Source organism: Calonectris borealis, unplaced genomic scaffold (assembly GCF_964195595.1).
Source record: "Calonectris borealis unplaced genomic scaffold, bCalBor7.hap1.2 HAP1_SCAFFOLD_33, whole genome shotgun sequence".
NCBI classification, from domain to species: domain Eukaryota; kingdom Metazoa; phylum Chordata; class Aves; order Procellariiformes; family Procellariidae; genus Calonectris; species Calonectris borealis.
Genome location: NW_027441449.1, coordinates 1111938 through 1396750, shown reverse-complemented (window position 1 = coordinate 1396750; position 284813 = coordinate 1111938). Strand labels below are relative to the sequence as shown.

At 51.4% G+C, this 284813-nt stretch overlaps 1 protein-coding gene across 1 annotated transcript; it reads right to left on the bottom strand.

The window, feature by feature from the left end:
• Nucleotides 1-117974: 117974 nt before the first annotated feature.
• LOC142076126 (uncharacterized) lies at nucleotides 117975-250335 on the bottom strand. The gene is made up of 4 exons (XM_075138509.1): nucleotides 250200-250335; nucleotides 124452-124928; nucleotides 118195-118574; nucleotides 117975-118094 (listed from the first exon to the last, which is right to left on the bottom strand). Exons 1-4 carry the CDS (start codon nucleotides 250333-250335, stop codon nucleotides 117975-117977), a joined length of 1113 nt encoding a protein of 370 aa, XP_074994610.1.
• Nucleotides 250336-284813: the final 34478 nt, after the last annotated feature.

The window sequence follows — 284813 nt, the reverse complement described above, 5'->3', positions numbered from 1 at the left end:
CTCCTTGGCTCTCTTTTTGTCATTAATGTCTTTGTAAAAACATTTTTTGTTGTCTCTTACGACAGTGGCCAGGTTGCGTTCTAGCTGGGCTTTTGCCTTTCTGATTTCCTCTCTGCACGACCTAAGGAGATCCCTGTACTCTTCTTGAGTTGCCTGCCCCTTCTTCCACAAGTGATAAACTCTCCTTTTTTGCCGGAGTCCCAGCAAGAGCTCCCCGTTCAGCCAGGCCGGTCGTCTTCCCCGCCCGTTCTTCTTAGGGCACATGGGGACAGCCTGCTCCTGCGCCTTTAAGACTTCCTTCTTGAAGAATGTCCAGCCTTCCTGGACCCCTTTGCCCTTCAGGACTGTCTCTCAAGGGACTCTCTCAACCAGTGTCCTGAGCAGGCCAAAGTCCGCCCTCCGGAAGTCCATGGTAGCGGTTTTGCTGGCCCCCCTCCTTACTTCACCAAGTATCGAGAATTCTGTCATTTCATGGTCGCTGAGCCCAAGACGGCCTCCGACCACCACATCTCCCACAGTCCTTTAGGCTGCTGTGCCAGCACGACGCGAGGAGCCTGTCGGAGGCCACCGAGGGAGGTCCGTGGGGCCTGGAGGTGGGGGTGGGTTCAGGCTGAGGTGCACTCTTGCTCTCTTCGCTAGTATGAAGGACAAAGCTTCTCACCGCTTTTGTGGTCTCTTGCTTACCCGTTCCGAGCAAGAGCTCTCCCGTTTTGTTGGAAGAATCAGGGGCAGGTCCTGAACGGGAGCCTTCCAGGAAGGCAGGTTTCCAGGAAGAAGCTCTTGCCCTTCTCAGACATCTGCCAGAAGATCACTCGGAGGCACGAGAAGGACAAGGTGACATCAGGGAACCGCCAGCAGAGCTTCACCAAGGACGAGTTGTGCCGGGACCAACATGAGCCTTGCTTTGAGGAGGTGACTGTCCTAGCGGGACAAGGGGAGAGCGGTGACTGCCATTTAGCCTGACTTGAGCAAGGCCCGTGACACAGCCTCCCACGGTATGCAGAGGGGTGAGGCGTGGACAGGAGAAGGGGACTACACGGTGGGAGGGCCACTGCCTTGTGCTGAGCAGGACAAATCCCACCCGCGGGGCAGCTGCTCGTGGTGGTGTGCCTCAGGTGAGTGGTGGGGCTGCTGCTGGTGATGGTCTGAAGTAAGGGCCTGCACGGTAGCGGGACAGGCCACCTTGCGCAAGGTTGTGGGTGTCCCTTGCCATCTGGGGAAGGCAGCAGCTCGATGGAAGCCAGGCCCGCTCCTCCCCTCTCCCTCGGGGCTCGGGGCAGAAGAGGTGGCACCTCTTCACGAGGGGCAGTGGTGGGGGATGGGGAAGAAGGGCCCACACAGCCCTTGACAATCAACAAAAGAACTGTTTCTTGGTGGGAGATGTTGCAGGTGTGCCTGCGGGAAGCCCACAGAGTTTGTTTTCAGTGAACCAGGACTTTCCCCTTGTGAACCCGTGTTGGCTATGACCAGTGACTGCATTGTCTCTCAAGTGTTCTTCGATATGACCTCCCAGAATGACCTCCGTAATTCTACCTGGCCCTGAAGTGAGGCTGTTCATTAGGAAAGAAGAAATTCCTAGGGTTCAGTGCCTTTCTTGTGACAATTTTGCTCCATTTAAAAACCTATTCTCAGATTATTGATGTTATAGGCTAAAAAAACCAGAATAGGTAAGGCACCAGCAAAGCACGAAGGCGGGCATGGGAACGGAAAGTCTCTAAAAAGAGCCTCCTACTCAAAGAGAGAGAGCAGGAGGGGTCACAGGAGTGCAGATGCAGTCAGCAAAGGGCCAAAGAAGAGAGGACGAAAGCATTTTTATTCTTTTGTTATTGTTTATTGTCCATTCTTGAAGGTGCGGAGGCTGGGCCGCCGGTAGGGAGCCGGCCAGGCGCTGCTGCAACGGTGTTGGCGTCGTCTCGTGCAAAGGAGCCTGGATGGCTGGGGTACTGGCAGGTCATCCCTGTGGCAGGTGGACTCAGCGCCATCGATACCATTGTTCTTGAGGTGGATCCACCTCCATGGGCTCCGTGCCGTCGTCTGGTGGCTTAACGGCCATGGGCCCAGTGCCATGCTCCGGTGGATCGACCTCCATGGGCTCTGTGCCGTCGTCTGGTGCATTAACGGCCATTGGCCCCGTGCCATGCCCTGGTGGATCGACCTCCATGGGCTCCGTGCCGTCATCTGGTGGCTTAACGGCCATTGGCCCCATGCCATACTCGGGTGGATCGATGTCCATTGGCTCCACGTCATCCTTTGGTGGGCTGTCACGCCTGCGCCTCACGCCCAGGTGCCTCAGCAGATAGAGACGCCAGGGCCCCATGCTGTTCCCCTGTGTTCCCACAGGTGCGCGCTGGACGACGTGGGTAGCGTGAGCACGGGCAATGGCTCTCATGGCGCGAGGAGGGATGTTCCACCTCCTCCTCCACTGCTTCCCCCTCTTCAGGCTCCTGGGAGGTGCTTTCCTCCTTGGCGCTTGCGGGAAGCGTCTCTGTGCTGTCCCACGCCGAGGTGGGCAGCCACCCGCCTCGCTGCTCCAGCTGCTCCCCGGCAGGCAGGCACGCTTGGGCTCCAGGGCATGCCCTGGTGGGCCTACAGCCATGCGCTGCATGCCGTCGATGAGCGGAGCGATGTTGATAGCGCTCCTGGCGGCAGGAGGGGTGGTGTTCCTCCTCCTCCACTGCTTCCCCCTCTTCAGGCTCCTGGGAGGTGCTTTCCTCCTTGGCGCTTGCGGGAAGCGTCTCTGTGCTGTCCCACGCCGAGGTGGGCAGCCACCCGCCTCGCTGCTCTGGCTGCTCCCCGGCAGGCAGGCACGCTTGGGCTCCAGGGCATGCCCTGGTGGGCCTACAGCCATGCGCTGCATGCCGTCGATGAGCGGAGCGATGTTGATCGCGCTCCTGGCGGCAGGAGGGGTGGTGTTGCTCCTCCTCCACTGCTTCCCCCTCTTCAGGCTCCTGGGAGGTTCCTTCCTCTGTGGCGCTTGCGGGAAGTGTCTCTGTGCTGTCGCACGCCGAGGTGGGCAGCCACCCGCCTCGCTGCTCCGGCTGCTCCCCGGCAGGCAGGCACGCTTGGGCTCCAGGGTATGCCCTGGTGGGCCTACAGCCATGCGCTGCATGCCGTCGATGAGCGGAGCGATGTTGATCGCGCTCCTGGCGGCACGAGGGGTGATGTTCCTCCTCCTCCGCTGCCTCCGCTTCCTCCTCCTGGGAGGTGCCTTCCTCCTCCGCGCTTGCGGGAAGCGGCTCTGTGGCATCCCACGCCAAGGTGGGCAGCCATGCGCCTCGCTGCTCCGGCTCCTCTTCCTTCCAAGCATGCTTGGCATCCGAGGGCCTCGAAGCTCGGCGCACTGTGGGCCAGCTGCAGGGACCCCTGTTTTTATAGGTCCCCAGCAAGAGGCAGTGAGGTGGCTGGTGACAGCAGGAGGCCATTGTGATGGTGGCTGTGACTGTGGCCGATGCGTGTGGCCAAATATGGTGGGTTTGGACGTGGGGGCCTGTGGCCTGAAAGATGCCCAAATATGGGAGAAGGAGGAGGGTCGCGGGGGCTGAGGGCCCCTACCCTGGGGCTCACTCCTGCCTGCCATGTTGCTTGCCCGAGAGAAAGGCTGCCCCTTGGGCACAGGGACCGCCCTCCAGCTCCCCTCATGAGCCCTGGGCTCCAGCCCCTCCTCATCCCGTGCCTGGGGTCCCCTCGACGGGACGGTGGCAACAACGTTCCAGGAGGGTCCGGGGTCCTCAGCGACCTCCCACCGACCCGGCGCCCTGCAAGTGGCACAGGCCCCCGCGCTCGACAGTGGCTGCGAGGGGGCAAAGCATGCAGACATCCCGCCGGCGGGATGGGAAAGGGAGGCCGAGCCGGCCTGCGCAAGGTCTCCCGGCACTCCATAAAAGAATTGCTGATAGCCAAGTGCTGCGTGGGCTCTTCTTGCCCGTCCCCTGGCCCTGCCCCTGGAGCGTGGAGAGGTGCCACCTCTTCTGCACGGAGCCCCGAAGGAGAGGGGAGGGAGAGGGGAGGAGAGGGCCTGGCCTCCTTTGGGCTGCTGAGCCAGCAGGACGCGAGGAGCCTCTCGGAGGCCACTGAGGGAGGTCGTAGAACCATAGAAGCATTAAAGTTGGAAAAGACCTCTAAGACCATCGAGTCCAACCATCAACTCAACAGCATCATGCCCACTAAGCCATGTCCCTAGCGCCTCATCTACACGTCTTTTAAATACCTCCAGGGATGGTGACTCAACCCCTTCCCTGGGCAGCCTGTTCCAAGGCTTGACCACTCTTTCAGTAAAGCAATTTTTCCTAATGTCCAATCTAAACCTCCCTTGGCGCAACTTGAGGCCGTTTCCTCTTGTCCTGTCGCTAGTTACTTGGGAGAAGAGACCAACACCCACCTCACTACAACCTTCTTTCAGGGAGTGGTAGAGCGCGATGAGGTCTCCCCTCAGCCTCCTCTTCTCCAGGCTAAACAACCCCAGTTCCCTCAGCCGCTCCCCATCAGACTTGTTCTCCAGACCCTTCCCCAGCTTCGTTGCCCTTCTCTGGACAAGCTCAAGCACCTCTTGTAGTGTCCTTCTTGTAGTGAGGGGCCAAAAACTGAACACAGTATTCGAGGTGCGGCCTCACCAGTGCCGAGTACGGGGGCACGATCGCCTCCCTCCTCCTGCTGGCCACACTCTTTCTGATACAGGCCAGGATGCCCTTGGCCTTCTCGGCCACCTGGGCACACTGCCGGCTCATGGTCAGCCGGCTGTCAACCAGCACCCCCACGTCCTTTTCCTCTGGGCAGCTTTCCAGCCGCTCTTCCCCAAGCCTGTAGCATTGCGTGGGGTTGTTGTGGCCGAAGTGCAGGACGCGGCACTTGGCCTTGTTGAACCTCATACAACTGGCCTCAGCCCATCGATCCAGCCTGTCCAGGTCCCTCTGCAGAGCCTTCCTACCCTCGAGCAGATCAACACACCCGCCCAACTTGGTGTCGTCTGCAAACGGACTGAGGGAGCGCTCAATCCCCATCATCCAGATCCTTGATAAAGACATTGAACAAGGCTGGCCCCAAAACTGAGCCCTGGGAAACACCGCTCGTGACCGGCCGCCAACTGGATTTAACTCCGTTCACCACAACTCTCTGGGCTCGGCCAGCCAGCCAGTTTTGCACCCAGCGAAGAGCGTACCTGTCTAAGCCGTGAGCCGCCAGCTGCTCTAGGAGAATGCTGTGGGAGACAGTGTCAAAGGCTTTCCTGAAGTCCAGGTAGACCACATCTACAGCCTTTCCCTCGTCCACTAGGCGGGTCACCTGGGCATAGAAGGAGATCAGGTTGGTCAAGCGGGACCTGCCTTCCATGAACCCGTGCTGGCTGGGCCTGATCCCCTGGTTGTCCCGGACATGGCTTGTGAGCGCCCTCAAGACAAACCGCTCCGTGATCTTCCCCAGCACCGAGGTCAGGCTGACAGGCCTGTAGTTCCCCGGATCCTCCTTCCGGTCCTTCTTGTAGATGGGCATCACATTGGCTAGCCTCCAGTCGTCTGGGACCTCCCCTGTTAAGCAGGACTGCTGGTAAATGACGGAGAGTGGCTTGGCAAGGTCCTCCGCCAGCTCCCTCAGTACCCTCGGGTGGATCCCATGCGGCCCCATAGACTTGGGAGCGTCCAGGTGGCGTAGCAGGTCGCTAACTGCTTCCTCTTGGATTATGGGGGATTTATCCTGCTCGCCGTCCCTGTCTTCCTCTTCAGGGGGCTGAATACCCTGAGGATAACTGCTCTGACTATTAAAGACTGAGGCGAAGGCGGCATTCACTACCTCAGCCTTCTCCTCGTCCTCGGTGGCAATGTTCCCCCCCGCATCCAGGAAAGGATGGAGATTCTCCTTGGCTCTCTTTTTGTCATTAATGTCTTTGTAAAAACATTTTTTGTTGTCTCTTACGACAGTGGCCAGGTTGCGTTCTAGCTGGGCTTTTGCCTTTCTGATTTCCTCTCTGCACGACCTAAGGAGATCCCTGTACTCTTCTTGAGTTGCCTGCCCCTTCTTCCACAAGTGATAAACTCTCCTTTTTTGCCGGAGTCCCAGCAAGAGCTCCCTGTTCAGCCAGGCCGGTCGTCTTCCCCGCCCGTTCTTCTTAGGGCACATGGGGACAGCCTGCTCCTGCGCCTTTAAGACTTCCTTCTTGAAGAATGTCCAGCCTTCCTGGACCCCTTTGCCCTTCAGGACTGTCTCCCAAGGGACTCTCTCAACCAGTGTCCTGAGCAGGCCAAAGTCCGCCCTCCGGAAGTCCATGGTAGCGGTTTTGCTGGCCCCCCTCCTTACTTCACCAAGTATCGAGAATTCTGTCATTTCATGGTCGCTGAGCCCAAGACGGCCTCCGACCACCACATCTCCCACAGTCCTTTAGGCTGCTGTGCCAGCACGACGCGAGGAGCCTGTCGGAGGCCACCGAGGGAGGTCCGTGGGGCCTGGAGGTGGGGGTGGGTTCAGGCTGAGGTGCACTCTTGCTCTCTTCGCTAGTATGAAGGACAAAGCTTCTCACCGCTTTTGTGGTCTCTTGCTTACCCGTTCCGAGCAAGAGCTCTCCCGTTTTGTTGGAAGAATCAGGGGCAGGTCCTGAACGGGAGCCTTCCAGGAAGGCAGGTTTCCAGGAAGAAGCTCTTGCCCTTCTCAGACATCTGCCAGAAGATCACTCGGAGGCACGAGAAGGACAAGGTGACATCAGGGAACCGCCAGCAGAGCTTCACCAAGGACGAGTTGTGCCGGGACCAACATGAGCCTTGCTTTGAGGAGGTGACTGTCCTAGCGGGACAAGGGGAGAGCGGTGACTGCCATTTAGCCTGACTTGAGCAAGGCCCGTGACACAGCCTCCCACGGTATGCAGAGGGGTGAGGCGTGGACAGGAGAAGGGGACTACACGGTGGGAGGGCCACTGCCTTGTGCTGAGCAGGACAAATCCCACCCGCGGGGCAGCTGCTCGTGGTGGTGTGCCTCAGGTGAGTGGTGGGGCTGCTGCTGGTGATGGTCTGAAGTAAGGGCCTGCACGGTAGCGGGACAGGCCACCTTGCGCAAGGTTGTGGGTGTCCCTTGCCATCTGGGGAAGGCAGCAGCTCGATGGAAGCCAGGCCCGCTCCTCCCCTCTCCCTCGGGGCTCGGGGCAGAAGAGGTGGCACCTCTTCACGAGGGGCAGTGGTGGGGGATGGGGAAGAAGGGCCCACACAGCCCTTGACAATCAACAAAAGAACTGTTTCTTGGTGGGAGATGTTGCAGGTGTGCCTGCGGGAAGCCCACAGAGTTTGTTTTCAGTGAACCAGGACTTTCCCCTTGTGAACCCGTGTTGGCTATGACCAGTGACTGCATTGTCTCTCAAGTGTTCTTCGATATGACCTCCCAGAATGACCTCCGTAATTCTACCTGGCCCTGAAGTGAGGCTGTTCATTAGGAAAGAAGAAATTCCTAGGGTTCAGTGCCTTTCTTGTGACAATTTTGCTCCATTTAAAAACCTATTCTCAGATTATTGATGTTATAGGCTAAAAAAACCAGAATAGGTAAGGCACCAGCAAAGCACGAAGGCGGGCATGGGAACGGAAAGTCTCTAAAAAGAGCCTCCTACTCAAAGAGAGAGAGCAGGAGGGGTCACAGGAGTGCAGATGCAGTCAGCAAAGGGCCAAAGAAGAGAGGACGAAAGCATTTTTATTCTTTTGTTATTGTTTATTGTCCATTCTTGAAGGTGCGGAGGCTGGGCCGCCGGTAGGGAGCCGGCCAGGCGCTGCTGCAACGGTGTTGGCGTCGTCTCGTGCAAAGGAGCCTGGATGGCTGGGGTACTGGCAGGTCATCCCTGTGGCAGGTGGACTCAGCGCCATCGATACCATTGTTCTTGAGGTGGATCCACCTCCATGGGCTCCGTGCCGTCGTCTGGTGGCTTAACGGCCATGGGCCCAGTGCCATGCTCCGGTGGATCGACCTCCATGGGCTCTGTGCCGTCGTCTGGTGCATTAACGGCCATTGGCCCCGTGCCATGCCCTGGTGGATCGACCTCCATGGGCTCCGTGCCGTCATCTGGTGGCTTAACGGCCATTGGCCCCATGCCATACTCGGGTGGATCGATGTCCATTGGCTCCACGTCATCCTTTGGTGGGCTGTCACGCCTGCGCCTCACGCCCAGGTGCCTCAGCAGATAGAGACGCCAGGGCCCCATGCTGTTCCCCTGTGTTCCCACAGGTGCGCGCTGGACGACGTGGGTAGCGTGAGCACGGGCAATGGCTCTCATGGCGCGAGGAGGGATGTTCCACCTCCTCCTCCACTGCTTCCCCCTCTTCAGGCTCCTGGGAGGTGCTTTCCTCCTTGGCGCTTGCGGGAAGCGTCTCTGTGCTGTCCCACGCCGAGGTGGGCAGCCACCCGCCTCGCTGCTCCAGCTGCTCCCCGGCAGGCAGGCACGCTTGGGCTCCAGGGCATGCCCTGGTGGGCCTACAGCCATGCGCTGCATGCCGTCGATGAGCGGAGCGATGTTGATAGCGCTCCTGGCGGCAGGAGGGGTGGTGTTCCTCCTCCTCCACTGCTTCCCCCTCTTCAGGCTCCTGGGAGGTGCTTTCCTCCTTGGCGCTTGCGGGAAGCATCTCTGTGCTGTCCCACGCCGAGGTGGGCAGCCACCCGCCTCGCTGCTCCGGCTGCTCCCCGGCAGGCAGGCACGCTTGGGCTCCAGGGCATGCCCTGGTGGGCCTACAGCCATGCGCTGCATGCCGTCGATGAGCGGAGCGATGTTGATCGCGCTCCTGGCGGCAGGAGGGGTGGTGTTGCTCCTCCTCCACTGCTTCCCCCTCTTCAGGCTCCTGGGAGGTTCCTTCCTCTGTGGCGCTTGCGGGAAGTGTCTCTGTGCTGTCGCACGCCGAGGTGGGCAGCCACCCGCCTCGCTGCTCCGGCTGCTCCCCGGCAGGCAGGCACGCTTGGGCTCCAGGGCATGCCCTGGTGGGCCTACAGCCATGCGCTGCATGCTGTCGATGAGCGGAGCGATGTTGATCGCGCTCCTGGCGGCACGAGGGGTGATGTTCCTCCTCCTCCGCTGCCTCCGCTTCCTCCTCCTGGGAGGTGCCTTCCTCCTCCGCGCTTGCGGGAAGCGGCTCTGTGGCATCCCACGCCAAGGTGGGCAGCCATGCGCCTCGCTGCTCCGGCTCCTCTTCCTTCCAAGCATGCTTGGCATCCGAGGGCCTCGAAGCTCGGCGCACTGTGGGCCAGCTGCAGGGACCCCTGTTTTTATAGGTCCCCAGCAAGAGGCAGTGAGGTGGCTGGTGACAGCAGGAGGCCATTGTGATGGTGGCTGTGACTGTGGCCGATGCGTGTGGCCAAATATGGTGGGTTTGGACGTGGGGGCCTGTGGCCTGAAAGATGCCCAAATATGGGAGCAGGAGGAGGGTCGCGGGGGCTGAGGGCCCCTACCCTGGGGCTCACTCCTGCCTGCCATGTTGCTTGCCCGAGAGAAAGGCTGCCCCTTGGGCACAGGGACCGCCCTCCAGCTCCCCTCATGAGCCCTGGGCTCCAGCCCCTCCTCATCCCGTGCCTGGGGTCCCCTCGACGGGACGGTGGCAACAACGTTCCAGGAGGGTCCGGGGTCCTCAGCGACCTCCCACCGACCCGGCGCCCTGCAAGTGGCACAGGCCCCCGCGCTCGACAGTGGCTGCGAGGGGGCAAAGCATGCAGACATCCCGCCGGCGGGATGGGAAAGGGAGGCTGAGCCGGCCTGCGCAAGGTCTCCCGGCACTCCATAAAAGAATTGCTGATAGCCAAGTGCTGCGTGGGCTCTTCTTGCCCGTCCCCTGGCCCTGCCCCTGGAGCGTGGAGAGGTGCCACCTCTTCTGCACGGAGCCCCGAAGGAGAGGGGAGGGAGAGGGGAGGAGAGGGCCTGGCCTCCTTTGGGCTGCTGAGCCAGCAGGACGCGAGGAGCCTCTCGGAGGCCACTGAGGGAGGTCGTAGAACCATAGAAGCATTAAAGTTGGAAAAGACCTCTAAGACCATCGAGTCCAACCATCAACTCAACAGCATCATGCCCACTAAGCCATGTCCCTAGCGCCTCATCTACACGTCTTTTAAATACCTCCAGGGATGGTGACTCAACCCCTTCCCTGGGCAGCCTGTTCCAAGGCTTGACCACTCTTTCAGTAAAGCAATTTTTCCTAATGTCCAATCTAAACCTCCCTTGGCGCAACTTGAGGCCGTTTCCTCTTGTCCTGTCGCTAGTTACTTGGGAGAAGAGACCAACACCCACCTCACTACAACCTTCTTTCAGGGAGTGGTAGAGCGCGATGAGGTCTCCCCTCAGCCTCCTCTTCTCCAGGCTAAACAACCCCAGTTCCCTCAGCCGCTCCCCATCAGACTTGTTCTCCAGACCCTTCCCCAGCTTCGTTGCCCTTCTCTGGACAAGCTCAAGCACCTCTTGTAGTGTCCTTCTTGTAGTGAGGGGCCAAAAACTGAACACAGTATTCGAGGTGCGGCCTCACCAGTGCCGAGTACGGGGGCACGATCGCCTCCCTCCTCCTGCTGGCCACACTCTTTCTGATACAGGCCAGGATGCCCTTGGCCTTCTCGGCCACCTGGGCACACTGCCGGCTCATGGTCAGCCGGCTGTCAACCAGCACCCCCACGTCCTTTTCCTCTGGGCAGCTTTCCAGCCGCTCTTCCCCAAGCCTGTAGCATTGCGTGGGGTTGTTGTGGCCGAAGTGCAGGACGCGGCACTTGGCCTTGTTGAACCTCATACAACTGGCCTCAGCCCATCGATCCAGCCTGTCCAGGTCCCTCTGCAGAGCCTTCCTACCCTCGAGCAGATCAACACACCCGCCCAACTTGGTGTCGTCTGCAAACGGACTGAGGGAGCGCTCAATCCCCATCATCCAGATCCTTGATAAAGACATTGAACAAGGCTGGCCCCAAAACTGAGCCCTGGGAAACACCGCTCGTGACCGGCCGCCAACTGGATTTAACTCCGTTCACCACAACTCTCTGGGCTCGGCCAGCCAGCCAGTTTTGCACCCAGCGAAGAGCGTACCTGTCTAAGCCGTGAGCCGCCAGCTGCTCTAGGAGAATGCTGTGGGAGACAGTGTCAAAGGCTTTCCTGAAGTCCAGGTAGACCACATCTACAGCCTTTCCCTCGTCCACTAGGCGGGTCACCTGGGCATAGAAGGAGATCAGGTTGGTCAAGCGGGACCTGCCTTCCATGAACCCGTGCTGGCTGGGCCTGATCCCCTGGTTGTCCCGGACATGGCTTGTGAGCGCCCTCAAGACAAACCGCTCCGTGATCTTCCCCAGCACCGAGGTCAGGCTGACAGGCCTGTAGTTCCCCGGATCCTCCTTCCGGTCCTTCTTGTAGATGGGCATCACATTGGCTAGCCTCCAGTCGTCTGGGACCTCCCCTGTTAAGCAGGACTGCTGGTAAATGACGGAGAGTGGCTTGGCAAGGTCCTCCGCCAGCTCCCTCAGTACCCTCGGGTGGATCCCATGCGGCCCCATAGACTTGGGAGCGTCCAGGTGGCGTAGCAGGTCGCTAACTGCTTCCTCTTGGATTATGGGGGATTTATCCTGCTCGCCGTCCCTGTCTTCCTCTTCAGGGGGCTGAATACCCTGAGGATAACTGCTCTGACTATTAAAGACTGAGGCGAAGGCGGCATTCACTACCTCAGCCTTCTCCTCGTCCTCGGTGGCAATGTTCCCCCCCGCATCCAGGAAAGGATGGAGATTCTCCTTGGCTCTCTTTTTGTCATTAATGTCTTTGTAAAAACATTTTTTGTTGTCTCTTACGACAGTGGCCAGGTTGCGTTCTAGCTGGGCTTTTGCCTTTCTGATTTCCTCTCTGCACGACCTAAGGAGATCCCTGTACTCTTCTTGAGTTGCCTGCCCCTTCTTCCACAAGTGATAAACTCTCCTTTTTTGCCGGAGTCCCAGCAAGAGCTCCCCGTTCAGCCAGGCCAGTCGTCTTCCCCGCCTGTTCTTCTTAGGGCACATGGGGACAGCCTGCTCCTGCGCCTTTAAGACTTCCTTCTTGAAGAATGTCCAGCCTTCCTGGACCCCTTTGCCCTTCAGGACTGTCTCCCAAGGGACTCTCTCAACCAGTGTCCTGAGCAGGCCAAAGTCCGCCCTCCGGAAGTCCATGGTAGCGGTTTTGCTGGCCCCCCTCCTTACTTCACCAAGTATCGAGAATTCTGTCATTTCATGGTCGCTGAGCCCAAGACGGCCTCCGACCACCACATCTCCCACAGTCCTTTAGGCTGCTGTGCCAGCACGACGCGAGGAGCCTGTCGGAGGCCACCGAGGGAGGTCCGTGGGGCCTGGAGGTGGGGGTGGGTTCAGGCTGAGGTGCACTCTTGCTCTCTTCGCTAGTATGAAGGACAAAGCTTCTCACCGCTTTTGTGGTCTCTTGCTTACCCGTTCCGAGCAAGAGCTCTCCCGTTTTGTTGGAAGAATCAGGGGCAGGTCCTGAACGGGAGCCTTCCAGGAAGGCAGGTTTCCAGGAAGAAGCTCTTGCCCTTCTCAGACATCTGCCAGAAGATCACTCGGAGGCACGAGAAGGACAAGGTGACATCAGGGAACCGCCAGCAGAGCTTCACCAAGGACGAGTTGTGCCGGGACCAACATGAGCCTTGCTTTGAGGAGGTGACTGTCCTAGCGGGACAAGGGGAGAGCGGTGACTGCCATTTAGCCTGACTTGAGCAAGGCCCGTGACACAGCCTCCCACGGTATGCAGAGGGGTGAGGCGTGGACAGGAGAAGGGGACTACACGGTGGGAGGGCCACTGCCTTGTGCTGAGCAGGACAAATCCCACCCGCGGGGCAGCTGCTCGTGGTGGTGTGCCTCAGGTGAGTGGTGGGGCTGCTGCTGGTGATGGTCTGAAGTAAGGGCCTGCACGGTAGCGGGACAGGCCACCTTGCGCAAGGTTGTGGGTGTCCCTTGCCATCTGGGGAAGGCAGCAGCTCGATGGAAGCCAGGCCCGCTCCTCCCCTCTCCCTCGGGGCTCGGGGCAGAAGAGGTGGCACCTCTTCACGAGGGGCAGTGGTGGGGGATGGGGAAGAAGGGCCCACACAGCCCTTGACAATCAACAAAAGAACTGTTTCTTGGTGGGAGATGTTGCAGGTGTGCCTGCGGGAAGCCCACAGAGTTTGTTTTCAGTGAACCAGGACTTTCCCCTTGTGAACCCGTGTTGGCTATGACCAGTGACTGCATTGTCTCTCAAGTGTTCTTCGATATGACCTCCCAGAATGACCTCCGTAATTCTACCTGGCCCTGAAGTGAGGCTGTTCATTAGGAAAGAAGAAATTCCTAGGGTTCAGTGCCTTTCTTGTGACAATTTTGCTCCATTTAAAAACCTATTCTCAGATTATTGATGTTATAGGCTAAAAAAACCAGAATAGGTAAGGCACCAGCAAAGCACGAAGGCGGGCATGGGAACGGAAAGTCTCTAAAAAGAGCCTCCTACTCAAAGAGAGAGAGCAGGAGGGGTCACAGGAGTGCAGATGCAGTCAGCAAAGGGCCAAAGAAGAGAGGACGAAAGCATTTTTATTCTTTTGTTATTGTTTATTGTCCATTCTTGAAGGTGCGGAGGCTGGGCCGCCGGTAGGGAGCCGGCCAGGCGCTGCTGCAACGGTGTTGGCGTCGTCTCGTGCAAAGGAGCCTGGATGGCTGGGGTACTGGCAGGTCATCCCTGTGGCAGGTGGACTCAGCGCCATCGATACCATTGTTCTTGAGGTGGATCCACCTCCATGGGCTCCGTGCCGTCGTCTGGTGGCTTAACGGCCATGGGCCCAGTGCCATGCTCCGGTGGATCGACCTCCATGGGCTCTGTGCCGTCGTCTGGTGCATTAACGGCCATTGGCCCCGTGCCATGCCCTGGTGGATCGACCTCCATGGGCTCCGTGCCGTCATCTGGTGGCTTAACGGCCATTGGCCCCATGCCATACTCGGGTGGATCGATGTCCATTGGCTCCACGTCATCCTTTGGTGGGCTGTCACGCCTGCGCCTCACGCCCAGGTGCCTCAGCAGATAGAGACGCCAGGGCCCCATGCTGTTCCCCTGTGTTCCCACAGGTGCGCGCTGGACGACGTGGGTAGCGTGAGCACGGGCAATGGCTCTCATGGCGCGAGGAGGGATGTTCCACCTCCTCCTCCACTGCTTCCCCCTCTTCAGGCTCCTGGGAGGTGCTTTCCTCCTTGGCGCTTGCGGGAAGCGTCTCTGTGCTGTCCCACGCCGAGGTGGGCAGCCACCCGCCTCGCTGCTCCAGCTGCTCCCCGGCAGGCAGGCACGCTTGGGCTCCAGGGCATGCCCTGGTGGGCCTACAGCCATGCGCTGCATGCCGTCGATGAGCGGAGCGATGTTGATAGCGCTCCTGGCGGCAGGAGGGGTGGTGTTCCTCCTCCTCCACTGCTTCCCCCTCTTCAGGCTCCTGGGAGGTGCTTTCCTCCTTGGCGCTTGCGGGAAGCGTCTCTGTGCTGTCCCACGCCGAGGTGGGCAGCCACCCGCCTCGCTGCTCTGGCTGCTCCCCGGCAGGCAGGCACGCTTGGGCTCCAGGGCATGCCCTGGTGGGCCTACAGCCATGCGCTGCATGCCGTCGATGAGCGGAGCGATGTTGATCGCGCTCCTGGCGGCAGGAGGGGTGGTGTTGCTCCTCCTCCACTGCTTCCCCCTCTTCAGGCTCCTGGGAGGTTCCTTCCTCTGTGGCGCTTGCGGGAAGTGTCTCTGTGCTGTCGCACGCCGAGGTGGGCAGCCACCCGCCTCGCTGCTCCGGCTGCTCCCCGGCAGGCAGGCACGCTTGGGCTCCAGGGCATGCCCTGGTGGGCCTACAGCCATGCGCTGCATGGCATCGATGAGCGGAGCGATGTTGATCGCGCTCCTGGCGGCACGAGGGGTGATGTTCCTCCTCCTCCGCTGCCTCCGCTTCCTCCTCCTGGGAGGTGCCTTCCTCCTCCGCGCTTGCGGGAAGCGGCTCTGTGGCATCCCACGCCAAGGTGGGCAGCCATGCGCCTCGCTGCTCCGGCTCCTCTTCCTTCCAAGCATGCTTGGCATCCGAGGGCCTCGAAGCTCGGCGCACTGTGGGCCAGCTGCAGGGACCCCTGTTTTTATAGGTCCCCAGCAAGAGGCAGTGAGGTGGCTGGTGACAGCAGGAGGCCATTGTGATGGTGGCTGTGACTGTGGCCGATGCGTGTGGCCAAATATGGTGGGTTTGGACGTGGGGGCCTGTGGCCTGAAAGATGCCCAAATATGGGAGCAGGAGGAGGGTCGCGGGGGCTGAGGGCCCCTACCCTGGGGCTCACTCCTGCCTGCCATGTTGCTTGCCCGAGAGAAAGGCTGCCCCTTGGGCACAGGGACCGCCCTCCAGCTCCCCTCATGAGCCCTGGGCTCCAGCCCCTCCTCATCCCGTGCCTGGGGTCCCCTCGACGGGACGGTGGCAACAACGTTCCAGGAGGGTCCGGGGTCCTCAGCGACCTCCCACCGACCCGGCGCCCTGCAAGTGGCACAGGCCCCCGCGCTCGACAGTGGCTGCGAGGGGGCAAAGCATGCAGACATCCCGCCGGCGGGATGGGAAAGGGAGGCCGAGCCGGCCTGCGCAAGGTCTCCCGGCACTCCATAAAAGAATTGCTGATAGCCAAGTGCTGCGTGGGCTCTTCTTGCCCGTCCCCTGGCCCTGCCCCTGGAGCGTGGAGAGGTGCCACCTCTTCTGCACGGAGCCCCGAAGGAGAGGGGAGGGAGAGGGGAGGAGAGGGCCTGGCCTCCTTTGGGCTGCTGAGCCAGCAGGACGCGAGGAGCCTCTCGGAGGCCACTGAGGGAGGTCGTAGAACCATAGAAGCATTAAAGTTGGAAAAGACCTCTAAGACCATCGAGTCCAACCATCAACTCAACAGCATCATGCCCACTAAGCCATGTCCCTAGCGCCTCATCTACACGTCTTTTAAATACCTCCAGGGATGGTGACTCAACCCCTTCCCTGGGCAGCCTGTTCCAAGGCTTGACCACTCTTTCAGTAAAGCAATTTTTCCTAATGTCCAATCTAAACCTCCCTTGGCGCAACTTGAGGCCGTTTCCTCTTGTCCTGTCGCTAGTTACTTGGGAGAAGAGACCAACACCCACCTCACTACAACCTTCTTTCAGGGAGTGGTAGAGCGCGATGAGGTCTCCCCTCAGCCTCCTCTTCTCCAGGCTAAACAACCCCAGTTCCCTCAGCCGCTCCCCATCAGACTTGTTCTCCAGACCCTTCCCCAGCTTCGTTGCCCTTCTCTGGACAAGCTCAAGCACCTCTTGTAGTGTCCTTCTTGTAGTGAGGGGCCAAAAACTGAACACAGTATTCGAGGTGCGGCCTCAGCAGTGCCGAGTACGGGGGCACGATCGCCTCCCTCCTCCTGCTGGCCACACTCTTTCTGATACAGGCCAGGATGCCCTTGGCCTTCTCGGCCACCTGGGCACACTGCCGGCTCATGGTCAGCCGGCTGTCAACCAGCACCCCCACGTCCTTTTCCTCTGGGCAGCTTTCCAGCCGCTCTTCCCCAAGCCTGTAGCATTGCGTGGGGTTGTTGTGGCCGAAGTGCAGGACGCGGCACTTGGCCTTGTTGAACCTCATACAACTGGCCTCAGCCCATCGATCCAGCCTGTCCAGGTCCCTCTGCAGAGCCTTCCTACCCTCGAGCAGATCAACACACCCGCCCAACTTGGTGTCATCTGCAAACGGACTGAGGGAGCGCTCAATCCCCATCATCCAGATCCTTGATAAAGACATTGAACAAGGCTGGCCCCAAAACTGAGCCCTGGGAAACACCGCTCGTGACCGGCCGCCAACTGGATTTAACTCCGTTCACCACAACTCTCTGGGCTCGGCCAGCCAGCCAGTTTTGCACCCAGCGAAGAGCGTACCTGTCTAAGCCGTGAGCCGCCAGCTGCTCTAGGAGAATGCTGTGGGAGACAGTGTCAAAGGCTTTCCTGAAGTCCAGGTAGACCACATCTACAGCCTTTCCCTCGTCCACTAGGCGGGTCACCTGGGCATAGAAGGAGATCAGGTTGGTCAAGCGGGACCTGCCTTCCATGAACCCGTGCTGGCTGGGCCTGATCCCCTGGTTGTCCCGGACATGGCTTGTGAGCGCCCTCAAGACAAACCGCTCCGTGATCTTCCCCAGCACCGAGGTCAGGCTGACAGGCCTGTAGTTCCCCGGATCCTCCTTCCGGTCCTTCTTGTAGATGGGCATCACATTGGCTAGCCTCCAGTCGTCTGGGACCTCCCCTGTTAAGCAGGACTGCTGGTAAATGACGGAGAGTGGCTTGGCAAGGTCCTCCGCCAGCTCCCTCAGTACCCTCGGGTGGATCCCATGCGGCCCCATAGACTTGGGAGCGTCCAGGTGGCGTAGCAGGTCGCTAACTGCTTCCTCTTGGATTATGGGGGATTTATCCTGCTCGCCGTCCCTGTCTTCCTCTTCAGGGGGCTGAATACCCTGAGGATAACTGCTCTGACTATTAAAGACTGAGGCGAAGGCGGCATTCACTACCTCAGCCTTCTCCTCGTCCTCGGTGGCAATGTTCCCCCCCGCATCCAGGAAAGGATGGAGATTCTCCTTGGCTCTCTTTTTGTCATTAATGTCTTTGTAAAAACATTTTTTGTTGTCTCTTACGACAGTGGCCAGGTTGCGTTCTAGCTGGGCTTTTGCCTTTCTGATTTCCTCTCTGCACGACCTAAGGAGATCCCTGTACTCTTCTTGAGTTGCCTGCCCCTTCTTCCACAAGTGATAAACTCTCCTTTTTTGCCGGAGTCCCAGCAAGAGCTCCCCGTTCAGCCAGGCCGGTCGTCTTCCCCGCCCGTTCTTCTTAGGGCACATGGGGACAGCCTGCTCCTGCGCCTTTAAGACTTCCTTCTTGAAGAATGTCCAGCCTTCCTGGACCCCTTTGCCCTTCAGGACTGTCTCCCAAGGGACTCTCTCAACCAGTGTCCTGAGCAGGCCAAAGTCCGCCCTCCGGAAGTCCATGGTAGCGGTTTTGCTGGCCCCCCTCCTTACTTCACCAAGTATCGAGAATTCTGTCATTTCATGGTCGCTGAGCCCAAGACGGCCTCCGACCACCACATCTCCCACAGTCCTTTAGGCTGCTGTGCCAGCACGACGCGAGGAGCCTGTCGGAGGCCACCGAGGGAGGTCCGTGGGGCCTGGAGGTGGGGTGGGTTCAGGCTGAGGTGCACTCTTGCTCTCTTCGCTAGTATGAAGGACAAAGCTTCTCACCGCTTTTGTGGTCTCTTGCTTACCCGTTCCGAGCAAGAGCTCTCCCGTTTTGTTGGAAGAATCAGGGGCAGGTCCTGAACGGGAGCCTTCCAGGAAGGCAGGTTTCCAGGAAGAAGCTCTTGCCCTTCTCAGACATCTGCCAGAAGATCACTCGGAGGCACGAGAAGGACAAGGTGACATCAGGGAACCGCCAGCAGAGCTTCACCAAGGACGAGTTGTGCCGGGACCAACATGAGCCTTGCTTTGAGGAGGTGACTGTCCTAGCGGGACAAGGGGAGAGCGGTGACTGCCATTTAGCCTGACTTGAGCAAGGCCCGTGACACAGCCTCCCACGGTATGCAGAGGGGTGAGGCGTGGACAGGAGAAGGGGACTACACGGTGGGAGGGCCACTGCCTTGTGCTGAGCAGGACAAATCCCACCCGCGGGGCAGCTGCTCGTGGTGGTGTGCCTCAGGTGAGTGGTGGGGCTGCTGCTGGTGATGGTCTGAAGTAAGGGCCTGCACGGTAGCGGGACAGGCCACCTTGCGCAAGGTTGTGGGTGTCCCTTGCCATCTGGGGAAGGCAGCAGCTCGATGGAAGCCAGGCCCGCTCCTCCCCTCTCCCTCGGGGCTCGGGGCAGAAGAGGTGGCACCTCTTCACGAGGGGCAGTGGTGGGGGATGGGGAAGAAGGGCCCACACAGCCCTTGACAATCAACAAAAGAACTGTTTCTTGGTGGGAGATGTTGCAGGTGTGCCTGCGGGAAGCCCACAGAGTTTGTTTTCAGTGAACCAGGACTTTCCCCTTGTGAACCCGTGTTGGCTATGACCAGTGACTGCATTGTCTCTCAAGTGTTCTTCGATATGACCTCCCAGAATGACCTCCGTAATTCTACCTGGCCCTGAAGTGAGGCTGTTCATTAGGAAAGAAGAAATTCCTAGGGTTCAGTGCCTTTCTTGTGACAATTTTGCTCCATTTAAAAACCTATTCTCAGATTATTGATGTTATAGGCTAAAAAAACCAGAATAGGTAAGGCACCAGCAAAGCACGAAGGCGGGCATGGGAACGGAAAGTCTCTAAAAAGAGCCTCCTACTCAAAGAGAGAGAGCAGGAGGGGTCACAGGAGTGCAGATGCAGTCAGCAAAGGGCCAAAGAAGAGAGGACGAAAGCATTTTTATTCTTTTGTTATTGTTTATTGTCCATTCTTGAAGGTGCGGAGGCTGGGCCGCCGGTAGGGAGCCGGCCAGGCGCTGCTGCAACGGTGTTGGCGTCGTCTCGTGCAAAGGAGCCTGGATGGCTGGGGTACTGGCAGGTCATCCCTGTGGCAGGTGGACTCAGCGCCATCGATACCATTGTTCTTGAGGTGGATCCACCTCCATGGGCTCCGTGCCGTCGTCTGGTGGCTTAACGGCCATGGGCCCAGTGCCATGCTCCGGTGGATCGACCTCCATGGGCTCTGTGCCGTCGTCTGGTGCATTAACGGCCATTGGCCCCGTGCCATGCCCTGGTGGATCGACCTCCATGGGCTCCGTGCCGTCATCTGGTGGCTTAACGGCCATTGGCCCCATGCCATACTCGGGTGGATCGATGTCCATTGGCTCCACGTCATCCTTTGGTGGGCTGTCACGCCTGCGCCTCACGCCCAGGTGCCTCAGCAGATAGAGACGCCAGGGCCCCATGCTGTTCCCCTGTGTTCCCACAGGTGCGCGCTGGACGACGTGGGTAGCGTGAGCACGGGCAATGGCTCTCATGGCGCGAGGAGGGATGTTCCACCTCCTCCTCCACTGCTTCCCCCTCTTCAGGCTCCTGGGAGGTGCTTTCCTCCTTGGCGCTTGCGGGAAGCGTCTCTGTGCTGTCCCACGCCGAGGTGGGCAGCCACCCGCCTCGCTGCTCCGGCTGCTCCCCGGCAGGCAGGCACGCTTGGGCTCCAGGGCATGCCCTGGTGGGCCTACAGCCATGTGCTGCATGCCGTCGATGAGCGGAGCGATGTTGATAGCGCTCCTGGCGGCAGGAGGGGTGGTGTTCCTCCTCCTCCACTGCTTCCCCCTCTTCAGGCTCCTGGGAGGTGCTTTCCTCCTTGGCGCTTGCGGGAAGCGTCTCTGTGCTGTCCCACGCCGAGGTGGGCAGCCACCCGCCTCGCTGCTCTGGCTGCTCCCCGGCAGGCAGGCACGCTTGGGCTCCAGGGCATGCCCTGGTGGGCCTACAGCCATGCGCTGCATGGCGTCGATGAGCGGAGCGATGTTGATCGCGCTCCTGGCGGCACGAGGGGTGGTGTTGCTCCTCCTCCACTGCTTCCCCCTCTTCAGGCTCCTGGGAGGTTCCTTCCTCTGTGGCGCTTGCGGGAAGTGTCTCTGTGCTGTCGCACGCCGAGGTGGGCAGCCACCCGCCTCGCTGCTCCGGCTGCTCCCCGGCAGGCAGGCACGTTTCGGCTCCAGGGTATGTCCTGGTGGGCCTACAGCCATGCGCTGCATGCCGTCGATGAGCGGAGCGATGTTGATCGCGCTCCTGGCGGCACGAGGGGTGATGTTCCTCCTCCTCCGCTGCCTCCGCTTCCTCCTCCTGGGAGGTGCCTTCCTCCTCCGCGCTTGCGGGAAGCGGCTCTGTGGCATCCCACGCCAAGGTGGGCAGCCATGCGCCTCGCTGCTCCGGCTCCTCTTCCTTCCAAGCATGCTTGGCATCCGAGGGCCTCGAAGCTCGGCGCACTGTGGGCCAGCTGCAGGGACCCCTGTTTTTATAGGTCCCCAGCAAGAGGCAGTGAGGTGGCTGGTGACAGCAGGAGGCCATTGTGATGGTGGCTGTGACTGTGGCCGATGCGTGTGGCCAAATATGGTGGGTTTGGACGTGGGGGCCTGTGGCCTGAAAGATGCCCAAATATGGGAGCAGGAGGAGGGTCGCGGGGGCTGAGGGCCCCTACCCTGGGGCTCACTCCTGCCTGCCATGTTGCTTGCCCGAGAGAAAGGCTGCCCCTTGGGCACAGGGACCGCCCTCCAGCTCCCCTCATGAGCCCTGGGCTCCAGCCCCTCCTCATCCCGTGCCTGGGGTCCCCTCGACGGGACGGTGGCAACAACGTTCCAGGAGGGTCCGGGGTCCTCAGTGACCTCCCACCGACCCGGCGCCCTGCAAGTGGCACAGGCCCCCGCGCTCGACAGTGGCTGCGAGGGGGCAAAGCATGCAGACATCCCGCCGGCGGGATGGGAAAGGGAGGCCGAGCCGGCCTGCGCAAGGTCTCCCGGCACTCCATAAAAGAATTGCTGATAGCCAAGTGCTGTGTGGGCTCTTCTTGCCCGTCCCCTGGCCCTGCCCCTGGAGCGTGGAGAGGTGCCACCTCTTCTGCACGGAGCCCCGAAGGAGAGGGGAGGGAGAGGGGAGGAGAGGGCCTGGCCTCCTTTGGGCTGCTGAGCCAGCAGGACGCGAGGAGCCTCTCGGAGGCCACTGAGGGAGGTCGTAGAACCATAGAAGCATTAAAGTTGGAAAAGACCTCTAAGACCATCGAGTCCAACCATCAACTCAACAGCATCATGCCCACTAAGCCATGTCCCTAGCGCCTCATCTACACGTCTTTTAAATACCTCCAGGGATGGTGACTCAACCCCTTCCCTGGGCAGCCTGTTCCAAGGCTTGACCACTCTTTCAGTAAAGCAATTTTTCCTAATGTCCAATCTAAACCTCCCTTGGCGCAACTTGAGGCCGTTTCCTCTTGTCCTGTCGCTAGTTACTTGGGAGAAGAGACCAACACCCACCTCACTACAACCTTCTTTCAGGGAGTGGTAGAGCGCGATGAGGTCTCCCCTCAGCCTCCTCTTCTCCAGGCTAAACAACCCCAGTTCCCTCAGCCGCTCCCCATCAGACTTGTTCTCCAGACCCTTCCCCAGCTTCGTTGCCCTTCTCTGGACAAGCTCAAGCACCTCTTGTAGTGTCCTTCTTGTAGTGAGGGGCCAAAAACTGAACACAGTATTCGAGGTGCGGCCTCAGCAGTGCCGAGTACGGGGGCATGATCGCCTCCCTCCTCCTGCTGGCCACACTCTTTCTGATACAGGCCAGGATGCCCTTGGCCTTCTCGGCCACCTGGGCACACTGCCGGCTCATGGTCAGCCGGCTGTCAACCAGCACCCCCACGTCCTTTTCCTCTGGGCAGCTTTCCAGCCGCTCTTCCCCAAGCCTGTAGCATTGCGTGGGGTTGTTGTGGCCGAAGTGCAGGACGCGGCACTTGGCCTTGTTGAACCTCATACAACTGGCCTCAGCCCATCGATCCAGCCTGTCCAGGTCCCTCTGCAGAGCCTTCCTACCCTCGAGCAGATCAACACACCCGCCCAACTTGGTGTCGTCTGCAAACGGACTGAGGGAGCGCTCAATCCCCATCATCCAGATCCTTGATAAAGACATTGAACAAGGCTGGCCCCAAAACTGAGCCCTGGGAAACACCGCTCGTGACCGGCCGCCAACTGGATTTAACTCCGTTCACCACAACTCTCTGGGCTCGGCCAGCCAGCCAGTTTTGCACCCAGCGAAGAGCGTACCTGTCTAAGCCGTGAGCCGCCAGCTGCTCTAGGAGAATGCTGTGGGAGACAGTGTCAAAGGCTTTCCTGAAGTCCAGGTAGACCACATCTACAGCCTTTCCCTCGTCCACTAGGCGGGTCACCTGGGCATAGAAGGAGATCAGGTTGGTCAAGCGGGACCTGCCTTCCATGAACCCGTGCTGGCTGGGCCTGATCCCCTGGTTGTCCCGGACATGGCTTGTGAGCGCCCTCAAGACAAACCGCTCCGTGATCTTCCCCAGCACCGAGGTCAGGCTGACAGGCCTGTAGTTCCCTGGATCCTCCTTCCGGTCCTTCTTGTAGATGGGCATCACATTGGCTAGCCTCCAGTCGTCTGGGACCTCCCCTGTTAAGCAGGACTGCTGGTAAATGACGGAGAGTGGCTTGGCAAGGTCCTCCGCCAGCTCCCTCAGTACCCTCGGGTGGATCCCATGCGGCCCCATAGACTTGGGAGCGTCCAGGTGGCGTAGCAGGTCGCTAACTGCTTCCTCTTGGATTATGGGGGATTTATCCTGCTCGCCGTCCCTGTCTTCCTCTTCAGGGGGCTGAATACCCTGAGGATAACTGCTCTGACTATTAAAGACTGAGGCGAAGGCGGCATTCACTACCTCAGCCTTCTCCTCGTCCTCGGTGGCAATGTTCCCCCCCGCATCCAGGAAAGGATGGAGATTCTCCTTGGCTCTCTTTTTGTCATTAATGTCTTTGTAAAAACATTTTTTGTTGTCTCTTACGACAGTGGCCAGGTTGCGTTCTAGCTGGGCTTTTGCCTTTCTGATTTCCTCTCTGCACGACCTAAGGAGATCCCTGTACTCTTCTTGAGTTGCCTGCCCCTTCTTCCACAAGTGATAAACTCTCCTTTTTTGCCGGAGTCCCAGCAAGAGCTCCCCGTTCAGCCAGGCCGGTCGTCTTCCCCGCCCGTTCTTCTTAGGGCACATGGGGACAGCCTGCTCCTGCGCCTTTAAGACTTCCTTCTTGAAGAATGTCCAGCCTTCCTGGACCCCTTTGCCCTTCAGGACTGTCTCCCAAGGGACTCTCTCAACCAGTGTCCTGAGCAGGCCAAAGTCCGCCCTCCGGAAGTCCATGGTAGCGGTTTTGCTGGCCCCCCTCCTTACTTCACCAAGTATCGAGAATTCTGTCATTTCATGGTCGCTGAGCCCAAGACGGCCTCCGACCACCACATCTCCCACAGTCCTTTAGGCTGCTGTGCCAGCACGACGCGAGGAGCCTGTCGGAGGCCACCGAGGGAGGTCCGTGGGGCCTGGAGGTGGGGTGGGTTCAGGCTGAGGTGCACTCTTGCTCTCTTCGCTAGTATGAAGGACAAAGCTTCTCACCGCTTTTGTGGTCTCTTGCTTACCCGTTCCGAGCAAGAGCTCTCCCGTTTTGTTGGAAGAATCAGGGGCAGGTCCTGAACGGGAGCCTTCCAGGAAGGCAGGTTTCCAGGAAGAAGCTCTTGCCCTTCTCAGACATCTGCCAGAAGATCACTCGGAGGCACGAGAAGGACAAGGTGACATCAGGGAACCGCCAGCAGAGCTTCACCAAGGACGAGTTGTGCCGGGACCAACATGAGCCTTGCTTTGAGGAGGTGACTGTCCTAGCGGGACAAGGGGAGAGCGGTGACTGCCATTTAGCCTGACTTGAGCAAGGCCCGTGACACAGCCTCCCACGGTATGCAGAGGGGTGAGGCGTGGACAGGAGAAGGGGACTACACGGTGGGAGGGCCACTGCCTTGTGCTGAGCAGGACAAATCCCACCCGCGGGGCAGCTGCTCGTGGTGGTGTGCCTCAGGTGAGTGGTGGGGCTGCTGCTGGTGATGGTCTGAAGTAAGGGCCTGCACGGTAGCGGGACAGGCCACCTTGCGCAAGGTTGTGGGTGTCCCTTGCCATCTGGGGAAGGCAGCAGCTCGATGGAAGCCAGGCCCGCTCCTCCCCTCTCCCTCGGGGCTCGGGGCAGAAGAGGTGGCACCTCTTCACGAGGGGCAGTGGTGGGGGATGGGGAAGAAGGGCCCACACAGCCCTTGACAATCAACAAAAGAACTGTTTCTTGGTGGGAGATGTTGCAGGTGTGCCTGCGGGAAGCCCACAGAGTTTGTTTTCAGTGAACCAGGACTTTCCCCTTGTGAACCCGTGTTGGCTATGACCAGTGACTGCATTGTCTCTCAAGTGTTCTTCGATATGACCTCCCAGAATGACCTCCGTAATTCTACCTGGCCCTGAAGTGAGGCTGTTCATTAGGAAAGAAGAAATTCCTAGGGTTCAGTGCCTTTCTTGTGACAATTTTGCTCCATTTAAAAACCTATTCTCAGATTATTGATGTTATAGGCTAAAAAAACCAGAATAGGTAAGGCACCAGCAAAGCACGAAGGCGGGCATGGGAACGGAAAGTCTCTAAAAAGAGCCTCCTACTCAAAGAGAGAGAGCAGGAGGGGTCACAGGAGTGCAGATGCAGTCAGCAAAGGGCCAAAGAAGAGAGGACGAAAGCATTTTTATTCTTTTGTTATTGTTTATTGTCCATTCTTGAAGGTGCGGAGGCTGGGCCGCCGGTAGGGAGCCGGCCAGGCGCTGCTGCAACGGTGTTGGCGTCGTCTCGTGCAAAGGAGCCTGGATGGCTGGGGTACTGGCAGGTCATCCCTGTGGCAGGTGGACTCAGCGCCATCGATACCATTGTTCTTGAGGTGGATCCACCTCCATGGGCTCCGTGCCGTCGTCTGGTGGCTTAACGGCCATGGGCCCAGTGCCATGCTCCGGTGGATCGACCTCCATGGGCTCTGTGCCGTCGTCTGGTGCATTAACGGCCATTGGCCCCGTGCCATGCCCTGGTGGATCGACCTCCATGGGCTCCGTGCCGTCATCTGGTGGCTTAACGGCCATTGGCCCCATGCCATACTCGGGTGGATCGATGTCCATTGGCTCCACGTCATCCTTTGGTGGGCTGTCACGCCTGCGCCTCACGCCCAGGTGCCTCAGCAGATAGAGACGCCAGGGCCCCATGCTGTTCCCCTGTGTTCCCACAGGTGCGCGCTGGACGACGTGGGTAGCGTGAGCACGGGCAATGGCTCTCATGGCGCGAGGAGGGATGTTCCACCTCCTCCTCCACTGCTTCCCCCTCTTCAGGCTCCTGGGAGGTGCTTTCCTCCTTGGCGCTTGCGGGAAGCGTCTCTGTGCTGTCCCACGCCGAGGTGGGCAGCCACCCGCCTCGCTGCTCCGGCTGCTCCCCGGCAGGCAGGCACGCTTGGGCTCCAGGGCATGCCCTGGTGGGCCTACAGCCATGTGCTGCATGCCGTCGATGAGCGGAGCGATGTTGATAGCGCTCCTGGCGGCAGGAGGGGTGGTGTTCCTCCTCCTCCACTGCTTCCCCCTCTTCAGGCTCCTGGGAGGTGCTTTCCTCCTTGGCGCTTGCGGGAAGCGTCTCTGTGCTGTCCCACGCCGAGGTGGGCAGCCACCCGCCTCGCTGCTCTGGCTGCTCCCCGGCAGGCAGGCACGCTTGGGCTCCAGGGCATGCCCTGGTGGGCCTACAGCCATGCGCTGCATGCCGTCGATGAGCGGAGCGATGTTGATCGCGCTCCTGGCGGCACGAGGGGTGGTGTTGCTCCTCCTCCACTGCTTCCCCCTCTTCAGGCTCCTGGGAGGTTCCTTCCTCTGTGGCGCTTGCGGGAAGCGTCTCTGTGCTGTCGCACGCCGAGGTGGGCAGCCACCCGCCTCGCTGCTCCGGCTGCTCCCCGGCAGGCAGGCACGTTTCGGCTCCAGGGTATGTCCTGGTGGGCCTACAGCCATGCGCTGCATGCCGTCGATGAGCGGAGCGATGTTGATCGCGCTCCTGGCGGCAGGAGGGGTGGTGTTCCTCCTCCTCCGCTGCCTCCGCTTCCTCCTCCTGGGAGGTGCCTTCCTCCTCCGCGCTTGCGGGAAGCGGCTCTGTGGCATCCCACGCCAAGGTGGGCAGCCATGCGCCTCGCTGCTCCGGCTCCTCTTCCTTCCAAGCATGCTTGGCATCCGAGGGCCTCGAAGCTCGGCGCACTGTGGGCCAGCTGCAGGGACCCCTGTTTTTATAGGTCCCCAGCAAGAGGCAGTGAGGTGGCTGGTGACAGCAGGAGGCCATTGTGATGGTGGCTGTGACTGTGGCCGATGCGTGTGGCCAAATATGGTGGGTTTGGACGTGGGGGCCTGTGGCCTGAAAGATGCCCAAATATGGGAGAAGGAGGAGGGTCGCGGGGGCTGAGGGCCCCTACCCTGGGGCTCACTCCTGCCTGCCATGTTGCTTGCCCGAGAGAAAGGCTGCCCCTTGGGCACAGGGACCGCCCTCCAGCTCCCCTCATGAGCCCTGGGCTCCAGCCCCTCCTCATCCCGTGCCTGGGGTCCCCTCGACGGGACGGTGGCAACAACGTTCCAGGAGGGTCCGGGGTCCTCAGTGACCTCCCACCGACCCGGCGCCCTGCAAGTGGCACAGGCCCCCGCGCTCGACAGTGGCTGCGAGGGGGCAAAGCATGCAGACATCCCGCCGGCGGGATGGGAAAGGGAGGCCGAGCCGGCCTGCGCAAGGTCTCCCGGCACTCCATAAAAGAATTGCTGATAGCCAAGTGCTGTGTGGGCTCTTCTTGCCCGTCCCCTGGCCCTGCCCCTGGAGCGTGGAGAGGTGCCACCTCTTCTGCACGGAGCCCCGAAGGAGAGGGGAGGGAGAGGGGAGGAGAGGGCCTGGCCTCCTTTGGGCTGCTGAGCCAGCAGGACGCGAGGAGCCTCTCGGAGGCCACTGAGGGAGGTCGTAGAACCATAGAAGCATTAAAGTTGGAAAAGACCTCTAAGACCATCGAGTCCAACCATCAACTCAACAGCATCATGCCCACTAAGCCATGTCCCTAGCGCCTCATCTACACGTCTTTTAAATACCTCCAGGGATGGTGACTCAACCCCTTCCCTGGGCAGCCTGTTCCAAGGCTTGACCACTCTTTCAGTAAAGCAATTTTTCCTAATGTCCAATCTAAACCTCCCTTGGCGCAACTTGAGGCCGTTTCCTCTTGTCCTGTCGCTAGTTACTTGGGAGAAGAGACCAACACCCACCTCACTACAACCTTCTTTCAGGGAGTGGTAGAGCGCGATGAGGTCTCCCCTCAGCCTCCTCTTCTCCAGGCTAAACAACCCCAGTTCCCTCAGCCGCTCCCCATCAGACTTGTTCTCCAGACCCTTCCCCAGCTTCGTTGCCCTTCTCTGGACAAGCTCAAGCACCTCTTGTAGTGTCCTTCTTGTAGTGAGGGGCCAAAAACTGAACACAGTATTCGAGGTGCGGCCTCAGCAGTGCCGAGTACGGGGGCACGATCGCCTCCCTCCTCCTGCTGGCCACACTCTTTCTGATACAGGCCAGGATGCCCTTGGCCTTCTCGGCCACCTGGGCACACTGCCGGCTCATGGTCAGCCGGCTGTCAACCAGCACCCCCACGTCCTTTTCCTCTGGGCAGCTTTCCAGCCGCTCTTCCCCAAGCCTGTAGCATTGCGTGGGGTTGTTGTGGCCGAAGTGCAGGACGCGGCACTTGGCCTTGTTGAACCTCATACAACTGGCCTCAGCCCATCGATCCAGCCTGTCCAGGTCCCTCTGCAGAGCCTTCCTACCCTCGAGCAGATCAACACACCCGCCCAACTTGGTGTCGTCTGCAAACGGACTGAGGGAGCGCTCAATCCCCATCATCCAGATCCTTGATAAAGACATTGAACAAGGCTGGCCCCAAAACTGAGCCCTGGGAAACACCGCTCGTGACCGGCCGCCAACTGGATTTAACTCCGTTCACCACAACTCTCTGGGCTCGGCCAGCCAGCCAGTTTTGCACCCAGCGAAGAGCGTACCTGTCTAAGCCGTGAGCCGCCAGCTGCTCTAGGAGAATGCTGTGGGAGACAGTGTCAAAGGCTTTCCTGAAGTCCAGGTAGACCACATCTACAGCCTTTCCCTCGTCCACTAGGCGGGTCACCTGGTCATAGAAGGAGATCAGGTTGGTCAAGCGGGACCTGCCTTCCATGAACCCGTGCTGGCTGGGCCTGATCCCCTGGTTGTCCCGGACATGGCTTGTGAGCGCCCTCAAGACAAACCGCTCCGTGATCTTCCCCAGCACCGAGGTCAGGCTGACAGGCCTGTAGTTCCCCGGATCCTCCTTCCGGTCCTTCTTGTAGATGGGCATCACATTGGCTAGCCTCCAGTCGTCTGGGACCTCCCCTGTTAAGCAGGACTGCTGGTAAATGACGGAGAGTGGCTTGGCAAGGTCCTCCGCCAGCTCCCTCAGTACCCTCGGGTGGATCCCATGCGGCCCCATAGACTTGGGAGCGTCCAGGTGGCGTAGCAGGTCGCTAACTGCTTCCTCTTGGATTATGGGGGATTTATCCTGCTCACCGTCCCTGTCTTCCTCTTCAGGGGGCTGAATACCCTGAGGATAACTGCTCTGACTATTAAAGACTGAGGCGAAGGCGGCATTCACTACCTCAGCCTTCTCCTCGTCCTCGGTGGCAATGTTCCCCCCCGCATCCAGGAAAGGATGGAGATTCTCCTTGGCTCTCTTTTTGTCATTAATGTCTTTGTAAAAACATTTTTTGTTGTCTCTTACGACAGTGGCCAGGTTGCGTTCTAGCTGGGCTTTTGCCTTTCTGATTTCCTCTCTGCACGACCTAAGGAGATCCCTGTACTCTTCTTGAGTTGCCTGCCCCTTCTTCCACAAGTGATAAACTCTCCTTTTTTGCCGGAGTCCCAGCAAGAGCTCCCCGTTCAGCCAGGCCGGTCGTCTTCCCCGCCCGTTCTTCTTAGGGCACATGGGGACAGCCTGCTCCTGCGCCTTTAAGACTTCCTTCTTGAAGAATGTCCAGCCTTCCTGGACCCCTTTGCCCTTCAGGACTGTCTCCCAAGGGACTCTCTCAACCAGTGTCCTGAGCAGGCCAAAGTCCGCCCTCCGGAAGTCCATGGTAGCGGTTTTGCTGGCCCCCCTCCTTACTTCACCAAGTATCGAGAATTCTGTCATTTCATGGTCGCTGAGCCCAAGACGGCCTCCGACCACCACATCTCCCACAGTCCTTTAGGCTGCTGTGCCAGCACGACGCGAGGAGCCTGTCGGAGGCCACCGAGGGAGGTCCGTGGGGCCTGGAGGTGGGGTGGGTTCAGGCTGAGGTGCACTCTTGCTCTCTTCGCTAGTATGAAGGACAAAGCTTCTCACCGCTTTTGTGGTCTCTTGCTTACCCGTTCCGAGCAAGAGCTCTCCCGTTTTGTTGGAAGAATCAGGGGCAGGTCCTGAACGGGAGCCTTCCAGGAAGGCAGGTTTCCAGGAAGAAGCTCTTGCCCTTCTCAGACATCTGCCAGAAGATCACTCGGAGGCACGAGAAGGACAAGGTGACATCAGGGAACCGCCAGCAGAGCTTCACCAAGGACGAGTTGTGCCGGGACCAACATGAGCCTTGCTTTGAGGAGGTGACTGTCCTAGCGGGACAAGGGGAGAGCGGTGACTGCCATTTAGCCTGACTTGAGCAAGGCCCGTGACACAGCCTCCCACGGTATGCAGAGGGGTGAGGCGTGGACAGGAGAAGGGGACTACACGGTGGGAGGGCCACTGCCTTGTGCTGAGCAGGACAAATCCCACCCGCGGGGCAGCTGCTCGTGGTGGTGTGCCTCAGGTGAGTGGTGGGGCTGCTGCTGGTGATGGTCTGAAGTAAGGGCCTGCACGGTAGCGGGACAGGCCACCTTGCGCAAGGTTGTGGGTGTCCCTTGCCATCTGGGGAAGGCAGCAGCTCGATGGAAGCCAGGCCCGCTCCTCCCCTCTCCCTCGGGGCTCGGGGCAGAAGAGGTGGCACCTCTTCACGAGGGGCAGTGGTGGGGGATGGGGAAGAAGGGCCCACACAGCCCTTGACAATCAACAAAAGAACTGTTTCTTGGTGGGAGATGTTGCAGGTGTGCCTGCGGGAAGCCCACAGAGTTTGTTTTCAGTGAACCAGGACTTTCCCCTTGTGAACCCGTGTTGGCTATGACCAGTGACTGCATTGTCTCTCAAGTGTTCTTCGATATGACCTCCCAGAATGACCTCCGTAATTCTACCTGGCCCTGAAGTGAGGCTGTTCATTAGGAAAGAAGAAATTCCTAGGGTTCAGTGCCTTTCTTGTGACAATTTTGCTCCATTTAAAAACCTATTCTCAGATTATTGATGTTATAGGCTAAAAAAACCAGAATAGGTAAGGCACCAGCAAAGCACGAAGGCGGGCATGGGAACGGAAAGTCTCTAAAAAGAGCCTCCTACTCAAAGAGAGAGAGCAGGAGGGGTCACAGGAGTGCAGATGCAGTCAGCAAAGGGCCAAAGAAGAGAGGACGAAAGCATTTTTATTCTTTTGTTATTGTTTATTGTCCATTCTTGAAGGTGCGGAGGCTGGGCCGCCGGTAGGGAGCCGGCCAGGCGCTGCTGCAACGGTGTTGGCGTCGTCTCGTGCAAAGGAGCCTGGATGGCTGGGGTACTGGCAGGTCATCCCTGTGGCAGGTGGACTCAGCGCCATCGATACCATTGTTCTTGAGGTGGATCCACCTCCATGGGCTCCGTGCCGTCGTCTGGTGGCTTAACGGCCATGGGCCCAGTGCCATGCTCCGGTGGATCGACCTCCATGGGCTCTGTGCCGTCGTCTGGTGCATTAACGGCCATTGGCCCCGTGCCATGCCCTGGTGGATCGACCTCCATGGGCTCCGTGCCGTCATCTGGTGGCTTAACGGCCATTGGCCCCATGCCATACTCGGGTGGATCGATGTCCATTGGCTCCACGTCATCCTTTGGTGGGCTGTCACGCCTGCGCCTCACGCCCAGGTGCCTCAGCAGATAGAGACGCCAGGGCCCCATGCTGTTCCCCTGTGTTCCCACAGGTGCGCGCTGGACGACGTGGGTAGCGTGAGCACGGGCAATGGCTCTCATGGCGCGAGGAGGGATGTTCCACCTCCTCCTCCACTGCTTCCCCCTCTTCAGGCTCCTGGGAGGTGCTTTCCTCCTTGGCGCTTGCGGGAAGCGTCTCTGTGCTGTCCCACGCCGAGGTGGGCAGCCACCCGCCTCGCTGCTCCAGCTGCTCCCCGGCAGGCAGGCACGCTTGGGCTCCAGGGCATGCCCTGGTGGGCCTACAGCCATGCGCTGCATGCCGTCGATGAGCGGAGCGATGTTGATAGCGCTCCTGGCGGCAGGAGGGGTGGTGTTCCTCCTCCTCCACTGCTTCCCCCTCTTCAGGCTCCTGGGAGGTGCTTTCCTCCTTGGCGCTTGCGGGAAGCGTCTCTGTGCTGTCCCACGCCGAGGTGGGCAGCCACCCGCCTCGCTGCTCCGGCTGCTCCCCGGCAGGCAGGCACGCTTGGGCTCCAGGGCATGCCCTGGTGGGCCTACAGCCATGCGCTGCATGCCGTCGATGAGCGGAGTGATGTTGATAGCGCTCCTGGCGGCAGGAGGGGTGGTGTTCCTCCTCCTCCACTGCTTCCCCCTCTTCAGGCTCCTGGGAGGTGCTTTCCTCCTTGGCGCTTGCGGGAAGCGTCTCTGTGCTGTCCCACGCCGAGGTGGGCAGCCACCCGCCTCGCTGCTCCAGCTGCTCCCCGGCAGGCAGGCACGCTTCGGCTCCAGGGTATGCCCTGGTGGGCCTACAGCCATGCGCTGCATGCCGTCGATGAGCGGAGCGATGTTGATCGCGCTCCTGGCGGCACGAGGGGTGATGTTCCTCCTCCTCCGCTGCCTCCGCTTCCTCCTCCTGGGAGGTGCCTTCCTCCTCCGCGCTTGCGGGAAGCGGCTCTGTGGCATCCCACGCCAAGGTGGGCAGCCATGCGCCTCGCTGCTCCGGCTCCTCTTCCTTCCAAGCATGCTTGGCATCCGAGGGCCTCGAAGCTCGGCGCACTGTGGGCCAGCTGCAGGGACCCCTGTTTTTATAGGTCCCCAGCAAGAGGCAGTGAGGTGGCTGGTGACAGCAGGAGGCCATTGTGATGGTGGCTGTGACTGTGGCCGATGCGTGTGGCCAAATATGGTGGGTTTGGACGTGGGGGCCTGTGGCCTGAAAGATGCCCAAATATGGGAGAAGGAGGAGGGTCGCGGGGGCTGAGGGCCCCTACCCTGGGGCTCACTCCTGCCTGCCATGTTGCTTGCCCGAGAGAAAGGCTGCCCCTTGGGCACAGGGACCGCCCTCCAGCTCCCCTCATGAGCCCTGGGCTCCAGCCCCTCCTCATCCCGTGCCTGGGGTCCCCTCGACGGGACGGTGGCAACAACGTTCCAGGAGGGTCCGGGGTCCTCAGCGACCTCCCACCGACCCGGCGCCCTGCAAGTGGCACAGGCCCCCGCGCTCGACAGTGGCTGCGAGGGGGCAAAGCATGCAGACATCCCGCCGGCGGGATGGGAAAGGGAGGCCGAGCCGGCCTGCGCAAGGTCTCCCGGCACTCCATAAAAGAATTGCTGATAGCCAAGTGCTGTGTGGGCTCTTCTTGCCCGTCCCCTGGCCCTGCCCCTGGAGCGTGGAGAGGTGCCACCTCTTCTGCACGGAGCCCCGAAGGAGAGGGGAGGGAGAGGGGAGGAGAGGGCCTGGCCTCCTTTGGGCTGCTGAGCCAGCAGGACGCGAGGAGCCTCTCGGAGGCCACTGAGGGAGGTCGTAGAACCATAGAAGCATTAAAGTTGGAAAAGACCTCTAAGACCATCGAGTCCAACCATCAACTCAACAGCATCATGCCCACTAAGCCATGTCCCTAGCGCCTCATCTACACGTCTTTTAAATACCTCCAGGGATGGTGACTCAACCCCTTCCCTGGGCAGCCTGTTCCAAGGCTTGACCACTCTTTCAGTAAAGCAATTTTTCCTAATGTCCAATCTAAACCTCCCTTGGCGCAACTTGAGGCCGTTTCCTCTTGTCCTGTCGCTAGTTACTTGGGAGAAGAGACCAACACCCACCTCACTACAACCTTCTTTCAGGGAGTGGTAGAGCGCGATGAGGTCTCCCCTCAGCCTCCTCTTCTCCAGGCTAAACAACCCCAGTTCCCTCAGCCGCTCCCCATCAGACTTGTTCTCCAGACCCTTCCCCAGCTTCGTTGCCCTTCTCTGGACAAGCTCAAGCACCTCTTGTAGTGTCCTTCTTGTAGTGAGGGGCCAAAAACTGAACACAGTATTCGAGGTGCGGCCTCAGCAGTGCCGAGTACGGGGGCACGATCGCCTCCCTCCTCCTGCTGGCCACACTCTTTCTGATACAGGCCAGGATGCCCTTGGCCTTCTCGGCCACCTGGGCACACTGCCGGCTCATGGTCAGCCGGCTGTCAACCAGCACCCCCACGTCCTTTTCCTCTGGGCAGCTTTCCAGCCGCTCTTCCCCAAGCCTGTAGCATTGCGTGGGGTTGTTGTGGCCGAAGTGCAGGACGCGGCACTTGGCCTTGTTGAACCTCATACAACTGGCCTCAGCCCATCGATCCAGCCTGTCCAGGTCCCTCTGCAGAGCCTTCCTACCCTCGAGCAGATCAACACACCCGCCCAACTTGGTGTCGTCTGCAAACGGACTGAGGGAGCGCTCAATCCCCATCATCCAGATCCTTGATAAAGACATTGAACAAGGCTGGCCCCAAAACTGAGCCCTGGGAAACACCGCTCGTGACCGGCCGCCAACTGGATTTAACTCCGTTCACCACAACTCTCTGGGCTCGGCCAGCCAGCCAGTTTTGCACCCAGCGAAGAGCGTACCTGTCTAAGCCGTGAGCCGCCAGCTGCTCTAGGAGAATGCTGTGGGAGACAGTGTCAAAGGCTTTCCTGAAGTCCAGGTAGACCACATCTACAGCCTTTCCCTCGTCCACTAGGCGGGTCACCTGGTCATAGAAGGAGATCAGGTTGGTCAAGCGGGACCTGCCTTCCATGAACCCGTGCTGGCTGGGCCTGATCCCCTGGTTGTCCCGGACATGGCTTGTGAGCGCCCTCAAGACAAACCGCTCCGTGATCTTCCCCAGCACCGAGGTCAGGCTGACAGGCCTGTAGTTCCCCGGATCCTCCTTCCGGTCCTTCTTGTAGATGGGCATCACATTGGCTAGCCTCCAGTCGTCTGGGACCTCCCCTGTTAAGCAGGACTGCTGGTAAATGACGGAGAGTGGCTTGGCAAGGTCCTCCGCCAGCTCCCTCAGTACCCTCGGGTGGATCCCATGCGGCCCCATAGACTTGGGAGCGTCCAGGTGGCGTAGCAGGTCGCTAACTGCTTCCTCTTGGATTATGGGGGATTTATCCTGCTCACCGTCCCTGTCTTCCTCTTCAGGGGGCTGAATACCCTGAGGATAACTGCTCTGACTATTAAAGACTGAGGCGAAGGCGGCATTCACTATCTCAGCCTTCTCCTCGTCCTCGGTGGCAATGTTCCCCCCCGCATCCAGGAAAGGATGGAGATTCTCCTTGGCTCTCTTTTTGTCATTAATGTCTTTGTAAAAACATTTTTTGTTGTCTCTTACGACAGTGGCCAGGTTGCGTTCTAGCTGGGCTTTTGCCTTTCTGATTTCCTCTCTGCACGACCTAAGGAGATCCCTGTACTCTTCTTGAGTTGCCTGCCCCTTCTTCCACAAGTGATAAACTCTCCTTTTTTGCCGGAGTCCCAGCAAGAGCTCCCCGTTCAGCCAGGCCGGTCGTCTTCCCCGCCCGTTCTTCTTAGGGCACATGGGGACAGCCTGCTCCTGCGCCTTTAAGACTTCCTTCTTGAAGAATGTCCAGCCTTCCTGGACCCCTTTGCCCTTCAGGACTGTCTCCCAAGGGACTCTCTCAACCAGTGTCCTGAGCAGGCCAAAGTCCGCCCTCCGGAAGTCCATGGTAGCGGTTTTGCTGGCCCCCCTCCTTACTTCACCAAGTATCGAGAATTCTGTCATTTCATGGTCGCTGAGCCCAAGACGGCCTCCGACCACCACATCTCCCACAGTCCTTTAGGCTGCTGTGCCAGCACGACGCGAGGAGCCTGTCGGAGGCCACCGAGGGAGGTCCGTGGGGCCTGGAGGTGGGGTGGGTTCAGGCTGAGGTGCACTCTTGCTCTCTTCGCTAGTATGAAGGACAAAGCTTCTCACCGCTTTTGTGGTCTCTTGCTTACCCGTTCCGAGCAAGAGCTCTCCCGTTTTGTTGGAAGAATCAGGGGCAGGTCCTGAACGGGAGCCTTCCAGGAAGGCAGGTTTCCAGGAAGAAGCTCTTGCCCTTCTCAGACATCTGCCAGAAGATCACTCGGAGGCACGAGAAGGACAAGGTGACATCAGGGAACCGCCAGCAGAGCTTCACCAAGGACGAGTTGTGCCGGGACCAACATGAGCCTTGCTTTGAGGAGGTGACTGTCCTAGCGGGACAAGGGGAGAGCGGTGACTGCCATTTAGCCTGACTTGAGCAAGGCCCGTGACACAGCCTCCCACGGTATGCAGAGGGGTGAGGCGTGGACAGGAGAAGGGGACTACACGGTGGGAGGGCCACTGCCTTGTGCTGAGCAGGACAAATCCCACCCGCGGGGCAGCTGCTCGTGGTGGTGTGCCTCAGGTGAGTGGTGGGGCTGCTGCTGGTGATGGTCTGAAGTAAGGGCCTGCACGGTAGCGGGACAGGCCACCTTGCGCAAGGTTGTGGGTGTCCCTTGCCATCTGGGGAAGGCAGCAGCTCGATGGAAGCCAGGCCCGCTCCTCCCCTCTCCCTCGGGGCTCGGGGCAGAAGAGGTGGCACCTCTTCACGAGGGGCAGTGGTGGGGGATGGGGAAGAAGGGCCCACACAGCCCTTGACAATCAACAAAAGAACTGTTTCTTGGTGGGAGATGTTGCAGGTGTGCCTGCGGGAAGCCCACAGAGTTTGTTTTCAGTGAACCAGGACTTTCCCCTTGTGAACCCGTGTTGGCTATGACCAGTGACTGCATTGTCTCTCAAGTGTTCTTCGATATGACCTCCCAGAATGACCTCCGTAATTCTACCTGGCCCTGAAGTGAGGCTGTTCATTAGGAAAGAAGAAATTCCTAGGGTTCAGTGCCTTTCTTGTGACAATTTTGCTCCATTTAAAAACCTATTCTCAGATTATTGATGTTATAGGCTAAAAAAACCAGAATAGGTAAGGCACCAGCAAAGCACGAAGGCGGGCATGGGAACGGAAAGTCTCTAAAAAGAGCCTCCTACTCAAAGAGAGAGAGCAGGAGGGGTCACAGGAGTGCAGATGCAGTCAGCAAAGGGCCAAAGAAGAGAGGACGAAAGCATTTTTATTCTTTTGTTATTGTTTATTGTCCATTCTTGAAGGTGCGGAGGCTGGGCCGCCGGTAGGGAGCCGGCCAGGCGCTGCTGCAACGGTGTTGGCGTCGTCTCGTGCAAAGGAGCCTGGATGGCTGGGGTACTGGCAGGTCATCCCTGTGGCAGGTGGACTCAGCGCCATCGATACCATTGTTCTTGAGGTGGATCCACCTCCATGGGCTCCGTGCCGTCGTCTGGTGGCTTAACGGCCATGGGCCCAGTGCCATGCTCCGGTGGATCGACCTCCATGGGCTCTGTGCCGTCGTCTGGTGCATTAACGGCCATTGGCCCCGTGCCATGCCCTGGTGGATCGACCTCCATGGGCTCCGTGCCGTCATCTGGTGGCTTAACGGCCATTGGCCCCATGCCATACTCGGGTGGATCGATGTCCATTGGCTCCACGTCATCCTTTGGTGGGCTGTCACGCCTGCGCCTCACGCCCAGGTGCCTCAGCAGATAGAGACGCCAGGGCCCCATGCTGTTCCCCTGTGTTCCCACAGGTGCGCGCTGGACGACGTGGGTAGCGTGAGCACGGGCAATGGCTCTCATGGCGCGAGGAGGGATGTTCCACCTCCTCCTCCACTGCTTCCCCCTCTTCAGGCTCCTGGGAGGTGCTTTCCTCCTTGGCGCTTGCGGGAAGCGTCTCTGTGCTGTCCCACGCCGAGGTGGGCAGCCACCCGCCTCGCTGCTCTGGCTGCTCCCCGGCAGGCAGGCACGCTTGGGCTCCAGGGCATGCCCTGGTGGGCCTACAGCCATGCGCTGCATGCCGTCGATGAGCGGAGCGATGTTGATAGCGCTCCTGGCGGCAGGAGGGGTGGTGTTCCTCCTCCTCCACTGCTTCCCCCTCTTCAGGCTCCTGGGAGGTGCTTTCCTCCTTGGCGCTTGCGGGAAGCGTCTCTGTGCTGTCCCACGCCGAGGTGGGCAGCCACCCGCCTCGCTGCTCCGGCTGCTCCCCGGCAGGCAGGCACGCTTGGGCTCCAGGGCATGCCCTGGTGGGCCTACAGCCATGCGCTGCATGCCGTCGATGAGCGGAGTGATGTTGATAGCGCTCCTGGCGGCAGGAGGGGTGGTGTTCCTCCTCCTCCACTGCTTCCCCCTCTTCAGGCTCCTGGGAGGTGCTTTCCTCCTTGGCGCTTGCGGGAAGCGTCTCTGTGCTGTCCCACGCCGAGGTGGGCAGCCACCCGCCTCGCTGCTCCAGCTGCTCCCCGGCAGGCAGGCACGCTTCGGCTCCAGGGTATGCCCTGGTGGGCCTACAGCCATGCGCTGCATGCCGTCGATGAGCGGAGCGATGTTGATCGCGCTCCTGGCGGCACGAGGGGTGATGTTCCTCCTCCTCCGCTGCCTCCGCTTCCTCCTCCTGGGAGGTGCCTTCCTCCTCCGCGCTTGCGGGAAGCGGCTCTGTGGCATCCCACGCCAAGGTGGGCAGCCATGCGCCTCGCTGCTCCGGCTCCTCTTCCTTCCAAGCATGCTTGGCATCCGAGGGCCTCGAAGCTCGGCGCACTGTGGGCCAGCTGCAGGGACCCCTGTTTTTATAGGTCCCCAGCAAGAGGCAGTGAGGTGGCTGGTGACAGCAGGAGGCCATTGTGATGGTGGCTGTGACTGTGGCCGATGCGTGTGGCCAAATATGGTGGGTTTGGACGTGGGGGCCTGTGGCCTGAAAGATGCCCAAATATGGGAGAAGGAGGAGGGTCGCGGGGGCTGAGGGCCCCTACCCTGGGGCTCACTCCTGCCTGCCATGTTGCTTGCCCGAGAGAAAGGCTGCCCCTTGGGCACAGGGACCGCCCTCCAGCTCCCCTCATGAGCCCTGGGCTCCAGCCCCTCCTCATCCCGTGCCTGGGGTCCCCTCGACGGGACGGTGGCAACAACGTTCCAGGAGGGTCCGGGGTCCTCAGCGACCTCCCACCGACCCGGCGCCCTGCAAGTGGCACAGGCCCCCGCGCTCGACAGTGGCTGCGAGGGGGCAAAGCATGCAGACATCCCGCCGGCGGGATGGGAAAGGGAGGCCGAGCCGGCCTGCGCAAGGTCTCCCGGCACTCCATAAAAGAATTGCTGATAGCCAAGTGCTGCGTGGGCTCTTCTTGCCCGTCCCCTGGCCCTGCCCCTGGAGCGTGGAGAGGTGCCACCTCTTCTGCACGGAGCCCCGAAGGAGAGGGGAGGGAGAGGGGAGGAGAGGGCCTGGCCTCCTTTGGGCTGCTGAGCCAGCAGGACGCGAGGAGCCTCTCGGAGGCCACTGAGGGAGGTCGTAGAACCATAGAAGCATTAAAGTTGGAAAAGACCTCTAAGACCATCGAGTCCAACCATCAACTCAACAGCATCATGCCCACTAAGCCATGTCCCTAGCGCCTCATCTACACGTCTTTTAAATACCTCCAGGGATGGTGACTCAACCCCTTCCCTGGGCAGCCTGTTCCAAGGCTTGACCACTCTTTCAGTAAAGCAATTTTTCCTAATGTCCAGTCTAAACCTCCCTTGGCGCAACTTGAGGCCGTTTCCTCTTGTCCTGTCGCTAGTTACTTGGGAGAAGAGACCAACACCCACCTCACTACAACCTTCTTTCAGGGAGTGGTAGAGCGCGATGAGGTCTCCCCTCAGCCTCCTCTTCTCCAGGCTAAACAACCCCAGTTCCCTCAGCCGCTCCCCATCAGACTTGTTCTCCAGACCCTTCCCCAGCTTCGTTGCCCTTCTCGGGACACGCTCCAGCACCTCTTGTAGTGTCCTTCTTGTAGTGAGGGGCCAAAAACTGAACACAGTATTCGAGGTGCGGCCTCACCAGTGCCGAGTACGGGGGCACGATCGCCTCCCTCCTCCTGCTGGCCACACTCTTTCTGATACAGGCCAGGATGCCCTTGGCCTTCTCGGCCACCTGGGCACACTGCCGGCTCATGGTCAGCCGGCTGTCAACCAGCACCCCCACGTCCTTTTCCTCTGGGCAGCTTTCCAGCCGCTCTTCCCCAAGCCTGTAGCGTTGCGTGGGGTTGTTGTGGCCGAAGTGCAGGACGCGGCACTTGGCCTTGTTGAAGGCCGCGGGAAAGCTTTTGGCCGTGGGAAAGCTTTTGGCCATCCAGAGAAGGTATTTACCAATACCAATAAATATCGGTATTGGTTGCACCTTGGTAACTCTGAAAAATCTATTTGCTAATACTCTCCGGGAGTTATGCCTTTCCTTGCCTCTCCAGGAGAGGGTCGGATTTGTATTTTCGAATTGTTCCTAAGACAAATCTCACATTTAGCACACTCACTCACACTTAGCAATCAATAACATTTTAGTCCCTTTTTTGCATACCGTTTTACTGACTCGACCATTGCTTCTGCTCCCATATGTGTCTCAGCATGGGTTGTGACCATCAATTTCTTCATGATTTCGGGAGTTACTATACATTGTCCATGCGAAGTAATCCATCATCCTTGATCATTCTTTTTGCACTGTAATAGCTTAGCCAACTTATTTTCTTTTTCGTTATAATTTGGGGATTCTATTTGAATTTCTTTGGATGCACAGCAACTTCTTTGGTTTTTTTTTTGTGTGGTTTTTTTTTTGTACTGCTTCCAATAAATTTAAAATCTCTGTTCCATACTTCATAGGTGAGCCACTGGCAGACAAAAGTTCTCGCTCTTTCCGTATCGCTCCATGGGCATGAACAACTCCAAAAGCATATTTAGAATCTGTCTAAATATTAACTCTTTTACCTTTAGCCAGATATAAAGCTCTTGTCAAAGTTCTTATCTTTGCCTTCTGGGCGGATGTATTTGGAGGTAATGCTTTTACTTCTTGGTCTTCGGTTAAAGTTACCACGGCATAGCCAGCCCTCCTTTCTCCTTTCACAACAAAGCTGCTTCCATCCATAAATAATTCTTCATCCGGAGTCCGGAGAGGGACATCTCTCAGGTCTGGCCTGCTGGCATATACCTGTTTGGTAACTTGTAAACAATCATGATTAAGATCACTCTCTTTTTCACTTGGCATTGAAGAAGCAGGATTTAAAATGGCACTTACTTCAAAATGATGTCATCTTGTTCCACTAACGGAGCTTGATATTGTAGATTGAGGGGGTGCCATCTTGCAAATGGCCTTTTTTTTCTATCATTTCCCAATCTTGGTTGTCCTTGGGAAATCCCAAATCCCAAATAAATTACAGTTTGTTTTGCAATTTGTGCTTTCTTTTCTGACAGCCTGTACCCAGCCATTCCCAAAAAGTTTAGGAGGCTAACAGTCTTTTCTTTGCAGATCTCAATAGCATCTGTTCCAATAGGATGTCATCAACACACTGAAGGAGGGAGATTTGATCTTCCTTACCGGACCAGTATTCCAGTTCCTTGGTCAAGGCTGCTCCAAAGATGCTTGGGCTATTTTTAAGCCCTTGTGGCAGCACAGTCTAGCAGAGCTGAGTTCTCCTCCCAGTCGACAGATCTTCCCACTCAAAGACAAAAATCTTTTGACCGTTTTCTTCCGGAGCAGTCGAACTCCTGTTTTCAATTCAACTTTTACCGGTTCCACATTGTTTGCTCTTCCTGGTTTGTCTGTCGCCCAAACAGAAGGATAAACTGATTTCTTCAGATTCTTCTGTGTTTGTCTGTAATAAATAAACTTGGGCTTGCCAGGCATTAGCTTCAGGAAAATGAACTTTTCCTTTTGTTTGGATCCAAGAAAAATGGAGTTTTCCTTTTTCAAAGTTAATTTGTGCTCCCAATTTATTCAATAAATCCCGTCCTAAGAGAGGCATGGTGCATTCCAGTATATATAAAAATTCATGCATCAATGTTCTTCCTCCGATTTGACAGTTTAAAGTTTTCAAAAAAAAGACCTTACCTCTTCCTTTCCCGTGACCCCAACAACAGATACATTAAATTTACTCATTGGTCCTTTACATGTGTTTATAACAGAATATTTTCCACCAGTGCCCACTAAAAAATCAACTCTCGTATTTCCCAGCTTTCCCGGAACCAGGGGCTCGGCTGGGAGAATATCATTTTCTGCCCCAGTCCCTATCCTTCAGAATCCTCTCCCATCCTAAGGAGATCAGCTTCAGGTGGAATTTGCTGTGGCCGAATCACAGCAACTTTCTTCTTCTCTGGACACTCATTCTTCCAGTGTCCTTGCTTCTTACACACAGCGCATTTATTGATCCCTAATGGAGTAGACTGTTCATATATGTTTCCACATCCTTGACCTCTGCCCCTTAAGTGCCCTTTGCTTCTACCTCTCCAAAATCCTCTGCCCCTACCTCCAGCAGATCCTTGGGCATTCACAAAAGCAGCTGCAAGAATTGCAGCTTTCTGTTTCCCCTTTTTTTCTTTCATTTTCCATATTAGTTTTTTTTCCAATACGACCCTCTTTTCTTCAGGAGTTAACAAATTATTTAAAAGAATTGGAATATCTTGCCAATCAGGATTATGATTTTTAATAATTGTTTTTAAAGATCTATACACCTTTTCAGGATTTTCCCTATAGGATCCTGCCAATTCTTTCCAATTCATCAAATCAGAGGTAGTAAAAGGTATTTTCACAAACACTGGTCCCCCCCTTAGGCCCACAGCCTGATGAAGGGGTGCTAATAAAACAGACCCCTCTTGGGTCCTAGTTCTGCCAGCTATTGGGCTAAATGGATTGCTTCCCCTTGCTTCAGGTTCAGGGAGCCATAGGCTCCCTATGTTGAGGGTTGCCAATTGAGGCATGTTTCGGCACCCGCTGGCTACGTGTGTCGAAACCCGTTTCCTTTGCAAGTGTATAAATACCGGGATTTTCCCGAAGAACAGTGGCCGTGTACAGCGAGGTCACCGTTGCCTCCGTGGGGACACCCACGTAAAGCTGGCACCTACCGACTGCTGGGGCTGAGTTCGCGGCGCAAGACGATCCGAGAATGTAGGGATTGTTCGTCTTTCTTCTGGTCCTTGGGTTGGTAAGACAATCGCTTTGCAAAATACCCTTAGCGTAATGCATGATTGTAGTGAATGAAGGGCTTGCTTTTCCCCTTCCTTATAGTCTGTCTAGTCTATGTGTGCTCCCCTTCTAAAGGAATCCTCAAAACCCACTCTAAACCAACACCAAAGTCACGGGAGATGCAGAGTAAACTGTCCGGGCCTCCGCATCACAACATAGAGGGCTGAAGGTCAGAGAAGTCTCATCTCGGAAAGCCTGAGGTATGTTAAGGTCCATCAAAATAGATCCTGCAGAACTCTGAGGTCTCTACTGGCTGCCTTTGGGGTACTCCCGGGGGTTCTTGGGGTGGTCCCAGGGGTGGTCCCGTGGGTGTCTGGGTGCCCAGAGGATGGTCCTGAGGGTCTTGGGGTGCTTCTGGGGGTTCTTGTTGTGCTCCGGGGGGGTCTCTGGGTGCCCACGGGGTGCTCCTGGGGGTCTTGGGGTGCTTCTGGGGATTCTTGATGCTCTGGGAGTCTCTGTGTGCCCACGGGGTGCTCCTGGGGTTGTCAGGGTGCCCAGAGGATGCTTCTGGGCATCTTGAGGTGCTTCTGGGCCTTCTTGTGGTGCTCCTGGGGGTCCCTGTGTGCCCACAGTACGCTCCTGGGGTACAAAACGTGAGTTCCAGGCATGCAAGCAGAGCCCCAGGCACGGCAAGCAGGGCCCAAGGAGCAAAACGTGAGCTCCAGGAGCGAAAGTGGGGCCCCAGGCACAAAACGGTAACTCTAAGTGCGCAAGCAGGGCCCCAGGCACGCAATGCGAGCTGCAGGAGCACTAGTGGGGCCCCAGGAGTGCAACCGGTGCCCCACGTACAAAACGCTAGCTCCCGGCGTGCAAGAAGGACCCCCGGCGCGCAATGCCAGCTGCAGGAGCGCTAGTGGGGCCCCTGGCGTGCTAGCAGGACCTCAGGCACAAAACGCGAGCTCCAGGAGTGCAACCAGCGCCCCAGGCACAAAACACGAGTTCCAGGCACACAAGTGGGGCCCCAGGCGCAAAACCCAAGCCCAAGGCACCCAGAACCCGCATCGCAGAACCCACACCCCAGAACCCGCACCCCAGAACCCCAGGAGCGTACTGTGGGCACACAGGGACCCCCAGGAGCACCACAAGAAGGCCCAGAAGCACCTCAAGATGCCCAGAAGCATCCTCTGGGCACCCTGACAACCCCAGGAGCACCCCGTGGGCACACAGAGACTCCCAGAGCATCAAGAATCCCCAGAAGCACCCCAAGACCCCCAGGAGCACCCCGTGGGCACCCAGAGACCCCCCCGGAGCACAACAAGAACCCCCAGAAGCACCCCAAGACCCTCAGGACCATCCTCTGGGCACCCAGACACCCACGGGACCACCCCTGGGACCACCCCAAGAACCCCCGGGAGTACCCCAAAGGCAGCCAGTAGAGACCTCAGAGTTCTGCAGGATCTATTTTGATGGACCTTAACATACCTCAGGCTTTCCGAGATGAGACTTCTCTGACCTTCAGCCCTCTATGTTGTGATGCGGAGGCCCGGACAGTTTACTCTGCATCTCCCGTGACTTTGGTGTTGGTTTAGAGTGGGTTTTGAGGATTCCTTTAGAAGGGGAGCACACATAGACTAGACAGACTATAAGGAAGGGGAAAAGCAAGCCCTTCATTCACTACAATCATGCATTACGCTAAGGGTATTTTGCAAAGCGATTGTCTTACCAACCCAAGGACCAGAAGAAAGACGAACAATCCCTACATTCTCGGATCGTCTTGCGCCGCGAACTCAGCCCCAGCAGTCGGTAGGTGCCAGCTTTACGTGGGCGTCCCCACGGAGGCAACGGTGACCTCGCTGTACACGGCCACTGTTCTTCGGGAAAATCCCGGTATTTATACACTTGCAAAGGAAACGGGTTTCGACACACGTAGCCAGCGGGTGCCGAAACATGCCTCAATTGGCAACTCTCAACATAGGGAGCCTATGGCGCATGCGCTCGCTGATCAGGCGCGCTGCACGAGCCACAGCCACCCCGTCTATTGGTTCGTAGGCCTTGTTCACGCGACATATTACCATAGTCCAGCATTTACATATGGGTATGGTCATTCTCGTTTATTTCAAAATACTGCGCTACTTTTATAAGCCAGCCACACTAACACGCGCACCTACGAATCCTCTATTGGTTTACAGTCAGCAAGCACACAAATCTTAATATACACAGATTGGTCAAAAGCAGGTGTCCACGCGAACGCTTTCCCCGCCTGCATTCCGTTACCTAATCTACTGATAGTTACATTCCTCAGCCTGCTTCCCTATTCTGCTATCGCTTCAGAGACTCTAAAACTACAATTGCTCTTTAGCAACCTTTTGCCTTATACTGTTGTTAACAAATCCTCAGTGCTTGGAATGTTCATAGGATGTCCGTTATTTAAGAAAAATCCTTCCACAAATTCCCCTTTTTTGAACAATCCAAGCCTGATTTATTACTTTCGATACAGCCTTTTTTATACAATTAAAAGCAATACAAAAGCATACACACAATATTAAGATGATAATCAATATACGCAAGCCTTCTTTTATCAAAGCTATCAGCCATTGCGGCAACCCTCTAAAAATATTCATGAGCCATTCATCTAAAATGCCATGATTTTGTTGTATCATGCTTGCATGGTTTTTTAACCATTGTTATTGTTTATGTGTAGACTCACCATGATCGGATAGGTTCATGCAACACATAAACTTTTCTACCCGGAAACCAGGCACGCCCACCAAACAGGTTCTGAAAGGCTCTGTTGCCGTAGCAAGAGACAAACAAAGCACAGATTGACCTGTTTTGTTTGCCCAGGTAACCCACATATTTTCCCTAGGCTCTATGTGATGTATGGACATAGTCACGGGGACTACCATCACTATTACTAATGTTCCAATCACCAGGTTTCGTAGTTGTTTTGCTTTACTTTCCATGCGAACCGCTTTTGACATTTTTCTTTTGTTGCAACCCATTGGTTAAAGGGTACTTTCCAGATCTCTGGCACCAGGTTATGTCGCTTACACTCAACACCTAAAATAATAGGCAAGTAAGCTCTTTCAGCAGTTAATCTAGTCCACTGGTTACAGCTGATCTGATATGAAAGAGTGTTAGTTATCTCATGCCCAGTAATCAACAATATTTTAGTCAAATCAATTTCTTTTGATAACAGTGATCACACCATCGATTAGCGTGATTAAGCCGAACCCACCATTTTTTTCCACATTGATAACATTCACATAACACCCAGGGTTTACATCGGTGACAGTCTTCGCATCTGATTTTGCTTTTTTCTATTTCATAAGGAGAGTTCATAACAACGTACAGTCTCGGTCGTTACAATTCCTTTGATACGTCTTCCTCTTCTTGTGAGAGCGCAGGCTTCACCGCTCGGCTAGGCACCCATATTGGTCCCTTATCTGTGGAAACACACATGTATCCCCTCCCATTAAATATTACCGAAACTGGGCCCAGCCACATGCCAGTGATTGGGTCTCGATACATTACTTTTAGTTTTGGAAGCGTTGTATGAGAGTTAAACTTAAGGTTTTGGTGATGTATTATAATCAATGGCTCTTCTCTGTCTCCCATCAGACACAAATAATTTAGAGTAAATAGGACTTTATGCAGTCTCATTTGCGGGTCCTTTTCTTCCTCCTTTTGCTTTGTTAGATAGTCCTTCAATACCTGATGCGTGCGTTCTACAAGGCTCTGCCCCGTCGGTGAGTGTGGGATGCCAGTAATATGCTTGACCCCCCATCTCATCAGAAAGGTTCTCAACTTCTGACTGGTGTAAGCAGGGCTATTGTCTGTTTTCAGTTGTTCTGGCACACCCAACACCGCGAAGCAAGCAAGGAGGTGCTTACACACATGATGAGCCTTCTCACCCGATAAAGCCGTGGCCCATATTACTTTAGAGAAGGTATCTATGGTGACATGTACATATTTGAGCTGCCCAAATTCAGCGATATGAGTTACATCAGTCTGTCAGAGCTCTAAAGCCTTGAGACCTTTTGGATTAATGCCCAGTCCTATTCCAGGTCCATGATTTCCACACTTGGGACAGGCGAGCTTCATTTTCTGATAACCCATATTGCCTTCTTAAACCCTTTGAGTTTTGATGAAATATTTCATGACCCTGCCTAGCTTGTAAAAATTTATCTACAGGTGGTACATGACACGCTGGACTGACAAGATTGTCCGCTATCTGATTGCCTTGTCCTAAACCCAACTCCCATTGATGGCTACGGATATGAATAACACAACACGAAGCCGCCAGCTGGGAGATGGTTGGTCTTCATTGAATAAACAGTTTCCCTAGCTGAGGATTATTTGTTTCCCTAATCAGCGCGTCTTGAATTCTTGGTATAAGCCCAGCTACATATAGAGAATCAGTCACCACATTCAAAGGATGATCATGCCAATTCCCTAACGCCCATACCACCGCCATTAATTCTAAAGTCTGTAAGGTATCTCCAGCTTGCCCTTGCAAAATCTTTTTGCACCATTGATCTATTTCCAACCATATGCATGCAGCTTGTCTAGAACGTTTTCCCGCATCTGTGTATACCGTCAACCCCTCGAGTATCGGGCTATCAACCACTTTAGGTTTTTCTAGCCACTGATTTCATTTTAGAATCTGCCACAATTTCCCTTGAGGTTGCTGAGAGTGCACCTTTCCGCTAAATCCCAACAGAGATTCTTGAATGGCCAGCACGTGGCGTATCCACCATGCTAAATCTACAGCGTTAACGGGAATACTAATGTGTGCTGGTTCCTGTCCTGTCAGCTCTATAATTCGCGTTCTCCCTTTTCGGATTAATGCCCCTACGGCTTCAGGACGAGTTTGTATACTGCAACGTGGTTGTACCCGTAAGAAAACCCATTCCAAAATTTGAAAAAAGGAGGAATTTGGCAAGTTATCATTATTCTTGTTGTCAATGGCAGTCACGGAGTTCATTCCTTGTTGTCCCTTCGTCTCCCCCTTCTTGTTTTGCCATTGACATATAATGGCAAAAGGTGATTCTTCGGTGTTACAGATAAGCAAAGAAAGTGGCAATTCAAGGATTCTTCTTGCAGTCCAGGCTGTAGTAAGTTTGTTTATAATGTGCTGTAAAGCTACGTGATGTTTGTCTGTCATATGAATCTCAGCCACAGGCTGAGTTCCCCGCAGCAATTCAGTTAGTGGTTTAATGTCTGCATTGGTAATGCCAGTTGCCTTTAAAGGGCTGGACTATTCCTGGAGAGTGTTGCTGCCTAACAACAGCTGCTAATGGTTGTACTATTTCTTTGACAGCACTTTGCACCACGGCTGCCATCGACTCATTTTGTTTTTGAACCCCTGCTCTTTCCACCCGAGAAAGCATTTCTTCCACTCCTGCCCCTTTGGGCAGACTGGCTAGAATGGCCTTGGTAGTTTTATTGGCGTTATCAAAGGCCAAAATTCTAAACATTTGTTGTTTATTGTCCTCTCCCAAATCTGGGTGGTTCATTACTGCGTCCCAAAGCCTATCAATAAAGTTGCTATACTTCTCAGTTGCACCTTGCGTCACTGAGCTGAAAGAAGGGGCTGCCGATCCTGGTAAGCAAAGAAACGCATCTAAAGCAAGCTTAGAAGATAGCTGTAACATATTGACAGGAAAAGTCAGTTGGACATTTATATCCGCATAACGTCCCCCCCAATGAACATTTCAGCTGTGACCTCATATAATGGATCCCCTTGCTGTTGATGTTGGGCAGCAGCATTCACTGCCCTCTGAGACCATGACAATCCCCATAACAAAAACTGTGTAGGTGTCAACAGAAGCCTCATCAGACTTTGGCAATCATGGGGACACATCAAATCAGCAGAAAAAATCCAAATAACGATCTGTCGTGAGGCTTCCGATTTAACACCATACTGCGATATAGTATTTTTAGCTTGTCATAGAATCTTCCAATCATGCGGTTCCCATTTTCCTTGACCGTTTTCCTGTACCACCGGAAAAGCCATGGGGCCAATGTTGGATGCAACCCCCCACTGCCCGTCCAAAATAGCATCCCGAACAACTCCACTCCATCGGCCGGGACGGGTAGCTGCGGTAGGTCCGGAGAAACAGGGTGGCAAGTTGTCTCTCGAACCTGCGTTTGACCAAGGTTCTCCTTTTTGCTGAGTCTGTGTAGTTAATTCCTTTAGTTGTTGCACAACTTCTTTTAACAGCTGATTAATACTTTCTGTCGAATTTTTCTCTTTTCCACTAGATGGCGGTGTGGCTGCGCCAGAGGAATCACTGTAGAGAGGAGGGGCAGTGGGAGGAGGGCGGCACCTTTCCCCACCTTGAATTGGGGGGGTGGGTGGAGCTGGCCGCTCCTCCCCCTTCACGCTCGGCGGTTGAACTTCCGCTTTTGTCCCGCACTGCTGCTTTGCTTTAGCCCCGGCAACTTCCGGCTTTTCTAGCGAAGACGACATTACGACATTGGGCGTTTTAAGCTCAGAGTCCTGCTCAACTTTATCACGCAATTCGGCAACAGTCTTACAGGTGGACCCCGTCATACCCTTCACAGCAGACAGCCCAAAAAATCGCGCGATAGGTCCCGCCTTGGATTCCATGCTCTTAGACTGTTCCGGCATGGGGTCCGGAGCCAGCATCTGAGCAGCCGCACACGCCACCTCCCGTTCAGCTTTCATAGCTTTTAAAGTTTCTAGTACGTCTCCCCACAATTCTTTCACAGACTTAATCTCCTTCTCCAATTTTTCATCACCTTCAATAATCTTCTGCCACATTAGTTTCCCCAGCTCCCACCATTCAGGCACAGAAAACAACGTGTGAGTGTTTTTAAAATGTCCCAAACGTTGTCCTAACTTAATTAGCTTGATAAGCTGTTTCACCGTTGTCTCGATCCCTCTCTTAGAGAGTATACCTGCGAGCAACGTAGCAACTGCCTCACTTTCCATGATGGCAGCTCACCCTCTGGGAGGCAGTTGGCCACTCTGCACCGTTATCTATTCTATTTGTTTGAGCAATAGAATAGTACTTCTCCCAGTCGCTTGTTTCCCACTCCCCTTCTCTTGCTGCTCTTACCGCAGTCTCGAAGAATTGTAGCTTGTAACCATCGACTTCTGGGTTACAAGCCCAGCATGTTTCGGCATCCTCTGCTACCAGATGTTGGAGTGACCAGGGGTCGGAGTGGGAGGCAATCCCGGAGTAATGATGAGTCCCAATATGGGTATGGTCATTCTCGTTTATTTCAAAATACTGCGCTACTTTTATAAGCCAGCCACACTAACACGCGCACCTACGAATCCTCTATTGGTTTACAGTCAGCAAGCACACGAATCTTAATATACACAGATTGGTCAAAAGCAGGTGTCCACGCGAACGCTTTCCCCGCCTGCATTCCATTACCTAATCTACTGATAGTTACATTCCTCAGCCTGCTTCCCTATTCTGCTATCGCTTCAGAGACTCTAAAACTACAATTGCTCTTTAGCAACCCTTTGCCTTATACTGTTGTTAACAAATCCTCAGTGCTTGGAATGTTCATAGGGTGTCCGTTATTTAATAAAAATCCTTCCACACCTCCTATCTTCCATCTTCCCACAGACTCTGACCTCTGCTACAGCCCCACAAAATAAGCAAAGTCCTGACGCTTATAATCTACGAGGGGCTGGCCGCAAGCTGCATCCGTTCTAGGGACAACATGATACTCTGTGGGCGAACTAAGCTGCGCGGGAAGGTAGATCATTCAATGCAATAAAAATATCATTATTAAAAATTACGTGCCTTGGTTTCCTCTCAAACACCCAAAATGTTGTGGGGTTAGACTTCATTTCTAACAACACCACGCATGCTACCTAACTTCTAACACAACTCTGTTCCAGATAGGACTGAACGACAAAGCAGAATTAGATCCTGTAAGACTCCCTTCTCAAAGATATCTCTGGGTGCAAAGCAAATTATTTGATATAAATCACCGACGATTCAGAGACTGTCAGGAGCACCCCAGGACCCCCAGGAACACCCCATGGACACCTAGAGACCCCCAGGAGCACCCCACAGGCCCCCAGAGATCCCCAGGAGCACCCCAAAGGCACTCAGGAGACACAAGGACTCCTCAACACACTCTAGGAGCACCCCAGGGGAACCCCAAGGGTACCCAGAGACACCTAGAACACCCCAAGACCCCCAGGAACATCCCATGGGCACCCAGAAACCCCCAGGTGCCCCCTAAAATGCCCAGGAGCACCCCAAGACCCCCAGGAGCATCCTGTTAGCACCCAGAGTCTCCCAGGAGCCCTCCAAGACCCCCAGGAGCACCTAGGAACCCTAGCAGCACCCTGTGGACATCCAGAGTCCCCCAGGAGCACCCCAAGCCCCCTAGGAGCACACCAAGGGCACCCAGAAACGCCCAGGAGCACCCAGATAGCACCCAGGAGCCGCTCAGGAGACCCCAGGAGCATCCTAGGGGCAACCCAAGGCTACCCAGAGACACCTAGAACACCCCAAGACTCCCAGCAACACTCCATGGGCACCCAGACACCCCCAGGAGCACAACAAGAACTTCCAGCAGCACCCCAAGATCCCCAGGAGCATCCTGTGAGCACCTAGAGAAACCTAGGAGCACCCCAAGACACCCAGGCACACCCCGTGGGCACCTAGAGACTCCCAGGAGCACCAAGAACTCCCCGAAGCACCCCAAGACCTCAGGAGCATCCTGTGGGCACCCAGAACCCACAGGGAGCCCCCCAAGAGCAACCAAAGAGGAACGCAAGAACACAGGAGCATCCTGTGGGCACCCAGAGACAACCAGGAGCACCCCAAGAATCCCAGAGGATCCTATAGGCACGCAGAGACCCTCAGGAACACCCCAGGAGCACTCTAAGGATACTCACAGACACCTAGAACAAACCCAGACCAAAAGGAAAAACCCATGGGCACCAAGAGACCCCAGGACTAAACCAAATAACCGCAGAGCACACAGAGACAACAAGAAGTGCCCCAGGAGAAACGGGGCCCGCGGGAACGGAACCGGTGCCCGCTGGAATGGAACCAGGGCCCGAGGACCAACACCAAGGCCTGAGGACCAAGACCACGGCCCCAGGACAAACACCAGAGCCCCAGGACAAAAACCGGGGCCTGCGGGAGAAAACCAGAGCCCGCGGGAGAAAACCAGAGCCCCAGGAACAAAACCCACAGCCCCAGGAACAAAACCAGAGGCCGCGGGAGAAAAGCAGAGCCCGGGGAATAAAACCAGAGCCCGCAGGAACAAAAAAAGAGCCCGTGGAACCAAGCCAGAGACCCAGGAACAAAACCACAGCCCGGGGAGAAAACCAGAGCCCGGGGAAAAAACCGGAGCCCGTGGAACAAAAATAGAGTCTGCGGAAGAAAACCAGAGCCCGCGGGAGAAAACGAGACCCCGGGGAACAAAACCAGAGACCGCAGGAGAAAGCCAGAGCCCACAGACCAAAACCAGAGCCGCAGGAACAAAACCAGAGACCACGAGAGAAAACCAGAGACCACAGGAGAAAACCAGAGCCCGCAGGAACAAAACCGGGGACTGCGGAAAAAAAAAAAGGGGCCGCAGAACAAAACCAGAGCCCACGGAACAAAGCCAGAGCCCCAGGAACAAAACCAGAGCCAGGGGAACAAAACCAGAGCCCGTGGAATAAAAATAGAGTCCGTGGGTTAAAGCCAGAGCCCACGAGAGAAAACCAGAGCCCATGGGCCAGAACAAAACCAGGGCCCACGGAAAAAAAACAGAGCCCGCGGGAGAAAACCAGAGGCCGAGGGAGAAAACCAGAGTCCACAGGAACAAAACCAGGGGCCGCAGAAAAAAAGCACGACCCGCAGAACAAAACCAGAGCCCACGGAAGAAAACCAGAGCCCGAGGAACAAAACCAGAGGCCCAGGAGGAAAAAAACAGAACCTGCGGGAGAAAACCAGAGCCCGCAGGAAAAAAACAGAGCCCGCAGGAACAAAACCAGAGCCCGCGGAACAAAGCCAGAGCCCCACGAACAAAACCAGAGCCAGGGGAACAAAACCAGAGCCCGTGAAATAAAAATAGAGTCTGCGGGTTAAAGCCAGAGCTCACGACAGAAAACCAGAGCCCATGGGAGAAAACCAGACCCTGGGGAAAAAAACCAGGGCGCACGGAAAAAAAACAGAGCCCGTGGGAGAAAACTAGAGCCCCAGGAGCAAAACCAGAGCCCGCGGGAGAAAACCAGAGCCCACAGGAGAAAAGCAGAGCCCGAGGAACAAAACCAGAGAACGCGGGAGAAAGCCAGAGCCCGGGGACCAAAACCAGAGCTGCAGGAACAAAACCAGAGGCCGCGGGAGAAAACCAGAGACCACAGGAGAAAACCAGAGCCCGCAGGAACAAAACCAGAGCCTACAGAAAAAAAAAAGGGCCCGCAGAACAAAACCAGAGCCCACGGAAGAAAACCAGAACCCACGGAAGAAAACCATAGGCCAAGGAACAAAACCAGAGCTCCAGGAGCAAAACAAGAGCCCGAGGAACAAAACCAGAGCCCGCGGGAGAAAAGCAGACCCCGGGGAAAAAAAACAGAGCACGTAGAAAAAAACCAGAGCACGCGGGAGAAAACCAGAGCCCGCAGGAGAAAACCAGAGCCCCAGGAACAAAACCAGGGCACGTGGGAGGAAAGAAGAGCCCGGGGAAGAAAACTAGAGGCCCAGGAGCAAAACAAGAGCCTGCAGGAGAAAACCAGAGCCCGCGGGGAAAAATCAGAGCCCGCAGGAACAAAACCAGCGCCCGCGGAAAAAAGCCAGAGCCCGCGGGACAAAACCAGAGTCCGGGGAACAAAACCAGAGCCAGTGGAATAAAAATAGATTCCGCGGGTTAAAGTCAGAGCCCACGAGAGAAAACTAGAGCCCATGGGAGAAAACCAGACACCGGAGAACAAAACCAGGGCCCGCGGAAAAAAACCAGAGCCCGCGTGAGAAAACTAGAGCCCCAGGAGCAAAACCAGAGCCCGCGGAAGTAAACAAGAGCCCGCGGGAGAAAACGAGAGTCCGCAGGAAAAAAACCAGGGCCTGCGAAAAAAACAAGGGCCCGCAGAACAAAACCGGAGCCCACGGAAGAAAACTAGAGGCCGAGGAATAAAAAGAGAGACCCAGGAGCAAAACCAGGGCCCGCGGGAGCAAAGAAAAGCCCGGGGAAGAAAACCAGAGCCCGGGAACAAAAGCAGTGCCCCAGGAACAAAACCAGAGCCCGCGGGAGAAAACCAGAGCCCGCGGAAGAAAAGCAGAGCCCGGGGAACAAAACCAGAGGCCGTCCAACAAAACCAGAGATCACGGGAGAAAACGAGAGCGCAGGGAAAAAAAACAGAGCCCGAGAAGAAAAAACAGAGCACGCGGGAGAAAACCAGAGCCCGCAGGAACAAAGCCAGAGTTCGGGGAACAAAACCAGAGACCCAGGAGCAAAAACAGAACCCAGGGAAGAAATCCAGAGCCCACGGGAGAAACCAGAGCCCAGGGAACAAAGCCAGAGCCCCAGGAACAAAACCAGAGCCCCAGGAGCAAAACCAGAGCCAGCGGAAGAAAACGAGGACCTGCAGGAGAAGACCAGAGCCCGGAGAACAATACCAGGGCCCACGGAAAATAACCAGGGCCCGTAGAGCAAAACCAGAGCCCACGAAAGAAAACCAGAGCACGTGAAACAAAACCACTGGAGAAAACCAGAGCCCGCGGGAGAAAACCATACCCCATGGAATAAAACCAGAGCCCCAAGAACAAAACCCGAGCACGCGGAACAAAACCAGAGCCCGCAGGAGAAAACCAGAGCTCGCGGGAGAAAACCAGAGGCCGCGGAAAAAGCCAGGGCCCGCGGAAAAAAAACAGAGCCCATGGAAGAAAACTGGACCCTGACGGACAAAACCACAGTCCGTGGAAGAAAACCAGAGCACATGGGAGAAAACCAAAGGCTGGGGAACAAAGCCAGAGCCCCATGAGGAAAACCAGAGCCCGGGGAACAAAGCCAGAGCCCGGGGAAAAAAACGAGAGCCCCAGGAGCAAAACCAGAGCCCGCAGGAGAAAACCAGGGCCCCCGGGAGAAAACCAGAGCCCATGCAACAAAACCAGAGCTCACAGGAGAAAACGAGAGCCCGGGGAACAAAACTAGAGCCCCAGGAACAAAACCAGAGCGCGCGGAAACAAGCCAGAGCCCCAGGAACAAAACCAGAGCCCCAGGAGCAAAACCAGAGCCCACGGCAGAAAACCAGGATCCACAGGAGAAAACCAGAACTCAGGGAACAAAACCAGAGCCCCAAGAACAAAACCAGAGCACGTGGATCAAAACTAGAGCCCACTGGAGAAAACCACAGCCCGCGGGAGAAAACCAGATACCGGGGAAAAAAACCAGAGCCCGGGGAGCAAAACCAGAGCCCGTGCAACAAAACCAAACCTCACAGGAGAAAACGAGAACCCGGAAAAGAAAACAAGAGCCCCAGGAACAAAACCAGAGGCCATGGGAGAAAACCAGAGCCCGTGGAACAAAACCAGAGCCCGAGGAACAAAACGAGAGCCCGCGGGACAAAACCATAGCCCGGGGAACAAAGCCAGAGGTCGGGGATCAAAACCAGAGTCCGCAGGAGAAAACCAGAGCCCACAAGAGAAAACCAGAGCCCGGGGAACAAAAACAGGGCCCGCGGAAAAAAAACAGAGCCCACAGAAGAAAACCAGAGACCAAGGGACAAAACCAGAGGCCCTGGAAGAACACCAGAGCCCATGGGAGAGAACCAGAGCCCGGGGAACAAAACAAGAGCCCCAGGAACGAAACCCGAGACCGCAGGAAAAAACCAGAGTCCGGGGAACAAAACTAGAGCCCGGGGAAGAAAACCAGAGCCCTAGGGACAAAACAAGAGTCCCTGGAAGAAAACCAGGGCCCACGGGAGAAAACAGGACCCTGGGGAACAAAACCAGAGACCCAAGAACAAAACCAGAACATGTGGAACAAAACCAGAGCCCGCAGGAGAAGGCCAGAGCCCGGGGAACAAAGCCAGCGTTCGGGAAACAAAACCAGAGACCCAGGAGCAAAAACAGAGTCCGCGGGAGAAAATCATAGCCCGCGGTAAAAAACCAAAGCCCCCAGAAAAAAACCCGAGCCATGGAAGAAAACCAGAGCCTGAGGAACAAAACGAGACCCCCATGAGGAAAACCAGAGCCAATGGGAGAAAACCAGAGCCCGGGTAAAAAAGCCAGAGCCCCAGGAAGAAAACAAGAGCCCCAGGAGGAAAACCAGAGCCCGCAGCAGAAAACCAGAGCCCACGGGAGAAAACCAGACCCCATGGAATAAAACCAGAGCCCCAAGAACAAAACTCGAGCACGTGGAACAAAATCAGAGCCCGCAGGAGAAAACCAGGGCCTGCGGGAGAAAACCAGAGCCCAGGGAACAAATCCAGAGCCCGCAGGAACAAAACCAGAGCCCGCAGGAGAAAACCAGAGGCCGCGGAAAAAGCCAGGGCCCGCGGAAAAAAAACAGAGCCCACGGAAGAAAACTAGAGCCTGAGGGACAAAACCACAGTCCGTGGAAGAAAACCAGAGCCCATGGGAGAAAAAGAAAGGCTGGGGAACAAAGCCAGAGCTCCATGAGGAAAACCAGAGCCCGGGAAACAAAGCCAGAGCCCGGGGAACAAAGCCAGAGCCCCAGGAACAAAACCAGAGCCCGGGGAAGAAAACCAGAGCCCACGGGAGAAAACCAGAGCCAGAGGAACAAAGCCAGAGCCCCAGGAAGAAAGCCAGAGCCCCAGGAGCAAAACCAGAGCCCACGGCAGGAAATCAGGACCCGCAGGAGAAAACCAGAGCCCGGGGAAAAAAACCAGAGCCCCAAGAACAAAAGCAGAGCACGTGGAACAAAACCAGAGCCCGCTGGAGAAAACTACAGCCCGCGGGATAAAACCAGATACCGGGGAAAAAAAACAGAGCTCGGGAAGCAAAACCAGAGACTGCAGGAAAAAAAACAGAGCCTGCGGAACCAACCCTGAGCCCCAGGAACAAAACCAGAGCCTGGGGAACAAAACAAGAGCGCTAGGAACAAAACCCGAGACCGCGGGAGAAAACCAGAGTCCGGGGAACAAAACTAGAGCCCGGGGAAGAAAACCAGAGTCAGAGGGACAAAACAAGAGTCCCTGGAAGAAAACCAGAGCCCACGGGAGAAAACAGGACCCTGGGGAACAAAACCAGAGTCCCAAGAAAAAAAACAGAGCATGTGGAACAAAACCAGAGCCCGCAGGAGAAAACCAGAGCTCACGGGAGAAAATGAGAGCCCGGAGAAGAAAACAAGAGCCCCAGGAACAAAACCAGAGCCCGCGGGAGAAAGCCAGAGCCCGGGGAACAAAGCCAGAGTTCGGGGAACAAAACCAGAGACCCAGGAGCAAAAACAGAGTCCGCAGGAGAAAACCATAGCCCGCAGGAGAAAACCAGAGCCCGCAGGAACAACACCAGGGCCCGCGGTAAGAAAGAGAGCCCGCAGAAAAAAAAATGAGCCATGGAAGAAAACCGGAGCCTGAGGAACAAAACCAGAGCCCCAGAAAGAAAACAAGAGCCCCAGGAGGAAAACCAGAGCCCGCAGCAGAAAACCAGAGCCCGCGGCAGAAAAGTAGACCCTGTGGAATAAAACCAGAGCCGCAAGAAAAAAAACAGAGCACGTGGAACAAAATCAGAGCCCGCAGGAGAAAACAAGGGGCCGCGGGAGAAAACGAGAGCTCTGGGAACAAAACCAGAGCCCGCAGGAGAAAACCAGAGCCCGTAGGAGAAAACCAGAGCCCGCATGAGAAAAGCAGAGCCTGCAGGATAAAAACAGAGCCTGGGGAACAAAACCAGAGCACGTGGAACAAAACGAGAACCCACGGTAGAAAACCAGAGCTCGGGGGAGAAAACCAGAGTGCGCAGGAGAAACCCAGAGCCCGCAGAACAACACCTGGGACCGCCGTAAAAAACCAGAGGCCGCAGAACAAACCAGTGTCCACGGAAGAAAAACAGAGCCTGAGGAACAAAACCAGAGTCCCATGAGGAAAACCAGAGCCCACGAGAGAAAACCAGAACCCACGGGAGAAAACCAGAGCCCGAGGGACAAAACCAGAGCCAGAGGAGCAAAACCAGAGCCCGCGGGAGAAAACCAGAACCCACGGGAGAAAACCAGAGCCCGGGGAACAAAACCAGAGCCCCAATAACAAAACCAGAGCACGTGGAACAATACCAGTGCCCGCAGGAGAAAACCAGAGCTCACGGGAGAAAACGAGAGCCCGCGGAACACAAAAAGAGCCCGAGGAACAAAACCAGAGCCCACGGGAGAAAACCAGAGCCCAGGGAATAAAGCCAGCGTGTGGGGAACAAAACCAGAGACCCAGGAGGAAAAACAGAGTCCACGGGAGAAAACCATAGCCCGCAGGAGAAAACCAGAGCCCGCAGGAACAACACAAGGGACCTAGGAAAAAAACCAGAGTCCATGGAAAAAAACGAGAGCTCGAGGAAAAAGACAAACCTTAGAGGAAATAAAACAGAGCCTGAGGAAGAAAACGAGAGCCCGAGGAAGAAAACCAGAGCCCGAGGAACAAAACCAGAGACCGAGGAACAAAAGGAGAGCCGGAGGAAAAAAAACAGGACACGAGGAAAAAAAAGAGAGACCGAGGAACAAAAACAGATCCCGAGGAAGAAAACCAGAGCCCCAGGAGGAGAACCAGAGTCCGAGAAACAAAGGCAGAGCACGAGGAACAAAACCAGGGCACGAGGAAGAAAACCAAGGCCCGAGGGAAAAAAGCAGAGCCCAAGGAAAATAACCACGGCCTGAGAAAGAAAACCAGGGCCTGAGGGAAAAAAGCAGAGGCCGAGGAACAAAACCAGATCCCGAGGAAGAAAACCAGAGCCCGAGGAACAAAACCAGAGCCTGAGGAAGAAAACCAGGGCCAGACGAACAAACCAGATGGTGAGGAACAAAACTAGAGCCCGAGGAAGAAAACCAGAGTCCGAGGAAGAAAAACCAGACCCGAGTAAAAAAAAAAGAGCCTGAGGAAGAAAACCAGAGCTCGTAAAATGAAACTAGTGCCGGAGGAGCAAAACCAGAGTTCGAGGAACAAAACCAGTTCCCGAGGAACAAAACGAGAGCCCGAGGGAGAAAACCAGAGCCCGAGGAAAAAAAACAGGACCTGAGAAAAAAAACAGGGCCCAAGGGAAAAATGCAGAGGTCGAGGAAGAAAATCAGGGCCCGAGGAAGAAAACCAGGGCCCGAGGAAAAAAAGCAGATTCCGAGGAACAAAAACAGAATCTGAGGAAGAAAACCAGAGCCCGAGGAACAAAACCAGAGACCGAGGAAAAAAATCAGAGACCGAGGAACAAAACCAGGCTTCGAGGAACAAAACCAATCCCGAGGAAGAAAAGCAGAGACCGAGTAACAAAACCAGAGCCTGAGGAACAAAGCCAGAAGCCGACTAACAAAACCAGAGCCCGAGGAAAAAAAACAGAGCCCAAGGAAGATAACCAGAGCCGGAGGAAAAAAAACAGAGCCTGAGGAACAAACAGAGAGCTGGAGGAACAAAACCAGAGCCCAAGGAACTAAACCAGAGCCCAAGGAAAAAAAAAAAAGCTCGAGGAACAAGACTATATCCCGAGGAAAAAAACAAGGGCCCGAGGAACAAAAGCAGAACCCGAGGAACAACCAGCCCTCGAGGAATAAATCCAGAGCCTGAGCAACAAAACGAGAGCCCGAGGGAGAAAAACAGAGCCCGAGGAACAAAACCAGAGCACTTAAACAAAACCAGCCCTCAAGGAACAAAACCAGAGCATGAGGAAGAAAACCAGAGCCCGAGGAACAAAACCAGAGCCCAAGGAACAAACGGAGGGCTGTCGGAACTAAACCAGAGCCAGAGGAAGGAAACCAGGGCCAGAAGAACAAAAGCAGAGGCCGAGGAACAAAACCAGAATCCGAGGAAGAAAACCACAGCCAAAAGAACAAAAGCAGAGGCCGAAGAACAAAACAAGAACTCGAGGAAGAAAACTATAGGCCGAGCAAGACAAACCAGGACCTGAGGAAAAAAAGCAGATGCAGAGGAAAAAAAAAAAAACACGTAGAACTAAGCTAGTGCCGGAGGAACAAAACTAGAGCTCTTGAAAAAAAACGAGTTCCCGAGGAACAAACCACGAGCCCGAGAGAGAAAACCAGAGCCCGAGCAAAAAAACAGGATCCGAGGAAAAAAACCAGGTCTCGAGGAAAAAAAATAGGGCCCGAGTGAAAAAAGCAGAGGCCGAGGAACAAAACCAGATCCCGAGGAAGAAAACCAGAGCCAGAGGAAGAAAAAACCAGACCTGGGGAAAAAATAAAGAGTCTGAGGAAGAATACGAGAGACCACAGAATTAAACTAGTGCCGGAGGAGCAAAACCAGAGCTTGAGGAACAAAACCAGTTCCCGAGGAACAAAACGAGACCCCGAGGGAGAAAACAAGAGCCCGAGGAAAAAAACCAGGACCCGAGGAAAAAAAACAGGACCCGAGAAAAAAAACCAGGGCCCGAGGGAAAAAAGCAGAGGCCGAGGAACAAAACCAGATCCCGAGGAAGAAAACCAGAGCCCGAGGAAAAAAAACAGGGCCTGAGGAAGAAAACTAGGGCCCAAAGAACAAAACCAGCACTAGAGGAACAAAACCACATCCCGAGGAACAAAACCAGAGCCCGAGGAACAAAGCCAGAACCCGACTAACAAAACCAGAGCCCGAGGAAAAAAACCGGCCCTTGCGGAAGAGAACCAGAGACCCAGGAACAAAACCAGAGCCTGTGGAACAAAATCAGCCCTCGAGGAACAAAACCAGAGACCGAGGAAGATAGCCAGAGCACGAGGAACAAAACCAGATCCCGAGGAAAAAAAACAGAGCCCGTCGAACTAAGCTAGTTCCCGAGGAACAAAACCAGAGCTCGAGAAACAAAACGAGTTCTTGAGGAAAAAAACAAGAGCCCGAGGGAGAAAACCAGAGCCTGAGGAAAAAAAACAGGACCTGAGGAAAAAAACATGGACCCGAGGAAAAAAAACAGAGCTCGAGTAAGAAAACCAGAGCTCGAGGAACATAACCAGAGCTCGAGGAATAAAACCAGCCCTCAAGGAAGAAAACCAGGGCACGAGGAACAAAACCAGAGCCCCAGGAGGAAAACCAGTTCCCGAGGAACAAAACCAGAGCTCTAGAAAGAAAACTAGTTCCCGAGGAACAAAACAAGAGCCCGAGGGAGAAAACCAGAGCCCGAGGAAAAAAAACAGGACCTGAGGAAAAAAACATGGACCCGAGGAAAAAAAACAGAGCTCGAGTAAGAAAACCACAGCTCGAGGAACATAACCAGAGCTCGAGGAATAAAACCAGCCCTCAAGGAAGAAAACCAGGGCACGAGGAACAAAACCAGAGCCCCAGGAGGAAAACCAGTTCCCGAGGAACAAAACCAGAGCTCTAGAAAGAAAACTAGTTCCCGAGGAAAAAAACAAGAGCCCGAGGGAGAAAATCAGAGCCCGAGGAAAAAAACCAGGACCCGAGGAAAAAAAACAGGGCCCGAGGGAAAAAGCAGAGTCCGAGGAACAAAACCAGGGCCCGAGGCAGAAAACCAGAGTCCGAGGAAGAAAACCAGGGCCAGAGGAACAAAAGCCGAGGCCGAGGAACAAAACGAGAGCCCGAGGAAGAAAACTATAGCCCGAGCAAAAAAAAACAGGACCTGAGGAAAAAAAGGGGATGCCGAGGAAAAAAAAGAGAGCCCGTAGAACTAAACTAGTGCCGGAGGAACAAAACCAGAGCTCCAGAAACAAAATGAGTTCACAAGGAACAAAACAAGAGCCCGACGAACAAAACCAGAGCCTGACGAACAAAACCAGGACCCGAGGAACAAAACCAGGGCCCGAGGAAGAAAACCAGGGCCCGAGGGAAAAAAGCAGAGGCCGAGGAACAAAACCAGATCCCGAGGAAGAAAACCAGAGACCGAGGAAGAAAACCAGAGCCCAAGGGAAAAAATCAGAGCCCGAGGAAGAAAACCAGGCTTCGAGGAACAAAACCAGAGACCGAGGAAGAAAACCAGGGTCAGAGGAACAAAAGCAGATGCCGAGGAACAAAACTAGAGCCCGAGGAAGAAAACCAGACTCCGAGGAAGAAAAACCAGACCTGGGGAAAAAAAACAGAGCCCAAGGAACATAACAATGGCCTGAGGAAGAAAAGCAGGGCCCAAGGGAAAAAAGCTGAGGCCGAGGAACAAAACCATACCCGAGCAAGAAAACCAGAGACCGAGGAAGAAAACCAGAGCCCGAGGAAAGAAATCAGAGCCCAATGAATGAAACCAGGCTTCGAGGAACGAAACCAGAGCCCGAGGAAGAAAACCAGAGCCCGTGGAAGAAAACCAGGGCCAGGGGAACAAAAGCAGAGGCCAAGGAACAAAACCAGAGCCCGAGGAAGAAAACCAGAGTCCGAGGAAGAAAAAACAGACCCGAGGAAAAAAAGAAGAGCCTGAGGAAGAATACCAGTGCCCGTAGAATTAAACTAGTGCCGGAGGAGCAAAACCAGAGCTCGAGGAACAAAACCAGTTCCCGAGGAACAAAACAAGGGCCGAGGGAGGAAACCAGAGCCCGAGGAAAAAAACCAGGACCCGAGGAAAAATAACAGGACCCGAGAAAAAAAAACAGGGCCCGAGGGAAAAAAGCAGAGGCCGAGGAACAAAACCAGTGCCCGAGGAAGAAAACCAGGGCTCGAGGGAAAAAAGCAGAGGCAGAGGAACAAAACCATATCCTCAGGAAGAAAAGCAGAGCCCGAGGAACAAAACCAGGGCCCGAGGAAGAAAACCAGTGCCCGAGGAATAAAACCAGGGCCAGAGGAAGAAAACCAGGGCCCGAGGAATAAAACCAGCCCTAGAGGAATAAAACCAGATGCTGAGGAAGAAAACCAGAGCCCGAGAAACAAAACCAGAGCCTGAGGAACAAAAACAGAGCCCGAGGAACAAAACCAGAGTTGGAGGAACAAAAGCAGAGCCCGAGGCAACAAACCAGAGCCCGTGGAAGAAAACCAGAGCCCGAGGAACAAAGCCAGAGCCCGAGTAACAAAACCAGAGCCCGAGGAACAAAGCTAGAACCGTACTAACAAAACCAGAGACCGAGGAAGAAAACCAGCCCTTGCGAAACAGAACCAGAGCCCCAGGAACAAAACCAGAGCCCGTCGAACAAAACCAGCCCTCGAGGAACAAAACCAGAGACCGAGGAAGATAACCAGAGCACGAGGAACAAAACGAGATCCCGAAAAAAAAAAACAGAGCCCGTAGAACTAAGCTAGTGCCGGAGGAACAAAAGCAGAGCCTGAGAAATAAAACGAGTTCCTGAGGAAAAAAACAAGAGCCCGATGGAGAAAACCAGAGCCCGAGGAAAAAAACCAGGACCTGAGGAAAAAAACACGGACCCGAGGAAAAAAAACAGAGCTCAGTAAGAAAACCAGAGCTCGAGGAACATAACCAGAGCTCGAGGAATAAAACCAGCACTCGAGGAAGAAAACCAGGGCACGAGGAACAAAACCAGAGCCCCAGGAGGTAAACCAGAGCACGAGGAACAAAACCAGAGCCCGAGGAACAAAACGAGGACCCGAGGAACAAAACCAGAGCCGAAGGAAGAAAACCAGAGCCCCAGGAACAAAACCAGATACCGAGGAAAAAACCAGAGTCCGAGGAAAAAAAACAGAGCTCGAGGAACAAATCCAGCCCTACAGAAACAAAACCACACCCTGAGGAAGAGAACCAGACCCGAAGAACAAAAACAGAGCCCGAGGAACTAATGCAGAGATTGAGGAATAATACCAGACCCTGACGAACGAAATCAGAGCCTGAGGAACAAAACCAGGGCCCGAGGAACAAAACCAGGACCCGAGGAAAAAATCCAGAGCTCGAGGAAATAAAAGAGATTTCGAGGAAGAAAACCAGGGCCAGAGGAACAAAAGCAAAGGCTGAGGAACAAAACCAGAGCCCGAGTAAGAAAACCAGAGCCCGTGGAAGAAAACCACATCCTGGGGAAAAATGCCAGAGCACCAGGAGCAAAACCAGAGCCCGCAGGAGAAAACCAGAGCCCACAGGAGAAAACCAGATCCCGGGGAACAAAACCACAGTCCGTGGAAGAAAACCAGAGCCCACGGGACAAAACCAGAGCCCTAGGAAAAAAGCCAGAGCCCCAGGAACAAAACCAGGCCCGCGGGAGAAAAACAGAGCCTGGGGAAAAAAAACAGAGCCCGGGGAGCAAAACCAAAGCCCCAGGAACAAAACCAGAGCCCGTGGGAGAAAACCAGAGCCCGGGGAACAAAACCAAAGCCCGCAGGAGGAAAACCAGAGCCCGCGGGAGAAAACCAGAGTCCGTGGAACAAAGCCAGAGTTCGGGGAACAAAACCAGAGACCCAGGAGAAAAACAGAGCCTGCGGGTGAAAACCATAGCCCGCAGCAGAAAACCAGAGCCCTTGGAAGGAAACGAGAGCATGTGGAACAAAACGAGAGCCGCAGGAGCAAAACCAGAGCCCACAGGAGAAAACCAGGACCCCCAGGAGAAAACCAGAGCTCGAGGAACAAAACTAGGTCGCTCGAAAAAAAACCAGGGCCAGCAGAACAAAACCAGAGCCCATGGAAGAAAACCAGAGACCGAGGGACAAAACCAGAGTCCCTGGAAGAAAACCAGAGCCCACGGGAGAAAACCAGAGCCCACGGGAGAAAAGCAGAGCCTGCGGAAGTAAAACACAGCCCGGGGAATAAAACCAGAGCATGTGAAACAAAACCAGAACTCATGGGAGAAAACCAGAGCCCGTGGGAGAAAACCAGAGCCCACAGGAAAAAAACAGGACGTGCAGGAGAAAACCAGAGGCCGCAGAAAAAGCCAGGGCCCGCGGAAAAAAAACAGAGCTCACGGAAGAAAACTAGAGGCCGAGGGACAAAACCACAGTCCGTGGAAGAAAACCAGAGCCCATGGCAGAAAAACAAAGCCTGGGGAACAAAGAGACCCAGGAACAAAACGAGAGCCCCAAGAGCAAAACCACAGACCGTGGGAGAAAACCAGAGTCCACAGGAGAAAACGAGAGCCCCAGGAGCAAAACCAGAGCCTGTGGGAGAAAACCAGAGCCCAGGAAACAAAGCCAGAGCCCCAGAAAGAAAACCAGAGCCCCAGGAGCAAATCCAGAGCCAGCGGGAGAACACCAGGACCCGCAGGAGAAAACCAGAGCACGGGGAAGAAAACCAGGGCCCGGGGAGCAAAGCCAGAAACCCAGGAACAAAATAAGAGCCCGAGGGAGAAAATTAGAGCCCGGGCAACAATACCAGAGCCCGCAGGACAAAACCAGAGCCCTCAAGAGAAAACCAGAGGCTGGGGAGGAAAACCAGAGCACGACCAATAAAACCAGATCTCACGGGAGAAAACCAGAGCCCGGGGAAAAAAAACAAGAGCCCCAGGAGTAAAACCAGAGCCCGCGGGAGAAAACCAGAGACCCTGGAACAAAGCCAGAGTTCGGGGAACAAAACCAGAGCCCTAGAAGCAAAACCAGAGCCCGGGGAAAAAAACCAGGACCCGAGGAAAAAAAACAGAGCCCGACGAACAAAACTAGAGCCGTAGAACTAAACAAGTGCCGGAGGAAAAAAACCAGAGCTCGAGGAACAAAACGAGAGCCCGGGGAACAAAACGAGAGCCAGGGAAGAATGGAGACCGTGGGAGAAAGCCAGAGCCAGGGAGAGAAAACCAGAGCCCGTGGGAGAAAACCAGACCCCGGGGAACAAAACCAGAGCCCACAGGAGAAAACCAGAGCCCGGGGAACAACATCAGGGCCCGCGGAAAAAACCCAGGGCCCGCAGAACAAAACCAGAGCCCGCAGAAGAAAACCAGAGACCGAGGGACAAAACCAGAGTCCCTGGAAGAAAACCAGAGCCCACGGGAGAAAACCAGACCCCGCAGGAACAACACCAGGGCCCGCGTTAAAAAAATAGAGGCTGCAGAACAAAAGCAGAGCCCACGGAAGAAACCATAGCCTGGGGAACAAAACCAGAGCCCCAGGAGCAAAACCAGAGCCCGCAGGAGAAAACCAGGACCCGCAGGAGAAAACCAGAGCCCAGGGAAGAAAACCAGCGCCCGCAAAAGAAAACAGGACCCACAGAACAAAACCAGAGCCCAGGGAAGAAAACCAGAGCCCGAGGGACAAAACCAGATCCCCAGGAGGAAAACCAGAGCCCACGGCAGAAAAACAGAGCCCACGGGAGAAAAACGGAGCCCGTGGAATAAAACCAGAGCCCCAAGAAAAAACCAGAGCACGTGGAACAAAACCAGAGCCTGGAGGAGAAAACCAGGGCCCGCAGGAGAAAACCAGAGCCCCAGGAACAAAACCAGAGCCCGCAGGAGAAAACCAGAGCCTGAGTAAGAAAACCAGAGCCCATGTGAGAAAAGCAGAGCCTGCAGGAGAAAAACAGAGCCCAGGGAACAAAACCAGAGCACGTGGAACAAAACCAGAACCCACTGGAGAAAACCAGAGCCCGGGGGAGAAAACCAGAGCCCGCAGAAGAAAAGCAGAGCCCGCAGGAACAGCACCACGGACCGCGGTAATAAACCGGAGCCCGCAGAACAAAACCAGTGCCCATGGAAGAAAACCAGAGCCTGAGGAAAAAAAAAAGACTCCCAAGAGGAAAACCAGAGCCCACAGGAGAAAACGAGAGCCCAGGGAAGAAAGCCAGAGCCTCAGGAAGAAAACCAGAGCGCCAGGAGCAAAACCAGAGCCCATGAGAGAGAACCAGGACACGCAGGAGAAAACCAGAGTCCGGGGAAGTAAACCAGAGCCCGTGGAAAAAAAGCAACACCCGCAGAACAAAACCAGAGCCCACGGAAAAAACCAGAGCCCGAGGGACAAAACCAGAGCTCCAGGAGCAAAACCAGAGCCCACGGCAGAAAACCAGAGCCCGAGGAAGAAAACCAGAGCCTGGGGAAGAAAACCAGAGCCCAGGACCCGAGGAAAAAAAACAGAGCTCGAGGAACAAAACAATAGCCCAACAAAAAAAACCAGAGGCCGAGGAAAAAAAACAGGACCCGAAGAAAAAAACCAGAGCCCGAGGAAAAAAACCAGAGTTAGAGGAAAAAAATCAGAGTCCGAGGAATTAAACCAGAGCCCGAGGAAAAAAAACAGAGCCCGAGGAACAAAGCCCGCCCTTGGGAACAAAACCAAAGCCCGAGGAACAAAACTAGAGCCCTTGGAACAAATCCAGGGCCGAGGAACAAAACCAGAGCCCGAGGAAAAAAAACACACCTTGAGGAATAAAATCGGAGCCTGAGGAACAAAACCAGAGCACTTAAAACAAAACCAGCCCTCAAGGAAGAAAACCAGAGCCTGAGGAAGAAGACCAAAGCCTGAGGAACAAAACCAGAGCCCGAGGAACAAACGGAGGGCCGGAGGAACAAAACCAGAGGCCGAGGAAGAAAACCAGGGCCAGAGGAACAAAACCAGAGCCCGAGGAACTAAAACAGAGCCCGAGGGAAAAAAACAGCCCTCGAAGAACAAAACGAGGACCCGAGTAAAAGAAGCAGAGCCCGAGGAACAAAAACAGCACTCGAGGAACAAAACCAGAGCTCGAGGAAGAAAACCAGAACTCGAGGAACATAACTAGTGCTCGAGGAACAAAACCAGATCCTGAGTAACAAATCCAGAGACCGAGGAACAAAACCAGGGCCCGAGGAACAAAACCAAAGACCCAGGAGGAAAACAAGAGCCCAGGGAACAAAACCAGAGCCAGAGGAACTAAACCAGAGCCCGAGGAACAAAACCAGAGCCCGAGGACAAAACGGAGGGCCTGAGGAAGAAAACCAGAGACCGAGGAATTAATCAGTGCCCGAGGAAGAAAACCAGAGCCCGAGGAAGAAAACCAACGCTCGATGAAGAAAATGAGGGCCAGAGGAACAAAAGCAGAGGCCGAGGAAAAAAAAAACAGAGCCCGAGGAAGAAAACCAGAGCCCGAGGAAGAAAAACCAGGACCCGAGGAAAAAAAACAAAGCCCGAGGAACAAAACCAGTGCCCGTAGAACTAAATTAGTGCCGGAGGAAACAAAAGCAGAGCTCGAGGAACAAAACCAGAGCCCGAGGAACTAAAGCAGAGCCGAAGGAAGAAAACGAGGGCCTGGGGAAGAAAACCAGGGCCCAAGGAAAAAAACGAGACCTCGAGGAAAAAAATGAGAGCCCGAGGAACAAAATGAGGGCCCGAGGAGCAAAAAAAGGGCCCAAGGAACAAAATCAGAGCCCGAGAACAAAACCAGAGCCCAAGGAAGAAAACGAGAATCCGAGGAAAAAAACGAGAGTCCCGGGAAAAAAAAGGAGTGCAGGGAACAAAACCAGAGCCCGAGCAACAAAAACAGAGACCGAGGAGGAAAACGAGGGCCCGAGGAACAAAATCAGAGCCCGAGGAACAAAACCAGAGCCCAAGGAACTAATGAAGATATTGAGGAATAAAACCAGAGTCTAATGAACAAAATCATAGCCTGAGGAGTAAAATAGGGCCCAGGGAACAAAACGAGAACATGAGGAAAAAATCCAGAGCCCGAGGAACAAAATGAGAGGCGAGGAAGAAAATCAGGGCCAGAGGAACAAAAGCAGAAGCCGAGGAAGAAAACCAGTGCCCGAGGAAGAAAACCAGACGTTGAGGAACAAAATCGGAGCCCGAGGAAGAAAACCAGAGCCTGAGGAAGAAAACCAGGACCCGAGGAAAAAAAACAGAGCTCGAGGAACTAAACCAGAGCCCGAGGAACTAAACCAGAGCCCAAGGAAGAAAACGAGGGCCCGGGGAAAAAAAACAGATTCCGAGGAAGAAAACGAAGGCCTGAGGAAGAAAAGCCGGGCCCAAGGAAAAAAGCGAGCCCTCGAGGAAAAAAACGAGACCCTGAGGAACAAAATGAGGGCCCAAGGAGTGAAAAAAAGTCCCAAGGAACAAAATTAGAGCCCAAGGATCAAAACCAGACCCCGTGGACATAAACCAGAGCACTAGGAAAAAAACCAGAGCCCTAGGAAAAAAATGAGAGCATGAGGAATAAAACCAGAGCCCGAAGAACAAACCAGCTCTCGAGAAACAAAACCAGAGCCCGAGGAAGAAACGAGAACCCGAAGGAAGAAAACAGAGCCCGAGAAAAATAAACAGCCCTCGAGGAAAAAAAAGCAGGGTCTGAGGAAGAAAACCAGACGCCGTGGAACCAAACCAGAGCCCAAGGAAGAAAAGCAGAGCCCGAGCAAGAAAACCAGACCCTGAGGAACAAAATGAGAGCCCGAGGAAGAAAACGAGAGCCTGTGGAACTAAACCAGAATCCGAAGAACAAAACCATAGTTCGAGGAAAAAAACAGAGCCCGAGGAAAAAAAACAGAGCTTGAGGAACCAAACCAGAACCAGAGGAACAAAACCAGAAGCCGAGGAACAAAACCAGTCCCTGAGGAACAAAAGTAGAGCCCGAGGAACTAAACCAGAGCTCGAGGAACACAACCAGAGCCCGACGAACAATTCCAGTCCCCGAGTAAAAAAAGCAGAGCCCGAGGAAATAAACCAGAGTTCGAGGAACAAAAGCAGAACCTGAGGAACAATAGGAGGACGCGAGGAACAAAACCACAGCCCGAGGAACAAAAGGAGGGACAGAGGAACAAAACCAGAGGCTGTGGAACCACACCAGAGCCCGAGGAACAAAGGAAGAGCCCGAGGAAGAAAACCAGCCCTCGAGGCACAAAACGAGAGCCCGAGGAAGAAAACGACAGCCTGTGGAACTAAACCAGAGGCCGAGAAACGAAACCATAGTTCGAGGAAAAAAACAGAGCACGAGGAACAAAACCAGAGCCAGAGGAAGAAAACCAGGGCCCGAGGAAAAAAACCCGAGCCTCAGGAAGAAAACCAGAGCCCGAGGAACAAAACCAGAGCCGGAGGAAATAAGCCAGAGCCCAAGGAACAAAACCAGAGCCCAAGGAACAAAACCATAGCCTGAGGAACAAAACGAGAGCCTGAGGAACTAAACCAGAGCCCGGGGAACACAACCAGAGCCCGACGAACACAACCAGAGCCCGAGGAACAAAACCACGGCCTGAGGAACCAAGCCAGAGTCCGAGGAAGAAAACCAGAGCTCAAGGAACAAAACAAGATGCCAAGGAAAAAAAACAGGGCTCGAGGAACAAAACCAGAGCTCGAGGAACCAAACCAGAGCCCGTGGACATAAACCAGAGCCCGAGGAACAAAACCAGACCCCAAGGAAAAATACCAGAGCCCGAGTAACAAAACCAGAGCCAGACGAACAAAACCAGAGCCCGAGGAATTAAACCAGAGCCCAAGGAACAAAACAAGAGCCTGAAGAACAATACCAGCTGTCGAGAAACAAAACCAGAGCTCGAGGAAAAAACGAGAACCCGAAAGAAAAAAACAGAGCCAGAGAAAAAAAACCAGCCCTCGAAGAAAAGAAACAGGGTCCGAGGAAGAAAACGAGAGCCCGTGGAGCCAAACCAGAGCCCAAGGAAAAAAAACAGATCCCGAGGAAAAAAACAAAAGCCCGAGAAAGGAAACGAGAGCCCAAGGAAGAAAACCAGAGGCTGTGGAAATAAACAAGAACCCGACGAACAGAACCATAGTTCGAGGAAAAAAACAGAGCCCGAGGAACAAAACCAGAGCCTGAGGAACACAGCCAGAGCGCGAGGAACAAAACCAGAGCCAGACGAACAAAACCAGAGCCCGAGGAACAAAACCACAGCACAAGGAACAAAACCGGGGCCTGAGGTACACAACCAGAGCCCGAGGAACAAAACCACGGCCTGAGGAACCAAGAAAGAGTCCGAGGAATAATACCAGAGACCAAGGAACAAAACCAGAAGTAAAGGAAAAAAAACAGGGCCCGAGTAAGGAAACCAGACCTCGAGGAACAAAACCAGAGCCCGTGGACATAAAGCAGAGCCCGAGGAACAAAACCAGAGCCCAAGGTACAAAACAACAGCCCGAGAAACAAAACCAGAGCCTGAGCAACAAAAGCAGGAACGGAGGAACGAATCCAGACCCGAGGAACAAAACCAGAGCCCGAGGAACTGAACCAGAGCCCGAGGACAAAAACCAGAGCCCTAGGAACAAAACCAAAGCCCGAGGAACAAAACCAGAGCCCAAGGAACAAAACGAGAACCCGAAGAACAAAACCAGCTGTTGAGAAACAAAACCAGAGCCCGAGGAAAAAACCAGAACCCGAAGGAAAATATCAGAGCGCGAGAAACAAAACCACCCCTTGAGGAAAACAAGCAGGGTCCGAGGAAAAAAACCAGAGCCCGTGGAAGCAAACCAGAGCCCAAGGAAAAAAAACAGAGCCCGAGGAAGAAAACCAGAGCCCAAGGAAAAAAAACAGGGCCCGAGAAAAAAAACCAGAGCCTGAGGAACAAAACGAGACCCCGAGGAACAAAAGGAGGGCCAAGGAACAAAACCAGAGCCCGTGGACATAAACCAGAGCCCGAGAAAAAATACCAGAGCCCAAGGAACAAAACCAGAGCCCGAGGAACAAAACCAGAGCCTGAGGAACAAATACAGGAACGGAGAAACAAATCCAGAGCCCGAGGAACAAATCCAGAACCCGAGGAACTAAACCAGAGCCCCAGGAAATAAAACGGAGTCCTAGGAAAAAAAGCAGAGCCCGAGGAACAAAACCAGAGCCCGAAGAACAAATCCAGCTGTCGAGAAACAAAACCAGAGCCCGAGGAAGAAACGAGAACCCGAAGGGAAAAAACAGAGCCCGAGAAAAATAAACAGCCCTCGAGGAAAAAAACCAGGGTCTGAGGAAGAAAACCAGAGGCCGTGGAAACAAACCAGAGCCCAAGGAACAAAAGCAGAGCCCGAGCAAGAAAACCAGACCCCGAGGAACAAAACGAGAGCCCGAGGAAGAAAACGAGAGCCTGTGGAACTAAACCACAGCCCGACGAACAAAATCGTAGTTCGAGGAAATAAACAGAGCCCGAGGAACAAAACCAGAGCCTGAGGAACACAGCCAGAGCCCAACGAACAAAACCATAGTTCAAGGAAATAAACAGAGCCCGAGGTAAAAAAACAGAGCTTGACGAACCAAACCAGAGCCCGGGGAACACATCCAGAGCCCGACGAAAAATACCAGTTCCCGAGGAAAAAAAGCAGAGCCTGAGGAACTAAACCAGAGCCCGAGGAACAAAAGCAGGGCCGGAGGAACAAAACCAGGGCCCGAGAAACAAAACCAGATCCTTAGGAACAAAACCAGTCCCCGAGGAACAAAAGCAGAGCCTGAGGAACTAAAAAAAACCCTGAGGAACACAACCAGAGCCCGACGAACAATACCAGTCCCCGAGTAACAAAAGCAGAGCCCGAGGAACTAAACAAGAGTTCTAGGAAAAAATGAGAGCCCGAGGAACAAAAGGAGGACCCGAGGAACAAAACCAGAGCCCGAGGAACAAAAGGAGGGACGGAGGAACAAATCCAGAGCCTGTGGAACCACTCCAGAGCCCGAGGAACAAAGGCAGAGCCCGAGGAAGAAAACCAGGCCTCGAGGAACAAAACGAGAGCCCGAGGAAGAAAACGACAGCCTGTGGAAATAAAAAAGAGGCCGAGGAACAAAACCAGAGCCTGAGGAACAAAACGAGAGCCCGAGGAACAAAACGACGGCCCGAGGAATAAAATCAGGGCCCGAGGAATAAAATCAGGCCCCGAGGAACAAAACCAGAGCCGGAGGAAATAAACCAGAGCCCGAGGAACAAAACCACAGCACGAGGAAAAAAAACAGGGCCTGAGGAACCAAGCCAGAGTCCGAGGAAGAAAACCAGAGCCCAAGGAAAAAAACAAGATGCCAAGGAAAAAAAAACAGGGCCCAAGGAACAAAACCAGAGCCCGAGGAACAAAACCAGAGCCAGAGGACCAAAACCAGAGACCGAGGAATTAAACTAGAGCCCGAGGAACAAAACCAGAGGCCGAAGAACAATACCAGCTGTCGAGAAACAAAACCAGAGCTCGAGGAAAAAATCAGAACCCGAAAGAAAAAAATAGAGCCAGAGGAAAAAAACTAGCCCTCGAGGAAAAAAAACAGGGTCCGAGGAAGAAAACGAGAGCCCGTGGAACCAAACCAGAGCCCGAGGAAGGAAACCAGTTCCCAAGGAAAAAAACAAAAGCCCGAGAAAGGAAACGGCAGCCCAAGGAAGAAAACCAGAGGCTGTGGAACTAAACAAGAACCCGACGAACAAAACCATAGTTCGAGGAAAAAAACAGAGCCCGAGGCACAAAACCAAAGCCTGAGGAACACAGCCAGAGCCCGAGGAAGAAAACCAGGGCCCAAGGAACAAAACCAGAGACTGAGGAAGAAAACCAGAGACCGAGGAACACAACCAGAGCCCGACGAACAATACCAGACCCCGAGTAACAAATGCAGAGCCTGAGGAACTAAACCAGAGTTCGAGGAACAAAAGGAGAGACCGAGGAACAAAAGGAGGACCCGAGGAACAAAGCCAGAGCTCGAGGAACAAAACCAGAGCCCGAGGAAAAAAAGGAGGGAAGGAGGAACAAAACGAGAGCCTGTGGAACCACAACAGAGCCCGAGGAACAAAGGCAAAGCCCGAGGAAGAAAACCAGCCCTCGAGGAACAAAAAGAGAGCCCGAGGAAGAAAAAGACAGCCTGTGGAAATAAACAGAGGCCGAGGAACAAAACCATAGTTCTAGGAAAAAAACAGAACCCGAGGAAAATAACCAGAGCCTGAGGAAAAAAAACAGGGGCCGAGGGAAAAAACTAAGCCCGAGGAACCAAACCAGAGCCCGAGGAAGAAAACCATAGCCCAAGGAAAAAAATCAGAGACTGCGGAAGAAAACGAGAGCCTAAGGAAAAAAAGAAGGGCCCGAGGAAGAAAAACAGAGCTCGAGGAACAGAACCAGAGCCAGAGGAATAAAAGCAGAGCCAGAGGAATAAAACCAGAGCCCGAGGAACAAAACGAGAGCCCGAGGAAGAAAACCAGGGCCGGAGGAACAAAACCAGAACCTGAGGAACAAAACGAGAGCCCGAGAAAAATAAGGACGGCGCGAGGAACAAAATCAGAGCCCAAGGAACAAAACCAGGCCCCGAGGAACAAAACCAGAGCCGGAGCAACTAAACGAGAGCCCGAAGAAAAAATACAGAGTCCAAGGAACAAAACGAGAGCCCGAGGAGGAAAACGAGAGCCTGTGGAACTAAACCAGTGCCCGACGAACAAAACCATAGTTCGTGGAAAAAACAGAGCCCGAGGTACAAAACTACAGCATGAGGAAAAAAGCCATAGCCGGAGGAACAAAACCAGCCCACGGTGAACAAAACCAGAGCCAGAAGAAGAAAACGAGAGCACGAAGAACAAAACTAGAGAGCGAAGAACAACGCAAGAGCCCGAGGAACAAAACCAGCCCCTGAGGAAATAAACCAGAGCCCGAGGAACAAAACCACAGCACGAGGAACAAAACCAGGGCCTGAGGAACACAACCAGAGTCCGAGGAAGAAAACCAGAGCCCAAGGAACAAAACAAGACGCCAAGGAAAAAAACTAGGGCGCGAGGAACAAAACCAGACCTCGAGGAAACAAACCAGAATCCGTGGACATAAACCAGAGCCCGAGGAACAAAACCAGTGCCAAGGAATAAAACCAGATCCCGAGGAAGAAAACAAAAGCCCGAGAAAGAAAACGTGACCCCGAGGGAGAAAACCAGAGGCTGTGGAACTAAACAAGAACCCGACGAACAAAACCATAGTTCGAGGAAAAAAACAGAGCCTGAGGAATAAAACCAGAGCCTGAGGAACACAGCCAGAGCCCGAGGAACAAAACCAGAGACCGAGGAACAAAAGCAGAGCGCGAGGAACAAAACCAGAGCCCGAGGAAGAAAACCAGAGCCCAAGGAACAAAACCAGGGCCCGAGGAACGAAACCAGTGCCCGAGGAACGAAACCAGAGCCTGAGGAACAAGAAGAGAACCCGAGGAACAAAAAGATGGCCAAGGAATAAAACCAGTGCTCGAGGAACAAAACTACAGCCCGAGGAACAAAGGCAGACCCCGAGGAAGAAAACCAGAGCCTGAGTAACAAAATGAGAACCCGAGGAACAAAACCAGAGCATGAGCAACAAAACCAGAGCCCGAGGAACAAAACCAAAGCCCGACGATCAAAATCAGTGCCCAAGGAACAAAACGAAACCCCAAGGAAGAAAACCAAGGCCTGAGGAACAAAACCAGAGCACGAGGAACAAAACCAGAGCCTGTGAAAGAAAACCAGAGCCCGAAGAACAAAACCAGAGCTCAAAGAAGAAAACTAGAGCTCGAGGAACAAAACGAGAGCCCGAGGAACAGAACCAGAGCCCGAGGAACAGAACCAGAGCCCGAGGAACAAAACCAGAGCCCGAGGAAGAAAACCAGCCCTCGATGAACAAAACCAGAGCCCGAGGAAGAAAACGAGATCCCAAGGAAAAAAACCAGAGCCCGAGGAAAAAAACAAAAGCCCGAGGAACAATATCAGAGCCCTGGGAACAAAACGAAACCCCGAGGAACAAAACCAGAGCCCGTGAAAGAAAACCAGGACCCGAGGAACAAAACCAGAGCTCGAAGAAAAAAACCAGAGCCCGAGGAACACAACCAGGGCCCGAGAAACAAAACCAGATTCCAAGGAAGAAAACCAGAGCCCGAGGAAGAAAAAGAGAGCCCGAGGAACAAAAGCAGAGCCCTAGGAAAAAAACCAAAGCCCGAGGAACAAAATCAGAGCGCAAGGAACTAAAGGAAACCCCGAGGAAGAAAACCAGGGCCTGAGGAACAAAACTAGAGCTCGAGGAACAAAACCAGAGCCCGAGAAACACAACCAGAGCCCGAGGAACAAAACCAGAGCCCGAGGAAGAAAATTAGCCCTCGAGGAACAAAACCAGAGCCCGAGGAACAAAACCTGAGTACGAGGAAAAAAACCGGGGCCCGAGGAACCAAGCTAGAGTCCAAGGAACAAAACCACCACTCGAGGTAAAGAAACAGGGTCTGAGGAAGAAAACCAGAGGTCGAGGAACAAATCCAGAGCCCGAGGAAGAAAACAAGAGCCCGAGGAACAAAAATAGAGCACGAGTAAAAGAACAAGGACCCGAGGAACCAAGCCAGAACCCGAGAAAGAAAACCATAGCCCAAGGAACAAAACCAGCCCTCGAGGAACAAAACCAGAGCTCGAGGAAGAAAACGAGATCCCAAGAAACAAAACCAGAGCCCGTGGAAATAAAGCAGAGCCCAAGGAAGAAAACAGAGCCCGAGTAGCTAATGCAGAGCTTCAGGAAGGAAACCAGAGCCTGAGGAACAAAACCAGAGCCGGAGGAAGAAAACCAGAGCCCAAGGAAGAAAACCAGAGCCCGAGGAAGAAAACCAGAGCCCGAGGAAGAAAACTAGAGCTCTTGGAACAAAACCAGATGCCGAGGAAGAAAACGAGAGCCCGAGGTACAAAAACAGAGCCTGAGGAACAAAACCAAAGCCCGAGGAACAATATCAGAGCCCAAGGAACAAGAGGAAACCCCGAGGAAGGAAACCAGGGCCTGAGGAACAAAACCAGAGCTCGAGGAACAAAACCAGAGCCCGAGGAACACAACCAGAGCCCGAGGAACAGAACCAGAGCCCGAGGGACAAAAACAGAGCCCGAGGAACAAAACTAGGGCCCAAAGAAGAAAAGGAGAGCTCGAGGAAGAAATGCAGAGCCCGAGCAACAAAACCAGAGCCTGAGGAAGAAAAACCAGAGCCTGAGGAAGAAAACCAGAGCCCGAGGAAGAAAACCAGAGCTCAAGGAACAAAACCAGAACCCGAGGAACAAAACGATAGTCCGAGGAAGAAAACGAGAACCCGAGGAAGAAAACCAGTGCCCAAGGAATAAAACCAGAGCTCGAGGAACAAAAACCAGAGACCGAGGAAAAAAAGGCGGGCCTGAAGAACAAAACGAGGGCCATAGGAAGAAAACCAGAGCCCGCGGAATAAAACCAGGGCCCGAGGAAGCGAACCAGAAACTGAGGATCAAATCCAGAGCCCGAGGAACAAAACTAGCCCTCGAGGAACAAAACCAGTTCCCGAGGAACAAAACCAGAGCCCGAGGAAAAAAACGAGGGCGCGAGGAAGAAAACAAGAGCCTGAGGAACAAAAATAGAGCCCGAGGAAAAAAGAACAGGACCCGAGGAACCAAGCCAGAGCCCGAGGAACAAAACCTGACCCCAAGGAACAAAACCAGAACCCAAGGAAAAAAGCCAGATCCCGAGGAACAAAACAGAGCCTGATGAGTTAATGCAGAGCTTCAGGAAGGAAACCAGAGCCTGAGGAAGAAAACCAAAGCCCGAGGAACAAAATGAGAGCCCAAGGAACAAAACGAAACCCCGAGGAAGAAAACCAGGGCCTGAGGAACAAAACCAGAGGTCAAGGAACAAAACCAGAGCCCGTGAAAGAAAACCAGAGCCCGAGGAACAAAACCAGAGCTCAAAGAACAAAACTAGAGCTCGAGGAAAAATACAAGAGCCCGAGGAACACACCCAGAGCCCAAGGAACAGAACCAGAGCCCGAGGAACAAAACCAGAGCTCGAGGAAGAAAACGAGAGCCCGAGGAAGAAAACCATAGCCCAAGGACAAAAAGGAGGACCTGAAGAACAAAACGAGATCCATAGGAACAAAACCAGAGCCCGTGGAATAAAACCAGGGCCTGAGGAACCAAACCAGAAACCGAGGAAAAAAACCAGAGCCCTAGGAACAAAACCAGCCCTCGAGGAACAAAACCAGAGCCCGAGGAAAAAAAACAGGACCCAAGGAACAAAGCCAGAGCCCAAGAAAGAAAACCATAGCCCAAGGAATAAAACCAGCCCTCGAGGAACAAAACCAGAGCTCGAGGATCAAAACCAGACCCCAAGGAAGAAAACAAGAGCCCGAGGAACAAAAATAGAGCCCGAGGAAAAAAAACCAGGACACGAGGAACCAAGCCAGAACCCGAGAAAGAAAACCATAGCCCAAGGAACAAAACCAGCCCTCGATGAACAAAACCAGATCTTGAGGAAGAAAACGAGATCCAAAGGAACAAAACCAGAGCCCGTGGAAATAAAGCAGAGCCTGAGGAACAAAACAGAGCCCGAGGAGCTAATGCAAGGTTTCAGGAAGGAAACCAGCACCTGAGGAACAAAACCAGAGCCGGAGGAAGAAAACCAGAGAGCAAGGAAGAAAACCAAAGTCCAAGGAAGAAAACTAGAGCTCATGGAACAAAACCACATGCCGAGGAAGAAAACGAGAGCCCGAGGAACCAAACCAGAGCCCGAGGAACAAAACCAAAGCCCGACGATCAAAATCGGTGCCCAAGGAACAAAACGAAACCCCAAGGAAGAAAACCAAGGCCTGAGGAACAAAACCAGAGCCCGAGGATCAAAACCAGAGGCCGTGAAAGAAAACCAGAGCCCGAGGAACAAAACCAGAGCCTGAGGAAGAAAACCAGAGCCCGAGAAAGAAAACCAGAGGCCGAGGAACAAAACCAGAAGCCGAGGAACAAAACCAGAGCGTGAGGAACAAAACCAGCCCTCGAGGAACGAAATCAGAGCCCGACGAAGAAAACCAGAGGCTAAGGAACAAAACCAGAGCCCGAGGAACAAAACAGAGCCCGAGGAGCTAATGCAGAGCTTCAGGAAGAAAACCATACCCTGAGGAACAAAACCAGAGCCGGAGGAAGAAAACTAGAGCTCTTGTGTCCTGGTTTTGGCTGGGATGGAGTTGATTTTCTTCCTATTAACTGATATAGTGCTGTGTTTTGGATGTAGTGTGAGAATAATGTTGATGACACACTGATGTTTTGGTTGTTGCTAGGTAATGTTTACGCTAGTCAAGGACTTTTCATCTTCCCATGTCCTGCCAGATGTGCAGGGGGCTGGGAGGGAGCATGGCTGGGACGGCTGGCCCAGCTGGCCAATGGGCTATTCCATACCATATGACGTCATGCTCAGCATATAAGGCTGGGTGAAGAAGAAGGAGGGGGGGCGTTTGGTGTGATGGCGTTTGTCTTCCCAAGTAACCGTTACGCGTGATGGAGCCCTGCTTTCCTGGCGATGGTTGAACACCTGCCTGCCGATGGGAAGTGGTGAATGAATTCCTTGCTTTGCTTTGCTTGTGTGCGCGGCTTTTGCTTTCCCTATTAAACTGTCTTTATCTCAACCCACGAGTTTTTCTCACTTTTACCCTTCTGATTCTCTCCCCCATCCCACCCGGCAGGGGGGGTGAGCGAGCGGCTGCGTGGTATTTGGCTGCTGCCAGGTTAAACCACGACATCTTGGAACAAAACCAGATGCCGAGGAAGAAAACGAGAGCCCGAGGAACAAAAACAGAGCCTGAGGAACAAAACCAAAGCCCAAGGAACAAAATCAGAGTCCAAGGAACAAAACGAAACCCCGAGGAAGAAAACCAGGGCCTGAGGAACAAAACCAGAGCCTGAGGAAAAAAAACAGAGCTCAACGAACAAAACTAGAGCTCGAGGAACAAAACCAGAGCCCGAGGAACACAACCAGAGCCCGAGGAATAAAACCACAGCCCGAGGAACAAATCTAGGCCCTAAGAATAAAACGAGAGCTCGAGGAAGAAATCCAGAGCCCGAGTAACAAAACCAGAGCCTGAGGAAGAAAACTAGAGCTCAGTGAACAAAACCAGAACCCGAGGAAAAAAACGAGAGTCCGAGGAAGAAAACGAGAGCCCGAGGAACAAAACCAGTGCCCAAGGAATAAAACCAGAGCTGGAGGAACAAAACCAGATCCTGAGGAAGAAAACCAGAGCCCGAGGAACAAAACCAGAGCCGAAGGACAAAAATGTGGGCCTGAAGAACAAAACGAGGGCCATGGGAACAAAACCAGAGACTGTGGAATAAAACCAGGGCCCGAGGAACCGAACCAGAAACCGAGGAACAAAACCAGAGCCCGAGGAACAAAACCAGCCCTCAGGAACAAAACCAGAGCCCGAGGAACAAAACCAGAGCCCGAGGAAAAAAACCAGGGCCCGAGGAACCAAGCCAGAGCCCGAGAAAGAAAACCATAGCCCAAGGAACAAAACCAGCTCTCGAAGAAGAAAACCAGAGCTCGAGGAGCAAAACCAGAGCCCATGGAAATAAAGCAGAGCCCGAGGAACAAAACCAGACCCCAAGGAACAAAACCAGAAGCCGAGGAACAAAACCAGAGTGTGAGGAACAAAACCAGCCCTCGAGGAACGAAATCAGAGCCCGAGGAAGAAAACCAGAGGCCAAGGAACAAAACCAGAGCCCGAGGAACAAAACAGAGACCGAGGAGCTAATGCAGAGCTTCAGGAACAAAACCAGAGCCTGAGGAACAAAACCAGAGCCGGAGTGTGGCGAATAAGGACACGGACTCCGTCTGAGAGGGCATGAAGATGAAGATGAATAATCCCTTTAGTATACAGCACAAGCGCCTTTTTATACCTCACATTATGCCACGTATGCACTTCAAAGAATTCCCTAGTACATCCCCTAAGCAAAGGTCATCTCGACACTCTTCCTCTAATTTCCTTATCTTTGTCACGCCCTCAGAACCGTTAACTGCCACCTCTTATCTCCCTTTTTCCCATGACTTCTTTCACTTTCCATCTTCCCATGGCTTCTTGTTTACCAACGCTATGATACTGCTTGTACTCTCAGGCATTGATTCCTCTACATCTCCCCCTTTTTCTTTTACAACAAACACTAAGCTAACTGACTTTTCTATTATTCATCTCACACATTGCAATAAACATAGTACACACACAAGATTACATGCGAATGCAATCAAACGTATAATTCCCAGTTCAATCAAACTCATTACCCATTTTGCCAAGCCCCAATAATTCTATCTCTTGTGGCTCTACGCTCAGGGCGGATGGTACACCAAACATCCGTCCCAATTATCAGTCACATTGCGCTGCCACTACAAAGTGTTGCATGCGGCTCCGTGAGACCTAGGGTCCAATTGTTCCATGGGAGTCCCACTAAGCAGGTGGAAAAAAAGCATCTCCAGGTGACAAGAGCAATAGGCAAATGGTCTTCTAGCCTGTCTGATTCGCAAGGGTGATCCAGATGTTCTCTTTGGGCTGTGATGGGGCCCATAACGTGCTTACGCTTGCGACAACGGTGAAAAAGATGGCTTGACGGACCGCGCTGGTACCCATCTTCGTCCTCGATCTGTGGAGACACAAGCATACCCTCGACCCCAGGTTATCAATGAAAACGGGCCTTCCCACTCATGAGATTCCAGGTTTCTCACCTTTACCCACGCCTTGTCCCTTATGATTGCCTCATGACCTTCAACAGAATCAAAATGTCTGCAAATCGGGGGTCCACCTTCCTCAGCCCACCGACTGAGAAAATTAAGAACATAAACGGCTTTTGCCAATCTTTCCTGTGGGGTCAAATCCCCTACTCCCCCTTTTTGTTTTGTTAACATGTCTTTGAGCGAACGGTGCGCGCGCTCAACAATGACTTGCCCTGTGGGACTGTGTGGAATTCCTGTGATATGAGTGATTCCCCACGTTTGCAGGAACGTCTGTGTGGCTTGGGCAACGTACCCGGGGTGGTTATCTGTTTTTATTTTGCTCGGTACTCCGAGAATGGAAAAAGCAAGAAGAAAATGTTTTCGGACATCCTGGGATTTTTCCCCTGCATGGGCTGTGGCTGCAATTGCTCCCGAAAACGTATCCACTGAGACGTGGACACATTTGAGTCGACCAAAGTCGGGAAGATGTGTAACATCAGTCTGCCAAAGTTCGAGTGCCTGCAAGCCACGAGGGTTGACTCCTCCTGGGTGTGGAGGGCCCACACACTGGCACTCAGGGCATGCAGTGACAATTTGGCGTGCTTGCATAAGTGGTAAATGAAACATTCTAGCCAAGGCCTTAGCGTTCTGATGATAAAAGTTATGTGAACGCCTCGCTTGCTCAAATTTCCCCGGAACAACAACAGCCCCTGCAAGCGAATCAGCCAACCGGTTTCCCTCAACCAGGGGCCCCGGCAATGCAGTATGAGATCTGATATGTAATATAAAAAAAGAGTGGATCCGTCGATGAATGTGTTCTCTGAGGGTTTTAAACAGAGCAAAAAGCTGGGCATTATTTACATCTTTCAAATAAGCAAACTCTATGCGGGACACTACCCCTGCAACATATGCAGAATCAGTCACGATGTTGACGGGGCATTGCCATTTCTCAAACACTCGTACCACTGCCGCCAACTCCATGATTTGTGGTGAACCATCTTGTTTCCGGATATCAGATTGCCATTGATCGTGATCGTCCTTCCAGACAAGGACAGACTTACCCGTACGCCCGGACCCATCCGTGAAGACCGTTAGAGCATCCAAAGGGGTCACGCTACATTTCGGCAATTGCTGCAGTGGTAGCGGGGACTGCAGCCATTTATGACTGGGAGGGTGAATAGAAATCGCTCCTGTAAAACCTTCCATAGTCATTTGAAAAGGTACAGACATTTGCATCAACCAAGTTAACATAGGCATCACAACAGGGATGTAAATGGTGTGTGGCTCTTTTCCACACAGCGCTATCAACCGTTGCCTCCCTCTCATGACCAGGGATGCAAACATTTCTGCTCTAGTGGTGATGGTTTTTCCAAATTGATGGGGAAGAAACACCCATTCTATGACCAATGACTGTTCGCCGCTGGGTGTTGGCTTCCATTGAAACAACAAACCATATGGTTGGAAGTCAGTGTTCACTATTGCTAACTGAAAAGGAAGCTCTGGATCACAGCGCTGTGCTTGCCGAGCCGATATCATTGTAGCAATCCACTGCAATGCTTGCTGAGCCTCGGGGGTTAACGTTCGTCGAGACCCCAACGCAGGATCACCTTTTAGCAAATTAAACAGAGGTCTCAACAGCTCGTTGTTGATTCCATGGTGCCCAATAATTTCTGCAAATCAGTCAGGGTGTGGACCTGACTACTGATCTTGAGCCCTTGCGGTATCACAGTTTGCTCAGTAATGCGCCACCCTAGATATTGCCAGGGAGCAGTCTGCTGCACCTTTTCTGGGGCAACTATCAAGCCGTTACGCTGGAGGCTCGTTACGACAACCTCCATGGCCCCTGGTATCACGGCCTCAGAGGGGGTTGCTACAAGGATATCATCCATATAATGATAAATTACGACTTCAGGCAATTGGGCATGGGCTGGACTAAGGGCCCGAGCCACGAACCATTGACATATGGTGGGACTATTCTTCATGCCTTGCGGGAGTACCGTCCAATGGTACCGTTGACTCGGCTGGGCTACATTGGTCGCGGGTACAGTAAAAGCAAACCGCGGCGCGTCATCTGGGTGTAGCGGAATGGTAAAAAAACAGTCCTTAAGGTCTATTATAGTCATGTGCCAGTTCATAGGTATCATGGTTGGTGAAGGGAGGCCTGGCTGTAGAGCTCCCATGTCCTCTATAGCCTCATTTATACATCTCAGATCGTGAAGGAGCCTCCACTTTCCTGATTTCTTCTGGATGACAAAAACTGGTGAGTTCCATGGGCTCGTGGATGGCACAATGTGCCCAGTGCACAGCTGCTCAGCAACTAGGTCCTGCAAGTGATGCAGCTTGTCCGTGGGGAGGGGCCACTGATCCACCCATATAGGCTTTTCACAGGACCATTGCAACTTCAGGGTGTGCTGCCGATCAGTAGCCCCTAGGATAAATTTGTCCCCAGCATGATTCCCCATTGTGACAAACAGTCTCGTCCCCACAGCGTGAGAGGGGCCGGAAGAACGAACGGTCGGACATTGGCCCGCCGACCCTCCGGTCCCTCGATTTGAATTAATTGAACACTCTGCAGTGGTGCTGTTTGCCCTCCGATACCTGTAAGGACAATTGGGACCTGTTTCGTCAGCCATTGAGCTGGCCAGTGTGACTGCGCAATGACTGTCACGTCAGCTCCGGTATCAATAAGGCCGCTGATGCGCACAGACTGCTGAGGGCCACCGCCTGACAGGCAGCAAGTCAGCTGTGGTCGCCCTGCAGTGACAGCTGCGCCCACCAGAGTTGTGGTGTGCCAGTGGAACCAAAACCTCCACTCCCCCGTTCCTGAGGCTCCGCCGCAGGAGGGACAGCTCGAAAGTAGACGAACTGTGCTATTCGTGCTCCTGCCGGCACGTAACAGGGCGGAGTAGGCGTCCACAACATGATTTTAACTTCTCCCGTATAGTCTGCATCGATAACCCCAGGGAGAACGAATAAGCCCTGTAACGTGGCGGATGAACGTCCCAGTAAGAGTGCGCTGTAACCGCCGCCTAGCGGCCCCCACACTCCGGTGCCACACTCCGGTGGGCACCGCTTGAACAGCCGTAGAAGTCAGGTTCATTGGGTGGGAGGGGGCCAAGTCCACGCTGGCACTTCCCCATGTTCGGGCAGATAATTCGGAGGCACGGATGCCGGCGGGGGGCTGGGGGCAGTTTCCATCATCGCATGGGGGGTTGCTTGTATCATCGCGCGGCCCCTCCCCGCGCTCCTGCATCCGTTTCCCTGGATAGGCTGACCGTCTTTATCATACCGCGACCGGCATTGATTCGCAACGTGCCGGCCCTTCCTACATTTTGGACACGTTTCCAGTTGTGAGTCAGCCAGTTCCCGCCTCCGCCTGCCTGCCTGCGGGCACTGCCTCTTAAAGTGACCAGGACGGCCACAGCTGAAGCACGTCTGTTGGCTGCACTTAAAGTTTGCAAAAGCAGTAGCCATCGCCACAGCCTCGTGCTCCGTGGTCCCCACACGGTTGCATTCCTCTATCATTTCAACTACTGTAGGGTTTTTTAACGGACGGAGCACCTTCTGGCAATCCGCGTTAGCGTTCTCAATTGCCAATTTTTGTAATAATATTTTCCGCGCTTCCTCATTCTCTACTTGTTTGTCCAAAGCATCTTTTAATGTCTCGATAAATTTCATATACGGTTCCTGCGGTCCCTGCCTAATATTAGTAAAGGAGTGCTGGGGCTTCCCTACATCGGGGACCTTCATAAATGCTAGGTAGGCAAGATTCTTTGAATCATTTAGGGCTTCCATTGGGAGTTGTGCCTGGACATGGGCAGTGGCATATCGACCCTCTCCTACCAATGCGTCAACTCCCAAGAATCTCACTGGATCTGTCACGGGACGCTCCAAATATTCCAGTGCTTTTGCCTCACAGAGTTGCCGCCACTCCCCATTCCAGAGCATAAACTGAGTAGAGGAGAGCAACAATTGCGCCAGCGTTTTGCAATCGAGCGGACATAACATATAACTCCTCATGACCGACCCTAGCATATTCGCAGAGTAAGGGGCACTGAGGCCAAATTCAATCACTCCCCTTCTCAACTCCTTCACTACTTGGAAACTCAGAGCCTCCCACCAGGGCCTGTGATGAGCTTCATAAATCACCGGGAACGCCCGGACCTCACGGAGCTTAGCCGCGAGGTCAGAGTCCCCTTCTTTCTCTGCCTCCCTTTGAATCCCCTTCCACATATCATGCACATGCGGGGGATATAAATCCGGCTCTTTCTCTGGGTCGACTGGTCCCGGATCAAACGGATTGGGATCATCACTGCCGCTACCCTGCTCCCCTCAGGCAGCCACCGCTCCAGCCTCAGTGGCCGGGGGCGCAGAAGGCTCTTTGGCCACAGATGTACTCCCTCCTGAGTTTTCACCTGTCAGCTTGTCTTTAGCACTGACGTGCTTTTTTAGGGTCTCATTCAGAGTCCTCCAAGACGCTAGCAGTCCTGCAGCCACCGAGTCCGAACGAGTGGCAGCATCCCAAAGCTGGGTGCCTGCTTCATCCCAAACTTTTGGATCATAAAAGTTAGTAGAATCGACTCCCTTAACGGTGGTTGTCACCCACTTCAGGAGTCGTCTCAAGTCCCCATTATCCATGGTTACTTGATATTTTTTCAGGATCAATTCCATGGTCCTGCAAACAGTTTTTTCCTTCTTTGTCATGTTTAAACCCATGACTACCGCCCCCCGCTGCTCCTCTGTTCTGCAGAGACGATTCGACGGCACTATCCTGTTTCCTTTCAACAGCTCTTCTCCCGTTTCCTTTTAACGGCTTTTCCCCCCCCCCCCCCCCCTGTTTCTCTTCAACAGCTTTTGTTCCTGTTTCTTTTCAACAGCTTTTCTCCCGTTCCCTTTCGACGGCTTTTTTTTCCTGTTTCCTTTCAACAGCTTCTATCCCGTCTTCTTCCAACGGCTTTTTTCCTGTTTCTTTTCAACAGCTTTGGCAGTTCAGCGGGGCTCGCCACCGGATCGAAAATTGCCGACTTTATGGCCCTTCAGACAGAATGTCCTGGTCCCTGTTCGGGCGCCATTTGTGGTGAATAAGGACACGGACTCCGTCTGAGAGGGCATGAAGATGAAGATGAAAAATCCCTTTAGTATACAGCACAAGCGCCTTTTTATACCTCACATTATGCCACGTATGCACTTCAAAGAATTCCTTAGTACATCCCCTAAGCAAAGGTCATCTCGACACTCTTCCTCTAATTTCCTTATCTTTGTCACGCCCTCAGAACCGTTAACTGCCACCTCTTATCTCCCTTTTTCCCACGGCTTCTTTCACTTTCCATCTTCCCATGGCTTCATGTTTACCAACGCTATGATACTGCTTGTACTCTCAGGCATTGATTCCTCCACACCGGAGGAAGAAAACTAGAGCTCTTGGAACAAAACCAGATGCCGAGGAAGGAAAAGAGAGGAACAAAACCAGAGCGTGAGGAACAAAACCAGCCCTCGAGGGTAATCAGAGCACGAGGAAGAAAACAAGAGCCTGAGGAAGAAAAATAGAGCCCGTGGAAAAAAACCAGGACCCGAGGAACCAAGCCAGAGCCCAAGAAAGAAAACCATAGCCCAAGGAACAAAGTCAGCCCTCGAGGACAAAAAACCAGAGCTCAAGGAAGAAAACCAGACCCCAAGGAACAAAACCAAACGCCGAGGAAAAAAAACAGAGCCCAAGGAAAAAAACAAAACCCCGAGGAACAAAACCATGGCCTTATGAAAAAAAGAAGAGCCCGAGAAACAAAACCAGAGCCCGTGAAAGAAAACCAGAGCCCGAGGAACAAAAACAGAGCTCGAAGAACAAAACTAGAGCTCGAGGAACAAAACCAGAGCCCGAGGAACACAACCAGAGCCCGAGGAACACAACCAGAGCCCAGGATCAAAACCACCCCTCGAGGTAAAGAAACAGGGTCTGAGAAAGAAAACCAGAGCCCGAGGAACAAAACCAGAGCCTGAGGAACAAAACCAGAGCCCGAGGAAGAAAACCAACCCTCGATGAATAAAACCAGAGGCCGAGGAAGAAAACAAGAGCCCGAGGAACAAAACCAGAGCCCGAGGAAAAAAACCAGCACCCGAGGAACCAAGCCAGAGACCGAGAAAGAAAACCATAGCCCAAGGAAAAAAACCAGCCCTCGAGGAACAAAACCAGAGCCCGTGGAAATAAAGCAGACCCCAAGGAACAAAACCAGACTCAAAGGAACAAAACCAGAAGCCGAGGAAAAAAAACAGAGCGTGAGGAACAAAACCAGCCCTCGAGGAATGAAATCAGAGCCCGAAGAAGAAAACTAGAGGCCAAGGAATAAAACCAGAGGCCGAGGAACAAAACAGAGCCCGAGGAGCTAATGCAGAGCTTCAGGATAAAACCAGAGCCTGAGGAAAAAAACCAGAGCCGGAGGAAGAAAACCAGAGACCAAGGAAGAAAACCAGAGCTCAAGGAACAAAACCAGAACCCGAGGAACAAAACGAGAGTCCGAGGAAGAAAACGAGAGCCCGAGGAACAAAACCAGTGCCAAAGGAAGAAAACCAGAGCAAAGGAACAAAACCAGAGCCCAAGGACAAAAAGGAAGGCCTGAAGAACAAAACGAGGGCCATGAATAAAACCAGAGCCCGAGGAAACAAACCAGAAACTGAGGAACAAAACCAGAGCCCGAGGAACAAAACTAGGGCCGAAGAAGAAAACGAGAGCTCGAGGAAGAAATCCAGAGGCCGAGCTACAAAACCGTAGCCTGAGGAAAAAAAACAGAGCCCGAGGAAGAAAACGAGAGCTCAAGGAACAAAACCAGTGCTCAAGGAAGAAAACCAGAGCTCGAAACACAAACCAGATCCTGAGGAAGAAAACCACAGCCCGAGGAACAAAAAAAGAGCCCAAGGACAAAAAGGAGGGCCTGAAGAACAAAACGAGGGCCAAAGGAAGAAAACCAGAGCGTGTGGAATAAAACCAGGGCCCGAAGAAACAAACCAGAAACTGAGGAACAAAACCAGAGCCCGAGGAACAAAACTAGCCCTCGAGGAACAAAACCAGAGTCCGAGGAACAAAACCAGAGCCCGCAGAAGAAAACCAGGGCCTGAGGAACCAAGCCAGAGCCCGAGGAAAAAAACCATAGCCCAAGGAACAAAACCAGCCCTCGAGGAAAAAAACCAGAGCCTGAGGAACAAAACCACAGCCCGTGGAAATAAAGCAGAGACCGAGGAACAAAACCAGACCCCAAAGAACAAAACCAGAAGGCGAGGAACAAAACCAGAGTGTGAGGAAAAAAGACCAGCCCTCGAGGAACGAAATCAGAGCCCGAGGAAGAAAACCAGAGGCCAAGGAACAAAACCAGAGCCCGAGGAACAAAACAGAGCCCGATGAGTTAATGCAGAGCTTCAGGAGGGAAACCAGAGCTCGAGGAACAAAACCAACCCTCGAGGAACAACACCAGAGCTCGAAGAGCAAAACCGGAGCCTGTGGAAATGAAGCAGAGCCCGAGGAACAAAACCAGACCCCAAGGAACAAAACCAGAAGCCGAGGAACAAAACCAGAGCGTGAGGAACAAAACCAGCCCTCGAGGGTAATAAGAGCCTGAGGAATAAAACAAGAGCCCGAGGAACAAAAATAGAACCCGTGGAAAAAAACCAGGACCCGAGGAACCAAGCCAGCGCCCAAGAAAGGAAACCATAGCCCAAGGAACAAAGCCAGCCCTCGAGGACAAAAAGCAGAGCTCAAGGAACAAAACCAGAACCCGAGGAACAAAACTAGGGCCCGAAGAAGAAAACGAGAGCTCGAGGAAGAAATCCAGAGCCCGAGCAACAAAACCAGAGCCTGAGGAAGAAAACCAGAGCCCGAGGAAGGAAACCAGAGCTCAAGGAAACAAATCAGAACCCGAGGAACAAAACGAGCGTCTGAGGAAGAAAACGAGAGCGGGAGGAACAAAAGCAGTGCCCAAGCAAAAAAACCAGAGCTCGAGGAACAAAACCAGATCCTGAGGAAGAAAACCAGCCCTCAATGAACAAAACCAGAGCCCAAGGACAAAAAGGAGGGCCTGAAGAACAAAACGAGGGCCATAGGAAGAAAACCAGAGCGTGTGGAATAAAACCGGGGCCCGAGGAACCAAACCAGAAACCGAGCAACAAAACCAGACCCGAGGAAAAAAAACAGGACCCGAGGAAACAAGCCAGAGCCCGAGGAAAAAAAACAGAGCCCGAGGAACCAAGCCAGAGCCCAAGAAAGAAAACCATAGCCCAAGAAACAAAACCAGCACTCGAGGAACAAAACCAGAGTCCGTGCAAATAAAGCAGAGCCCGAGGAACAAAAGCAGACCCCAAGGAACAAAACCAGAAGCCGAACAACAAAACCAGAGCATGAGGAACAAATCTAACCCTCGAGGAATAAAACCAGAGCATGAGGAACAAATCAGAGACCATGAAAGAAACCCAGAGTCCGAGGAAAAAAATCAGAGGCTGAGGAACAAAACTAGAGTCCGAGGAAGAAAGCCAGCCCTCGATGAACAAAACCAGAGCCCGAGGAAGAAAACAAGAGCCCGAGGAAGAAAAATAGAGATGGAGAAAAAAAACCAGGACGCGAGGAACCAAGCCATAACCCGAGGAACAAAACAGAGCCCAAGGAGCTAACGCAGAGCTTCAGGAAGGAAACCAGAGCCTGAGGAACAAAACCAGAGCCAGAGGAAGAAAACCAGAGACCAAGGAAGAAAACCAGAGCCCAAGGAAGAAAAGCAGAGCCTGAGGAAGAAAATCAGAGCTCAAAGAACAAAACTAAAGCTCGAGGAACAAAACGAGAGCCCGAGGAACACAACCAGCCCTCCATGAACAAAACCAGAGCCTGAGGAAGAAAACAAGAGCCCGAGGAACAAAAATAGAGCCCGAGGAAAAAAACCAGGGCCCGAGGAACCAAGCCAGAGCCAGAGAAAGAAAACCATAGCCCAAGGAACAAAACCAGCCCTCGAGGAAAAAAACCAGAGCCCGTGGAAACAAATCAGAACCCGAGGAACAAAACGAGCGTCTGAGGAAGAAAACGAGAGCGGGAGGAACAAAAGCAGTGCCCAAGCAAAAAAACCAGAGCTCGAGGAACAAAACCAGATCCTGAGGAAGAAAACCAGCCCTCGATGAACAAAAACAGAGCCCAAGGAGAAAAAGGAGGGCCTGAAGAACAAAACGAGGGCCATAGGAAGAAAACCAGAGCGTGTGGAATAAAACCGGGGCCCGAGGAACCAAACCAGAAACCGAGCAACAAAACCAGACCCGAGGAAAAAAAACAGGACCCGAGGAAACAAGCCAGAGCCCGAGGAAAAAAAACAGAGCCCGAGGAACCAAGCCAGAGCCCAAGAAAGAAAACCATAGCCCAAGAAACAAAACCAGCACTTGAGGAACAAAACCAGAGTCCGTGCAAATAAAGCAGAGCCCGAGGAACAAAAGCAGACCCCAAGGAACAAAACCAGAAGCCGAACAACAAAACCAGAGCATGAGGAACAAATCTAACCCTCGAGGAATAAAACAAGAGCATGAGGAACAAAACCAGAGACCATGAAAGAAACCCAGAGTCCGAGGAAAAAAATCAGAGGCTGAGGAACAAAACTAGAGTCCGAGGAAGAAAGCCAGCCCTCGATGAACAAAACCAGAGCCCGAGGAAGAAAACAAGAGCCCGAGGAAGAAAAATAGAGATGGAGAAAAAAAACCAGGACGCGAGGAACCAAGCCATAACCCGAGGAACAAAACAGAGCCCGAGGAGCTAATGCAGAGCTTCAGAAAGGAAACCAGAGCCTGAGGAACAAAACCAGAGCCAGAGGAAGAAAACCAGAGACCAAGGAAGAAAACCAGAGCCCAAGGAAGAAAAGCAGAGCCTGAGGAAGAAAATCAGAGCTCAAAGAACAAAACTAAAGCTCGAGGAACAAAACGAGAGCCCGAGGAACACAACCAGCCCTCCATGAAGAAAATCAGAGCCTGAGGAAGAAAACAAGAGCCCGAGGAACAAAAATAGAGCCCGAGGAAAAAAACCAGGGCCCGAGGAACCAAGCCAGAGCCAGAGAAAGAAAACCATAGCCCAAGGAACAAAACCAGCCCTCGAGGTAAAAAACCAGAGCCACTGGAAATAAAGCAGAGCCCGAGGAACAAAACGAAACCCCGAGGAATAAAACCAGGGCCTGAGGAATAAAACCAGAGCCTGAGGAACAAAACCAGAGCCCGTGAAAGAAAACCAGAGCCCCAGGAACAAAACCAGAGCTCGAAGAACAAAACTAGAGCTCAAGGAACAAAACCAGAGCACAAGGAAAACAACCAGAGCTCGAGGAACAAAACCAGAGCCCGAGGAACACAACCACAGCCCGAGGAACAAAAACAGAGCCCGAGGAAGAAAACCAGAGCCCGAGCAATAAAAACAGAGCTCAAGGAAAAAAACCAGAACCCGAGGAAGAAAACGAGAGTCCGAGGAAGAAAACAAGAGCGCGAGGAACAAAACCAGAGCCCGTGGAAATAAAGCAGAGCCCGAGGAACAAAACCAGAGCTCGAGAAACAAAACCAGAGCCCAAGGAACACAACCAGAGCTCGAGGAACAAAAACAGAGCACGAGGAACAAATCTAGGGCCTGAAGAAAAAAACGAGAGCTCGAGGAAGAAATCCAGAGCCCGAGCAAAAAAACCAGAGCCTGAGGAAGAAAACCAGAGCTCGAGGAACAAAACCAGAGCTGAAGGAACAAAACCAGAAGCCGAGGAAGAAAACGAGAGTCCGAGGAAGAAAACGAGAGCGCGAGGAACAAAACCAATGCCCAAGGAACAAAACCAGAGCTCGAGGAACAAAACCAGATCCTGAGGAAGAAAACCAGAGCCCGAGGAACAAAACCAGAGCCCAAGGACAAAAAGGAGGACCTGAAACAAAACGAGGGCCATAGGAAGAAAACCAGAGCCCGTGGAATAAAACCAGGGCCCGAGGAACCAAACCAGAAAACGAGGAACAAAATCAGAGACCGAGAAACAAAACCAGAGCCGAGGCAAAAAGCCAGGGCCCGAGGAACCAAGCCAGAGCCCGAGGAACAAAACCAGCCCTCCATGAACAAAACCAGAGCGTGAGGAAGAAAACAAGAGCCCGAGGAAGAAAACAAGAGCCCGAGGAACAAAAATAGAGCCCGAGGAAAAAAACCAGGGCCTGAGGAACCAAGCCAGAGCCCGAGAAAGAAAACGATAGCCCAAGGAAAAAAACCAGCCCTCGAGGAACAAAACCAGAGCCCGTGGAAATAAAGCAGAGCCCAAGGAACAAAACGAAAACCCGAGGAATAAAACCAGGGCCTGAGGAATAAAACCAGAGCCTGAGGAACAAAACCAGAGCCCGTGAAAGAAAACCAGAGCCCCAGGAACAAAACCAGAGCTCGAAGAACAAAACTAGAGCTCAAGGAACAAAACCAGAGCCCAAGGAACACAACCACAGCTCGAGGAACAAAACCAGACCCCGAGGAACACAACCAGAGCCTGAGGAACAAAAACAGAGCCCGAGGAACAAATCCAGGGTTTGAAGAAGAAAACGAGAGCTCGAGGAAGAAATCCAGAGCCCGAGCAATAAAACCAGAGCCTGAGGAAGAAAACAAGAGCCCGAGGAACAAAAATAGAGCCCGAGGAAAAAAACCAGGACTCGAGGAACCAAGCCAGAGCCCGAGAAAGAAAACCATAGCCCAAGGAACAAAACCAGCCCTCGAGGAACAAAAACAGAGCCCGTGGAAATAAAGCAGAGCCCGAGGAACAAAACGAAACCCCGAGGAATAAAACCAGGGCCTGAGGAACAAAACCAGAGCCCGTGAAAGAAAACCAGAGCCCCAGGAACAAAACCAGAGTTCGAAGAACAAAACTAGAGCTCAAGGAACAAAACCAGAGCCCAAGGAACACAACCAGAGCTCTAAGAACAAAACCAGAGCCCGAGGAACACAACCACAACCTGAGGAAAAAAAACAGAGCCCGAGGAACAAATCTAGGGCGTGAAGAAGAAAACGAGAGCTCGAGGAAGAAATCCAGAACCCGAGGAATGAAACCAGAGCCTGAGGAAGAAAACCAGAGCCCGAGGAAGAAAACCAGAGCTCAAGGAAAAAAAACAGAACCCGAGGAACAAAACCAGAGCTCGAGAAACAAAACCAGAGCCCAAGGAACACAACCAGCGCCCGAGGAACAAAAACAGAGCCCGAGGAACAAATCTAGGGCCTGAAGATAAAAACGAGAGCTCGAGGAAGAAATCCAGAGCCCGAGCAACAAAACCAGATCCGGAGGAAGAAAACCAGAGACCGAGGAACAAAAACCAAGGCCAAGGACAAAAAGGAGGGCCTGAAGAACAACACGAGGGCTATAGGAAGAAAACCAGAGCCCGTGGAATAAAACCAGGGCCCGAGGAACCAAACCAGAAACCAAGGAACAAAAACAGAGCCCGAGGAACAAAACCAGAGCCCGAGAAACAAAAACCAGGACCAAAGGAACGAAGCCAGAGCCCAAAGAACAAAACCAGCCCTCCATGAACAAAACCAGAGCCTGAGGAAGAAAACAAGAGCCCAAGGAACAAAACTAGAGCCCGAGGAAAAAAACAAGGGCCCGAGGAACCAAGCCAGAGCCCGAGAAAGAAAACCATAGCCCAAGGAACAAAACCAGCCCTCGAGGAACAAAACCAGAGCTCGAGGAACAAAACCAGAGCCCGTGGAAATAAAGCAGAGCCCGAGGAACAAAACGAAACCCCGAGGAATAAAACCAGGGCCTGAGGAATAAAACCAGAGCCTGAGGAACAAAACCAGAGCCCGTGAAAGAAAACCAGAGCCCCAGGAACAAAACCAGAGCTCGAAGAACAAAACTAGAGCTCAAGGAACAAAACCAGAGCCCAAGGAACACAACCACAGCCCGAGGAACAAAACCAGACCCCGAGGAACACAACCAGAGCCTGAGGAACAAAAACAGAGCCCGAGGAACAAATCCAGGGTGTGAAGAAGAAAACGAGAGCTCGAGGAAGAAATCCAGAACCCGAGCAATAAAACCAGAGCCTGAGGAAGAAAACCAGATCCCGAGGAACAAAAATAGAGCCCGAGGAAAAAAACCAGGACTCGAGGAACCAAGCCAGAGCCCGAGAAAGAAAACCATAGCCCAAGGAACAAAACCAGCCCTCGAGGAACAAAAACAGAGCCCGTGGAAATAAAGCAGAGCCCGAGGAACAAAACGAAACCCCGAGGAATAAAACCAGGGACTGAGGAACAAAACCAGAGCCCGTGAAAGAAAACCAGAGCCCCAGGAACAAAACCAGAGCTTGAAGAATAAAACTAGAGCTCATGGAACAAAACCAGAGCCCAAGGAACACAACCAGAGCTCGAGGAACAAAACCAGAGCCCGAGGAACACAACGACACCCCAAGGAACACAACCACAGTCGGAGGAACAAAAACAGGGCGTGAAGAAGAAAACGAGCGCTCGAGGAAGAAATCCGGAGCCCGAGGAAGAAAACCAGGGCTCAAGGAAAAAAACCAGAGCCCGAGGAACAAAACGGGAGTCCGAGGAAGAAAACGAGAGCCCGAGGAACAAAACCAGTGCCCAAGGAACAAAACCAGAGCTCGAGGAACAAAAACAGAGCTCGTGGAAAAAAAGCAGAGCCCGAGGAACAAAAGGAAACCCCGAGGAATAAAACCAGGGCCTGAGGAATAAAACCAGAGCCTGAGGAACAAAACCAAGCCCGTGAAAGAAAACCAGAGACCCAGGAACAAAACCAGAGCTCGAAGAACAAAACTAGAGCTCAAGGAACAAAACCAGCCCTCGAGGAACAAAAACAGAGCCCGTGGAAATAAAGCAGAGCCCGAGGAACAAAACGAAACCCCGAGGAATAAAACCAGGGCGTGAGGAACAAACCAGATCCCGTGAAAGAAAACCAGAGCCCCTGGAACACAACCAGAGCTCGAGGAACAAAACCAGAGCCCGTGGAAATAAAGCAGAGCCCGAGGAACAAAACGAAACCCCGAGGAATAAAACCAGGGCCTGAGGAATAAAACCAGAACATGAGGAACAAAACCAGAGCCCGTGAAAGAAAACCAGAGCCCCAGGAACAAAACCAGAGCTCGAAGAACAAAACTAGAGCTCAAGGAACAAAACCAGAGCCCAAGGAACACAACCAGAGCTCGAGGAACAAAACCAGAGCCCGAGGAACACAACCACAGCCCGAGGAACAAAAACAGAACCCGAGGAACAAATCCAGGGTGTGAAGAAGAAAATGAGAGCTCGAGGAAGAAATCCAGAGCCCGAGCAATAAAACCAGAGCCTGAGGAAGAAAACCAGAGCCCGAGGAAGAAAACCAGAGCTCAAGGAACAAAACCAGAACCCGAGGAACAAAACGAGAGTCCGAGGAAGAAAACGAGAGCCCGAGGAACAAAACCAATGCCCAAGGAACAAAACCAGAGCTCGAGGAACAAAACCAGATCCGGAGGAAGAAAACCAGAGCCCGAGGAACAAAACCAGATCCCAGGGACAGAAAGGAGGACCTGAAGAACAACACGAGAACCATAGGAAGAAAACCAGACCCGTGGAATAAAACCAGGGCCCGAGGAACCAAACCAGAAACCGAGGAACAAAATCAGAGCCCAAGAAACAAAACCAGAGCCCAAGGCAAAACACCAGGGCCCGAGGAACCAAGCCAGAGCCCGAGGAACAAAACCAGCCCTCCATGAACAAAACCAGAGCCTGAGGAAGAAAACAAGAGCCCGAGGAACAAAAATAGAGCCCGAGGAAAAAACCAGGACCCAAGGAACCAAGCCAGAGCCCGAGAAAGAAAACCATAGCCCAAGGAACAAAACCAGCCCTCGAGGAACATAAACAGAGCTCGAGGAAAAAAACCAAAGCCCGAGGAAATAAAGCAGAGCCCGAGGAACAAAACGAAACCCCGAGGAATAAAACCAGGGCCTGAGGAATAAAACCAGAGCCTGAGGAACAAAACCAGAGACCGTGAAAGAAAACCAGAGCCCCAGGAACAAAACCAGAGCTCGAAGAACAAAACTAGAGCTCAAGGAACAAAACCAGAGCCCAAGGAACACAACCAGAGCTCGAGGAACAAAACCAGAGCCCGAGGAACACAACCACAGCCCGAGGAACAAAAACAGAACCCGAGGAACAAATCCAGGGCGTGAAGAAGAAAACGAGAGCTCGAGGAAGAAATCCAGAGCCCGAGGAATAAAACCAGAGCTCAAGGAAGAAAACCAGAGCCCGAGGAAGAAAACCAGAGGTCAAGGAACAAAAACCAGAACCCGAGGAACAAAACGAGAGTCCGAGGAAGAAAACGAGAGCCCGAGGAACAAAACCAGTGCCCAAGGAACAAAACCAGAGCTCGAGGAACAAAACCAGAGCCCGTGGAACATAACCAGAGCCCGAGGAACAAAAACAGAGCCCGAGTAACAAATCTAGGGCCTGAAGAAAAAAACGAGAGCTCGAGGAAGAAATCCAGAGCCCGAGCAACAAAGCCAGAGCCTGAGGAAGAAAACCAGAGCCCAAAGAAGAAAACCAGAGCTCAAGGAACAAAACCAGAACCCGAGGAACAAAACGAGAGTCCGAGGAAGAAAACGAGAGCCCGAGGAACAAAACCAGTGCCCAAGGAACAAAACCAGAGCTTGAGGAAAAAAACCAGATCCTGAGGAAGAAAACCAGAGCCCGAGGAACAAAACCAGAGCCCAAGGACAAAAAGGAGGACCTGAAGAACAATACAAGGGCCATAGGAAGAAAACCAGAGCCTGTGGAATAAAACCAGGGCCCGAGGAACCAAACCAGAAACCGAGGAACAAAACCAGAGCCCGAGGAACAAAACCAGAGCCCGAGGCAAAAAACCAGGGCCCGAGGAACCAAGCCAGAGCCCGAGGAACAAAACCAGCCCTCCATGAACAAAACCAGAGCCTGAGGAAGAAAACAAGAGCCCGAGGAACAGAAATAGAGCCCGAGGAAAAAACCAGGACCCGAGGAACCAAGCCAGAGCCCGAGAAAGAAAACCATAGCCCAAGGAACAAAACCAGAGCTCGAGGAACAAAACCAGAGCCCGTGGAAATAAAGCAGAGCCCGAGGAACAAAACGAAACCCCGAGGAATAAAACCAGGGCCTGAGGAACAAAACCAGAGCCTGAGGAACAAAAACCAGAGCCCGTGAAAGAAAACCAGAGCCCCAGGAACAAAACCAGAGATCGAAGAACAAAACTAGAGCTCAAGGAACAAAACCAGAGCCCAAGGAACACAACCAGAGCTCGAGGAACAAAACCAGAGCCCGAGGAACACAACCACAGCCCGAGGAACAAAAACAGAACCCGAGGATCAAATCCAGGGTGTGAAGAAGAAAATGAGAGCTCGAGGAAGAAATCCAGAGCCCGAGGAATAAAACCAGAGCTCAAGGAAGAAAACCAGAGCCCGAGGAAGAAAACCAGAGCTCAAGGAACAAAACCAGAACCCGAGGAACAAAACGAGAGTCCGAGGAAGAAAACGAGAGCCCGAGGAACAAAACCAGTGCCCAAGGAACACAGCCAGAGCTCGAGGAAGAAAACCAGAGCCCGTGGAATAAAACCAGGGCCCGAGGAACCAAACCAGAAACCGAGGAAGAAAACCAGAGCCCGAGGAACAAAACCAGAGCCCGAGGCAAAAAACCAGGGCGCGAGGAACCAAGCCAGAGCCCGAGATAGAAAACCATAGCCCAAGGAACAAAACCAGCCCTCGAGGAACAAAACCAGAGCTCGAGGAACAAAACCAGAGCCCGTGGAACACAACCAGAGCCCGAGGAACAAAAACAGAGCCCGAGTAACAAATCTAGGGCCTGAAGAAAAAAACGAGAGCTCGAGGAAGAAATCCAGAGCCCGAGCAACAAAGCCAGAGCCTGAGGAAGAAAACCAGAGCCCAAAGAAGAAAACCAGAGCTCAAGGAACAAAACCAGAACCCGAGGAACAAAACGAGAGTCCGAGGAAGAAAACGAGAGTCCAAGGAACAAAACCAGAGCTCGAGGAACAAAACCAGATCCTGAGGAAGAAAACCAGAGCCCGAGGAACAAAACCAGAGCCCAAGGACAAAAAGGAGGACCTGAAGAACAAAAAGAGGGCCATAGGAAGAAAACCAGAGCCTGTGGAATAAAACCAGGGCCCGTGGAACACAACCAGAGCCCGAGGAACAAAAACAGAGCCCAAGGAACAAAACCAGAGCCCGAGGCAAAAAACCAGGGCCCGAGGAACCAAGCCAGAGCCCGAGGAACAAAACCAGCCCTCCATGAACAAAACCAGAGCCTGAGGAAGAAAACAAGAGCCCGAGGAACAGAAATAGAGCCCGAGGAAAAAACCAGGACCCGAGGAACCAAGCCAGAGCCCGAGAAAGAAAACCATAGCCCAAGGAACAAAACCAGCCCTCGAGGAACAAAACCAGAGCTCGAGGAACAAAACCAGAGCCCGTGGAAATAAAGCAGAGCCCGAGGAACAAAACGAAACCCCGAGGAATAAAACCAGGGCCTGAGGAATAAAACCAGAGCCTGAGGATCAAAACCAGAGCCCGAGGAACACAACCACAGCCCGAGGAACAAAAACAGAGCCCGAGTAACAAATCTAGGGCCTGAAGAACAAAACGAGAGCTCGAGGAAGAAATCCAGAGCCCGAGCAACAAAGTCAGAGCCTGAGGAAGAAAACCAGAGCCCGAGGAACAAATCCAGGGCGTGAATAAGAAAACGAGAGCTCGAGGAAGAAATCCGGAGCCCGAGGAATAAAACCAGAGACTGAGGAAGAAAACCAGAGCTCAAGGAACAAAACCAGAACCCAAGGAACAAAACGAGAGTCCGAGGAATAAAACGAGAGCCCGAGGAACAAAACCAGTGCCCAAGGAACAAAACCAGAGCTCGAGGAACAAAACCAGATCCGGAGGAAGAAAACCAGAGCCCGAGGAACAACAAGAGATCCCAGGGACAGAAAGGAGGACCTGAAGAACAACACGAGGGCCATAGGAAGAAAACCAGACCCGTGGAAAAAAACCAGGGCCCGAGGAACCAAACCAGAAACCGAGGAACAAAATCAGAGCCCGAGAAACAAAACCAGAGCCCGAGGCAAAAAACCAGGGCCCGAGGAACCAAGCCAGAGCCGGAGGAACAAAACCAGCCCTCCATGAAAAAAACCAGAGCCTGAGGAAGAAAACAAGAGCCCGAGGAACAAAAATAGAGCCCGAGGAAAAAACCACGACCCGAGGAACCAAGCCACAGCCTGAGAAAGAAAATCAGAGCCCAAGGAACAAAACCAGTACTCGAGGAACAAAACCAGAGCCCGAGGAATACAACCACAGCCCGAGGAACAAAAACAGAGCCCGAGGAATACAACCACAGCCCGAGGAACAAAAACAGAACCCGAGGAAAAAATCCAGGGCGTGAAGAAGAAAACGAGAGCTCGAGGAAGAAATCCAGAGCCCGAGGAATAAAACCAGAGCCTGACGAAGAAAACCAGAGCCCGAGGAACAAAACCAGAGCTCAAGGAACAAAACCAGAACCCGAGGAACAAAACGAGAGTCCGAGGAAGAAAATGAGAGCCCGAGGAACAAAACCAGTGCCCAAGGAACAAAACCAGAGCTGGAGGAACAAAACCAGATCCGGAGGAAGAAAACCAGAGCCCGAGGAACAAAACCAGATCCCAGGGACAGAAAGGAGGACCTGAAGAACAACACGAGGGCCATAGGAAGAAAACCAGACCCGTGGAATAAAACCAGGACCCGAGGAACCAAGCCAGAGCCCGAGAAAGAAAACCAAACCCAAGGAACAAAACCAGCTCTCGAGGAACAAAAACAGAGCTCGAGGAACAAAACCAGAGCCCGTGGAAATAAAGCAGAGCCCGAGGAACAAAACGAAACCCCGAGGAATAAAACCAGGGCCTGAGGAATAAAACCAGAGCCTGAGGAACAAAACCAGAGCCCGTGAAAGAAAACCAGAGCCCCAGGAACAAAACCAGAGCTCGAAGAACAAAACTAGAGCTCAAGGAACAAAACCAGAGCCCAAGGAACACAACCAGAGCTCGAGGAACAAAACCAGAGCCCGAGGAACACAACCAGAGCCCGAGGAACAAAAACAGAACCCGAGGAACAAATCCAGGGCGTGAAGAAGAAAACGAGAGCTCGAGGAAGAAATCCAGAGCCCGAGCAATAAAACCAGAGCCTGAGGAAGAAAACCAGAGCCCGAGGAACAAAAATAGAGCCCGAGGAAAAAAACCATGACTCGAGGAACCAAGCCAGAGCCCGAGAAAGAAAACCATAGCCCAAGGAACAAAACCAGCCCTCGAGGAACAAAACCAGAGCCCGTGGAAATAAAGCAGAGCCCGAGGAACAAAACGAAACCCCGAGGAATAAAACCAGGGCCTGAGGAACAAAACCAGAGCCCGTGAAAGAAAACCAGAGCCCCAGGAAGAAAACCAGAGCTTGAAGAACAAAACTAGAGCTCATGGAACAAAACCAGAGCCCAAGGAACACAACCAGAGCTCGAGGAACAAAACCAGAGCCCGAGGAACACAACCACAGCCCGAGGAACACAACCACAGCCGGAGGAACAAAAACAGGGCGTGAAGAAGAAAACAAGAGCTCGAGGAAGAAATCTAGAGCCCGAGGAATAAAACCAGAGCCTGAGGAAGAAAACCAGAGCCCGAGGAAGAAAATCAGAGCTCAAGGAAAAAAAACAGAGCCCGAGGAACAAAACGAGAGTCCGAGGAAGAAAACGAGAACCCGAGGAACGAAACCAGTGCCCAAGGAACAAAACCAGAGCTCGAGGAACAAAACCAGAGCTCGTGGAAAAAAAGCAGAGCCCAAGGAACAAAAGGAAACCCCGAGAAATAAAACCAGGGCCTGAGGAATAAAACCAGAGCCTGAGGAACAAAACCAAGCCCGTGAAAGAAAACCAGAGCCCCAGGAACAAAACCAGAGCTCGAAGAAAAAAACTAGAGCTCAAGGAACAAAACCAGAGCCCAAGGAACACAACCAGAGCTCGAAGAACAAAACCAGAGCCCGTGGAACACATCCACAGCCTGAGGAAAAAAAACAGAGCCCGAGGAACAAATCCAGGGCGTGAAGAAGAAAACGAGAGCTCGAGGAAGAAATCGAGAGCCCGAGGAATAAAACCAGAGACTGAGGAAGAAAACCAGAGCCCGAGGAAGAAAACCAGAGCTCAAGGAAAAAAAACAGAACCCGAGGAACAAAACCAGAGCTCGAGAAACAAAACCAGAGCCCAAGGAACACAACCAGCGCCCGAGGAACAAAAACAGAGCCCGAGGAAGAAATCTAGGGCCTGAAAAAAAATATGAGAGCTCGAGGAAGAAATCCAGAGCCCGAGCAACAAAACCAGAGCCTGAGGAAGAAAACGAGAGCCCAAAGAAGAAAACCAGAGCTCAAGGAACAAAACCAGAACCCGATGAAGAAAACGAGAGTCCGAGGAAGAAAACGAGAGTCCGAGGAAGAAAACGAGAGCCCGAGGAACAAAACCAGTGCCCAAGGAACAAAACCAGAGCTCGAGGAACAAAACCATATCCTGAGGAAGAAAACCAGAGCCCGAGGAACAAAAACCAAGGCCAAGGACAAAAAGGAGGACCTGAAGAACAAAAAGAGGGCCATAGGAAGAAAATCAGAGCCCGTGGAATAAAACCAGGGCCCGAGGAACCAAACCAGGAACCGAGGAACAAAATCAGAGCCCGAGAAACAAAACCGGAGTCCGAGGCAAAAAACCAGGGCCCGAGGAACCAAGCCAGAGCCCGAGGAACAAAACCAGCCCTCCATGAACAAAACCAGATCCTGAGGAAGAAAACAATAGCCCGAGGAACAACAATAGAGCCCGAGGAAAAAACCACGACCCGAGGAACCAAGCCAGAGCCTGAGAAAGAAAACCATAGCCCAAGGAACAAAACCAGCCCTCGAGGAACAAAAACAGAGCTCGAGGAACAAAACCAGAGCCTGTAAAAATAAAGCAGAGCCCGAGGAACAAAACGAAACCCCGAGGAATAAAACCAGGGCCTGAGGAATAAAACCAGAGCCTGAGGAACAAAACCAGAGCTCGTGAAAGAAAACCAGAGCCCGTGGAAATAAAGCAGAGCCCGAGGAACAAAACCAGAGCCCGAGTAACAAAACCAGAGCCCGTGGAAATAAAGCAGAGCCCGAGGAACAAAACGAATCCCCGAGGAATAAAACCAGGGCCTGAGGAATAAAACCAGAGTTCGAGGAACAAAACCAGAGCCCGTGAAAGAAAACCAGAGCCCCAGGAACAAAACCAGAGCTAGAAGAACAAAACTAGAGCTCAAGGAACAAAACCAGAGCCCAAGGAACACAACCAGAGCTCGAGGAACAAAACCAGAGTCCAAGGAACACAACTAGTGCCTGAGGAACAAAAACAGAGCCCGAGGAACAAATCTAGGGCATGAAGAAAAAAACGAGAGCTCGAGGAAGAAATCCAGAGCCTGAGCAACAAAACCAGAGCCCGAGGAACAAAACCAGTGCCCAAGGAACAAAACCAGAGCTCGAGGAACAAAACCAGATCCTGAGGAAGAAAACGAGAGCCTGAGGAACAAAACCAGAGCCCAAGGACACAAAGGAGGACCTGAAGAACAACACGAGGGCCATAGGAAGAAAACCAGAGCCCGTGGAATAAAACCAGGGCCCGAGGAACCAAACCAGAAACCGAGGAACAAAACCAGAGCCCGAGGAACAAAACCAGAGCCCGAGGCAAAAAAACAGGGCCCGAGGAACCAAGCCAGAGCCCGAGGAACAAAACCAGCCCTCCATGAACAAAACCAGAGCCTGAGGAAGAAAACAAGAGCCCGAGGAACAGAAATAGAGCCCGAGGAAAAAACCAGGACCCGAGGAACCAAGCCAGAGCCCGAGAAAGAAAACCATAACCCAAGGAACAAAACCAGCCCTCGAGGAACAAAAACAGAGCTCGAGGAACAAAACCAGAGCCCGTGGAAATAAAGCAGAGCCCGAGGAACAAAACAAAACCCCGAGGAATAAAACCGGGGCCTGAGGAATAAAACCAGAGCATGAGGAACAAAACCAGAGCCCGTGAAAGAAAACTAGAGCCCCAGAAAGAAAACCAGAGCTAGAAGAACAAAACTAGAGCTCAAGGAACAAAACCATCCCTCGAGGAACAAAAACAGAGCTCGAGGAACAAAACCAGAGCCCGTGGAAATAAAGCAGAGCCCGAGGAACAAAACGAAACCCCGAGGAATAAAACCAGGGCCTGAGGAATAAAACCAGAGCATGAGGAACAAAACCAGAGCCCCAGGAACACAACCAGAGCTCGAGGAACAAAACCAGAGCCCGAGGAACACAACCACAGCCCGAGGAAAAAAGACAGAACCCGAGGAACAGATCCAGGGCGTGAAGAAGAAAACGAGAGCTCGAGGAAGAAATCCAGAGCCCGAGGAACAAAACCAGTGCCTGAGGAAGAAAACCAGAGCCCAAAGAAGAAAACCAGAGCTCAAGGAAGAAAACCAGAACCCGAGGAACAAAACGAGAGTCCGAGGAAGAAAACGAGAGCCGGAGGAACAAAAGCAGTGCCCAAAGAACAAAACCAGAGTTCGAGGAACAAAACCAGAGCCCGTGGAAATAAAGCAGAGCCCGAGGAACAAAACCAGAGCTCAAGGAACAAAACCAGAACCCGAGGAACAAAACGAGAGTCCGAGGAATAAAACGAGAGCCCGAGGAAAAAAAGCAGTGCCCAAGGAACTGAACCAGAGCTCGAGGAACAAAACCATATCCTGAGGAACAAAACCAGAGCCCGAGGAACAAAACCAGAGCCCAAGGACAAAAAGGAGGACCTGAAGAACAACACAAGGGCCATAGAAAGAAAACCAGAGCCCGTGGAATAAAACCAGGGCCTGAGGAACCAAACCAGAAACCGAGGAACAAAACCAGAGCCCGAGTAACAAAACCAGCCCTCCATGAACAAAACCAGAGCCTGAGGAAGAAAACAAGAGCCCGAGGAACAAAAATAGAGCCCGAGGAAAAAACCAGGACCCGAGGAACCAAGCCAGAGCCCGAGAAAGAAAACCATAACCCAAGGAACAAAACCAGTCCTCCAGGAACGAAAACAGAGCTCGAGGAACAAAACCAGAGCCCGTGGAAATAAAGCAGAGCCCGAGGAACAAAACGAAACCCCGAGGAATAAAACCAGGGCCTGAGGAATAAAACCAGAGGCTGAGGAACAAAACCAGAGCCCGTGAAAGAAAACCAGAGCCCCAGGAACAAAACCAGAGCTCGAAGAACAAAACTAGAGCTCAAGGAACAAAACCAGAGCCCAAGGAACACAACCAGAGCTCGAGGAAAAAAACCAGAGCGCGAGGAACACAACCACAGCCCGAGGAACAAAGACGGAACCTGAGGAACAAATCCAGGGCCTGAAGAAGAAAACGAGAGCTCGAGGAAGAAATCCAGAGCCCGAGGAACACAACCACAGCCCGAGGAACAAATCCAGGGCGTGAAGAAGAAAACGAGAGCTCGAGGAAGAAATCCAGAGCCCGAGGAATAAAACCAGAGCCTGAGGAAGAAAACCAGAGCCTGACGAAAAAAAACAGAGCTCAAGGAAAAAAAACCGAACTTGAGGAACAAAACGAGAGTCCAAGGAAGAAAACGAGAGCCCGAGGAACAAAACCAGTGCCCAAGGAAACAAAACCAGAGCTCGAGGAACAAAACCAGAGCCCGTGGAACACAACCAGAGCCCGAGGAACAAAAACAGAGCCCGAGGAACAAATCCAGGGCGTGAAGAAGAAAACGAGAGCTCGAGGAAGAAATCCAGAGCCCGAGCAACAAAACCAGAGCCTGAGGAAGAAAACCAGAGCCCAAAGAAGAAAACCAGAGCTCAAGGAAAAAAAAACAGAACCCGAGGAACAAAATGAGAGTCCGAGGAAGAAAACGAGAGCCCGAGGAACAAAACCAGTGCCCAAGGAACAAAACCAGAGCCCGAGGAACAAAACCAGAGCCCAAGGACAAAAAGGAGGACCTGAAGAACAACACGAGGGCCATAGGAAGAAAACCAGAGCCCGTGGAATAAAACCAGGGCCTGAGGAACCAAACCAGAAACCGAGGAAGAAAACCAGAGCCCGAGGAACAAAACCAGAGCCCGAGGCAAAAAAACAGGGCCCGAGGAACCAAGCCAGAGCCCGAGAAAGAAAACCATAGGCCAAGGAACAAAACCAGTACTCGAGGAACAAAAACAGAGCTCGAGGAACAAAACCAGAGCCCATGGAAATAAAGAAGAGCCCGAGGAACAAAACGAAACCACGAGGAATAAAACCAGGGCCTGAGGAATAAAACCAGAGGCTGAGGAACAAAACCAGAGCCCCAGGAACACAACCAGAGCTCGAGGAACAAAACCAGAGCCCGAGGAACACAACCACAGCCCGAGGAAAAAAGACAGAACCCGAGGAACAGATCCAGGGCGTGAAGAAGAAAACGAGAGCTCGAGGAAGAAATCCAGAGCCCGAGGAACAAAACCAGTGCCTGAGGAAGAAAACCAGAGCCCAAAGAAGAAAACCAGAGCTCAAGGAAGAAAACCAGAACCCGAGGAACAAAACGAGAGTCCGAGGAAGAAAACGAGAGCCGGAGGAACAAAAGCAGTGCCCAAAGAACAAAACCAGAGTTCGAGGAACAAAACCAGAGCCCGTGGAAATAAAGCAGAGCCCGAGGAACAAAACCAGAGCTCAAGGAACAAAACCAGAACCCGAGGAACAAAACGAGAGCCCGAGGAAAAAAAGCAGTGCCCAAGGAACAAAACCAGAGCTCGAGGAACAAAACCAGATCCTGAGGAAGAAAACCAGAGCCCGAGGAACAAAACCAGAGCCCAAGGACAAAAAGGAGGACCTGAAGAACAACACAAGGGCCATAGGAAGAAAACCAGAGCCCGTGGAATAAAACCAGGGCCTGAGGAACCAAACCAGAAACCGAGGAACAAAACCAGAGCCCGAGTAACAAAACCAGCCCTCCATGAACAAAACCAGAGCCTGAGGAAGAAAACAAGAGCCCGAGGAACAAAAATAGAGCCCGAGGAAAAAACCAGGACCCGAGGAACCAAGCCAGAGCCCGAGAAAGAAAACCATAACCCAAGGAACAAAACCAATCCTCCAGGAACGAAAACAGAGCTCGAGGAACAAAACCAGAGCCCGTGGAAATAAAGCAGAGCCCGAGGAACAAAACGAAACCCCGAGGAATAAAACCAGGGCCTGAGGAATAAAACCAGAACATGAGGAACAAAACCAGAGCCCGTGAAAGAAAACCAGAGCCCCAGGAACAAAACCAGAGCTCGAAGAACAAAACTAGAGCTCAAGGAACAAAACCAGAGCCCAAGGAACACAACCAGAGCTCGAGGAAAAAAAACAGAGCGCGAGGAACACAACCACAGCCCGAGGAACAAAGACAGAACCCGAGGAACAAATCCAGGGCGTGAAGAAGAAAACGAGAGCTCGAGGAAGAAATCCAGAGCCCGAGCAATAAAACCAGAGCCTGAGGAAGAAAACCAGAGCCCGAGCAAGAAAAGCAGAGCTCAAGGAAAAAAACCAGAACCCGAGGAACAAAACGAGAGTCCGAGGAAGAAAACGAGAGCCCGAGGAACAAAACCAGTGCCCAAGGAACAAAACCAGAGTTCAAGGAACAAAACCAGAGCCCGTGGAAATAAAGCAGAGCACGAGGAACAAAACCAGAGCTCAAGGAACAAAACCAGAACCCGAGGAACAAAACCAGAGCCCGTGGAAATAAAGCAGAGCCCGAGGAACAAAACGAGAGCCCGAGGAATAAAACCAGAGCCTGAGGAATAAAACCAGAGCCCGAGGAAGAAAACCAGAGCTCAAGGAAAAAAACCAGAACCCGAGGAACAAAACGAGAGCCCAAGGAAGAAAACGAGAGCCCGAGGAACAAAACCAGGGCCCAAGGAACAAAACCAGATCCTGAGGAAGAAAACCAGAACCCGAGGAACAAAACCAGAACCCAAGGACACAAAGGAGGACCTGAAGAACAAAAAGAGGGCCATAGGAAGAAAACCAGAGCCCGTGGAATAAAACCAGGGCCCGAGGAACCAAACCAGAAACCGAGGAACAAAACCAGAGCCCGAGGAACAAAACCAGCCCTCCATGAACAAAACCAGAGCCTGAGGAAGAAAACAAGAGCCCGAGGAACAAAAATAGAGCCCGAGGAAAAAACCAGGACCCGAGGAATCAAGCCAGAGCCCGAGAAAGAAAACCATAGCCCAAGGAACAAAACCAGCCCTCGAGGAACAAAAACAGAGCTCGAGGAACAAAACCAGAGCCCGTGGAAATAAAGCAGAGCCCGAGGAACAAAACGAAACCCCGAGGAATAAAACCAGGGCCTGAGGAATAAAACCAGAGCCTGAGGAACAAAACCAGAGCCCGTGAAAGAAAACCAGAGCCCCAGGAACAAAACCAGAGCTCGAAGAACAAAACTAGAGCTCAAGGAACAAAGCCAGAGCCCAAGGAACACAACGAGAGCTCGAGGAACAAAACCAGAGCCCGAGGAACACAACCACAGGCCGAGGAACAAAGACAGAACCCGAGGAACAAATCCAGGGTGCGAAGAAGAAAACCAGAGCTCAAGGAAGAAAACCAGAACCTGAGGAACAAAACGAGAGTCCGAGGAAGAAAACGAGAGCCCAAGGACAAAAAGGAGGACCTGAAGAACAACACGAGGGCCATAGGAAGAAAACCAGAGCCCGTGGAATAAAACCAGGGCCCGAGGAACCAAATCAGAAACCGAGGAACAAAACCAGAGCCCGAGGAACAAAACCAGAGCCCGAGGCAAAAAACCAGGGCCCGAGGAACCAAGCCAGAGCCAAGGAACCAAAGCAGCCCTCCATGAACAAAACCAGAGCCTGAGGAAGAAAACAAGAGCCCGAGGAACAAAAATAGAGCACGAGGAAAAAACCAGGACCCGAGGAACCAAGCCAGAGCCCGAGAAAGGAAACCATAGCCCAAGGAACAAAACCAGCCCTCGAGGAACAAAAACAGAGCTCGAGGAACAAAACCAGAGCACATAGAAATAAAGCAGAGCCCGAGGAACACAACCAGAGCTCGAGGAACAAAACCAGAGCCCGAGGAACACAACCACAGCCCGAGGAACAAAAACAGAACCCGAGGAACAAACCCAGGGCGTGAAGAAGAAAACGAGAGCTCGAGGAAGAAATCCAGAGACGGAGGAATAAAACCAGAGCCCGAGGAAGAAAACCAGAGCCCGAGGAACAAAACTAGAGCCCGTGGAAATAAAGCAGAGCACGAGGAACAAAACCAGAGTTCAAGGAACAAAACTAGAGCCCAAGGAATACAACCAGCGCCCAAGGAACAAAAACAGAGCCCGAGGAAATAATCTAGGGCGCGAAGAAGAAAACGAGAGCTCGAGGAAGAAATCCAGAGCCCGAGCAACAAAACCAGAGCCTGAGGAAGAAAACCAGAGCCCAAAGAAGAAAACCAGAGCTCAGGGAACAAAACGAGAACCCAAGGAAGAAAACGAGAGTCCGAGGAAGAAAACGAGAGCCCGAGGGAAAAAAACAGTGCCCAAGGAACAAAACCAGAGCTCGAGGAACAAAACCAGAGCCCGTGGAAATAAAGCAGAGCCCGAGGAAAAAAAACAGAGCTTGAGAAACAAAACCAGAGCCCAAGAACACAACCAGCGCCCGAGGAAAAAAAACAGAGCCTGAGGAAAAAATCTAGGGCCTGAAGAAAAAAACAAGAGCTCAAGGAAGAAATCCAGAGCCCGAGGAACACAACCACAGCCCGAGGAACAAAAACAGAACCCGAGGAAGAAATCCAGGGCGTGAAGAAGAAAACGAGAGCTCGAGGAAGAAATCCAGAGCCCGAGCAACAAAACCAGAGCCTGAGGAAGAATACCAGAGCTCAAGGAACAAAACCAGAACCCGAGGAACAAAACGAGAGTCCGAGGAAGAAAAGGAGAGCCCGAGGAACAAAACCAGTGCCCAAGGAACAAAACCAGAGCTCGAGGAACAAAACCAGATCCTGAGGAAGAAAACCAGAGCCCGAGGAACAAAACCAGAGCCCAAGGACAAAAAGGAGGACCTGAAGAACAACACGAGGGCCATAGGAAGAAAACCAGAGCCCGAGGAACAAAACTAGTGCTCAAGGAACAAAACCAGAGCTCGAGGAACAAAACCAGATCCTGAGGAAGAAAACCAGAGCCCGAGGAAAAAAACCAGAGCCCAAGGACAAAAAGGAGGACCTGAAGAACAACACGAGGGCCATAGGAAGAAAACCAGAGCCCGTGGAATAAAACCAGGGCCCGAGGAACCAAACCAGAAACCGAGGAACAAAACCAGAGCCCGAGGAACAAAACCAGAGCCCGAGGCAAAAAAACAGGGCCCGAGGAACCAAGCCAGAGCCCGAGGAGCAAAACCAGCCCTCCATGAACAAAACCAGAGCCTGAGGAAGAAAACAAGAGCCCGAGGAACAAAAATAGAGCCCGAGGAAAAAACCAGGACCCGAGGAACCAAGCCAGAGCCCGAGAAAGAAAACCATAGCCCAAGGAACAAAACCAGCCCTCGAGGAACAAAACCAGAGCTCGAGGAACAAAACCAGTTCCGGTGGAAATAAAGCAGAGCCCGAGGAACAAAACGAAACCCCGAGGAATAAAACCAGGGCCTGAGGAATAAAACCAGAGCCTGAGGAACAAAACCAGAGCCCGTGAAAGAAAACCAGAGCCCCAGGAACAAAACCAGAGCTCGAAGAACAAAACTAGAGCTCAAGGAACAAAACCAGAGCCCAAGGAACACAACCAGAGCTCGCGGAACAAAACCAGAGCCCAAGGAACACAACCACACCCGAGGAACAAAGACAGAACCCGAGGAACAAATCCAGGGCGTGAAGAAGAAAACAAGAGCTCGAGGAAGAAATCCAGAGCCCGAACAATAAAACCAGAGCCTGAGGAAGAAAACCAGATCCCGAGGAAGAAAACCAGAGCTCAAGGAACAAAACCAGAACCCGAGGAACAAAACGAGAGTCCGAGGAAGAAAACGAGAGCCCGAGGAACAAAACCAGTGCCCAAGGAACAAAAACCAGAGTTCGAGGAACAAAACCAGAGCCCGTGGAAATAAAGCAGAGCCCGAGGAACAAAACCAGAGCTCAAGGAACAAAACCAGAACCCGAGGAACAAAACGAGAGTCCGAGGAAGAAAACGAGAGCCCGAGGAAAAAAACCAGTGCCCAAGGAACAAAACCAGAGCTCGAGGAACAAAACCAGATCCTGAGGAAGAAAACCAGAGCCCGAGGAACAAAACCAGAGCCCAAGGACAAAAAGGAGGACCTGAAGAACAAAAAGAGGGCCATAGGAAGAAAACCAGAGCCCGTGGAATAAAACCAGGGCCCGAGGAACAAAACCAGCCCTCCATGAACAACACCAGAGCCTGAGGAAGAAAACAAGAGCCCGAGGAACAAAAATAGAGCCCGAGGAAAGAACCAGGACCCGAGGAACCAAGCCAGAGCCCGAGAAAGAAAACCATAGCCCAAGGAACAAAACCAGCCCTCGAGGAACAAAACCAGAGCTCGAGGAACAAAACCAGAGCCCGTGGAAATAAAACAGAGCCCGAGGAACAAAACGAAACCCCGAGGAATAAAACCAGGGCCTGAGGAATAAAACCAGAGCCCGAGCAACAAAACCAGAGCCTGAGGAAGAAAACCAGAGCCCGAGGAACAAAACCAGTGCCCAAGGACACAAAGGAGGACCTGAAGAACAACACGAGGGCCATAGGAAGAAAACCAGAGCCCTTGGAATAAAACCAGGGCCCGAGGAACCAATCCAGAAACCGAGGAAGAAAACCAGAGCCCGAGGAACAAAATCAGAGCCCGAGGAAAAAACCAGGGCCAGAGGAACCAAGGCATAGCCCGAGGAACAAAACCAGCCCTCCATGAACAAAACCAGAGCCTGAGGAAGAAAACAAGAGCCCGAGGAACAAAAATAGAGCCCGAGGAAAAAACCAGGACCCGAGGAACCAAGCCAGAGCCCGAGAAAGAAAACCATAGCCCAAGGAACAAAACCAGTACTCGAGGAACAAAACCAGAGCTCGAGGAACAAAACCAGAGCCCATGGAAATAAAGAAGAGCCCGAGGAACAAAACGAAACCCGAGGAATAAAACCAGGGCCTGAGCAATAAAACCAGAGCCTGAGGAACAAAGCCAGAGCCCGTGAAAGAAAACCAGAGCCCCAGGAACAAAACCAGAGCTCGAAGAACAAAACTAGAGCTCAAGGAACAAAACCAGAGCCCAAGGAATACAACCAGAGCTCGCGGAACAAAACCAGAGCCCAAGGAACACAACCACACCCGAGGAACAAAGACAGAACCCGAGGAACAAATCCAGGGCGTGAAGAAGAAAACAAGAGCTCGAGGAAGAAATCCAGAGCCCGAGCAATAAAACCAGAGCCTGAGGAAGAAAACCAGATCCCGAGGAAGAAAACCAGAGCTCAAGGAAAAAAACCAGAACCCGAGGAACAAAACGAGAGCCCAAGGATGAAAACGAGAGCCCGAGGAACAAAACCAGTGCCCAAGGAACAAAACCAGAGTTCGAGGAAGAAAACCAGAGCCCGTGGAAATAAAGCAGAGCCCGAGGAACAAAACCAGAGCTCAAGGAACAAAACCAGAACCCGAGGAACAAAACGAGAGTCCGAGGAAGAAAACGAGAACCCGAGGAAAAAAACCAGTGCCCAAGGAACAAAACCAGAGCTCGAGGAACAAAACCAGTGCCCAAGGAACAAAACCAGAGCTCGAGGAACAAAACCAGATCCTGAGGAACAAAACCAGAGCCCGAGGAACAAAACCAGAGCCCAAGGACAAAAAGGAGGACCTGAAGAACAAAAAGAGGGCCATAGGAAGAAAACCAGAGCCCGTGGAATAAAACCAGGGCCCGAGGAACAAAACCAGCCCTCCATGAACAACACCAGAGCCTGAGGAAGAAAACAAGAGCCCGAGGAACAAAAATAGAGCCCGAGGAAAAAACCAGGACCCGAGGAACCAAGCCAGAGCCCGAGAAAGAAAACCATAGCCCAAGGAACAAAACCAGCCCTCGAGGAACAAAACCAGAGCTCGAGGAACAAAACCAGAGCCCGTGGAAATAAAACAGAGCCCGAGGAACAAAACGAAACCCCGAGGAATAAAACCAGGGCCTGAGGAATAAAACCAGAGCCTGAGGAACAAAACCAGAGCTCGAAGAACAAAACTAGAGCTCAAGGAACAAAACCAGAGCCCAAGGAACACAACCAGAGCTCGCGGAACAAAACCAGAGCCCAAGGAACACAACCACACCCGAGGAACAAAGACAGAACCCGAGGAACAAATCCAGGGCGTGAAGAAGAAAACAAGAGCTCGAGGAAGAAATCCAGAGCCCGAGCAATAAAACCAGAGCCTGCGGAAGGAAACGAGAGCCCAAAGAAGAAAACCAGAGCTCAATGACCAAATGCAGAGCCCGTGGAACACAACCAGAGCCCAAGGAAAAAAAACAGAGCCCGAGGAACAAATCTAGGGCCTGAAGAAAAAAACGAGAGCTCGAGGAAGAAATCCAGAGCCCGAGCAACAAAACGAGAGCCTGAGGAAGAAAACGAGAGCCCGAGGAAGAAAACCAGAGCCCAAGGACAAAAAAGGAGGACCTGAAGAACAAAAAGAGGGCCATAGGAAGAAAACCAGAGCCCGTGGAATAAAACCAGGGCCCGAGGAACCAAACCAGAAACCGAGGAACAAAACCAGAGCCCGAGGAACAAAAACAGAGCCCGAGGCAAAAAACCAGGGCCCGAGGAACCAAGCCAGAGCCAAGGAACCAAACCAGCCCTCCATGAACAAAACCAGAGCCTGAGGAAGAAAACAAGAGCCCGAGGAACAAAAATAGAGCCCGAGGAAAAAACCAGGACCCGAGGAACCAAGCCAGAGCCCGAGAAAGAAAACCATAGCCCAAGGAACAAAACCAGCCATCGAGGAACAAAAACAGAGCTCGAGGAACAAAACCAGAGCCCATAGAAATAAAGCAGAGCCCGAGGAACACAACCAGAGCTCGAGGAACAAAACCAGAGCCCAAGGAACACAACCACAGCCCGAGGAACAAAACCAGAAACCGAGGAACAAACCCAGGGCGTGAAGAAGAAAACGAGAGATCGAGGAACAAATCCAGAGACGGAGGAATAAAACCAGAGCCCGAGGAAGAAAACCAGAGCCCGAGGAACAAAACCAGAGCCCGTGGAAATAAAGCAGAGCCCGAGGAACAAAAGGAAACCCCGAGGAATAAAACCAGGGCCTGAGGAATAAAACCAGAGCCTGAGGAACAAAAACAGAGACCGTGAAAGAAAACCAGAGCCCCAGGAACAAAACCAGAGCTCGAAGAACAAAACTAGAGCTCCAGGAACAAAACCAGAGCCCAAGGAACACAACCAGAGCTCGAGGAACAAAACCAGAGCCCGAGGAACACAACCACAGCCCGAGGAACAAAAACAGAAACCGAGGAACAAACCCAGGGCGTGAAGAAGAAAACGAGAGCCCGAGGAACAAAACCAGTGCCCAAGGAAAAAAACCAGAGCTCGAGGAACAAAACCAGATCCTGAGGAAGAAAACCAGAGCCCGAGGAACAAAACCAGAGCCCAAGGACAAAAAGGAGGACCTGAAGAACAACACGAGGGCCATAGGAAGAAAACCAGAGCCCGTGGAATAAAACCAGGGCCCGAGGAACCAATCCAGAAACCGAGGAAGAAAACCAGAGCCCGAGGAACAAAACCAGAGCCCGAGGCAAAAAACCAGGGCGCGAGGAACCAAGCCAGAGCCCGAGGAACAAAACCAGCCCTCCATGAACAAAACCAGAGCCTGAAGAAGAAAACAAGAGCCCGAGGAACAACAATAGAGCCCGAGGAAAAAACCAGGACCCGAGGAACCAAGCCAGAGCCCGAGAAAGAAAACCATAGCCCAAGGAACAAAACCAGAACTAGAGGAACAAAACTAGAGCCCGAGGAAAAAAAGCAGAGCCCGAGGAACAAAACCAGAGTTCAAGGAACAAAACCAGAACCCGAGGAACAAAACGAGAGTCCGAGGAAGAAAACGAGAGCCCGAGGAACAAAACCAGTGCCCAAGGAACAAAACCAGAGCTCGAGGAACAAAACCAGATCCTGAGGAAGAAAACCAGAGCCCGAGGAACAAAACCAGTGCCCAAGGAACAAAACCAGAGCTCGAGGAACAAAACCAGATCCTGAGGAAGAAAACCAGAGCCCGAGGAACAAAACCAGCCCTCGAGGAACAAAAACAGAGCTCGAGGAACAAAACCAGAGCCCGTGGAAATAAAGCAGAGCCCGAGGAACAAAAGGAAACCCCGAGGAATAAAACCAGGGCCTGAGGAATAAAACCAGAGGCTGAGGAACAAAACCAGAGCCCGTGAAAGAAAACCAGAGCCCCAGGAACAAAACCAGAGCTCGAAGAACAAAACTAGAGCTCAAGGAACAAAACCAGAGCCCAAGGAACACAACCAGAGCTCGAGGAAAAAAAACAGAGCGCGAGGAACACAACCACAGCCCAAGGAACAAAGACGGAACCTGAGGAACAAATCCAGGGCCTGAAGAAGAAAACGAGAGCTCGAGGAAGAAATCCAGAGCCCGAGGAACACAACCACAGCCCGAGGAACAAAAACAGAACCCGAGGAACAAACCCAGGGCGTGAAGAAGAAAACGAGAGCTCGAGGAAGAAATCCAGAGCCCGAGGAATAAAACCAGAGCCTGAGGAAGAAAACCAGAGCCCGAGGAAGAAAACCAGAGCTCAAGGAAAAAAAACAGAACCTGAGGAACAAAACGGGAGTCCAAGGAAGAAAACGAGAGCCCGAGGAACAAAACCAGTGCCCAAGGAAACAAAACCAGAGCTCGAGGAACAAAACCAGAGCCCGTGGAACACAACCAGAGCCCGAGGAACAAAAACAGAGCCCGAGGAACAAATCTAGGGCCTGAAGAAAAAAACGAGAGCTCGAGGAAGAAATCCAGAGCCCGAGCAACAAAACAAGAGCCTGAGGAAGAAAACCTGAGCCCAAAGAAGAAAACCAGAGCTCAAGGAACAAAACCAGAACCCGAGGAACAAAACGAGAGTCCGAGGAAGAAAACGAGAGCCCGAGGAACAAAACCAGTGCCCAAGGAACAAAACCAGAGCTCGAGGAACAAAACCAGATCCTGAGGAAGAAAACCAGAGCCCGAGGAACAAAACCAGAGCCCAAGGACAAAAAGGAGGACCTGAAGAACAACACGAGGGCCATAGGAAGAAAACCAGAGCCCGTGGAATAAAACCAGGGCCCGAGGAAGAAAACCAGAGCCCGAGGAACAAAACCAGAGCCCGAGGCAAAAAAACAGGGCCCGAGGAACCAAGCCAGAGCCCGAGAAAGAAAACCATAGCCCAAGGAACAAAACCAGCCCTCGAGGAACAAAAACAGAGCTCGAGGAACAAAACCAGAGCCCGTGGAAATAAAGCAGAGCCCGAGGAACAAAACGAAACCCCGAGGAATAAAACCAGGGCCTGAGGAATAAAACCAGAGGCTGAGGAACAAAACCAGAGCCCGTGAAAGAAAACCAGAGCCCCAGGAACAAAACCAGAGCTCGAAGAACAAAACTAGAGCTCAAGGAACAAAGCCAGAGCCCAAGGAACACAACGAGAGCTCGAGGAACAAAACCAGAGCCCGAGGAACACAACCACAGCCCGAGGAACAGAGACAGAACCCGAGGAACAAATCCAGGGCGCGAAGAAGAAAACGAGAGCTCGAGGAAGAAATCCAGAGCCCGAGCAACAAAACCAGAGCCTGAGGAAGAAAACCAGAGCCCGAGGAAGAAAACCAGAGCTCAAGGAAAAAAAAACAGAACCCGAGGAACAAAACGAGAGTCCGAGGAAGAAAACGAGAGCCCGAGGAACAAAACCAGTGCCAAGGAACAAAACCAGAACTCGAGGAACAAAACCAGAGCCAGTGGAAATAAAGCAGAGCCCAAGGTACAAAACCAGAGCTCAAGGAACAAAACCAGAACCCGAGGAACAAAACGAGAGTCCGAGGAAGAAAACGAGAGCCCGAGGAACAAAACCAGTGCCCAAGGAACAAAACCAGAGCTCGAGGAACAAAACCAGATCCTGAGGAAGAAAACCAGAGCCCGAGGAACAAAACCAGAGCCCAAGGACAAAAAGGAGGACCTGAAGAACAAAAAGAGGGCCATAGGAAGAAAACCAGAGCCCGTGGAATAAAACCAGGGCCCGAGGAACCAAACCAGAAACCGAGGAACAAAACCAGAGCCCGAGGACCAAAACCAGAGCCCGAAGCAAAAAACCAGGGCCCGAGGAACCAAGCCAGAGCCCGAGGAACAAAACCAGCCCTCCATGAACAAAACCAGAGCCTGAGGAAGAAAACAAGAGCCCGAGGAACAAAAATAGAGCCCGAGGAAAAAACCAGGACCCGAGGAACCAAGCCAGAGCCCGAGAAAGAAAACCAGAGCCCCAGGAACAAAACCAGAGCTCGAAGAACAAAACTAGAGCTCAAGGAACAAAACCAGAGCCCAAGGAACACAACGAGAGCTCGAGGAACAAAACCAGAGCCCGAGGAACACAACCACAGCCCGAGGAACAAAGACAGAACCCGAGGAACAAATCCAGGGCGCGAAGAAGAAAACGAGAGCTCGAGGAAGAAATCCAGAGCCCGAGCAACAAAACCAGAGCCTGAGGAAGAAAACCAGAGCTCAAGGAAAAAAAAACAGAACCCGAGGAACAAAACGAGAGTCCGAGGAAGAAAACGAGAGCCCGAGGAACAAAACCAGTGCCAAGGAACAAAACCAGAACTTGAGGAACAAAACCAGAGCCAGTGGAAATAAAGCAGAGCCCGAGGAACAAAACCAGAGCTCAAGGAACAAAACCAGAACCCGAGGAACAAAACGAGAGTCCGAGGAAGAAAACGAGAGCCCGAGGAACAAAACCAGAGCCCAAGGAACAAAACCAGAGCTCGAGGAACAAAACCAGATCCTGAGGAAGAAAACCAGAGCCCGAGGAACAAAACCAGAGCCCAAGGAACAAAACCAGAGCTCGAGGAACAAAACCAGAGCCCGTGGAACACAACCAGAGCCCGAGGAACAAAAACAGAGCCCGAGGAACAAATCTAGGGTCTGAAGAAAAAAACGAGAGCTCGAGGAAGAAATCCAGAGCCCGAGCAACAAAACCAGAGCCTGAGGAAGAAAACCAGAGCCCAAAGAAGAAAACCAGAGCTCAAGGAACAAAACCACAGGCCGAGGAACAAAGACAGAACCGGAGGAACAAATCCAGGGTGCGAAGAAGAAAACGAGAGCTCGAGGAAGAAATCCAGAGCCCGAGCAACAAAACCAGAGCCTGAGGAAGAAAACCAGAGCCCGAGGAAGAAAACCAGAGCTCAAGGAAAAAAAAACAGAACCCGAGGAACAAAACGAGAGTCCGAGGAAGAAAACGAGAGCCCGAGGAACAAAACCAGTGCCCAAGGAACAAAATCAGAGCTCGAGGAACAAAACCAGTTCCTGAGGAAGAAAACCAGAGCCCGAGGAACAAAACCAGAGCCCAAGGACAAAAAGGAGGACCTGAAGAACAACACGAGGGCCATAGGAAGTAAACCAGAGCCCGTGGAATAAAACCAGGGCCCGAGGAACCAAACCAGAAACCGAGGAAGAAAACCAGAGCCCGAGGAAGAAAACCAGAGCCCGAGGCAAAAAAACAGGGCCCGAGGAACCAAGCCAGAGCCCGAGAAAGAAAATCATAGCCCAAGGAACAAAACCAGCCCTCGAGGAACAAAAACAGAGCTCGAGGAACAAAACCAGAGCCCGTGGAAATAAAGCAGAGCCCGAGGAACAAAAGGAAACCCCGAGGAATAAAACCAGGGCCTGAGGAATAAAACCAGAGGCTGAGGAACAAAACCAGATCCCGTGAAAGAAAACCAGAGCCCCAGGAACAAAACCAGAGCTCGAAGAACAAAACTAGAGCTCAAGGAACAAAACCAGAGCCCAAGGAACACAACCAGAGCTCGAGGAAAAAAAACAGAGCGCGAGGAACACAACCACAGCCCAAGGAACAAAGACGGAACCTGAGGAACAAATCCAGGGCCTGAAGAAGAAAACGAGAGCTCGAGGAAGAAATCCAGAGCCCGAGGAACACAACCACAGCCCGAGGAACAAAAACAGAACCCGAGGAACAAACCCAGGGCGTGAAGAAGAAAACGAGAGCTCGAGGAAGAAATCCAGAGCCCGAGGAATAAAACCAGAGCCTGAGGAAGAAAACCAGAGCCCGAGGAAGAAAACCAGAGCTCAAGGAAAAAAAACAGAACCTGAGGAACAAAACGGGAGTCCAAGGAAGAAAAAGAGAGCCCGAGGAACAAAACCAGTGCCCAAGGAAACAAAACCAGAGCTCGAGGAACAAAACCAGAGCCCGTGGAACACAACCAGAGCCCGAGGAACAAAAACAGAGCCCGAGGAACAAATCTAGGGCCTGAAGAAAAAAACGAGAGCTCGAGGAAGAAATCCAGAGCCCGAGCAACAAAACCAGATCCTGAGGAAGAAAACCAGAGCCCAAAGAAGAAAACCAGAGCTCAAGGAACAAAACCAGAACCCGAGGAACAAAACGAGAGTCCGAGGAAGAAAACGAGAGCCCGAGGAACAAAACCAGTGCCCAAGGAACAAAACCAGAGCTCGAGGAACAAAACCAGATCCTGAGGAAGAAAACCAGAGCCCGAGGAACAAAACCAGAGCCCAAGGACAAAAAGGAGGACCTGAAGAACAACACGAGGGCCATAGGAAGAAAACCAGAGCCCGTGGAATAAAACCAGGGCCCGAGGAACCAAACCAGAAACCGAGGAACAAAACCAGAGCCCGAGGAACACAACCACCCCCCGAGGAACAAAAACAGAGCCCGAGGAACAAATCTAGGGCATGAAGAAAAAAAGGAGAGCTCGAGGAAGAAATCCAGAGCCCGAGCAATAAAACCAGAGCCTGAGGAAGAAAACCAGAGCCCGAGGAAGAAAACCAGAGCTCAAGGAAGAAAACCAGAGCCCGAGGAACAAAACCAGGGCTCGAGAAACAAAACCAGAGCCCGAGGAACATAGCCAGCGCCCAAGGAACAAAAACAGAGCCCGAGGAAAAAATCTAGGGCCTGAAGAAAAAAACAATAGCTCGAGGAAGAAATCCAGAGCCCGAGCAACAAAACCAGAGCCTGAGGAAGAAAACCAGAGCCCGTGAAATAAAACCAGAGCCCCAGGAACAAAACCAGAGCTCGAAGAACAAAACTAGAGCTCAACGAACAAAACCAGAGCCCAAGGAACACAAGCTGAGCTCGAGGAACAAAACCAGATCCCGAGGAACACAACCAGAGCCCGAGGAACAAAAACAGAGCCCGAGGAACAAATCTAGGGCATGAAGAAAAAAACGAGAGCTCGAGGAAGAAATCCAGAGCCCGAGCAACAAAACCAGATCCTGAGGAAGAAAACCAGAGCCCGAGGAAGAAAACCAGAGCTCAAGGAAAAAAACCAGAACCCGAGGAACAAAACGAGAGTCCGAGGAAGAAAACGAGAGCCCGAGGAACAAAACCAGTGCCCAAGGAACAAAACCAGAGCTCGAGGAACAAAACCAGATCCTGAGGAAGAAAACCAGAGCCCGAGGAACAAAACCAGAGCCCAAGGACAAAAAGGAGGACCTGAAGAACGACACGAGGGCCATAGGAACAAAACCAGAGCCCGTGCAATAAAACCAGGGCCCGAGGAACCAAACCAGAAACCGAGGAAGAAAACAAGAGCCCGAGGAACAAAACCAGAGCCCGAGGCAAAAAACTAGGGCCCGAGGAACAAAACCAGAGCCCGAGAAAGAAAACCATAGCCCAAGGAACAAAACCAGCCCTCGAGGAACAAAACCAGAGCACGAGGAGCAAAACCAGAGCCCGTGGAAATAAAGCAGAGCCCGAGGAACAAAACGAAACCCCGAGGAATAAAACCAGGGCCTGAGGAATAAAACCAGAGCCTGAGGAACAAAACCAGAGACCGTGAAAGAAAACCAGAGCCCCAGGAACAAAACCAGAGCTCGAAGAACAAAACTAGAGCTCAAGGAACAAAACCAGAGCCCAAGGAACACAACCAGAGCTCGAGGTTCAAAACCAGAGCGCGAGGAACACAACCACAGCCCGAGGAAAAAAGACGGAACCCGAGGAACAAATCCAGGGCGTGAAGAAGAAAACGAGAGCTCGAGGAGGAAATCCAGAGCCGGACGAATAAAACCAGAGCCTGAGGAAGAAAACCAGAGCCCGAGGAAGAAAACCAGAGCTCAAGGAAAAAAAACAGAACCCGAGGAACAAAACGAGAGTGCAAGGAAGAAAACGAGAGCCCGAGGAACAAAACCAGTGCCCAAGATACAAAACCAGAGCCCGAGGAACAAAACCAGAGCCCAAGGACAAAAAGGAGGACCTGAAGAACAACACGAGGGCCATAGGAACAAAACCAGAGCCCGTGGAATAAAACCAGGGCCCGAGGAACCAAACCAGAAACCGAGGAACAAAACCAGAGCCCGAGGAACAAAACCAGGGCCCGAGGAACCAAACCAGGGCCCGAGGAACAAAACCAGCCTTCCATGAACAAAACCAGAGCCTGAGGAAGAAAACAAGAGCCCGAGGAACAAAAATAGAGCCCGAGGAAAAAACCAGGACCTGAGGAACCAAGCCAGAGCCCGAGAAAGAAAACCATAGCCCAAGGAACAAAACCAGAGCTCGAGGAACAAAACCAGAGCCCGTGGAAATAAAGCAGAGCCCGAGGAACAAAACCAGAGCTCAAGGAACAAAACCAGAACCCGAGGAACAAAATGAGAGTCCGAGGAAGAAAACGAGAGCCCGAGGAACAAAACCAGTGCCCAAGGAACAAAACCAGAGCTCGAGGAACAAAACCAGATCCTGAGGAAGAAAACCAGAGCCCGAGGAACAAAACCAGAACCCAAGGACAAAAAGGAGGACCTGAAGAACAACACGAGGGCCATAGGAAGAAAACCAGAGCCCGTGGAATAAAACCAGGGCCCGAGGAACCAAACCAGAAACCGAGGAAAAAAACCAGAGCCCGAGGAACACAACCACCCCCCGAGGAACAAAAACAGAGCCCGAGGAACAAATCTAGGGCATGAAGAAAAAAACGAGAGCTCGAGGAAGAAATCCAGAGCCCGAGCAATAAAACCAGAGCCTGAGGAAGAAAACCAGAGCCCGAGGAAGAAAACCAGATATCAAGGAAGAAAACCAGAGCCCGAGGAACAAAACCAGGGCTCGAGAAACAAAACCAGAGCCCGAGGAACATAGCCAGCGCCCAAGGAACAAAAACAGAGCCCGAGGAAAAAATCTAGGGCCTGAAGAAAAGCAAGAGCTCGAGGAAGAAATCCAGAGCCCGAGCAACAAAACCAGAGCCTGAGGAAGAAAACCAGAGCCCGTGAAATAAAACCAGAGCCCCAGGAACAAAACCAGAGCTCGAAGAACAAAACTAGAGCTCAACGAACAAAACCAGAGCCCAAGGAACACAAGCAGAGCTCGAGGAACAAAACCAGATCCCGAGGAACACAACCAGAGCCCGAGGAACAAAAACAGAGCCCGAGGAACAAATCTAGGGCATGAAGAAAAAAACGAGAGCTCGAGGAAGAAATGCAGAGCCCGAGCAACAAAACCAGATCCTGAGGAAGAAAACCAGAGCCCGAGGAAGAAAACCAGAGCTCAAGGAAAAAAACCAGAACCCGAGGAACAAAACGAGAGTCCGAGGAAGAAAACGAGAGCCCGAGGAACAAAACCAGTGCCCAAGGAACAAAACCAGAGCTCGAGGAACAAAACCAGATCCTGAGGAAGAAAACCAGAGCCCGAGGAACAAAACCAGAGCCCAAGGACAAAAAGGAGGACCTGAAGAACAACACGAGGGCCATAGGAAGAAAACCAGAGCCCGTGCAATAAAACCAGGGCCCGAGAAACCAAACCAGAAACCGAGGAAGAAAACAAGAGCCCGAGGAACAAAACCAGAGCCCGAGGCAAAAAACCAGGGCCCGAGGAACCAAGCCAGAGCCCGAGAAAGAAAACCATAGCCCAAGGAACAAAACCAGCCCTCGAGGAACAAAACCAGAGCACGAGGAGCAAAACCAGAGCCCGTGGAAATAAAGCAGAGCCCGAGGAACAAAACGAAACCCCGAGGAATAAAACCAGGGCCTGAGGAATAAAACCAGAGCCTGAGGAACAAAACCAGAGACCGTGAAAGAAAACCAGAGCCCCAGGAACAAAACCAGAGCTCGAAGAACAAAACTAGAGCTCAAGGAACAAAACCAGAGCCCAAGGAACACAACCAGAGCTCGAGGTTCAAAACCAGAGCGCGAGGAACACAACCACAGCCCGAGGAAAAAAGACGGAACCCGAGGAACAAATCCAGGGCGTGAAGAAGAAAACGAGAGCTCGAGGAGGAAATCCAGAGCCGGACGAATAAAACCAGAGCCTGAGGAAGAAAACCAGAGCCCGAGGAAGAAAACCAGAGCTCAAGGAAAAAAAACAGAACCCGAGGAACAAAACGAGAGTGCAAGGAAGAAAACGAGAGCCCGAGGAACAAAACCAGTGCCCAAGATACAAAACCAGAGCCCGAGGAACAAAACCAGAGCCCAAGGACAAAAAGGAGGACCTGAAGAACAACACGAGGGCCATAGGAACAAAACCAGAGCCCGTGGAATAAAACCAGGGCCCGAGGAACCAAACCAGAAACCGAGGAACAAAACCAGAGCCCGAGGAACAAAACCAGAGCCCGAGGCAAAAAACCAGGGCCCGAGGAACCAAACCAGAAACCGAGGAACAAAACCAGCCCTCCATGAACAAAACCAGAGCCTGAGGAAGAAAACAAGAGCCCGAGGAACAAAAATAGAGCCCGAGGAAAAAACCAGGACCTGAGGAACCAAGCCAGAGCCCGAGAAAGAAAACCATAGCCCAAGGAACAAAACCAGCCCTCGAGGAACAAAACCAGAGCCCGTGGAAATAAAGCAGAGCCCGAGGAACAAAACCAGAGCTCAAGGAACAAAACCAGAACCAGAGGAACAAAACGAGAGTCCGAGGAAGAAAACGAGAGCCCGAGGAACAAAACCAGTGCCCAAGGAACAAAACCAGAGCTCGAGGAACAAAACCAGATCCTGAGGAAGAAAACCAGAGCCCGAGGAACAAAACCAGAGCCCAAGGACACAAAAAGGAGGACCTGAAGAACAACACGAGGGCCATAGGAAGAAAACCAGAGCCCGTGGAATAAAACCAGGGCCCGAGGAACCAAACCAGAAACCGAGGAACAAAACCAGAGACCGAGGAACAAAACCAGAGCCCGAGGCAAAAACCAGGGCCCGAGGAACCAAGCCAGAGCCCGAGGAACAAAACCAGAGCCCGAGGAACAAAACCAGAGCCTGAGGAAGAAAACAAGAGCCCGAGGAACAAAAATAGAGCCCGAGGAAAAAACCAGGACCCGAGGAACCAAGCCAGAGCCCGAGAAAGAAAACCATAGCCCAAGGAACAAAACCAGCCCTCGAGGAACAAAACCAGAGCTCGAGGAACAAAACCAGAGGCCGTGGAAATAAAGCAGAGCCCGAGGAACAAAAAGAAACCCCGAGGAATAAAACCAGGGCCTGAGGAATAAAACCAGAGCATGAGGAACAAAACCAGAGCCCGTGAAAGAAAACCAGAGCCCCAGGAACAAAACCAGAGCTCGAAGAACAAAACTAGAGCTCAAGGAACAAAACCAGAGCCCAAGGAACACAACCAGAGCTCGAGGAAGAAATCCGGAGCCCGAGGAACACAACCACAGCCCTAGGAACAAAGACAGAGCTCGAGGAACAAATCCAGGGCGTAAAGAAGAAAACGAGAGCTCGAGGAAGAAATCCAGAGCCCGAGCAATAAAACCAGAGCCTGAGGAAGAAAACCAGATCCCGAGGAAGAAAACCAGAGCTCAAGGAAGAAAACCAGAGCCCGAGGAACAAAACCAGGGCTCAAGAAACAAAACCAGAGCCCGAGGAACATAGCCAGCGCCCAAGGAACAAAAACAGAGCCCGAGGAAAAAATCTAGGGCCTGAAGAAAAAAACAAGAGCTCGAGGAAGAAATCCAGAGCCTGAGCAACAAAACCAGAGCCTGAGGAAGAAAACCAGAGCCCGTGAAATAAAACCAGAGCCCCAGGAACAAAACCAGAGCTCGAAGAACAAAACTAGAGCTCAAGGAACAAAACCAGAGCCCAAGGAACACAAGCAGAGCTCGAGGAACAAAACCAGAGCCCGAGGAACACAATCAGAGCCCGAGGAACAAAAACAGAGCCCGAGGAACAAATCTAGGGCATGAAGAAAAACACGAGAGCTCGAGGAAGAAATCCAGAGCCCGAGCAACAAAACCAGATCCTGAGGAAGAAAACCAGAGCCCGAGGAAGAAAACCAGAGCTCAAGGAAAAAAACCAGAACCCGAGGAACAAAACGAGAGTCCGAGGAAGAAAACGAGAGCCCGAGGAACAAAACCAGTGCCCAAGGAACAAAACCAGAGCTCGAGGAACAAAACCAGATCCTGAGGAAGAAAACCAGAGCCCGAGGAACAAAACCAGAGCCCAAGGACACAAAGGAGGACCTGAAGAACAACACGAGGGCCATAGGAACAAAACCAGAGCCCGTGGAATAAAACCAGGGCTCGAGGAACCAAACCAGAAACGGAGGAACAAAACCAGAGCCCCAGGAACAAAACCAGAGCCCGAGGCAAAAAACGAGGGCCCGAGGAACCAAGCCAGAGCCCGAGGAACAAAACCAGCCCTCCATGAACAAAACCAGAGCCTGAGGAAGAAAACAAGAGCCCGAGGAACAAAAATAGAGCCCAAGGAAAAAACCAGGACCGAGGAACCAAGCCAGAGCCCGAGAAAGAAAACCATAGCCCAAGGAACAAATCCAGCCCTCGAGGAACAAAACCAGAGCTCGAGGAACAAAACCAGAGCTCGTGGAAATAAAGCAGAGCCCGAGGAACAAAACGAAACCCCGAGGAATAAGACCAGGGCCTGAGGAATAAAACCAGAGCCTGAGGAACAAAACCAGCGCCCGTGAAAGAAAACCAGAGCCCCAGGAACAAAACCAGAGCTATAAGAACGAAACTAGAGCTCAAGGAACAAAACCAGAGCCCAAGGAACACAACCAGAGCTCGAGGAACAAAACCAGAGCCCGAGGAACACAACCACAGCCCGAGGAACAAAACCAGAGCCCGAGGAACACAACCACAGCCCGAGGAACAAAAACAGAACCCGAGGAACAAATCCAGGGCGTGAAGAAGAAAACCAGAGCCCGAGGAAGAAAACCAGAGCTCAAGGAAGAAAACCAGAACCCGAGGAACAAAACGATAGTCCGAGGAAGAAAACGAGAGCCCGAGGAAGAAAACCATTGCACAAGGAACAAAACCAGAGCTCGAGGAACAAAACCAGAGACCGTGGAAATAAAGCAGAGCCCGAGGAACAAAACCAGAGCTCGAGAAACAAAACCAGAGCCCAAGGAACATAGCCAGCGCCCAAGGAACAAAAACAGAGCCCGAGGAAAAAATCTAGGGCCTGAAGAAAAAAACGAGAGCTCGAGGAAGAAATCCAGAGCCCGAGCAACAAAACCAGAGCCTGAGGAAGAAAACCAGAGCCCGTGAAATAAAACCAGAGCCCCAGGAACAAAACCAGAGCTCGAAGAACAAAACTAGAGCTCAACGAACCAAACCAGAGCCCAAGGAACACAAGCAGAGCTCGAGGAACAAAACCAGAGCCCGAGGAACACAACCAGCGCCCAAGGAACAAAAACAGAGCCCGAGGAACAAATCTAGGGCCTGAAGAAGAAAACGAGAGCTCGAGGAAGAAATCCAGAGCCCGAGCAACAAAACCAGAGCCTGAGGAAGAAAACCAGAGCCCAAAGAAGAAAACAAGAGCTCAAGGAACAAAACCAGAATCCGAGGAAAAAAATGAGAGTCTGAGGAATAAAACGAGAGCCCGAGGAACAAAACGAAACCCCGAGGAATAAGACCAGGGCCTGAGCAATAAAACCAGAGCCTGAGGAACAAAACCAGTGCCCGTGAAAGAAAACCAGAGCCCCAGGAACAAAACCAGAGCTATAAGAACGAAACTAGAGCTCAAGGAACAAAACCAGAGCCCAAGGAACACAACTAGAGCTCGAGGAACAAAACCAGAGCCCGAGGAACACAACCACAGCCCGAGGAACAAAAACAGAACCCGAGGAACAAATCCAGGGCGTGAAGAAGAAAATGAGAGCTCGAGGAAGAAATCCAGAGCCCGAGCAACAAAACCAGAGCCTGAGGAAGAAAACCAGAGCCCAAAGAAGAAAACCAGAGCTCAAGGAACAAAACCAGAACCCGAGGAACAAAACGATAGTCCGAGGAAGAAAACGAGAGCCTGAGGAACAAACCCAGTGCCCAAGGAACAAAACCAGAGCTCGAGGAACAAAACCAGATCCTGAGGAAGAAAACCAGAGCCCGAGGAACAAAACCAGAGCCCAAGGACAAAAAGGAGGACCTGAAGAACAACACGAGGGCCATAGGAAGAAAACCAGAGCCCGTGGAATAAAACCAGGGCCCGAGGAACCAAACCAGAAACCGAGGAACAAAACCAGAGCCCGAGGAACAAAACCAGAGCCCGAGGCAAAAAACCAGGGCCCGAGGAACCAAGCCAGAGCCCGAGGAACAAAACCAGAGCCCGAGGAACAAAACCAGAGCCTGAGGAAGAAAACAAGAGCCTGAGGAACAAAAATAGAGCCCGAGGAAAAAACCAGGACCCGAGGAACCAAGCCAGAGCCCGAGAAAGAAAACCATAGCCCAAGGAACAAAACCAGCCCTCGAGGAACAAAACCAGAGCTCGAGGAACAAAACCAGAGCCCGTGGAAATAAAGCAGAGCCCGAGGAACAAAACGAAACCCCGAGGAATAAAACCAGGGCGTGAAGAAGAATAAAACCAGAGCCTGAGGAACAAAACCAGAGCCCGTGAAAGAAAACCAGAGCCCCAGGAACAAAACCAGAGCTCGAAGAATAAAACTAGAGCTCAAGGAACAAAACCAGAGCCCAAGGAACACAACCAGAGCTCGAGGAACAAAACCAGAGCCCGAGGAACACAACCACAGCCCGAGAAACAAAACCAGAGCCCGAGGAACACAACCACAGCCCGAGGAACAAAAACAGAACCCGAGGAACAAATCCAGGGCGTGAAGAAGAAAACCAGAGCCTGAGGAGGAAAACCAGAGCTCAAGGAAGAAAACCAGAACCCGAGGAACAAAACGATAGTCCGAGGAAGAAAACGAGAGCCCGAGGAAGAAAACCAGTGCCCAAGGAACAAAACCAGAGCTCGAGGAACAAAACCACAGCCCGAGGAACAAAAACAGAACCCGAGGAACAAATCCAGAGCTCGAGGAACAAAACCAGAGCCCGTGGAAATAAAGCAGAGCCCGAGGAACAAAATGAAACCCCAAGGAATAAAACCAGGGCCTGAGGAACAAAACCAGAGCCTGAGGAACAAAACCAGCGCCCGTAAAAGAAAACCAGAGCCCCAGGAACAAAACCAGAGCTCGAAGAACAAAACTAGAGCTCAAGGAACAAAACCAGAGCCCAAGGAACACAACCAGAGCTCGAGGAAGAAATCCGGAGCCCGAGGAACACAACCACAGGCCGAGGAACAAAAACAGAACCCGAGGAACAAATCCAGGGCGTGAAGAAGAAAACAAGAGCTCGAGGAAGAAATCCAGAGCCCGAGCAATAAAACCAGAGCCTGAGGAAGAAAACCAGAGCCCGAGGAAGAAAACCAGAGCTCAAGGAAGAAAACCAGAGCCCGAGGAACAAAACCAGGGCTCAAGAAACAAAACCAGAGCCCGAGGAACATAGCCAGCGCCCAAGGAACAAAAACAGAGCCCGAGGAAAAAATCTAGGGCCTGAAGAAAAAAACAAGAGCTCGAGGAAGAAATCCAGAGCCTGAGCAACAAAACCAGAGCCTGAGGAAGAAAACCAGAGCCCGTGAAATAAAACCAGAGCCCCAGGAACAAAACCAGAGCTCGAAGAACAAAACTAGAGCTCAAGGAACAAAACCAGAGCCCAAGGAACACAAGCAGAGCTCGAGGAACAAAACCAGAGCCCGAGGAACACAACCAGAGCCCGAGGAACAAAAACAGAGCCCGAGGAACAAATCTAGGGCATGAAGAAAAAAACGAGAGCTCGAGGAAGAAATCCAGAGCCCGAGCAACAAAACCAGATCCTGAGGAAGAAAACCAGAGCCCGAGGAAGAAAACCAGAGCTCAAGGAAAAAAACCAGAACCCGAGGAACAAAACGAGAGTCCGAGGAAGAAAACGAGAGCCCGAGGAACAAAACCAGTGCCCAAGGAACAAAACCAGAGCTCGAGGAACAAAACCAGATCCTGAGGAAGAAAACCAGAGCCCGAGGAACAAAACCAGAGCCCAAGGACACAAAGGAGGACCTGAAGAACAACACGAGGGCCATAGGAAGAAAACTAGAGCCCGTGGAATAAAACCAGGGCCCGAGGAACCAAACCAGAAACCGAGGAACAAAACCAGAGCCCGAGGAACAAAACCAGAGCCCGAGGCAAAAAACCAGGGCCCGAGGAACCAAGCCAGAGCCCGAGGAACAAAACCAGAGCCCGAGGAACAAAACCAGAGCCTGAGGAAGAAAACAAGAGCCCGAGGAACAAAAATAGAGCCCGAGGAAAAAACCAGGACCCGAGGAACCAAGCCAGAGCCCGAGAAAGAAAACCATAGCCCAAGGAACAAAACCAGCCCTCGAGGAACAAAACCAGAGCTCGAGGAACAAAACCAGAGCCCGTGGAAATAAAGCAGAGCCCGAGGAACAAAACGAAACCCCGAGGAATAAAACCAGGGCGTGAAGAAGAATAAAACCAGAGCCTGAGGAACAAAACCAGAGCCCGTGAAAGAAAACCAGAGCCCCAGGAACAAAACCAGAGCTCGAAGAATAAAACTAGAGCTCAAGGAACAAAACCAGAGCCCAAGGAACACAACCAGAGCTCAAGGAACAAAACCAGAGCCCGAGGAACACAACCACAGCCCGAGGAACAAAACCAGAGCCCGAGGAACACAACCACAGCCCGAGGAACAAAAACAGAACCCGAGGAACAAATCCAGGGCGTGAAGAAGAAAACCAGAGCCCGAGGAAGAAAACCAGAGCTCAAGGAAGAAAACCAGAACCCGAGGAACAAAACGATAGTCCGAGGAAGAAAACGAGAGCCCGAGGAAGAAAACCAGTGCCCAAGGAACAAAACCAGAGATCGAGGAACAAAACCACAGCCCGAGGAACAAAAACAGAACCCGAGGAACAAATCCAGGGCGTGAAGAAGAAAACGAGAGCTCGAGGAAGAAATCCAGAGCCCGAGCAACAAAACCAGAGCCTGAGGAAGAAAACCAGAGCCCAAAGAAGAAAACCAGAGCTCAAGGAACAAAACCAGAACCCGAGGAACAAAACGATAGTCCGAGGAAGAAAACGAGAGCCTGAGGAACAAACCCAGTGCCCAAGGAACAAAACCAGAGCTCGAGGAACAAAACCAGATCCTGAGGAAGAAAACCAGAGCCCGAGGAACAAAACCAGAGCCCAAGGACAAAAAGGAGGGCCTGAAGAACAACACGAGGGCCATAGGAAGAAAACCAGAGCCCGTGGAATAAAACCAGGGCCCGAGGAACCAAACCAGAAACCGAGGAACAAAACCAGAGCCCGAGGAACAAAACCAGAGCCCGAGGCAAAACACCAGGGCCCGAGGAACCAAGCCAGAGCCCGAGGAACAAAACCAGAGCCCGAGGAACAAAACCAGAGCCTGAGGAAGAAAACAAGAGCCCGAGGAACAAAAATAGAGCCCGAGGAAAAAACCAGGACCCGAGGAACCAAGCCAGAGCCCGAGAAAGAAAACCATAGCCCAAGGAACAAAACCAGCCCTCGAGGAACAAAACCAGAGCTCGAGGAACAAAACCAGAGCCCGTGGAAATAAAGCAGAGCCCGAGGAACAAAACGAGAGCCCGAGGAATAAAACCAGGGCGTGAAGAAGAATAAAACCAGAGCCTGAGGAACAAAATCAGAGCCCGTGAAAGAAAACCAGAGCCCCAGGAACAAAACCAGAGCTCGAAGAATAAAACTAGAGCTCAAGGAACAAAACCAGAGCCCAAGGAACACAACCAGAGCTCGAGGAACAAAACCAGAGCCGAGGAACACAACCACAGCCCGAGGAACAAAAACAGAACCCGAGGAACAAATCCAGGGCGTGAAGAAGAAAACAAGAGCTCGAGGAAGAAATCCACAGCCCGAGCAATAAAACCAGAGCCTGAGGAAGAAAAGCAGAGCCCGAGGAAGAAAACCAGAGCTCAAGGAAGAAAACCAGAACCCGAGGAACAAAACGATAGTCCGAGGAAGAAAACGAGAGCCCGAGGAAGAAAACCAGTGCCCAAGGATCAAAACCAGAGCTCGAGGAACAAAACCAGAGACCATGGAAATAAAGCAGAGCCCGAGGAACAAAACCAGAGCTCGAGAAACAAAACCAGAGCCCAAGGAACATAGCCAGTGCCCAAGGAACAAAAACAGAGCCCGAGGAAAAAATCTAGGGCCTGATGAAAAAAACGACAGCTCGAGGAAGAAATCCAGAGCCCGAGCAACAAAACCAGAGCCTGAGGAAGAAAACCAGAGCCCGTGAAATAAAACCAGAGCACCAGGAACAAAACCAGAGCTCGAAGAACAAAACTAGAGCTCAACGAACAAAACCAGAGCCCAAGGAACACAAGCAGAGCTCGAGGAACAAAACCAGAGCCCGAGGAACACAACCACAGCCCGAGGAACAAAAACAGAGCCCGAGGAACAAATCTAGGGCCTGAAGAAAAAAACGAGAGCTCGAGGAAGAAATCCAGAGCCCGAACGACAAAACCAGAGCCTGAGGAAGAAAACCAAAGCCCAAAGAAGAAAACTTGACCTCAAGGAACAAAACCAGAACCCGAGGAACAAAACGAGAGTCCGAGGAAGAAAAAGAGAGCCCGAGGAACAAAACCAGTGCCCAAGAAACAAAACCAGAGCTCAAGGAAAAAAAACAGAACCCGAGGAACAAAACGAGAGTCCGAGGAAGAAAACGAGAGCCCGAGGAACAAAACCAGTGCCCAAGGAACAAAACCAGAGCTCGAGGAACAAAACCAGATCCTGAGGAAGAAAACCAGAGCCCAAGGAACAAAACCAGCCCTCGAGAAACACAACCAGAGCCCGAAGAACAAATCTAGGGCCTGAAGAAGAAAACGAGAGCTGGAGGAAGAAATCCAGAGCTCGAGCAAGAAAACCAGAGCCTGAGGAAGAAAACCAGAGCCCGAGGAAAAAAAAACAGAGCCCGATGAACAAAAACCAAGGCCAAGGACAAAAAGGAGGGCCTGAAGAACAACACGAGGGCCATAGGAGGAAAACCAGAGCCCGTGGAATAAAACCAGGGCCCGCGGAACCAAACCAGAAACCGAGGAACAAAATCAGAGCCCGAGGAACAAAACCAGACCTCCATGAACAAAACCAGATCCTGAGGAAGAAAACTAGAGCCCGAGGAACAAAAATAGAGCCCGAGGAAAAAAAAAAGGGCCCGAGGAACCAAGCCAGAGCCCGAGAAAGAAAGCCATAGCCCAAGGAACAAAACCAGCCCTCGAGGAACAAAAACAGAGCCCGTGGAAATACAGCAGAGCCCGAGGAACAAAACGAAACCCCGAGGAATAAAACCAGGGCCTGAGGAATAAAACCAGAGCCTGAGGAACAAAACCAGAGCCCGTGAAAGAAAACTAGAGCACCAGGAACAAAACCAGAGCTCGAAGAACAAAACTACAGCTCAAGGAACAAAACCAGAGCCCAAGGAACAAAACCAGAGCTCGAGGAACAAAACCAGTGCCCAAGGAACACAACCAGAGCTCGAGGAATAAAACCAGAGCCCGAGGAACACAACCACAACTCGAGGAACAAAACCAGAGCCCGAGGAACAAATCCAGGGCGTGAAGAAGAAAACAATAGCTCGAGGAAGAAATCCAGAGCCCGAGCAATAAAACCAGAGCCCGAGGAAGAAAACCAGAGCCCAAAGAAGAAAACCAGAGCTCAAGGAACAAAACCAGAACCCGAGGAAGAAAACGAGAGTCCGAGGAAGAAAACGAGAGCCCGAGGAACAAAACCAGCGCCCAAGGAACAAAACCAGAGCTCGAGGAACAAAACCAGATCCTGAGGAAGAAAACCAGAGCCCGAGGAATAAAACCAGAGCCCAAGGACAAAAAGGAGGACCTGAAGAACAACACGAGGGCCATAGGAAGAAAACCTGAGCCCGTGGAATAAAACCAGTGCCCGAGGAACCAAACCAGAAACCGGGGAACAAAACCAGAGCCTGAGGAACAAAACCAGAGCCCGAGGCAAAAAACCAGGGCCCGAGGAACCAAGCCAGAGCCCGAGGAACAAAAATAGAGCCCGAGGAAAAAACCAGGACCCGAGGAACCAAGCCAGAGCCCGAGAAAGAAAACCATAGCCCAAGGAACAAAACCAGCCCTCGCGGAACAAAACCAGAGCTCGAGGAACAAAACTATAGCCCGTGGAAATAAAGCAGAGCCCGAGGAACAAAACGAAACCCCGAGGAATAAAAACAGGGCCTGAGGAATAAAACCAGAGGCTGAGGAACAAAACCAGAGCCCGTGAAAGAAAACCAGAGCCCCAGGAATAAAACCAGGGCTCGAAGAACAAAACTAGAGCTCAAGGAACAAAACCAGAGCCCAAGGAACACAACCAGAGCTCGAGGAACAAAACCAGAGCCCGAGGAACACAATCACAGCCCGAGGATCAAAAAGAGAGCCCGAGGAACAAATCCAGGGCGTGAAGAAGAAAACGAGAGCTCGAGGAAGAAATCCAGAGACTGAGCAACAAAACCAGAGCCTGAGGAAGAAAACCAGAGCCCAAAGAAGAAAACCAGAGCTCAAGGAACAAAACCAGAACCCGAGGAACAAAACGAGAGTCCGAGGAAGAAAACGAGAGCCCGAGGAACAAAACCAGTGCCCAAGGAACAAAACCAGAGCTCGAGGAACAAAACCAGATCCTGAGGAAGAAAACCAGAGCCCGAGGAACAAAACCAGAGCCCAAGGACAAAAAGGAGGACCTGAAGAACAAAAAGAGGGCCATAGGAAGAAAACCAAAGCCCGTGGAATAAAACCAGGGCCCGAGGAACCAAACCAGAAACCGAGGAACAAAACCAGAGCCCGAGGAACAAAACCAGAGCCCGAGGAACAAAACCAGAGCCCAAGGCAAAAAACCAGGGCCCGAGGAACCAAGCCAGAGTCCGAGGAGCAAAACCAGACCTCCATGAACAAAACCAGAGCCTGAGGAAGAAAACCAGAGCCCGAGGAACAAAAATAGAGCCCGAGGAAAAAACCAGGACCCGAGGAACCAAGCCAGAGCCCGAGAAAGAAAACCATAGCCCAAGGAACAAAACCAGCCCTCGAGGAACAAAAACAGAGCTCGAGGAACAAAACCAGAGCCCGTGGAAATAAAGCAGAGCCCGAGGAACAAAACGAAACCCAGAGGAATAAAACCAGGGCCTGAGGAATAAAACCAGAACATGAGGAAGAAAACCAGAACCCGTGAAAGAAAACCAGAGCCCCAGGAACAAAACCAGAGCTCGAAGAACAAAACTAGAGCTCAAGGAACAAAACCAGAGCCCAAGGAACACAACCAGAGCTCGAGGAACAAAACCAGAGCCCGAGGAACAAAACCACAGCCCGAGGAACAAAAAGAGAGCCCGAGGAACAAATCCAGGGCGTGAAGAAGAAAACGAGAGCTCGAGGAAGAAATCCAGAGCCCGAGCAATAAAACCAGAGCCTGAGGAAGGAAACCAGAGCCCGAGGAAAAAAAACAGAGCTCAAGGAACAAAACCAGAACCCGAGGAACAAAACGAGAGTCCGAGGAAGAAAACGAGAGCCCGAGGAACAAAACCAGTGCCCAAGGAACAAAACCAGAGCTCGAGGAACAAAACCAGAGCCCGTGGAACACAACCAGAGCCCGAGGAACAAAAACAGAGCCCGAGGAACAAATCTAGAGACTGAAGAAAAAAACGAGAGCTCGAGGAAGAAATCCAGAGACTGAGCAACAAAACCAGAGCCTGAGGAAGAAAACCAGAGCCCAAAGAATAAAGCCAGAGCTCAAGGAACAAAACCAGAACCCGAGGAACAAAACAAGAGTCCGAGGAATAAAACGAGAGCCCGAGGAACAAAACCAGCCCTCGAGGAACAAAACCAGAGCTCGAGGAACAAAACCAGAGCCCGTGGAAATAAAGCAGAGCCCGAGGAACAAAACGAAACCCCGAGGAATAAAACCAGGGCCTGAGGAATAAAACCAGAACATGAGGAACAAAACCAGAGCCCGTGAAAGAAAACCAGAGCCCCAGGAACAAAACCAGAGCTCGGAGAACAAAACTAGAGCTCAAGGAACAAAACCACAGCCCAAGGAACACAACCAGAGCTCGAGGAACAAAACCAAAGCCCGAGGAACACAACTACAGCCCGAGGAACAAAAACAGAACTCGAGGAACAAATCCAGGGCGTGAAGAAGAAAACGAGAGCTCGAGGAAGAAATCCAGAGCCCGAACGACAAAACCAGAGCCTGAGGAAGAAAACCAAAGCCCAAAGAAGAAAACTTGACCTCAAGGAACAAAACCAGAACCCGAGGAACAAAACGAGAGTCCGAGGAAGAAAAAGAGAGCCCGAGGAACAAAACCAGTGCCCAAGAAACAAAACCAGAGCTCAAGGAAAAAAAACAGAACCCGAGGAACAAAACGAGAGTCCGAGGAAGAAAACGAGAGCCCGAGGAACAAAACCAGTGCCCAAGGAACAAAACCAGAGCTCGAGGAACAAAACCAGATCCTGAGGAAGAAAACCAGAGCCCAAGGAACAAAACCAGCCCTCGAGAAACACAACCAGAGCCCGAAGAACAAATCTAGGGCCTGAAGAAGAAAACGAGAGCTGGAGGAAGAAATCCAGAGCTCGAGCAAGAAAACCAGAGCCTGAGGAAGAAAACCAGAGCCCGAGGAAAAAAAAACAGAGCCCGATGAACAAAAACCAAGGCCAAGGACAAAAAGGAGGGCCTGAAGAACAACACGAGGGCCATAGGAGGAAAACCAGAGCCCGTGGAATAAAACCAGGGCCCGCGGAACCAAACCAGAAACCGAGGAACAAAATCAGAGCCCGAGGAACAAAACCAGACCTCCATGAACAAAACCAGATCCTGAGGAAGAAAACTAGAGCCCGAGGAACAAAAATAGAGCCCGAGGAAAAAAAAAAGGGCCCGAGGAACCAAGCCAGAGCCCGAGAAAGAAAGCCATAGCCCAAGGAACAAAACCAGCCCTCGAGGAACAAAAACAGAGCCCGTGGAAATACAGCAGAGCCCGAGGAACAAAACGAAACCCCGAGGAATAAAACCAGGGCCTGAGGAATAAAACCAGAGCCTGAGGAACAAAACCAGAGCCCGTGAAAGAAAACTAGAGCACCAGGAACAAAACCAGAGCTCGAAGAACAAAACTACAGCTCAAGGAACAAAACCAGAGCCCAAGGAACAAAACCAGAGCTCGAGGAACAAAACCAGTGCCCAAGGAACACAACCAGAGCTCGAGGAATAAAACCAGAGCCCGAGGAACACAACCACAACTCGAGGAACAAAACCAGAGCCCGAGGAACAAATCCAGGGCGTGAAGAAGAAAACAATAGCTCGAGGAAGAAATCCAGAGCCCGAGCAATAAAACCAGAGCCCGAGGAAGAAAACCAGAGCCCAAAGAAGAAAACCAGAGCTCAAGGAACAAAACCAGAACCCGAGGAAGAAAACGAGAGTCCGAGGAAGAAAACGAGAGCCCGAGGAACAAAACCAGCGCCCAAGGAACAAAACCAGAGCTCGAGGAACAAAACCAGATCCTGAGGAAGAAAACCAGAGCCCGAGGAATAAAACCAGAGCCCAAGGACAAAAAGGAGGACCTGAAGAACAACACGAGGGCCATAGGAAGAAAACCTGAGCCCGTGGAATAAAACCAGTGCCCGAGGAACCAAACCAGAAACCGGGGAACAAAACCAGAGCCTGAGGAACAAAACCAGAGCCCGAGGCAAAAAACCAGGGCCCGAGGAACCAAGCCAGAGCCCGAGGAACAAAAATAGAGCCCGAGGAAAAAACCAGGACCCGAGGAACCAAGCCAGAGCCCGAGAAAGAAAACCATAGCCCAAGGAACAAAACCAGCCCTCGCGGAACAAAACCAGAGCTCGAGGAACAAAACTACAGCCCGTGGAAATAAAGCAGAGCCCGAGGAACAAAACGAAACCCCGAGGAATAAAAACAGGGCCTGAGGAATAAAACCAGAGGCTGAGGAACAAAACCAGAGCCCGTGAAAGAAAACCAGAGCCCCAGGAATAAAACCAGGGCTCGAAGAACAAAACTAGAGCTCAAGGAACAAAACCAGAGCCCAAGGAACACAACCAGAGCTCGAGGAACAAAACCAGAGCCCGAGGAACACAATCACAGCCCGAGGATCAAAAAGAGAGCCCGAGGAACAAATCCAGGGCGTGAAGAAGAAAACGAGAGCTCGAGGAAGAAATCCAGAGACTGAGCAACAAAACCAGAGCCTGAGGAAGAAAACCAGAGCCCAAAGAAGAAAACCAGAGCTCAAGGAACAAAACCAGAACCCGAGGAACAAAACGAGAGTCCGAGGAAGAAAACGAGAGCCCGAGGAACAAAACCAGTGCCCAAGGAACAAAACCAGAGCTCGAGGAACAAAACCAGATCCTGAGGAAGAAAACCAGAGCCCGAGGAACAAAACCAGAGCCCAAGGACAAAAAGGAGGACCTGAAGAACAACACGAGGGCCATAGGAAGAAAACCAAAGCCCGTGGAATAAAACCAGGGCCCGAGGAACCAAACCAGAAACCGAGGAACAAAACCAGAGCCCGAGGAACAAAACCAGAGCCCGAGGAACAAAACCAGAGCCCAAGGCAAAAAACCAGGGCCCGAGGAACCAAGCCAGAGTCCGAGGAGCAAAACCAGACCTCCATGAACAAAACCAGAGCCTGAGGAAGAAAACCAGAGCCCGAGGAACAAAAATAGAGCCCGAGGAAAAAACCAGGACCCGAGGAACCAAGCCAGAGCCCGAGAAAGAAAACCATAGCCCAAGGAACAAAACCAGCCCTCGAGGAACAAAAACAGAGCTCGAGGAACAAAACCAGAGCCCGTGGAAATAAAGCAGAGCCCGAGGAACAAAACGAAACCCAGAGGAATAAAACCAGGGCCTGAGGAATAAAACCAGAACATGAGGAAGAAAACCAGAACCCGTGAAAGAAAACCAGAGCCCCAGGAACAAAACCAGAGCTCGAAGAACAAAACTAGAGCTCAAGGAACAAAACCAGAGCCCAAGGAACACAACCAGAGCTCGAGGAACAAAACCAGAGCCCGAGGAACAAAACCACAGCCCGAGGAACAAAAAGAGAGCCCGAGGAACAAATCCAGGGCGTGAAGAAGAAAACGAGAGCTCGAGGAAGAAATCCAGAGCCCGAGCAATAAAACCAGAGCCTGAGGAAGGAAACCAGAGCCCGAGGAAAAAAAACAGAGCTCAAGGAACAAAACCAGAACCCGAGGAACAAAACGAGAGTCCGAGGAAGAAAACGAGAGCCCGAGGAACAAAACCAGTGCCCAAGGAACAAAACCAGAGCTCGAGGAACAAAACCAGAGCCCGTGGAACACAACCAGAGCCCGAGGAACAAAAACAGAGCCCGAGGAACAAATCTAGAGACTGAAGAAAAAAACGAGAGCTCGAGGAAGAAATCCAGAGACTGAGCAACAAAACCAGAGCCTGAGGAAGAAAACCAGAGCCCAAAGAATAAAACCAGAGCTCAAGGAACAAAACCAGAACCCGAGGAACAAAACAAGAGTCCGAGGAATAAAACGAGAGCCCGAGGAACAAAACCAGCCCTCGAGGAACAAAACCAGAGCTCGAGGAACAAAACCAGAGCCCGTGGAAATAAAGCAGAGCCCGAGGAACAAAACGAAACCCCGAGGAATAAAACCAGGGCCTGAGGAATAAAACCAGAACATGAGGAACAAAACCAGAGCCCGTGAAAGAAAACCAGAGCCCCAGGAACAAAACCAGAGCTCGGAGAACAAAACTAGAGCTCAAGGAACAAAACCACAGCCCAAGGAACACAACCAGAGCTCGAGGAACAAAACCAAAGCCCGAGGAACACAACTACAGCCCGAGGAACAAAAACAGAACTCGAGGAACAAATCCAGGGCGTGAAGAAGAAAACGAGAGCTCGAGGAAGAAATCCAGAGCCCGAGCAATAAAACCAGAGCCTGAGGAAGAAAACCAGAGCCCGAGGAAGAAAACCAGAGCTCAAGGAAGAAAACCAGCCCTCAAGGAACAAAACCAGAGCTCGAGGAACAAAACCAGAGCCCGTGGAAATAAAGCAGAGCCCGAGGAACAAAACGAGAGCCCGAGGAATAAAACCAGGGCCTGAGGAATAAAACCAGAACATGAGGAACAAAACCAGAGCCCGTGAAAGAAAACCAGAGCCCCAGGAACAAAACCAGAGCTCGGAGAACAAAACTAGAGCTCAAGGAACAAAACCAGAGCCCAAGGAACACAATCAGAGCTAGAGGAACAAAACCAGAGCCCGAGGAACACAAACACAGCCCGAGGAACAAAAACAGAACCCGAGGAACAAATCCAGGGCGTGAAGAAGAAAACAAGAGCTCGAGGAAGAAATTCAGAGGCCGAGCAACAAAACCAGAGCCTGAGGAAGAAAACCAGAGCCCGAGGAAGAAAACCAGAGCCCAAGGAAGAAAACCAGAACCCGAGGAACAAAACAAGAGTCCGAGGAAGAAAACGAGAGCCCAAGGAACAAAACCAGTGCCCAAGGAACAAAACCAGAGCTCGAGGAACAAAACCAGAGCCCGTGGAAATAAAGCAGAGCCCGAGGAACAAAACTAGAGCTCGAGAAACAAAACCAGAGCCCAAGGAACAAAACCAGCGCCCGAGGAACAAAAACAGAGCCCGAGGAACAAATCTAGGGCCTGAAGAAAAAAACGAGAGCTCAAGGAAGAAATCCAGAACCCGAGCAACAAAACCAGAGCCTGAGGAAGAAAACCAGAACCCAAAGAAGAAAACCAGAGCTCAGGGAACAAAAGCAGAACCCAAGGAAGAAAACGAGAGTCCGAGGAAGAAAACGAGAGCCCGAGGAACAAAACCAGTGCCCAAGGAACAAAACCAGAACTCGAGGAACAAAACCAGAGCCTGTGGAACACAACCAGAGCCCGAGGAACAAAAACAGACCGAGGAACAAATCTAGGGCCTTAAGAAAAAAGCGAGAGCTCGAGGAAGAAATCCAGAGCCCGAGCAACAAAACCAGAGCCTGAGGAAGAAAACCAGCGCCCAAAGAAGAAAACCAGAGCTCAAGGAACAAAACCAGAACCCAAGGAACAAAACGAGAGTCCGAGGAAGACAACGAGAGCCCGAGGAACAAACCAGTGCCCAAGGAACAAAACCAGAGCTTGAGGAACAAAACCAGATCCTGAGGAAGAAAACCAGAGCCCGAGGAACAAAACCAGAGCCCAAGGACAAAAAGGAGGACCTGAAGAACAACACGAGGGCCATAGGAAGAAAACCAGAGCCCGTGGAATAAAACCAGGGCCCAAGGAACCAAACCAGAAACCGAGGAACAAAACCAGAGCCCGAGGAACAAAACCAGAGCCCGAGGCAAAAAACCAGGGCCCGAGGAACCAAGCCAGAGCCCGAGGAAAAAAACCAGACCTCCATGAACAAAACCAGATCCTGAGGAAGAAAACAAGAGCCCGAGGAACAAAAATAGAGCCTGAGGAAAAAACCAGGACCTGAGGAACCAAGCCAGAGCCCGAGAAAGAAAACCATACCCCAAGGAACAAAACCAGCCCTCGAGGAACAAAAACAGAGCTCGAGGAACAAAACCAGAGCCCGTGAAAGAAAACCAGAGCAGCAGGAAAAAAACCAGAGCTCGAAGAACAAAACTAGAGCTCAAGGAACAAAACCACAGCCCAAGGAACACAACCAGAGCTCGAGGAACAAAACCAAAGCCCGAGGAACACAACTACAGCCCGAGGAACAAAAACAGAACTCGAGGAACAAATCCAGGGCGTGAAGAAGAAAACGAGAGCTCGAGGAAGAAATCCAGAGCCCGAGCAATAAAACCAGAGCCTGAGGAATAAAACCAGAGCCCGAGGAAGAAAACCAGAGCTCAAGGAAGAAAACCAGTACCCGAGGAACAAAACGAGAGTCCGAGGTAGAAAACGAGAGCCCGAGGAACAAAACCAGTGCCCAAGGAACAAAACCAGAGCTCGAGGAACAAAACCAGAGCCCAAGGAACACAACCAGGGCCCGAGGATCAAATCTAGGGCCTGAAGAAAAAAACGAGAGCTCGCGGAAGAAATCCAGAGCCCGAGCAACAAAACCAGAGCCTGAGGAAGAAAACCAGAGCCCGAGGAAGAAAACCAGAGCTCAAGGAAGAAAACCAGCCCTCAAGGAACAAAACCAGAGCTCGAGGAACAAAACCAGAGCCCGTGGAAATAAAGCAGAGCCCGAGGAACAAAACGAGAGCCCGAGGAATAAAACCAGGGCCTGAGGAATAAAACCAGAACATGAGGAACAAAACCAGAGCCCGTGAAAGAAAACCAGAGCCCCAGGAACAAAACCAGAGCTCGGAGAACAAAACTAGAGCTCAAGGAACAAAACCAGAGCCCAAGGAACACAATCAGAGCTCGAGGAACAAAACCAGAGCCCGAGGAACACAAACACAGCCCGAGGAACAAAAACAGAACCCGAGGAACAAATCCAGGGCGTGAAGAAGAAAACAAGAGCTCGAGGAAGAAATTCCGAGGCCGAGCAACAAAACCAGAGCCTGAGGAAGAAAACCAGAGCCCGAGGAAGAAAACCAGAGCCCAAGGAAGAAAACCAGAACCCGAGGAACAAAACGAGAGTCCGAGGAAGAAAACGAGAGCCCAAGGAACAAAACCAGTGCCCAAGGAACAAAACCAGAGCTCGAGGAACAAAACCAGAGCCCGTGGAAATAAAGCAGAGCCCGAGGAACAAAACTAGAGCTCGAGAAACAAAACCAGAGCCCAAGGAACACAACCAGCGCCCGAGGAACAAAAACAGAGCCCGAGGAACAAATCTAGGGCCTGAAGAAAAAAACGAGAGCTCAAGGAAGAAATCCAGAACCCGAGCAACAAAACCAGAGCCTGAGGAAGAAAACCAGAACCCAAAGAAGAAAACCAGAGCTCAGGGAACAAAACCAGAACCCAAGGAAGAAAACGAGAGTCCGAGGAAGAAAACGAGAGCCCGAGGAACAAAACCAGTGCCCAAGGAACAAAACCAGAACTCGAGGAACAAAACCAGAGCCTGTGGAACAAAACCAGAGCCCGAGGAACAAAAACAGACCGAGGAACAAATCTAGGGCCTTAAGAAAAAAGCGAGAGCTCGAGGAAGAAATCCAGAGCCCGAGCAACAAAACCAGAGCCTGAGGAAGAAAACCAGCGCCCAAAGAAGAAAACCAGAGCTCAAGGAACAAAACCAGAACCCGAGGAACAAAACGAGAGTCCGAGGAAGACAACGAGAGCCCGAGGAACAAAACCAGAGCCCAAGGACAAAAAGGAGGACCTGAAGAACAAAAAGAGGGCCATAGGAAGAAAACCAGCGCCCGTGGAATAAAACCAGGGCCCAAGGAACCAAACCAGAAACCGAGGAACAAAACCAGAGCCCGAGGAACAAAACCAGAGCCCGAGGCAAAAAACCAGGGCCCGAGGAAACAAGCCAGAGCCCGAGGAAAAAAACCAGACCTCCATGAACAAAACCAGATCCTGAGGAAGAAAACAAGAGCCCGAGGAACAAAAATAGAGCCTGAGGAAAAAACCAGGACCTGAGGAACCAAGCCAGAGCCCGAGAAAGAAAACCATAGCCCAAGGAACAAAACCAGCCCTCGAGGAACAAAACCAGAGCCCGAGGAACAAAACGAGAGCCCGAGGAATAAAACCAGGGCCTGAGGAATAAAACCAGAACATGAGGAACAAAACCAGAGCCCGTGAAAGAAAACCAGAGCCCCAGGAACAAAACCAGAGCACGAAGAACAAAACTAGAGCTCAAGGAACAAAACCAGAGCCCAAGGAACACAACCGGAGCTCGAGGAACAAAACCAGAGCCCGAGTAACAGAACCACAGCCCGAGGAAAAAAAACAGAACCCGAGGAACAAATCCAGGGCGTGAAGAAGAAAACGAGAGCTCGAGGAAGAAATCCGGAGCCCGAGGAATAAAACCAGAGCCTGAGGAAGAAAACCAGAGCCCGAGGAAAAAATAACAGAGCTCAAGGAAAAAAACCAGAACCCGAGGAACAAAACGAGAGTCCGAGGAAGAAAACGAGACCCCGAGGAAGAAAACCGGTGCCCAAGGAACAAAACCAGAGCTCGAGGAACAAAACCAGAGCCCGTGGAACACAACCAGAGCCCGAGGAAAAAATCTAGGGCCTGAAGAAAAAAACGAGAGCTCGAGGAAGAAATCCAGAGCCCGAGCAACAAAACCAGAGCCTTAGGAAGAAAACCAGAGCCCAAAGAAGAAAACCAGAGCTCAAGGAACAAAACCAGAACCCGAGGAACAAAACAAGAGTCCGAGGAAGAAAACGAGAGCCCGAGGAACAAAAGCAGTGCCCAAGGAACAAAACCAGAGCTCGAGGAACAAAACCAGATCCTGAGGAAGAAAACCAGAGCCCGAGGAACAAAACCAGAGCCCAAGGACAAAAAGGAGGACCTGAAGAACAACACGAGGGCCATAGTAAGAAAACCAGAGCCCGAGGAATAAAACCAGGGCCTGAGGAATAAAACCAGAGCCTGAGGAACAAAACCAGAGCCCGTGACAGAAAACCAGAGCCCCAGGAACAAAACCAGATCTCGAACAACAAAACTAGAGCTCAAGGAACAAAACCAGAGCCCAAGGAACACAACCAGAGCTCGAGGAACAAAAACAGAGCCCGAGGAACAAAAACAGAACCCGAGGAACAAATCCAGGGCGTGAAGAAGAAAACAAGAGCTTGAGGAAGAAATCCAGACCCCGAGCAATAAAACCAGAGCCTGAGGAATAAAACCAGAGCCTGAGGAAGACAACCAGAGCCCGAGGAAGAAAACCAGAGCTCAAGGAAGAAAACGAGAGCCCGAGGAACAAAACCAGTGCCCAAGGAACAAAACCAGAGCTCGAGGAACAAAACCAGAGCCCAAGGAACACAGCCAGAGCTCGAGGAACAAAACCAGAGCCCGAGGAACACAACCACAGCCCGAGGAACAACAACAGAACCCGAGGAACAAATCCAGGGCGTGAAGAAGAAAACGAGAGCTCGAGGAAGAAATCCGGAGCCCGAGGAATAAAACCAGAGCCTGAGGAACAAAACCACAGCCCGAGGAAAAAAAACAGAGCTCAAGGAACAAAACCAGAACCCGAGGAACAAAACGAGAGTCCGAGGAAGAAAACGAGAGCCCGAGGAACAAAACCAGTGCCCAACGAACAAAACCAGAGCTCGAGGAACAAAACCAGAACCTGAGGAAGAAAACCAGAGCCCGAGGAACAAAACCAGAGCCCAAGGACAAAAAGGAGGACCTGAAGAACAAAAAGAGGGCCATAGGAAGAAAACCAGAGCCCGTGGAATAAAACCAGGGTCCGAGGAACCATACCAGAAACCGAGGAACAAAACCAGAGCCCGAGGAACAAAACCAGAGCCCGAGGCAAAAAACCAGGGCCCGAGGAACCAAGCCAGAGCCCGAGAAAGAAAACCATAGCCCAAGGAACAAAACCAGCCCTCGAGGAACAAAACCAGAGCTCGAGGAACAAAACCAGAGCCCGTGGAAATAAAGCAGAGCCCGAGGAACAAAACGAGAGCCCGAGGAATAAAACCAGGGCCTGAGGAATAAAACCAGAACATGAGGAACAAAACCAGAGCCCGTGAAAGAAAACCAGAGCCCCAGGAACAAAACCAGAGCTCGAAGAACAAAACTAGAGCTCAAGGAACAAAACCAGAGCCCAAGGAACACAACCAGAGCTCGAGGAACAAAACCAGAGCCCGAGGAACACAACCACAGCCCGAGGAACAAAAACAGAACCCGAGGAACAAATCCAGGGCGTGAAGAAGAAAACGAGAGCTCGAGGAAGAAATCCGGAGCCCGAGGAATAAAACCAGAGCCTGAGGAAGAAAACCAGAGCCCGAGGAAAAAAAACAGAGCTCAAGGAACAAAACCAGAACCCGAGGAACAAAACGAGAGTCCGAGGAAGAAAACGAGAGCCCGAGGAACAAAACCAGTGCCCAAGGAACAAAACCAGAGCTCGAGGAACAAAACCAGATCCTGAGGAAGAAAACCAGAGCCCGAGGAACAAAACCAGAACCCAAGGACAAAAAGGAGGACCTGAAGAACAACACGAGGGCCATAGGAAGAAAACCAGAGCCCGTGGAATAAAACCAGGGTCCGAGGAACCAAACCAGAAACCGAGGAACAAAACCAGAGCCCGAGGAACAAAACCAGAGCCCGAGGCAAAAAACCAGGGCCCGAGGAACCAAGCCAGAGCCCGAGGAACAAAACCAGATCCCGAGGAACAAAACCAGAGCCTGAGGAAGAAAACAAGAGCCCGAGGAACAAAAAGAGAGCCCGAGGAAAAAAACAGGACCCGAGGAACCAAGCCAGAGCCCGAGAAAGAAAACCATAGCCCAAGGAACAAAACCAGCCCTCGAGGAACAAAACCAGAGCTCGAGGAACAAAACCAGAGCCCGTGGAAATAAAGCAGAGCCCGAGGAACAAAACGAGAGCCCGAGGAATAAAACCAGGGCCTGAGGAATAAAACCAGAACATGAGGAACAAAACCAGAGCCCGTGAAAGAAAACCAGAGCCCCAGGAACAAAACCAGAGCTCGAAGAACAAAACTAGAGCTCAAGGAACAAAACCAGAGCCCAAGGAACACAACCAGAGCTCGAGGAACAAAACCAGAGCCCGAGGAACACAAACACAGCCCGAGGAACAAAAACAGAACCCGAGGAACAAATCCAGGGCGTGAAGAAGAAAAAAAGAGCTTGAGGAAGAAATCCGGAGCCCGAGGAATAAAACCAGAGCCTGAGGAAGAAAACCAGAGCCCGAGGAAAAAAAACAGAGCTCAAGGAACAAAACCAGAACCCGAGGAACAAAACGAGAGTCCGAGGAAGAAAACGAGAGCCCGAGGAACAAAACCAGTGCCCAAGGAACAAAACCAGAGCTCGAGGAACAAAACCAGATCCTGAGGAAGAAAACCAGAGCCCGAGGAACAAAACCAGAGCCCAAGGACAAAAAGGAGGACCTGAAGAACAACACGAGGGCCATAGGAAGAAAACCAGAGCCCGTGGAATAAAACCAGGGCCCGAGGAACCATACCAGAAACCGAGGAACAAAACCAGAGCCCGAGGAACAAAACCAGAGCCCGAGGCAAAAAACCAGGGCCCGAGAAAGAAAACCATAGCCCAAGGAACAAAACCAGCCCTCGAGGAACAAAACCAGAGCTCGAGGAACAAAACCAGAGCCCGTGGAAATAAAGCAGAGCCCGAGGAACAAAACGAGAGCCCGAGGAATAAAACCAGGGCCTGAGGAATATAACCAGAACATGAGGAACAAAACCAGAGCCCGTGAAAGAAAACCAGAGCCCAAGGAACAAAACCAGAGCTCGAAGAACAAAACCAGAGCTCAAGGAACAAAACCAGAGCCCAAGGAACACAACCAGAGCTCGAGGAACAAAACCAGAGCCCGAGGAACACAACCACAGCCCGAGGAACAAAAACAGAACCCGAGGAACAAATCCAGGGCGTGAAGAAGAAAACGAGAGCTCGAGGAAGAAATGCAGAGCCCGAGGAATAAAACCAGAGCCTGAGGAAGAAAACCAGAGCCCGAGGAAAAAAAACAGAGCTCAAGGAACAAAACCAGAACCCGAGGAACAAAACGAGAGTCCGAGGAAGAAAAGGAGAGCCCGAGGAACAAAACCAGATCCTGAGGAAGAAAACCAGAGCCCGAGGAACAAAACCAGAACCCAAGGACAAAAAGGAGGACCTGAAGAACAAAAAGAGGGCCATAGGAAGAAAACCAGAGCCCGTGGAATAAAACCAGGACCCGAGGAACCATATCAGAAACCGAGGAACAACACCAGAGCCCGAGGAACAAAACCAGAGCCCGAGGCAAAAAACCAGGGCCCGAGGAACCAAGCCAGAGCCCGAGGAACAAAACCAGAGCCCGAGGAACAAAACCAGAGCCTGAGGAAGAAAACCAGAGCCCGAGGAAAAAAAACAGAGCTCAAGGAACAAAACCAGAACCCGAGGAACAAAACGAGAGTCCGAGGAAGAAAACGAGAGCCCGAGGAACAAAACCAGATCCTGAGGAAGAAAACCAGAGCCCGAGGAACAAAACCAGAACCCAAGGACAAAAAGGAGGACCTGAAGAACAAAAAGAGGGCCATAGGAAGAAAACCAGAGCCCGTGGAATAAAACCAGGACCCGAGGAACCATATCAGAAACCGAGGAACAAAACCAGAGACCGAGGAACAAAACCAGAGCCCGAGGCAAAAAACCAGGGCGCGAGGAACCAAGCCAGAGCCCAAGGAACAAAACCAGAGCTCGAGGAACAAAACCAGAGCCTGAGGAAGAAAACAAGAGCCCGAGGAACAAAAAGAGAGCCCGAGGAAAAAACCAGGACCCGAGGAACCAAGCCAGAGCCCGAGAAAGAAAACCATAGCCCAAGGAACAAAATCAGCCCTCGAGGAACAAAACCAGAGCTCGAGGAACAAAACCAGAGCCCGTGGAAATAAAGCAGAGCCCGAGGAACAAAACGAGAGCCCGAGGAATAAAACCAGGGCCTGAGGAATAAAACCAGAACATGAGGAACAAAACCAGAGCCCGTGAAAGAAAACCAGAGCCCCAGGAACAAAACCAGAGCTCGAAGAACAAAACTAGAGCTCAAGGAACAAAACCAGAGCCCAAGGAACACAACCAGAGCTCGAGGAACAAAACCAGAGCCCGAGGAACACAACCACAGCCCGAGGAACAAAAACAGAACCCGAGGAACAAATCCAGGGCGTGAAGAAGAAAACGAGAGCTCGAGGAAGAAATCCGGAGCCCGAGGAATAAAACCAGAGCCTGAGGAAGAAAACCAGAGCCCGAGGAAAAAAAACAGAGCTCAAGGAACAAAACCAGAACCCGAGGAACAAAACGAGAGTCCGAGGAAGAAAACGAGAGCCCGAGGAACAAAACCAGTGCCCAAGGAACAAAACCAGAGCTCGAGGAACAAAACCAGATCCTGAGGAAGAAAACCAGAGCCCGAGGAACAAAACCAGAACCCAAGGACAAAAAGGAGGACCTGAAGAACAACACGAGGGCCATAGGAAGAAAACCAGAGCCCGTGGAATAAAACCAGGGTCCGAGGAACCAAACCAGAAACCGAGGAACAAAACCAGAGCCCGAGGAACAAAACCAGAGCCCGAGGCAAAAAACCAGGGCCCGAGGAACCAAGCCAGAGCCCGAGGAACAAAACCAGATCCCGAGGAACAAAACCAGAGCCTGAGGAAGAAAACAAGAGCCCGAGGAACAAAAAGAGAGCCCGAGGAAAAAAACAGGACCCGAGGAACCAAGCCAGAGCCCGAGAAAGAAAACCATAGCCCAAGGAACAAAACCAGCCCTCGAGGAACAAAACCAGAGCTCGAGGAACAAAACCAGAGCCCGTGGAAATAAAGCAGAGCCCGAGGAACAAAACGAGAGCCCGAGGAATAAAACCAGGGCCTGAGGAATAAAACCAGAACATGAGGAACAAAACCAGAGCCCGTGAAAGAAAACCAGAGCCCCAGGAACAAAACCAGAGCTCGAAGAACAAAACTAGAGCTCAAGGAACAAAACCAGAGCCCAAGGAACACAACCAGAGCTCGAGGAACAAAACCAGAGCCCGAGGAACACAAACACAGCCCGAGGAACAAAAACAGAACCCGAGGAACAAATCCAGGGCGTGAAGAAGAAAAAAAGAGCTTGAGGAAGAAATCCGGAGCCCGAGGAATAAAACCAGAGCCTGAGGAAGAAAACCAGAGCCCGAGGAAAAAAAACAGAGCTCAAGGAACAAAACCAGAACCCGAGGAACAAAACGAGAGTCCGAGGAAGAAAACGAGAGCCCGAGGAACAAAACCAGTGCCCAAGGAACAAAACCAGAGCTCGAGGAACAAAACCAGATCCTGAGGAAGAAAACCAGAGCCCGAGGAACAAAACCAGAGCCCAAGGACAAAAAGGAGGACCTGAAGAACAACACGAGGGCCATAGGAAGAAAACCAGAGCCCGTGGAATAAAACCAGGGCCCGAGGAACCATACCAGAAACCGAGGAACAAAACCAGAGCCCGAGGAACAAAACCAGAGCCCGAGGCAAAAAACCAGGGCCCGAGAAAGAAAACCATAGCCCAAGGAACAAAACCAGCCCTCGAGGAACAAAACCAGAGCTCGAGGAACAAAACCAGAGCCCGTGGAAATAAAGCAGAGCCCGAGGAACAAAACGAGAGCCCGAGGAATAAAACCAGGGCCTGAGGAATATAACCAGAACATGAGGAACAAAACCAGAGCCCGTGAAAGAAAACCAGAGCCCAAGGAACAAAACCAGAGCTCGAAGAACAAAACCAGAGCTCAAGGAACAAAACCAGAGCCCAAGGAACACAACCAGAGCTCGAGGAACAAAACCAGAGCCCGAGGAACACAACCACAGCCCGAGGAACAAAAACAGAACCCGAGGAACAAATCCAGGGCGTGAAGAAGAAAACGAGAGCTCGAGGAAGAAATGCAGAGCCCGAGGAATAAAACCAGAGCCTGAGGAAGAAAACCAGAGCCCGAGGAAAAAAAACAGAGCTCAAGGAACAAAACCAGAACCCGAGGAACAAAACGAGAGTCCGAGGAAGAAAAGGAGAGCCCGAGGAACAAAACCAGATCCTGAGGAAGAAAACCAGAGCCCGAGGAACAAAACCAGAACCCAAGGACAAAAAGGAGGACCTGAAGAACAAAAAGAGGGCCATAGGAAGAAAACCAGAGCCCGTGGAATAAAACCAGGACCCGAGGAACCATATCAGAAACCGAGGAACAACACCAGAGCCCGAGGAACAAAACCAGAGCCCGAGGCAAAATACCTGGGCCCGAGGAACCAAGCCAGAGCCCGAGGAACAAAACCAGAGCCCGAGGAACAAAACCAGAGCCTGAGGAAGAAAACCAGAGCCCGAGGAAAAAAAACAGAGCTCAAGGAAAAAAAACAGAACCTGAGGAACAAAACGAGAGTCCGAGGAAGAAAACGAGAGCCCGAGGAACAAAACCAGTGCCCAAGGAACAAAACCAGAGCTCGAGGAACAAAACCAGATCCTGAGGAAGAAAACCAGAGCCCGAGGAACAAAACCAGAACCCAAGGACAAAAAGGAGGACCTGAAGAACAACACGAGGGCCATAGGAAGAAAACCAGAGCCCGTGGAATAAAACCAGGGTCCGAGGAACCAAACCAGAAACCGAGGAACAAAACCAGAGCCCGAGGAACAAAACCAGAGCCCGAGGCAAAAAACCAGGGCCCGAGGAACCAAGCCAGAGCCCGAGGAACAAAACCAGATCCCGAGGAACAAAACCAGAGACTGAGGAAGAAAACAAGAGCCCGAGGAACAAAAAGAGAGCCCGAGGAAAAAACCAGGACCCGAGGAACCAAGCCAGAGCCCGAGAAAGAAAACCATAGCCCAAGGAACAAAACCAGCCCTCGAGGAACAAAAACAGAGCTCGAGGAACAAAACCAGAGCCCGTGGAAATAAAGCAGAGCCCGAGGAACAAAACGAGAGCCCGAGGAATAAAACCAGGGCCTGAGGAATAAAACCAGAACATGAGGAACAAAACCAGAGCCCGTGAAAGAAAACCAGAGCCCCAGGAACAAAACCAGAGCTCGAAGAACAAAACTAGAGCTCAAGGAACAAAACCAGAGCCCAAGGAACACAACCAGAGCTCGAGGAACAAAACCAGAGCCCGAGGAACACAACCACAGCCCGAGGAACAAAAACAGAACCCGAGGAACAAATCCAGGGCGTGAAGAAGAAAACGAGAGCTCGAGGAAGAAATGCAGAGCCCGAGCAACAAAACCAGAGCCTGAGGAAGAAAACCAGAGCCCGAGGAAAAAAAACAGAGCTCAAGGAACAAAACCAGAACCCGAGGAACAAAACGAGAGTCCGAGGAAGAAAACGAGAGCCCGAGGAACAAAACCAGTGCCCAAGGAACAAAACCAGAGCTCGAGGAACAAAACCAGATCCTGAGGAAGAAAACCAGAGCCCGAGGAACAAAACCAGAACCCAAGGACAAAAAGGAGGACCTGAAGAACAAAAAGAGGGCCATAGGAAGAAAACCAGAGCCCGTGGAATAAAACCAGGGCCCGAGGAACCATACCAGAAACCGAGGAACAAAACCAGAGACCGAGGAACAAAACCAGAGCCCGAGGCAAAAAACCAGGGCCCGAGGAACCAAGCCAGAGCCCGAGGAACAAAACCAGATCCCGAGGAACAAAACCAGAGCCTGAGGAAGAAAACAAGAGCCCGAGGAAAAAAAAAAAAAGAGCCCGAGGAAAAAACCAGGACCCGAGGAACCAAGCCAGAGCCCGAGAAAGAAAACCATAGCCCAAGGAAAAAAACCAGCCCTCGAGGAACAAAACCAGAGCTCGAGGAACAAAACCAGAGCCCGTGGAAATAAAGCAGAGCCCGAGGAACAAAACGAGAGCCCGAGGAATAAAACCAGGGCCTGAGGAATAAAACCAGAACATGAGGAACAAAACCAGAGCCCGTGAAAGAAAACCAGAGGCCCAGGAACAAAACGAGAGCTCGAAGAACAAAACTAGAGCTCAAGGAACAAAACCAGAGCCCAAGGAACACAACCAGAGCTCGAGGAACAAAACCAGATCCTGAGGAAGAAAACCAGAGCCCGAGGAACAAAACCAGAACCCAAGGACAAAAAGGAGGACCTGAAGAACAAAAAGAGGGCCATAGGAAGAAAACCAGAGCCCGTGGAATAAAACCAGGGTCCGAGGAACCATACCAGAAACCGAGGAACAAAACCAGAGCCCGAGGAACAAAACCAGAGCCCGAGGCAAAAAACCAGGGCCCGAGGAACCAAGCCAGAGCCTGAGGAACAAAACCAGATCCCGAGGAACAAAACCAGAGCCTGAGGAAGAAAACCAGAGCCCGAGGAAAAAAAACAGAGCTCAAGGAACAAAACCAGAACCCGAGGAACAAAACGAGAGTCCGAGGAAGAAAACGAGAGCCCGAGGAACAAAACCAGTGCCCAAGGAACAAAACCAGATCCTGAGGAAGAAAACCAGAGCCCGAGGAACAAAACCAGAGCCCAAGGACAAAAAGGAGGACCTGAAGAACAACACGAGGGCCATAGGAAGAAAACCAGAGCCCGTGGAATAAAACCAGGGCCCGAGGAACCATACCAGAAACCGAGGAACAAAACCAGAGCCCGAGGAACAAAAAGAGAGCCCGAGGCAAAAAACCAGGGCCCGAGAAAGAAAACCATAGCCCAAGGAACAAAACCAGCCCTCGAGGAACAAAACCAGAGCTCGAGGAACAAAACCAGAGCCCGTGGAAATAAAGCAGAGCCCGAGGAACAAAACGAGAGCCCGAGGAATAAAACCAGGGCCTGAGGAATATAACCAGAACATGAGGAACAAAACCAGAGCCCGTGAAAGAAAACCAGAGCCCCAGGAACAAAACCAGAGCTCGAAGAACAAAACCAGAGCTCAAGGAACAAAACCAGAGCCCAAGGAACACAACCAGAGCTCGAGGAACAAAACCAGAGCCCGAGGAACACAACCACAGCCCGAGGAACAAAAACAGAACCCGAGGAACAAATCCAGGGCGTGAAGAAGAAAACGAGAGCTCGAGGAAGAAATGCAGAGCCCGAGGAATAAAACCAGAGCCTGAGGAAGAAAACCAGAGCCCGAGGAAAAAAAACAGAGCTCAAGGAACAAAACCAGAACCCGAGGAACAAAACGAGAGTCCGAGGAAGAAAAGGAGAGCCCGAGGAACAAAACCAGATCCTGAGGAAGAAAACCAGAGCCCGAGGAACAAAACCAGAACCCAAGGACAAAAAGGAGGACCTGAAGAACAAAAAGAGGGCCATAGGAAGAAAACCAGAGCCCGTGGAATAAAACCAGGACCCGAGGAACCATATCAGAAACCGAGGAACAAAACCAGAGACCGAGGAACAAAACCAGAGCCCGAGGCAAAAAACCAGGGCGCGAGGAACCAAGCCAGAGCCCGAGGAACAAAACCAGAGCCCGAGGAACAAAACCAGAGCCTGAGGAAGAAAACCAGAGCCCGAGGAAAAAAAACAGAGCTCAAGGAAAAAAAACAGAACCTGAGGAACAAAACGAGAGTCCGAGGAAGAAAACGAGAGCCCGAGGAACAAAACCAGTGCCCAAGGAACAAAACCAGAGCTCGAGGAACAAAACCAGATCCTGAGGAAGAAAACCAGAGCCCGAGGAACAAAACCAGAACCCAAGGACAAAAAGGAGGACCTGAAGAACAACACGAGGGCCATAGGAAGAAAACCAGAGCCCGTGGAATAAAACCAGGGTCCGAGGAACCAAACCAGAAACCGAGGAACAAAACCAGAGCCCGAGGAACAAAACCAGAGCCCGAGGCAAAAAACCAGGGCCCGAGGAACCAAGCCAGAGCCCGAGGAACAAAACCAGATCCCGAGGAACAAAACCAGAGCCTGAGGAAGAAAACAAGAGCCCGAGGAACAAAAAGAGAGCCCGAGGAAAAAACCAGGACCCGAGGAACCAAGCCAGAGCCCGAGAAAGAAAACCATAGCCCAAGGAACAAAACCAGCCCTCGAGGAACAAAACCAGAGCTCGAGGAACAAAACCAGAGCCCGTGGAAATAAAGCAGAGCCCGAGGAACAAAACGAGAGCCCGAGGAATAAAACCAGGGCCTGAGGAATAAAACCAGAACATGAGGAACAAAACCAGAGCCCGTGAAAGAAAACCAGAGCCCCAGGAACAAAACCAGAGCTCGAAGAACAAAACTAGAGCTCAAGGAACAAAACCAGAGCCCAAGGAACACAACCAGAGCTCGAGGAACAAAACCAGAGCCCGAGGAACACAACCACAGCCCGAGGAACAAAAACAGAACCCGAGGAACAAATCCAGGGCGTGAAGAAGAAAACGAGAGCTCGAGGAAGAAATGCAGAGCCCGAGCAACAAAACCAGAGCCTGAGGAAGAAAACCAGAGCCCGAGGAAAAAAAACAGAGCTCAAGGAACAAAACCAGAACCCGAGGAACAAAACGAGAGTCCGAGGAAGAAAACGAGAGCCCGAGGAACAAAACCAGTGCCCAAGGAACAAAACCAGAGCTCGAGGAACAAAACCAGATCCTGAGGAAGAAAACCAGAGCCCGAGGAACAAAACCAGAACCCAAGGACAAAAAGGAGGACCTGAAGAACAACACGAGGGCCATAGGAAGAAAACCAGAGCCCGTGGAATAAAACCAGGGCCCGAGGAACCAAACCAGAAACCGAGGAACAAAACCAGAGCCCGAGGAACAAAACCAGAGCCCGAGGCAAAAAACCAGGGCCCGAGGAACCAAGCCAGAGCCCGACGAACAAAACCAGATCCCGAGGAACAAAACCAGAGCCTGAGGAAGAAAACAAGAGCCCGAGGAAAAAAAAAAAAAGAGCCCGAGGAAAAAACCAGGACCCGAGGAACCAAGCCAGAGCCCGAGAAAGAAAACCATAGCCCAAGGAACAAAACCAGCCCTCGAGGAACAAAACCAGAGCTCGAGGAACAAAACCAGAGCCCGTGGAAATAAAGCAGAGCCCGAGGAACAAAACGAGAGCCCGAGGAATAAAACCAGGGCCTGAGGAATAAAACCAGAACATGAGGAACAAAACCAGAGCCCGTGAAAGAAAACCAGAGGCCCAGGAACAAAACCAGAGCTAGAAGAACAAAACTAGAGCTCAAGGAACAAAACCAGAGCCCAAGGAACACAACCAGAGCTCGAGGAACAAAACCAGATCCTGAGGAAGAAAACCAGAGCCCGAGGAACAAAACCAGAACCCAAGGACAAAAAGGAGGACCTGAAGAACAACACGAGGGCCATAGGAAGAAAACCAGAGCCCGTGGAATAAAACCAGGGTCCGAGGAACCATACCAGAAACCGAGGAACAAAACCAGAGCCCGAGGAACAAAACCAGAGCCCGAGGCAAAAAACCAGGGCCCGAGGAACCAAGCCAGAGCCTGAGGAACAAAACCAGATCCCGAGGAACAAAACCAGAGCCTGAGGAAGAAAACAAGAGCCCGAGGAACAAAAAGAGAGCCCGAGGAAAAAACCAGGACCCGAGGAACCAAGCCAGAGCCCGAGAAAGAAAACCATAGCCCAAGGAACAAAACCAGCCCTCGAGGAACAAAACCAGAGCCCAAGATACAAAACCAGAGCCCAAGGAATAAAACCAGAGCACGAGAAACAAAACTAGAGCCCAAGGAACACAACCAGAGCCCGAGGAACAAATCTAGGGCCTGAAGAAAAAAACGAGAGCTCGAGGAAGAAATGCAGAGCCCGAGCAACAAAACCAGAGCCTGAGGAAGAAAACCAGAGCCCAAAGAAGAAAACCAGAGCTCAAGGAACAAAACCAGAACCCGAGGAACAAAACGAGAGTCCGAGGAAGAAAACGAGAGCCCAAGGAACAAAACCAGTGCCCAAGGAACAAAACCAGAGCTCGAGGAACAAAACCAGATCCTGAGGAAGAAAACCAGAGCCCGAGGAACAAAACCAGAACCCAAGGACAAAAAGGAGGACCTGAAGAACAAAAAGAGGGCCATAGGAAGAAAACCTGAGCCCGTGGAATAAAACCAGGGCCCGAGGAACCAAACCAGAAACCGAGGAACAAAACCAGAGCCCGAGGAACAAAACCAGAGCCCGAGGCAAAAAACCAGGGCCCGAGGAACCAAGCCAGAGCCCGAGGAACAAAACCAGAGCCCGAGGAACAAAACCAGAGACTGAGGAAGAAAACAAGAGCCCGAGGAAAAAAAAAAAAAGAGCCCGAGGAAAAAACCAGGACCCGAGGAACCAAGCCAGAGCCCGAGAAAGAAAACCATAGCCCAAGGAACAAAACCAGCCCTCGAGGAACAAAACCAGAGCTCGAGGAACAAAACCAGAGCCCGTGGAAATAAAGCAGAGCCCGAGGAACAAAACGAGAGCCCGAGGAATAAAACCAGGGCCTGAGGAATAAAACCAGAACATGAGGAACAAAACCAGAGCCCGTGAAAGAAAACCAGAGCCCCAGGAACAAAACCAGAGCTCGAAGAACAAAACTAGAGCTCAAGGAACAAAACCAGAGCCCAAGGAACACAACCAGAGCTCGAGGAACAAAACCAGAGCCCGAGGAACACAACCACAGCCCGAGGAACAAAAACAGAACCCGAGGAACAAATCCAGGGCGTGAAGAAGAAAACGAGAGCTCGAGGAAGAAATCCGGAGCCCGAGGAATAAAACCAGAGCCTGAGGAAGAAAACCAGAGCCCGAGGAAAAAAAACAGAGCTCAAGGAACAAAACCAGAACCCGAGGAACAAAACGAGAGTCCGAGGAAGAAAACGAGAGCCCGAGGAACAAAACCAGTGCCCAAGGAACAAAACCAGAGCTCGAGGAACAAAACCAGATCCTGAGGAAGAAAACCACAGCCCGAGGAACAAAAACAGAACCCGAGGAATAAATCCAGGGCATGAAGAAGAAAACGAGAGCTCGAGGAAGAAATCCGGAGCCCGAGGAATAAAACCAGAGCCTGAGGAAGAAAACCAGAGCCCGAGGAAAAAAAACAGAGCTCAAGGAACAAAACCAGAACCCGAGGAACAAAACGAGAGTCCGAGGAAGAAAACGAGAGCCCGAGGAACAAAACCAGATCCTGAGGAAGAAAACCAGAGCCCGAGGAACAAAACCAGAACCCAAGGACAAAAAGGAGGACCTGAAGAACAAAAAGAGGGCCATAGGAAGAAAACCAGAGCCCGTGGAATAAAACCAGGACCCGAGGAACCATATCAGAAACCGAGGAAAAAAACCAGAGACCGAGGAACAAAACCAGAGCCCGAGGCAAAAAACCAGGGCGCGAGGAACCAAGCCAGAGCCCGAGGAACAAAACCATAGCCCGAGGAACAAAACCAGAGCCTGAGGAAGAAAACAAGAGCCCGAGGAACAAAAAGAGAGCCCGAGGAAAAAACCAGGACCCGAGGAACCAAGCCAGAGCCCGAGAAAGAAAACCATAGCCCAAGGAACAAAACCAGCCCTCGAGGAACAAAACCAGAGCCCGAGGAACAAAACCAGTGCCCAAGGAATAAAACCAGAGCACGAGAAACAAAACCAGAGCCCAAGGAACACAACCAGAGCCCGAGGAACAAATCTAGGGCCTGAAGAAAAAAACGAGAGCTCGAGGAAGAAATGCAGAACCCGAGCAACAAAACCAGAGCCTGAGGAAGAAAACCAGAGCCCAAAGAAGAAAACCAGAGCTCAAGGAACAAAACCAGAACCCGAGGAACAAAACGAGAGTCCGAGGAAGAAAACGAGAGCCCGAGGAACAAAACCAGTGCCCAAGGAACAAAACCAGAGCTCGAGGAACAAAACCAGATCCTGAGGAAGAAAACCAGAGCCCGAGGAACAAAACCAGAACCCAAGGACAAAAAGGAGGACCTGAAGAACAACACGAGGGCCATAGGAAGAAAACCAGAGCCCGTGGAATAAAACCAGGGCCCGAGGAACCAAACCAGAAACCGAGGAACAAAACCAGAGCCCGAGGAACAAAACCAGAGCCCGAGGCAAAAAACCAGGGCCCGAGGAACCAAGCCAGAGCCCGAGGAACAAAACCAGAGCCCGAGGAACAAAACCAGAGACTGAGGAAGAAAACAAGAGCCCGAGGAAAAAAAAAAAAAGAGCCCGAGGAAAAAACCAGGACCCGAGGAACCAAGCCAGAGCCCGAGAAAGAAAACCATAGCCCAAGGAACAAAACCAGCCCTCGAGGAACAAAACCAGAGCTCGAGGAACAAAACCAGAGCCCGTGGAAATAAAGCAGAGCCCGAGGAACAAAACGAGAGCCCGAGGAATAAAACCAGGGCCTGAGGAATAAAACCAGAACATGAGGAACAAAACCAGAGCCCGTGAAAGAAAACCAGAGCCCCAGGAACAAAACCAGAGCTCGAAGAACAAAACTAGAGCTCAAGGAACAAAACCAGAGCCCAAGGAACACAACCAGAGCTCGAGGAACAAAACCAGAGCCCGAGGAACACAACCACAGCCCGAGGAACAAAAACAGAACCCGAGGAACAAATCCAGGGCGTGAAGAAGAAAACGAGAGCTCGAGGAAGAAATCCGGAGCCCGAGGAATAAAACCAGAGCCTGAGGAAGAAAACCAGAGCCCGAGGAAAAAAAACAGAGCTCAAGGAACAAAACCAGAACCCGAGGAACAAAACGAGAGTCCGAGGAAGAAAACGAGAGCCCGAGGAACAAAACCAGTGCCCAAGGAACAAAACCAGAGCTCGAGGAACAAAACCAGATCCTGAGGAAGAAAACCACAGCCCGAGGAACAAAAACAGAACCCGAGGAATAAATCCAGGGCATGAAGAAGAAAACGAGAGCTCGAGGAAGAAATCCGGAGCCCGAGGAATAAAACCAGAGCCTGAGGAAGAAAACCAGAGCCCGAGGAAAAAAAACAGAGCTCAAGGAACAAAACCAGAACCCGAGGAACAAAACGAGAGTCCGAGGAAGAAAACGAGAGCCCGAGGAACAAAACCAGATCCTGAGGAAGAAAACCAGAGCCCGAGGAACAAAACCAGAACCCAAGGACAAAAAGGAGGACCTGAAGAACAAAAAGAGGGCCATAGGAAGAAAACCAGAGCCCGTGGAATAAAACCAGGACCCGAGGAACCATATCAGAAACCGAGGAACAAAACCAGAGACCGAGGAACAAAACCAGAGCCCGAGGCAAAAAACCAGGGCGCGAGGAACCAAGCCAGAGCCCGAGGAACAAAACCAGAGCCCGAGGAACAAAACCAGAGCCTGAGGAAGAAAACAAGAGCCCGAGGAACAAAAAGAGAGCCCGAGGAAAAAACCAGGACCCGAGGAACCAAGCCAGAGCCCGAGAAAGAAAACCATAGCCCAAGGAACAAAACCAGCCCTCGAGGAACAAAACCAGAGCCCGAGGAACAAAACCAGTGCCCAAGGAATAAAACCAGAGCACGAGAAACAAAACCAGAGCCCAAGGAACACAACCAGAGCCCGAGGAACAAATCTAGGGCCTGAAGAAAAAAACGAGAGCTCGAGGAAGAAATGCAGAACCCGAGCAACAAAACCAGAGCCTGAGGAAGAAAACCAGAGCCCAAAGAAGAAAACCAGAGCTCAAGGAACAAAACCAGAACCCGAGGAACAAAACGAGAGTCCGAGGAAGAAAACGAGAGCCCGAGGAACAAAACCAGTGCCCAAGGAACAAAACCAGAGCTCGAGGAACAAAACCAGATCCTGAGGAAGAAAACCAGAGCCCGAGGAACAAAACCAGAACCCAAGGACAAAAAGGAGGACCTGAAGAACAAAAAGAGGGCCATAGGAAGAAAACCAGAGCCCGTGGAATAAAACCAGGGCCCGAGGAACCAAACCAGAAACCGAGGAACAAAACCAGAGCCCGAGGAACAAAACCAGAGCCCGAGGCAAAAAACCAGGGCCCGACGAACCAAGCCAGAGCCCGAGGAACAAAACCAGAGCCCGAGGAACAAAACCAGAGCCTGAGGAAGAAAACAAGAGCCCGAGGAAAAAAAAAAAAAGAGCCCGAGGAAAAAACCAGGACCCGAGGAACCAAGCCAGAGCCCGAGAAAGAAAACCATAGCCCAAGGAACAAAACCAGCCCTCGAGGAACAAAACCAGAGCTCGAAGAACAAAACTAGAGCTCAAGGAACAAAACCAGAGCCCAAGGAACACAACCAGAGCTCGAGGAACAAAACCAGAGCCCGAGGAACACAACCACAGCCCGAGGAACAAAAACAGAACCCGAGGAACAAATCCAGGGCGTGAAGAAGAAAACGAGAGCTCGAGGAAGAAATCCGGAGCCCGAGGAATAAAACCAGAGCCTGAGGAAGAAAACCAGAGCCCGAGGAAAAAAAACAGAGCTCAAGGAACAAAACCAGAACCCGAGGAACAAAACGAGAGTCCGAGGAAGAAAACGAGAGCCCGAGGAACAAAACCAGTGCCCAAGGAACAAAACCAGAGCTCGAGGAACAAAACCAGATCCTGAGGAAGAAAACCACAGCCCGAGGAACAAAAACAGAACCCGAGGAATAAATCCAGGGCATGAAGAAGAAAACGAGAGCTCGAGGAAGAAATCCGGAGCCCGAGGAATAAAACCAGAGCCTGAGGAAGAAAACCAGAGCCCGAGGAAAAAAAACAGAGCTCAAGGAACAAAACCAGAACCCGAGGAACAAAACGAGAGTCCGAGGAAGAAAACGAGAGCCCGAGGAACAAAACCAGATCCTGAGGAAGAAAACCAGAGCCCGAGGAACAAAACCAGAACCCAAGGACAAAAAGGAGGACCTGAAGAACAACACGAGGGCCATAGGAAGAAAACCAGAGCCCGTGGAATAAAACCAGGGTCCGAGGAACCATACCAGAAACCGAGGAACAAAACCAGAGCCCGAGGAACAAAACCAGAGCCCGAGGCAAAAAACCAGGGCCCGAGGAACCAAGCCAGAGCCCGAGGAACAAAACCAGATCCCGAGGAACAAAACCAGAGCCTGAGGAAGAAAACAAGAGCCCGAGGAACAAAAAGAGAGCCCGAGGAAAAAACCAGGAACCGAGGAACCAAGCCAGAGCCCGAGAAAGAAAACCATAGCCCAAGGAACAAAACCAGCCCTCGAGGAACAAAACCAGAGCTCGAGGAACAAAACCAGAGCCCGTGGAAATAAAGCAGAGCCCGAGGAACAAAACGAGAGCCCGAGGAATAAAACCAGGGCCTGAGGAATAAAACCAGAACATGAGGAACAAAACCAGAGCCCGTGAAAGAAAACCAGAGCCCCAGGAACAAAACCAGAGCTCGAAGAACAAAACTAGAGCTCAAGGAACAAAACCAGAGCCCGAGGAACACAACCACAGCCCGAGGAACAAAAACAGAACCCGAGGAACAAATCCAGGGCGTGAAGAAGAAAACGAGAGCTCGAGGAAGAAATCCGGAGCCCGAGGAATAAAACCAGAGCCTGAGGAAGAAAACCAGAGCCCGAGGAAAAAAAACAGAGCTCAAGGAAAAAAAACAGAACCCGAGGAACAAAACGAGAGTCCGAGGAAGAAAACGAGAGCCCGAGGAACAAAACCAGTGCCCAAGGAATAAAACCAGAGCACGAGAAACAAAACTAGAGCCCAAGGAACACAACCAGAGCCCGAGGAACAAATCTAGGGCCTGAAGAAAAAAACGAGAGCTCGAGGAAGAAATGCAGAACCCGAGCAACAAAACCAGAGCCTGAGGAAGAAAACCAGAGCCCAAAGAAGAAAACCAGAGCTCAAGGAACAAAACCAGAACCCGAGGAACAAAACGAGAGTCCGAGGAAGAAAACGAGAGCCCGAGGAACAAAACCAGTGCCCAAGGAACAAAACCAGAGCTCGAGGAACAAAACCAGATCCTGAGGAAGAAAACCAGAGCCCGAGGAACAAAACCAGAACCCAAGGACAAAAAGGAGGACCTGAAGAACAAAAAGAGGGCCATAGGAAGAAAACCAGAGCCCGTGGAATAAAACCAGGGCCCGAGGAACCAAATCAGAAACCGAGGAACAAAACCAGAGCCCGAGGAACAGAACCAGAGCCCGACGAACAAAACCAGGGCCCAAGGAACCAAGCCAGAGCCCGAGGAACAAAACCAGAGCTCGAGGAACAAAACCAGAGCCTGAGGAAGAAAACAAGAGCCCGAGGAACAAAAAGAGAGCCCGAGGAAAAAACCAGGACCCGAGGAACCAAGCCAGAGCCCGAGAAAGAAAACCATAGCCCAAGGAACAAAACCAGCCCTCGAGGAACAAAACCAGAGCTCGAGGAACAAAACCAGAGCCCGTGGAAATAAAGCAGAGCCCGAGGAACAAAACGAGAGCCCGAGGAATAAAACCAGGGCCTGAGGAATAAAACCAGAACATGAGGAACAAAACCAGAGCCCGTGAAAGAAAACCAGAGCCCCAGGAACAAAACCAGAGCTCGAAGAACAAAACTAGAGCTCAAGGAACAAAACCAGAGCCCAAGGAACACAACCAGAGCTCGAGGAACAAAACCAGAGCCCGAGGAACACAACCACAGCCCGAGGAACAAAAACAGAACCCGAGGAACAAATCCAGGGCGTGAAGAAGAAAACGAGAGCTCGAGGAAGAAATCCGGAGCCCGAGGAATAAAACCAGAGCCTGAGGAAGGAAACCAGAGCCCGAGGAAAAAAAACAGAGCTCAAGGAAAAAAAACAGAACCCGAGGAACAAAACGAGAGTCCGAGGAAGAAAACGAGAGCCCGAGGAACAAAACCAGTGCCCAAGGAACAAAACCAGAGCACGAGAAACAAAACCAGAGCCCAAGGAACACAACCAGGGCCCGAGGAACAAATCTAGGGCCTGAAGAAAAAAACGAGAGCTCGAGGAAGAAATGCAGAGCCCGAGCAACAAAACCAGAGCCTGAGGAAGAAAACCAGAGCCCAAAGAAGAAAACCAGAGCTCAAGGAACAAAACCAGAACCCGAGGAACAAAACGAGAGTCCGAGGAAGAAAACGAGAGCCCGAGGAACAAAACCAGTGCCCAAGGAACAAAACCAGAGCTCGAGGAACAAAACCAGATCCTGAGGAAGAAAACCAGAGCCCGAGGAACAAAACCAGAACCCAAGGACAAAAAGGAGGACCTGAAGAACAACACGAGGGCCATAGGAAGAAAACCAGAGCCCGTGGAATAAAACCAGGGCCCGAGGAACCAAACCAGAAACTGAGGAACAAAACCAGAGCCCGAGGAACAAAACCAGAGCCCGAGGAACAAAACCAGAGCCCGAGGCAAAAAACCAGGGCGCGAGGAACCAAGCCAGAGCCGAAGGAACAAAACCAGAGCTCGAGGAACAAAACCAGAGCCTGAGGAAGAAAACAAGAGCCCGAGGAACAAAAAGAGAGCCCGAGGAAAAAACCAGGACCCGAGGAACCAAGCCAGAGCCCGAGAAAGAAAACCATAGCCCAAGGAACAAAACCAGCCCTCGAGGAACAAAACCAGAGCTCGAGGAACAAAACCAGAGCCCGTGGAAATAAAGCAGAGCCCGAGGAACAAAACGAGAGCCCGAGGAATAAAACCAGGGCCTGAGGAATAAAACCAGAACATGAGGAACAAAACCAGAGCCCGTGAAAGAAAACCAGAGCCCCAGGAACAAAACCAGAGCTCGAAGAACAAAACTAGAGCTCAAGGAACAAAACCAGAGCCCAAGGAACACAACCAGAGCTCGAGGAACAAAACCAGAGCCCGAGGAACACAACCACAGCCCGAGGAACAAAAACAGAACCCGAGGAACAAATCCAGGGCGTGAAGAAGAAAACGAGAGCTCGAGGAAGAAATCCGGAGCCCGAGGAATAAAACCAGAGCCTGAGGAAGGAAACCAGAGCCCGAGGAAAAAAAACAGAGCTCAAGGAAAAAAAACAGAACCCGAGGAACAAAACGAGAGTCCGAGGAAGAAAACGAGAGCCCGAGGAACAAAACCAGTGCCCAAGGAACAAAACCAGAGCACGAGAAACAAAACCAGAGCCCAAGGAACACAACCAGGGCCCGAGGAACAAATCTAGGGCCTGAAGAAAAAAACGAGAGCTCGAGGAAGAAATGCAGAGCCCGAGCAACAAAACCAGAGCCTGAGGAAGAAAACCAGAGCCCAAAGAAGAAAACCAGAGCTCAAGGAACAAAACCAGAACCCGAGGAACAAAACGAGAGTCCGAGGAAGAAAACGAGAGCCCGAGGAACAAAACCAGTGCCCAAGGAACAAAACCAGAGCTCGAGGAACAAAACCAGATCCTGAGGAAGAAAACCAGAGCCCGAGGAACAAAACCAGAACCCAAGGACAAAAAGGAGGACCTGAAGAACAACACGAGGGCCATAGGAAGAAAACCAGAGCCCGTGGAATAAAACCAGGGCCCGAGGAACCAAACCAGAAACTGAGGAACAAAACCAGAGCCCGAGGAACAAAACCAGAGCCCGAGGCAAAAAACCAGGGCGCGAGGAACCAAGCCAGAGCCCAAGGAACAAAACCAGAGCTCGAGGAACAAAACCAGAGCCTGAGGAAGAAAACAAGAGCCCGAGGAACAAAAAGAGAGCCCGAGGAAAAAACCAGGACCCGAGGAACCAAGCCAGAGCCCGAGAAAGAAAACCATAGCCCAAGGAACAAAACCAGCCCTCGAGGAACAAAACCAGAGCTCGAGGAACAAAACCAGAGCCCGTGGAAATAAAGCAGAGCCCGAGGAACAAAACGAGAGCCCGAGGAATAAAACCAGGGCCTGAGGAATAAAACCAGAACATGAGGAACAAAACCAGAGCCCGTGAAAGAAAACCAGAGCCCCAGGAACAAAACCAGAGCTCGAAGAACAAAACTAGAGCTCAAGGAACAAAACCAGAGCCCAAGGAACACAACCAGAGCTCGAGGAACAAAACCAGAGCCCGAGGAACACAACCACAGCCCGAGGAACAAAAACAGAACCCGAGGAACAAATCCAGGGCGTGAAGAAGAAAACGAGAGCTCGAGGAAGAAATCCGGAGCCCGAGGAATAAAACCAGAGCCTGAGGAAGGAAACCAGAGCCCGAGGAAAAAAAACAGAGCTCAAGGAAAAAAAACAGAACCCGAGGAACAAAACGAGAGTCCGAGGAAGAAAACGAGAGCCCGAGGAACAAAACCAGTGCCCAAGGAACAAAACCAGAGCACGAGAAACAAAACCAGAGCCCAAGGAACACAACCAGCGCCCAAGGAACAAATCTAGGGCCTGAAGAAAAAAACGAGAGCTCGAGGAAGAAATGCAGAGCCCGAGCAACAAAACCAGAGCCTGAGGAAGAAAACCAGAGCCCAAAGAAGAAAACCAGAGCTCAAGGAACAAAACCAGAACCCGAGGAACAAAACGAGAGTCCGAGGAAGAAAACGAGAGCCCGAGGAACAAAACCAGTGCCCAAGGAACAAAACCAGAGCTCGAGGAACAAAACCAGATCCTGAGGAAGAAAACCAGAGCCCGAGGAACAAAACCAGAACCCAAGGACAAAAAGGAGGACCTGAAGAACAAAAAGAGGGCCATAGGAAGAAAACCAGAGCCCGTGGAATAAAACCAGGGCCCGAGGAACCAAACCAGAAACTGAGGAACAAAACCAGAGCCCGAGGAACAAAACCAGAGCCCGAGGCAAAAAACCAGGGCGCGAGGAACCAAGCCAGAGCCCAAGGAACAAAACCAGAGCTCGAGGAACAAAACCAGAGCCTGAGGAAGAAAACAAGAGCCCGAGGAACAAAAAGAGAGCCCGAGGAAAAAACCAGGACCCGAGGAACCAAGCCAGAGCCCGAGAAAGAAAACCATAGCCCAAGGAACAAAACCAGCCCTCGAGGAACAAAACCAGAGCTCGAGGAACAAAACCAGAGCCCGTGGAAATAAAGCAGAGCCCGAGGAACAAAACGAGAGCCCGAGGAATAAAACCAGGGCCTGAGGAATAAAACCAGAACATGAGGAACAAAACCAGAGCCCGTGAAAGAAAACCAGAGCCCCAGGAACAAAACCAGAGCTCGAAGAACAAAACTAGAGCTCAAGGAACAAAACCAGAGCCCAAGGAACACAACCAGAGCTCGAGGAACAAAACCAGAGCCCGAGGAACACAACCACAGCCCGAGGAACAAAAACAGAACCCGAGGAACAAATCCAGGGCGTGAAGAAGAAAACGAGAGCTCGAGGAAGAAATCCGGAGCCCGAGGAATAAAACCAGAGCCTGAGGAAGGAAACCAGAGCCCGAGGAAAAAAAACAGAGCTCAAGGAAAAAAAACAGAACCCGAGGAACAAAACGAGAGTCCGAGGAAGAAAACGAGAGCCCGAGGAACAAAACCAGTGCCCAAGGAACAAAACCAGAGCACGAGAAACAAAACCAGAGCCCAAGGAACACAACCAGCGCCCAAGGAACAAATCTAGGGCCTGAAGAAAAAAACGAGAGCTCGAGGAAGAAATGCAGAGCCCGAGCAACAAAACCAGAGCCTGAGGAAGAAAACCAGAGCCCAAGGAAGAAAACCAGAGCTCAAGGAACAAAACCAGAACCCGAGGAACAAAACGAGAGTCCGAGGAAGAAAACGAGAGCCCGAGGAACAAAACCAGTGCCCAAGGAACAAAACCAGAGCTCGAGGAACAAAACCAGATCCTGAGGAAGAAAACCAGAGCCCGAGGAACAAAACCAGAACCCAAGGACAAAAAGGAGGACCTGAAGAACAAAAAGAGGGCCATAGGAAGAAAACCAGAGCCCGTGGAATAAAACCAGGGCCCGAGGAACCAAACCAGAAACTGAGGAACAAAACCAGAGCCCGAGGAACAAAACCAGAGCCCGAGGCAAAAAACCAGGGCGCGAGGAACCAAGCCAGAGCCCAAGGAACAAAACCAGAGCTCGAGGAACAAAACCAGAGCCTGAGGAAGAAAACAAGAGCCCGAGGAACAAAAAGAGAGCCCGAGGAAAAAACCAGGACCCGAGGAACCAAGCCAGAGCCCGAGAAAGAAAACCATAGCCCAAGGAACAAAACCAGCCCTCGAGGAACAAAACCAGAGCTCGAGGAACAAAACCAGAGCCCGTGGAAATAAAGCAGAGCCCGAGGAACAAAACGAGAGCCCGAGGAATAAAACCAGGGCCTGAGGAATAAAACCAGAACATGAGGAACAAAACCAGAGCCCGTGAAAGAAAACCAGAGCCCCAGGAACAAAACCAGAGCTCGAAGAACAAAACTAGAGCTCAAGGAACAAAACCAGAGCCCAAGGAACACAACCAGAGCTCGAGGAACAAAACCAGAGCCCGAGGAACACAACCACAGCCCGAGGAACAAAAACAGAACCCGAGGAACAAATCCAGGGCGTGAAGAAGAAAACGAGAGCTCGAGGAAGAAATCCGGAGCCCGAGGAATAAAACCAGAGCCTGAGGAAGGAAACCAGAGCCCGAGGAAAAAAAACAGAGCTCAAGGAAAAAAAACAGAACCCGAGGAACAAAACGAGAGTCCGAGGAAGAAAACGAGAGCCCGAGGAACAAAACCAGTGCCCAAGGAATAAAACCAGAGCACGAGAAACAAAACTAGAGCCCAAGGAACACAACCAGAGCCCGAGGAACAAATCTAGGGCCTGAAGAAAAAAACGAGAGCTCGAGGAAGAAATGCAGAACCCGAGCAACAAAACCAGAGCCTGAGGAAGAAAACCAGAGCCCAAAGAAGAAAACCAGAGCTCAAGGAACAAAACCAGAACCCGAGGAACAAAACGAGAGTCCGAGGAAGAAAACGAGAGCCCGAGGAACAAAACCAGTGCCCAAGGAACAAAACCAGAGCTCGAGGAACAAAACCAGATCCTGAGGAAGAAAACCAGAGCCCGAGGAACAAAACCAGAACCCAAGGACAAAAAGGAGGACCTGAAGAACAACACGAGGGCCATAGGAAGAAAACCAGAGCCCGTGGAATAAAACCAGGGCCCGAGGAACCAAACCAGAAACCGAGGAACAAAACCAGAGCCCGAGGAACAAAACCAGAGCCCGAGGCAAAAACCAGGGCCCGAGGAACCAAGCCAGAGCCCGAGGAACAAAACCAGAGCCCGAGGAACAAAACCAGAGCCTGAGGAAGAAAACAAGAGCCCGAGGAACAAAAAGAGAGCCCGAGGAAAAAACCAGGACCCGAGGAACCAAGCCAGAGCCCGAGAAAGAAAACCATAGCCCAAGGAACAAAACCAGCCCTCGAGGAACAAAACCAGAGCTCGAGGAACAAAACCAGAGCCCGTGGAAATAAAGCAGAGCCCGAGGAACAAAACGAGAGCCCGAGGAATAAAACCAGGGCCTGAGGAATAAAACCAGAACATGAGGAACAAAACCAGAGCCCGTGAAAGAAAACCAGAGCCCCAGGAACAAAACCAGAGCTCGAAGAACAAAACTAGAGCTCAAGGAACAAAACCAGAGCCCAAGGAACACAACCAGAGCTCGAGGAACAAAACCAGAGCCCGAGGAACACAACCACAGCCCGAGGAACAAAAACAGAACCCGAGGAACAAATCCAGGGCGTGAAGAAGAAAACGAGAGCTCGAGGAAGAAATCCGGAGCCCGAGGAATAAAACCAGAGCCTGAGGAAGAAAACCAGAGCCCGAGGAAAAAAAACAGAGCTCAAGGAAAAAAAACAGAACCCGAGGAACAAAACGAGAGTCCGAGGAAGAAAACGAGAGCCCGAGGAACAAAACCAGTGCCCAAGGAACAAAACCAGAGCACGAGAAACAAAACCAGAGCCCAAGGAACACAACCAGGGCCCGAGGAACAAATCTAGGGCCTGAAGAAAAAAACGAGAGCTCGAGGAAGAAATCCAGAGCCCGAGCAACAAAACCAGAGCCTGAGGAAGAAAACCAGAGCCCAAAGAAGAAAACCAGAGCTCAAGGAACAAAACCAGAACCCGAGGAACAAAACGAGAGTCCGAGGAAGAAAACGAGAGCCCGAGGAACAAAACCAGTGCCCAAGGAACAAAACCAGAGCTCGAGGAACAAAACCAGATCCTGAGGAAGAAAACCAGAGCCCGAGGAACAAAACCAGAGCCCAAGGACAAAAAGGAGGACCTGAAGAACAAAAAGAGGGCCATAGGAAGAAAACCAGAGCCCGTGGAATAAAACCAGGGCCCGAGGAACCAAACCAGAAACTGAGGAACAAAACCAGAGCCCGAGGAACAAAACCAGAGCCCGAGGAACAAAACCAGAGCCCGAGGCAAAAAACCAGGGCGCGAGGAACCAAGCCAGAGCCCAAGGAACAAAACCAGAGCTCGAGGAACAAAACCAGAGCCTGAGGAAGAAAACAAGAGCCCGAGGAACAAAAAGAGAGCCCGAGGAAAAAACCAGGACCCGAGGAACCAAGCCAGAGCCCGAGAAAGAAAACCATAGCCCAAGGAACAAAACCAGCCCTCGAGGAACAAAACCAGAGCTCGAGGAACAAAACCAGAGCCCGTGGAAATAAAGCAGAGCCCGAGGAACAAAACGAGAGCCCGAGGAATAAAACCAGGGCCTGAGGAATAAAACCAGAACATGAGGAACAAAACCAGAGCCCGTGAAAGAAAACCAGAGCCCCAGGAACAAAACCAGAGCTCGAAGAACAAAACTAGAGCTCAAGGAACAAAACCAGAGCCCAAGGAACACAACCAGAGCTCGAGGAACAAAACCAGAGCCCGAGGAACACAACCACAGCCCGAGGAACAAAAACAGAACCCGAGGAACAAATCCAGGGCGTGAAGAAGAAAACGAGAGCTCGAGGAAGAAATCCGGAGCCCGAGGAATAAAACCAGAGCCTGAGGAAGGAAACCAGAGCCCGAGGAAAAAAAACAGAGCTCAAGGAAAAAAAACAGAACCCGAGGAACAAAACGAGAGTCCGAGGAAGAAAACGAGAGCCCGAGGAACAAAACCAGTGCCCAAGGAACAAAACCAGAGCACGAGAAACAAAACCAGAGCCCAAGGAACACAACCAGGGCCCAAGGAACACAACCAGGGCCTGAAGAAAAAAACGAGAGCTCGAGGAAGAAATGCAGAGCCCGAGCAACAAAACCAGAGCCTGAGGAAGAAAACCAGAGCCCAAAGAAGAAAACCAGAGCTCAAGGAACAAAACCAGAACCCGAGGAAAAAAACGAGAGTCCGAGGAAGAAAACGAGAGCCCGAGGAACAAAACCAGTGCCCAAGGAACAAAACCAGAGCTCGAGGAACAAAACCAGATCCTGAGGAAGAAAACCAGAGCCCGAGGAACAAAACCAGAACCCAAGGACAAAAAGGAGGACCTGAAGAACAACACGAGGGCCATAGGAAGAAAACCAGAGCCCGTGGAATAAAACCAGGGCCCGAGGAACCAAACCAGAAACTGAGGAACAAAACCAGAGCCCGAGGAACAAAACCAGAGCCCGAGGCAAAAAACCAGGGCGTGAGGAACCAAGCCAGAGCCCAAGGAACAAAACCAGAGCTCGAGGAACAAAACCAGAGCCTGAGGAAGAAAACAAGAGCCCGAGGAACAAAAAGAGAGCCCGAGGAAAAAACCAGGACCCGAGGAACCAAGCCAGAGCCCGAGAAAGAAAACCATAGCCCAAGGAACAAAACCAGCCCTCGAGGAACAAAACCAGAGCTCGAGGAACAAAACCAGAGCCCGTGGAAATAAAGCAGAGCCCGAGGAACAAAACGAGAGCCCGAGGAATAAAAGCAGGGCCTGAGGAATAAAACCAGAACATGAGGAACAAAACCAGAGCCCGTGAAAGAAAACCAGAGCCCCAGGAACAAAACCAGAGCTCGAAGAACAAAACTAGAGCTCAAGGAACAAAACCAGAGCCCAAGGAACACAACCAGAGCTCGAGGAACAAAACCAGAGCCCGAGGAACACAACCACAGCCCGAGGAACAAAAACAGAACCCGAGGAACAAATCCAGGGCGTGAAGAAGAAAACGAGAGCTCGAGGAAGAAATCCGGAGCCCGAGGAATAAAACCAGAGCCTGAGGAAGGAAACCAGAGCCCGAGGAAAAAAAACAGAGCTCAAGGAAAAAAAACAGAACCCGAGGAACAAAACGAGAGTCCGAGGAAGAAAACGAGAGCCCGAGGAACAAAACCAGTGCCCAAGGAACAAAACCAGAGCACGAGAAACAAAACCAGAGCCCAAGGAACACAACCAGCGCCCAAGGAACAAATCTAGGGCCTGAAGAAAAAAACGAGAGCTCGAGGAAGAAATGCAGAGCCCGAGCAACAAAACCAGAGCCTGAGGAAGAAAACCAGAGCCCAAAGAAGAAAACCAGAGCTCAAGGAACAAAACCAGAACCCGAGGAACAAAACGAGAGTCCGAGGAAGAAAACGAGAGCCCGAGGAACAAAACCAGTGCCCAAGGAACAAAACCAGAGCTCGAGGAACAAAACCAGATCCTGAGGAAGAAAACCAGAGCCCGAGGAACAAAACCAGAACCCAAGGACAAAAAGGAGGACCTGAAGAACAACACGAGGGCCATAGGAAGAAAACCAGAGCCCGTGGAATAAAACCAGGGCCCGAGGAACCAAACCAGAAACCGAGGAACAAAACCAGAGCCCGAGGAACAAAACCAGAGCCCGAGGCAAAAACCAGGGCCCGAGGAACCAAGCCAGAGCCCGAGGAACAAAACCAGAGCCCGAGGAACAAAACCAGAGCCTGAGGAAGAAAACAAGAGCCCGAGGAACAAAAAGAGAGCCCGAGGAAAAAACCAGGACCCGAGGAACCAAGCCAGAGCCCGAGAAAGAAAACCATAGCCCAAGGAACAAAACCAGCCCTCGAGGAACAAAACCAGAGCTCGAGGAACAAAACCAGAGCCCGTGGAAATAAAGCAGAGCCCGAGGAACAAAACGAGAGCCCGAGGAATAAAACCAGGGCCTGAGGAATAAAACCAGAACATGAGGAACAAAACCAGAGCCCGTGAAAGAAAACCAGAGCCCCAGGAACAAAACCAGAGCTCGAAGAACAAAACTAGAGCTCAAGGAACAAAACCAGAGCCCAAGGAACACAACCAGAGCTCGAGGAACAAAACCAGAGCCCGAGGAACACAACCACAGCCCGAGGAACAAAAACAGAACCCGAGGAACAAATCCAGGGCGTGAAGAAGAAAACGAGAGCTCGAGGAAGAAATCCGGAGCCCGAGGAATAAAACCAGAGCCTGAGGAAGAAAACCAGAGCCCGAGGAAAAAAAACAGAGCTCAAGGAAAAAAAACAGAACCCGAGGAACAAAACGAGAGTCCGAGGAAGAAAACGAGAGCCCGAGGAACAAAACCAGTGCCCAAGGAACAAAACCAGAGCACGAGAAACAAAACCAGAGCCCAAGGAACACAACCAGGGCCCGAGGAACAAATCTAGGGCCTGAAGAAAAAAACGAGAGCTCGAGGAAGAAATCCAGAGCCCGAGCAACAAAACCAGAGCCTGAGGAAGAAAACCAGAGCCCAAAGAAGAAAACCAGAGCTCAAGGAACAAAACCAGAACCCGAGGAACAAAACGAGAGTCCGAGGAAGAAAACGAGAGCCCGAGGAACAAAACCAGTGCCCAAGGAACAAAACCAGAGCTCGAGGAACAAAACCAGATCCTGAGGAAGAAAACCAGAGCCCGAGGAACAAAACCAGAGCCCAAGGACAAAAAGGAGGACCTGAAGAACAAAAAGAGGGCCATAGGAAGAAAACCAGAGCCCGTGGAATAAAACCAGGGCCCGAGGAACCAAACCAGAAACTGAGGAACAAAACCAGAGCCCGAGGAACAAAACCAGAGCCCGAGGAACAAAACCAGAGCCCGAGGCAAAAAACCAGGGCGTGAGGAACCAAGCCAGAGCCCAAGGAACAAAACCAGAGCTCGAGGAACAAAACCAGAGCCTGAGGAAGAAAACAAGAGCCCGAGGAACAAAAAGAGAGCCCGAGGAAAAAACCAGGACCCGAGGAACCAAGCCAGAGCCCGAGAAAGAAAACCATAGCCCAAGGAACAAAACCAGCCCTCGAGGAACAAAACCAGAGCTCGAGGAACAAAACCAGAGCCCGTGGAAATAAAGCAGAGCCCGAGGAACAAAACGAGAGCCCGAGGAATAAAACCAGGGCCTGAGGAATAAAACCAGAACATGAGGAACAAAACCAGAGCCCGTGAAAGAAAACCAGAGCCCCAGGAACAAAACCAGAGCTCGAAGAACAAAACTAGAGCTCAAGGAACAAAACCAGAGCCCAAGGAACACAACCAGAGCTCGAGGAACAAAACCAGAGCCCGAGGAACACAACCACAGCCCGAGGAACAAAAACAGAACCCGAGGAACAAATCCAGGGCGTGAAGAAGAAAACGAGAGCTCGAGGAAGAAATCCGGAGCCCGAGGAATAAAACCAGAGCCTGAGGAAGGAAACCAGAGCCCGAGGAAAAAAAACAGAGCTCAAGGAAAAAAAACAGAACCCGAGGAACAAAACGAGAGTCCGAGGAAGAAAACGAGAGCCCGAGGAACAAAACCAGTGCCCAAGGAACAAAACCAGAGCACGAGAAACAAAACCAGAGCCCAAGGAACACAACCAGGGCCCAAGGAACACAACCAGGGCCTGAAGAAAAAAACGAGAGCTCGAGGAAGAAATGCAGAGCCCGAGCAACAAAACCAGAGCCTGAGGAAGAAAACCAGAGCCCAAAGAAGAAAACCAGAGCTCAAGGAACAAAACCAGAACCCGAGGAAAAAAACGAGAGTCCGAGGAAGAAAACGAGAGCCCGAGGAACAAAACCAGTGCCCAAGGAACAAAACCAGAGCTCGAGGAACAAAACCAGATCCTGAGGAAGAAAACCAGAGCCCGAGGAACAAAACCAGAACCCAAGGACAAAAAGGAGGACCTGAAGAACAACACGAGGGCCATAGGAAGAAAACCAGAGCCCGTGGAATAAAACCAGGGCCCGAGGAACCAAACCAGAAACTGAGGAACAAAACCAGAGCCCGAGGAACAAAACCAGAGCCCGAGGCAAAAAACCAGGGCGTGAGGAACCAAGCCAGAGCCCAAGGAACAAAACCAGAGCTCGAGGAACAAAACCAGAGCCTGAGGAAGAAAACAAGAGCCCGAGGAACAAAAAGAGAGCCCGAGGAAAAAACCAGGACCCGAGGAACCAAGCCAGAGCCCGAGAAAGAAAACCATAGCCCAAGGAACAAAACCAGCCCTCGAGGAACAAAACCAGAGCTCGAGGAACAAAACCAGAGCCCGTGGAAATAAAGCAGAGCCCGAGGAACAAAACGAGAGCCCGAGGAATAAAACCAGGGCCTGAGGAATAAAACCAGAACATGAGGAACAAAACCAGAGCCCGTGAAAGAAAACCAGAGCCCAAGGAACAAAACCAGAGCTCGAAGAACAAAACTAGAGCTCAAGGAACAAAACCAGAGCCCAAGGAACACAACCAGAGCTCGAGGAACAAAACCAGAGCCCGAGGAACACAACCACAGCCCGAGGAACAAAAACAGAACCCGAGGAACAAATCCAGGGCGTGAAGAAGAAAACGAGAGCTCGAGGAAGAAATCCGGAGCCCGAGGAATAAAACCAGAGCCTGAGGAAGGAAACCAGAGCCCGAGGAAAAAAAACAGAGCTCAAGGAAAAAAAACAGAACCCGAGGAACAAAACGAGAGTCCGAGGAAGAAAACGAGAGCCCGAGGAACAAAACCAGTGCCCAAGGAACAAAACCAGAGCACGAGAAACAAAACCAGAGCCCAAGGAACACAACCAGCGCCCAAGGAACAAATCTAGGGCCTGAAGAAAAAAACGAGAGCTCGAGGAAGAAATGCAGAGCCCGAGCAACAAAACCAGAGCCTGAGGAAGAAAACCAGAGCCCAAAGAAGAAAACCAGAGCTCAAGGAACAAAACCAGAACCCGAGGAACAAAACGAGAGTCCGAGGAAGAAAACGAGAGCCCGAGGAACAAAACCAGTGCCCAAGGAACAAAACCAGAGCTCGAGGAACAAAACCAGATCCTGAGGAAGAAAACCAGAGCCCGAGGAACAAAACCAGAGCCCAAGGACAAAAAGGAGGACCTGAAGAACAAAAAGAGGGCCATAGGAAGAAAACCAGAGCCCGTGGAATAAAACCAGGGCCCGAGGAACCAAACCAGAAACTGAGGAACAAAACCAGAGCCCGAGGAACAAAACCAGAGCCCGAGGAACAAAACCAGAGCCCGAGGCAAAAAACCAGGGCGCGAGGAACCAAGCCAGAGCCCAAGGAACAAAACCAGAGCTCGAGGAACAAAACCAGAGCCTGAGGAAGAAAACAAGAGCCCGAGGAACAAAAAGAGAGCCCGAGGAAAAAACCAGGACCCGAGGAACCAAGCCAGAGCCCGAGAAAGAAAACCATAGCCCAAGGAACAAAACCAGCCCTCGAGGAACAAAACCAGAGCTCGAGGAACAAAACCAGAGCCCGTGGAAATAAAGCAGAGCCCGAGGAACAAAACGAGAGCCCGAGGAATAAAACCAGGGCCTGAGGAATAAAACCAGAACATGAGGAACAAAACCAGAGCCCGTGAAAGAAAACCAGAGCCCCAGGAACAAAACCAGAGCTCGAAGAACAAAACTAGAGCTCAAGGAACAAAACCAGAGCCCAAGGAACACAACCAGAGCTCGAGGAACAAAACCAGAGCCCGAGGAACACAACCACAGCCCGAGGAACAAAAACAGAACCCGAGGAACAAATCCAGGGCGTGAAGAAGAAAACGAGAGCTCGAGGAAGAAATCCGGAGCCCGAGGAATAAAACCAGAGCCTGAGGAAGGAAACCAGAGCCCGAGGAAAAAAAACAGAGCTCAAGGAAAAAAAACAGAACCCGAGGAACAAAACGAGAGTCCGAGGAAGAAAACGAGAGCCCGAGGAACAAAACCAGTGCCCAAGGAACAAAACCAGAGCACGAGAAACAAAACCAGAGCCCAAGGAACACAACCAGGGCCCAAGGAACACAACCAGGGCCTGAAGAAAAAAACGAGAGCTCGAGGAAGAAATGCAGAGCCCGAGCAACAAAACCAGAGCCTGAGGAAGAAAACCAGAGCCCAAAGAAGAAAACCAGAGCTCAAGGAACAAAACCAGAACCCGAGGAAAAAAACGAGAGTCCGAGGAAGAAAACGAGAGCCCGAGGAACAAAACCAGTGCCCAAGGAACAAAACCAGAGCTCGAGGAACAAAACCAGATCCTGAGGAAGAAAACCAGAGCCCGAGGAACAAAACCAGAACCCAAGGACAAAAAGGAGGACCTGAAGAACAACACGAGGGCCATAGGAAGAAAACCAGAGCCCGTGGAATAAAACCAGGGCCCGAGGAACCAAACCAGAAACTGAGGAACAAAACCAGAGCCCGAGGAACAAAACCAGAGCCCGAGGCAAAAAACCAGGGCGCGAGGAACCAAGCCAGAGCCCAAGGAACAAAACCAGAGCTCGAGGAACAAAACCAGAGCCTGAGGAAGAAAACAAGAGCCCGAGGAACAAAAAGAGAGCCCGAGGAAAAAACCAGGACCCGAGGAACCAAGCCAGAGCCCGAGAAAGAAAACCATAGCCCAAGGAACAAAACCAGCCCTCGAGGAACAAAACCAGAGCTCGAGGAACAAAACCAGAGCCCGTGGAAATAAAGCAGAGCCCGAGGAACAAAACGAGAGCCCGAGGAATAAAACCAGGGCCTGAGGAATAAAACCAGAACATGAGGAACAAAACCAGAGCCCGTGAAAGAAAACCAGAGCCCAAGGAACAAAACCAGAGCTCGAAGAACAAAACTAGAGCTCAAGGAACAAAACCAGAGCCCAAGGAACACAACCAGAGCTCGAGGAACAAAACCAGAGCCCGAGGAACACAACCACAGCCCGAGGAACAAAAACAGAACCCGAGGAACAAATCCAGGGCGTGAAGAAGAAAACGAGAGCTCGAGGAATAAATCCGGAGCCCGAGGAATAAAACCAGAGCCTGAGGAAGGAAACCAGAGCCCGAGGAAAAAAAACAGAGCTCAAGGAAAAAAAACAGAACCCGAGGAACAAAACGAGAGTCCGAGGAAGAAAACGAGAGCCCGAGGAACAAAACCAGTGCCCAAGGAACAAAACCAGAGCACGAGAAACAAAACCAGAGCCCAAGGAACACAACCAGCGCCCAAGGAACAAATCTAGGGCCTGAAGAAAAAAACGAGAGCTCGAGGAAGAAATGCAGAGCCCGAGCAACAAAACCAGAGCCTGAGGAAGAAAACCAGAGCCCAAAGAAGAAAACCAGAGCTCAAGGAACAAAACCAGAACCCGAGGAACAAAACGAGAGTCCGAGGAAGAAAACGAGAGCCCGAGGAACAAAACCAGTGCCCAAGGAACAAAACCAGAGCTCGAGGAACAAAACCAGATCCTGAGGAAGAAAACCAGAGCCCGAGGAACAAAACCAGAACCCAAGGACAAAAAGGAGGACCTGAAGAACAAAAAGAGGGCCATAGGAAGAAAACCAGAGCCCGTGGAATAAAACCAGGGCCCGAGGAACCAAACCAGAAACTGAGGAACAAAACCAGAGCCCGAGGAACAAAACCAGAGCCCGAGGCAAAAAACCAGGGCGCGAGGAACCAAGCCAGAGCCCAAGGAACAAAACCAGAGCTCGAGGAACAAAACCAGAGCCTGAGGAAGAAAACAAGAGCCCGAGGAACAAAAAGAGAGCCCGAGGAAAAAACCAGGACCCGAGGAACCAAGCCAGAGCCCGAGAAAGAAAACCATAGCCCAAGGAACAAAACCAGCCCTCGAGGAACAAAACCAGAGCTCGAGGAACAAAACCAGAGCCCGTGGAAATAAAGCAGAGCCCGAGGAACAAAACGAGAGCCCGAGGAATAAAACCAGGGCCTGAGGAATAAAACCAGAACATGAGGAACAAAACCAGAGCCCGTGAAAGAAAACCAGAGCCCCAGGAACAAAACCAGAGCTCGAAGAACAAAACTAGAGCTCAAGGAACAAAACCAGAGCCCAAGGAACACAACCAGAGCTCGAGGAACAAAACCAGAGCCCGAGGAACACAACCACAGCCCGAGGAACAAAAACAGAACCCGAGGAACAAATCCAGGGCGTGAAGAAGAAAACGAGAGCTCGAGGAAGAAATCCGGAGCCCGAGGAATAAAACCAGAGCCTGAGGAAGGAAACCAGAGCCCGAGGAAAAAAAACAGAGCTCAAGGAAAAAAAACAGAACCCGAGGAACAAAACGAGAGTCCGAGGAAGAAAACGAGAGCCCGAGGAACAAAACCAGTGCCCAAGGAACAAAACCAGAGCACGAGAAACAAAACCAGAGCCCAAGGAACACAACCAGCGCCCAAGGAACAAATCTAGGGCCTGAAGAAAAAAACGAGAGCTCGAGGAAGAAATGCAGAGCCCGAGCAACAAAACCAGAGCCTGAGGAAGAAAACCAGAGCCCAAAGAAGAAAACCAGAGCTCAAGGAACAAAACCAGAACCCGAGGAACAAAACGAGAGTCCGAGGAAGAAAACGAGAGCCCGAGGAACAAAACCAGTGCCCAAGGAACAAAACCAGAGCTCGAGGAACAAAACCAGATCCTGAGGAAGAAAACCAGAGCCCGAGGAACAAAACCAGAACCCAAGGACAAAAAGGAGGACCTGAAGAACAAAAAGAGGGCCATAGGAAGAAAACCAGAGCCCGTGGAATAAAACCAGGGCCCGAGGAACCAAACCAGAAACCGAGGAACAAAACCAGAGCCCGAGGAACAAAACCAGAGCCCGAGGCAAAAAAACAGGGCGCGAGGAACCAAGCCAGAGCCCAAGGAACAAAACCAGAGCTCGAGGAACAAAACCAGAGCCTGAGGAAGAAAACAAGAGCCCGAGGAACAAAAAGAGAGCCCGAGGAAAAAACCAGGACCCGAGGAACCAAGCCAGAGCCCGAGAAAGAAAACCATAGCCCAAGGAACAAAACCAGCCCTCGAGGAACAAAACCAGAGCTCGAGGAACAAAACCAGAGCCCGTGGAAATAAAGCAGAGCCCGAGGAACAAAACGAGAGCCCGAGGAATAAAACCAGGGCCTGAGGAATAAAACCAGAACATGAGGAACAAAACCAGAGCCCGTGAAAGAAAACCAGAGCCCCAGGAACAAAACCAGAGCTCGAAGAACAAAACTAGAGCTCAAGGAACAAAACCAGAGCCCAAGGAACACAACCAGAGCTCGAGGAACAAAACCAGAGCCCGAGGAACACAACCACAGCCCGAGGAACAAAAACAGAACCCGAGGAACAAATCCAGGGCGTGAAGAAGAAAACGAGAGCTCGAGGAAGAAATCCGGAGCCCGAGGAATAAAACCAGAGCCTGAGGAAGGAAACCAGAGCCCGAGGAAAAAAAACAGAGCTCAAGGAAAAAAAACAGAACCCGAGGAACAAAACGAGAGTCCGAGGAAGAAAACGAGAGCCCGAGGAACAAAACCAGTGCCCAAGGAACAAAACCAGAGCACGAGAAACAAAACCAGAGCCCAAGGAACACAACCAGCGCCCAAGGAACAAATCTAGGGCCTGAAGAAAAAAACGAGAGCTCGAGGAAGAAATGCAGAGCCCGAGCAACAAAACCAGAGCCTGAGGAAGAAAACCAGAGCCCAAGGAAGAAAACCAGAGCTCAAGGAACAAAACCAGAACCCGAGGAACAAAACGAGAGTCCGAGGAAGAAAACGAGAGCCCGAGGAACAAAACCAGTGCCCAAGGAACAAAACCAGAGCTCGAGGAACAAAACCAGATCCTGAGGAAGAAAACCAGAGCCCGAGGAACAAAACCAGAACCCAAGGACAAAAAGGAGGACCTGAAGAACAAAAAGAGGGCCATAGGAAGAAAACCAGAGCCCGTGGAATAAAACCAGGGCCCGAGGAACCAAACCAGAAACTGAGGAACAAAACCAGAGCCCGAGGAACAAAACCAGAGCCCGAGGCAAAAAACCAGGGCGCGAGGAACCAAGCCAGAGCCCAAGGAACAAAACCAGAGCTCGAGGAACAAAACCAGAGCCTGAGGAAGAAAACAAGAGCCCGAGGAACAAAAAGAGAGCCCGAGGAAAAAACCAGGACCCGAGGAACCAAGCCAGAGCCCGAGAAAGAAAACCATAGCCCAAGGAACAAAACCAGCCCTCGAGGAACAAAACCAGAGCTCGAGGAACAAAACCAGAGCCCGTGGAAATAAAGCAGAGCCCGAGGAACAAAACGAGAGCCCGAGGAATAAAACCAGGGCCTGAGGAATAAAACCAGAACATGAGGAACAAAACCAGAGCCCGTGAAAGAAAACCAGAGCCCCAGGAACAAAACCAGAGCTCGAAGAACAAAACTAGAGCTCAAGGAACAAAACCAGAGCCCAAGGAACACAACCAGAGCTCGAGGAACAAAACCAGAGCCCGAGGAACACAACCACAGCCCGAGGAACAAAAACAGAACCCGAGGAACAAATCCAGGGCGTGAAGAAGAAAACGAGAGCTCGAGGAAGAAATCCGGAGCCCGAGGAATAAAACCAGAGCCTGAGGAAGGAAACCAGAGCCCGAGGAAAAAAAACAGAGCTCAAGGAAAAAAAACAGAACCCGAGGAACAAAACGAGAGTCCGAGGAAGAAAACGAGAGCCCGAGGAACAAAACCAGTGCCCAAGGAACAAAACCAGAGCACGAGAAACAAAACCAGAGCCCAAGGAACACAACCAGCGCCCAAGGAACAAATCTAGGGCCTGAAGAAAAAAACGAGAGCTCGAGGAAGAAATGCAGAGCCCGAGCAACAAAACCAGAGCCTGAGGAAGAAAACCAGAGCCCAAAGAAGAAAACCAGAGCTCAAGGAACAAAACCAGAACCCGAGGAACAAAACGAGAGTCCGAGGAAGAAAACGAGAGCCCGAGGAACAAAACCAGTGCCCAAGGAACAAAACCAGAGCTCGAGGAACAAAACCAGATCCTGAGGAAGAAAACCAGAGCCCGAGGAACAAAACCAGAACCCAAGGACAAAAAGGAGGACCTGAAGAACAAAAAGAGGGCCATAGGAAGAAAACCAGAGCCCGTGGAATAAAACCAGGGCCCGAGGAACCAAACCAGAAACCGAGGAACAAAACCAGAGCCCGAGGAACAAAACCAGAGCCCGAGGCAAAAAAACAGGGCGCGAGGAACCAAGCCAGAGCCCAAGGAACAAAACCAGAGCTCGAGGAACAAAACCAGAGCCTGAGGAAGAAAACAAGAGCCCGAGGAACAAAAAGAGAGCCCGAGGAAAAAACCAGGACCCGAGGAACCAAGCCAGAGCCCGAGAAAGAAAACCATAGCCCAAGGAACAAAACCAGCCCTCGAGGAACAAAACCAGAGCTCGAGGAACAAAACCAGAGCCCGTGGAAATAAAGCAGAGCCCGAGGAACAAAACGAGAGCCCGAGGAATAAAACCAGGGCCTGAGGAATAAAACCAGAACATGAGGAACAAAACCAGAGCCCGTGAAAGAAAACCAGAGCCCCAGGAACAAAACCAGAGCTCGAAGAACAAAACTAGAGCTCAAGGAACAAAACCAGAGCCCAAGGAACACAACCAGAGCTCGAGGAACAAAACCAGAGCCCGAGGAACACAACCACAGCCCGAGGAACAAAAACAGAACCCGAGGAACAAATCCAGGGCGTGAAGAAGAAAACGAGAGCTCGAGGAAGAAATCCGGAGCCCGAGGAATAAAACCAGAGCCTGAGGAAGGAAACCAGAGCCCGAGGAAAAAAAACAGAGCTCAAGGAAAAAAAACAGAACCCGAGGAACAAAACGAGAGTCCGAGGAAGAAAACGAGAGCCCGAGGAACAAAACCAGTGCCCAAGGAACAAAACCAGAGCACGAGAAACAAAACCAGAGCCCAAGGAACACAACCAGCGCCCAAGGAACAAATCTAGGGCCTGAAGAAAAAAACGAGAGCTCGAGGAAGAAATGCAGAGCCCGAGCAACAAAACCAGAGCCTGAGGAAGAAAACCAGAGCCCAAAGAAGAAAACCAGAGCTCAAGGAACAAAACCAGAACCCGAGGAACAAAACGAGAGTCCGAGGAAGAAAACGAGAGCCCGAGGAACAAAACCAGTGCCCAAGGAACAAAACCAGAGCTCGAGGAACAAAACCAGATCCTGAGGAAGAAAACCAGAGCCCGAGGAACAAAACCAGAACCCAAGGACAAAAAGGAGGACCTGAAGAACAAAAAGAGGGCCATAGGAAGAAAACCAGAGCCCGTGGAATAAAACCAGGGCCCGAGGAACCAAACCAGAAACCGAGGAACAAAACCAGAGCCCGAGGAACAAAACCAGAGCCCGAGGCAAAAAAACAGGGCGCGAGGAACCAAGCCAGAGCCCAAGGAACAAAACCAGAGCTCGAGGAACAAAACCAGAGCCTGAGGAAGAAAACAAGAGCCCGAGGAACAAAAAGAGAGCCCGAGGAAAAAACCAGGACCCGAGGAACCAAGCCAGAGCCCGAGAAAGAAAACCATAGCCCAAGGAACAAAACCAGCCCTCGAGGAACAAAACCAGAGCTCGAGGAACAAAACCAGAGCCCGTGGAAATAAAGCAGAGCCCGAGGAACAAAACGAGAGCCCGAGGAATAAAACCAGGGCCTGAGGAATAAAACCAGAACATGAGGAACAAAACCAGAGCCCGTGAAAGAAAACCAGAGCCCCAGGAACAAAACCAGAGCTCGAAGAACAAAACTAGAGCTCAAGGAACAAAACCAGAGCCCAAGGAACACAACCAGAGCTCGAGGAACAAAACCAGAGCCCGAGGAACACAACCACAGCCCGAGGAACAAAAACAGAACCCGAGGAACAAATCCAGGGCGTGAAGAAGAAAACGAGAGCTCGAGGAAGAAATCCGGAGCCCGAGGAATAAAACCAGAGCCTGAGGAAGGAAACCAGAGCCCGAGGAAAAAAAACAGAGCTCAAGGAAAAAAAACAGAACCCGAGGAACAAAACGAGAGTCCGAGGAAGAAAACGAGAGCCCGAGGAACAAAACCAGTGCCCAAGGAACAAAACCAGAGCACGAGAAACAAAACCAGAGCCCAAGGAACACAACCAGCGCCCAAGGAACAAATCTAGGGCCTGAAGAAAAAAACGAGAGCTCGAGGAAGAAATGCAGAGCCCGAGCAACAAAACCAGAGCCTGAGGAAGAAAACCAGAGCCCAAAGAAGAAAACCAGAGCTCAAGGAACAAAACCAGAACCCGAGGAACAAAACGAGAGTCCGAGGAAGAAAACGAGAGCCCGAGGAACAAAACCAGTGCCCAAGGAACAAAACCAGAGCTCGAGGAACAAAACCAGATCCTGAGGAAGAAAACCAGAGCCCGAGGAACAAAACCAGAACCCAAGGACAAAAAGGAGGACCTGAAGAACAAAAAGAGGGCCATAGGAAGAAAACCAGAGCCCGTGGAATAAAACCAGGGCCCGAGGAACCAAACCAGAAACCGAGGAACAAAACCAGAGCCCGAGGAACAAAACCAGAGCCCGAGGCAAAAAACCAGGGCGCGAGGAACCAAGCCAGAGCCCAAGGAACAAAACCAGAGCTCGAGGAACAAAACCAGAGCCTGAGGAAGAAAACAAGAGCCCGAGGAACAAAAAGAGAGCCCGAGGAAAAAACCAGGACCCGAGGAACCAAGCCAGAGCCTGAGAAAGAAAACCATAGCCCAAGGAACAAAACCAGCCCTCGAGGAACAAAACCAGAGCTCGAGGAACAAAACCAGAGCCCGTGGAAATAAAGCAGAGCCCGAGGAACAAAACGAGAGCCCGAGGAATAAAACCAGGGCCTGAGGAATAAAACCAGAACATGAGGAACAAAACCAGAGCCCGTGAAAGAAAACCAGAGCCCCAGGAACAAAACCAGAGCTCGAAGAACAAAACTAGAGCTCAAGGAACAAAACCAGAGCCCAAGGAACACAACCAGAGCTCGAGGAACAAAACCAGAGCCCGAGGAACACAACCACAGCCCGAGGAACAAAAACAGAACCCGAGGAACAAATCCAGGGCGTGAAGAAGAAAACGAGAGCTCGAGGAAGAAATCCGGAGCCCGAGGAATAAAACCAGAGCCTGAGGAAGGAAACCAGAGCCCGAGGAAAAAAAACAGAGCTCAAGGAAAAAAACCAGAACCCGAGGAACAAAACGAGAGTCCGAGGAAGAAAACGAGAGCCCGAGGAACAAAACCAGTGCCCAAGGAACAAAACCAGAGCACGAGAAACAAAACCAGAGCCCAAGGAACACAACCAGCGCCCAAGGAACAAATCTAGGGCCTGAAGAAAAAAACGAGAGCTCGAGGAAGAAATGCAGAGCCCGAGCAACAAAACCAGAGCCTGAGGAAGAAAACCAGAGCCCAAAGAAGAAAACCAGAGCTCAAGGAACAAAACCAGAACCCGAGGAACAAAACGAGAGTCCGAGGAAGAAAACGAGAGCCCGAGGAACAAAACCAGTGCCCAAGGAACAAAACCAGAGCTCGAGGAACAAAACCAGATCCTGAGGAAGAAAACCAGAGCCCGAGGAACAAAACCAGAACCCAAGGACAAAAAGGAGGACCTGAAGAACAAAAAGAGGGCCATAGGAAGAAAACCAGAGCCCGTGGAATAAAACCAGGGCCCGAGGAACCAAACCAGAAACCGAGGAACAAAACCAGAGCCCGAGGAACAAAACCAGAGCCCGAGGCAAAAAAACAGGGCGCGAGGAACCAAGCCAGAGCCCAAGGAACAAAACCAGAGCTCGAGGAACAAAACCAGAGCCTGAGGAAGAAAACAAGAGCCCGAGGAACAAAAAGAGAGCCCGAGGAAAAAACCAGGACCCGAGGAACCAAGCCAGAGCCCGAGAAAGAAAACCATAGCCCAAGGAACAAAACCAGCCCTCGAGGAACAAAACCAGAGCTCGAGGAACAAAACCAGAGCCCGTGGAAATAAAGCAGAGCCCGAGGAACAAAACGAGAGCCCGAGGAATAAAACCAGGGCCTGAGGAATAAAACCAGAACATGAGGAACAAAACCAGAGCCCGTGAAAGAAAACCAGAGCCCCAGGAACAAAACCAGAGCTCGAAGAACAAAACTAGAGCTCAAGGAACAAAACCAGAGCCCAAGGAACACAACCAGAGCTCGAGGAACAAAACCAGAGCCCGAGGAACACAACCACAGCCCGAGGAACAAAAACAGAACCCGAGGAACAAATCCAGGGCGTGAAGAAGAAAACGAGAGCTCGAGGAAGAAATCCGGAGCCCGAGGAATAAAACCAGAGCCTGAGGAAGGAAACCAGAGCCCGAGGAAAAAAAACAGAGCTCAAGGAAAAAAAACAGAACCCGAGGAACAAAACGAGAGTCCGAGGAAGAAAACGAGAGCCCGAGGAACAAAACCAGTGCCCAAGGAACAAAACCAGAGCACGAGAAACAAAACCAGAGCCCAAGGAACACAACCAGCGCCCAAGGAACAAATCTAGGGCCTGAAGAAAAAAACGAGAGCTCGAGGAAGAAATGCAGAGCCCGAGCAACAAAACCAGAGCCTGAGGAAGAAAACCAGAGCCCAAAGAAGAAAACCAGAGCTCAAGGAACAAAACCAGAACCCGAGGAACAAAACGAGAGTCCGAGGAAGAAAACGAGAGCCCGAGGAACAAAACCAGTGCCCAAGGAACAAAACCAGAGCTCGAGGAACAAAACCAGATCCTGAGGAAGAAAACCAGAGCCCGAGGAACAAAACCAGAACCCAAGGACAAAAAGGAGGACCTGAAGAACAAAAAGAGGGCCATAGGAAGAAAACCAGAGCCCGTGGAATAAAACCAGGGCCCGAGGAACCAAACCAGAAACTGAGGAACAAAACCAGAGCCCGAGGAACAAAACCAGAGCCCGAGGCAAAAAACCAGGGCGCGAGGAACCAAGCCAGAGCCCAAGGAACAAAACCAGAGCTCGAGGAACAAAACCAGAGCCTGAGGAAGAAAACAAGAGCCCGAGGAACAAAAAGAGAGCCCGAGGAAAAAACCAGGACCCGAGGAACCAAGCCAGAGCCCGAGAAAGAAAACCATAGCCCAAGGAACAAAACCAGCCCTCGAGGAACAAAACCAGAGCTCGAGGAACAAAACCAGAGCCCGTGGAAATAAAGCAGAGCCCGAGGAACAAAACGAGAGCCCGAGGAATAAAACCAGGGCCTGAGGAATAAAACCAGAACATGAGGAACAAAACCAGAGCCCGTGAAAGAAAACCAGAGCCCCAGGAACAAAACCAGAGCTCGAAGAACAAAACTAGAGCTCAAGGAACAAAACCAGAGCCCAAGGAACACAACCAGAGCTCGAGGAACAAAACCAGAGCCCGAGGAACACAACCACAGCCCGAGGAACAAAAACAGAACCCGAGGAACAAATCCAGGGCGTGAAGAAGAAAACGAGAGCTCGAGGAAGAAATCCGGAGCCCGAGGAATAAAACCAGAGCCTGAGGAAGGAAACCAGAGCCCGAGGAAAAAAAACAGAGCTCAAGGAAAAAAAACAGAACCCGAGGAACAAAACGAGAGTCCGAGGAAGAAAACAAGAGCCCGAGGAACAAAACCAGTGCCCAAGGAACAAAACCAGAGCACGAGAAACAAAACCAGAGCCCAAGGAACACAACCAGCGCCCAAGGAACAAATCTAGGGCCTGAAGAAAAAAACGAGAGCTCGAGGAAGAAATGCAGAGCCCGAGCAACAAAACCAGAGCCTGAGGAAGAAAACCAGAGCCCAAAGAAGAAAACCAGAGCTCAAGGAACAAAACCAGAACCCGAGGAACAAAACGAGAGTCCGAGGAAGAAAACGAGAGCCCGAGGAACAAAACCAGTGCCCAAGGAACAAAACCAGAGCTCGAGGAACAAAACCAGATCCTGAGGAAGAAAACCAGAGCCCGAGGAACAAAACCAGAACCCAAGGACAAAAAGGAGGACCTGAAGAACAAAAAGAGGGCCATAGGAAGAAAACCAGAGCCCGTGGAATAAAACCAGGGCCCGAGGAACCAAACCAGAAACTGAGGAACAAAACCAGAGACCGAGGAACAAAACCAGAGCCCGAGGCAAAAAACCAGGGCGCGAGGAACCAAGCCAGAGCCCAAGGAACAAAACCAGAGCTCGAGGAACAAAACCAGAGCCTGAGGAAGAAAACAAGAGCCCGAGGAACAAAAAGAGAGCCCGAGGAAAAAACCAGGACCCGAGGAACCAAGCCAGAGCCCGAGAAAGAAAACCATAGCCCAAGGAACAAAACCAGCCCTCGAGGAACAAAACCAGAGCTCGAGGAACAAAACCAGAGCCCGTGGAAATAAAGCAGAGCCCGAGGAACAAAACGAGAGCCCGAGGAATAAAACCAGGGCCTGAGGAATAAAACCAGAACATGAGGAACAAAACCAGAGCCCGTGAAAGAAAACCAGAGCCCCAGGAACAAAACCAGAGCTCGAAGAACAAAACTAGAGCTCAAGGAACAAAACCAGAGCCCAAGGAACACAACCAGAGCTCGAGGAACAAAACCAGAGCCCGAGGAACACAACCACAGCCCGAGGAACAAAAACAGAACCCGAGGAACAAATCCAGGGCGTGAAGAAGAAAACGAGAGCTCGAGGAAGAAATCCGGAGCCCGAGGAATAAAACCAGAGCCTGAGGAAGGAAACCAGAGCCCGAGGAAAAAAAACAGAGCTCAAGGAAAAAAAACAGAACCCGAGGAACAAAACGAGAGTCCGAGGAAGAAAACGAGAGCCCGAGGAACAAAACCAGTGCCCAAGGAACAAAACCAGAGCACGAGAAACAAAACCAGAGCCCAAGGAACACAACCAGGGCCCGAGGAACAAATCTAGGGCCTGAAGAAAAAAACGAGAGCTCGAGGAAGAAATGCAGAGCCCGAGCAACAAAACCAGAGCCTGAGGAAGAAAACCAGAGCCCAAAGAAGAAAACCAGAGCTCAAGGAACAAAACCAGAACCCGAGGAACAAAACGAGAGTCCGAGGAAGAAAACGAGAGCCCGAGGAACAAAACCAGTGCCCAAGGAACAAAACCAGAGCTCGAGGAACAAAACCAGATCCTGAGGAAGAAAACCAGAGCCCGAGGAACAAAACCAGAACCCAAGGACAAAAAGGAGGACCTGAAGAACAAAAAGAGGGCCATAGGAAGAAAACCAGAGCCCGTGGAATAAAACCAGGGCCCGAGGAACCAAACCAGAAACCGAGGAACAAAACCAGAGCCCGAGGAACAAAACCAGAGCCCGAGGCAAAAAACCAGGGCGCGAGGAACCAAGCCAGAGCCCAAGGAACAAAACCAGAGCTCGAGGAACAAAACCAGAGCCTGAGGAAGAAAACAAGAGCCCGAGGAACAAAAAGAGAGCCCGAGGAAAAAACCAGGACCCGAGGAACCAAGCCAGAGCCTGAGAAAGAAAACCATAGCCCAAGGAACAAAACCAGCCCTCGAGGAACAAAACCAGAGCTCGAGGAACAAAACCAGAGCCCGTGGAAATAAAGCAGAGCCCGAGGAACAAAACGAGAGCCCGAGGAATAAAACCAGGGCCTGAGGAATAAAACCAGAACATGAGGAACAAAACCAGAGCCCGTGAAAGAAAACCAGAGCCCCAGGAACAAAACCAGAGCTCGAAGAACAAAACTAGAGCTCAAGGAACAAAACCAGAGCCCAAGGAACACAACCAGAGCTCGAGGAACAAAACCAGAGCCCGAGGAACACAACCACAGCCCGAGGAACAAAAACAGAACCCGAGGAACAAATCCAGGGCGTGAAGAAGAAAACGAGAGCTCGAGGAAGAAATCCGGAGCCCGAGGAATAAAACCAGAGCCTGAGGAAGGAAACCAGAGCCCGAGGAAAAAAAACAGAGCTCAAGGAAAAAAACCAGAACCCGAGGAACAAAACGAGAGTCCGAGGAAGAAAACGAGAGCCCGAGGAACAAAACCAGTGCCCAAGGAACAAAACCAGAGCACGAGAAACAAAACCAGAGCCCAAGGAACACAACCAGCGCCCAAGGAACAAATCTAGGGCCTGAAGAAAAAAACGAGAGCTCGAGGAAGAAATGCAGAGCCCGAGCAACAAAACCAGAGCCTGAGGAAGAAAACCAGAGCCCAAAGAAGAAAACCAGAGCTCAAGGAACAAAACCAGAACCCGAGGAACAAAACGAGAGTCCGAGGAAGAAAACGAGAGCCCGAGGAACAAAACCAGTGCCCAAGGAACAAAACCAGAGCTCGAGGAACAAAACCAGATCCTGAGGAAGAAAACCAGAGCCCGAGGAACAAAACCAGAACCCAAGGACAAAAAGGAGGACCTGAAGAACAAAAAGAGGGCCATAGGAAGAAAACCAGAGCCCGTGGAATAAAACCAGGGCCCGAGGAACCAAACCAGAAACCGAGGAACAAAACCAGAGCCCGAGGAACAAAACCAGAGCCCGAGGCAAAAAAACAGGGCGCGAGGAACCAAGCCAGAGCCCAAGGAACAAAACCAGAGCTCGAGGAACAAAACCAGAGCCTGAGGAAGAAAACAAGAGCCCGAGGAACAAAAAGAGAGCCCGAGGAAAAAACCAGGACCCGAGGAACCAAGCCAGAGCCCGAGAAAGAAAACCATAGCCCAAGGAACAAAACCAGCCCTCGAGGAACAAAACCAGAGCTCGAGGAACAAAACCAGAGCCCGTGGAAATAAAGCAGAGCCCGAGGAACAAAACGAGAGCCCGAGGAATAAAACCAGGGCCTGAGGAATAAAACCAGAACATGAGGAACAAAACCAGAGCCCGTGAAAGAAAACCAGAGCCCCAGGAACAAAACCAGAGCTCGAAGAACAAAACTAGAGCTCAAGGAACAAAACCAGAGCCCAAGGAACACAACCAGAGCTCGAGGAACAAAACCAGAGCCCGAGGAACACAACCACAGCCCGAGGAACAAAAACAGAACCCGAGGAACAAATCCAGGGCGTGAAGAAGAAAACGAGAGCTCGAGGAAGAAATCCGGAGCCCGAGGAATAAAACCAGAGCCTGAGGAAGGAAACCAGAGCCCGAGGAAAAAAAACAGAGCTCAAGGAAAAAAAACAGAACCCGAGGAACAAAACGAGAGTCCGAGGAAGAAAACGAGAGCCCGAGGAACAAAACCAGTGCCCAAGGAACAAAACCAGAGCACGAGAAACAAAACCAGAGCCCAAGGAACACAACCAGCGCCCAAGGAACAAATCTAGGGCCTGAAGAAAAAAACGAGAGCTCGAGGAAGAAATGCAGAGCCCGAGCAACAAAACCAGAGCCTGAGGAAGAAAACCAGAGCCCAAAGAAGAAAACCAGAGCTCAAGGAACAAAACCAGAACCCGAGGAACAAAACGAGAGTCCGAGGAAGAAAACGAGAGCCCGAGGAACAAAACCAGTGCCCAAGGAACAAAACCAGAGCTCGAGGAACAAAACCAGATCCTGAGGAAGAAAACCAGAGCCCGAGGAACAAAACCAGAACCCAAGGACAAAAAGGAGGACCTGAAGAACAAAAAGAGGGCCATAGGAAGAAAACCAGAGCCCGTGGAATAAAACCAGGGCCCGAGGAACCAAACCAGAAACTGAGGAACAAAACCAGAGCCCGAGGAACAAAACCAGAGCCCGAGGCAAAAAACCAGGGCGCGAGGAACCAAGCCAGAGCCCAAGGAACAAAACCAGAGCTCGAGGAACAAAACCAGAGCCTGAGGAAGAAAACAAGAGCCCGAGGAACAAAAATAGAGCCCGAGGAAAAAACCAGGACCCGAGGAACCAAGCCAGAGCCCGAGAAAGAAAACCATAGCCCAAGGAACAAAACCAGCCCTCGAGGAACAAAACCAGAGCTCGAGGAACAAAACCAGAGCCCGTGGAAATAAAGCAGAGCCCGAGGAACAAAACGAGAGCCCGAGGAATAAAACCAGGGCCTGAGGAATAAAACCAGAACATGAGGAACAAAACCAGAGCCCGTGAAAGAAAACCAGAGCCCCAGGAACAAAACCAGAGCTCGAAGAACAAAACTAGAGCTCAAGGAACAAAACCAGAGCCCAAGGAACACAACCAGAGCTCGAGGAACAAAACCAGAGCCCGAGGAACACAACCACAGCCCGAGGAACAAAAACAGAACCCGAGGAACAAATCCAGGGCGTGAAGAAGAAAACGAGAGCTCGAGGAAGAAATCCGGAGCCCGAGGAATAAAACCAGAGCCTGAGGAAGGAAACCAGAGCCCGAGGAAAAAAAACAGAGCTCAAGGAAAAAAAACAGAACCCGAGGAACAAAACGAGAGTCCGAGGAAGAAAACGAGAGCCCGAGGAACAAAACCAGTGCCCAAGGAACAAAACCAGAGCACGAGAAACAAAACCAGAGCCCAAGGAACACAACCAGCGCCCAAGGAACAAATCTAGGGCCTGAAGAAAAAAACGAGAGCTCGAGGAAGAAATGCAGAGCCCGAGCAACAAAACCAGAGCCTGAGGAAGAAAACCAGAGCCCAAAGAAGAAAACCAGAGCTCAAGGAACAAAACCAGAACCCGAGGAACAAAACGAGAGTCCGAGGAAGAAAACGAGAGCCCGAGGAACAAAACCAGTGCCCAAGGAACAAAACCAGAGCTCGAGGAACAAAACCAGATCCTGAGGAAGAAAACCAGAGCCCGAGGAACAAAACCAGAACCCAAGGACAAAAAGGAGGACCTGAAGAACAACACGAGGGCCATAGGAAGAAAACCAGAGCCCGTGGAATAAAACCAGGGCCCGAGGAACCAAACCAGAAACCGAGGAACAAAACCAGAGCCCGAGGAACAAAACCAGAGCCCGAGGCAAAAAAACAGGGCCCGAGGAACCAAGCCGGAGCCCGAGGAACAAAACCAGAGCCCGAGGAACAAAACCAGAGCCTGAGGAAGAAAACAAGAGCCCGAGGAACAAAACGAGAGCCCGAGGAAAAAACCAGGACCCGAGGAACCAAGCCAGAGCCCGAGAAAGAAAACCATAGCCCAAGGAACAAAACCAGCCCTCGAGGAACAAAACCAGAGCTCGAGGAACAAAACCAGAGCCCGTGGAAATAAAGCAGAGCCCGAGGAACAAAACGAGAGCCCGAGGAATAAAACCAGGGCCTGAGGAATAAAACCAGAACATGGGGAACAAAACCAGAGCCCGTGAAAGAAAACCAGAGCCCCAGGAACAAAACCAGAGCTCGAAGAACAAAACTAGAGCTCAAGGAACAAAACCAGAGCCCAAGGAACACAACCAGAGCTCGAGGAACAAAACCAGAGCCCGAGGAACACAACCACAGCCCGAGGAACAAAAACAGAACCCGAGGAAAAAATCCAGGGCGTGAAGAAGAAAACGAGAGCTCGAGGAAGAAATCCGGAGCCCGAGGAATAAAACCAGAGCCTGAGGAAGAAAACCAGAGCCCGAGGAAAAAAAACAGAGCTCAAGGAAAAAAACCAGAACCCGAGGAACAAAACCAGAGCCCGTGGAAATAAAGCAGAGCCCGAGGAAGAAAACCAGAGCTCGAGAAACAAAACCAGAGCCCAAGGAACACAACCAGCGCCCAAGGAACACAACCAGGGCCTGAGGAAGAAATCTAGGGCCTGAAGAAAAAAACGAGAGCTCGAGGAAGAAATCCAGAGCCCGAGCAACAAAACCAGAGCCTTAGGAAGAAAACCAGAGCCCAAAGAAGAAAACCAGAGCTCAAGGAACAAAACCAGAACCCGAGGAACAAAACAAGAGTCCGAGGAACAAAACGAGAGCCCGAGGAACAAAACAAGAGTCCGAGGAACAAAACGAGAGCCCAAGGAACAAAACCAGTGCCCAAGGAACAAAACCAGAGCTCGAGGAACAAAACCAGAGCCCGTGGAACACAACCAGAGCCCGAGGAACAAAACCAGAGCCCAAGGACAAAAAGGAGGACCTGAAGAACAAAAAGAGGGCCATAGGAAGAAAACCAGAGCCCGTGGAATAAAACCAGGGCCCAAGGAACCAAACCAGAAACCGAGGAACAAAACCAGAGCCCGAGGAACAAAACCAGAGCCCGAGGCAAAAAACCAGGGCCCGAGGAACCAAGCCAGAGCCCGAGGAACAAAACCAGACCTCCATGAACAAAACCAGAGCCTGAGGAAGAAAACAAGAGCCCGAGGAACAAAAATAGAGCCCGAGGAAAAAACCAGGACCCGAGGAACCAAGCCAGAGCCCGAGAAAGAAAACCATAGCCCAAGGAACAAAACCAGCCCTCGAGGAACAAAACCAGAGCTCGAGGAACAAAACCAGAGCCCGAGGAAATAAAGCAGGGCCCGAGGAACAAAACGAGAGCCCGAGGAATAAAACCAGGGCCTGAGGAATAAAACCAGAACATGAGGAACAAAACCAGAGCCCGTGAAAGAAAACCAGAGCCCCAGGAACAAAACCAGAGCTCGAAGAACAAAACTAGAGCACAAGGAACAAAACCAGAGCCCAAGGAACACAACCAGAGATCGAGGAACAAAAACAGAGCCCGAGGAACAAATCTAGGGCGTGAAGAAGAAAACGAGAGATCGAGGAAGAAATGCAGAGCCCGAGCAACAAAACCAGAGCCTGAGGAAGAAAACCAGAGCCCAAAGAAGAAAACCAGAGCTCAAGAAACAAAACCAGAACCCGAGGAACAAAACGAGAGTCCGAGGAAGACAACGAGAGCCCGAGGAACAAAACCAGTGCCCAAGGAACAAAACCAGAGCTCGAGGAACAAAACCAGAGCCCAAAGACACAAAGGAGGACCTGAAGAACAACACGAGGGCCATAGGAAGAAAACCAGAGCCCGTGGAATAAAACCAGGGCCTGAGGAACCAAACCAGAAACCGAGGAACAAAACCAGAGCCCGAGGAACAACACCAGAGCCCGAGGCAAAAAACCAGGACCCGAGGAACCAAGCCAGAGCCCGAGGAACAAAAATAGAGCCCGAGGAAAAAACGAGGACCCGAGTAACCAAGCCAGAGCCCGAGAAAGAAAACCATAGCCCAAGGAACAAAACCAGCCCTCGAGGAACAAAACGAGAGTCCGAGGAAGAAAACGAGAGCCCGAGGAACAAAACCAGTGCCCAAGGAACAAAACCAGAGCTCGAGGAACAAAACCAGATCCTGAGGAAGAAAACCAGAGCCCGAGGAACAAAACCAGAACCCAAGGACAAAAAGGAGGACCTGAAGAACAAAAAGAGGGCCATAGGAAGAAATCCAGAGCCCGTGGAATAAAACCAGGGCCCGAGGAACCAAACCAGAAACTGAGGAACAAAACCAGAGCCCGAGGAACAAAACCAGAGCCCGAGGCAAAAAACCAGGGCGCGAGGAACCAAGCCAGAGCCCAAGGAACAAAACCAGAGCTCGAGGAACAAAACCAGAGCCTGAGGAAGAAAACAAGAGCCCGAGGAACAAAAAGAGAGCCCGAGGAAAAAACCAGGACCCGAGGAACCAAGCCAGAGCCCGAGAAAGAAAACCATAGCCCAAGGAACAAAACCAGCCCTCGAGGAACAAAACCAGAGCTCGAGGAACAAAACCAGAGCCCGTGGAAATAAAGCAGAGCCCGAGGAACAAAACGAGAGCCCGAGGAATAAAACCAGGGCCTGAGGAATAAAACCAGAACATGGGGAACAAAACCAGAGCCCGTGAAAGAAAACCAGAGCCCCAGGAACAAAACCAGAGCTCGAAGAACAAAACTAGAGCTCAAGGAACAAAACCAGAGCCCAAGGAACACAACCAGAGCTCGAGGAACAAAACCAGAGCCCGAGGAACACAACCACAGCCCGAGGAACAAAAACAGAACCCGAGGAAAAAATCCAGGGCGTGAAGAAGAAAACGAGAGCTCGAGGAAGAAATCCGGAGCCCGAGGAATAAAACCAGAGCCTGAGGAAGAAAACCAGAGCCCGAGGAAAAAAAACAGAGCTCAAGGAAAAAAACCAGAACCCGAGGAACAAAACCAGAGCCCGTGGAAATAAAGCAGAGCCCGAGGAAGAAAACCAGAGCTCGAGAAACAAAACCAGAGCCCAAGGAACAAAACCAGCGCCCAAGGAACACAACCAGGGCCTGAGGAAGAAATCTAGGGCCTGAAGAAAAAAACGAGAGCTCGAGGAAGAAATCCAGAGCCCGAGCAACAAAACCAGAGCCTTAGGAAGAAAACCAGAGCCCAAAGAAGAAAACCAGAGCTCAAGGAACAAAACCAGAACCCGAGGAACAAAACAAGAGTCCGAGGAACAAAACGAGAGCCCGAGGAACAAAACAAGAGTCCGAGGAACAAAACGAGAGCCCAAGGAACAAAACCAGTGCCCAAGGAACAAAACCAGAGCTCGAGGAACAAAACCAGAGCCCGTGGAACACAACCAGAGCCCGAGGAACAAAACCAGAGCCCAAGGACAAAAAGGAGGACCTGAAGAACAAAAAGAGGGCCATAGGAAGAAAACCAGAGCCCGTGGAATAAAACCAGGGCCCAAGGAACCAAACCAGAAACCGAGGAACAAAACCAGAGCCCGAGGAACAAAACCAGAGCCCGAGGCAAAAAACCAGGGCGCGAGGAACCAAGCCAGAGCCCGAGGAAAAAAACCAGACCTCCATGAACAAAACCAGAGCCTGAGGAAGAAAACAAGAGCCCGAGGAACAAAAATAGAGCCCGAGGAAAAAACCAGGACCCGAGGAACCAAGCCAGAGCCCGAGAAAGAAAACCATAGCCCAAGGAACAAAACCAGCCCTCGAGGAACAAAACCAGAGCTCGAGGAACAAAACCAGAGCCCGAGGAAATAAAGCAGGGCCCGAGGAACAAAACGAAACCCCGAGGAATAAAACCAGGGCCTGAGGAATAAAACCAGAACATGAGGAACAAAACCAGAGCCCGTGAAAGAAAACCAGAGCCCCAGGAACAAAACCAGAGCTCGAAGAACAAAACTAGAGCACAAGGAACAAAACCAGAGCCCAAGGAACACAACCAGAGATCGAGGAACAAAAACAGAGCCCGAGGAACAAATCTAGGGCGTGAAGAAGAAAACGAGAGATCGAGGAAGAAATGCAGAGCCCGAGCAACAAAACCAGAGCCTGAGGAAGAAAACCAGAGCCCAAAGAAGAAAACCAGAGCTCAAGAAACAAAACCAGAACCCGAGGAACAAAACGAGAGTCCGAGGAAGACAACGAGAGCCCGAGGAACAAAACCAGTGCCCAAGGAACAAAACCAGAGCTCGAGGAACAAAACCAGAGCCCAAAGACACAAAGGAGGACCTGAAGAACAACACGAGGGCCATAGGAAGAAAACCAGAGCCCGTGGAATAAAACCAGGGCCTGAGGAACCAAACCAGAAACCGAGGAACAAAACCAGAGCCCGAGGAACAACACCAGAGCCCGAGGCAAAAAACCAGGACCCGAGGAACCAAGCCAGAGCCCGAGGAACAAAAATAGAGCCCGAGGAAAAAACGAGGACCCGAGTAACCAAGCCAGAGCCCGAGAAAGAAAACCATAGCCCAAGGAACAAAACCAGAGCCCAAGGAACACAACCAGAGCTCGAGGAACAAAACCAGAGCCCGAGGAACACAACCACAGCCCGAGGAACAAAAACAGAACCCGAGGAACAAATCCAGGGCGTGAAGAAGAAAACGAGAGCTCGAGGAAGAAATCCGGAGCCCGAGGAATAAAACCAGAGCCTGAGGAAGAAAACCAGAGCCCGAGGAAAAAAAACAGAGCTCAAGGAAAAAAACCAGAACCCGAGGAACAAAACGAGAGTCCGAGGAAGAAAACGAGAGCCCGAGGAACAAAACCAGTGCCCAAGGAACAAAACCAGAGCACGAGAAACAAAACCAGAGCCCAAGGAACACAAACAGGGCCCGAGGATCAAATCTAGGGCCTGAAGAAAAAAACGAGAGCTCGAGGAAGAAATGCAGAGCCCGAGCAACAAAACCAGAGCCTAAGGAAGAAAACCAGAGCCCAAAGAAGAAAACCAGAGCTCAAGGAACAAAACCAGAACCCGAGGAACAAAACGAGAGTCTGAGGAAGAAAACGAGAGCCCGAGGAACAAAACCAGTGCCCAAGGAACAAAACCAGAGCACGAGGAACAAAACCAGATCCTGAGGAAGAAAACCAGAGCCCGAGGAACAAAACCAGAACCCAAGGACAAAAAGGAGGACCTGAAGAACAAAAAGAGGGCCATAGGAAGAAATCCAGAGCCCGTGGAGTAAAACTAGGGCCCGAGGAACCAAACCAGAGCCCGAGGAACAAAACCAGAGCCCGAGGCAAAAAAACAGGGCCCGAGGAACCAAGCCAGAGCCCAAGGAACAAAACCAGAGCCCGAGGAACAAAGCCAGAGCCTGAGGAAGAAAACAAGAGCCCGAGGAACAAAAATAGAGCCCGAGGAAAAAACCAGGACCCGAGGAATCAAGCCAGAGCCCGAGAAAGAAAACCATAGCCCAAGGAACAAAACCAGCCCTCGAGGAACAAAACCAGAGCCCGAGGCAAAAAACCAGGGCCCGAGGAACCAAGCCAGAGCCCGAGGAACAAAACCAGATCCCGAGGAACAAAACCAGAGCCTGAGGAAGAAAACAAGAGCCCGAGGAACAAAAAGAGAGCCCGAGGAAAAAACCAGGACCCGAGGAACCAAGCCAGAGCCCGAGAAAGAAAACCATAGCCCAAGGAACAAAACCAGCCCTCGAGGAACAAAACCAGAGCTCGAGGAACAAAACCAGAGCCCGTGGAAATAAAGCAGAGCCCGAGGAACAAAACGAGAGCCCGAGGAATAAAACCAGGGCCTGAGGAATAAAACCAGAACATGAGGAACAAAACCAGAGCCCGTGAAAGAAAACCAGAGCCCCAGGAACAAAACCAGAGCTCGAAGAACAAAACTAGAGCTCAAGGAACAAAACCAGAGCCCAAGGAACACAACCAGAGCTCGAGGAACAAAACCAGAGCCCGAGGAACACAACCACAGCCCGAGGAACAAAAACAGAACCCGAGGAACAAATCCAGGCCGTGAAGAAGAAAACGAGAGCTCGAGGAAGAAATCCGGAGCCCGAGGAATAAAACCAGAGCCTGAGGAAGAAAACCAGAGCCCGAGGAAAAAAAACAGAGCTCAAGGAAAAAAACCAGAACCCGAGGAACAAAACGAGAGTCCGAGGAAGAAAACGAGAGCCCGAGGAACAAAACCAGTGCCCAAGGAACAAAACCAGAGCACGAGAAACAAAACCAGAGCCCAAGGAACACAACCAGGGCCCGAGGATCAAATCTAGGGCCTGAAGAAAAAAACGAGAGCTCGTGGAAGAAATGTAGAGCCCGAGCAACAAAACCAGAGCCTGAGGAAGAAAACCAGAGCCCAAAGAAGAAAACCAGAGCTCAAGGAACAAAACCAGAACCCGAGGAACAAAACGAGAGTCCGAGGAAGAAAACGAGAGCCCGAGGAACAAAACCAGTGCCCAAGGAACAAAACCAGAGCTCGAGGAACAAAACCAGATCCTGAGGAAGAAAACCAGAGCCCGAGGAACAAAACCAGAACCCAAGGACAAAAAGGAGGACCTGAAGAACAACACGAGGGCCATAGGAAGAAAACCAGAGCCCGTGGAATAAAACCAGGGCCCGAGGAACCAAACCAGAAACCGAGGAACAAAACCAGAGCCCGAGGAACAAAACCAGAGCCCGAGGCAAAAAACCAGGGCCCGAGGAACCAAGCCAGAGCCCGAGGAACAAAACCAGAGCCCGAGGAACAAAACCAGAGCCTGAGGAAGAAAACAAGAGCCCGAGGAACAAAAAGAGAGCCCGAGGAAAAAAACAGGACCCGAGGAACCAAGCCAGAGCCCGAGAAAGAAAACCATAGCCCAAGGAACAAAACCAGCCCTCGAGGAACAAAACCAGAGCTCGAGGAACAAAACCAGAGCCCGTGGAAATAAAGCAGAGCCCGAGGAACAAAACGAGAGCCCGAGGAATAAAACCAGGGCCTGAGGAATAAAACCAGAACATGAGGAACAAAACCAGAGCCCGTGAAAGAAAACCAGAGCCCCAGGAACAAAACCAGAGCTCGAAGAACAAAACTAGAGCTCAAGGAACAAAACCAGAGCCCAAGGAACACAACCAGAGCTCGAGGAACAAAACCAGAGCCCGAGGAACACAACCACAGCCCGAGGAACAAAAACAGAACCCGAGGAACAAATCCAGGCCGTGAAGAAGAAAACGAGAGCTCGAGGAAGAAATCCGGAGCCCGAGGAATAAAACCAGAGCCTGAGGAAGAAAACCAGAGCCTGAGGAAAAAAAAACAGAGCTCAAGGAAAAAAACCAGAACCCGAGGAAGAAAACGAGAGCCCGAGGAACAAAACCAGTGCCCAAGGAACAAAACCAGAGATCGAGGAGCAAAACCAGAGCCCAAGGAGCACAACCAGAGCCCAAGGAACACAACCAGAGCCCGAGGAACAAATCTAGGGCCTGAAGAAAAAAACGAGAGCTCGAGGAAGAAATGCAGAGCCCGAGCAACAAAACCAGAGCCTGAGGAAGAAAACCAGAGCCCAAAGAAGAAAACCAGAGCTCAAGGAACAAAACCAGAACCCGAGGAACAAAACGAGAGTCCGAGGAAGAAAACGAGAGCCCGAGGAACAAAACCAGTGCCCAAGGAACAAAACCAGAGCTCGAGGAACAAAACCAGATCCTGAGGAAGAAAACCAGAGCCCGAGGAACAAAACCAGAACCCAAGGACAAAAAGGAGGTCCTGAAGAACAAAAAGAGGGCCATAGGAAGAAAACCTGAGCCCGTGGAATAAAACCAGGGCCCGAGGAACCAAACCAGAAACCGAGGAACAAAACCAGAGCCCGAGGAACAAAACCAGAGCCCGAGGCAAAATACCTGGGCCCGAGGAACCAAGCCAGAGCCCGAGGAACAAAACCAGAGCCCGAGGAACAAAACCAGAGCCTGAGGAAGAAAACAAGAGCCCGAGGAACAAAAAGAGAGCCCGAGGAAAAAAACAGGACCCGAGGAACCAAGCCAGAGCCCGAGAAAGAAAACCATAGCCCAAGGAACAAAACCAGCCCTCGAGGAACAAAACCAGAGCTCGAGGAACAAAACCAGAGCCCGTGGAAATAAAGCAGAGCCCGAGGAACAAAACGAGAACCTGAGGAATAAAACCAGGGCCTGAGGAATAAAACCAGAACATGAGGAACAAAACCAGAGCCCGTGAAAGAAAACCAGAGCCCCAGGAACAAAACCAGAGCTCGAAGAACAAAACTAGAGCTCAAGGAACAAAACCAGAGCCCAAGGAACACAATCAGAGCTCGAGGAACAAAACCAGAGACCGAGGAACACAACCACAGCCCGAGGAACAAAAACAGAACCCGAGGAACAAATCCAGGCCGTGAAGAAGAAAACGAGAGCTCGAGGAAGAAATCCGGAGCCCGAGGAATAAAACCAGAGCCTGAGGAAGAAAACCAGAGCCTGAGGAAAAAAAACAGAGCTCAAGGAAAAAAACCAGAACCCGAGGAACAAAACGAGAGTCCGAGGAAGAAAATGAGAGCCCGAGGAACAAAACCAGTGACAAAGGAACAAAACCAGAGCACGAGAAACAAAACCAGAGCCCAAGGAACACAACCAGGGCCCGAGGAACAAATCTAGGGCCTGAAGAAGAAAACGAGAGCTCGAGGAAGAAATGCAGAGCCCGAGCAACAAAACCAGAGCCTGAGGAAGAAAACCAGAGCCCAAAGAAGAAAACCAGAGCTCAAGGAACAAAACCAGAACCCGAGGAACAAAACGAGAGTCCGAGGAAGAAAACGAGAGCCCGAGGAACAAAACCAGTGCCCAAGGAACAAAACCAGAGCTCGAGGAACAAAACCAGATCCTGAGGAAGAAAACCAGAGCCCGAGGAACAAAACCAGAACCCAAGGACAAAAAGGAGGACCTGAAGAACAAAAAGAGGGCCATAGGAAGAAAACCAGAGCCCGTGGAATAAAACCAGGGCCCGAGGAACCAAACCAGAAACCGAGGAAGAAAACCAGAGCCCGAGGAATAAAACCAGAGCCTGAGGAAGAAAACCACAGCCCGAGGAAAAAAAACAGAGCTCAAGGAAAAAAACCAGAACCCGAGGAACAAAACGAGAGTCCGAGGAAGAAAACGAGAGCCCGAGGAACAAAACCAGTGCCCAAGGAACAAAACCAGAGCACGAGAAACAAAACCAGAGCCCAAGGAACACAACCAGGGCCCGAGGAACAAACCTAGGGCCTGAAGAAAAAAACGAGAGCTCGAGGAACAAAACCAGAGCCCAAGGAACACAACCAGAGCTCGAGGAACAAAACTAGAGCTCAAGGAACAAAACCAGAGCCCAAGGAACACAACCAGAGCTCGAGGAACACAACCACAGCCCGAGGAACAAAAACAGAACCCGAGGAACAAATCCAGGGCGTGAAGAAGAAAACGAGAGCTCGAGGAAGAAATCCGGAGCCCGAGGAATAAAACCAGAGCCTGAGGAATAAAACCAGAGCCCAAAGAAGATAACCAGAGCTCAAGGAACAAAACCAGAACCCGAGGAACAAAACGAGAGTCCGAGGAAGAAAACGAGAGCCCGAGGAACAAAACCAGTGCCCAAGAAACAAAACCAGAGCTCGAGGAACAAAACCAGATCCTGAGGAAGAAAACCAGAGCCCGAGGAACAAAACCAGAACCCAAGGACAAAAAAGAGGACCTGAAGAACAACACGAGGGCCATAGGAAGAAAACCAGAGCCCGTGGAATAAAACCAGGGACCGAGGAATAAAACTAGAAACCGAGGAACAAAACCAGAGCCCGAGGAACAAAACCAGAGCCCGAGGCAAAAAACCAGGGCGCGAGGAACCAAGCCAGAGCCCGAGGAACAAAACCAGATCCCGAGGAACAAAACCAGAGCCTGAGGAAGAAAACCAGAGCCCAAAGAAGAAAACCAGAGCTCAAGGAACAAAGCCAGAACCCGAGGAACAAAACGAGAGTCCGAGGAAGAAAACGAGAGCCCGAGGAACAAAACCAGTGCCCAAGGAACAAAACCAGAGCTCGAGGAACAAAACCAGATCCTGAGGAAGAAAACCAGAGCCCGAGGAACAAAACCAGAACCCAAGGACAAAAAGGAGGTCCTGAAGAACAAAAAGAGGGCCATAGGAAGAAAACCTGAGCCCGTGGAATAAAACCAGGGCCCGAGGAACCAAACCAGAAACCGAGGAACAACACCAGAGCCCGAGGAACAAAACCAGAGCCCGAGGCAAAATACCTGGGCCCGAGGAACCAAGCCAGAGCCCGAGGAACAAAACCAGAGCCCGAGGAACAAAACCAGAGCCTGAGGAAGAAAACAAGAGCCCGAGGAACAAAAATAGAGCCCGAGGAAAAAAACAGGACCCGAGGAACCAAGCCAGAGCCCGAGAAAGAAAACCATAGCCCAAGGAACAAAACCAGCCCTCGAGGAACAAAACCAGAGCTCGAGGAACAAAACCAGAGCCCGTGGAAATAAAGCAGAGCCCGAGGAACAAAACGAGAGCCTGAGGAATAAAACCAGGGCCTGAGGAATAAAACCAGAACATGAGGAACAAAACCAGAGCCCGTGAAAGAAAACCAGAGCCCCAGGAACAAAACCAGAGCTCGAAGAACAAAACTAGAGCTCAAGGAACAAAACCAGAGCCCAAGGAACACAATCAGAGCTCGAGGAACAAAACCAGAGACCGAGGAACACAACCACAGCCCGAGGAACAAAAACAGAACCCGAGGAACAAATCCAGGGCGTGATGAAGAAAACGAGAGCTCGAGGAAGAAATCCGGAGCCCGAGGAATAAAACCAGAGCCTGAGGAAGAAAACCAGAGCCTGAGGAAAAAAAACAGAGCTCAAGGAAAAAAAACAGAACCCGAGGAACAAATCCAGGGCCTGAAGAAAAAAACGAGAGCTCGAGGAAGAAATGCAGAGCCCGAGCAACAAAACCAGAGCCTGAGGAAGAAAACCAGAGCCCAAAGAAGAAAACCAGAGCTCAAGGAACAAAACCAGAACCCGAGGAACAAAACGAGAGTCCGAGGAAGAAAACGAGAGCCCGAGGAACAAAACCAGTGCCCAAGGAACAAAACCAGAGCTCGAGGAACAAAACCAGATCCTGAGGAAGAAAACCAGAGCCCGAGGAACAAAACCAGAACCCAAGGACAAAAAGGAGGACCTGAAGAACAAAAAGAGGGCCATAGGAACAAAACCAGAGCCCGTGGAATAAAACCAGGGCCCGAGGAACAAAACCAGAGCCTGAGGAAGAAAACAAGAGCCCGAGGAACAAAAATAGAGCCCGAGGAAAAAACCAGGACCCGAGGAACCAAGCCAGAGCCCGAGAAAGAAAACCATAGCCCAAGGAACAAAACCAGCCCTCGAGGAACAAAACCAGAGCTCGAGGAACAAAACCAGAGCCCGTGGAAATAAAGCAGAGCCCGAGGAACAAAACGAGAGCCCGAGGAATAAAACCAGGGCCTGAGGAATAAAACCAGAACATGAGGAACAAAACCAGAGCCCGTGAAAGAAAACCAGAGCCCCAGGAACAAAACCAGAGCTCGAAGAACAAAACTAGAGCTCAAGGAACAAAACCAGAGCCCAAGGAACACAACCAGAGCTCGAGGAACAAAACCAGAGACCGAGGAACACAACCACAGCCCGAGGAACAAAAACAGAACCCGAGGAACAAATCCAGGGCGTGAAGAAGAAAACGAGAGCTCGAGGAAGAAATCCGGAGCCCGAGGAATAAAACCAGAGCCTGAGGAAGAAAACCAGAGCCCGAGGAAAAAAAACAGAGCTCAAGGAAAAAAACCAGAACCCGAGGAACAAAACGAGAGTCCGAGGAAGAAAACGAGAGCCCGAGGAACAAAACCAGTGCCCAAGGAACAAAACCAGAGCACGAGAAACAAAACCAGAGCCCAAGGAACACAAACAGGGCCCGAGGATCAAATCTAGGGCCTGAAGAAAAAAACGAGAGCTCGAGGAAGAAATGCAGAGCCCGAGCAACAAAACCAGAGCCTGAGGAAGAAAACCAGAGCCCAAAGAAGAAAACCAGAGCTCAAGGAACAAAACCAGAACCCGAGGAACAAAACGAGAGTCTGAGGAAGAAAACGAGAGCCCGAGGAACAAAACCAGTGCCCAAGGAACAAAACCAGAGCTCGAGGAACAAAACCAGATCCTGAGGAAGAAAACCAGAGCCCGAGGAACAAAACCAGAACCCAAGGACAAAAAGGAGGACCTGAAGAACAAAAAGAGGGCCATAGGAAGAAATCCAGAGCCCGTGGAGTAAAACTAGGGCCCGAGGAACCAAACCAGAGCCCGAGGAACAAAACCAGAGCCCGAGGCAAAAAAAAAGGGCCCGAGGAACCAAGCCAGAGCCCAAGGAACAAAACCAGAGCCCGAGGAACAAAGCCAGAGCCTGAGGAAGAAAACAAGAGCCCGAGGAACAAAAATAGAGCCCGAGGAAAAAACCAGGACCCGAGGAATCAAGCCAGAGCCCGAGAAAGAAAACCATAGCCCAAGGAACAAAACCAGCCCTCGAGGAACAAAACCAGAGCCCGAGGCAAAAAACCAGGGCCCGAGGAACCAAGCCAGAGCCCGAGGAACAAAACCAGATCCCGAGGAACAAAACCAGAGCCTGAGGAAGAAAACAAGAGCCCGAGGAACAAAAAGAGAGCCCGAGGAAAAAACCAGGACCCGAGGAACCAAGCCGGAGCCCGAGAAAGAAAACCATAGCCCAAGGAACAAAACCAGCCCTCGAGGAACAAAACCAGAGCTCGAGGAACAAAACCAGAGCCCGTGGAAATAAAGCAGAGCCCGAGGAACAAAACGAGAGCCCGAGGAATAAAACCAGGGCCTGAGGAATAAAACCAGAACATGAGGAACAAAACCAGAGCCCGTGAAAGAAAACCAGAGCCCCAGGAACAAAACCAGAGCTCGAAGAACAAAACTAGAGCTCAAGGAACAAAACCAGAGCCCAAGGAACACAACCAGAGCTCGAGGAACAAAACCAGAGCCCGAGGAACACAACCACAGCCCGAGGAACAAAAACAGAACCCGAGGAACAAATCCAGGGCGTGAAGAAGAAAACGAGAGCTCGAGGAAGAAATCCGGAGCCCGAGGAATAAAACCAGAGCCTGAGGAAGAAAACCAGAGCCCGAGGAAAAAAAACAGAGCTCAAGGAAAAAAACCAGAACCCGAGGAACAAAACGAGAGTCCGAGGAAGAAAACGAGAGCCCGAGGAACAAAACCAGTGCCCAAGGAACAAAACCAGAGCACGAGAAACAAAACCAGAGCCCAAGGAACACAACCAGGGCCCGAGGATCAAATCTAGGGCCTGAAGAAAAAAACGAGAGCTCGTGGAAGAAATGTAGAGCCCGAGCAACAAAACCAGAGCCTGAGGAAGAAAACCAGAGCCCAAAGAAGAAAACCAGAGCTCAAGGAACAAAACCAGAACCCGAGGAACAAAATGAGAGTCCGAGGAAGAAAACGAGAGCCCGAGGAACAAAACCAGTGCCCAAGGAACAAAACCAGAGCTCGAGGAACAAAACCAGATCCTGAGGAAGAAAACCAGAGCCCGAGGAACAAAACCAGAACCCAAGGACAAAAAGGAGGACCTGAAGAACAAAAAGAGGGCCATAGGAAGAAAACCAGAGCCCGTGGAATAAAACCAGGGCCCGAGGAACCAAACCAGAAACCGAGGAACAAAACCAGAGCCCGAGGAACAAAACCAGAGCCCGAGGCAAAAAACCAGGGCCCGAGGAACCAAGCCAGAGCCCGAGGAACAAAACCAGATCCCGAGGAACAAAACCAGAGCCTGAGGAAGAAAACAAGAGCCCGAGGAACAAAAAGAGAGCCCGAGGAAAAAACCAGGACCCGAGGAACCAAGCCAGAGCCCGAGAAAGAAAACCATAGCCCAAGGAACAAAACCAGCCCTCAAGGAACAAAACCAGAGCTCGAGGAACAAAACCAGAGCCCGTGGAAATAAAGCAGAGCCCGAGGAACAAAACGAGAGCCCGAGGAATAAAACCAGGGCCTGAGGAATAAAACCAGAACATGAGGAACAAAACCAGAGCCCGTGAAAGAAAACCAGAGCCCCAGGAACAAAACCAGAGCTCGAAGAACAAAACTAGAGCTCAAGGAACAAAACCAGAGCCCAAGGAACACAACCAGAGCTCGAGGAACAAAACCAGAGCCCGAGGAACACAACCACAGCCCGAGGAACAAAAACAGAACCCGAGGAACAAATCCAGGCCGTGAAGAAGAAAACGAGAGCTCGAGGAAGAAATCCGGAGCCCGAGGAATAAAACCAGAGCCTGAGGAAGAAAACCAGATCCTGAGGAAAAAAAAACAGAGCTCAAGGAAAAAAACCAGAACCCGAGGAAGAAAACGAGAGCCCGAGGAACAAAACCAGTGCCCAAGGAACAAAACCAGAGATCGAGGAGCAAAACCAGAGCCCAAGGAGCACAACCAGAGCCCAAGGAACACAACCAGAGCCCGAGGAACAAATCTAGGGCCTGAAGAAAAAAACGAGAGCTCGAGGAAGAAATGCAGAGCCCGAGCAACAAAACCAGAGCCTGAGGAAGAAAACCAGAGCCCAAAGAAGAAAACCAGAGCTCAAGGAACAAAACCAGAACCCGAGGAACAAAACGAGAGTCCGAGGAAGAAAACGAGAGCCCGAGGAACAAAACCAGTGCCCAAGGAACAAAACCAGAGCTCGAGGAACAAAACCAGATCCTGAGGAAGAAAACCAGAGCCCGAGGAACAAAACCAGAACCCAAGGACAAAAAGGAGGTCCTGAAGAACAAAAAGAGGGCCATAGGAAGAAAACCTGAGCCCGTGGAATAAAACCAGGGCCCGAGGAACCAAACCAGAAACCGAGGAACAAAACCAGAGCCCGAGGAACAAAACCAGAGCCCGAGGCAAAATACCTGGGCCCGAGGAACCAAGCCAGAGCCCGAGGAACAAAACCAGAGCCCGAGGAACAAAACCAGAGCCTGAGGAAGAAAACAAGAGCCCGAGGAACAAAAAGAGAGCCCGAGGAAAAAAACAGGACCCGAGGAACCAAGCCAGAGCCCGAGAAAGAAAACCATAGCCCAAGGAACAAAACCAGCCCTCGAGGAACAAAACCAGAGCTCGAGGAACAAAACCAGAGCCCGTGGAAATAAAGCAGAGCCCGAGGAACAAAACGAGAACCTGAGGAATAAAACCAGGGCCTGAGGAATAAAACCAGAACATGAGGAACAAAACCAGAGCCCGTGAAAGAAAACCAGAGCCCCAGGAACAAAACCAGAGCTCGAAGAACAAAACTAGAGCTCAAGGAACAAAACCAGAGCCCAAGGAACACAATCAGAGCTCGAGGAACAAAACCAGAGACCGAGGAACACAACCACAGCCCGAGGAACAAAAACAGAACCCGAGGAACAAATCCAGGGCGTGAAGAAGAAAACGAGAGCTCGAGGAAGAAATCCGGAGCCCGAGGAATAAAACCAGAGCCTGAGGAAGAAAACCAGAGCCTGAGGAAAAAAAACAGAGCTCAAGGAAAAAAACCAGAACCCGAGGAACAAAACGAGAGTCCGAGGAAGAAAACGAGAGCCCGAGGAACAAAACCAGTGACAAAGGAACAAAACCAGAGCACGAGAAACAAAACCAGAGCCCAAGGAACACAACCAGGGCCCGAGGAACAAATCTAGGGCCTGAAGAAGAAAACGAGAGCTCGAGGAAGAAATGCAGAGCCCGAGCAACAAAACCAGAGCCTGAGGAAGAAAACCAGAGCCCAAAGAAGAAAACCAGAGCTCAAGGAACAAAACCAGAACCCGAGGAACAAAACGAGAGTCCGAGGAAGAAAACGAGAGCCCGAGGAACAAAACCAGTGCCCAAGGAACAAAACCAGAGCTCGAGGAACAAAACCAGATCCTGAGGAAGAAAACCAGAGCCCGAGGAACAAAACCAGAACCCAAGGACAAAAAGGAGGACCTGAAGAACAAAAAGAGGGCCATAGGAAGAAAACCAGAGCCCGTGGAATAAAACCAGGGCCCGAGGAACCAAACCAGAAACCGAGGAAGAAAACCAGAGCCCGAGGAATAAAACCAGAGCCTGAGGAAGAAAACCACAGCCCGAGGAAAAAAAACAGAGCTCAAGGAAAAAAACCAGAACCCGAGGAACAAAACGAGAGTCCGAGGAAGAAAACGAGAGCCCGAGGAACAAAACCAGTGCCCAAGGAACAAAACCAGAGCACGAGAAACAAAACCAGAGCCCAAGGAACACAACCAGGGCCCGAGGAACAAACCTAGGGCCTGAAGAAAAAAACGAGAGCTCGAGGAACAAAACCAGAGCCCAAGGAACACAACCAGAGCTCGAGGAACAAAACTAGAGCTCAAGGAACAAAACCAGAGCCCAAGGAACACAACCAGAGCTCGAGGAACAAAACCAGAGCCCAAGGAACACAACCAGAGCTCGAGGAACAAAACCAGAGCCCGAGGAACACAACCACAGCCCGAGGAACAAAAACAGAACCCGAGGAACAAATCCAGGGCGTGAAGAAGAAAACGAGAGCTCGAGGAAGAAATCCGGAGCCCGAGCAACAAAACCAGAGCCTGAGGAAGAAAACCAGAGCCCAAAGAAGATAACCAGAGCTCAAGGAACAAAACCAGAACCCGAGGAACAAAACGAGAGTCCGAGGAAGAAAACGAGAGCCCGAGGAACAAAACCAGTGCCCAAGGAACAAAACCAGAGCTCGAGGAACAAAACCAGATCCTGAGGAAGAAAACCAGAGCCCGAGGAACAAAACCAGAACCCAAGGACAAAAAGGAGGACCTGAAGAACAACACGAGGGCCATAGGAAGAAAACCAGAGCCCGTGGAATAAAACCAGGGACCGAGGAATAAAACTAGAAACCGAGGAACAAAACCAGAGCCCGAGGAACAAAACCAGAGCCCGAGGCAAAAAACCAGGGCGCGAGGAACCAAGCCAGAGCCCGAGGAACAAAACCAGATCCCGAGGAACAAAACCAGAGCCTGAGGAAGAAAACCAGAGCCCAAAGAAGAAAACCAGAGCTCAAGGAACAAAGCCAGAACCCGAGGAACAAAACGAGAGTCCGAGGAAGAAAACGAGAGCCCGAGGAACAAAACCAGTGCCCAAGGAACAAAACCAGAGCTCGAGGAACAAAACCAGATCCTGAGGAAGAAAACCAGAGCCCGAGGAACAAAACCAGAACCCAAGGACAAAAAGGAGGTCCTGAAGAACAAAAAGAGGGCCATAGGAAGAAAACCTGAGCCCGTGGAATAAAACCAGGGCCCGAGGAACCAAACCAGAAACCGAGGAACAACACCAGAGCCCGAGGAACAAAACCAGAGCCCGAGGCAAAATACCTGGGCCCGAGGAACCAAGCCAGAGCCGAGGAACAAAACCAGAGCCCGAGGAACAAAACCAGAGCCTGAGGAAGAAAACAAGAGCCCGAGGAACAAAAATAGAGCCCGAGGAAAAAAACAGGACCCGAGGAACCAAGCCAGAGCCCGAGAAAGAAAACCATAGCCCAAGGAACAAAACCAGCCCTCGAGGAACAAAACCAGAGCTCGAGGAACAAAACCAGAGCCCGTGGAAATAAAGCAGAGCCCGAGGAACAAAACGAGAGCCTGAGGAATAAAACCAGGGCCTGAGGAATAAAACCAGAACATGAGGAACAAAACCAGAGCCCGTGAAAGAAAACCAGAGCCCCAGGAACAAAACCAGAGCTCGAAGAACAAAACTAGAGCTCAAGGAACAAAACCAGAGCCCAAGGAACACAATCAGAGCTCGAGGAACAAAACCAGAGCCCGAGGAACACAACCACAGCCCGAGGAACAAAAACAGAACCCGAGGAACAAATCCAGGGCGTGATGAAGAAAACGAGAGCTCGAGGAAGAAATCCGGAGCCCGAGGAATAAAACCAGAGCCTGAGGAAGAAAACCAGAGCCTGAGGAAAAAAAACAGAGCTCAAGGAAAAAAAACAGAACCCGAGGAAGAAAACGAGAGCCCGAGGAACAAAACCAGTGCCCAAGGAACAAAACCAGAGATCGAGGAGCAAAACCAGAGCCCAAGGAACACAACCACAGCCCGAGGAACAAAAACAGAACCCGAGGAACAAATCCAGGGCCTGAAGAAAAAAACGAGAGCTCGAGGAAGAAATGCAGAGCCCGAGCAACAAAACCAGAGCCTGAGGAAGAAAACCAGAGCCCAAAGAAGAAAACCAGAGCTCAAGGAACAAAACCAGAACCCGAGGAACAAAACGAGAGTCCGAGGAAGAAAACGAGAGCCCGAGGAACAAAACCAGTGCCCAAGGAACAAAACCAGAGCTCGAGGAACAAAACCAGATCCTGAGGAAGAAAACCAGAGCCCGAGGAACAAAACCAGAACCCAAGGACAAAAAGGAGGACCTGAAGAACAAAAAGAGGGCCATAGGAAGAAAACCAGAGCCCGTGGAATAAAACCAGGGCCCGAGGAACAAAACCAGAGCCTGAGGAAGAAAACAAGAGCCCGAGGAACAAAAATAGAGCCCGAGGAAAAAAACAGGACCCGAGGAACCAAGCCAGAGCCCGAGAAAGAAAACCATAGCCCAAGGAACAAAACCAGCCCTCGAGGAACAAAAACAGAGCTAGAGGAACAAAACCAGAGCCCGTGGAAATAAAGCAGAGCCCGAGGAACAAAACGAGAGCCCGAGGAATAAAACCAGGGCCTGAGGAATAAAACCAGAACATGAGGAACAAAACCAGAGCCCGTGAAAGAAAACCAGAGCCCCAGGAACAAAACCAGAGCTCGAAGAACAAAACTAGAGCTCAAGGAACAAAACCAGAGCCCAAGGAACACAATCAGAGCTCGAGGAACAAAACCAGAGCCCGAGGAACACAACCACAGCCCGAGGAACAAAAACAGAACCCGAGGAACAAATCCAGGGCGTGAAGAAGAAAACGAGAGCTCGAGGAAGAAATCCGGAGCCCGAGGAATAAAACCAGAGCCTGAGGAAGAAAACCAGAGCCCGAGGAAGAAAAACAGAGCTCAGGGAAAAAAACCAGAACCCGAGGAACAAAACGAGAGTCCGAGGAAGAAAACGAGAGCCCGAGGAACAAAACCAGTGCCCAAGGAACAAAACCAGAGCTCGAGAAACAAAACCAGAGCCTGAGGAACACAACCGGGGCCCGAGGAACAAATCTAGGGCCTGAAGAAAAAAACGAGAGCTCGAGGAAGAAATGCAGAGCCCGAGCAACAAAACCAGAGCCTGAGGAAGAAAACCAGAGCCCAAAGAAGAAAACCAGAGCTCAAGGAACAAAACCAGAACCCGAGGAACAAAACGAGAGTCCGAGGAAGAAAACGAGAGCCCGAGGAACAAAACCAGTGCCCAAGGAACAAAACCAGAGCTCGAGGAACAAAACCAGATCCTGAGGAAGAAAACCAGAACCCGAGGAACAAAACCAGAACCCAAGGACAAAAAGGAGGACCTGAAGAACAAAAAGAGGGCCATAGGAAGAAAACCAGAGCCCGTGGAATAAAACCAGGGCCCGAGGAACCAAACCAGAAACCGAGGAAGAAAACCAGAGCCCGAGGAATAAAACCAGAGCCTGAGGAAGAAAACCAGAGCCCGAGGAAAAAAAACAGAGCTCAAGGAACAAAAACAGAACCCGAGGAACAAAACGAGAGTCCGAGGAAGAAAACGAGAGCCCGAGGAACAAAACCAGTGCCCAAGGAACAAAACCAGAGCTCGAGGAACAAAACCAGAGCCCAAGGAACACAACCAGGGCCCGAGGAACAAATCTAGGGCCTGAAGAAAAAAACGAGAGCTCGAGGAAGAAATGCATAGCCCAAGCAACAAAACCAGAGCCTGAGGAAGAAAACCAGAGCCCAAAGAAGAAAACCAGAGCTCAAGGAACAAAACCAGAACCCGAGGAACACAACGAGAATCCGAGGAAGAAAACGAGAGCCCGAGGAACAAAACCAGTACCCGAGGAACAAAACCAGTGCCCAAGGAACAAAACCAGAGCTCGAGGAACAAAACCAGATCCTGAGGAAGAAAACCAGAGCCCGAGGAACAAAACCAGATCCTGAGGAAGAAAACCAGAGCCCGAGGAACAAAACCAGAACCCAAGGACAAAAAGGAGGACCTGAAGAACAAAAAGAGGGCCATAGGAAGAAAACCAGAGCCCGTGGAATAAAACCAGGGCCCGAGGAACCAAACCAGAAACCGAGGAACAAAACCAGAGCCCGAGGAACAAAACCAGAGCCCGAGGCAAAAAACCAGGGCCCGAGGAACCAAGCCAGAGCCCGAGGAACAAAACCAGACCTCCATGAACAAAACCAGAGCCTGAGGAAGAAAACAAGAGCCCAAGGAACAAAAAGAGAGCCCGAGGAAAAAACCAGGACCCGAGGAACCAAGCCAGAGCCCGAGAAAGAAAACCATAGCCCAAGGAACAAAACCAGCCCTCGAGGAACAAAACCAGAGCTCGAGGAACAAAACCAGAGCCCGTGGAAATAAAGCAGAGCCCGAGGAACAAAACGAGAGCCCGAGGAATAAAACCAGGGCCTGAGGAATAAAACCAGAACATGAGGAACAAAACCAGAGCCCGTGAAAGAAAACCAGAGCCCCAGGAACAAAACCAGAGCTCGAAGAACAAAACTAGAGCTCAAGGAACAAAACCAGAGCCCAAGGAACACAACCAGAGCTCAAGGAACAAAACCAGAGCCCGAGGAACACAACCACAGCCCGAGGAACAAAAACAGAACCCGAGGAACAAATCCAGGGCGTGAAGAAGAAAACGAGAGCTCGAGGAAGAAATCCGGAGCCCAAGGAATAAAACCAGAGCCTGAGGAAGAAAACCAGAGCCCAAAGAAGAAAACCAGAGCTCAAGGAACAAAACCAGAACCCGAGGAAAAAACGAGAGTCCGAGGAAGAAAACGAGAGCCCGAGGAACAAAACCAGTGCCCAAGGAACAAAACCAGAGCTCGAGGAACAAAACCAGATCCTGAGGAAGAAAACCAGAGCCCGAGGAACAAAACAGAGCTCAGGGAAAAAAACCAGAACCCGAGGAACAAAACGAGAGTCCGAGGAAGAAAATGAGAGCCCGAGGAACAAAACCAGTGCCCAAGGAACAAAACCAGAGCTCGAGAAACAAAACCAGAGCCTGAGGAACACAACCGGGGCCCGAGGAACAAATCTAGGGCCTGAAGAAAAAAACGAGAGCTCGAGGAAGAAATGCAGAGCCCGAGCAACAAAACCAGAGCCTGAGGAAGAAAACAGAGCCCAAAGAAGAAAACCAGAGCTCAAGGAAAAAAACCAGAACCCGAGGAACAAAACGAGAGTCCGAGGAAGAAAACGAGAGCCCGAGGAACAAAACCAGTGACCAAGGAACAAAACCAGAGCTCGAGGAACAAAACCAGATCCTGAGGAAGAAAACCAGAGCCCGAGGAACAAAACCAGAACCCAAGGACAAAAAGGAGGTCCTGAAGAACAAAAAGAGGGCCATAGGAAGAAAACCTGAGCCCGTGGAATAAAACCAGGGCCCGAGGAACCAAACCAGAAACCGAGGAACAAAACCAGAGACCGAGGAACAAAACCAGAGCCCGAGGCAAAAAACCAGGGCCCGAGGAACCAAGCCAGAGCCCGAGGAACAAAACCAGAGCCCGAGGAACAAAACCAGAGCCTGAGGAAGAAAACAAAAGCCCGAGGAACAAAAAGAGAGCCCGAGGAAAAAACCAGGACCCGAGGAACCAAGCCAGAGCCCGAGAAAGAAAACCATAGCCCAAGGAACAAAACCAGCCCTCGAGGAACAAAACCAGAGCTCGAGGAACAAAACCAGAGCCCGTGGAAATAAAGCAGAGCCCGAGGAACAAAACGAGAACCTGAGGAATAAAACCAGGGCCTGAGGAATAAAACCAGAACATGAGGAACAAAACCAGAGCCCGTGAAAGAAAACCAGAGCCCCAGGAACAAAACCAGAGCTCGAAGAACAAAACTAGAGCTCAAGGAACAAAACCAGAGCCCAAGGAACACAATCAGAGCTCGAGGAACAAAACCAGAGACCGAGGAACACAACCACAGCCCGAGGAACAAAAACAGAACCCGAGGAACAAATCCAGGGCGTGAAGAAGAAAACGAGAGCTCGAGGAAGAAATCCGGAGCCCGAGGAATAAAACCAGAGCCTGAGGAAGAAAACCAGAGCCCGAGGAAAAAAAACAGAGCTCAAGGAAAAAAAACAGAACCCGAGGAAGAAAACGAGAGCCCGAGGAACAAAACCAGTGCCCAAGGAACAAAACCAGAGATCGAGGAGCAAAACCAGAGCCCAAGGAACACAACCACAGCCCGAGGAACAAAAACAGAACCCGAGGAACAAATCCAGGGCCTGAAGAAAAAAACGAGAGCTCGAGGAAGAAATGCAGAGCCCGAGCAACAAAACCAGAGCCTGAGGAAGAAAACCAGAGCCCAAAGAAGAAAACCAGAGCTCAAGGAACAAAACCAGAACCCGAGGAACAAAACGAGAGTCCGAGGAAGAAAACGAGAGCCCGAGGAACAAAACCAGTGCCCAAGGAACAAAACCAGAGCTCGAGGAACAAAACCAGAACCCAAGGACAAAAAGGAGGACCTGAAGAACAAAAAGAGGGCCATAGGAAGAAAACCAGAGCCCGTGGAATAAAACCAGGGCCCGAGGAACCAAACCAGAAACCGAGGAAGAAAACCAGAGCCCGAGGAATAAAACCAGAGCCTGAGGAAGAAAACCAGAGCCCGAGGAAAAAAAAAAGAGCTCAAGGAAAAAAACCAGAACCCGAGGAACAAAACGAGAGTCCGAGGAAGAAAACGAGAGCTCGAGGAACAAAACCAGTGCCCATGGAACAAAACCAGAGCACGAGAAACAAAACCAGAGCCCAAGGAACACAACCAGGGCCCGAGGAACAAATCTAGGGCCTGAAGAAAAAAACGAGAGCTCGAGGAAGAAATGCAGAGCCCGAGCAACAAAACCAGAGCCTGAGGAAGAAAACCAGAGCCCAAAGAAGAAAACCAGAGCTCAAGGAACAAAACCAGAACCCGAGGAACAAAACGAGAGTCCGAGGAAGAAAACGAGAGCCCGAGGAACAAAACCAGTGCCCAAGGAACAAAACCAGAGCTCGAGGAACAAAACCAGATCCTGAGGAAGAAAACCAGAGCCCGAGGAACAAAACCAGAACCCAAGGACAAAAAGGAGGACCTGAAGAACAACACGAGGGCCATAGGAAGAAAACCAGAGCCCGTGGAATAAAACCAGGGCCCGAGGAACCAAACCAGAAACCGAGGAACAACACCAGAGCCCGAGGAACAAAACCAGAGCCCGAGGCAAAAAACCAGGGCCCGAGGAACCAAGCCAGAGCCCGAGGAACAAAACCAGATCCCGAGGAACAAAACCAGAGCCTGAGTAAGAAAACCAGAGCCCAAAGAAGAAAACCAGAGCTCAAGGAACAAAACCAGAACCCGAGGAACAAAACGAGAGTCCGAGGAAGAAAACGAGAGCCCGAGGAACAAAACCAGTGCCCAAGGAACAAAACCAGAGCTAGAGGAACAAAACCAGAGCCTGTGGAAATAAAGCAGAGCCCGAGGAACAAAACGAGAGCCCGAGGAATAAAACCAGGGCCTGAGGAATAAAACCAGAACATGAGGAACAAAACCAGAGCCCGTGAAAGAAAACCAGAGCCCCAGGAACAAAACCAGAGCTCGAAGAACAAAACTAGAGCTCAAGGAACAAAACCAGAGCCCAAGGAACACAATCAGAGCTCGAGGAACAAAACCAGAGCCCGAGGAACACAACCACAGCCCGAGGAACAAAAACAGAACCCGAGGAACAAATCCAGGGCGTGAAGAAGAAAACGAGAGCTCGAGGAAGAAATCCGGAGCCCGAGGAATAAAACCAGAGCCTGAGGAAGAAAACCAGAGCCCGAGGAAGAAAAACAGAGCTCAGGGAAAAAAACCAGAACCCGAGGAACAAAACGAGAGTCCGAGGAAGAAAACGAGAGCCCGAGGAAAAAAACCAGTGCCCAAGGAACAAAACCAGAGCTCGAGAAACAAAACCAGAGCCTGAGGAACACAACCGGGGCCCGAGGAACAAATCTAGGGCCTGAAGAAAAAAACGAGAGCTCGAGGAAGAAATGCAGAGCCCGAGCAACAAAACCAGAGCCTGAGGAAGAAAACCAGAGCCCAAAGAAGAAAACCAGAGCTCAAGGAACAAAACCAGAACCCGAGGAACAAAACGAGAGTCCGAGGAAGAAAACGAGAGCCCGAGGAACAAAACCAGTGACCAAGGAACAAAACCAGAGCTCGAGGAACAAAAGCAGATCCTGAGGAAGAAAACCAGAACCCGAGGAACAAAACCAGAACCCAAGGACAAAAAGGAGGACCTGAAGAACAAAAAGAGGGCCATAGGAAGAAAACCAGAGCCCGTGGAATAAAACCAGGGCCCGAGGAACCAAACCAGAAACCGAGGAAGAAAACCAGAGCCCGAGGAATAAAACCAGAGCCTGAGGAAGAAAACCAGAGCCTGAGGAAAAAAAACAGAGCTCAAGGAACAAAACCAGAACCCGAGGAACAAAACGAGAGTCCGAGGAAGAAAACGAGAGCCCGAGGAACAAAACCAGTGCCCAAGGAACAAAACCAGAGCTCGAGGATCAAAACCAGAGCCCAAGGAACACAACCAGGGCCCGAGGAACAAATCTAGGGCCTGAAGAAAAAAACGAGAGCTCGAGGAAGAAATGCAGAGCCCGAGCAACAAAACCAGAGCCTGAGGAAGAAAACAGAGCCCAAAGAAGAAAACCAGAGCTCAAGGAAAAAAACCAGAACCCGAGGAACAAAACGAGAGTCCGAGGAAGAAAACGAGAGCCCGAGGAACAAAACCAGTGACCAAGGAACAAAACCAGAGCTCGAGGAACAAAACCAGATCCTGAGGAAGAAAACCAGAGCCCGAGGAACAAAACCAGAACCCAAGGACAAAAAGGAGGACCTGAAGAACAAAAAGAGGGTCATAGGAAGAAAACCTGAGCCCGTGGAATAAAACCAGGGCCCGAGGAACCAAACCAGAAACCGAGGAACAAAACCAGAGCCCGAGGAACAAAACCAGAGCCCGAGGCAAAATACCTGGGCCCGAGGAACCAAGCCAGAGCCCGAGGAACAAAACCAGAGCCCGAGGAACAAAACCAGAGCCTGAGGAAGAAAACAAGAGCCCGAGGAACAAAAAGAGAGCCCGAGGAAAAAAACAGGACCCGAGGAACCAAGCCAGAGCCCGAGAAAGAAAACCATAGCCCAAGGAACAAAACCAGCCCTCGAGGAACAAAACCAGAGCTCGAGGAACAAAACCAGAGCCCGTGGAAATAAAGCAGAGCCCGAGGAACAAAACGAAACCCTGAGGAATAAAACCAGGGCCTGAGGAATAAAACCAGAACATGAGGAACAAAACCAGAGCCCGTGAAAGAAAACCAGAGCCCCAGGAACAAAACCAGAGCTCGAAGAACAAAACTAGAGCTCAAGGAACAAAACCAGAGCCCAAGGAACACAACCAGAGCTCGAGGAACAAAACCAGAGCCCGAGGAACACAACCACAGCCCGAGGAACAAAAACAGAACCCGAGGAACAAATCCAGGGCGTGAAGAAGAAAACGAGAGCTCGAGGAAGAAATCCCGAGCCCGAGGAATAAAACCAGAGCCTGAGGAAGAAAACCAGAGCCCGAGGAAAAAAAACAGAGCTCAAGGAACAAAACCAGAACCCGAGGAACAAAACGAGAGTCCGAGGAAGAAAACGAGAGCCCGAGGAACAAATCCAGTGCCCAAGGAACAAAACCAGAGCTCGAGGAGCAAAACCAGAGCCCAAGGAGCACAACCAGAGCCCGAGGAACAAATCTAGGGCCTGAAGAAAAAAACGAGAGCTCGAGGAAGAAATGCAGAGCCCAAGCAACAAAACCAGAGCCTGAGGAAGAAAACCAGAGCCCAAAGAAGAAAACCAGAGCTCAAGGAACAAAACCAGAACCCGAGGAACAAAACGAGAGTCCGAGGAAGAAAACGAGAGCCCGAGGAACAAAACCAGTGCCCAAGGAACAAAACCAGAGCTCGAGGAACAAAACCAGATCCTGAGGAAGAAAACCAGAGCCTGAGGAACAAAACCAGAACCCAAGGACAAAAAGGAGGACCTGAAGAACAAAAAGAGGGCCATAGGAAGAAAACCAGAGCCCGTGGAATAAAACCAGGGCCCGAGGAACCAAACCAGAAACCGAGGAAGAAAACCAGAGCCCGAGGAATAAAACCAGAGCCTGAGGAAGAAAACCAGAGCCCGAGGAAAAAAAACAGAGCTCAAGGAACAAAACCAGAACCCGAGGAACAAAACGAGAGTCCGAGGAAGAAAACGAGAGCCCAAGGAACAAAACCAGTGCCCAAGGAACAAAACCAGAGCTCGAGGAACAAAACCAGATCCTGAGGAAGAAAACCAGAACCCGAGGAACAAAACCAGAACCCAAGGACAAAAAGGAGGACCTGAAGAACAAAAAGAGGGCCATAGGAAGAAAACCAGAGCCCGTGGAATAAAACCAGGGCCCGAGGAACCAAACCAGAAACCGAGGAAGAAAACCAGAGCCCGAGGAATAAAACCAGAGCCTGAGGAAGAAAACCAGAGCCCGAGGAAAAAAAACAGAGCTCAAGGAACAAAAACAGAACCCGAGGAACAAAACGAGAGTCCGAGGAAGAAAACGAGAGCCCGAGGAACAAAACCAGTGCCCAAGGAACAAAACCAGAGCTCGAGGAACAAAACCAGAGCCCAAGGAACACAACCAGGGCCCGAGGAACAAATCTAGGGCCTGAAGAAAAAAACGAGAGCTCGAGGAAGAAATGCATAGCCCAAGCAACAAAACCAGAGCCTGAGGAAGAAAACCAGAGCCCAAAGAAGAAAACCAGAGCTCAAGGAACAAAACCAGAACCCGAGGAACACAACGAGAATCCGAGGAAGAAAACGAGAGCCCGAGGAACAAAACCAGTGCCCGAGGAACAAAACCAGTGCCCAAGGAACAAAACCAGAGCTCGAGGAACAAAACCAGATCCTGAGGAAGAAAACCAGAGCCCGAGGAACAAAACCAGATCCTGAGGAAGAAAACCAGAGCCCGAGGAACAAAACCAGAACCCAAGGACAAAAAGGAGGACCTGAAGAACAAAAAGAGGGCCATAGGAAGAAAACCAGAGCCCGTGGAATAAAACCAGGGCCCGAGGAACCAAACCAGAAACCGAGGAACAAAACCAGAGCCCGAGGAACAAAACCAGAGCCCGAGGCAAAAAACCAGGGCCCGAGGAACCAAGCCAGAGCCCGAGGAACAAAACCAGACCTCCATGAACAAAACCAGAGCCTGAGGAAGAAAACAAGAGCCCGAGGAACAAAAAGAGAGCCCGAGGAAAAAACCAGGACCCGAGGAACCAAGCCAGAGCCCGAGAAAGAAAACCATAGCCCAAGGAACAAAACCAGCCCTCGAGGAACAAAACCAGAGCTCGAGGAACAAAACCAGAGCCCGTGGAAATAAAGCAGAGCCCGAGGAACAAAACGAGAGCCCGAGGAATAAAACCAGGGCCTGAGGAATAAAACCAGAACATGAGGAACAAAACCAGAGCCCGTGAAAGAAAACCAGAGCCCCAGGAACAAAACCAGAGCTCGAAGAACAAAACTAGAGCTCAAGGAACAAACCAGAGCCCAAGGAACACAACCAGAGCTCGAGGAACAAAACCAGAGCCCGAGGAACACAACCACAGCCCGAGGAACAAAAACAGAACCCGAGGAACAAATCCAGGGCGTGAAGAAGAAAACGAGAGCTCGAGGAAGAAATCCGGAGCCCGAGGAATAAAACCAGAGCCTGAGGAAGAAAACCAGAGCCCAAAGAAGAAAACCAGAGCTCAAGGAACAAAACCAGAACCCGAGGAACAAAACGAGAGTCCGAGGAAGAAAACGAGAGCCCGAGGAACAAAACCAGTGCCCAAGGAACAAAACCAGAGCTCGAGGAAAAAAACCAGATCCTGAGGAAGAAAACCAGAGCCCGAGGAACAAAACAGAGCTCAGGGAAAAAAACCAGAACCCGAGGAACAAAACGAGAGTCCGAGGAAGAAAATGAGAGCCCGAGGAACAAAACCAGTGCCCAAGGAACAAAACCAGAGCTCGAGAAACAAAACCAGAGCCTGAGGAACACAACCGGGGCCCGAGGAACAAATCTAGGGCCTGAAGAAAAAAACGAGAGCTCGAGGAAGAAATGCAGAGCCCGAGCAACAAAACCAGAGCCTGAGGAAGAAAACAGAGCCCAAAGAAGAAAACCAGAGCTCAAGGAAAAAAACCAGAACCCGAGGAACAAAACGAGAGTCCGAGGAAGAAAACGAGAGCCCGAGGAACAAAACCAGTGACCAAGGAACAAAACCAGAGCTCGAGGAACAAAACCAGATCCTGAGGAAGAAAACCAGAGCCCGAGGAACAAAACCAGAACCCAAGGACAAAAAGGAGGTCCTGAAGAACAAAAAGAGGGCCATAGGAAGAAAACCTGAGCCCGTGGAATAAAACCAGGGCCCGAGGAACCAAACCAGAAACCGAGGAACAAAACCAGAGACCGAGGAACAAAACCAGAGCCCGAGGCAAAAAACCAGGGCCCGAGGAACCAAGCCAGAGCCCGAGGAACAAAACCAGAGCCCGAGGAACAAAACCAGAGCCTGAGGAAGAAAACAAGAGCCCGAGGAACAAAAAGAGAGCCCGAGGAAAAAACCAGGACCCGAGGAACCAAGCCAGAGCCCGAGAAAGAAAACCATAGCCCAAGGAACAAAACCAGCCCTCGAGGAACAAAACCAGAGCTCGAGGAACAAAACCAGAGGCCGTGGAAATAAAGCAGAGCCCGAGGAACAAAACCAGAGCCCGAGGAACAAAACCAGAGCCTGAGGAAGAAAACAAGAGCCCGAGGAACAAAACCAGAGCCCGTGAAAGAAAACCAGAGCCCCAGGAACAAAACCAGAGCTCGAAGAACAAAACTAGAGCTCAAGGAACAAAACCAGAGCCCAAGGAACACAATCAGAGCTCGAGGAACAAAACCAGAGACCGAGGAACACAACCACAGCCCGAGGAACAAAAACAGAACCCGAGGAACAAATCCAGGGCGTGAAGAAGAAAACGAGAGCTCGAGGAAGAAATCCGGAGCCCGAGGAATAAAACCAGAGCCTGAGGAAGAAAACCAGAGCCCGAGGAAAAAAAACAGAGCACAAGGAAAAAAAACAGAACCCGAGGAAGAAAACGAGAGCCCGAGGAACAAAACCAGTGCCCAAGGAACAAAACCAGAGATCGAGGAGCAAAACCAGAGCCCAGGGAACACAACCACAGCCCGAGGAACAAAAACAGAACCCGAGGAACAAATCTAGGGCCTGAAGAAAAAAACGAGAGCTCGAGGAAGAAATGCAGAGCCCGAGCAACAAAACCAGAGCCTGAGGAAGAAAACCAGAGCCCAAAGAAGAAAACCAGAGCTCAAGGAACAAAACCAGAACCCGAGGAACAAAACGAGAGTCCGAGGAAGAAAACGAGAGCCCGAGGAACAAAACCAGTGCCCAAGGAACAAAACCAGAGCTCGAGGAACAAAACCAGAACCCAAGGACAAAAAGGAGGACCTGAAGAACAAAAAGAGGGCCATAGGAAGAAAACCAGAGCCCGTGGAATAAAACCAGGGCCCGAGGAACCAAACCAGAAACCGAGGAAGAAAACCAGAGCCCGAGGAATAAAACCAGAGCCTGAGGAAGAAAACCAGAGCCCGAGGAAAAAAAACAGAGCTCAAGGAAAAAAACCAGAACCCGAGGAACAAAACGAGAGTCCGAGGAAGAAAACGAGAGCCCGAGGAACAAAACCAGTGACAAAGGAACAAAACCAGAGCACGAGAAACAAAACCAGAGCCCAAGGAACACAACCAGGGCCCGAGGAACAAATCTAGGGCCTGAAGAAAAAAACGAGAGCTCGAGGAAGAAATGCAGAGCCCGAGCAACAAAACCAGAGCCTGAGGAAGAAAACCAGAGACCAAAGAAGAAAACCAGAGCTCAAGGAACAAAACCAGAACCCGAGGAACAAAACGAGAGTCCGAGGAAGAAAACGAGAGCCCGAGGAACAAAACCAGTGCCCAAGGAACAAAACCAGAGCTCGAGGAACAAAACCAGATCCTGAGGAAGAAAACCAGAGCCCGAGGAACAAAACCAGAACCCAAGGACAAAAAGGAGGACCTGAAGAACAAAAAGAGGGTCATAGGAAGAAAACCTGAGCCCGTGGAATAAAACCAGGGCCCGAGGAACCAAACCAGAAACCGAGGAACAAAACCAGAGCCCGAGGAACAAAACCAGAGCCCGAGGCAAAATACCTGGGCCCGAGGAACCAAGCCAGAGCCCGAGGAACAAAACCAGAGCCCGAGGAACAAAACCAGAGCCTGAGGAAGAAAACAAGAGCCCGAGGAACAAAAAGAGAGCCCGAGGAAAAAAACAGGACCCGAGGAACCAAGCCAGAACCCGAGAAAGAAAACCATAGCCCAAGGAACAAAACCAGCCCTCGAGGAACAAAACCAGAGCTCGAGGAACAAAACCAGAGCCCGTGGAAATAAAGCAGAGCCCGAGGAACAAAACGAAACCCTGAGGAATAAAACCAGGGCCTGAGGAATAAAACCAGAACATGAGGAACAAAACCAGAGCCCGTGAAAGAAAACCAGAGCCCCAGGAACAAAACCAGAGCTCGAAGAACAAAACTAGAGCTCAAGGAACAAAACCAGAGCCCAAGGAACACAACCAGAGCTCGAGGAACAAAACCAGAGCCCGAGGAACACAACCACAGCCCGAGGAACAAAAACAGAACCCGAGGAACAAATCCAGGGCGTGAAGAAGAAAACGAGAGCTCGAGGAAGAAATCCCGAGCCCGAGGAATAAAACCAGAGCCTGAGGAAGAAAACCAGAGCCCGAGGAAAAAAAACAGAGCTCAAGGAACAAAACCAGAACCCGAGGAACAAAACGAGAGTCCGAGGAAGAAAACGAGAGCCCGAGGAACAAATCCAGTGCCCAAGGAACAAAACCAGAGCTCGAGGAGCAAAACCAGAGCCCAAGGAGCACAACCAGAGCCCGAGGAACAAATCTAGGGCCTGAAGAAAAAAACGAGAGCTCGAGGAAGAAATGCAGAGCCCAAGCAACAAAACCAGAGCCTGAGGAAGAAAACCAGAGCCCAAAGAAGAAAACCAGAGCTCAAGGAACAAAACCAGAACCCGAGGAACAAAACGAGAGTCCGAGGAAGAAAACGAGAGCCCGAGGAACAAAACCAGTGCCCAAGGAACAAAACCAGAGCTCGAGGAACAAAACCAGATCCTGAGGAAGAAAACCAGAGCCTGAGGAACAAAACCAGAACCCAAGGACAAAAAGGAGGACCTGAAGAACAAAAAGAGGGCCATAGGAAGAAAACCAGAGCCCGTGGAATAAAACCAGGGCCCGAGGAACCAAACCAGAAACCGAGGAAGAAAACCAGAGCCCGAGGAATAAAACCAGAGCCTGAGGAAGAAAACCAGAGCCCGAGGAAAAAAAACAGAGCTCAAGGAACAAAACCAGAACCCGAGGAACAAAACGAGAGTCCGAGGAAGAAAACGAGAGCCCAAGGAACAAAACCAGTGCCCAAGGAACAAAACCAGAGCTCGAGGAACAAAACCAGATCCTGAGGAAGAAAACCAGAACCCGAGGAACAAAACCAGAACCCAAGGACAAAAAGGAGGACCTGAAGAACAAAAAGAGGGCCATAGGAAGAAAACCAGAGCCCGTGGAATAAAACCAGGGCCCGAGGAACCAAACCAGAAACCGAGGAAGAAAACCAGAGCCCGAGGAATAAAACCAGAGCCTGAGGAAGAAAACCAGAGCCCGAGGAAAAAAAACAGAGCTCAAGGAACAAAAACAGAACCCGAGGAACAAAACGAGAGTCCGAGGAAGAAAACGAGAGCCCGAGGAACAAAACCAGTGCCCAAGGAACAAAACCAGAGCTCGAGGAACAAAACCAGAGCCCAAGGAACACAACCAGGGCCCGAGGAACAAATCTAGGGCCTGAAGAAAAAAACGAGAGCTCGAGGAAGAAATGCATAGCCCAAGCAACAAAACCAGAGCCTGAGGAAGAAAACCAGAGCCCAAAGAAGAAAACCAGAGCTCAAGGAACAAAACCAGAACCCGAGGAACACAACGAGAATCCGAGGAAGAAAACGAGAGCCCGAGGAACAAAACCAGTGCCCGAGGAACAAAACCAGTGCCCAAGGAACAAAACCAGAGCTCGAGAAACAAAACCAGATCCTGAGGAAGAAAACCAGAGCCCGAGGAACAAAACCAGATCCTGAGGAAGAAAACCAGAGCCCGAGGAACAAAACCAGAACCCAAGGACAAAAAGGAGGACCTGAAGAACAAAAAGAGGGCCATAGGAAGAAAACCAGAGCCCGTGGAATAAAACCAGGGCCCGAGGAACCAAACCAGAAACCGAGGAACAAAACCAGAGCCCGAGGAACAAAACCAGAGCCCGAGGCAAAAAACCAGGGCCCGAGGAACCAAGCCAGAGCCCGAGGAACAAAACCAGACCTCCATGAACAAAACCAGAGCCTGAGGAAGAAAACAAGAGCCCGAGGAACAAAAAGAGAGCCCGAGGAAAAAACCAGGACCCGAGGAACCAAGCCAGAGCCCGAGAAAGAAAACCATAGCCCAAGGAACAAAACCAGCCCTCGAGGAACAAAACCAGAGCTCGAGGAACAAAACCAGAGCCCGTGGAAATAAAGCAGAGCCCGAGGAACAAAACGAGAGCCCGAGGAATAAAACCAGGGCCTGAGGAATAAAACCAGAACATGAGGAACAAAACCAGAGCCCGTGAAAGAAAACCAGAGCCCCAGGAACAAAACCAGAGCTCGAAGAACAAAACTAGAGCTCAAGGAACAAACCAGAGCCCAAGGAACACAACCAGAGCTCGAGGAACAAAACCAGAGCCCGAGGAACACAACCACAGCCCGAGGAACAAAAACAGAACCCGAGGAACAAATCCAGGGCGTGAAGAAGAAAACGAGAGCTCGAGGAAGAAATCCGGAGCCCGAGGAATAAAACCAGAGCCTGAGGAAGAAAACCAGAGCCCAAAGAAGAAAACCAGAGCTAAAGAAACAAAACCAGAACCCGAGGAACAAAACGAGAGTCCGAGGAAGAAAACGAGAGCCCGAGGAACAAAACCAGTGCCCAAGGAACAAAACCAGAGCTCGAGGAAAAAAACCAGATCCTGAGGAAGAAAACCAGAGCCCGAGGAACAAAACAGAGCTCAGGGAAAAAAACCAGAACCCGAGGAACAAAACGAGAGTCCGAGGAAGAAAATGAGAGCCCGAGGAACAAAACCAGTGCCCAAGGAACAAAACCAGAGCTCGAGAAACAAAACCAGAGCCTGAGGAACACAACCGGGGCCCGAGGAACAAATCTAGGGCCTGAAGAAAAAAACGAGAGCTCGAGGAAGAAATGCAGAGCCCGAGCAACAAAACCAGAGCCTGAGGAAGAAAACAGAGCCCAAAGAAGAAAACCAGAGCTCAAGGAAAAAAACCAGAACCCGAGGAACAAAACGAGAGTCCGAGGAAGAAAACGAGAGCCCGAGGAACAAAACCAGTGCCCAAGGAACAAAACCAGAGCTCGAGGAACAAAACCAGATCCTGAGGAAGAAAACCAGAGCCCGAGGAACAAAACCAGAACCCAAGGACAAAAAGGAGGTCCTGAAGAACAAAAAGAGGGCCATAGGAAGAAAACCTGAGCCCGTGGAATAAAACCAGGGCCCGAGGAACCAAACCAGAAACCGAGGAACAAAACCAGAGCCCGAGGAACAAAACCAGAGCCCGAGGCAAAAAACCAGGGCCCGAGGAACCAAGCCAGAGCCCGAGGAACAAAACCAGAGCCCGAGGAACAAAACCAGAGCCTGAGGAAGAAAACAAGAGCCCGAGGAACAAAAAGAGAGCCCGAGGAAAAAACCAGGACCCGAGGAACCAAGCCAGAGCCCGAGAAAGAAAACCATAGCCCAAGGAACAAAACCAGCCCTCGAGGAACAAAACCAGAGCTCGAGGAACAAAACCAGAGGCCGTGGAAATAAAGCAGAGCCCGAGGAACAAATCCAGGGCGTGAAGAAGAAAACGAGAGCTCGAGGAAGAAATCCGGAGCCCGAGGAATAAAACCAGAGCCTGAGGAAGAAAACCAGAGCCCGAGGAAAAAAAACAGAGCTCAAGGAAAAAAAACAGAACCCGAGGAAGAAAACGAGAGCCCGAGGAACAAAACCAGTGCCCAAGGAACAAAACCAGAGATCGAGGAGCAAAACCAGAGCCCAGGGAACACAACCACAGCCCGAGGAACAAAAACAGAACCCGAGGAACAAATCTAGGGCCTGAAGAAAAAAACGAGAGCTCGAGGAAGAAATGCAGAGCCCGAGCAACAAAACCAGAGCCTGAGGAAGAAAACCAGAGCCCAAAGAAGAAAACCAGAGCTCAAGGAACAAAACCAGAACCCGAGGAACAAAACGAGAGTCCGAGGAAGAAAACGAGAGCCCGAGGAACAAAACCAGTGCCCAAGGAACAAAACCAGAGCTCGAGGAACAAAACCAGAACCCAAGGACAAAAAGGAGGACCTGAAGAACAAAAAGAGGGCCATAGGAAGAAAACCAGAGCCCGTGGAATAAAACCAGGGCCCGAGGAACCAAACCAGAAACCGAGGAAGAAAACCAGAGCCCGAGGAATAAAACCAGAGCCTGAGGAAGAAAACCAGAGCCCGAGGAAAAAAAACAGAGCTCAAGGAAAAAAACCAGAACCCGAGGAACAAAACGAGAGTCCGAGGAAGAAAACGAGAGCCCGAGGAACAAAACCAGTGACAAAGGAACAAAACCAGAGCACGAGAAACAAAACCAGAGCCCAAGGAACACAACCAGGGCCCGAGGAACAAATCTAGGGCCTGAAGAAAAAAACGAGAGCTCGAGGAAGAAATGCAGAGCCCGAGCAACAAAACCAGAGCCTGAGGAAGAAAACCAGAGCCCAAAGAAGAAAACCAGAGCTCAAGGAACAAAACCAGAACCCGAGGAACAAAACGAGAGTCCGAGGAAGAAAACGAGAGCCCGAGGAACAAAACCAGTGCCCAAGGAACAAAACCAGAGCTCGAGGAACAAAACCAGATCCTGAGGAAGAAAACCAGAGCCCGAGGAACAAAACCAGAACCCAAGGACAAAAAGGAGGACCTGAAGAACAAAAAGAGGGCCATAGGAAGAAAACCAGAGCCCGTGGAATAAAACCAGGGACCGAGGAATAAAACTAGAAACCGAGGAACAAAACCAGAGCCCGAGGAACAAAACCAGAGCCCGAGGCAAAAAACCAGGGCGCGAGGAACCAAGCCAGAGCCCGAGGAACAAAACCAGATCCCGAGGAACAAAACCAGAGCCTGAGGAAGAAAACCAGAGCCCAAAGAAGAAAACCAGAGCTAAAGGAACAAAACCAGAACCCGAGGAACAAAACGAGAGTCCGAGGAAGAAAACGAGAGCCCGAGGAACAAAACCAGTGCCCAAGGAACAAAACCAGAGCTCGAGGAACAAAACCAGATCCTGAGGAAGAAAACCAGAGCCCGAGGAACAAAACCAGAACCCAAGGACAAAAAGGAGGTCCTGAAGAACAAAAAGAGGGCCATAGGAAGAAAACCTGAGCCCGTGGAATAAAACCAGGGCCCGAGGAACCAAACCAGAAACCGAGGAACAACACCAGAGCCCGAGGAACAAAACCAGAGCCCGAGGCAAAATACCTGGGCCCGAGGAACCAAGCCAGAGCCCGAGGAACAAAACCAGAGCCCGAGGAACAAAACCAGAGCCTGAGGAAGAAAACAAGAGCCCGAGGAACAAAAATAGAGCCCGAGGAAAAAACCAGGACCCGAGGAACCAAGCCAGAGCCCGAGAAAGAAAACCATAGCCCAAGGAACAAAACCAGCCCTCGAGGAACAAAACCAGAGCTCGAGGAACAAAACCAGAGCCCGTGGAAATAAAGCAGAGCCCGAGGAACAAAACGAGAGCCTGAGGAATAAAACCAGGGCCTGAGGAATAAAACCAGAACATGAGGAACAAAACCAGAGCTCGAAGAACAAAACTAGAGCTCAAGGAACAAAACCAGAGCCCAAGGAACACAATCAGAGCTCGAGGAACAAAACCAGAGACCGAGGAACACAACCACAGCCCGAGGAACAAAAACAGAACCCGAGGAACAAATCCAGGGCGTGAAGAAGAAAACGAGAGCTCGAGGAAGAAATCCGGAGCCCGAGGAATAAAACCAGAGCCTGAGGAAGAAAACCAGAGCCTGAGGAAAAAAAACAGAGCTCAAGGAAAAAAAACAGAACCCGAGGAAGAAAACGAGAGCCCGAGGAACAAAACCAGTGCCCAAGGAACAAAACCAGAGATCGAGGAGCAAAACCATAGCCCAAGGAACACAACCACAGCCCGAGGAACAAAAACAGAACCCGAGGAACAAATCCAGGGCCTGAAGAAAAAAACGAGAGCTCGAGGAAGAAATGCAGAGCCCGAGCAACAAAACCAGAGCCTGAGGAAGAAAACCAGAGCCCAAAGAAGAAAACCAGAGCTCAAGGAACAAAACCAGAACCCGAGGAACAAAACGAGAGTCCGAGGAAGAAAACGAGAGCCCGAGGAACAAAACCAGTGCCCAAGGAACAAAACCAGAGCTCGAGGAACAAAACCAGAACCCAAGGACAAAAAGGAGGACCTGAAGAACAAAAAGAGGGACATAGGAAGAAAACCAGAGCCCGTGGAATAAAACCAGGGCCCGAGGAACCAAACCAGAAACCGAGGAAGAAAACCAGAGCCTGAGGAATAAAACCAGAGCCTGAGGAAGAAAACCAGAGCCCGAGGAAAAAAAACAGAGCTCAAGGAATAAAACCAGAACCCGAGGAACAAAACGAGAGTCCGAGGAAGAAAACGAGAGCCCGAGGAACAAAACCAGTGCCCATGGAACAAAACCAGAGCACGAGAAACAAAACCAGAGCCCAAGGAACACAACCAAGGCCCGAGGAACAAATCTAGGGCCTGAAGAAAAAAACGAGAGCTCGAGGAAGAAATGCAGAGCCCGAGCAACAAAACCAGAGCCTGAGGAAGAAAACCAGAGCCCAAAGAAGAAAACCAGAGCTCAAGGAACAAAACCAGAACCCGAGGAACAAAACGAGAGTCCGAGGAAGAAAACGAGAGCCCGAGGAACAAAACCAGTGCCCAAGGAACAAAACCAGAGCTCGAGGAACAAAACCAGATCCTGAGGAAGAAAACCAGAGCCCGAGGAACAAAACCAGAACCCAAGGACAAAAAGGAGGACCTGAAGAACAAAAAGAGGGCCATAGGAAGAAAACCAGAGCCCGTGGAATAAAACCAGGGCCCGAGGAACCAAACCAGAAACCGAGGAACAACACCAGAGCCCGAGGAACAAAACCAGAGCCCGAGGCAAAAAACCAGGGCCCGAGGAACCAAGCCAGAGCCCGAGGAACAAAACCAGATCCCGAGGAACAAAACCAGAGCCTGAGGAAGAAAACCAGAGCCCAAAGAAGAAAACCAGAGCTCAAGGAACAAAACCAGAACCCGAGGAACAAAACAAGAGTCCGAGGAAGAAAACGAGAGCCCGAGGAACAAAACCAGTGCCCAAGGAACAAAACCAGAGCTAGAGGAACAAAACCAGAGCCTGTGGAAGTAAAGCAGAGCCCGAGGAACAAAACGAGAGCCCGAGGAATAAAACCAGGGCCTGAGGAATAAAACCAGAACATGAGGAACAAAACCAGAGCCCGTGAAAGAAAACCAGAGCCCCAGGAACAAAACCAGAGCTCGAAGAACAAAACTAGAGCTCAAGGAACAAAACCAGAGCCCAAGGAACACAACCACAGCCCGAGGAACAAAAACAGAACCCGAGGAACAAATCCAGGGCGTGAAGAAGAAAACGAGAGCTCGAGGAAGAAATCCAGAGCCCGAGGAATAAAACCAGAGCCTGAGGAAGAAAACCAGAGCCCGAGGAAGAAAAACAGAGCTCAGGGAAAAAAACCAGAACCCGAGGAACAAAACGAGAGTCCGAGGAAGAAAACGAGAGCCCGAGGAACAAAACCAGTGCCCAAGGAACAAAACCAGAGCTCGAGAAACAAAACCAGAGCCTGAGGAACACAACCGGGGCCCGAGGAACAAATCTAGGGCCTGAAGAAAAAAACGAGAGCTCGAGGAAGAAATGCAGAGCCCGAGCAACAAAACCAGAGCCTGAGGAAGAAAACCAGAGCCCAAAGAAGAAAACCAGAGCTCAAGGAACAAAACCAGAACCCGAGGAACAAAACGAGAGTCCGAGGAAGAAAACGAGAGCCCGAGGAACAAAACCAGTGCCCAAGGAACAAAACCAGAGCTCGAGGAACAAAAGCAGATCCTGAGGAAGAAAACCAGAACCCGAGGAACAAAACCAGAACCCAAGGACAAAAAGGAGGACCTGAAGAACAAAAAGAGGGCCATAGGAAGAAAACCAGAGCCCGTGGAATAAAACCAGGGCCCGAGGAACCAAACCAGAAACCGAGGAAGAAAACCAGAGCCCGAGGAATAAAACCAGAGCCTGAGGAAGAAAACCAGAGCCTGAGGAAAAAAAACAGAGCTCAAGGAACAAAAACAGAACCCGAGGAACAAAACGAGAGTCCGAGGAAGAAAACGAGAGCCCGAGGAACAAAACCAGTGCCCAAGGAACAAAACCAGAGCTCGAGGAACAAAACCAGAGCCCAAGGAACACAACCAGGGCCCGAGGAACAAATCTAGGGCCTGAAGAAAAAAACGAGAGCTCGAGGAAGAAATGCAGAGCCCGAGCAACAAAACCAGAGCCTGAGGAAGAAAACAGAGCCCAAAGAAGAAAACCAGAGCTCAAGGAAAAAAACCAGAACCCGAGGAACAAAACGAGAGTCCGAGGAAGAAAACGAGAGCCCGAGGAACAAAACCAGTGACCAAGGAACAAAACCAGAGCTCGAGGAACAAAACCAGATCCTGAGGAAGAAAACCAGAGCCCGAGGAACAAAACCAGAACCCAAGGACAAAAAGGAGGACCTGAAGAACAAAAAGAGGGCCATAGGAAGAAAACCTGAGCCCATGGAATAAAACCAGGGCCCGAGGAACCAAACCAGAAACCGAGGAACAAAACCAGAGCCCAAGGAACAAAACCAGAGCCCGAGGCAAAAAACCAGGGCCCGAGGAACCAAGCCAGAGCCCGAGGAACAAAACCAGAGCCCGAGGAACAAAACCAGAGCCTGAGGAAGAAAACAAGAGCCCGAGGAACAAAAAGAGAGCCCGAGGAAAAAACCAGGACCCGAGGAACCAAGCCAGAGCCCGAGAAAGAAAACCATAGCCCAAGGAACAAAACCAGCCCTCGAGGAACAAAACCAGAGCTCGAGGAACAAAACCAGAGCCCGTGGAAATAAAGCAGAGCCCGAGGAACAAAACGAGAGCCCGAGGAATAAAACCAGGGCCTGAGGAATAAAACCAGAACATGAGGAACAAAACCAGAGCCCGTGAAAGAAAACCAGAGCCCCAGGAACAAAACCAGAGCTCGAAGAACAAAACTAGAGCTCAAGGAACAAAACCAGAGCCCAAGGAACACAACCAGAGCTCGAGGAACAAAACCAGAGCCCGAGGAACACAACCACAGCCCGAGGAACAAAAACAGAACCCGAGGAACAAATCCAGGGCGTGAAGAAGAAAACGAGAGCTCGAGGAAGAAATCCGGAGCCCGAGGAATAAAACCAGAGACTGAGGAAGAAAACCAGAGCCCGAGGAAAAAAAACAGAGCTCAAGGAACAAAACCAGAACCCGAGGAACAAAACGAGAGTCCGAGGAAGAAAACGAGAGCCCGAGGAACAAAACCAGTGCCCAAGGAACAAAACCAGAGCTCGAGAAACAAAACCAGAGCCTGAGGAACACAACCGGGGCCCGAGGAACAATTCTAGGGCCTGAAGAAAAAAACGAGAGCTCGAGGAAGAAATGCAGAGCCCGAGCAACAAAACCAGAGCCTGAGGAAGAAAACCAGAGCCCAAAGAAGAAAACCAGAGCTCAAGGAACAAAACCAGAACCCGAGGAACAAAACGAGAGTCCGAGGAAGAAAACGAGAGCCCGAGGAACAAAACCAGTGCCCAAGGAACAAAACCAGAGCTCGAGGAACAAAACCAGATCCTGAGGAAGAAAACCAGAGCCCGAGGAACAAAACCAGAACCCAAGGACAAAAAGGAGGACCTGAAGAACAAAAAGAGGGCCATAGGAAGAAAACCAGAGCCCGTGGAATAAAACCAGGGCCCGAGGAACCAAACCAGAAACCGAGGAACAACACCAGAGCCCGAGGAACAAAACCAGAGCCCGAGGCAAAAAACCAGGGCCCGAGGAACCAAGCCAGAGCCCGAGGAACAAAACCAGATCCCGAGGAACAAAACCAGAGCCTGAGGAAGAAAACAAGAGCCCGAGGAACAAAAAGAGAGCCCGAGGAAAAAAACAGGACCCGAGGAACCAAGCCAGAGCCCGAGAAAGAAAACCATAGCCCAAGGAACAAAACCAGCCCTCGAGGAACAAAACCAGAGCTCGAGGAACAAAACCAAAGCCTGTGGAAATAAAGCAGAGCCCGAGGAACAAAACGAGAGCCCGAGGAATAAAACCAGGGCCTGAGGAATAAAACCAGAACATGAGGAACAAAACCAGAGCCCGTGAAAGAAAACCAGAGCCCCAGGAACAAAACCAGAGCTCGAAGAACAAAACTAGAGCTCAAGGAACACAACCAGTGCCCAAGGAACAAAACCAGAGCTCGAGAAACAAAACCAGAGCCTGAGGAACACAACCGGGGCCCGAGGAACAAATCTAGGGCCTGAAGAAAAAAACGAGAGCTCGAGGAAGAAATGCAGAGCCCGAGCAACAAAACCAGAGCCTGAGGAAGAAAACCAGAGCCCAAAGAAGAAAACCAGAGCTCAAGGAACAAAACCAGAACCCGAGGAACAAAACGAGAGTCCGAGGAAGAAAACGAGAGCCCGAGGAACAAAACCAGTGCCCAAGGAACAAAACCAGAGCTCGAGGAACAAAACCAGATCCTGAGGAAGAAAACCAGAACCCGAGGAACAAAACCAGAACCCAAGGACAAAAAGGAGGACCTGAAGAACAAAAAGAGGGCCATAGGAAGAAAACCAGAGCCCGTGGAATAAAACCAGGGCCCGAGGAACCAAACCAGAAACCGAGGAAGAAAACCAGAGCCCGAGGAATAAAACCAGAGCCTGAGGAAGAAAACCAGAGCCCGAGGAAAAAAAACAGAGCTCAAGGAACAAAAACAGAACCCGAGGAACAAAACGAGAGTCCGAGGAAGAAAACGAGAGCCCGAGGAACAAAACCAGTGCCCAAGGAACAAAACCAGAGCTCGAGGAACAAAACCAGAGCCCAAGGAACACAACCAGGGCCCGAGGAACAAATCTAGGGCCTGAAGAAAAAAACGAGAGCTCGAGGAAGAAATGCAGAGCCCGAGCAACAAAACCAGAGCCTGAGGAAGAAAACAGAGCCCAAAGAAGAAAACCAGAGCTCAAGGAAAAAAACCAGAACCCGAGGAACAAAACGAGAGTCCGAGGAAGAAAACGAGAGCCCGAGGAACAAAACCAGTGACCAAGGAACAAAACCAGAGCTCGAGGAACAAAACCAGATCCTGAGGAAGAAAACCAGAGCCCGAGGAACAAAACCAGAACCCAAGGACAAAAAGGAGGACCTGAAGAACAAAAAGAGGGCCATAGGAAGAAAACCTGAGCCCGTGGAATAAAACCAGGGCCCGAGGAACCAAACCAGAAACCGAGGAACAAAACCAGAGCCCGAGGAACAAAACCAGAGCCCGAGGCAAAATACCTGGGCCCGAGGAACCAAGCCAGAGCCTGAGGAAGAAAACAAGAGCCCGAGGAACAAAAAGAGAGCCCGAGGAAAAAACCAGGACCCGAGGAACCAAGCCAGAGCCCGAGAAAGAAAACCATAGCCCAAGGAACAAAACCAGCCCTCGAGGAACAAAACCAGAGCTCGAGGAACAAAACCAGAGCCCGTGGAAATAAAGCAGAGCCCGAGGAACAAAACGAAACCCCGAGGAATAAAACCAGGGCCTGAGGAATAAAACCAGAACATGAGGAACAAAACCAGAGCCCGTGAAAGAAAACCAGAGCCCCAGGAACAAAACCAGAGCTCGAAGAACAAAACTAGAGCTCAAGGAACAAAACCAGAGCCCAAGGAACACAACCAGAGCTCGAGGAACAAAACCAGAGCCCGAGGAACACAACCACAGCCCGAGGAACAAAAACAGAACCCGAGGAACAAATCCAGGGCGTGAAGAAGAAAATGAGAGCTCGAGGAAGAAATCCGGAGCCCGAGGAATAAAACCAGAGCCTGAGGAAGAAAACCAGAGCCCGAGGAAAAAAAACAGAGCTCAAGGAACAAAACCAGAACCCGAGGAACAAAACGAGAGTCCGAGGAAGAAAACGAGAGCCCGAGGAACAAATCCAGTGCCCAAGGAACAAAACCAGAGCTCGAGGAGCAAAACCAGAGCCCAAGGAGCACAACAAGAGCCCGAGGAACAAATCTAGGGCCTGAAGAAAAAAACGAGAGCTCGAGAAGAAATGCAGAGCCCAAGCAACAAAACCAGAGCCTGAGGAAGAAAACCAGAGCCCAAAGAAGAAAACCAGAGCTCAAGGAACAAAACCAGAACCCGAGGAACAAAACGAGAGTCCGAGGAAGAAAACGAGAGCCCGAGGAACAAAACCAGTGCCCAAGGAACAAAACCAGAGCTCGAGGAACAAAACCAGATCCTGAGGAAGAAAACCAGAGCCCGAGGAACAAAACCAGAACCCAAGGACAAAAAGGAGGACCTGAAGAACAAAAAGAGGGCCATAGGAAGAAAACCAGAGCCCGTGGAATAAAACCAGGGCCCGAGGAACCAAACCAGAAACCGAGGAAGAAAACCAGAGCCCGAGGAATAAAACCAGAGCCTGAGGAAGAAAACCAGAGCCCGAGGAAAAAAAACAGAGCTCAAGGAAAAAACCCAGAACCCGAGGAACAAAACGAGAGTCCGAGGAAGAAAACGAGAGCCCGAGGAACAAAACCAGTGCCCAAGGAACAAAACCAGAGCCTGAGGAAGAAAACCAGAGCCCAAAGAAGAAAACCAGAGCTCAAGGAACAAAACCAGAACCCGAGGAACAAAACGAGAGTCCGAGGAAGAAAACGAGAGCCCGAGGAACAAAACCAGTGCCCAAGGAACAAAACCAGAGCTCGAGGAACAAAACCAGATCCTGAGGAAGAAAACCAGAGCCCGAGGAACAAAACCAGAACCCAAGGACAAAAAGGAGGACCTGAAGAACAAAAAGAGGGCCATAGGAAGAAAACCAGAGCCCGTGGAATAAAACCAGGGCCCGAGGAACCAAACCAGAAACCGAGGAACAACACCAGAGCCCGAGGAACAAAACCAGAGCCCGAGGCAAAAAACCAGGGCCCGAGGAACCAAGCCAGAGCCCGAGGAACAAAACCAGATCTCGAGGAACAAAACCAGAGCCTGAGGAAGAAAACAAGAGCCCGAGGAACAAAAAGAGAGCCCGAGGAAAAAAACAGGACCCGAGGAACCAAGCCAGAGCCCGAGAAAGAAAACCATAGCCCAAGGAACAAAACCAGCCCTCGAGGAACAAAACCAGAGCTCGAGGAACAAAACCAAAGCCTGTGGAAATAAAGCAGAGCCCGAGGAACAAAACGAGAGCCCGAGGAATAAAACCAGGGCCTGAGGAATAAAACCAGAACATGAGGAACAAAACCAGAGCCCGTGAAAGAAAACCAGAGCCCCAGGAACAAAACCAGAGCTCGAAGAACAAAACTAGAGCTCAAGGAACAAAACCAGAGCCCAAGGAACACAACCAGAGCTCGAGGAACAAAACCAGAGCCCGAGGAACACAACCACAGCCCGAGGAACAAAAACAGAACCCGAGGAACAAATCCAGGGCGTGAAGAAGAAAACGAGAGCTCGAGGAAGAAATCCGGAGCCCGAGCAATAAAACCAGAGCCTGAGGAAGAAAACCAGAGCCCGAGGAAAAAAAACAGAGCTCAGGGAAAAAAACCAGAACCCGAGGAACAAAACGAGAGTCCGAGGAAGAAAACGAGAGCCCGAGGAACAAAACCAGTGCCCAAGGAACAAAACCAGAGCTCGAGAAACAAAACCAGAGCCTGAGGAACACAACCGGGGCCCGAGGAACAATTCTAGGGCCTGAAGAAAAAAACGAGAGCTCGAGGAAGAAATGCAGAGCCCGAGCAACAAAACCAGAGCCTGAGGAAGAAAACCAGAGCCCAAAGAAGAAAACCAGAGCTCAAGGAACAAAACCAGAACCCGAGGAACAAAACGAGAGTCCGAGGAAGAAAACGAGAGCCCGAGGAACAAAACCAGTGCCCAAGGAACAAAACCAGAGCTCGAGGAACAAAACCAGATCCTGAGGAAGAAAACCAGAGCCCGAGGAACAAAACCAGAACCCAAGGACAAAAAGGAGGACCTGAAGAACAAAAAGAGGGCCATAGGAAGAAAACCTGAGCCCGTGGAATAAAACCAGGGCCCGAGGAACCAAACCAGAAACCGAGGAACAACACCAGAGCCCGAGGAACAAAACGAGAGCCCGAGGCAAAAAACCAGGGCCCGAGGAACCAAGCCAGAGCCCGAGGAACAAAACCAGATCCCGAGGAACAAAACCAGAGCCTGAGGAAGAAAACAAGAGCCCGAGGAACAAAAAGAGAGCCCGAGGAAAAAAACAGGACCCGAGGAACCAAGCCAGAGCCCGAGAAAGAAAACCATAGCCCAAGGAACAAAACCAGCCCTCGAGGAACAAAACCAGAGCTCGAGGAACAAAACCAAAGCCTGTGGAAATAAAGCAGAGCCCGAGGAACAAAACGAGAGCCCGAGGAATAAAACCAGGGCCTGAGGAATAAAACCAGAACATGAGGAACAAAACCAGAGCCCGTGAAAGAAAACCAGAGCCCCAGGAACAAAACCAGAGCTCGAAGAACAAAACTAGAGCTCAAGGAACAAAACCAGAGCCCAAGGAACACAACCAGAGCTCGAGGAACAAAACCAGAGCCCGAGGAACACAACCACAGCCCGAGGAACAAAAACAGAACCCGAGGAACAAATCCAGGGCGTGAAGAAGAAAACGAGAGCTCGAGGAAGAAATCCGGAGCCCGAGGAATAAAACCAGAGCCTGAGGAAGAAAACCAGAGCCCGAGGAAAAAAAACAGAGCTCAAGGAACAAAACCAGAACCCGAGGAACAAAACGAGAGTCCGAGGAAGAAAACGAGAGCCCGAGGAACAAATCCAGTGCCCAAGGAACAAAACCAGAGCTCGAGGAGCAAAACCAGAGCCCAAGGAGCACAACCAGAGCCCGAGGAACAAATCTAGGGCCTGAAGAAAAAAACGAGAGCTCGAGGAAGAAATGCAGAGCCCAAGCAACAAAACCAGAGCCTGAGGAAGAAAACCAGAGCCCAAAGAAGAAAACCAGAGCTCAAGGAACAAAACCAGAACCCGAGGAACAAAACGAGAGTCCGAGGAAGAAAACGAGAGCCCGAGGAACAAAACCAGTGCCCAAGGAACAAAACCAGAGCTCGAGGAACAAAACCAGATCCTGAGGAAGAAAACCAGAGCCCGAGGAACAAAACCAGAACCCAAGGACAAAAAGGAGGACCTGAAGAACAAAAAGAGGGCCATAGGAAGAAAACCAGAGCCCGTGGAATAAAACCAGGGCCCGAGGAACCAAACCAGAAACCGAGGAAGAAAACCAGAGCCCGAGGAATAAAACCAGAGCCTGAGGAAGAAAACCGGAGCCCGAGGAAAAAAAACAGAGCTCAAGGAAAAAAAACAGAACCCGAGGAACAAAACGAGAGTCCGAGGAAGAAAACGAGAGCCCGAGGAACAAAACCAGTGCCCAAGGAACAAAACCAGAGCACGAGAAACAAAACCAGAGCCCAAGGAACACAACCAGGGCCCGAGGAACAAATCTAGGGCCTGAAGAAAAAAACGAGAGCTCGAGGAAGAAATGCAGAGCCCGAGCAACAAAACCAGAGCCTGAGGAAGAAAACCAGAGCCCAAAGAAGAAAACCAGAGCTCAAGGAACAAAACCAGAACCCGAGGAACAAAACGAGAGTCCGAGGAAGAAAACGAGAGCCCGAGGAACAAAACCAGTGCCCAAGGAACAAAACCAGAGCTCGAGGAACAAAACCAGATCCTGAGGAAGAAAACCAGAGCCCGAGGAACAAAACCAGAACCCAAGGACAAAAAGGAGGACCTGAAGAACAAAAAGAGGGCCATAGGAAGAAAACCTGAGCCCGTGGAATAAAACCAGGGCCCGAGGAACCAAACCAGAAACCGAGGAACAAAACCAGAGCCCGAGGAACAAAACCAGAGCCCGAGGCAAAAAACCAGGGCCCGAGGAACCAAGCCAGAGCCCGAGGAACAAAACCAGAGCCCGAGGAACAAAACCAGAGCCTGAGGAAGAAAACAAGAGCCCGAGGAACAAAAAGAGAGCCCGAGGAAAAAAACAGGACCCGAGGAACCAAGCCAGAGCCCGAGAAAGAAAACCATAGCCCAAGGAACAAAACCAGCCCTCGAGGAACAAAACCAGAGCTCGAGGAAGAAAACCAGAGCCTGTGGAAATAAAGCAGAGCCCGAGGAATAAAATGAGAGCCCGAGGAATAAAACCAGGGCCTGAGGAATAAAACCAGAACATGAGGAACAAAACCAGAGCCCGTGAAAGAAAACCAGAGCCGCAGGAACAAAACCAGAGCTCGAAGAACAAAACTAGAGCTCAAGGAACAAAACCAGAGCCCAAGGAACACAACCAGAGCTCGAGGAACAAAACCAGAGCCCGAGGAACACAACCACAGCCCGAGGAACAAAAACAGAACCCGAGGAACAAATCCAGGGCGTGAAGAAGAAAACGAGAGCTCGAGGAAGAAATCCAGAGCCCGAGGAATAAAACCAGAGCCTGAGGAAGAAAACCAGAGCCCGAGGAAAAAAAACAGAGCTCAAGGAAAAAAAACAGAACCCGAGGAACAAAACGAGAGTCCGAGGAAGAAAACGAGAGCCCGAGGAACAAAACCAGTGCCCATGGAACAAAACCAGAGCATGAGAAACAAAACCAGAGCCCAAGGAACACAACCAGGGCCCGAGGAACAAATCTAGGGCCTGAAGAAAAAAACGAGAGCTCGAGGAAGAAATGCAGAGCCCGAGCAACAAAACCAGAGCCTGAGGAAGAAAACCAGAGCCCAAAGAAGAAAACCAGAGCTCAAGGAACAAAACCAGAACCCGAGGAACAAAACGAGAGTCCGAGGAAGAAAACGAGAGCCCGAGGAACAAAACCAGTGCCCAAGGAACAAAACCAGAGCTCGAGGAACAAAACCAGATCCTGAGGAAGAAAACCAGAGCCCGAGGAACAAAACCAGAACCCAAGGACAAAAAGGAGGACCTGAAGAACAAAAAGAGGGCCATAGGAAGAAAACCAGAGCCCGTGGAATAAAACCAGGGCCCGAGGAACCAAACCAGAAACCGAGGAACAAAACCAGAGCCCAAGGAACAAAACCAGAGCCCGAGGCAAAAAACCAGGGCCCGAGGAACCAAGCCAGAGCCCGAGGAACAAAACCAGAGCCCGAGGAACAAAACCAGAGCCTGAGGAAGAAAACAAGAGCCCGAGGAACAAAAAGAGAGCCCGAGGAAAAAACCAGGACCCGAGGAACCAAGCCAGAGCCCGAGAAAGAAAACCATAGCCCAAGGAACAAAACCAGCCCTCGAGGAACAAAACCAGAGCTCGAGGAACAAAACCAGAGCCCGTGGAAATAAAGCAGAGCCCGAGGAACAAAACGAGAGCCCGAGGAATAAAACCAGGGCCTGAGGAATAAAACCAGAACATGAGGAACAAAACCAGAGCCCGTGAAAGAAAACCAGAGCCCCAGGAACAAAACCAGAGCTCGAAGAACAAAACTAGAGCTCAAGGAACAAAACCAGAGCCCAAGGAACACAACCAGAGCTCGAGGAACAAAACCAGAGCCCGAGGAACACAACCACAGCCCGAGGAACAAAAACAGAACCCGAGGAACAAATCCAGGGCGTGAAGAAGAAAACGAGAGCTCGAGGAAGAAATCCGGAGCCCGAGGAATAAAACCAGAGACTGAGGAAGAAAACCAGAGCCCGAGGAAAAAAAACAGAGCTCAAGGAACAAAACCAGAACCCGAGGAACAAAACGAGAGTCCGAGGAAGAAAACGAGAGCCCGAGGAACAAAACCAGTGCCCAAGGAACAAAACCAGAGCTCGAGAAACAAAACCAGAGCCTGAGGAACACAACCGGGGCCCGAGGAACAATTCTAGGGCCTGAAGAAAAAAACGAGAGCTCGAGGAAGAAATGCAGAGCCCGAGCAACAAAACCAGAGCCTGAGGAAGAAAACCAGAGCCCAAAGAAGAAAACCAGAGCTCAAGGAACAAAACCAGAACCCGAGGAACAAAACGAGAGTCCGAGGAAGAAAACGAGAGCCCGAGGAACAAAACCAGTGCCCAAGGAACAAAACCAGAGCTCGAGGAACAAAACCAGATCCTGAGGAAGAAAACCAGAGCCCGAGGAACAAAACCAGAACCCAAGGACAAAAAGGAGGACCTGAAGAACAAAAAGAGGGCCATAGGAAGAAAACCAGAGCCCGTGGAATAAAACCAGGGCCCGAGGAACCAAACCAGAAACCGAGGAACAACACCAGAGCCCGAGGAACAAAACCAGAGCCCGAGGCAAAAAACCAGGGCCCGAGGAACCAAGCCAGAGCCCGAGGAACAAAACCAGATCCCGAGGAACAAAACCAGAGCCTGAGGAAGAAAACAAGAGCCCGAGGAACAAAAAGAGAGCCCGAGGAAAAAAACAGGACCCGAGGAACCAAGCCAGAGCCCGAGAAAGAAAACCATAGCCCAAGGAACAAAACCAGCCCTCGAGGAACAAAACCAGAGCTCGAGGAACAAAACCAAAGCCTGTGGAAATAAAGCAGAGCCCGAGGAACAAAACGAGAGCCCGAGGAATAAAACCAGGGCCTGAGGAATAAAACCAGAACATGAGGAACAAAACCAGAGCCCGTGAAAGAAAACCAGAGCCCCAGGAACAAAACCAGAGCTCGAAGAACAAAACTAGAGCTCAAGGAACACAACCAGTGCCCAAGGAACAAAACCAGAGCTCGAGAAACAAAACCAGAGCCTGAGGAACACAACCGGGGCCCGAGGAACAAATCTAGGGCCTGAAGAAAAAAACGAGAGCTCGAGGAAGAAATGCAGAGCCCGAGCAACAAAACCAGAGCCTGAGGAAGAAAACCAGAGCCCAAAGAAGAAAACCAGAGCTCAAGGAACAAAACCAGAACCCGAGGAACAAAACGAGAGTCCGAGGAAGAAAACGAGAGCCCGAGGAACAAAACCAGTGCCCAAGGAACAAAACCAGAGCTCGAGGAACAAAACCAGGGCCCGAGGAACCAAGCCAGAGCCCGAGGAACAAAACCAGAACCCAAGGACAAAAAGGAGGACCTGAAGAACAAAAAGAGGGCCATAGGAAGAAAACCAGAGCCCGTGGAATAAAACCAGGGCCCGAGGAACCAAACCAGAAACCGAGGAAGAAAACCAGAGCCCGAGGAATAAAACCAGAGCCTGAGGAAGAAAACCAGAGCCCGAGGAAAAAAAACAGAGCTCAAGGAACAAAAACAGAACCCGAGGAACAAAACGAGAGTCCGAGGAAGAAAACGAGAGCCCGAGGAACAAAACCAGTGCCCAAGGAACAAAACCAGAGCTCGAGGAACAAAACCAGAGCCCAAGGAACACAACCAGGGCCCGAGGAACAAATCTAGGGCCTGAAGAAAAAAACGAGAGCTCGAGGAAGAAATGCAGAGCCCGAGCAACAAAACCAGAGCCTGAGGAAGAAAACAGAGCCCAAAGAAGAAAACCAGAGCTCAAGGAAAAAAACCAGAACCCGAGGAACAAAACGAGAGTCCGAGGAAGAAAACGAGAGCCCGAGGAACAAAACCAGTGACCAAGGAACAAAACCAGAGCTCGAGGAACAAAACCAGATCCTGAGGAAGAAAACCAGAGCCCGAGGAACAAAACCAGAACCCAAGGACAAAAAGGAGGACCTGAAGAACAAAAAGAGGGCCATAGGAAGAAAACCTGAGCCCGTGGAATAAAACCAGGGCCCGAGGAACCAAACCAGAAACCGAGGAACAAAACCAGAGCCCGAGGAACAAAACCAGAGCCCGAGGCAAAATACCTGGGCCCGAGGAACCAAGCCAGAGCCTGAGGAAGAAAACAAGAGCCCGAGGAACAAAAAGAGAGCCCGAGGAAAAAACCAGGACCCGAGGAACCAAGCCAGAGCCCGAGAAAGAAAACCATAGCCCAAGGAACAAAACCAGCCCTCGAGGAACAAAACCAGAGCTCGAGGAACAAAACCAGAGCCCGTGGAAATAAAGCAGAGCCCGAGGAACAAAACGAAACCCCGAGGAATAAAACCAGGGCCTGAGGAATAAAACCAGAACATGAGGAACAAAACCAGAGCCCGTGAAAGAAAACCAGAGCCCCAGGAACAAAACCAGAGCTCGAAGAACAAAACTAGAGCTCAAGGAACAAAACCAGAGCCCAAGGAACACAACCAGAGCTCGAGGAACAAAACCAGAGCCCGAGGAACACAACCACAGCCCGAGGAACAAAAACAGAACCCGAGGAACAAATCCAGGGCGTGAAGAAGAAAATGAGAGCTCGAGGAAGAAATCCGGAGCCCGAGGAATAAAACCAGAGCCTGAGGAAGAAAACCAGAGCCCGAGGAAAAAAAACAGAGCTCAAGGAACAAAACCAGAACCCGAGGAACAAAACGAGAGTCCGAGGAAGAAAACGAGAGCCCGAGGAACAAATCCAGTGCCCAAGGAACAAAACCAGAGCTCGAGGAGCAAAACCAGAGCCCAAGGAGCACAACAAGAGCCCGAGGAACAAATCTAGGGCCTGAAGAAAAAAACGAGAGCTCGAGAAGAAATGCAGAGCCCAAGCAACAAAACCAGAGCCTGAGGAAGAAAACCAGAGCCCAAAGAAGAAAACCAGAGCTCAAGGAACAAAACCAGAACCCGAGGAACAAAACGAGAGTCCGAGGAAGAAAACGAGAGCCCGAGGAACAAAACCAGTGCCCAAGGAACAAAACCAGAGCTCGAGGAACAAAACCAGATCCTGAGGAAGAAAACCAGAGCCCGAGGAACAAAACCAGAACCCAAGGACAAAAAGGAGGACCTGAAGAACAAAAAGAGGGCCATAGGAAGAAAACCAGAGCCCGTGGAATAAAACCAGGGCCCGAGGAACCAAACCAGAAACCGAGGAAGAAAACCAGAGCCCGAGGAATAAAACCAGAGCCTGAGGAAGAAAACCAGAGCCCGAGGAAAAAAAACAGAGCTCAAGGAAAAAACCCAGAACCCGAGGAACAAAACGAGAGTCCGAGGAAGAAAACGAGAGCCCGAGGAACAAAACCAGTGCCCAAGGAACAAAACCAGAGCCTGAGGAAGAAAACCAGAGCCCAAAGAAGAAAACCAGAGCTCAAGGAACAAAACCAGAACCCGAGGAACAAAACGAGAGTCCGAGGAAGAAAACGAGAGCCCGAGGAACAAAACCAGTGCCCAAGGAACAAAACCAGAGCTCGAGGAACAAAACCAGATCCTGAGGAAGAAAACCAGAGCCCGAGGAACAAAACCAGAACCCAAGGACAAAAAGGAGGACCTGAAGAACAAAAAGAGGGCCATAGGAAGAAAACCAGAGCCCGTGGAATAAAACCAGGGCCCGAGGAACCAAACCAGAAACCGAGGAACAACACCAGAGCCCGAGGAACAAAACCAGAGCCCGAGGCAAAAAACCAGGGCCCGAGGAACCAAGCCAGAGCCCGAGGAACAAAACCAGATCTCGAGGAACAAAACCAGAGCCTGAGGAAGAAAACAAGAGCCCGAGGAACAAAAAGAGAGCCCGAGGAAAAAAACAGGACCCGAGGAACCAAGCCAGAGCCCGAGAAAGAAAACCATAGCCCAAGGAACAAAACCAGCCCTCGAGGAACAAAACCAGAGCTCGAGGAACAAAACCAAAGCCTGTGGAAATAAAGCAGAGCCCGAGGAACAAAACGAGAGCCCGAGGAATAAAACCAGGGCCTGAGGAATAAAACCAGAACATGAGGAACAAAACCAGAGCCCGTGAAAGAAAACCAGAGCCCCAGGAACAAAACCAGAGCTCGAAGAACAAAACTAGAGCTCAAGGAACAAAACCAGAGCCCAAGGAACACAACCAGAGCTCGAGGAACAAAACCAGAGCCCGAGGAACACAACCACAGCCCGAGGAACAAAAACAGAACCCGAGGAACAAATCCAGGGCGTGAAGAAGAAAACGAGAGCTCGAGGAAGAAATCCGGAGCCCGAGCAATAAAACCAGAGCCTGAGGAAGAAAACCAGAGCCCGAGGAAAAAAAACAGAGCTCAGGGAAAAAAACCAGAACCCGAGGAACAAAACGAGAGTCCGAGGAAGAAAACGAGAGCCCGAGGAACAAAACCAGTGCCCAAGGAACAAAACCAGAGCTCGAGAAACAAAACCAGAGCCTGAGGAACACAACCGGGGCCCGAGGAACAATTCTAGGGCCTGAAGAAAAAAACGAGAGCTCGAGGAAGAAATGCAGAGCCCGAGCAACAAAACCAGAGCCTGAGGAAGAAAACCAGAGCCCAAAGAAGAAAACCAGAGCTCAAGGAACAAAACCAGAACCCGAGGAACAAAACGAGAGTCCGAGGAAGAAAACGAGAGCCCGAGGAACAAAACCAGTGCCCAAGGAACAAAACCAGAGCTCGAGGAACAAAACCAGATCCTGAGGAAGAAAACCAGAGCCCGAGGAACAAAACCAGAACCCAAGGACAAAAAGGAGGACCTGAAGAACAAAAAGAGGGCCATAGGAAGAAAACCTGAGCCCGTGGAATAAAACCAGGGCCCGAGGAACCAAACCAGAAACCGAGGAACAACACCAGAGCCCGAGGAACAAAACGAGAGCCCGAGGCAAAAAACCAGGGCCCGAGGAACCAAGCCAGAGCCCGAGGAACAAAACCAGATCCCGAGGAACAAAACCAGAGCCTGAGGAAGAAAACAAGAGCCCGAGGAACAAAAAGAGAGCCCGAGGAAAAAAACAGGACCCGAGGAACCAAGCCAGAGCCCGAGAAAGAAAACCATAGCCCAAGGAACAAAACCAGCCCTCGAGGAACAAAACCAGAGCTCGAGGAACAAAACCAAAGCCTGTGGAAATAAAGCAGAGCCCGAGGAACAAAACGAGAGCCCGAGGAATAAAACCAGGGCCTGAGGAATAAAACCAGAACATGAGGAACAAAACCAGAGCCCGTGAAAGAAAACCAGAGCCCCAGGAACAAAACCAGAGCTCGAAGAACAAAACTAGAGCTCAAGGAACAAAACCAGAGCCCAAGGAACACAACCAGAGCTCGAGGAACAAAACCAGAGCCCGAGGAACACAACCACAGCCCGAGGAACAAAAACAGAACCCGAGGAACAAATCCAGGGCGTGAAGAAGAAAACGAGAGCTCGAGGAAGAAATCCGGAGCCCGAGGAATAAAACCAGAGCCTGAGGAAGAAAACCAGAGCCCGAGGAAAAAAAACAGAGCTCAAGGAACAAAACCAGAACCCGAGGAACAAAACGAGAGTCCGAGGAAGAAAACGAGAGCCCGAGGAACAAATCCAGTGCCCAAGGAACAAAACCAGAGCTCGAGGAGCAAAACCAGAGCCCAAGGAGCACAACCAGAGCCCGAGGAACAAATCTAGGGCCTGAAGAAAAAAACGAGAGCTCGAGGAAGAAATGCAGAGCCCAAGCAACAAAACCAGAGCCTGAGGAAGAAAACCAGAGCCCAAAGAAGAAAACCAGAGCTCAAGGAACAAAACCAGAACCCGAGGAACAAAACGAGAGTCCGAGGAAGAAAACGAGAGCCCGAGGAACAAAACCAGTGCCCAAGGAACAAAACCAGAGCTCGAGGAACAAAACCAGATCCTGAGGAAGAAAACCAGAGCCCGAGGAACAAAACCAGAACCCAAGGACAAAAAGGAGGACCTGAAGAACAAAAAGAGGGCCATAGGAAGAAAACCAGAGCCCGTGGAATAAAACCAGGGCCCGAGGAACCAAACCAGAAACCGAGGAAGAAAACCAGAGCCCGAGGAATAAAACCAGAGCCTGAGGAAGAAAACCGGAGCCCGAGGAAAAAAAACAGAGCTCAAGGAAAAAAAACAGAACCCGAGGAACAAAACGAGAGTCCGAGGAAGAAAACGAGAGCCCGAGGAACAAAACCAGTGCCCAAGGAACAAAACCAGAGCACGAGAAACAAAACCAGAGCCCAAGGAACACAACCAGGGCCCGAGGAACAAATCTAGGGCCTGAAGAAAAAAACGAGAGCTCGAGGAAGAAATGCAGAGCCCGAGCAACAAAACCAGAGCCTGAGGAAGAAAACCAGAGCCCAAAGAAGAAAACCAGAGCTCAAGGAACAAAACCAGAACCCGAGGAACAAAACGAGAGTCCGAGGAAGAAAACGAGAGCCCGAGGAACAAAACCAGTGCCCAAGGAACAAAACCAGAGCTCGAGGAACAAAACCAGATCCTGAGGAAGAAAACCAGAGCCCGAGGAACAAAACCAGAACCCAAGGACAAAAAGGAGGACCTGAAGAACAAAAAGAGGGCCATAGGAAGAAAACCTGAGCCCGTGGAATAAAACCAGGGCCCGAGGAACCAAACCAGAAACCGAGGAACAAAACCAGAGCCCGAGGAACAAAACCAGAGCCCGAGGCAAAAAACCAGGGCCCGAGGAACCAAGCCAGAGCCCGAGGAACAAAACCAGAGCCCGAGGAACAAAACCAGAGCCTGAGGAAGAAAACAAGAGCCCGAGGAACAAAAAGAGAGCCCGAGGAAAAAAACAGGACCCGAGGAACCAAGCCAGAGCCCGAGAAAGAAAACCATAGCCCAAGGAACAAAACCAGCCCTCGAGGAACAAAACCAGAGCTCGAGGAAGAAAACCAGAGCCTGTGGAAATAAAGCAGAGCCCGAGGAATAAAATGAGAGCCCGAGGAATAAAACCAGGGCCTGAGGAATAAAACCAGAACATGAGGAACAAAACCAGAGCCCGTGAAAGAAAACCAGAGCCGCAGGAACAAAACCAGAGCTCGAAGAACAAAACTAGAGCTCAAGGAACAAAACCAGAGCCCAAGGAACACAACCAGAGCTCGAGGAACAAAACCAGAGCCCGAGGAACACAACCACAGCCCGAGGAACAAAAACAGAACCCGAGGAACAAATCCAGGGCGTGAAGAAGAAAACGAGAGCTCGAGGAAGAAATCCAGAGCCCGAGGAATAAAACCAGAGCCTGAGGAAGAAAACCAGAGCCCGAGGAAAAAAAACAGAGCTCAAGGAAAAAAACCAGAACCCGAGGAACAAAACGAGAGTCCGAGGAAGAAAACGAGAGCCCGAGGAACAAAACCAGTGCCCATGGAACAAAACCAGAGCATGAGAAACAAAACCAGAGCCCAAGGAACACAACCAGGGCCCGAGGAACAAATCTAGGGCCTGAAGAAAAAAACGAGAGCTCGAGGAAGAAATGCAGAGCCCGAGCAACAAAACCAGAGCCTGAGGAAGAAAACCAGAGCCCAAAGAAGAAAACCAGAGCTCAAGGAACAAAACCAGAACCCGAGGAACAAAACGAGAGTCCGAGGAAGAAAACGAGAGCCCGAGGAACAAAACCAGTGCCCAAGGAACAAAACCAGAGCTCGAGGAACAAAACCAGATCCTGAGGAAGAAAACCAGAGCCCGAGGAACAAAACCAGAACCCAAGGACAAAAAGGAGGACCTGAAGAACAAAAAGAGGGCCATAGGAAGAAAACCAGAGCCCGTGGAATAAAACCAGGGCCCGAGGAACCAAACCAGAAACCGAGGAACAAAACCAGAGCCCGAGGAATAAAACCAGAGCCTGAGGAAGAAAACCAGAGCCCGAGGAAAAAAAACAGAGCTCAGGGAAAAAAACCAGAACCCGAGGAACAAAACGAGAGTCCGAGGAAGAAAACGAGAGCCCGAGGAACAAAACCAGTGCCCAAGGAACAAAACCAGAGCTCGAGAAACAAAACCAGAGCCTGAGGAACACAACCGGGGCCCGAGGAACAATTCTAGGGCCTGAAGAAAAAAACGAGAGCTCGAGGAAGAAATGCAGAGCCCGAGCAACAAAACCAGAGCCTGAGGAAGAAAACCAGAGCCCAAAGAAGAAAACCAGAGCTCAAGGAACAAAACCAGAACCCGAGGAACAAAACGAGAGTCCGAGGAAGAAAACGAGAGCCCGAGGAACAAAACCAGTGCCCAAGGAACAAAACCAGAGCTCGAGGAACAAAACCAGATCCTGAGGAAGAAAACCAGAGCCCGAGGAACAAAACCAGAACCCAAGGACAAAAAGGAGGACCTGAAGAACAAAAAGAGGGCCATAGGAAGAAAACCAGAGCCCGTGGAATAAAACCAGGGCCCGAGGAACCAAACCAGAAACCGAGGAAGAAAACCAGAGCCCGAGGAATAAAACCAGAGCCTGAGGAAGAAAACCAGAGCCCGAGGAAAAAAAACAGAGCTCAAGGAAAAAAACCAGAACCCGAGGAACAAAACGAGAGTCCGAGGAAGAAAACGAGAGCCCGAGGAACAAAACCAGTGCCCAAGGAACAAAACCAGAGCACGAGAAACAAAACCAGAGCCCAAGGAACACAACCAGGGCCCGAGGAACAAATCTAGGGCCTGAAGAAAAAAACGAGAGCTCGAGGAAGAAATGCAGAGCCCGAGCAACAAAACTAGAGCCTGAGGAAGAAAACCAGAGCCCAAAGAAGAAAACCAGAGCTCAAGGAACAAAACCAGAACCCGAGGAACAAAACGAGAGTCCGAGGAAGAAAACGAGAGCCCGAGGAACAAAACCAGTGCCCAAGGAACAAAACCAGAGCTCGAGGAACAAAACCAGATCCTGAGGAAGAAAACCAGAGCCCGAGGAACAAAACCAGAACCCAAGGACAAAAAGGAGGACCTGAAGAACAAAAAGAGGGCCATAGGAAGAAAACCTGAGCCCGTGGAATAAAACCAGGGCCCGAGGAACCAAACCAGAAACCGAGGAACAACACCAGAGCCCGAGGAACAAAACCAGAGCCCGAGTGAGGGGAATAGTTTGTCCAATCCTGGGGGAAACTCCAGTGAAGATAAGATAATTGAAAGAGATCTGTGGGAGCGCATGAAGAATGGGCCGCAGAAGAAAGAACATAATATGATACGATTAGTGGAGGCTTAGGCCACAAGGGCATTGCGACCTTGGGATCTGTGGTTACACGATGGCAGGGTGTGGACCCGGCTGTGACCGACGCTGTCAGCAGGTGCGGGGCTGGGGTGTGCAGCAGAAAGATACAAAAGCAGAACTTGCGACCCTTGGGAACAGCGTGAGGAGGAGCAGCGAATAGAGAGCTCAGGTTTTGCAATATGCATTAGGTAATTAAGATGTAGCCAATGAGTTTTGTACATGGTTGTTCTGAAACCGTATATAAGAAGTTCGTGTAGAGCAATAAAGTGAGATCTGATTTCCACCTGGCTGGGTCTCCGTCTCTCCATCGCGGCAAATTGGTGACCCCGACGTGATTTGGGGTCGTGAACCACCTAACTGCGTGGCAGGCTGCGAGTCCCACAGAACATTGAATGAGCTGCTGAAAGGAAGCAGGAGCCGGCCGGCAACCAATCCCTCCGGATTAGAGAGGTGAGCTGTGGGAAACATGGGGAATCAAGCGTTGTCCCCTGAGAGAGACGTGTATGAGCTTATGAAAGCTCTTCTTAAAAAACATGGGAAGAATATCTCTGGCCATGATCTTAAGACAATTCTTAAATGGGTGCAGGTTAAATTACCGGCTGTAACTGCATCCACTATTTTCACACGGGAACTTTGGGACGATGTGGGAGTAAAGTTATGGGATGCAGCGACTACGGGAAGTGTTGAAGCGCAGCGTATGCTCCCGTGGTGGAGAAATATCTTTGAAGTTTTAAAGGCCCAGGAGGAAAGTAATAAAGATGACCCAGATAAAAAGAAAGACACTTCCCCGGTGTCTGCATTGTTATCGGAGGTAAAGAAGCCCTCGGCTCCATTGACGATATGTACCGCAGGGTATCCCCCTGAGGAGGATCCCTTCGATCCGGGACCCGTGGACCCTGAAAAGGAGCCAGATCTCTACCCCCCCGACCCACACGATGTGTGGGCCAACATTAGGCGCCAAGCGTTAAAGGAGGGGGAACTAGAGATTGCTAGAATGATAGTGGCTCCTGTAGTCTATCAGAGAAGCGGAGGAGCCCAGTGGGAAGCTCTATCTTTTCCGGTGGTTAAGGAGCTGCGCCGTACTGTTACTGAACATGGACTTTCTTCACCATATTTTGCGAGCCTGTTATCCTCTGTCCTCGATACATTTGTTATGACTCCGCATGATTTGAAATCTTTAGCGCGATTACTCCTGACACCGACTCAGTATACTTTGTGGGAATCCCACTGGAAGGGGGGGCTTCAAGCGCTCCTCTCGACTTACGCAGGTCATAATAACAATGCAATTGCTGCATTGACCATAGAACACCTCACGGGCACGGGTCGCCATACTAACCCGGTAGATCAAGCCCGAATTCCACGAGAAGCCCTTGAGGCGACCCGCGAAGAAGCAAAAAAGGCCTTCTTTAAGGTTCCTGATTCTCAAAAACCGCAAAAGGCTTTTACCACCATTACACAAGACTCTCGAGAGCCTTATATGCAATTTATTGATAGATTAAAGCAAGCTCTGGAGCGTCAAGTAGACAATGCGGAGGCGCGAGAGATCCTGCTGTTGAAATTGGCTGTAGAAAACGCTAATGCAGATTGCAGGAAGCTTTTAAAATCTCTCCCGAATCAGAACCCTACTTTGGTCGAAATGATTGAGGCATGTAATAGATTCGGTACTACAGAGTATAAATATGAAGTCATGGCTGCTGCTTTCGCAGCCATGCGCGGTCCCTTAGCACCAGGCGTCTGCTATGGATGTGGTAAACCTGGCCATTTGAAAAAGAATTGTCTACTTTCTAGTAGTAATAATGGACCCCGAGCTCCGGGAATCTGTCCTAGGTGTAAGAAGGGTCGCCATTACGCTAATCAATGTCGATCCAAGTATGATTTACAGGGACAACCGATCCAGGGAAACCGATCTCGGAGCGCGGGACAGCGACGCGTGCGGACACAAATGACGCCGTCACCTTTCAAAAATCCCCAGAGAGGGGCAGCAGTGCCTCAAGTCTTCGCCCAGCAACAACAGGCAGCGCCGGACTGGACCTGGCAACCGCCCACACAGTAACGTTGCTTGATTCCTCGGTTCACTTATTGTTAACAGATGTCTCGGGACCTTTACCCTCTAAAACACAAGCCTTACTAATAGGAAGGTCCTCCACGACATTATCCGGACTCTTTGTATTACCGGGTGTTATTGACCCTGATAGTACCGAAAGTATTAAGATCATGGCATGGACTCCGTTTCCTCCTTGTACGGTGCCGGAAGGCAGCCGCATAGCGCAATTAATATTTATGCCCATAGGCACAAATTGTCCAAATTTGGATCAGCTCCAACAAAGACAGGGTGGATTTGGTTCAACAAGGAGCCCACAAATCTTATGGGTACAATCTCTTTCTCAAAAACGACCTATGTGCCAATGTACCCTAATTCGTGGAGAACAAAAAGTGGTCTTGAATGGGATTATTGATACTGGAGCTGATGTCACAGTAATATCTCAAGCTAAATGGCCGCCACTGTGGCCGCTAGCCAATGTTTCCCAGGCGCTAGCTGGGATTGGCGGGACTGGTAAGAGTCACCAGAGCCTGGAACTTATCCAAGTTCAAGGTCCCGAAGGGCACATTGCCTCTGTTAAACCTTTTGTATTGCCTATTCCTATGGTTTTATGGGGGCGGGATGTGCTGTCACAGTGGGGAATGACAATTCGTACTCCTTTTTAGGTGGGGCCATTGAAATGCGCGACACCCTAAAATTGACCTGGAAAACTGATGTTCCTATTTGGGTAGATCAATGGCCCCTACCTTTAGAAAAGCTTCGCGCTCTTCAAGAACTGATCACAGAGCAACTCCAAAAGGGACACATCGTGCCTTCTCTTAGCCCATGGAATTCTCCTGTTTTTGTTATCAGAAAACAAACTGGCAAATGGCGCTTGCTCCATGACCTCAGAAAAATTAATGACGCCATGGAAACTATGGGGGCCTTGCAACCTGGGCTCCCATCCCCTACGATGATTCCTCGAGATTGGTATTTAACTGTTATTGATCTTAAAGATTGCTTTTTCAATATTCCCTTGCATCCGGATGATGCTCCTAAATTCGCCTTTTCAGTTCCTAGCGTCAATATGCAAGCTCCATTGCAAAGATATCAGTGGGTTGTGCTGCCACAAGGAATGAAAAATAGCCCGACGATATGCCAATGGTATGTAGCCAAAGTACTTAGTCCTGTCCGTACTACAATGTCTAATGTCTTAGTGTACCACTACATGGATGATATCCTGGTGGCTGCACAACATCACGCGGTCATGGAGAAAGCTGTAGCCCTTGTCACGGCTGCCGTAAATTCGGCGGGCCTCTGTATTGCGCCGGAAAAAATTCAAAAAACACCTCCATGGAAATATTTGGGCTGGCGCATAAGAGCTCAAACTGTAGTTCCTCAGCCTTTGCAGATTCAGACTGATATAAAAAACCTGCATGATGCACAAAAATTGTTAGGAACCATTAATTGGGTCCGACCTCTGTTGGGGATTTCCAATTCAGACTTGAGCCCGCTGTTTGAGTTGCTCAAGGGAGACCCAGATTTGCGTTCTCAACGCTGTCTTAGTCCTGAGGCTGTTGCCTCGCTGCAAAAGGTGGCTACGGCCATTACTCTCAGGCAAGCACACCGATGTGATCCTGATCTCTCTTTTCATCTAATCATCTTAAACCCGGCTCGACAACCCCATGCATTAATATTCCAATGGGATCCACAAAAATCAGACCCGTTGTTGATCATTGAGTGGGTTTTTTTACCCAATCAGTCTGCAAAAACTATTTCAACACAATATGAAATGTTTGCCCACCTGATAATTAAAGCTAGACAGCGACTGCTGACGTTATCAGGAACTGATTTCACTTCTATTTGCTTACCTGTAACAGCCATATATCTGCAGTGGCTTTATCAGCAATCAGACACTTTTATACTGGCACTAGCGGGTTATGTGGGCCAGCTTACATCTCACCCGCCTTCGCATAAACTGCTTAATGCGAATTTTAGCATAACATCTAAACCAAAACGGAGCGACCAACCGCTGCAAGCCCTTACTGTGTTCACAGATGGATCTGGAAAGTCGCACAAATCAGTCATATTATGGTGGGACAACCAACGTGAACGTTGGAACTCAGACATAGAAACAGTCCCTGGTTCTCCCCAGATAGTCGAGTTAGCTGCAGTGGTTCGAGTTTTTCGGAAATGGCCAACGCCGGTCAATATCATCACTGATTCCGCTTATGTTACAGGGATTGTGGAACGAGCTGAAGCGTCTGTATTACGTAGTATTTTACATTTTGACTTATTTGCCTTATTACAGGAACTCGTCTTTCTTTTAGACTCTCGCCCTCACCCCTATTTTGTCATGCATGTTAGGTCTCACACTTTCTTACCTGGTTTTATTGCAGAAGGAAATCGACGGGCTGATTTATTAACCTTACCAGTACACGTGCTGCCGGATCGTCTAGCCCAAGCTAGACTCAGCCATTCTTTTTTCCACCAAAATGCTGGAGGCCTTAAAAGACAATTCGGCCTTACCTCTCAGCAAGCATCTAGTATCATTGCTACATGCCCTGACTGCCAGAGGCATTCCTTTCCATCAATTGCAGGCGGAGTCAACCCTCGAGGATTGCAAAGTCTGCAACTATGGCAAACGGATGTCACCCACTATTCAGAGTTTGGCAATTTGAGATATATTCACTCTTCTATTGACACCTTTTCAGGTGCTTTATTTGCTTCTTGTCATACTGGGGAAAAGGCGCGTGATGTTCGTAAGCATCTTATGCGAGCTTTTGCTACATTGGGCACACCTGCACAAATTAAGACAGATAACGGTTCTGCCTATGTCTCTAAAGCAATGAAAACATTTTTTGACTCTTGGGGTATAACTCACATCACTGGCATTCCTCATTCTCCTACAGGTCAATCTCTCATTGAACGTTCCCATCAGTCGCTCAAACGCCTGCTACAACAACAAAAAGGGGGAATAGGAGCCGTTACTCCTGAGGAACGATTACAGAAAGCCTTATATGTTTTTAACTTTTTGAATTGTTCTCTATTAGACAGTAACCCCCCAATAATCCGACATTTTAACATAAATACTTCATTTGAGATGCGAATCAAAGCTCCTGTGCTGGTTCGTGACCCAGAAACAGGTAAGATAATGGGGCCCTACCCCCTTGTCACATGGGGCAGAGGTTATGCTTGTGTCTCTACAGAAAAAGGCCCCCGATGGATCCCAGCGAAGAATGTGCGACCGTTCCGTGAACCCTTGCCCCAAACCTCGCTCGAAGATCCCGAACAGCGGTCGGAAGAGCCTTTCGCAAAAGAAACAGAGCCTGAAGACTCAAGTATCTTAAATGAATAATCGCTATATGCGTAGGTGTCGCTGGACGCGTTCTGAGCATTGGTGTAATCTTTGTCTGAGGAAAGAATTCGTCACAGTAAGACTTTTACTCATAACAGGGCATGAGTCCCTAGGAAGCAGCCGTCTTTTTGATTGCTGTGCTGATTGAAAAAGAGGGGTAATTGAGAGAGCTAGAATTATACAGATTTGTGGCTTGGAATGCAGCAAAACTAATCTAATACCTGCTATCTGGACGGTCTTGGGAAAGGACCGGGAACGCACAAAACGAGAGTGTGAAAAATGGTTCGCTTGGGAAAAGAAAAGCAGGCTGCCGAAAAAATGAAAGTAACTAAAGGCAACCTTGGCGTAAAGTGCCTAGTGACAGGAATTACTATTTCCATCCTGGTCAGCGGCACAGAATCTTGGGAAACCCTTAAACACATAGAAAATAGAAAAAACCTATGGGTCACTTGGGCCGAGAAAATCAATCAGAGTAGCTTCTGTCTTTCGATGGCCACCCCTTCTGACCCTTTTAGGACGTGTCTATTGGGAGTCCCTATTAATATGAGCCTGGTAAACGATTCCACCTTGATCCTTGAACCCACTGTGATAACATGTGGTTCTATGCGTTCTCAGTCACAGTGTGATAAAAACAATATCACCTTTAACGCTTCTTCTCCCTTTATGAAATGTAATAGCTCTATGTGTACCTCAGATAGAGAAATACAAGAATTTAACCTTTTAGGTTCTGCCCCTTCTGATTTATGTTTTCAGTTTTCATCACATGCGGATCAGGATGATTCCATTAATGTTACGTCGTATAGACCATATAACAAGACAGCATATTGTCAAAATACCACTGAAATTACGGCAATTACTTCTAAGGCAGGGCGATTGCCAGAGGGAATGTTTTTAATCTGTGGTGATCGGGCTTGGCAAGGAATCCCTCGAAGTGCTAAAGGAGGACCGTGTTATGTCGGTCATTTAACACTATTTACGCCAAGTGTCACTAACATCTTTCAAGCTAACCATACTAAATCCCGTCGCCGTAAAAGAGCTCTTGCAGAATTAGGCGATGATTGTAAAGATGAGGTAACACTTTGGAATCCTCCTGAAGTCATTATAGCCAGCATATTTGCCCCTGGGATAGCTACGGCACAAGCGTTAACACAATTAAGAAAGTTGGCGTGCTGGACTGGAAAACAAATTAATGTGACAACAAATGTCTTGTCGGAATTAGCCAGTGACGTTCAAGGGATAAGACATGCCATGTTACAGAATCGTGCCGCGATTGATTTTTTGCTTTTAGCACAAGGGCATGGGTGTGAAGAATTTGAGGGGATGTGCTGTATGAACATCTCTGATCATTCCCAGTCAATACATAAGCAACTCTCAATTTTGAGGGATAACATGAGAAAGCTTCGAGAAAGTAGTGATCCTTTTACAGATTGGTTATCTTCATTAGGGTTGTCCGGATGGTGGACTACAATTTTAGAAAAAATAGTTGTTATAATTATAGTAGTATTGTTGTTGATTTTGCTTTTGCCATGTGTTATGCAATGTTTACAAAGACTGATAACTAACTCTGTAAAGCGAGTGCTTATGGTGCAACAAGAAGGGGGAGATGAGGGGAATAGTTTGTCCAATCCTGGGGGAAACTCCAGTGAAGATAAGATAATTGAAAGAGATCTGTGGGAGCGCATGAAGAATGGGCCGCAGAAGAAAGAACATAATATGATACGATTAGTGGAGGCTTAGGCCACAAGGGCATTGCGACCTTGGGATCTGTGGTTACACGATGGCAGGGTGTGGACCCGGCTGTGACCGACGCTGTCAGCAGGTGCGGGGCTGGGGTGTGCAGCAGAAAGATACAAAAGCAGAACTTGCGACCCTTGGGAACAGCGTGAGGAGGAGCAGCGAATAGAGAGCTCAGGTTTTGCAATATGCATTAGGTAATTAAGATGTAGCCAATGAGTTTTGTACATGGTTGTTCTGAAACCGTATATAAGAAGTTCGTGTAGAGCAATAAAGTGAGATCTGATTTCCACCTGGCTGGGTCTCCGTCTCTCCATCGCGGCACCCGAGGCAAAAAACCAGGGCCCGAGGAACCAAGCCAGAGCCCGAGGAACAAAACCAGATCCCGAGGAACAAAACCAGAGCCTGAGGAAGAAAACAAGAGCCCGAGGAACAAAAAGAGAGCCCGAGGAAAAAAACAGGACCCGAGGAACCAAGCCAGAGCCCGAGAAAGAAAACCATAGCCCAAGGAACAAAACCAGCCCTCGAGGAACAAAACCAGAGCTCGAGGAAGAAAACCAGAGCCTGTGGAAATAAAGCAGAGCCCGAGGAATAAAATGAGAGCCCGAGGAATAAAACCAGGGCCTGAGGAATAAAACCAGAACATGAGGAACAAAACCAGAGCCCGTGAAAGAAAACCAGAGCCCCAGGAACAAAACCAGAGCTCGAAGAACAAAACTAGAGCTCAAGGAACAAAACCAGAGCCCAAGGAACACAACCAGAGCTCGAGGAACAAAACCAGAGCCCGAGGAATACAACCACAGCCTGAGGAACAAAAACAGAACCCGAGGAACAAATCCAGGGCGTGAAGAAGAAAACGAGAGCTCGAGGAAGAAATCCGGAGCCCGAGGAATAAAACCAGAGCCTGAGGTAGAAAACCAGAGCCCGAGGAAAAAAAACAGAGCTCAGGGAAAAAAACCAGAACCCGAGGAACAAAACGAGAGTGCGAGGAAGAAAACGAGAGCCCGAGGAACAAAACCAGTGACAAAGGAACAAAACCAGAGCTCGAGAAACAAAACCAGAGCCTGAGGAACACAACCGGGGCCCGAGGAACAAATCTAGGGCCTGAAGAAAAAAACGAGAGCTCGAGGAAGAAATGCAGAGCCCGAGCAACAAAACCAGAGCCTGAGGAAGAAAACCAGAGCCCAAAGAAGAAAACCAGAGCTCAAGGAACAAAACCAGAACCCGAGGAACAAAACGAGAGTCCGAGGAAGAAAACGAGAGCCCGAGGAACAAAACCAGTGCCCAAGGAACAAAACCAGAGCTCGAGGAACAAAACCAGATCCTGAGGAAGAAAACCAGAGCCCGAGGAACAAAACCAGAACCCAAGGACAAAAAGGAGGACCTGAAGAACAAAAAGAGGGCCATAGGAAGAAAACCAGAGCCCGTGGAATAAAACCAGGGCCCGAGGAACCAAACCAGAAACCGAGGAACAACACCAGAGCCCGAGGAACAAAACCAGAGCCCGAGGAACAAAACCAGGGCCCGAGGAACCAAGCCAGAGCCCGAGGAACAAAACCAGAGCCCGAGGAACAAAGCCAGAGCCTGAGGAAGAAAACAAGAACCCGAGGAACAAAAATAGAGCCCGAGGAAAAAACCAGGACCCGAGGAATCAAGCCAGAGCCCGAGAAAGAAAACCATAGCCCAAGGAACAAAACCAGCCCTCGAGGAACAAAACCAGAGCTCGAGGAACAAAACCAGAGCCCGTGGAAATAAAGCAGAGCCCGAGGAACAAAACGAGAGCCCGAGGAATAAAACCAGGGCCTGAGGAATAAAACCAGAACATGAGGAACAAAACCAGAGCCCGTGAAAGAAAACCAGAGCCCCAGGAACAAAACCAGAGCTCGAAGAACAAAACTAGAGCTCAAGGAACAAAACCAGAGCCCAAGGAACACAACCAGAGCTCGAGGAACAAAACCAGAGCCCGAGGAACACAACCACAGCCCGAGGAACAAAAACAGAACCCGAGGAACAAATCCAGGGCGTGAAGAAGAAAACGAGAGCTCGAGGAAGAAATCCAGAGCCCGAGGAATAAAACCAGAGCCTGAGGAAGAAAACCAGAGCCCGAGGAAAAAAAACAGAGCTCAAGGAAAAAAACCAGAACCCGAGGAACAAAACGAGAGTCCGAGGAAGAAAACGAGAGCCCGAGGAACAAAACCAGTGCCCATGGAACAAAACCAGAGCTCGAGGAGCAAAACCAGAGCCCAAGGAGCACAACCAGAGCCCGAGGAACAAATCTAGGGCCTGAAGAAAAAAACGAGAGCTCGAGGAAGAAATGCAGAGCCCGAGCAACAAAACCAGAGCCTGAGGAAGAAAACCAGAGCCCAAAGAAGAAAACCAGAGCTCAAGGAACAAAACCAGAACCCGAGGAACAAAACGAGAGTCCGAGGAAGAAAACGAGAGCCCGAGGAACAAAACCAGTGCCCAAGGAACAAAACCAGAGCTCGAGGAACAAAACCAGATCCTGAGGAAGAAAACCAGAGCCCGAGGAACAAAACCAGAACCCAAGGACAAAAAGGAGGACCTGAAGAACAAAAAGAGGGCCATAGGAAGAAAACCAGAGCCCGTGGAATAAAACCAGGGCCCGAGGAACCAAACCAGAAACCGAGGAAGAAAACCAGAGCCCGAGGAATAAAACCAGAGCCTGAGGAAGAAAACCAGAGCCCGAGGAAAAAAAACAGAGCTCAAGGAAAAAAACCAGAACCCGAGGAACAAAACGAGAGTCCGAGGAAGAAAACGAGAGCCCGAGGAACAAAACCAGTGCCCAAGGAACAAAACCAGAGCACGAGAAACAAAACCAGAGCCCAAGGAACACAACCAGGGCCCGAGGAACAAATCTAGGGCCTGAAGAAAAAAACGAGAGCTCGAGGAAGAAATGCAGAGCCCGAGCAACAAAACCAGAGCCTGAGGAAGAAAACCAGAGCCCAAAGAAGAAAACCAGAGCTCAAGGAACAAAACCAGAACCCGAGGAACAAAACGAGAGTCCGAGGAAGAAAATGAGAGCCCGAGGAACAAAACCAGTGCCCAAGGAACAAAACCAGAGCTCGAGGAACAAAACCAGATCCTGAGGAAGAAAACCAGAGCCCGAGGAACAAAACCAGAACCCAAGGACAAAAAGGAGGACCTGAAGAACAAAAAGAGGGCCATAGGAAGAAAACCTGAGCCCGTGGAATAAAACCAGGGCCCGAGGAACCAAACCAGAAACCGAGGAACAAAACCAGAGCCCGAGGAACAAAACCAGAGCCCGAGGCAAAAAACCAGGGCCCGAGGAACCAAGCCAGAGCCCGAGGAACAAAACCAGATCCCGAGGAACAAAACCAGAGCCTGAGGAAGAAAACAAGAGCCCGAGGAACAAAAAGAGAGCCCGAGGAAAAAACCAGGACCCGAGGAATCAAGCCAGAGCCCGAGAAAGAAAACCATAGCCCAAGGAACAAAACCAGCCCTTGAGGAACAAAACCAGAGCTCGAGGAAGAAAACCAGAGCCTGTGGAAATAAAGCAGAGCCCGAGGAATAAAATGAGAGCCCGAGGAATAAAACCAGGGCCTGAGGAATAAAACCAGAACATGAGGAACAAAACCAGAGCCCGTGAAAGAAAACCAGAGCCCCAGGAACAAAACCAGAGCTCGAAGAACAAAACTAGAGCTCAAGGAACAAAACCAGAGCCCAAGGAACACAACCAGAGCTCGAGGAACAAAACCAGAGCCCGAGGAACACAACCACAGCCCGAGGAACAAAAACAGAACCCGAGGAACAAATCCAGGGCGTGAAGAAGAAAACGAGAGCTCGAGGAAGAAATCCGGAGCCCGAGGAATAAAACCAGAGCCTGAGGTAGAAAACCAGAGCCCGAGGAAAAAAAACAGAGCTCAGGGAAAAAAACCAGAACCCGAGGAACAAAACGAGAGTCCGAGGAAGAAAACGAGAGCCCGAGGAACAAAACCAGTGACAAAGGAACAAAACCAGAGCTCGAGAAACAAAACCAGAGCCTGAGGAACACAACCGGGGCCCGAGGAACAAATCTAGGGCCTGAAGAAAAAAACGAGAGCTCGAGGAAGAAATGCAGAGCCCGAGCAACAAAACCAGAGCCTGAGGAAGAAAACCAGAGCCCAAAGAAGAAAACCAGAGCTCAAGGAACAAAACCAGAACCCGAGGAACAAAACGAGAGTCCGAGGAAGAAAACGAGAGCCCGAGGAACAAAACCAGTGCCCAAGGAACAAAACCAGAGCTCGAGGAACAAAACCAGATCCTGAGGAAGAAAACCAGAGCCCGAGGAACAAAACCAGAACCCAAGGACAAAAAGGAGGACCTGAAGAACAAAAAGAGGGCCATAGGAAGAAAACCAGAGCCCGTGGAATAAAACCAGGGCCCGAGGAACCAAACCAGAAACCGAGGAACAAAACCAGAGCCCGAGGAACAAAACCAGAGCCCGAGGAACAAAACCAGGGCCCGAGGAACCAAGCCAGAGCCCGAGGAACAAAACCAGAGCCCGAGGAACAAAGCCAGAGCCTGAGGAAGAAAACAAGAACCCGAGGAACAAAAATAGAGCCCGAGGAAAAAACCAGGACCCGAGGAATCAAGCCAGAGCCCGAGAAAGAAAACCATAGCCCAAGGAACAAAACCAGCCCTCGAGGAACAAAACCAGAGCTCGAGGAACAAAACCAGAGCCCGTGGAAATAAAGCAGAGCCCGAGGAACAAAACGAGAGCCCGAGGAATAAAACCAGGGCCTGAGGAATAAAACCAGAACATGAGGAACAAAACCAGAGCCCGTGAAAGAAAACCAGAGCCCCAGGAACAAAACCAGAGCTCGAAGAACAAAACTAGAGCTCAAGGAAAAAAAACAGAGCCCAAGGAACACAACCAGAGCTCGAGGAACAAAACCAGAGCCCGAGGAACACAACCACAGCCCGAGGAACAAAAACAGAACCCGAGGAACAAATCCAGGGCGTGAAGAAGAAAACGAGAGCTCGAGGAAGAAATCCAGAGCCCGAGGAATAAAACCAGAGCCTGAGGAAGAAAACCAGAGCCCGAGGAAAAAAAACAGAGCTCAAGGAAAAAAACCAGAACCCGAGGAACAAAACGAGAGTCCGAGGAAGAAAACGAGAGCCCGAGGAACAAAACCAGTGCCCATGGAACAAAACCAGAGCATGAGAAACAAAACCAGAGCCCAAGGAACACAACCAGGGCCCGAGGAACAAATCTAGGGCCTGAAGAAAAAAACGAGAGCTCGAGGAAGAAATGCAGAGCCCGAGCAACAAAACCAGAGCCTGAGGAAGAAAACCAGAGCCCAAAGAAGAAAACCAGAGCTCAAGGAACAAAACCAGAACCCGAGGAACAAAACGAGAGTCCGAGGAAGAAAACGAGAGCCCGAGGAACAAAACCAGTGCCCAAGGAACAAAACCAGAGCTCGAGGAACAAAACCAGATCCTGAGGAAGAAAACCAGAGCCCGAGGAACAAAACCAGAACCCAAGGACAAAAAGGAGGACCTGAAGAACAAAAAGAGGGCCATAGGAAGAAAACCAGAGCCCGTGGAATAAAACCAGGGCCCGAGGAACCAAACCAGAAACCGAGGAAGAAAACCAGAGCCCGAGGAATAAAACCAGAGCCTGAGGTAGAAAACCAGAGCCCGAGGAAAAAAAACAGAGCTCAGGGAAAAAAACCAGAACCCGAGGAACAAAACGAGAGTCCGAGGAAGAAAACGAGAGCCCGAGGAACAAAACCAGTGACAAAGGAACAAAACCAGAGCTCGAGAAACAAAACCAGAGCCTGAGGAACACAACCGGGGCCCGAGGAACAAATCTAGGGCCTGAAGAAAAAAACGAGAGCTCGAGGAAGAAATGCAGAGCCCGAGCAACAAAACCAGAGCCTGAGGAAGAAAACCAGAGCCCAAAGAAGAAAACCAGAGCTCAAGGAACAAAACCAGAACCCGAGGAACAAAACGAGAGTCCGAGGAAGAAAACGAGAGCCCGAGGAACAAAACCAGTGCCCAAGGAACAAAACCAGAGCTCGAGGAACAAAACCAGATCCTGAGGAAGAAAACCAGAGCCCGAGGAACAAAACCAGAACCCAAGGACAAAAAGGAGGACCTGAAGAACAAAAAGAGGGCCATAGGAAGAAAACCAGAGCCCGTGGAAAAAAACCAGGGCCCGAGGAACCAAACCAGAAACCGAGGAACAAAACCAGAGCCCGAGGAACAAAACCAGAGCCCGAGGAACAAAACCAGGGCCCGAGGAACCAAGCCAGAGCCCGAGGAACAAAACCAGAGCCCGAGGAACAAAGCCAGAGCCTGAGGAAGAAAACAAGAACCCGAGGAACAAAAATAGAGCCCGAGGAAAAAACCAGGACCCGAGGAATCAAGCCAGAGCCCGAGAAAGAAAACCATAGCCCAAGGAACAAAACCAGCCCTCGAGGAACAAAACCAGAGCTCGAGGAACAAAACCAGAGCCCGTGGAAATAAAGCAGAGCCCGAGGAACAAAACGAGAGCCCGAGGAATAAAACCAGGGCCTGAGGAATAAAACCAGAACATGAGGAACAAAACCAGAGCCCGTGAAAGAAAACCAGAGCCCCAGGAACAAAACCAGAGCTCGAAGAACAAAACTAGAGCTCAAGGAAAAAAAACAGAGCCCAAGGAACACAACCAGAGCTCGAGGAACAAAACCAGAGCCCGAGGAACACAACCACAGCCCGAGGAACAAAAACAGAACCCGAGGAACAAATCCAGGGCGTGAAGAAGAAAACGAGAGCTCGAGGAAGAAATCCAGAGCCCGAGGAATAAAACCAGAGCCTGAGGAAGAAAACCAGAGCCCGAGGAAAAAAAACAGAGCTCAAGGAAAAAAACCAGAACCCGAGGAACAAAACGAGAGTCCGAGGAAGAAAACGAGAGCCCGAGGAACAAAACCAGTGCCCATGGAACAAAACCAGAGCATGAGAAACAAAACCAGAGCCCAAGGAACACAACCAGGGCCCGAGGAACAAATCTAGGGCCTGAAGAAAAAAACGAGAGCTCGAGGAAGAAATGCAGAGCCCGAGCAACAAAACCAGAGCCTGAGGAAGAAAACCAGAGCCCAAAGAAGAAAACCAGAGCTCAAGGAACAAAACCAGAACCCGAGGAACAAAACGAGAGTCCGAGGAAGAAAACGAGAGCCCGAGGAACAAAACCAGTGCCCAAGGAACAAAACCAGAGCTCGAGGAACAAAACCAGATCCTGAGGAAGAAAACCAGAGCCCGAGGAACAAAACCAGAACCCAAGGACAAAAAGGAGGACCTGAAGAACAAAAAGAGGGCCATAGGAAGAAAACCAGAGCCCGTGGAATAAAACCAGGGCCCGAGGAACCAAACCAGAAACCGAGGAAGAAAACCAGAGCCCGAGGAATAAAACCAGAGCCTGAGGAAGAAAACCAGAGCCCGAGGAAAAAAAACAGAGCTCAGGGAAAAAAACCAGAACCCGAGGAACAAAACGAGAGTCCGAGGAAGAAAACGAGAGCCCGAGGAACAAAACCAGTGCCCAAGGAACAAAACCAGAGCTCGAGAAACAAAACCAGAGCCTGAGGAACACAACCGGGGCCCGAGGAACAATTCTAGGGCCTGAAGAAAAAAACGAGAGCTCGAGGAAGAAATGCAGAGCCCGAGCAACAAAACCAGAGCCTGAGGAAGAAAACCAGAGCCCAAAGAAGAAAACCAGAGCTCAAGGAACAAAACCAGAACCCGAGGAACAAAACGAGAGTCCGAGGAAGAAAACGAGAGCCCGAGGAACAAAACCAGTGCCCAAGGAACAAAACCAGAGCTCGAGGAACAAAACCAGATCCTGAGGAAGAAAACCAGAGCCCGAGGAACAAAACCAGAACCCAAGGACAAAAAGGAGGACCTGAAGAACAAAAAGAGGGCCATAGGAAGAAAACCAGAGCCCGTGGAATAAAACCAGGGCCCGAGGAACCAAACCAGAAACCGAGGAACAAAACCAGAGCCCGAGGAACAAAACCAGAGCCCGAGGAACAAAACCAGGGCCCGAGGAACCAAGCCAGAGCCCGAGGAACAAAACCAGATCCCGAGGAACAAAACGAGAGTCCGAGGAAGAAAACGAGAGCCCGAGGAACAAAACCAGTGACAAAGGAACAAAACCAGAGCTCGAGAAACAAAACCAGAGCCTGAGGAACACAACCGGGGCCCGAGGAACAAATCTAGGGCCTGAAGAAAAAAACGAGAGCTCGAGGAAGAAATGCAGAGCCCGAGCAACAAAACCAGAGCCTGAGGAAGAAAACCAGAGCCCAAAGAAGAAAACCAGAGCTCAAGGAACAAAACCAGAACCCGAGGAACAAAACGAGAGTCCGAGGAAGAAAACGAGAGCCCGAGGAACAAAACCAGTGCCCAAGGAACAAAACCAGAGCTCGAGGAACAAAACCAGATCCTGAGGAAGAAAACCAGAGCCCGAGGAACAAAACCAGAACCCAAGGACAAAAAGGAGGACCTGAAGAACAAAAAGAGGGCCATAGGAAGAAAACCAGAGCCCGTGGAATAAAACCAGGGCCCGAGGAACCAAACCAGAAACCGAGGAACAAAACCAGAGCCCGAGGAACAAAACCAGAGCCCGAGGAACAAAACCAGGGCCCGAGGAACCAAGCCAGAGCCCGAGGAACAAAACCAGAGCCCGAGGAACAAAGCCAGAGCCTGAGGAAGAAAACAAGAACCCGAGGAACAAAAATAGAGCCCGAGGAAAAAACCAGGACCCGAGGAATCAAGCCAGAGCCCGAGAAAGAAAACCATAGCCCAAGGAACAAAACCAGCCCTCGAGGAACAAAACCAGAGCTCGAGGAACAAAACCAGAGCCCGTGGAAATAAAGCAGAGCCCGAGGAACAAAACGAGAGCCCGAGGAATAAAACCAGGGCCTGAGGAATAAAACCAGAACATGAGGAACAAAACCAGAGCCCGTGAAAGAAAACCAGAGCCCCAGGAACAAAACCAGAGCTCGAAGAACAAAACTAGAGCTCAAGGAAAAAAAACAGAGTCCAAGGAACACAACCAGAGCTCGAGGAACAAAACCAGAGCCCGAGGAACACAACCACAGCCCGAGGAACAAAAACAGAACCCGAGGAACAAATCCAGGGCGTGAAGAAGAAAACGAGAGCTCGAGGAAGAAATCCAGAGCCCGAGGAATAAAACCAGAGCCTGAGGAAGAAAACCAGAGCCCGAGGAAAAAAAACAGAGCTCAAGGAAAAAAACCAGAACCCGAGGAACAAAACGAGAGTCCGAGGAAGAAAACGAGAGCCCGAGGAACAAAACCAGTGCCCATGGAACAAAACCAGAGCATGAGAAACAAAACCAGAGCCCAAGGAACACAACCAGGGCCCGAGGAACAAATCTAGGGCCTGAAGAAAAAAACGAGAGCTCGAGGAAGAAATGCAGAGCCCGAGCAACAAAACCAGAGCCTGAGGAAGAAAACCAGAGCCCAAAGAAGAAAACCAGAGCTCAAGGAACAAAACCAGAACCCGAGGAACAAAACGAGAGTCCGAGGAAGAAAACGAGAGCCCGAGGAACAAAACCAGTGCCCAAGGAACAAAACCAGAGCTCGAGGAACAAAACCAGATCCTGAGGAAGAAAACCAGAGCCCGAGGAACAAAACCAGAACCCAAGGACAAAAAGGAGGACCTGAAGAACAAAAAGAGGGCCATAGGAAGAAAACCAGAGCCCGTGGAATAAAACCAGGGCCCGAGGAACCAAACCAGAAACCGAGGAAGAAAACCAGAGCCCGAGGAATAAAACCAGAGCCTGAGGAAGAAAACCAGAGCCCGAGGAAAAAAAACAGAGCTCAGGGAAAAAAACCAGAACCCGAGGAACAAAACGAGAGTCCGAGGAAGAAAACGAGAGCCCGAGGAACAAAACCAGTGCCCAAGGAACAAAACCAGAGCTCGAGAAACAAAACCAGAGCCTGAGGAACACAACCGGGGCCCGAGGAACAATTCTAGGGCCTGAAGAAAAAAACGAGAGCTCGAGGAAGAAATGCAGAGCCCGAGCAACAAAACCAGAGCCTGAGGAAGAAAACCAGAGCCCAAAGAAGAAAACCAGAGCTCAAGGAACAAAACCAGAACCCGAGGAACAAAACGAGAGTCCGAGGAAGAAAACGAGAGCCCGAGGAACAAAACCAGTGCCCAAGGAACAAAACCAGAGCTCGAGGAACAAAACCAGATCCTGAGGAAGAAAACCAGAGCCCGAGGAACAAAACCAGAACCCAAGGACAAAAAGGAGGACCTGAAGAACAAAAAGAGGGCCATAGGAAGAAAACCAGAGCCCGTGGAATAAAACCAGAGCCCGAGGAACAAAACCAGGGCCCGAGGAACCAAGCCAGAGCCCGAGGAACAAAACCAGATCCCGAGGAACAAAACCAGAGCCTGAGGAAGAAAACAAGAGCCCGAGGAACAAAAAGAGAGCCCGAGGAAAAAAACAGGACCCGAGGAACCAAGCCAGAGCCCGAGAAAGAAAACCATAGCCCAAGGAACAAAACCAGCCCTCGAGGAACAAAACCAGAGCTCGAGGAACAAAACCAAAGCCTGTGGAAATAAAGCAGAGCCCGAGGAACAAAACGAGAGCCCGAGGAATAAAACCAGGGCCTGAGGAATAAAACCAGAACATGAGGAACAAAACCAGAGCCCGTGAAAGAAAACCAGAGCCCCAGGAACAAAACCAGAGTTCGAAGAACAAAACTAGAGCTCAAGGAACAAAACCAGAGCCCAAGGAACACAACCAGAGCTCGAGGAACAAAACCAGAGCCCGAGGAACACAACCACAGCCCGAGGAACAAAAACAGAACCCGAGGAACAAATCCAGGGCGTGAAGAAGAAAACGAGAGCTCAAGGAAGAAATCCGGAGCCCGAGGAATAAAACCAGAGCCTGAGGAAGAAAACCAGAGCCCGAGGAAAAAAAACAGAGCTCAAGGAACAAAACCAGAACCCGAGGAACAAAACGAGAGTCCGAGGAAGAAAACGAGAGCCCGAGGAACAAATCCAGTGCCCAAGGAACAAAACCAGAGCTCGAGGAGCAAAACCAGAGCCCAAGGAGCACAACCGGGGCCCGAGGAACAATTCTAGGGCCTGAAGAAAAAAACGAGAGCTCGAGGAAGAAATGCAGAGCCCAAGCAACAAAACCAGAGCCTGAGGAAGAAAACCAGAGCCCAAAGAAGAAAACCAGAGCTCAAGGAACAAAACCAGAACCCGAGGAACAAAACGAGAGTCCGAGGAAGAAAACGAGAGCCCGAGGAACAAAACCAGTGCCCAAGGAACAAAACCAGAGCTCGAGGAACAAAACCAGATCCTGAGGAAGAAAACCAGAGCCCGAGGAACAAAACCAGAACCCAAGGACAAAAAGGAGGTCCTGAAGAACAAAAAGAGGGCCATAGGAAGAAAACCAGAGCCCGTGGAATAAAACCAGGGCCCGAGGAACCAAACCAGAAACCGAGGAAGAAAACCAGAGCCCGAGGAATAAAACCAGAGCCTGAGGAAGAAAACCAGAGCCCGAGGAAAAAAAACAGAGCTCAAGGAAAAAAACCAGAACCCGAGGAACAAAACGAGAGTCCGAGGAAGAAAACGAGAGCCCGAGGAACAAAACCAGTGCCCAAGGAACAAAACCAGAGCACGAGAAACAAAACCAGAGCCCAAGGAACACAACCAGGGCCCGAGGAACAAATCTAGGGCCTGAAGAAAAAAACGAGAGCTCGAGGAAGAAATGCAGAGCCCGAGCAACAAAACCAGAGCCTGAGGAAGAAAACCAGAGCCCAAAGAAGAAAACCAGAGCTCAAGGAACAAAACCAGAACCCGAGGAACAAAACGAGAGTCCGAGGAAGAAAATGAGAGCCCGAGGAACAAAACCAGTGCCCAAGGAACAAAACCAGAGCTCGAGGAACAAAACCAGATCCTGAGGAAGAAAACCAGAGCCCGAGGAACAAAACCAGAACCCAAGGACAAAAAGGAGGACCTGAAGAACAAAAAGAGGGCCATAGGAAGAAAACCTGAGCCCGTGGAATAAAACCAGGGCCCGAGGAACCAAACCAGAAACCGAGGAACAAAACCAGAGCCCGAGGAACAAAACCAGAGCCCGAGGCAAAAAACCAGGGCCCGAGGAACCAAGCCAGAGCCCGAGGAACAAAACCAGATCCCGAGGAACAAAACCAGAGCCTGAGGAAGAAAACAAGAGCCCGAGGAACAAAAAGAGAGCCCGAGGAAAAAAACAGGACCCGAGGAACCAAGCCAGAGCCCGAGAAAGAAAACCATAGCCCAAGGAACAAAACCAGCCCTTGAGGAACAAAACCAGAGCTCGAGGAAGAAAACCAGAGCCTGTGGAAATAAAGCAGAGCCCGAGGAATAAAATGAGAGCCCGAGGAATAAAACCAGGGCCTGAGGAATAAAACCAGAACATGAGGAACAAAACCAGAGCCCGTGAAAGAAAACCAGAGCCCCAGGAACAAAACCAGAGCTCGAAGAACAAAACTAGAGCTCAAGGAACAAAACCAGAGCCCAAGGAACACAACCAGAGCTCGAGGAACAAAACCAGAGCCCGAGGAACACAACCACAGCCCGAGGAACAAAAACAGAACCCGAGGAACAAATCCAGGGCGTGAAGAAGAAAACGAGAGCTCGAGGAAGAAATCCGGAGCCCGAGGAATAAAACCAGAGCCTGAGGTAGAAAACCAGAGCCCGAGGAAAAAAAACAGAGCTCAGGGAAAAAAACCAGAACCCGAGGAACAAAACGAGAGTCCGAGGAAGAAAACGAGAGCCCGAGGAACAAAACCAGTGACAAAGGAACAAAACCAGAGCTCGAGAAACAAAACCAGAGCCTGAGGAACACAACCGGGGCCCGAGGAACAAATCTAGGGCCTGAAGAAAAAAACGAGAGCTCGAGGAAGAAATGCAGAGCCCGAGCAACAAAACCAGAGCCTGAGGAAGAAAACCAGAGCCCAAAGAAGAAAACCAGAGCTCAAGGAACAAAACCAGAACCCGAGGAACAAAACGAGAGTCCGAGGAAGAAAACGAGAGCCCGAGGAACAAAACCAGTGCCCAAGGAACAAAACCAGAGCTCGAGGAACAAAACCAGATCCTGAGGAAGAAAACCAGAGCCCGAGGAACAAAACCAGAACCCAAGGACAAAAAGGAGGACCTGAAGAACAAAAAGAGGGCCATAGGAAGAAAACCAGAGCCCGTGGAATAAAACCAGGGCCCGAGGAACCAAACCAGAAACCGAGGAACAAAACCAGAGCCCGAGGAACAAAACCAGAGCCCGAGGAACAAAACCAGGGCCCGAGGAACCAAGCCAGAGCCCGAGGAACAAAACCAGAGCCCGAGGAACAAAGCCAGAGCCTGAGGAAGAAAACAAGAACCCGAGGAACAAAAATAGAGCCCGAGGAAAAAACCAGGACCCGAGGAATCAAGCCAGAGCCCGAGAAAGAAAACCATAGCCCAAGGAACAAAACCAGCCCTCGAGGAACAAAACCAGAGCTCGAGGAACAAAACCAGAGCCCGTGGAAATAAAGCAGAGCCCGAGGAACAAAACGAGAGCCCGAGGAATAAAACCAGGGCCTGAGGAATAAAACCAGAACATGAGGAACAAAACCAGAGCCCGTGAAAGAAAACCAGAGCCCCAGGAACAAAACCAGAGCTCGAAGAACAAAACTAGAGCTCAAGGAAAAAAAACAGAGCCCAAGGAACACAACCAGAGCTCGAGGAACAAAACCAGAGCCCGAGGAACACAACCACAGCCCGAGGAACAAAAACAGAACCCGAGGAACAAATCCAGGGCGTGAAGAAGAAAACGAGAGCTCGAGGAAGAAATCCAGAGCCCGAGGAATAAAACCAGAGCCTGAGGAAGAAAACCAGAGCCCGAGGAAAAAAAACAGAGCTCAAGGAAAAAAACCAGAACCCGAGGAACAAAACGAGAGTCCGAGGAAGAAAACGAGAGCCCGAGGAACAAAACCAGTGCCCATGGAACAAAACCAGAGCACGAGAAACAAAACCAGAGCCTGAGGAATACAACCAGGGCCCGAGGAACAAATCTAGGGCCTGAAGAAAAAAACGAGAGCTCGAGGAAGAAATGCAGAGCCCGAGCAACAAAACCAGAGCCTGAGGAAGAAAACCAGAGCCCAAAGAAGAAAACCAGAGCTCAAGGAACAAAACCAGAACCCGAGGAACAAAACGAGAGTCCGAGGAAGAAAATGAGAGCCCGAGGAACAAAACCAGTGCCCAAGGAACAAAACCAGAGCTCGAGGAACAAAACCAGATCCTGAGGAAGAAAACCAGAGCCCGAGGAACAAAACCAGAACCCAAGGACAAAAAGGAGGACCTGAAGAACAAAAAGAGGGCCATAGGAAGAAAACCAGAGCCCGTGGAATAAAACCAGGGCCCGAGGAACCAAACCAGAAACCGAGGAAGAAAACCAGAGCCCGAGGAATAAAACCAGAGCCTGAGGAAGAAAACCAGAGCCCGAGGAAAAAAAACAGAGCTCAAGGAAAAAAACCAGAACCCGAGGAACAAAACGAGAGTCCGAGGAAGAAAACGAGAGCCCGAGGAACAAAACCAGTGCCCAAGGAACAAAACCAGAGCACGAGAAACAAAACCAGAGCCCAAGGAACACAACCAGGGCCCGAGGAACAAATCTAGGGCCTGAAGAAAAAAACGAGAGCTCGAGGAAGAAATGCAGAGCCCGAGCAACAAAACCAGAGCCTGAGGAAGAAAACCAGAGCCCAAAGAAGAAAACCAGAGCTCAAGGAACAAAACCAGAACCCGAGGAATAAAACGAGAGTCCGAGGAAGAAAACGAGAGCCCGAGGAACAAAACCAGTGCCCAAGGAACAAAACCAGAGCTCGAGGAACAAAACCAGATCCTGAGGAAGAAAACCAGAGCCCGAGGAACAAAACCAGAACCCAAGGACAAAAAGGAGGACCTGAAGAACAAAAAGAGGGCCATAGGAAGAAAACCAGAGCCCGTGGAATAAAACCAGGGCCCGAGGAACCAAACCAGAAACCGAGGAACAAAACCAGAGCCCGAGGAACAAAACCAGAGCCTGAGGAACAAAACCAGGGCCCGAGGAACCAAGCCAGAGCCCGAGGAACAAAACCAGAGCCCGAGGAACAAAGCCAGAGCCTGAGGAAGAAAACAAGAACCCGAGGAACAAAAATAGAGCCCGAGGAAAAAACCAGGACCCGAGGAATCAAGCCAGAGCCCGAGAAAGAAAACCATAGCCCAAGGAACAAAACCAGTCCTCGAGGAACAAAACCAGAGCTCGAGGAACAAAACCAGAGCCTGTGGAAATAAAGCAGAGCCCGAGGAACAAAACGAGAGCCCGAGGAATAAAACCAGGGCCTGAGGAATAAAACCAGAACATGAGGAACAAAACCAGAGCCCGTGAAAGAAAACCAGAGCCCCAGGAACAAAACCAGAGCTCGAAGAACAAAACTAGAGCTCAAGGAAAAAAAACAGAGCCCAAGGAACACAACCAGAGCTCGAGGAACAAAACCAGAGCCCGAGGAACACAACCACAGCCCGAGGAACAAAAACAGAACCCGAGGAACAAATCCAGGGCGTGAAGAAGAAAACGAGAGCTCGAGGAAGAAATCCAGAGCCCGAGGAATAAAACCAGAGCCTGAGGAAGAAAACCAGAGCCCGAGGAAAAAAAACAGAGCTCAAGGAAAAAAACCAGAACCCGAGGAACAAAACGAGAGTCCGAGGAAGAAAACGAGAGCCCGAGGAACAAAACCAGTGCCCATGGAACAAAACCAGAGCATGAGAAACAAAACCAGAGCCCAAGGAATACAACCAGGGCCCGAGGAACAAATCTAGGGCCTGAAGAAAAAAACGAGAGCTCGAGGAAGAAATGCAGAGCCCGAGCAACAAAACCAGAGCCTGAGGAAGAAAACCAGAGCCCAAAGAAGAAAACCAGAGCTCAAGGAACAAAACCAGAACCCGAGGAACAAAACGAGAGTCCGAGGAAGAAAACGAGAGCCCGAGGAACAAAACCAGTGACCAAGGAACAAAACCAGAGCTCGAGGAACAAAACCAGATCCTGAGGAAGAAAACCAGAGCCCGAGGAACAAAACCAGAACCCAAGGACAAAAAGGAGGACCTGAAGAACAAAAAGAGGGCCATAGGAAGAAAACCAGAGCCCGTGGAATAAAACCAGGGCCCGAGGAACCAAACCAGAAACCGAGGAAGAAAACCAGAGCCCGAGGAATAAAACCAGAGCCTGAGGAAGAAAACCAGAGCCCGAGGAAAAAAAACAGAGCTCAAGGAAAAAAACCAGAACCCGAGGAACAAAACGAGAGTCCGAGGAAGAAAACGAGAGCCCGAGGAACAAAACCAGTGCCCAAGGAACAAAACCAGAGCACGAGAAACAAAACCAGAGCCCAAGGAACACAACCAGGGCCCGAGGAACAAATCTAGGGCCTGAAGAAAAAAACGAGAGCTCGAGGAAGAAATGCAGAGCCCGAGCAACAAAACCAGAGCCTGAGGAAGAAAACCAGAGCCCAAAGAAGAAAACCAGAGCTCAAGGAACAAAACCAGAACCCGAGGAACAAAACGAGAGTCCGAGGAAGAAAACGAGAGCCCGAGGAACAAAACCAGTGCCCAAGGAACAAAACCAGAGCTCGAGGAACAAAACCAGATCCTGAGGAAGAAAACCAGAGCCCGAGGAACAAAACCAGAACCCAAGGACAAAAAGGAGGACCTGAAGAACAAAAAGAGGGCCATAGGAAGAAAACCTGAGCCCGTGGAATAAAACCAGGGCCCGAGGAACCAAACCAGAAACCGAGGAACAAAACCAGAGCCCGAGGAACAAAACCAGAGCCCGAGGCAAAAAACCAGGGCCCGAGGAACCAAGCCAGAGCCCGAGGAACAAAACCAGATCCCGAGGAACAAAACCAGAGCCTGAGGAAGAAAACAAGAGCCCGAGGAACAAAAAGAGAGCCCGAGGAAAAAACCAGGACCCGAGGAACCAAGCCAGAGCCCGAGAAAGAAAACCATAGCCCAAGGAACAAAACCAGCCCTCGAGGAACAAAACCAGAGCTCGAGGAAGAAAACCAGAGCCTGTGGAAATAAAGCAGAGCCCGAGGAATAAAATGAGAGCCCGAGGAATAAAACCAGGGCCTGAGGAATAAAACCAGAACATGAGGAACAAAACCAGAGCCCGTGAAAGAAAACCAGAGCCCCAGGAACAAAACCAGAGCTCGAAGAACAAAACTAGAGCTCAAGGAACAAAACCAGAGCCCAAGGAACACAACCAGAGCTCGAGGAACAAAACCAGAGCCCGAGGAACACAACCACAGCCCGAGGAACAAAAACAGAACCCGAGGAACAAATCCAGGGCGTGAAGAAGAAAACGAGAGCTCGAGGAAGAAATCCGGAGCCCGAGGAATAAAACCAGAGCCTGAGGTAGAAAACCAGAGCCCGAGGAAAAAAAACAGAGCTCAGGGAAAAAAACCAGAACCCGAGGAACAAAACGAGAGTCCGAGGAAGAAAACGAGAGCCCGAGGAACAAAACCAGTGACAAAGGAACAAAACCAGAGCTCGAGAAACAAAACCAGAGCCTGAGGAACACAACCGGGGCCCGAGGAACAAATCTAGGGCCTGAAGAAAAAAACGAGAGCTCGAGGAAGAAATGCAGAGCCTGAGCAACAAAACCAGAGCCTGAGGAAGAAAACCAGAGCCCAAAGAAGAAAACCAGAGCTCAAGGAACAAAACCAGAACCCGAGGAACAAAACGAGAGTCCGAGGAAGAAAACGAGAGCCCGAGGAACAAAACCAGTGCCCAAGGAACAAAACCAGAGCTCGAGGAACAAAACCAGATCCTGAGGAAGAAAACCAGAGCCCGAGGAACAAAACCAGAACCCAAGGACAAAAAGGAGGACCTGAAGAACAAAAAGAGGGCCATAGGAAGAAAACCAGAGCCCGTGGAATAAAACCAGGGCCCGAGGAACCAAACCAGAAACCGAGGAACAAAACCAGAGCCCGAGGAACAAAACCAGAGCCCGAGGAACAAAGCCAGAGCCTGAGGAAGAAAACAAGAACCCGAGGAACAAAAATAGAGCCCGAGGAAAAAACCAGGACCCGAGGAATCAAGCCAGAGCCCGAGAAAGAAAACCATAGCCCAAGGAACAAAACCAGGCCTCGAGGAACAAAACCAGAGCTCGAGGAACAAAACCAGAGCCCGTGGAAATAAAGCAGAGCCCGAGGAACAAAACGAGAGCCCGAGGAATAAAACCAGGGCCTGAGGAATAAAACCAGAACATGAGGAACAAAACCAGAGCCCGTGAAAGAAAACCAGAGCCCCAGGAACAAAACCAGAGCTCGAAGAACAAAACTAGAGCTCAAGGAAAAAAAACAGAGCCCAAGGAACACAACCAGAGCTCGAGGAACAAAACCAGAGCCCGAGGAACACAACCACAGCCCGAGGAACAAAAACAGAACCCGAGGAACAAATCCAGGGCGTGAAGAAGAAAACGAGAGCTCGAGGAAGAAATCCAGAGCCCGAGGAATAAAACCAGAGCCTGAGGAAGAAAACCAGAGCCCGAGGAAAAAAACCAGAGCTCAAGGAACAAAACCAGAACCCGAGGAACAAAACGAGAGTCCGAGGAAGAAAACGAGAGCCCGAGGAACAAAACCAGTGCCCATGGAACAAAACCAGAGCATGAGAAACAAAACCAGAGCCCAAGGAACACAACCAGGGCCCGAGGAACAAATCTAGGGCCTGAAGAAAAAAACGAGAGCTCGAGGAAGAAATGCAGAGCCCGAGCAACAAAACCAGAGCCTGAGGAAGAAAACCAGAGCCCAAAGAAGAAAACCAGAGCTCAAGGAACAAAACCAGAACCCGAGGAACAAAACGAGAGTCCGAGGAAGAAAACGAGAGCCCGAGGAACAAAACCAGTGCCCAAGGAACAAAACCAGAGCTCGAGGAACAAAACCAGATCCTGAGGAAGAAAACCAGAGCCCGAGGAACAAAACCAGAACCCAAGGACAAAAAGGAGGACCTGAAGAACAAAAAGAGGGCCATAGGAAGAAAACCAGAGCCCGTGGAATAAAACCAGGGCCCGAGGAACCAAACCAGAAACCGAGGAAGAAAACCAGAGCCCGAGGAATAAAACCAGAGCCTGAGGAAGAAAACCAGAGCCCGAGGAAAAAAAACAGAGCTCAAGGAAAAAAACCAGAACCCGAGGAACAAAACGAGAGTCCGAGGAAGAAAACGAGAGCCCGAGGAACAAAACCAGTGCCCAAGGAACAAAACCAGAGCACGAGAAACAAAACCAGAGCCCAAGGAACACAACCAGGGCCCGAGGAACAAATCTAGGGCCTGAAGAAAAAAACGAGAGCTCGAGGAAGAAATGCAGAGCCCGAGCAACAAAACCAGAGCCTGAGGAAGAAAACCAGAGCCCAAAGAAGAAAACCAGAGCTCAAGGAACAAAACCAGAACCCGAGGAATAAAACGAGAGTCCGAGGAAGAAAACGAGAGCCCGAGGAACAAAACCAGTGCCCAAGGAACAAAACCAGAGCTCGAGGAACAAAACCAGATCCTGAGGAAGAAAACCAGAGCCCGAGGAACAAAACCAGAACCCAAGGACAAAAAGGAGGACCTGAAGAACAAAAAGAGGGCCATAGGAAGAAAACCAGAGCCCGTGGAATAAAACCAGGGCCCGAGGAACCAAACCAGAAACCGAGGAACAAAACCAGAGCCCGAGGAACAAAACCAGAGCCTGAGGAACAAAACCAGGGCCCGAGGAACCAAGCCAGAGCCCGAGGAACAAAACCAGAGCCCGAGGAACAAAGCCAGAGCCTGAGGAAGAAAACAAGAACCCGAGGAACAAAAATAGAGCCCGAGGAAAAAACCAGGACCCGAGGAATCAAGCCAGAGCCCGAGAAAGAAAACCATAGCCCAAGGAACAAAACCAGTCCTCGAGGAACAAAACCAGAGCTCGAGGAACAAAACCAGAGCCTGTGGAAATAAAGCAGAGCCCGAGGAACAAAACGAGAGCCCGAGGAATAAAACCAGGGCCTGAGGAATAAAACCAGAACATGAGGAACAAAACCAGAGCCCGTGAAAGAAAACCAGAGCCCCAGGAACAAAACCAGAGCTCGAAGAACAAAACTAGAGCTCAAGGAAAAAAAACAGAGCCCAAGGAACACAACCAGAGCTCGAGGAACAAAACCAGAGCCCGAGGAACACAACCACAGCCCGAGGAACAAAAACAGAACCCGAGGAACAAATCCAGGGCGTGAAGAAGAAAACGAGAGCTCGAGGAAGAAATCCAGAGCCCGAGGAATAAAACCAGAGCCTGAGGAAGAAAACCAGAGCCCGAGGAAAAAAAACAGAGCTCAAGGAAAAAAACCAGAACCCGAGGAACAAAACGAGAGTCCGAGGAAGAAAACGAGAGCCCGAGGAACAAAACCAGTGCCCATGGAACAAAACCAGAGCATGAGAAACAAAACCAGAGCCCAAGGAATACAACCAGGGCCCGAGGAACAAATCTAGGGCCTGAAGAAAAAAACGAGAGCTCGAGGAAGAAATGCAGAGCCCGAGCAACAAAACCAGAGCCTGAGGAAGAAAACCAGAGCCCAAAGAAGAAAACCAGAGCTCAAGGAACAAAACCAGAACCCGAGGAACAAAACGAGAGTCCGAGGAAGAAAACGAGAGCCCGAGGAACAAAACCAGTGCCCAAGGAACAAAACCAGAGCTCGAGGAACAAAACCAGATCCTGAGGAAGAAAACCAGAGCCCGAGGAACAAAACCAGAACCCAAGGACAAAAAGGAGGACCTGAAGAACAAAAAGAGGGCCATAGGAAGAAAACCAGAGCCCGTGGAATAAAACCAGGGCCCGAGGAACCAAACCAGAAACCGAGGAAGAAAACCAGAGCCCGAGGAATAAAACCAGAGCCTGAGGAAGAAAACCAGAGCCCGAGGAAAAAAAACAGAGCTCAAGGAAAAAAACCAGAACCCGAGGAACAAAACGAGAGTCCGAGGAAGAAAACGAGAGCCCGAGGAACAAAACCAGTGCCCAAGGAACAAAACCAGAGCACGAGAAACAAAACCAGAGCCCAAGGAACACAACCAGGGCCCGAGGAACAAATCTAGGGCCTGAAGAAAAAAACGAGAGCTCGAGGAAGAAATGCAGAGCCCGAGCAACAAAACCAGAGCCTGAGGAAGAAAACCAGAGCCCAAAGAAGAAAACCAGAGCTCAAGGAACAAAACCAGAACCCGAGGAACAAAACGAGAGTCCGAGGAAGAAAACGAGAGCCCGAGGAACAAAACCAGTGCCCAAGGAACAAAACCAGAGCTCGAGGAACAAAACCAGATCCTGAGGAAGAAAACCAGAGCCCGAGGAACAAAACCAGAACCCAAGGACAAAAAGGAGGACCTGAAGAACAAAAAGAGGGCCATAGGAAGAAAACCTGAGCCCGTGGAATAAAACCAGGGCCCGAGGAACCAAACCAGAAACCGAGGAACAAAACCAGAGCCCGAGGAACAAAACCAGAGCCCGAGGCAAAAAACCAGGGCCCGAGGAACCAAGCCAGAGCCCGAGGAACAAAACCAGATCCCGAGGAACAAAACCAGAGCCTGAGGAAGAAAACAAGAGCCCGAGGAACAAAAAGAGAGCCCGAGGAAAAAACCAGGACCCGAGGAACCAAGCCAGAGCCCGAGAAAGAAAACCATAGCCCAAGGAACAAAACCAGCCCTCGAGGAACAAAACCAGAGCTCGAGGAAGAAAACCAGAGCCTGTGGAAATAAAGCAGAGCCCGAGGAATAAAATGAGAGCCCGAGGAATAAAACCAGGGCCTGAGGAATAAAACCAGAACATGAGGAACAAAACCAGAGCCCGTGAAAGAAAACCAGAGCCCCAGGAACAAAACCAGAGCTCGAAGAACAAAACTAGAGCTCAAGGAACAAAACCAGAGCCCAAGGAACACAACCAGAGCTCGAGGAACAAAACCAGAGCCCGAGGAACACAACCACAGCCCGAGGAACAAAAACAGAACCCGAGGAACAAATCCAGGGCGTGAAGAAGAAAACGAGAGCTCGAGGAAGAAATCCGGAGCCCGAGGAATAAAACCAGAGCCTGAGGTAGAAAACCAGAGCCCGAGGAAAAAAAACAGAGCTCAGGGAAAAAAACCAGAACCCGAGGAACAAAACGAGAGTCCGAGGAAGAAAACGAGAGCCCGAGGAACAAAACCAGTGACAAAGGAACAAAACCAGAGCTCGAGAAACAAAACCAGAGCCTGAGGAACACAACCGGGGCCCGAGGAACAAATCTAGGGCCTGAAGAAAAAAACGAGAGCTCGAGGAAGAAATGCAGAGCCCGAGCAACAAAACCAGAGCCTGAGGAAGAAAACCAGAGCCCAAAGAAGAAAACCAGAGCTCAAGGAACAAAACCAGAACCCGAGGAACAAAACGAGAGTCCGAGGAAGAAAACGAGAGCCCGAGGAACAAAACCAGTGCCCAAGGAACAAAACCAGAGCTCGAGGAACAAAACCAGATCCTGAGGAAGAAAACCAGAGCCCGAGGAACAAAACCAGAACCCAAGGACAAAAAGGAGGACCTGAAGAACAAAAAGAGGGCCATAGGAAGAAAACCAGAGCCCGTGGAATAAAACCAGGGCCCGAGGAACCAAACCAGAAACCGAGGAACAAAACCAGAGCCCGAGGAACAAAACCAGAGCCCGAGGAACAAAACCAGGGCCCGAGGAACCAAGCCAGAGCCCGAGGAACAAAACCAGAGCCCGAGGAACAAAGCCAGAGCCTGAGGAAGAAAACAAGAACCCGAGGAACAAAAATAGAGCCCGAGGAAAAAACCAGGACCCGAGGAATCAAGCCAGAGCCCGAGAAAGAAAACCATAGCCCAAGGAACAAAACCAGCCCTCGAGGAACAAAACCAGAGCTCGAGGAACAAAACCAGAGCCCGTGGAAATAAAGCAGAGCCCGAGGAACAAAACGAGAGCCCGAGGAATAAAACCAGGGCCTGAGGAATAAAACCAGAACATGAGGAACAAAACCAGAGCCCGTGAAAGAAAACCAGAGCCCCAGGAACAAAACCAGAGCTCGAAGAACAAAACTAGAGCTCAAGGAAAAAAAACAGAGCCCAAGGAACACAACCAGAGCTCGAGGAACAAAACCAGAGCCCGAGGAACACAACCACAGCCCGAGGAACAAAAACAGAACCCGAGGAACAAATCCAGGGCGTGAAGAAGAAAACGAGAGCTCGAGGAAGAAATCCAGAGCCCGAGGAATAAAACCAGAGCCTGAGGAAGAAAACCAGAGCCCGAGGAAAAAAAACAGAGCTCAAGGAAAAAAACCAGAACCCGAGGAACAAAACGAGAGTCCGAGGAAGAAAACGAGAGCCCGAGGAACAAAACCAGTGCCCATGGAACAAAACCAGAGCACGAGAAACAAAACCAGAGCCTGAGGAATACAACCAGGGCCCGAGGAACAAATCTAGGGCCTGAAGAAAAAAACGAGAGCTCGAGGAAGAAATGCAGAGCCCGAGCAACAAAACCAGAGCCTGAGGAAGAAAACCAGAGCCCAAAGAAGAAAACCAGAGCTCAAGGAACAAAACCAGAACCCGAGGAACAAAACGAGAGTCCGAGGAAGAAAACGAGAGCCCGAGGAACAAAACCAGTGCCCAAGGAACAAAACCAGAGCTCGAGGAACAAAACCAGATCCTGAGGAAGAAAACCAGAGCCCGAGGAACAAAACCAGAACCCAAGGACAAAAAGGAGGACCTGAAGAACAAAAAGAGGGCCATAGGAAGAAAACCAGAGCCCGTGGAATAAAACCAGGGCCCGAGGAACCAAACCAGAAACCGAGGAAGAAAACCAGAGCCCGAGGAATAAAACCAGAGCCTGAGGAAGAAAACCAGAGCCCGAGGAAAAAAAACAGAGCTCAAGGAAAAAAACCAGAACCCGAGGAACAAAACGAGAGTCCGAGGAAGAAAACGAGAGCCCGAGGAACAAAACCAGTGCCCAAGGAACAAAACCAGAGCACGAGAAACAAAACCAGAGCCCAAGGAACACAACCAGGGCCCGAGGAACAAATCTAGGGCCTGAAGAAAAAAACGAGAGCTCGAGGAAGAAATGCAGAGCCCGAGCAACAAAACCAGAGCCTGAGGAAGAAAACCAGAGCCCAAAGAAGAAAACCAGAGCTCAAGGAACAAAACCAGAACCCGAGGAATAAAACGAGAGTCCGAGGAAGAAAACGAGAGCCCGAGGAACAAAACCAGTGCCCAAGGAACAAAACCAGAGCTCGAGGAACAAAACCAGATCCTGAGGAAGAAAACCAGAGCCCGAGGAACAAAACCAGAACCCAAGGACAAAAAGGAGGACCTGAAGAACAAAAAGAGGGCCATAGGAAGAAAACCAGAGCCCGTGGAATAAAACCAGGGCCCGAGGAACCAAACCAGAAACCGAGGAACAAAACCAGAGCCCGAGGAACAAAACCAGAGCCTGAGGAACAAAACCAGGGCCCGAGGAACCAAGCCAGAGCCCGAGGAACAAAACCAGAGCCCGAGGAACAAAGCCAGAGCCTGAGGAAGAAAACAAGAACCCGAGGAACAAAAATAGAGCCCGAGGAAAAAACCAGGACCCGAGGAATCAAGCCAGAGCCCGAGAAAGAAAACCATAGCCCAAGGAACAAAACCAGTCCTCGAGGAACAAAACCAGAGCTCGAGGAACAAAACCAGAGCCTGTGGAAATAAAGCAGAGCCCGAGGAACAAAACGAGAGCCCGAGGAATAAAACCAGGGCCTGAGGAATAAAACCAGAACATGAGGAACAAAACCAGAGCCCGTGAAAGAAAACCAGAGCCCCAGGAACAAAACCAGAGCTCGAAGAACAAAACTAGAGCTCAAGGAAAAAAAACAGAGCCCAAGGAACACAACCAGAGCTCGAGGAACAAAACCAGAGCCCGAGGAACACAACCACAGCCCGAGGAACAAAAACAGAACCCGAGGAACAAATCCAGGGCGTGAAGAAGAAAACGAGAGCTCGAGGAAGAAATCCAGAGCCCGAGGAATAAAACCAGAGCCTGAGGAAGAAAACCAGAGCCCGAGGAAAAAAAACAGAGCTCAAGGAAAAAAACCAGAACCCGAGGAACAAAACGAGAGTCCGAGGAAGAAAACGAGAGCCCGAGGAACAAAACCAGTGCCCATGGAACAAAACCAGAGCATGAGAAACAAAACCAGAGCCCAAGGAATACAACCAGGGCCCGAGGAACAAATCTAGGGCCTGAAGAAAAAAACGAGAGCTCGAGGAAGAAATGCAGAGCCCGAGCAACAAAACCAGAGCCTGAGGAAGAAAACCAGAGCCCAAAGAAGAAAACCAGAGCTCAAGGAACAAAACCAGAACCCGAGGAACAAAACGAGAGTCCGAGGAAGAAAACGAGAGCCCGAGGAACAAAACCAGTGCCCAAGGAACAAAACCAGAGCTCGAGGAACAAAACCAGATCCTGAGGAAGAAAACCAGAGCCCGAGGAACAAAACCAGAACCCAAGGACAAAAAGGAGGACCTGAAGAACAAAAAGAGGGCCATAGGAAGAAAACCAGAGCCCGTGGAATAAAACCAGGGCCCGAGGAACCAAACCAGAAACCGAGAAAGAAAACCAGAGCCCGAGGAATAAAACCAGAGCCTGAGGAAGAAAACCAGAGCCCGAGGAAAAAAAACAGAGCTCAAGGAAAAAAACCAGAACCCGAGGAACAAAACGAGAGTCCGAGGAAGAAAACGAGAGCCCGAGGAACAAAACCAGTGCCCAAGGAACAAAACCAGAGCACGAGAAACAAAACCAGAGCCCAAGGAACACAACCAGGGCCCGAGGAACAAATCTAGGGCCTGAAGAAAAAAACGAGAGCTCGAGGAAGAAATGCAGAGCCCGAGCAACAAAACCAGAGCCTGAGGAAGAAAACCAGAGCCCAAAGAAGAAAACCAGAGCTCAAGGAACAAAACCAGAACCCGAGGAACAAAACGAGAGTCCGAGGAAGAAAACGAGAGCCCGAGGAACAAAACCAGTGCCCAAGGAACAAAACCAGAGCTCGAGGAACAAAACCAGATCCTGAGGAAGAAAACCAGAGCCCGAGGAACAAAACCAGAACCCAAGGACAAAAAGGAGGACCTGAAGAACAAAAAGAGGGCCATAGGAAGAAAACCTGAGCCCGTGGAATAAAACCAGGGCCCGAGGAACCAAACCAGAAACCGAGGAACAAAACCAGAGCCCGAGGAACAAAACCAGAGCCCGAGGCAAAAAACCAGGGCCCGAGGAACCAAGCCAGAGCCCGAGGAACAAAACCAGATCCCGAGGAACAAAACCAGAGCCTGAGGAAGAAAACAAGAGCCCGAGGAACAAAAAGAGAGCCCGAGGAAAAAACCAGGACCCGAGGAACCAAGCCAGAGCCCGAGAAAGAAAACCATAGCCCAAGGAACAAAACCAGCCCTCGAGGAACAAAACCAGAGCTCGAGGAAGAAAACCAGAGCCTGTGGAAATAAAGCAGAGCCCGAGGAATAAAATGAGAGCCCGAGGAATAAAACCAGGGCCTGAGGAATAAAACCAGAACATGAGGAACAAAACCAGAGCCCGTGAAAGAAAACCAGAGCCCCAGGAACAAAACCAGAGCTCGAAGAACAAAACTAGAGCTCAAGGAACAAAACCAGAGCCCAAGGAACACAACCAGAGCTCGAGGAACAAAACCAGAGCCCGAGGAACACAACCACAGCCCGAGGAACAAAAACAGAACCCGAGGAACAAATCCAGGGCGTGAAGAAGAAAACGAGAGCTCGAGGAAGAAATCCGGAGCCCGAGGAATAAAACCAGAGCCTGAGGTAGAAAACCAGAGCCCGAGGAAAAAAAACAGAGCTCAGGGAAAAAAACCAGAACCCGAGGAACAAAACGAGAGTCCGAGGAAGAAAACGAGAGCCCGAGGAACAAAACCAGTGACAAAGGAACAAAACCAGAGCTCGAGAAACAAAACCAGAGCCTGAGGAACACAACCGGGGCCCGAGGAACAAATCTAGGGCCTGAAGAAAAAAACGAGAGCTCGAGGAAGAAATGCAGAGCCTGAGCAACAAAACCAGAGCCTGAGGAAGAAAACCAGAGCCCAAAGAAGAAAACCAGAGCTCAAGGAACAAAACCAGAACCCGAGGAACAAAACGAGAGTCCGAGGAAGAAAACGAGAGCCCGAGGAACAAAACCAGTGCCCAAGGAACAAAACCAGAGCTCGAGGAACAAAACCAGATCCTGAGGAAGAAAACCAGAGCCCGAGGAACAAAACCAGAACCCAAGGACAAAAAGGAGGACCTGAAGAACAAAAAGAGGGCCATAGGAAGAAAACCAGAGCCCGTGGAATAAAACCAGGGCCCGAGGAACCAAACCAGAAACCGAGGAACAAAACCAGAGCCCGAGGAACAAAACCAGAGCCCGAGGAACAAAGCCAGAGCCTGAGGAAGAAAACAAGAACCCGAGGAACAAAAATAGAGCCCGAGGAAAAAACCAGGACCCGAGGAATCAAGCCAGAGCCCGAGAAAGAAAACCATAGCCCAAGGAACAAAACCAGGCCTCGAGGAACAAAACCAGAGCTCGAGGAACAAAACCAGAGCCCGTGGAAATAAAGCAGAGCCCGAGGAACAAAACGAGAGCCCGAGGAATAAAACCAGGGCCTGAGGAATAAAACCAGAACATGAGGAACAAAACCAGAGCCCGTGAAAGAAAACCAGAGCCCCAGGAACAAAACCAGAGCTCGAAGAACAAAACTAGAGCTCAAGGAAAAAAAACAGAGCCCAAGGAACACAACCAGAGCTCGAGGAACAAAACCAGAGCCCGAGGAACACAACCACAGCCCGAGGAACAAAAACAGAACCCGAGGAACAAATCCAGGGCGTGAAGAAGAAAACGAGAGCTCGAGGAAGAAATCCAGAGCCCGAGGAATAAAACCAGAGCCTGAGGAAGAAAACCAGAGCCCGAGGAAAAAAACCAGAGCTCAAGGAACAAAACCAGAACCCGAGGAACAAAACGAGAGTCCGAGGAAGAAAACGAGAGCCCGAGGAACAAAACCAGTGCCCATGGAACAAAACCAGAGCATGAGAAACAAAACCAGAGCCCAAGGAACACAACCAGGGCCCGAGGAACAAATCTAGGGCCTGAAGAAAAAAACGAGAGCTCGAGGAAGAAATGCAGAGGCCGAGCAACAAAACCAGAGCCTGAGGAAGAAAACCAGAGCCCAAAGAAGAAAACCAGAGCTCAAGGAACAAAACCAGAACCCGAGGAACAAAACGAGAGTCCGAGGAAGAAAACGAGAGCCCGAGGAACAAAACCAGTGCCCAAGGAACAAAACCAGAGCTCGAGGAACAAAACCAGATCCTGAGGAAGAAAACCAGAGCCCGAGGAACAAAACCAGAACCCAAGGACAAAAAGGAGGACCTGAAGAACAAAAAGAGGGCCATAGGAAGAAAACCAGAGCCCGTGGAATAAAACCAGGGCCCGAGGAACCAAACCAGAAACCGAGGAACAACACCAGAGCCCGAGGAACAAAACCAGAGCCCGAGGCAAAAAACCAGGGCCCGAGGAACCAAGCCAGAGCCCGAGGAACAAAACCAGATCCCGAGGAACAAAACCAGAGCCTGAGGAAGAAAACAAGAGCCCGAGGAACAAAAAGAGAGCCCGAGGAAAAAAACAGGACCCGAGGAACCAAGCCAGAGCCCGAGAAAGAAAACCATAGCCCAAGGAACAAAACCAGCCCTCGAGGAACAAAACCAGAGCTCGAGGAACAAAACCAAAGCCTGTGGAAATAAAGCAGAGCCCGAGGAACAAAACGAGAGCCCGAGGAATAAAACCAGGGCCTGAGGAATAAAACCAGAACATGAGGAACAAAACCAGAGCCCGTGAAAGAAAACCAGAGCCCCAGGAACAAAACCAGAGCTCGAAGAACAAAACTAGAGCTCAAGGAACAAAACCAGAGCCCAAGGAACACAACCAGAGCTCGAGGAACAAAACCAGAGCCCGAGGAACACAACCACAGCCCAAGGAACAAAAACAGAACCCGAGGAACAAATCCAGGGCGTGAAGAAGAAAACGAGAGCTCGAGGAAGAAATCCGGAGCCCGAGGAATAAAACCAGAGCCTGAGGAAGAAAACCAGAGCCCGAGGAAAAAAAACAGAGCTCAAGGAAAAAAACCAGAACCCGAGGAACAAAACGAGAGTCCGAGGAAGAAAACGAGAGCCCGAGGAACAAAACCAGTGCCCAAGGAACAAAACCAGAGCTCGAGAAACAAAACCAGAGCCTGAGGAACACAACCGGGGCCCGAGGAACAATTCTAGGGCCTGAAGAAAAAAACGAGAGCTCGAGGAAGAAATGCAGAGCCCGAGCAACAAAACCAGAGCCTGAGGAAGAAAACCAGAGCCCAAAGAAGAAAACCAGAGCTCAAGGAACAAAACCAGAACCCGAGGAACAAAACGAGAGTCCGAGGAAGAAAACGAGAGCCCGAGGAACAAAACCAGTGCCCAAGGAACAAAACCAGAGCTCGAGGAACAAAACCAGATCCTGAGGAAGAAAACCAGAGCCCGAGGAACAAAACCAGAACCCAAGGACAAAAAGGAGGACCTGA

Bases quoted from the DNA above. Each gene is read 5' to 3' on its own strand.
- LOC142076126 (XM_075138509.1), bottom strand. From the start codon at position 250,335: ATGCGGCTGCCTTCCGGCACCGTACAAGGAGGAAACGGAGTCCATGCC. The intron at 118,575-124,451 runs GTTCTGGTTTTT...TTGTTCCTTGAG, and splicing joins ACTCTCGTTTTGTTCCTCGG to CTCTGGTTTTCTTCTTTGGG. The intron at 118,095-118,194 runs GCCCTGGGTTTG...TTTCTTCTTCAG, and splicing joins GCTCTCGTTTTCTTCTTCAC to GCCCTGGATTTGTTCCTCAG.